The sequence below is a fragment of the Mirounga leonina genome, unplaced genomic scaffold, assembly GCF_011800145.1.
Source record: "Mirounga leonina isolate KUSES-001 unplaced genomic scaffold, KU_Mleo_1.0 Mir_168, whole genome shotgun sequence".
NCBI lineage: Eukaryota > Metazoa > Chordata > Mammalia > Carnivora > Phocidae > Mirounga > Mirounga leonina.
The window spans coordinates 57425881-57700076 of record NW_023270426.1 but is presented as its reverse complement, the minus strand read 5'-3'; the positions used below and the strand labels follow the sequence as shown (position 1 = coordinate 57700076).

General features: G+C 37.2%; 1 protein-coding gene, 1 long non-coding RNA gene and 1 pseudogene across 23 annotated transcripts; 1 reads left to right on the top strand and 2 right to left on the bottom strand.

Moving 5' to 3' along the window:
• Positions 1-34583: 34583 nt before the first annotated feature.
• Positions 34584-101033, bottom strand: LOC118016978. 10 transcript variants are annotated; one of them, XR_004680997.1, is made up of 9 exons: positions 84685-86682; positions 83950-84087; positions 82087-82298; positions 79256-81307; positions 77551-77667; positions 59067-59142; positions 57566-57744; positions 37131-37236; positions 34584-34639 (listed from the first exon to the last, which is right to left on the bottom strand). It is a non-coding gene; the product is annotated as an uncharacterized LOC118016978 (long non-coding RNA). The 10 variants fall into 10 exon arrangements; XR_004680989.1 differs by lacking the exons at positions 34584-34639; positions 37131-37236; positions 57566-57744; positions 59067-59142; positions 77551-77667 and adding an exon at positions 100929-101033 and having other exon boundaries at positions 79142-81307; positions 84685-84796; XR_004680991.1 differs by lacking the exons at positions 34584-34639; positions 37131-37236; positions 57566-57744; positions 59067-59142; positions 77551-77667 and adding an exon at positions 100929-101032 and having other exon boundaries at positions 79142-81307; positions 84685-84793.
• Positions 101034-101096: 63 nt separating this feature from the next.
• TMEM161B (transmembrane protein 161B) lies at positions 101097-183400 on the top strand. 13 transcript variants are annotated; one of them, XM_035014804.1, is made up of 13 exons: positions 101098-101234; positions 124153-124256; positions 136204-136287; positions 138257-138354; positions 142620-142776; positions 159668-159819; positions 160315-160375; positions 160883-161023; positions 163658-163771; positions 165866-166040; positions 167344-167440; positions 168798-168907; positions 176542-178007. In XM_035014804.1, exons 1-13 carry the CDS (start codon positions 101232-101234, stop codon positions 176638-176640), a joined length of 1395 nt encoding a protein of 464 aa, XP_034870695.1. In that variant the 5' UTR covers positions 101098-101231; the 3' UTR covers positions 176641-178007. The 13 variants fall into 13 exon arrangements, with proteins under 13 accessions (XP_034870701.1, XP_034870702.1, XP_034870699.1 ...); XM_035014805.1 differs by lacking the exon at positions 176542-178007 and adding an exon at positions 180649-183400 and having other exon boundaries at positions 101099-101234; XM_035014806.1 differs by lacking the exon at positions 176542-178007 and adding an exon at positions 178747-180308 and having other exon boundaries at positions 101099-101234.
• On the bottom strand, positions 178530-178836 carry LOC118016977 (annotated as a pseudogene).
• Positions 183401-274196: the final 90796 nt, after the last annotated feature.

The window sequence follows — 274196 nt, the reverse complement described above, 5'->3', positions numbered from 1 at the left end:
CCTCCCTCCCTCCCTTCCTCCCTCCCTCCCTTCCTCCCTCCCTCCCTGGTGCTCTCCCTCCCTCTCTCTCATCTCCAGAGAAAGAGATGCTCTTCATTCACAAAACAAAACAAGAAAATCTCTATAATTATTTTTGGCTCAGCTCCATTGAAATGCATTCTCCTGGAAGCATCTCTGTTTTAGATTAAAACAATGCTTAGAATATTCATTCTCTCCTCTTTCTTTCTCACTCACTACCCCTGCATGCCACCCCCAAACCACCACCGCTCTTCCCCATTCCACCCCATTTTTCTCTTGCTTTCTTACTTCCCAGGCTTGGTTTCTTTTGCTCTCTGTCACTGCCTTTGGTATTTTTTCTCAACCATATCAAACTTAAGGCCTCAGATCGATGCCTACAAGTGCAACTCAAGGTCTCCATGCTCAGTGTCAGCTGTTCAAGACTCATAATCTCTTCCAACCAGGAAATTTTCCCCAATCCTGTGTTACTAAACATACTGTATGATTGTTGATTTGTGATCTGATGCTTCAAAGTGAAAAATAGATGACTTGTAGCCTTATCCTGTTCAGTAAAATTGGGAATAGAATTTACTTTCTCTTTCTTCCAGCCCTCTTCAATACCCAGTCCTCAAAAGATGGATAAAATCTTCATTGTCCTTAGTAGGTGGTAGTTATTGAGTTCTAGGGGTAAGGCGTGGAAAATTATTATTTTAAAGATCAATGTCCATCATTTAGTCACTGACAAAATTTAGCTCATGAAATCAGAATATATCTATTAAAATTTTTTTTCTATCAACAACTTTATCTTTGATTTTGTTTTCCTTAAGGGCAAAAACTTTTACCATTTTTCTTTTTGTTAAGGGAAAAAAAATTAAAGCAAATGGAATATACAATTCCTGCTAGTGTGTACATATTAGTAAAAGTTATCTGTGCTATGGGGTTCTCTTCCCTAAACAGTGGGTTCATTTGCACTACTACTAGAAAGCAAGACTTTTATTTATAATGACATATTTTGTGGAATTCCAATTTCTTTCTTTTTTGGGGGGGGAATTCCAATTTCTTATACCTTTAGTTCTTGGTGACTGTAGACAAAAGTTGCTGATAAACCTTTCATTGGCAGAGGTAGATCTGATAGCTACTTTCATTAGCATTAATGTATTTTTCTATTTCTCACTTTCTAATTGGAATAATTAATTTGAGTTCATTTCAAATTCTTGGTTGTTAGCAAAGGCATCCAACCTTAGTACCTATCACCCATGGAATGTCTATCCTGTTTAAGGGGTTCATTCTTGCTCCTTTGAACAATGAATGTTTTGTGTGGATACTGTAATCACATATAAGTAAGAACTAGCCTTCCTGCACTATCTTGACAAACAAAACAAAATCCTGACAGTTGCCCAGATGTGAAATGTCTCTGGGATTTCCTATCTGCCCAGTAACACTAAGGTAATCTTGTAAGCATGTATTTAAAAGAGTTTGGGAATCTATTTCTAAGCCCTCACAAGAACCCTGATTCTTGAACTCTATTTGGTTTACCAAATAGAGAGAAAGAAAAGGGGGGAGGAGGGAAAACCACACACACTGCTATTAATTATACTGTAAACATTTAATAAATATTCTCTCTTTCTATCCTTGCCCTTTTCAAAAGGAAAGGTGGTAATTTACATGTGCTATGCCTTTTTCTTCTCATTGTTTTATTTCTTTTCTTCCTGGCTTTCTTTAACTTCTGTAGAAAAGAGGTGGACGTGTTTGAGAAGATAGAAATGTTTACCTAGTACATGTTTTTTTTCATATAAAAAACCAGCCTAGACACTTTCTACTTTGTCTTTGAAGCTTTGTTAAACCACTAGTTCTGGAAGCTGCATTTTAATTACAAAATATTGTAAAGGGAATACAGTAGGAATACACAACTCTTGATTCTCAGCCAAATGAGAGGAAGTTTAATAGCAATGTATGGTTGCAGGAATGGTTATGTTTGGGATCCATATGCATGTTCAACTCACACATTCAGCCAGTGCAATAAAGCAGGGAAAAAACAGCTGATACACAAAAGGGACCGTCTAGACAGTACCCCATCAGTCTGGCTAAATTTGGTGCTGGCATTCCCAGTGGGATTGTAATATAATTGTTCTGGTGTCTGCGTTCATTCCCCCTGTCAAACACCATTCCAAATATATATCCTTCTCCCCCCAACCCTTTTCCTTCCATAAATGTGAAGCCCAAACTGTGCCATGCTAGAGAGGGTGTTAGATGGCCCAACACCAAGAAAATGTTATAATTTAGCAAAATCACATTGTTTAATTCCTTTAAAAAAAAATTCCTGTTACTTCCTAACTCCAAATAGAATTAATTCCAGTCAAATTTTGATAATTTAAATTAGAACATGGAAAAATTTACATGCAAATACAAATTACCTTGAAATACTGAGCACTTTAGGTGAAAGTAAATAGGCCTTTTTACCCCTCTATATTTATTAACCTTTGTTAGAAAACTTAACAGAAATCAGAGATGTGAAAGTGTAATGATGGACATGGATCATAAATTCTAATGAAGAAAAGGCTAATAAAAAAATGTTAAGCAAAAGCGCTGAAAAAATGCAAATTGTGTATTTTTCCTTTCTTAGGTTTGAAAGTCATAATATTTTTTTCTCTCTAACCATCTTTTGAAAGTTGAATTTCTCTTAATTTATATATGAATGATTTCTTTCTTTTCTTTTTTTTTTGGCTTTAATTTTAAAGGAGAAAACAGAAATATTGATTCACTGACTTGTGGTAACTATCGATATTTTCTAAACATTCTGGTTTGAGACATCATGAAAATGAAAATCATTACTTACAAAATAAAATAAAGGGCCTATCATTAAAATGAAAAATGCATATATTATTGACAATAATGCTTATGATCTAAAAACTTCCACACCATTGAAATTTAAGCGGTCAGATTTTTTTTTTAAAGAAAAATGCAGATTTTGGGATTGCCATATAAAATAATAAGCAGATACACTTACTTTATTTTCTGTTCCCAAGTGTCCCCTTTGGACATTGTTTAGATATTAAAATTGACCAGGAAATGTATTTTTTTTAATTTTTTTTTTAACTCCAAGAAAAATTATCTTGAGAAAGAGGCTGAGCTATTTTGTTTTGTTTTATTGATTATGGGTCTATATTTGTACTTCCTATTTTGGAGATTAGTAATCCTTTCTCAGATCCTATAAACAGAATTTGTCTCCTATCTAAGCAGTTTTGAGATGCTTGGTAGACTAGGATCCCAAGTGTGTGAAGAAAGTCCACACCCTCATCGGGACCACTCAAACTAGAGCAAATTCAAAGAAAATACTTCAGGCACTAGATCCTGGCTTTATCCAACTTTAGAAGGCTGAAGAGACAAGTACACCAACCAAGACAGGGCTAACAAGAAATGGCTGTTCCAGGAAGAAGCAAGACACAGGGTCTCAACTCGCACAAAGACAGAGCACAATTGCACAGAAAATCACCACCAAAGCAATCAGGAAATATTCAGATACATTTACAGATGTCTTAAAATTCTGTCATAAAAATGAAAGATTAAAGATTATAGATGTCTTAAAATTCTCACGTGGAAAAATAAGATTAAAGAGATTGTATCCTTCTGTTTTTAAAAATAGCGATTTCATATTTTTTCCTTCTTTGTATGAAATTTTTCTTCCGACTTTGCACATGGGTGAGAAACACATCATTTAAAAAAGACAAAATAATAATATTTGAAAGAGTGGCTGCCTGAAGATGGGTGGGTTGCTTGTGATTGTTTTTTATTCACTTTATTTTATTTTTTTACCTTATGTCCTGGTGGAAAGTGAAAGAAAGGCACGGCTGTAGGCCTCTCTGAGATGAAACAGTGTAGCAAAATCTGAGTTTTATACTTGATTTTCAAACTCTTGAATAATATCCTATGAGACCTCTTAGGTCTTAACTGGATTAAAATGAATATATTTGTGCTCTGGCTCTTTTCAGCTAACTGATGTGCATGTGAATTGATAGTGTGCGAGGTAGCGGGTGAGAGCAAGTGTATGTGACACTGGGAGAGGATGCGGGCTCCAGGCTGAGGGTGACTGTGAAGGAGCGTGCAGGACGGTGTGGGCTGCCTCCAAAGAGTGAGAGAAACGAAACTCAGCAGGCCTTGGGGTCTGGTGCATTTTGTCGGGAGCCAGAAGAGAAGCTGAGCTGGGAGATGAAGAGGGAGGGGAAGAGTGGTGGTGAAGGGAGGGGGAGAAGGGGGTGTGGCGTGTGCGTGTGTGCACGCGCACGCGTGTGTGTTGGCTCTGAGTTGTCAGTTATGGCTGAGCCTTGGGTTTTTGTTTTGTCGGTTCCTGGCGTAAATAGGCTGGAATTTCAGGTTCAGGTTGGAGTGCGGGCAAAGGCATCGTCGTTCGAGTTTGTTTTTCTGGCCCTTCACTGTGGTTGCTGTTGCGAACATTGCTGCTACTGCAGAGGAGGAGTGGGGGGGCGGGCAGCAAGGGATGGGGGTCTGTCTGCAGCTGCCCCTCTCACGCTTGAATAAAAGAAGTTTTTTTCAGGGGTAGGGAAGCTGTGAATACCTTTCCCAATAAGAGATGAGGCATATTGAAAACTATATTAAATTACCCTGATTAACAATTTAGCCACGAACAGGGGAGCTTTGGGAGATCTCTATAGGCAAGACTGGGGGCTATTCATGCCAGCAGCTAAGAGGTCGAAAGGTTTCTGAAGTTCACAGGCTCAGAGCCTTTGTTATGCTAACAGACAATCTCAAATCAGCTGCCTAGTGGAGTGTGAAATATAAATGATTCCTTGAGAACTTCCAATAAGTTGTCACTCTTGCTCTCCAAATACCGGGACAGGCTGCTAATTTTTAGCAGGCCCTTTTGCAACATCGCTAGCCCTAAATGAATGCCTTTGTAGTTCAAATAATCTTTTCAAGGGAGCTGTCCTATCATCATAGCCCAAATGCATCTTGGTTTTGACTATTAAATGAAAATCAGGGCTCAGCAGTGCTTGACTTTTCCAAGCGGCCCGATGTTTGGGAAGGGTGGTGGCAGCTCTCATGCACAACAAGTTAGCACCCACTGCAGGAGGGCCAGGGCATTAATAACAGCTCAAGGCCCCAGGAACTACCCCAACTCTCACCCCCACTCCCTACCAGGAACAATGCTCTGGGAGAGATTTACGTGGCTTCCCTCAGGCTAGACTACCTTCCTCTTTCAACCAGACCAACATGTCTCTGATTTATGGACCCTCTGTCCAAGAGGACAGCCAGCTGACCTGCTAACATCTGACTGGTCACTTCGAAGCATCAACTTTGGAGATGGATGTATTCATTCCTCAGGGCAGGCGAGGCCAAGGGGAAGAGGGCAAGGTGTGTGTCCAGGCCATGCCCCTAGTATCAGATGCTTGTGGATGTTATTTTATCATTTCCCCATAAAGAGGATGTGAACATGGCTTATGATCTTGGGTATGACCCTTGAGCATGTCCAGAGGGACAGAAAGAGGTTCTGGCTCTCTGAGTCCGAATTACAAAGCTTTTAAAATAAGGAAAACCACTCCCCATTCCAAAACCAAGACAAGTTGGGGGGTAGTGAGAATGAGAATCTATCTGGGAAAGCATGTGCCCAAATTAAACATTCTACTAAGAAAGGACAAAGCTAATTTATACAAATAAAGAAAACACGCAAAGGAGAGGACAGAAACCAAAGAAATTAGAAATCCATTTCCATCGGTCTTTACAAAGGAAGGGGGTAAAACCTTAATAGTCGTAACTTGGGTCCTAAAAATATTGATATTTCTGACTCTATGTCCTCTACGTCTTTGCTAAAATACAAAAAGGTCTATGATATCACAGAAGTCTCTGTTTTTTCCAGACAGAGCAGGTTTGATTTTTGGCAAGGAATGGGGGAAAAAAAATCATTGAGCTGTATTTCTTAATATATTCCTAAGGTAAGTTTATAAAGATATAAACATACAAAGGCAATATATTTTAATACACCCTTAGGTAACTTTATAAATCTTGGCGATACAGCTCTACAGAAAAACCAAGGGCCTTGATTCCCCTTCATCTTCTTCCTCTATGATTCAAAATACTATACCAAAAATGTCTGGGGGAGTTCATTTTGATTGTTATAGAAACTGGTTTAAGTGAACCCTTTTTTCTGCTTTGGGTATACTAAGACTTACTGCTATATATTACTATATTAATTAAATATAAAAAAGTGGTAGTGTAAGTTACACCAATTTTGAAGTCATCTAGCTTAACATGTTTAAATCTTATTTTTAAAAAAGCCAGGATACAAAATACAATGGTAAAGGACTCTGGAATTCAACTCAGAGAATTTGGCCAGAATAGGAGAGAGTGTTTAAGAATCAGGTCATTATTTGTCTTTCAAATCCTTATTTGTTTCACTCAGGAAAAGAGTCTGCAAATAATATTGGCTAGAAAAACTACTGACATTACTTCAGCTTACTGACGTTAAAGGAGTAAAAAAAAAAAAAAAGAAAAGAAAAAGTTCGTGGTTTCTTCTGTCAAATGCCAGAATTAGATCATAATTTGTTCTTGTTCCCTCAACCCCTTTTCAGAGGGACTCAGGATCCTGGTTATCCTTATTTCAGAGAGAGCAGAATCAGGGGCTTCGAGTAACCTCCTCATTACACACAAAATGGCAACGCTGGTAGCTCCAGGTTCAGCGGATGTGCCACAACTTGCTTAAATTTAACTTTTCATCCCCTCTCCGCTTAAAAAATATTAATTAATATGAAACTGTAAGCCTCTACATGTTATTGACACATGCTGGATATTCAAAGGAGAAACACCTTCTCTGTCCTTCCAAATACTTACTTTACCACTTCCAAGTGTCCTCTCTCTTTCCCGTCTTTAACACATCAAAACAGGGAAGAAAGCGCTTTTGTGTTATAACTACAGAGAAAACATTTGAGAATGTGTCAATGCTGTGAATACCAGCACCAGTTTGGGGGTTGGTTTGTTTTTCCCCCTGCCGTGGTATTTCTTTTCCCTTTGCTTTCGCAGTCTTTAAACTCTGGCCACTTTGAGAGAAGCAATGGTTGAAATGAAAAGTTAGGACAAATTGTATTAAACCTGTGTGTTGCCAGAATATGAGCATGATGAAAGCAGTGTTAGGGCATTACAGAGCCAGAGCGGCTCTCCACACACAGGAAATTAAAATAAAAAAAAAAAATAAAAGCTGGTCTTTTTTACTTTCTTAAATACTTAAGACCTAAGAGAAAGGGGAATTCCTATTTTAAAAAAAAGCAAGTTTCCAGGGTTGCCATTTCTCCAGATTGGGGGGTGTCTGAATGCGTGGGTTTGTGTGTGTGCATGTGAGAGTGTGTTTGGGGAGAAAAGAAAGAATGGGGGAGGAGGAAGGGCAGATAACTTTACTGACATATTAATTCTTTAGATAGCAGTAAATGAATGGTCCAAATAGACATTTGTTTCCCTTAATAGGTTTTGTACGGGTCTTTTACAAGCTGTGGCATATGCTTCATTTATATGTATATTTATTTAGAAGGATTGAGAAGAATAGGTGTAGTTTGTCTATAGCCGCAGTTATTATTTAAAGTCCAAAGAGGTTACAACTTTTTTCTACCCCAAACACGAACACAAAAGTCTCTTGTATGTGCTTCCTGCATTACGTTCAAGGCCAATTAAAAATAAAGATAATATTCTAACTCTCTCGAGCCTTGGGAGGAGAAAAGAGGCTAAAAGGCAAAAGGACTCCAAGATGGCTGCCTCTTCCTTCTTCCCCTCCTTACTGCCTGTTTTCCACATAGAAATTAATGTAATATTTTGTTTAGAAATCACATTGTAGGTCATTTGCAGATGAGGCAGCCTCAGAGGCACCAATATCTGCCTAGAATACTCTCATGATGCCATCGAGGTATGGAGAGATTAAAATGCAAACATTCAAATGTATTTAGATTTGTACACAGTGACTGGACTCACATACATACACACTTGAATGTGTGAACAACACACACAGCTGCAAATGGAATAAAGGGCTGAAATCCTTCTTAATTCCTAGGACAGAAGGGCAAAGGAGGGCTCCAGGCCACCCCCTTCCTCCCCAAAGGTTTGAAAATGCCCTGTTCATGGTCTGGATTCGATTTTTTTAAAAAGATATATCTTACTGATGACTCTCTCATTAGGCAGACTTCTAAAGTCTGGGGAGACAAGATTTCCATAAATTATCTCTCTAACTCATCTCGTGCTGGTGTAAAATGCAAAGCTAAAATTGTTTTGGTTTTTTTTTTTTTTTTTGCATTTTTTTTAAAAAGAGAGAATACCAAGCTAACCAGCTTCCTGACTAACATGTTAAAGGATTAAGATCACTAGTAATTACTGCTGTTAATTATAATAAATATATATTCTCAATGATAAAATCCCACCCATAAAGCTAAACTAAAATAATGTCGAGAATAAATAAAAGTATATTTGGGGATTTATAACAGATTTATAGCAGGTTACTCTCTAGACTGGAGTACTAGGCATAGAACAAAGCAAATGGTTTGGTTCCTATAGGAAATATATTAGAAAGGAAAAAAAAAAAAAGAAAAAAGCCCACAACCCTTTATCTAAAAGCCATCAGGGACAAGCACTCAATACAAGTTAACAAGCAGGAACTGATAAGATAACATTTATATGAGGTCAGAAGTCAAATGCCAGTCAAAGGCTTTTAACCTCTTGGGTCATAAACAGGAATAGTTAAAAGTGAGAGGTAGTTATTTATCGGATTTTAAGGGTACCTGATCATTGCCAGAGAATCACCAATGATGAAACTAATTAGGATTTATAGAAAAGGAACTTTGTAGCTGTTCAAAGAAAATTAACCTACAAGCCCATAATTCTGCAGTTGGTAGAGAGCAAAACAAACAAACAAAAAAAACACCCTTCTTTTGAGGGGGAAAAGAAATCTAGCAATTTAAACAGATTTAGTAACAAAATCTCTCTCAGAAACAATAATTTATATAGTAAATGTAGATACCGATTAATATATGGTAAATGATAGACCTTATAAATTCTGTATTAACCATCTAACAACAAAAATAAGCATTATGTAATTTATTTTCAATTTTTGTTCTTTTTCTTTTACTCCCCCCTTCAGACCTCCTAAATTAGACAGGATATAACTCCGATAACACAATGCTTCTTGCCCTCAGAATGTCGTCATTTATAAATTTAAAAATATATATATATTCAAATGGCAATTATTTAAAAACATCAGAATATCGAAACTGCTTAATTAAAATGTTATCTTAATCTATCCAGAGAAACAGATGTCTCTTCCTTTATTTGCTGTCAGAGTATTTTCCTTTGTTTTGATTTTTGTCCTTTTTGTCTTTTTTTTAGGTTCACATTCCAAACAGTTCCTGGTCTCAGAGTCCATGCTGGCTTATATTTTCAAAGCATACCACCCCCTTCTTTTCTCTTTTGCAATAAAAGAAAGCAGATCTAGATATTTCATTCTAGAGAGAAATAGAGGGATTGTTGTTAGGCCTGCTAAGGCCCACTGTTTCTTTAAACAGAGTCCACAATACACTAGGCGAACATTGTGGATTTAAAATGCTTTTAAATATTTATCAGAAGTATTTTATCATCATATTCAAATGACACCTGGAGTGCACTCACCTTTATTGACAATCTCTGTTCTGAAAGTCCATTTGCTTCCTTAAAGCCCCCCAAGCAGAACAAGGACTACCCGTTTTCATTCAGTTAATGTTTAGTAAAAAACCAAGCAACCTTAATCAGCATGCTGATTGCATCGTCAACTAACAAATAATTTACTACTCTGAGCATTGCATTCCATTAAAAGCTCATTAAATTTTCTGTTCTCCAATGGGAGGTTTAGCTTTTGAACTGCATGCTTTTGCTTCGAATGATCATTTATTCAATTTTTGCAAAATGTTGTGTTTTTTTTCCCTAAAGTATAGGTGAGCATTTCAATACCTATAGACTGCAGACATATGGAAACACAGTAAAGGGTTTGAGAATGTTCCATTTGATTTATAGACTCTGTTTAATAAAAATTCAACGTAATCTCTTGCACTTTTAGAAAATCCTGAAATCACTGAGTGTATCTGTGGTTATGTGTGACCCAAACATAGCCTCAGAAATATTAATACATAATAGAAAATATCAAATCCTTTTTTTAAAGCTTCGATTTTCCTTTTCCATGTATTATAGCTATTGTTATTTTTAGTGTTTTTATCCTTGTAAATAGCTGTTTTCTCCTGATTCAGAAAGGAGCTTGACACTACAAAGATCTTACCATATTTGATGCCAAACTTAATACCTCCGATGGATGTGTGTGAGTGGGGGGGATGTCTAGTTACCCAAAGAAATCCACATTTTCTGGGGTTTACGCATTTTTACAAATTCACAATCCCTTGAATTATTTTCATGCCCAGACTTCACTAGGAAGGAGTATATTTATTATTTTTAATTTAGGGACATGTAGGAAAATATCGGCCCCCAAATTAACATGCATCTTTGGATTGCTAATTGTGCTCATTGCAAATTTGGGTCATTTTGCATGAGTGACTCTAATGTAGGGCTGAGATTGCCATGCAGCGCAGTGGATTCCTGATTCCCTGCGCTAATCCTGAACTCGGTGATTGTGTCAGGTGCAGTTCTGTATGCTCTAGCAGCTGGCTCATCCTCATCAATGCAAATAAGGCAACTCCTACAATCAGAGCCTCGTGAGTGTGAGGCCTGATTGCTGAGGGCAGGCTAAAGCACTACACAGACTCTCACTTTCAAATCACGCTAAGTGACAAGACAACTGCAATGTCCCTCCAGTTCAAAATCAACCTTTTGAAAACAAAACAAGAAGAGGATGGCTACAAAGAAGAGGAAAACCCCAGTGTTTGGGAAATGGACTTGTTTAGATGGGCTTTATTTAGATACAGAGGTAATCTAAAGTGTATTTCAACAAATAATTCTTTAGCTCCTGTTCTGTGCAAGATACTTTGTTTTAAGGGTCGCGGAGGTGCAGAGGTGAGGGAGACACAGTCCCTGCCTTCAAGGAACCCTACCATTTGATGGCAGAAAGTCATAAAAAGGAACGTAAGAACATAATTGTTATTAAGGTACAGTCACCGAGATCGTAAATGAAAGCCATAAAACATATTTTTACAGGAACTATTTAGAGATGGCATTACGGCGCAGATGTCAAGAGCAAGACTTTTGGAAGCTTTGGGTTCAAATCCCAGCTTTGTCACTTACTTGCTCAAGTCCTTTCACCTTTCCACAATCTTAATGACCTCCTCTGCAAAGTGGTGGCGACAGAAGTATCTACCTCCCAGGTATCTTAGAAGAAGGAACTGAGATTCCGTATATAACACACTTGCCACAGTGCTTGGCACATAGTAAGTGCTCAGTGATGTCAGCTCCAGTTCTTGTTATTTCCTCCCTAACATATAAAGAAGAGGGGAGGAGGGATCCAGAAATAATAATGTGCCACAGTTTGAAAAGCATTTATTTGATCTGTCTCTAACTTCCCATTTTATGTGTAGCAAGCACTAACCCTGTGGAAGTGAAAATACTGTAAATGTGAGAAAGCCCTGCATCTCTCAGTGGTGTCTGGACAACGCTGGCAACTCAGAACATGAAGGAGAGAACAAGAAATCCCTGTGCTTTTCCTTTTCTTCCTTTCCAAACATGTGTGCAGACTTCCCCTGCATTTCAGCCCCACCCTCTTTATTTTACTGCCTAATCTATAAAGGAGGATTAACAGCGGCACGCTGCTTTGGCATAGAGCAGATTCTGGGTGAGGACCTTTAGGTAGAGTCTAATGAATACAATTTTCTAGGACTGTGAGTTTCTTATTTTTAGCTACATGCTGGGCTCCAGCATTGGCTCTTGAGACAGAGGAACATATCCTTTGATCAGACTTGGGTGTTGCTCTTGCTCCCAGAAGAACCTTTTTCAGGAAGTAGTTGGGGAAAATGTCTTCTGTTTCCCTTATTTCTCATTTGTACTCTATCGATTCAGATTCCAGATAACTGGTCCCAGTAAGTTGCACTATAACACTGCGATACACCCGTGTGGGAAGCAAAGATACTCCGGGGCAGGAGCAGCTCCACTTTCTGGCAAAAGAGGGTGGCTGGTGCTCAAGCGTGTGGTTGCCATCCTTCCCCCTTGGAGAGTAAGCTAGAGGTAGTTAACCCTCCCGGGGGAGGCTTGGCCTAGACAACATCATAGACACCATATCCCCCCTGGAGTTACCCAACAATAAAACTGCTTCCTTTGCCAAACACAAAGAATGGTCTGGAGTTGGATATTAGCAAACAGCAAACCATATAAAGAAGAAAGGGAGGGAGGGAAGGAGGGAGGGAGGGAGACAGATGAAAGGAAAGGAGAATAGAAGGGAGGATGGAGGAAAAGAAGGAAAGTTACATGAAAAGAAAGCATAACATCAGGTCTTTCCTGCTTTAGTTTGCCAGCGACAAGGCAGCCATCCAGTCTGGTCTTGATTTTAGCCAGTGCCATGGCAAAGATGGGGGTGGGGGGGAGGGTGAAAGAGGTCTCGATGTGGTGCCAAAAGGGGCAGGGATGAGGTGCCAGATCTTGTGGAAATGCTGACTTTAAGACCTTGGCGGTGGGAAAGTGTGAGCAAGATGGTAAGTGATTTGATCTCTTACATTCCTACTCAGGACCCTCTCCTTCTCTTTCTAATAGGATTAACAGATATTTTCCTAAGCAGAAATCAAAATGTGTCAAATCATCTGAGACAGTCAATTTGCTCACAATGCCCACATTCTTGCAGTGCGGATGCAGCACTATTCAAAAACAGTTTCATTTCAAGAGATACAATGCAGCAGAGAGGTAAACATTTATCTTCATAATCTTAGACTCCTTTCAGACTGCTTAATTTTTCCCAGTGATTTTCCCCTCCTCTTTCACTCCACCCCCAAGCTCTGCTTCAAAACATTTAGTACAAAAAAGACATGACTTCCCCAGAGGATTCAGGTCTCAGTGATCCTGATGATGCAACGTGTGCTCTCCATTATTCCTAGGAGCTCCCTGGATGTATTCCTGCATCCTGCCTCACTGCTTCTGTTGTCCCTAGGTTTGTATCACTCACAAATCCTCTTCAAACACCTGTGCGGGTGACCTCCACCTCTTTCTCCTACGTCATCCCGAGTTAGCAGGACTCCTTGCCCCCTCCACCCCACCCACACTCTTTTTTTCTCTTACTGCTGTTTTTGCTTTTATCCTTGGCCCCACCAGCACAGCCCTGCGCAGCTTCTCCTTAAGGAGGCATTAAGTTGCCTTCCTTCGTGCTACCTTAAAACTGCTTGTCCTCCTCCAGCTCCCTTTGAACACAAGGCCCAGTGTCACCTTTGGAACAATGAATGAAGGTAGTTAGAGTAGGATTCCAGCTTCACATTGTTGGCATTCCTGAAAATCTCCTCCGTTTTCATTTCCCCCACCTCCTTCCTTCCTCCTAGAGACCCCATAAGATAGCAATTAGAAGCTCTGAAATGAATAGAAACAATAGCTACTGGTATGTTTTATTCTTAAGGTTTGAATAGTAGACATTTAGCAAGGAGAATAAAGTCTCATTTTTTCCCTTTTTCTTACCGTTTGTATATTCAGTACACATGCATAGATAGTTTTTTTTTTTTTTAAAGTGGATTGCTGACAGCATTTTCTGTAATAACATATTTTCCATTGATGTATTTTAGGTGTCTATTTAACCATAATGCTCTATGTGATCATGGTGTCAAAATATAACGAGTTGGTCCATCCTAAGCCCTCACCACCGTTTTCCCCTTCCCACCTGTTAAAATCCTCTTCATCCTGCAGGAACCAGCTCACACCGTATCTCTTCCAGGAAATTGTCCCAGATCCTCCCCAGAGAATTCTCCCTCCCTCGCCGCTCCCGCTTCAGGTGTTTATGCCTCTGCTCTGATTGGAGTCCACTTTGTGTTCCAGCTGTTGTTGAAGTCTGTCTGTCTGTACAATGCGACTATGAGGCCTGGAGGACAAAGAACTTACATCCTTCTTTCTGGACTCTCTGCCGCTCCCAGAAGTGGGCCTCACGTGGCAGAAGGGGACTATCACCTGAGGACGAAATGTGGACGACCGCCTGGCCTTCGCAGCCTGAGAAAACCCCTCCAGTTCCTGTCGGGGATCATTTTGGAGGAGGGGAAAATCAACCCCCTCCTGGTCCACTTGTCCCATCCCATAGTTGACAATGATTTCGAGACTTCCCTACATTAGAATTTTTAATATTTTTTCATCTAAATGCTCATCTTTAGTAAATTCATAACTAGATGGATTGTGAAGTGAGGGAATTAAAAAGTGCTATCTTATATCTGAACAAATAAATCATTTATATTAGCTCTTCTGTTTCTAGGCTGGTTTGGAACTGGCAACAAATACTAAGGCATCAGTACTCTTTGACATGGTGCATGCATTTATTTATTATTTTTTTAAGTGCTCTGACAAGTTGTTTAGTAGGAGCCAAATGTCAGTTAGTATTGGCCTGAAAAGGAGTTGCTGTGCTCCATGTGTTTGTACGCAGTCTTGGAACCATCCTGATTATTTTGGTTTTTATTTGCACAAGGTCTTTATCTTCAAAGACTCACCACCACCCCTACCACCACCACAACAAAAAATCGTACTTAGTATTTTAACATTTGCTCAAAACCATACCTTGCCGGCAACCCAACATTTCAGTATTGAATCTTCTCTCCTGATAAGGCCAACGACGCTTGAGCCTTAGTTAATGTAAAACAGGAAGGTGTTAATCTCATTTTCAACGTGTCAGCTCTTCAGGTGGAGTATTAATACGCAAGATCTCCTGCTGGCAGATTCAACAGAGTCTTTCTGGCTGTGAAGCGAAGTCCAAACCTGGTGATTTTTGCTTTCCTTTATTGTGTGTGTGCAGGGTCTGTTTCATTCACTGAAAAAGATATATCAGTACCTAAATGCATATGAAGAAACAAAGAGATGTTTGCAAACTATTGACTCCACTCTGTACTCAGACACCCTGATAGGTTTGCTTTAAGATATTCACACATTACCAACATTTAGGTATGTTTGATAGTATTATAGGTAAGGTACATTTTTAAAAGACCCTCTGAGATCTAGAATTTTGTGTTAGAGAACTCCAGTCCAATGTCACCATTTGCTTTGTTTAATTTGCTTTCTTGAAAACACTAATTGCAAAGATTTAAACAGGGAAGAGTATGGACTATGTTGCTGGAGGTGTTAAGAATTCCATATCCCACAGGGAAATTTAAATTCTTGAAGTAATGTAGGAATCGAACTTTTTATTTTTTTCTTCAGGGTGTAGAGAGGAAAGGAAACAAGGCTTCATGGTATTCAGTTGGTGTGGACAGTGTCAAGAAAATGTGTTTCCTACAGAAATTTTTAGGAGTTTTGGTATTTGTCCTACTTTCTTAGAACACTATGGGGAGTTTTGAAGGGGCAGTTTCAAAAGAGGTCAGAGAGAGCAAAAAAAAAAGAGAAAGAAATTGTTAACTACAGTGAATATAAAAGAATATTAAAAGTTAGATTTCTTATTGATAAATATGATTAATAGGTTTTAAAGAAAATGTCACATGGTTCCAATTTAAGCAAGAATTAGGAACGGCTTTTTAATCTCACATAGGAGTAGGATTTTATGCATTTTAAACATCATAGATAAATGGATTATAGATATTGATTAGATATTAGTTCATCTCAACTGAAAATATGGGAGAAGCAGAAAGAATAAAATGGGATCCCAACATAGGCAAAAAACCCCAATATCTATGGGCTAGGTAAGTCAAGAGTTGTGGCTTAGGAGTGGGAAAAGCATGGCCCTCAGAAGTGCCCAACCACCAGGGCTTCTCCAGAATAAGGAGAGATTTGAGAGGAGAAATAGTGACAATGACGCCGGAGAGGTTAATTTTTGCTCCTGTCCTTCCCCTCCTTATCACACATTCCTGTTTCAGGGGTAGGACAAGTATTATTATCCCCACTTTACAGATGGAGAAACAGTGCAGAGAAACTGCGACTCTTCCGAGTCAAGCAGAGTTATGTGCAAGCCCCCAGACCCAGCGTTCTTCCTTTTTCTCTTTCTTTCTTTCTTTCTTCTTCTTCTTCTTCTTTTTTTTTTTTTTTTTTTTTTTTTGAGTTTAAGATCGGGGCTTGAAAACTGTGAAAGGAAGGGAAGAAAGATGAACCAAAAGATGTAAAACAAAGAAGGGAAAGTCACTGAGGAATTCCGAGCTGTCAAATCTACCCAGAAAAATAAGGCAGAGAAAAAGTGAGATGATAAGATCCTTTTCTTTTATTCCTGTCCAAGTTAATAACATGCACAGTTCCACTTTTTATTCATCTCCTGTCTGTACATATTTTCCCACACACCATTCTATAGTTATATAATTCATTTCCTTGCCCACTAGGTCAATACTTTATCACTTTACCACTTTGTTTTTGTAATGGCTTTTTGTCCTCCTTGCCAGTAAAAGTGTACCCCCAGAGGAAGAGGATGACAAAAGGCAGGAGAAGGTGGACAGGAAAAGCCTGGTAAGCAGAATCACTGTTAGAGCTACATCTCCATTGTTCCATTTCCCCAGTGGGCATTATTATGCATTTCCCCTTAAGCATGAGGCCATGTTATATTCTGTGTTTAGCTTTTACTAGTTACATGGATGAACTCACTTAAAAATATAGTGGGATTAAATTTTAGTATTGTTCATTATAGCTACATAACTGATATTTTATATATTGCATCTTAAATCTCCTTCTGGAAATGTAACACCCTTATAACCTGTATAATTGGTGTCGTTGTTGACACTTTTATTTTCTCTGGAAACAGTTTTGTAAAGTTGTCTCCCTTTATCCGCAGTTTGACTTTCTGTGGTTTCAGTTACCTGTGGTGAACCGTAAGTCTGGAAGCAGGTGATCCTCCTTCTGACGAATCAGCGTAACGTCACTAATAGCCTAACTCTACGGTCGCAATGGCTACGCCATTCACTTCAGGTCATCTCATCATTTGGTATTTTATCATCTCACATCATTACATGAAGAAGGGTGAGTACAGTACAATAAGTTATTTTGAGAGAGAGAGAGAAAGAGACCACGTTCACATCACAGTATGTTCTTAGAATTGTTAAATTTTATTATGAGTTATTGCTGTTAATCTCTTACTATGTCTAATATATAAATTAAATTTTGTCATAGATATGTATGTATAGGAAAAAACAGTATATATAGGGTTCAGTACTATTCACAGTTTCGGGCATCTGCTGGGGGTCTTGGATCAAACCCCTGCTAACAAGGAGGACTACTTTGCAACTTTAAAGATTTTAAGCCTCACAAATTAGCAGGTTTCAGGTAAGATATGGAAATACCGGGAGAAAATAACCCATGAAAGCAGTTAAATGACTTGCATGGGACCACACAACTGGCTGAGTCTGAATTAGAAACTTGGACTTTTATTCCAGACTCTGCATCTTATACATTGTCTCCCAAATTCACTTCTGTCAGTGCTAAGTGCTATAGAGGATTGTGTTGGAATTCCCTGCTCATGGGCTTATTCTTTTATTAAGGTATGTCCCCAAAAGTTCTAGAAGGAAATTTTTAAAACATCTTTTGGAAGAAGAAAAATTCTAAGTTAAACACCCACCCCCAACCCAAACCTTACAAACAACCCTACCATGTATTTGTTATTATATAATAATATAGATGAGGTGCAAGCAAATTTTTAGCTACAAGTAGTGAAGAAAGAAACAAAAATCAAAATCACTGGTCTTCTTTTTCTGCCTGTCAAAATAAGTAGGGATGTAGGCAGTCGAAGAAAAACATGGGCCCCAAGATGTTTTCCTTACTCAAAGCTGCCATCCCCAAATATTCTCCCAGTCAACAAATATTTAGTACTCTTTTCCTGTCAGGCACTGTGTTTCCTAGAGTCCTGAGAGTGAACAAAACAGACAGAGTACCCACCCTATTAAATGAACTAATTTGGATGACTATTCTACTTCTACTACTTCTACTTTCAAAACATAAGCAACTGATCAGTCATTCATATTTTGGTATGAATTACTTCAGATGAATAATTAGTTTTTCTTGATTCTTTGCTCTAGGTAGATATTAATTATAATAGCTCAGTTTTATTATTTATGGTTAGGATGAATCCTCATGTGTGCACTCTGCACTCTCTCTCAAATAAATAAAATCTTAAAAAAATAAAATATTGTGGTTGCTTTCCTTGAAAATGTAAGAAATTGTTATATACTCTTCCATAACAGGTCCATGTTTGTTTTACAAGAAAACAGTGCTCGAATTGACTTGCTAGTAGTAAAACTGACTTTCTGGGAAGAAATGTCCTGATTATTATGTGGCTCTCCGTCTGCCTGCACATGCCTGCCCACACATGGGTATGTCCAGAGGGTTTCGCTGAGGAGGATACTAAATGTAAGATTTCAGTTGTCTGAGCAGTCACATTGTCATGATTTGGTTGAATTGGGCGCACTTCAAATTTGTTTCTATGGGTGACTACCCATCTCAAGATTCCCATCAGTTTCTGAGATCCCAAATTTGTAAGGATTTTTCCATGATCTACATCTAAATGCCAGTGTGATATAGGCTCAGATGATCAGGACAGGTGGAAAATATAGGGCCCCGCCTTCCAGGTCAAAAAAACAAAAACAAAAACAAAACAGCATGATGCACTGGGCAGGAAATGAATCTGGGCCAGTTCTCTATGGGCTATTGATAAAAGTTTTGCCATCCAAAACTTCTTCGTCTGCTGCCAGACAAAGCAGGCTGGGTGTGAAACTATCATGGACGCATCTGAAAATTTTTCAATGCTTTGTGAATGCTCCATAGTTTGAGGTTTGGTGTTAGGTAAAGATTAGCTCCCCTTATAGTTTATAGTTTTGTTTTTTAAAAGATTTTGTATTTATTTATTTGAGAGAGAGGGAGGGAGAGAGAGAGAGCTCACGAGTAGGGGAGAGGAGCAGAGGGAGAGGGAGAAGCAGACTCCCTGGTGAGCAGGGAGCCTGATGTGGGGCTCGATCCCAGGACCTCGAGATCGGGACCTCGAGATCGGGACCTGAGCCGAAAGCAGATGCTTAACTGACTGAGCCACCCAGGCGCCCCTATAGTTTATAGTTCTAATGTCCCCCTTTGCATCTGGACTAGAGCACAGGCATTTGATTTGGGTTCCACTAATTAGATACACCCATACCAGAATTTGAATCAGATGCTGGTGATGCAAAAAAGGATAATTCAGGTAATTTCTCTCCCTCCCTCCTGTAATAGTAGCTGGGGCTTCAACATAATACATGACATAAAAGAATGAACTTGTCCTTAGCAGCTGGAGTTATTCCTTTATCAAATCAGTTCTGCAACATAATTTTGGATGCTAGTCTGGAAGCTTAACTCAAGCCTAGCTCTCCAGCACTTTTAGCAATTCAGTAAGTCGCAGAAAATATCCTTTCATTAAACTCCTTTTCTGCTTAACCAACTGAAGTCACCTTTGATTGCTTGCAACTGAAGGCCCTGATGAAAATAGACAGTAATTAGGAGAGATCAACTTTAGACATAGTGGTCAGGGAGGCCTCTCCGAGAAGGCGATATTTGAACTGGGGCAGGAGGACTGTGAAGGAGTAAGTAATGTGAACAGCTGGGGGGAAAGCTGGAGCTGAAGAACAAAGTACAGACGCTTCTCTACAGAGCTGGGAGTCCAGCAGAGAGCAAAACAAACAAGGTTCCTGCCTTGGTGGACATTACCTCTGGTGGGGGTATTTAGACAGTTAAGGGTAAGCAGATTATAAGTAGCATAATTTCAGAATGTGATCAGTGTCATAAAGGAAATGAAAGAGAATTATAGGCTGGGACTATAGACAGGGGACTATTTTGGACAGGGGTGGGCAGGAAAGGCTTCTCTGAGGAGGTCACATTCCTCAGAGACATAGAAGATTTATGACTTAGAGAAAAATCCCTCCAGTACACTGTTGGGACACCTTACTCAGGGAAGTGAATTTCATAAGAGTTCTTAAAGTAAAAACAAATATTGCAGGGCCATTTCTGCCAAGGTTCGGAATGTTGGGAGACTCCAACAGATGTTAAAATGCCCCTAGAGATGAAAGATTTTTAAATGCCAAACGTGATCATCTTTTTGATGATGTTCTCAAACTTAAACTTGCCAAATACATGTGACCACATTTTTAGGGAGATAGTTCTTTAACTTATGAATATCCTTTTACGACTACGAATTGGCTTAAATGTTGTTTTGGGTAGTTGATATGTGAACAAGTACTAAAAACAAAATAAAGAAGACAAAGGTGATGCTGGTTCTTCATCACTTTGTCAGAAGCTCTTCTGGTTTGATGGACTGGGCTGTCAACAATGGAATAAAGCCAGTGCTAAACAGAAAGAAACCTCAGCTTCAAGCAGCAGTATTCCAAAATAATCTCTCAGTGAGTGGAAGTTGCTGGTTTTATGTGAGCATGAAAAATTAATTATCAATGAAAAGGCATTTCCTTTTTTCAGAGCCCATATATTTATTGACAAATAAATGTTCTTTATCTCCCCAGAGGAAAGAACCATTCTCCAAAACTGTTTAATCAATTTACTGACCTGAGTCAAAGATTTGGGGGGGGGAAAAGAATGTACTTTCTCAGACAGATCCCAGAAAAGACAAAGCAGGTGGCTCTTTGCTGTATTTGTTTTCCATAGAGCAATTATCTGGAATATCTTCTCCCCACAAAACCATAAAGTTTTTCCTGTAAAACATAAACAGACTTACTGGTAAATATGGCAAATGGAATATATACATCAACTCTTACTTTCTTCCCAAGCCCTAGAAATGGCAGTAAGAAACATATTTAGGAAGCACAAACCAACGAAGACAGAGAGAACAGAGGAGCAGAACAACAACAACAAAGAACAAACAAGCAAGCAAGCAAACAACCTGGAGGCTAGAAAGCAAGTAATGAGTGGTAAAGAGAACTTAATGGACCTGAGGATACAAATCCCAAAGCTGGCAAAGAGGAAAGCCGTAGACTAACTCAATTTTACAGCAGAGATTGGCAGCACTAGATGTTCCTGGAAATGGGGCTTGAAGGAGGGTGGGTAAAATAGGAGAATATGCTGAAAGTCTAAAAAGCAGTTGGATTCATCAATGACGTCCCCAACTCCCAGGATCCAAGCAACCATTGCTCTCTCCTCCTCCCCCCAAAAAGCACCCCCAACCCTAGCAGAGGACTGGAGATCTAGTCCCTGGGGAAGGTGAGACACAGATTCTTGACTGGGTGGGGATTGAAGGTGAGGATAGGATACTGACAATGGGGAAATAAGTAGAAATATGCATGCTAAATGCTGAAAACCCTAACTTTCTTTACCTACCCACCTTCCAGAAGAGTAGTTGACAGACTTTGACCCTCAGCCAGGAGATTGGAAGATCCTTCCCCACACAGTCTGACAAGCTCAAAAGAAAAGGTTTAAAGATACTGTCATTCTAGGCTCCTCAATTAAATAGCCAAGCCAAATCACCCTAAAGTAAAACTATTGGATAAGTCACTTTCCCACTTCCACTCCAACACCCCCCTACACACACAGATACCTATTATATTTATCACCTGAGAGAAATCTTTAATTTGAAAGGTAAAGAGACCAAAATAAAGTAACAGATAAAAGCAACTTGGAGGAAACATATGCCCTACAGGGAGAATAAAACTCCAAAAACAAAATAATATAAATCACATCATTAATATCCTCAGAAGGGTTAAAAAAAAAAGATATTGCAACCATGAAGACATAATATGATACTATAACAAATGAAAACATTTAGGGAGCAAAACAAGCTATTGGAATTATATATATATTATATATGCATAATATATATAATATATATATATAATGAAAGCAGCAGAAATTAAAAAAAAAAAAAAAACAGATCAGAAGAATTGGGTCCATTGGGTCAGGAGTCCAAATACCCTTAACTGGTTCCTCTGCTCAAGGTCTCACAAAGCTGTAATAAATGTTGGCTAGGGCTGGGGTCTCTTCGGAGGCTCAGTGTCTTTTTCTAAGCTCATGTGTTTTGGGACGGCATTCATTTCTTTATAGCATTAGAACTCCTGGCAGCTTGCTTTCAAGGCCAGCAAGAAAGATACTTTTACCTCTAGACTCTCCTTTAAAAGGATCACCTGAAAAAAATAAAATAAAATAAAAAGATCGCCTGCCAAGTCAGGTTCACCCAGGATAATCTCCCTTTTGATTAACTTAAAGTCAGCTGATTAGGGATCTATATTACATTTGCAAAATCCCTTCGTTTTGCCATATAACATTGTATAATTGTGGGGGGGGGTGCAGTTTCATCCCCTTTGCCATATTCTATTGGTTAGAAGTAAGCTAAAAGTTCTATCTATACTCAAGGGGATATAAAGGCATGTATACTATGGAGTGGGAATCATGGGGGCCACTTTAGAATTCTGCCTACCACAGGAGGAGAGGGTATCACTAGAGATATAAGACAATTATTCAGACTTAAAACACATAATTTTCTAGATTGAAAAAACTCAATGAATGCTAGCAAATTGAAGATAGATCCACACCAGACTGTCAGAAAACTGGACCACAGAGAGATCTGATAAGCTTCAAGAGGGGGCATGTCACAAACCAAGGATCAGAGAGGAAGATGGCATTGACTTTCTAAATAACACTACTTAAATCTTGAAGACAATGGAGCAATGTCTTCAAGATTATGAAGCAGAATGATTTCTACACTTTAATTCTATACTTAAAAAATTGTCAATTTAGGTTTAGGACAGAATAAAGATATTTTCAGACATGTAAGATCTCAATTATTTCCCATGTACCTTTTCTCAAAAGAATGTCTCAGGATTTGCTCCATCAAAAAGGGGAGAAATTTAAGAAAGAGACCGCAGAATAATTAGCAGAATAAGGCAAAGAGAATCCCAAGATCATGGTAGAGGAAGATCCCAAACAACCAGAATGCAGGTTTGAGGAGGCAACACATCCAGAATGGGAAAAGTCAGAAGGCTTCAGGAAAGATTTCTTCTAGAAGATAAAATTGAAAATGGGGAATAAAACTGATAGAATATTTCCAACATCTTAATGTACTTGAGAGAAATTTAGACAACTGACATAGAGTTTGGGCTTGAATTAGTGTTAAATAAGTCAGAGAAAACTAAAAAAAACACAAAATGATTAATTCAAAAAGTTGTACAGGAAAGGGAAAGAAATCCTGATTTACTACATGGCACAGCTATGAATAATGTTTCCATAGTAATAATAATGTCAGCACAAAATTGAGGTAGAAATATATATGGAGAATGAGGAATGGGAAGGTTTTGCATGTGTTATAGGGGCATGAGAAGGGAAGCGAGCTAGATCTTCTCCTTCTGTTGCAGTAGATCTATAGCTAATACCCCAAACTGTGAACACAGGAAGAGGCTACGCAGGCTCTTTGGAGACATGGAGGTGAATATCAGAAGATCAGCCAAAAATGTTGGAAGTACTTCTGAGAAAGAGGAAATAGAACAGGAAGAGAGAAGACAGGAGACTGCCATTTCTCTATAATAAGGCTAATAAATCTATTTTATATTTTAACTGTGCATGTATGACTCTAATGAAAAATACAAAATAAATAAGCAAAAATAGCGATGATGAGATAAAGCAATTATCTCTATAACTGCTTTACTTTTCCTACTAGATATGTTGACTATTTACTTCCTTATCTAAGTTCACTATAATGTTTGTTTTATTGTTTTAAAATCAAGTTTACCAGAACTTAAACATCAAATGAATGTTTCCTTTCAGAGTTTTTCTCCTTAAGAAGTTAGACACTTAGTCCAAAGTTGTTGCAACTATTTGAAATATTTTTGGAACTGTTTTTAGAATTTCAAAGCCTGTGGCAAACTTCTTTAAATAACTTCAAAGGTGTCAATTCATGGATTTAATATTTTGAAAGAACCAGGAATCATTTGAAATCACATTAGACCTGACTGGCCAAGCTAGCTAAAGCCATTTTGAGTAAAAATTAAGGTCTAAAAATTAACTAATACAACTGATTTTTTTGGATGGTTTATAAATTAGCTGTAAAGGGGACTTTAAAAGGGAAAAGGATTCTAAACGTATTTTGTCTTTGAAGCATAATTGTTAAAATATGTGTACGAGGCTACATTTTTAGGAAGGTGCCCCCTCAAAGAAGTTAAGGATATTCTTCATGAAGCACACAAACAAAAATCTATGTTAGAAACCTACAGAAGTGATTTTAGGAGAAAAAAGAAAAAGGCCAAATGATGTAATATATGCTTATATATGGTAGGTGCCTCTCCTGTCTTCAAAATCCAAGTAGGATTGAGCCACCCACTGAAATTATCAGAGCACCTTATGTAACTGTAATTTATTTTCTTTTCAATGGAAGAGATATGACTAGAAGTAAAACTATGCCTTTGAATGGACTTCTATCTAGTTATATAAGTTAAGTGAAACAAGTACTGCTTCATCAGCTTTGGTATTGCTAAACTGATGAATCCAAGACATTCCTTCCTTCCTTCAATGATGAATGACATGCAAATGGTATCAAAGTCTTCCAGTCTTTCTCAGAAATGTTTAACTGGAACTCACCAATAGAGAACCTCTACAACCCCGTTGATTTTGATCACATTCTCAACTATGGGGACCTTGTGACCATCCAGCTCTGGTCTCTACCGAATAAACGTTTCCAAGCTTAAGAGAGTATTACCTGGGTGTAGAGGAGACTGCTAGATGTCCACTGTTCTTTCCTCTTGGGCAAAAAGAAAGACTACATCTCCAGTCCCATCATTCAGGTAGGTTAGTGCATGGAACTTGAATGGAAGAAGTACATACCTCTCCCTGGTCAGGTCCATGCTTCTCCAGGGACTTTTCCCTTTTGCATCTGGATGCAGATGAGGAGGCGGCCCTAGGAGATAGTGGATCCAGAAGGTGGAAGTAGCCTAGGGTCCTGCATAAATGCAAGTAGTAGAGCTATTCCTGCCATTCTGAGCAGCTGCCCCAGACTATAAAAAAGAAATACTGTTTTTAAGCAAATTTGAGTATATTCTTTAAGAAAATTTGAGTCCTTTTGTTGCTGTAGTCCAGTCTACACCAGTGAAGAAACTGGCTTTTTACCTGGAATAAGGGATCCAATTTCTGACCCTTGGGAGTATATATATTGAAGAACCCCTCCTAAGGCAGAGCTTCCTACTTGAAATAAGCAAAATGGAAATATGTTTGTTTTAGTTTTAGTTAATACAGCTCTTCTGATTGGAAAACTATTTCAAATGAAAGATATACTACTTAGAAGTAAATTTTTATAAATGAATAAACAGAAAACAAATGATTCAGTGCATTTATTTCCAAGAAATAAAAGTAGGCTATGATCTCAAGACATGACAGAAATATTAATATAAAATAAATGTATAAATTATTGTGTTGGGGCGCCTGGGTGGCTCAGTTGGTTAAGCGACTGCCTTCAGCTCAGGTCATGATCCCAGGGTCCTGGGATTGAGTCCCACATCGGGCTCCCTGCTTGGCGGGGAGCCTACTTCTCCCTCTCCCACTCCCCCTGCTTGTGTTCCCTCTCTCGCTGTGTCTCTCTCTGTCAAATAAATAAATAAAATCTTAAAAAAAAAAATTAAATAAATAAATACATACATTATTGTGTTGAAGGTAATCAGTAGAAAGAGTGCATTTACATAGTGGGTTGGTTGGAGTAGGCCTTGTAGGCAGCAGAGAAAAGGTAAAGAGGCCTATGGGGAAATAGAGTTGCCTTGGCCAGTGTAGTGTCTTTTTAAGATGGCAATGAAACCCTGAGGTCAGAGATTAGCAGGCAACAAAGATACAACAGTATAATTAAATGGCTTTGCCCTGGAAATGAACAGGAATTTGTGGATGAGAGACAGCAGAGAATAAAGTAGGGGAGAAAAAGAAGATGGCCAGTCAGAAGGACAGAGTGGAATGTGAAAGTTCAGTATGAAGTTGTCTGCATTGTTCACTCCTCAGGCTCCCCAAACCTTTAGTAAAAGGCGATGTGAGGAAGATCTGATTGTTGCTATTGTTTTATTTTTTCTCTTCCAGAATCCATGCTCTTGTTAAATATATAAACTTTTTATTTTGGAACAGTTTTATATTTACAAAAAGTTGCGAAGATAGAATGGAGAATCCCCATATACCCCACACCCAATTTTCTCAATTACTGACATTTTACCTTTGTGAGGTACATTTCATATAATTAATGAACAAATCTTGATACCACATTATTAACCAAAGTCCATACTTTATTAAGATTTCCTGGGCGCTTGGCTGGCTCAGTTGGTAGAGCAAGCAACTCTTGATCTTGGGGTTGTAAATTCAAGCTACATGTTGGGTGTAGAGATTACTTAAAAAAAAGTAAAAATAAAAATCTTAAAAAAAACTTTTTTAAAGATTTCCTTGGTTTTTATCTGAGGTCCTTTTTCTGTTCCAGGATACCACGTTGCATTTAGTTGTCATGTCTCCTTAGGTTCTTGGTGGCTGTGAGTTTTTTAGACTTTCCTTGGTTTCAATGACACTGACAATTTGATGGAGTACTGGTCAGGTATTTTGTAGAATGTCTGTCAATTGGAATTTTTCTGATTGTTTTCTCATGATTAGACTGGGATTATGGGTTTTGGGGAAGGAGACCACAGAAGTAAAGTGTCATTCTCATCCTGTCCTATCAAGGATAGCTTATCAATATAACTCATCTCTGTTGATGCTGCCCCTATCATCTGGCTAAGGGGATGTTTGTCAAAGTTACTTTTATTCCCCCTTTCCATACTGAACTCTTCGTAAGGAAGTCATTATACTTAGCCCCATTAAAGTATGGGGTGCTAAGATCCACCTCCTTACTTCCTTAAAGGATGAACCTCTACATAAATTATTTGGAATTCTGCACAGGAGACTTAGTTATTTCCTCCTACTTATTATTTATTTGTTTTTAAAATATTTTATTATATTGGGCGCCTGGGTGGCTCAGATGGTTAAGCGTCTGCCTTTGGCTCAGGTCATGATCTCAGGGTCCTGGGATCGAGTCCTGCATCGGGTTCCCTGCTCAGTGCAGAGCCTGCTTCTCCCTCTCCCTCTGCCGCTCCCTCTGCTTGTGCTCTTCTGTCTATCTCTCTGTCAAATAAATAAATAAAATCTTTAAAAAATATATTTTATTATATATATAATTTTATGTCTACATCTATATGGACTCATGGCTATTTATTTTATACTTTAGTTACAATCCAATACTATTATGTTTATTTAGTTGCTCACATTTTTCCAGTTTGGCCATTGGGAGTTCTTTCATTTGGCTTTTGTGTTACTTGACATATGCTTATTATGGTTTTCTGGTTCTATTTTTGTTTTTTCAGCACTTCCTTGCTTTTTGGCACTATAAGATGCTCCAGATTCATTCTGTATTTCCTGCCCCAGTTCTGGAATTGACCATTTCTGCAAGGAGCCTTGCTTCTTTTTATTAGAATGGTACTAGAAACCAAGATCTGATTTCTACATGTGCTCATTTCTGCTGCAATGTCCTTGCTTCTGGATTCTCTTAACTAACAGAGCAAGGAAATATATGCGTGTATACTAACCTGTGTATATGTACATAGCTATAAAGATCTCTATATGTATCCACCTATATCTATATTAAACTACACATGAGTTCATATTGAAGTTGCCAACTCTAATCCATTACAATATAGATCATTCTAGCCTTTTCTCCTTGCTAATCTGTAATTTCCCATCCAGTCCAATGACGAGAAACCTGGTTCCCACCAACCATCATCCATTTACTTAATTTTTCAATCCAGTATACGTGTATACTGGTTTCATAATTTTAACCCATACCCCCATAGAAAACAACTTGATCAACTAGAATACAGTGCTTATGCACAGTTGTTTTTGCCTTTGGTTTTATAAACTCTACTCCAGAGTTCCTTAGATCTGCAACTTATTCCCCAACTGCCTTTAATGAGAGTATTTTATACATTTGTAGTACAACTAGATTCTTACATCATGGTCTGCATTCCATGGTGGGATCCCTTGACCTCCTGAATGGTATTTTAAAATTTGCACACGTTAAGGTTCACTCTTTGTGCTGTAAAGTTTTGTGGGTTTCAACAAATGCATTGTGTCCCATAGTTACGATTACAGTAGTATACAGAAGAGTTTCACTACCTTTAAATTTCCCTGTGCTTCTCTTAATCTCTCTCCTCCCAAACTGCTGGCAACCACTGAACTTTTCAATGTTTGACTAGTTTAGCCTTTTCCAGAATGTTACATAAATGGAATCATACATGTAGCCTTTTCAGAATGAATTCTTTCACTTAGCATTTAAGATTCATCTTTGTCTTTGCATGGCTTAACAGCTCATTTCTCTTTACTGTTGAATAGTATTCCATTTTATGGATATACAACGTTTCTTCATCCATTTACCTATTGAAGGACATCTTGGCTTCAACTTGTGATTATGAATAAACAGTCATGTATAGATATTTGTGTGTACGTAAATTTTCATGTCAGTTGAGTAAGAAGCATGAGTTACTGAATTATATGGCAAGACTATGTTTAGCTTTGGTTAGCTACCAAGCTGTTTTCTGAAGTGACTGTGCCATTTTGCACTGGGAATTCCTGTTCCACATCCTCACCAGCAATTGGTATTGTCAGTTTTTTTGGATTTTAGCCATCCTAAAATGTGGGTAGTGGTGTGTAGTGGTAACTCACTGCTGTTTAATTTGTATTTCCAGAGTGACAAGTGAGGTTGAGCATCTTTTTATGTGTCTGCCATCTGAATATCTTCTTTTAGTCCACTCTTCTTTTTAACCTAGTCTTTCCTTAGAAGGAGTGAAATATGAGTGACAGAATTTCATGTTTTTTAGCTACAGTCATATTCAAATTTATCCTGATCAGTTTTTTCAGAATGCTCCAAATCTCGGTCTCACTTTAAGACATAGTATCTTGGATTACTTACAATGGCCTGAACTCTTTCATTAATTGTAAATTTGTATTAGTTTAAATCTCAATCTTATTTCCAAATTCTTAAAGTGAGAAAGAAAGAGACACCTTCATTGTTTGCTCATAAAAGTCTTACACTTTTCTCTTTCTTTAATATATTATTTAACTATAGCCATATTTCAAATATTTTAGAACTGGTTGACCTCCATCACAGGCTTCCTTTTATTATCCTAATATTTTCTTTAAAGATTATTTTAGTGTAGTGGTTCCCAAAATTTGATTTGTATCAGAATCTCAGGCAGCCAAAAAAGAACATAGTAATGTGTGCTCATAAATTAAGATAGGGCTTAAGCTGTTGTATTTTTATCAAGATCCCTGGGTGTTTTTGATACAGTTTGACACTACAATTTTGACTCTACTGACCAAAGTTTGAGAACCATTGGTTTGCTGTTCAGACTGAGGGCCAATCTAACCCTGAAGAGAAAACACACAGTCAGCCTATTGAGACGCTGATAGAGTTTCAGAAGCCAATGCAGCTATCTTGCTATGTCCCCAACCTAATACTTCCACAGGTTTGTGTGCACAATTTTTGTCTAGGGCTGAAATTAAATATCAGTAGAGCATTTTTACAGTACAAGATATTATGAAAAACTAGTTTATTCTGCAGAGTTCATCAAAGGAACATTTTAAAACCATCTGGACACATCATATCACTAAATTAAAACTATTAAAAGGTGTACCCCAGAATTTTCATTTTAAGAAGTGCACTATAACATACAAGGTAGATAATCCATATATCTTTGCATATTACTGGTTCACTACTCTTCTATACAATAAAAATTAAATGGCAGTTATTTTTTTTTTACAATAAAGCGTTAACCTAAATTAAGAAGACCAAATTTAACAATGTAGCATTTTATAACTAGAAAGCAACTATTTCTCAGATATTTTTTCTTTAAAAACTCAAGTCTTCATGTGTTTTATGTCCTTCCTAAGCTATGGCTAATATTCAATACAACTTAAGAGGCACAGTTCCATTCCAAAAAAAAATTCATCACATCAAAACATTATTTGCATATTCATAAGGTTCCACCTTCAGGCACAGACATGAGCTCTTTTTCTTGCAAACTATTACATCAACAGAAATATACAAATAATCATCAAGAAAAATGCGAATAAGGATATTAAATGAAAAAATGTTCGCTCACCAGTGCACTGTTTATCAGGTGGAGAGTGTGCTTGCTTGATTACAAAGTAAATTTTAAAGGGAAATAATTGTGCTCATTGTTCATATAAATATATTTAATCGCCATTATTACTAATAATTGCTAATACTGAGTGTACTTCTGAGCAATTGTTTGATTTTGCTAGAAAACATATGACATGACTTTTTTGGAAAATGTATTTAAATTTTACCTGAGGGGCTACTTTTTTAATCAAAATAACACACCAAGGCATGGTTGAAAGCACTTTGCTTTTTCAAAGGTCTCTCCAAACTCAATTGTAATCCAGAAATGAGTAGTTTCCCATGAAAATATCAACTGCTTGAGCCTCCTTTGCCAGCAACTAGATTATGCCATTCATTTTACCAGTAACTAACGGTTACTCTTATGAGATGTTACATTTCCTGAAATTTTTGCTGTGAGGATAATTTTATAATCACTACCCGGCAAATAGAAATTTTTTCCTCCTTTTAAGAAATTTAAATTCTTCTCCTTAATCTTATTTTCAGCATATTTGGATGTATCTAAAAACTTTGTCCTTAGTTAGTCAATCCATATCAGATCATTTCGGTCTTTCCACCAAGTTAAAAGGGATCTTATTCCTTCCATTTAATACTGGAAAGCAAGAAATACACAAAAACAACCAAAATCTTTAATGGCTTTGATTTGTTAATCACTGAAAAATTTCAAATATTTCTACTGGACCCCCATGGAAGCACCAACTGTTACAGTGTGACCTAAGCAAAGCATTTGAACATCTGTAGGACGTAAATCCTATTAGTGAAGGAGAACCTCTCTAAATCACTTTTTGTGTATAACATTTCTAATTATTAATTTACCAGTCAGGCACAAAAGAGATTCCCCCATAGTTAAACAAAGAGTTGACCTCCTTAAGCATCATCATGCTTTTCCATTTCAACATTTCAAAAAAATCCGTTAGCGGTGAGGTTATTACAATTTCCATAAACTAAGGATGCCTGGAGTTGCAGCTGGCTTGTGGAACCAAAGACAGCCTGCTGCAGTTTGCAAAAATGCTGACTTGTGAGGCCCAGGTCATTATTTATTGGTGTCTAGACTTAGAGCTTCTTTAACCTTCCACTCTAACCTCAGGGGCCACCCAAGGAAACCAGTTTCCTGGTCAGCCAAGTCCTCTGGTTGTATTTTCATCAGAATTGAGGATCAGTAGGTGGGGATGCCGTGCCCCAGTCTTGGAATACATTAGAGAACGGGAGCACTTCTGCACACCTTTTGAAGGCAGTTGCCACCAGGTTGTTAACTCACTCCCTAGCCTCAGAGCACACGGGACTGACTTTATTCTTTACACAGGTCCTTGTGAAGCAGTGGAGTGATTTTAAAATTCCATTTCTGACCCATAAGACCTTCGGTGATCCTGTTCGTGCACCCTGCACAAGCCGCTTTCCCCATTCATGCACAGCAGGTCTGAGTCTCTTGTTCACATCTGTTATCTAGATACACTGAAAAGGACTTCCAGTTTTCTTTAGTACATATCTAGAATGGTTCTCTCAATTTGAAGTTCTTGTATTCATGCTAAGACTTTGAAACCTGCAGGCTCCGCATGAGAAAATAGACTACATTTAACTTAATTAAATTTTTATTGTCATTCTCAAATACCAATTTTAAGGGATTCAAATGTATCTGAACTGTAAATATTTTTTTAAATAAAATAACTAACTCAAATGATAAATGAAGAGGAAAATATCCATACCTCTCGTATGTATTTCAAAAGAAATAAAGTCCTGTAATGAGAGTTATTGTTGAAACTGTGTTAGTGTTTAGTTGTTAACCAAGTCATAACACACTGCAGGTTTTTCTTGTACATCCTACGTTTCTCAGCAAGAATCCACTTTTTGTTCAACAACTTTATTCTTAATTCAGAATAGAAAAATGGCTTCACCATTGATAAGTAAATTAAAAGTTAGCTTTAGAGGAACAGTAGCTATTTCACAAATGAAATAGAGTAATTTTCATAGTTTGGTGTCAAAAGATAAGTCCCAAGTTTGCCATTTGCTTGCCTACAATGCATGAAGTTACTTTACGAATATTCATGCCTGAGCTTTTATTACAACTCTAAAAATTGGGTTTTTACCACCCCAAATGTGGAACACTTGTTTGGCCCTATGTACCATATAAAAGGGTTTGGGTATTTTCGTGCCAGAAAAGGAATGATCAGTTGAAGAGAAAAGATGATTTCTGAAACAAATTAAGTGTATATGTTTGTGCATATATAAAAATATACATATATAATTATTTGTTACATTAGAAGAAAAATATTATTGGCATTGATTACTATCCTCACATGCAGATGTGGCTGAAAAGGGTATTTCATAATCAATAATATATTTAGAAGTGTGGATAAGGAGAGTTTGGTTTGTGGCTACAGCTTTTTTGTAAATCCTGTTGCTTTTTTGGCTCTTTGCCTCTTAGATGCCGTCCCTAAGGGCAGAGTGTTCTGCCCACCGACACCAACTATGCACCAGCTCCAGGGTGGCCAGATTGGCAGAGGGACCCAAGCATATTCTTCATTTTGATTAATCTGCTGTTCTCAAAATGTTTTCTGACTTTGTGTATGAAAATATGAAAAAGCTATTTATAATTATAATTTAAAGGACTAAGATAACTAGACAAGTAGTTTTGTCAAGAAAAAAAAAAGAATTTCAGGGAATTAGTCACTGTTACAGACTAAATGCTTATGTCCCACCAACACTTATATGTTAAAACCCTAACCCCAAATGTGACTGTATTTGTAGATAGGTCCGTTATGGAAGTAATTAAGGTTAAATGAGGTCAGAGAGTAGAGGCCCTGATCGGATGGGACTGGTGCCCTTTAAGAGGAGGATGCCAGAGAGCTCTCGCTCTCCTCTATGTGAGGACACATCAAGAAGGTGGCTGTCTGCAAGGCAGAAATAAAGCCTTCACCAGAAACCAAACATGCTGGTACCTTGTACTTGGACTTCTCAGCCTCCAGAACTGTGAGAAAATATATTTCTGTTGTTTAAACCACTCAGTCTATAGTCTTTTGTTAGGCAACCTGAGCACACTAATACAGTCACTAAAAATCTATTCCTAGGCATCCTGGGGAACAAGATAGCAGGGAAGAAAGCAGGAGATTTGATTTGACTAACCTAACTTTATTTGTCATTACCGTCCCATTCAAACTTCAGCAAATAGGCAGACCAAAGAAAGGTCCTTAAGTCATTTGAAAAGTTTTTCGAAACAGGTCTCCTACTTAGGCCTTTTTATTGAGCTTAATTTCTTTTTTTTTAAGACTTTATTTATTTGTCAGAGAGAGCGTGCACACAAGCATGGCAGGAGAGGGAGAAGCAGACTCCCCGCTGAGCAAGGAGCCGGGTGCAGGACTCTGGGATCACGACCTGAGCTGAAGGCAGACACTTAACCAACTGAGCCACCCAGGCGTCCCTATTGAGCTTACTTTCTGAAATTGTTTAATTCCAGGAGGGAAACAAAAATATTAATATATTTTATACAAATTTACCTTGTAGTTTTTCAAAACTTCATTGTTTAATTCATGTTTTGTTTTTTCAGTAATGTAATAAGCATTTGCAAAGACCTGCTCAACACAGAAATTAGGACCATGACGAAAAACCTGTAATTAACATTGTGGTTCTCTACCAACCCTTCTCTAAATTGAGATAGCTATCCTTCTACCTCCTATTTCATAGTTCCTTTGCTTTCCTTTGTATGTTTTAATGCATTTATAAATACTAGTTAAAACTGTTTTTATTTTGTTTTTAACTTTACAAAAAAGAATATCACACTGTGTGTGCCCACCTCTACTTTTCATACCAAATTATTTAGGCAGTGAGCTCTCTTCTTTCATGCCTTTTGTGAGGTTAATTGGGGTAAAAAGTGTTCAAAATATCTTTGTATCTTGACATACTCCTAATGTTTCTTCAGGCACAGTGATCTTTCCCAGTGCAGTTAACAACCATATATAAGGGCAACTACTCCCAGGCAGAAATGAAAAAGGATTAGGGAAGAAATTTTGGCTCATGAGTTGCAGTTTACCTAGTTTACCACCAGTTTGCAGCATCTTGATTGTAGCAGTCAGGTAAACACCCACTTGATCTGGATATCCATCCATAACAGTGTTTGATGGGAACACTGAAGAGAAACAACACAACTCTGTGGTTATCTTAAGTATAAATATCACATCATTATAATTCTTCATGTTGCAAGCAATGAAAATCCAACTGAAACTAGCTTCATTAGTAAAGAGGATTTACTGACTCACCCGATTGTGAAGTAATATAGATAGAGTGGGCTTCAGGACTGGTTTGATTCAGTGACTCAAGGATATCAAAACAAGGGTTGTTTGTTTTATTTTGTTGCTCTCTCTTCTCTGTCTTCTACATTGTCATCTTCATCCTAAAGTAGTTTCTCTTGTGGCAGCAAAATGACTGTAGAAAGAGAAGGCTAGCTTGGAAGCTACCACAGAAAAAAGTAAAGAACCTTCTTTTTTTAGAAGCCCCTAGGAAAACCAATCTTATTCTCTTTCCTTTGAATTAGCAAACTCTTTATAAGACTTTACTTCCTCCAATATTCTTTTCAAAAGGCCCATTATTAATTACTTACTAGCCTCAAATAGCTTTTCTTTTGATTTACATGACTTAAACTTGTTGTCTCTAAAAACTATACTCAGTAATCTATCTATATAGGTTTAACAGTTGAGACAGATGTACCACACCATTGCAAGGTGTCAATGTTAGAGGAAACAGTAAAGGGAGAGGAGAAGTATAATTTTGCACAATTTTCTAGAAACAGAAAACTGCTCTAAAAATGAAGTCTGGTGTTTTTTTGTTTTTTGGTTTTTTTTAAGTGTACTCAGAATCCTTCGACCTTTGTGTTCTGCATACAGTGGATGTTATAGAATTCTATTTTCCACTCTCCACTTTGGCATGAATTTCTAAGTTTATTCCTAACTGAGCCCTCCCTCTCTCCCTTTCCCACCTTGGACAGCAACATGGATATCCTGATGCTTCCTGTATAGCAGCATTAAATATCCTCCCAAGTTATGCCAATACCGGGTTAAAATGTGTTACTCTGTCATTTCTAACATCCGTATTATCAATGAAACTGACAAACACACAATCTAATAAGGGATGTGTTTAAGTTATTATCTTCTGACATTTTCTGAATATAATGATTGGTCAAAAATAAAGACTTGTGGAAAGAATAAAGTAAGAATATGTCCAAAATGGGATGCCTGGGTGGCTCAGTCGTTAAGTGCCTGCCTTCAGCTCAGGTCATGATCCCAGGGTCCTGGGATCAAGCCCCACATCGGGCTCCCTGCTCAGCAGAAAGCCTGCTTCTCCCTCTCCCACTCCCCCTGCTTGTGTTCCCTTCTCGTGTCTCTCTCTGTCAAATAAATAAATAAAATCTTAAAAAAAAAATAATATGTCCAAAATGTTTGTAAATAATTCTTTGATTATTTTACCTTTGTTTTTGCTTTGCATATTCAAAAGAATGTGGCGTTTTTATTTATTTTTGGTTGGAATATTTTTTGATTAAGTAGAAGAATATCAATGTCCTGGGGTATAAATAGCTCTAGCTGAGAGCAAACAAAGACTTCTGGGTGCTATGTAGTGCAGAGCCAATACAGTTATCATAAATTTCACTTCTAACAAAAGACATCAGGGTTAACAAAATTGTTTAATTTGCTTAGGCAGGATGAACCTTGTGCCTCTGCAAATTATTTCATGAGCTTTATGTTGAATAATGCTCTAGAGAGATACTTTTTTCTCCATTTATACCCGAGTAGGAGTTAGCTTCTAGTTTATTTCAAGTACATAATATATGTGAAAAAGTGCTTGCAAATTAGAGGAATTATTGTAACACAAGTCTGCCTTAAGACATACAGCCTCTCAAGTTAAACAGGAATTACGTTCTTTAGCTAACAGATTTATGGAATGTAATGAAATTTTGCTACTGGGTAGTAAGAATAGACTGTGTAGTCTATTTCAATGGAGAATCAGAAAAGTAAGTAGGAGACAATGTTGAGAAAGAACAATAAAGTAGGAATCAGAAGCCCTATATGACCTTGAGCACTTGACTTCTCTAAACCTTAGTTTTTTTATCTGTAAAGTAGTAATTCTAGGCCATAATTAAGATCAAATTATATAATAGATGTGAATGTGTTTTCTGCCTTTCAAAGAACAGTGTTAATTTAAAATGCTATTATATAAAAGGTAGGGGACTATTGCACTAAGGCATGTGAAATAAGGTAAAAGGTTTTCTGTGGTATATATGGTAAGCCATGTTAATGAAAAAAGTCCTTACTAAGAGTCTCTATAAACCCAGGTCACTGTTCTGGAAAACGTCTTAGGCGAAGTGCATAGAGCAAAGCTTCTCAACCACAGTACACATGAGAATCACCTGATTCTAAGTAAAAATACCAATGCCAGGATCCCATCCACCATGTGTATTTAAAACAACTGATAAAGTTCACAAATAATTTTGAGGAAAACTTTCATTTAAGACTCATTGGTCTAGAGCAGAGGTCAGCACACCTTTTCTGTTAACAGTCAGATAATAAATATTTTAGCCTTTGCAGGCATATAAGGAATCTGTTCTTCCTTCCTTCCTTCTTTCCCTCCTTCCTTCCTTCTTTCCTTCCTTCCTTCCTTCTTCCCTCCCTCCTTTCTTTCTTTCTTTCTTTTTTTCTTTCTTTCTTTCTTTTCTTTCTTTCTTTCTTCTTTCTCTCTCTCTCTCTCTTTCTTTCTTTCCCTTTAAAAACGTAAAGAACATTCTTAACTCCCCAGCCATACAAAAACAAGCCGGGGGCTGAATGAGATTTCAGGGAATGAAAGAGCTCACATCATAGATTGTAAATTAGTATGTGATACATATACAATATGTTGTAACTACATGGATGCTTATCCTTTTCATTACCATAAAATCCTTGAGTCTAGAGCCTTGTCTCACTCATTTTGGTAGTCCTGGAACACAGCACATTTCCTGGCACATCACAGTCACTCAGTAATTGCTGGATAGATGACTGGAAGAGAGAAGGTCTACTTAAAAAGATTAATATTATAGACTATAGCATATGCAAAAACTATCCAATGATAAGAGAAGTGATAGTTTCCCAATTAATTTCATCAGTACAAACAGTATAAAACAAAACAAAAAAGCCCATACCCCAAGAAACTCTACTGACTTAATATTAATGTTTGTTGACAATGACTATGTTAAGCAGATTTTGGCAAATAATTCATTTTACTTGTTGTCTGGAAGGAAAGTGGGCTTGATTTTGTGGAACTTCTAGGAAGTTGGAGTTTCATTTCTTGGGTATGGTGTTTAGGGAAATTGCTCTGGCAACCATGTCTGGGGATGGGAATGGGAATATACCTTTGAGTCATGGGCCTCTAGCACAAGTGATGTACTTAAAGCTCTGGGATAGTACTGGATACATTAACTTAGCTAAATCCTGAAATGTGACTAACAATGAATGTATTGCTTAATTCAAAGCTACTGATACTGAAAATGTGAACATGGTGGTGAAGTACCTCATATTACAGTGGGTTCATAGTCATCTAATTAGCTTAAAGTAGGTCTTTAACATTTTTTAAAAATTTATTTTCCAGCTTTACTGAGGTATAACTGACACATAAAAATTATGTATATGTATAGTGTACAACATGATGTTTTAGTGTATGTATACTTTGTGAAAATGATTAGCACAATCAAGCTAATTAACATATCCATCAATTCAGTTTGTTGTTTTTATGTGAGTGGTGAGAACATTTAAGATCTCAGCAAATTTCAAGTGACAATATAGTAATTATTAACTATAGTCATTATGGTGTATGTTAGATCTCCCAAACTTATTCATCCTGTATAACTGAAACTTAGTACCCTTTGGCTAACATCTCCCCAATTTCCCCTACCCCTCACTCACAATTACCATTCTACTGTCTGCTTCCATAACTTCAACTTTTTTAGATTCTACATACAGTATTTGTCTTTCTGTGTTTTATTTCCCCCAACACAGTATCCTCCAGGTTCATTCATGTTGTCACAAATGACCAGATTTCATTTTTTTTAAGGCTGAATAATATTCCATAGTATGTATAGACCACATTTTCTTTATCCATTCACCTGTGGATAAATGGCTATCCACATTGGCTATCATGGCTACTGTGAATAATGCTACAATGAACATGACAGTGCAGATAATATCTCTTCTGGCTACTGATTTTATTTCCTTTGGATCTATGCCTAGAAGTAGGATTGCTTGATCATATGGTAGTTCTATTTTTAATTTTTTGAGGAATCTCCATACTGTTTTCCATAATGTCAGGACTAATTTTCATTCCTACCAACAGTGAACAGGATTCCTTTTTCTTCACATCCTTGCCAGCATTCGTTCTTTTGTCTTTTTGATAGTACCCATTCTAATGGATATGAGGTGATAGCTCATTGTGGTTTTTACACTTCCCTGATGATTAGTAATGTTGAACAGTCTTCCATATACCTGTTGACCATTTGTGTGTCTTTTCAGAAATGTCTATTCACTTTTTTTGTCCACTTTTTAAATGGGTTATTAGTTTTTTTGCTCTTGAATTGTATGAGTCCCTGATATATTTTGGATTTTAACACCTTATCAGATGTATGGTTTACAAGTATTTTTCCATATTCAGTAGTTTGCCTTTTCACTCTGTTGACTGTTTCCTTTGCTGTACAGAGGCTTTTAACCATTTGTCTATTTTTTATTTTGTTGCCTGTGCTTTAGGAATCATATCCAAAAAACCATTGCCCAGAAAGTAGGTCTGTTTTATGTAGTTCTGCCTCTTGGCCTTCTGTATATAAGGATCTGATACCTTATCTTAGATCCACCAGAGTGTCCACCCTCTTGATCTGATTACTCCTTTAATTGCTTTCTCAACTGAGGTACACATCTTCCTTAGTAAATCTTTGGTAGTTTTATAGCTCATGCTGACTAGATTTCCCTTTACAACAGCTTTACTCCATCTCACAGGCCAACATTTATCTGGTACTTGACCACCACTCCTTAATTCAAGTGAACATTTCTTTCTGAAGTGCTGCAGTAGACTTCAGTCTCCTACTTCCAAGGCCAACTGCTCCAATTCCTCATATCCCTTGAATATACCATGTTTATCCTGCCTCATAGCTGTTTCCTGCATCTCAAATGCCCCCTTGCTTTGCTTAATAGTATCAGTGTAGATATTGATAATATCGAACTTTACCTGAGCCCTATGCTACTAGAAAAAGCTATGATTAATAAATCCCTCAATTCCAATTCTTTTGTGCTCCAGGAAAAGGCTTACTGCAAAGAGAGTCTTCTTCTTAAATAGGACTTATTGATGCCCTGCTTGTTTACCTATGACAAGGCCAGACACAGACCCTCCCATTCCCATTCTTTTCCTCTTAAATGATTGGGTGAACTGTTTGTCCCTGCTGGCCAATCTGGACAAAATGCTTCACTTGACAAACTTTAGTCAGGCTTCTCCTTCTAGGTTCCTGAACTTTGCCCCACCCTTGGGCTTTGGGGGCAGAACAGCCCTCCTTAACAGCCTCTCCAGATGATCAGCAGACTGCAAGAAAAGACCTGCCCTGATAATTATCTGATGATACCTACTCATCGCACTCCCCCATACCTGATTCCCTCTAGCTTTTCTCTCCCTCCCTATAAAAAAAAATTTTTTTTGTTTTGCATGACCTATCAGATCTTATAGTCTATGTATTCTCCCTATTGCAACAGTCACCTTCCCCTGATTGCAATACCCTTTTGAATAAAGTCTTTACTCCAAAAAGCTTTCCTATTCCCAAGATTAGGTTAGGTACTCCCAAGAGGGATTCCATAACATTATGCCCTTGTCCTAATCAGCACTAATCACAGTGGGGAAAAGGGTTGTATTCTTGCCTCCATTCTTCACTAGAATGTGAGCTTCTTGAGGGCAGTCACTGTGCCCTGTTTATCTTGTAGCCCTGGTCCCTGGTAGAGTTCTAGAACATTCTAGAGGTGTAATTAAGGTTTAAATTCTTAATTATTTAGTTAAATTAATAACCTTTTTTTTTTTCCCTGTGAAGATGGACAACTGGTCTGAGAGCCCATTTCTGACCAGTCATTTCCATGGATGAATGAATTGGAGTGAGAGGAGAGAAGTCACAGTGGAGATTATTTCTCTACTGCTGCGTAGGAATAACATTCACACCCAGAAGGGGTGATTTAGATCAGACCAGGTTTGCCACCCTCCACTGTATACCTTATAAAACTATGTGGGAAAGCAATTTTGATTATTGTTGTAGAGGCCATCAGTTCTAGAAAAATATCCCAGAAGAAAATGGGGTTTTTTATCCCTTCTGGCTCAAAATAGTGACATACACTTCTGGAGATGGAAGGAATACCAGCTTCAATTTATCAAACACATAAAATGTTAACTGTGCCATTTTATTGAAAGTTTATGACATATATCACTAAGATATGATTTATATTACACAAGAAATGCTGCTTCCTCATTCCCCACTCCAGTCTAGAGATCTAACCTACCCTCAAGGACTCCAGCTGAAAGCTTCAAGGTAGATAATAAAGGCAGCTGGTTCTTATGTTCAGAAATGGTCCCTGACCTGAGTCAAAATGTCTTTAGAATGCCAAATTTTGTTTTGTTTGTTTTTCTGAAAGGTGTTCTATTCCTGCTGTTTGATTGCTTGCCTAAATTCTTGATCCATTATTAATCTTAATTAGATCCCTGACTTTCTAGTATTCAAACCATTTGCCTGGGAACCTGTCTGATCCATCTCAGTGCTTTGTGGCAGCTTAAGTCGATCTCAGTTTTCACTGTCTGAGCCCCGAGATACCACCCATCAATTTCTAATCTGTACATGCATCTCCAATCCGTAGTTAATCCTGAACCTGGTGATGGTTTTGCTCCATCTCACATTGACATCCTACATGCTGCTCTGCTTCTCCTTGTGTAAAGACCCTGCCCTGCTCCCTATGGCTCTCTGTTGGCTACTTGTCTTGTACTTTTATGTGCTGCCGCCCCGTTCGAGGAATGTACCACATAGCTCAGAAATGACACCTCTGGAAGCTATCTATACATTTTAATTAATTTTATATGTAATCAAAGTAATAAATGTACACAGTTTAGAAAGTCATTGTCCTGACCTCCCTCCTATTAACCTCTGTTTTCTTGCTCTACTCTGGATCCATACCTTAGTTCCCATTCTAGGACTTCTCTTTTGATGAATTCCATGTTTTTTGGATGCAATATCTCCTTTCTTGGTTCACTTTCTCATATAGATGCAGCACATTCTCTAGTATCTTTTTTCTCCCATTTTTTCTTTCTTTAAGATTCCATTTTAATGAACATCATGTATGCACCTAGTCAAAAAGAAATATAGCTCTATAGGTATGTTAAGAAAAACTATAATCTCTTGCTTGGGATCCATAGATAATAGGGTTCAAGGGAAAAACTTATGTTCTGTGTATATATATATATTTTGGTGTGATCCCAGAAATCTAAGAGTGAGGGAAAAATGAAGTAAAGGAAAGGAAAGAAACATGGGGAACAAATAACAGTGTGTTCATTAGCTAGCTGATCTTGGCTTCGTGGTAAGTGCAGCAGTTGACTCCACTGAATATCAACTCCTCAGCATTTCCAGATTGTGCCATCAAGCAGCTGCTGGAGAAGCCAGAACCTAGGCATGCTGTGGTAACATTCAAGATTTAAGCCACAGTGCACAGTCAGCCAGTGAGTAGTTCTATGCTAATGGCACTTGCCTACCAGCAAACTGTACTTTGCAAGCCCTACCAAGCTGTAAGCTTCTGAGGGTAGGTGGGTGCTGAGTAGATCCAGTGGATTTTTGCACTTCATTGGTGACAGAGATGAGTCTAGGGGAAAGAGGTTAGAGGCTCCTTCCCTCAAGGCATGAGGCAAGGAACTTTGAGGTTGCTCCTGTGTGCAACAAAAGGAACCAGGACTGAACACTGGCCCCAATTCTTAGAAGTGGAGTAGGCAGAATGGCACAATGACATGATTCTTGCCATGGAGCTCAACAGGAACTTCTCCGTCATCATCAAAATCTTCTCTCTGTGGCCTATAAGAATGCAGTTGGTGTCAGATGATCTAACTAAAGCATCATCACCAGCATCAACCAGACTGCTGGTGATCTATCTCATACCTGCATCCTAGCCTCTCTGTTGCCTCTCACAAAATGCTACCATTTTACCTTTTTAAGCTGATTAATTAATTTAGATATGTATGTGTACACATATTTATTTATTTATTAAAAGTTCTTGGTTTATTAATCCTCTCATGAAAAAACTGCACAATCACCACAGATAAGGTCACTGCAGAATCTTTACTCCTTCTGTTGTCCAATCTCCAGCTCACTTTTGCCAGCATCAGCATTGGCTTTTGCAGTCCCTCTACTTTCTTCATTCTGTTCTTGTGTTTCCTTTTTTTTTTTTAAGATTTTATTTATTTATTTGACCTAGAGAAACACAGCGAGAGAGGGAACACAAGCAGGGAAAGTGGGAGAGGGTGAAGCAAGCTTCCCACTGAGCAAGAAGCCCAATGCAGGGCTCGAACCCAGGACCCTGGGATCATGACCTGAGCTGAAGGCAGACGCTTAATGACTGAGCCACCCAGGCACCCTCTTTTGCTCTTTTGATCTTTTTCTTCTCATACAGGCCATGCCTTGCAAGTCTATGTTTGGGTTCTTTTTTCTTTTCTTTTCTTTTTTTTTTTTTTCATAATCCAAGGAATCATAAATCATGCCAAAGCCAGTTGTCTTGCCACCACCAAAATAGGTTCTGACTCCAAATACAAAGATGACATCTGGCTTGGTCTTGTACATTTTAGCAAGTTTTTCCTGAATTTCTGTCTTAGGTATTGTAGCCGTTCTGGTGTAATGAACATCAGTGATGTTTTACTACTTCTGCTGAAGTAGTTGGTTAGTCATGAACTTCCTGGCCCAGATAGTTACTGTGTCATTCATGACGGGGGCTGAGCTTCAAGCAGCCAGGGAGAAAAAGACTTAAGCTGGTCAATTTAGTATTTACTTGCGTTGTCTCTAAATGATGTTATTGAAATGCCAGCTTCTGGATTTTTTAGTTTGGGGCATTTTCTCTTAACTTCCCACTGAAGAAGATAAAGATTGAGTTTTCTCTCTACCCCTGTTTGTATCACATTAAAGCACCCTTCAAACATTTATCCCCCTCCCCCCCATCCTGCCAATACAATATAATTTTGGTTAAAACAACAATCAGTGTTTACCTTATCATTTAAACGCTTTTGGGGAGTGGGACTTCCAGAATGGTGGAGTTAAGGACCTCTGAAAATTCACTCCTCCATAAAAGCAATGAGAACACAGGCAAAAATTGTCAAAATCAACTTTTTCAGAACTTCGAAAATTAATTTGAAGGAATCCAAGGAGTGTTTCAAGAAACACTGCTGAAACTTGATAAGAACAGTGAGCATTTTAACTTGCCCTATTCCCATCCTTTTCTCATCATCTCCACAGTAGCCTTGAAAACCAGCATCCTAGCAGACATGGAAAGGGGCTGACCAGGTTTGAAGCCCCTTAAAATGTTCCATCCCCAAAGAATTGTCATTTTTTGACATGTCTGGAATTTGCTAGAAAATCCTTTTTCATAGGACTCATCATTATTTGACTAGACTTACAAGTTATTCAGTGGGAAAAGCCCTATTCTAAGAGTGTTTATCAAAAACAATCACAGGAAACTGTTTAACCTTGAAGCCACTTGAGGCAGGAATACCAGCTAGGGTAAACAAAATGATGGCCAAAAGACTTTAAAAGAATATCTGGGAAATGGGATGTTAACAGGGGAATGTGAAAAGCTCCAACATATCTCTGGGAATCTAGAGGGCCATGCCTGTGCAGGACTATGTGCATGTCCAGAAAAAAAAAACCTAAGAACACCCTTATTTCTCATCTCTGTCTAACCAAGAGGCTCTGTGCAATCAGGAAGTGAAGGCTAAGGCAGGATGGTAACTGTCAGAGTCCCAATATATACCTAGAGATTTAGGCAAAAGGTGGAAGACATTTAAAAAAATCTGTGTCCAAACATTAGCTGACTACAAAGACAACCAAGGAAAGATAAAAGTAGAAAAACATAACAGGGCATACAGACTTCACAGAATTAGTCCAGAAAAGTCACTAAAAACAACAAAAAAGAGCAACAAAACAAAATTCAGCAATCATAGTAAGCCATTGATTGGGTAGGTACCTGACTTCCAGAATTGCCACATTATATCTTTTAAAATGTCCACGTTTCAATTAAAATTATGAGGCATGCAAAAAAACAAAACGAAACAAAAACCCCCAAAACAAAACAAAACAAAAACCAGAAAGTATGTCTATATATACAGCAGGGGGAAAACAGTTAATAGAAATATTCCTTGAAAAAGTCCAGATGTTGGGCACCTGGGTGGCTCAGTCAGTTAAGCATTCTGCCTTTGGCTCAGGTTATGATCCCAGGGTCCTGGGATCGAGTCCTGCACTGGGCTCCCTACTCAGTGGGGAGTCTTCTTCTCCCTCTGTTCCTCTCCCTGCTAATGCTCTCTCTCTCTCTCTCAAAAATAAATACAAATAAAATCTTAAAAAAAAAAAAAAGAAAAAACCCCGATGTTGAACTACTAGACAAAGACTTTAAATCATCTATTATGCATATGTTTAAAAAACCAAAGGAAATCATGCCTAAATAATTAAAAGAAAATCTGAGAATGATGTCTTGTCAAATAAAGACTATCAACAAAGGGAGAGAAATTATAAAAAGATCCAAATAGAGATTTTGGAGTTGAGAAATATAATAGATGGAATGAAAAATTCACTAGAGGGGCTCAACAGCAGATTGAATTTGCATAAGAAAGAATCAATGAACTTATAGATAAATCAGTTGAGATTATTTAGTCTAAGGAATAAGAAAAAAGAAGGAAGAAAAATTAATAGAGTCTAAGAGACCTATGGGACACCATCAAGCATCTAACATATGTATAATGGGAGTTTCAGAAGAAGAGGAGGAAGATAAAGAGGTAGAGGGAATATTTGAAGAAGGAATGACCAGAAATATCTTCATTAAATAAAAAAAAAAGATTTTATTTATTTGAGGGAAAGGCAGAGAAAGGAGGAGCAGGGGGTGGGGGGTGGGGGGACATGCAGAAAGTGAGGGAAGCAGACTCCCCGCTGAGTGGGGAGTCAGATGTGGAGCTTGATCCTAGGAACCTGAGATCATGACCTAAGCTGAAGTCAGATGCTTAACCAACTGAGCCACCCAGGCGCCCTGAAACATCTTCAATTTGATGAAAAGAATTAATTTTTACATCTGAGAAGCTCAACAAACTCCAAGGAGGATAAACCCAAATTTATGCACACTTAGATATAACATAGTCAAATTGTCAAAAGACAAAGACAAAAAGAGAATCTTGAATTCAGAAAGGAAAAACATAACTCATCATTTCAGGGGATCTTCAATAGGATATCTGATTTCTCACAGGAAACTATAGAAGCCAGAAGGGATTACATATTTAAAGTGCTGAAAGAAAAAGACTGTCATTTAAGAATTTTGTATGCAGCAATACCATCCTTCAAAAATGAAGGTGAAACTAAGACATTCCCAGATAAACAAAACCTAGAAGTATCTGTGAATAGAAGGCCTAAACTACAAGAAATAATAAAAAGAGTATTTCAGGCTGAAATGAAGGGACACTAGAGAATAACTCAAGTTCACACACAAAAATAGAGACTTATAAAGGTAACTACATAAATATATATGTTTTTGTCTGTAACCCTTTTCTTCTGACTTAATAGGCAACTACAAAAGCAATAATTATAAAACTGTGTTATGAGATTAAAATGTATAAAATGTAATTTATATAACAATAAAAGCACAAAGAAGGGAGGAGGGAACAGAGTTATATTGGAGCAAAGTTTTTGTGTACTATTGAAATTAAATTGCTATTCAAGATGACACAAAGAAATGGAAAGACATTCCATGCTCATGGTTTAGAGGAAAAAATACTGTTAAAATGTCTATACTACCCAAAGCAGTCTACAGATTTAATGCACTCCCTATCAAAATACCAACACCATTTTTCACAGAACTAGAACAAACAATCCTAAAAATTTTATGGAACCACAAAAGACCCCAAATAGTCAAAGCAATCCTGAAAAAAAATAACAATACTGGATGTTTTACAGTTCTAGACTTCAAGTTATCTTATAAAGCTGTAGTAATCAAAACAGTATGGTACTGGCATAAAACTAGACACATAGATCAATGGAACAGAATAGAAAACCCGGAAATAAACCCACAGTTATATGGTCAATTAAAGGAGGAATGAATATATGAGGGGAAAATGACAGTGTCTTCAAGAAATGCTGTGGGGAAAACTGGATAGTTACATGCAAAAGAATGAAACTGGACCACTTTATTTCACCAATACAAAAATAAACTCAAAAAAGGATTAAAGACCTAAATGTGAGATCTGAAACCGTAAAAATCCTAGAAGAGAGCACAGGCAGTAATATGTCTGACATCAGCCATAGCAGCATTTTTCTAGGTATGTCTCCTGAAGCAAGAAAAATAAAAGCAAAAATAAACTATTGGGACTTCATAAAATAAAAAGCTTCTGCACAGCAAAGGAAACAATCAATAGAACTAAAAGACAACCTACTGAATGGGAGAAGATATTTGCAAATGACATATCCAATAAAGGGTTAGTATCCAAAATTTATAAAGAATTTATACAACTCAATACCCAAAAAACAAATAATCCAATTAAAAAATGAGCAGAAGACATTAACAGACATTTCTCCAAAGAAGACATCCAGATGGCCAACAGACACATGAAAAGATGCTCAACATCAACCATCATCAGGAAAATGCAAATCAAAACCACAGTGAGATATCACCTCACACCTGTCAGAATGGCTAACATCAAAACCACAAGAAAAAACAAGTTTTGGCGAGGATATGGAGAAATAGGAACCCTGGTGCACTGTTGGTAGGAATGCAAACTGGTGCAGCCACTGTGGAAAACAGTATGGAGTTAAAAAGAGAGCTACCCTCACATTACTGGGTACTTACCCCCAAAATACAAAAACACTAATTTAAAAGGATATATGCACCCCTATGTTCATTGCAAAATTATTTAAAATAGCGAAACTATGGAAGCAGCCCAAGTATCTATCAAATAATGAATAGATAAAGATGTGGTATATATATATATATACACATACAATGGAATATTATTCAACCATAAAGAAGAAGGTAATTTTTGCATTTGCAACAATATGGATGGATCTAGAGGGTATAATACTAAGTGAAATAAGTCAGTCAGAGAAAGACAAATATATATCACTCATATGTGAAACTTAAGAAACAAGCAAAAGAAATGGAAAAAGGGAGAGACAAATCAAGAAACAGATTTTTAAGTATAGAGAAAAAACTGAGGGTTACCAGAGGGAAGATGGGTAGGGAGATGTGTGAAATAGATGATGGGGATTAAAAGTACACTTAATCATGATGAACACTGAATAATATTTAGAATTGTTGAATCAACATTTTGTATACTTGAAATCAATATAACATTGTATGTTAACTGTACTGGAGTTAAAATTTAAAACTTAGTAATAAAAAAGAGCATGGAGAAACTTAAAAAAATTAAATTGGTATTAATTCAAATTAGATTAAGTTGTTTATTGGAATCTTGAGGGCAACCACTAATAAAATAACTCAAAAAGAATAATAAATAAATGACAAATGAATAAAATGGTATACCAAAAAGATCTATTTAAGATACAAAATAAAGCTAGTAGTGGAAGAATAAAGGAAGAAAGAAGACATAAAAAACAAATATCAAAGTAATAGAGAAATCCTACCTTATCAGTAATTACATTAACTGTAAATGTATTAAATATTCTGATCAAAAGACAAAGATCAGTGGAATAGTTCAAAAAAATTTACTCATATGCTATATAAAGAGACACCCTCACAAAGATACCAATATGTTGAAAGTAAAATAATAGAAAACAGATACACCATGGAAACAATAACTAATAGAGAGCTGGAGTAGCTATATAAATATAATTGAACCCAGTTGAACCAGGGAAGGAAATCATGATTATTCTTCTTTTGCTGCTTAAATCTATTTGTTTAGAACTAATAACTGTATTTTCTTACTTGCTTAACTTTCCATGTATTTATCAACAATTCCATCCAAACTTTTCACAGTTTATCTAAATCTCTCAAAATGCTCAAGTGTATCAGATATTCCATCATTTCATCATCCTAATGGAGTTTCTTACAGAGCCTCTGCCATGTTCCACTATAGTTGAATTATCCACTATGCCTGCATTTTTTTTGTCCTGTGATCTCTCTTCATGAGCATCATGGTTATTAACTTTATCTCTCTGTTGGGTTGGAACTACTATTTTTGGTTTGTCAGTTCTTTCTTGAATTATTCCCTCATTTTAAATTCAGCTTTCAGTAGCTTCTTGAGCAAAGGAACATGGAAAATATATTTCTTAAACCTTGCCTGGCTAGAGTTTATTTATCCTACCCTAAATCTTGATTAAACTTTTTCTTGGTATAGAATTTTAGGTTGGAAGTAATTTTTCTTCAGAATTTTGAAGGTGAACCACAAATAACCTTGAATTCCTCTATTCCAGTGAGAAGTATGCAACAATTTTGACTTTTGATTCTGTTATGTAAACTGTTATTTTCTTTCTAGAACACCATTTCCAGTATACCAAAATTTTGCAATGGTATGTCTTGGTATGAGTCTATTTTATCTATTTTATGGGGCAACTGGGGCTCTTTTCTTTCTCACTTTCCTAAGGATATATGGTAAAGATTTAGCTTACATATAGTATTTAGTGACCAGTGCAAAGTACACAGGAATAAAATACAATTAGCAATTAGCAAAAACTAAGCAGTTCTTAATCACCTATCTACAGGCAGCATACCGTTGGTAATTCTTCGTTAACTCACGAAAGAGAAGGCAGTGGTGTTTGAAGCAAATGAATGGGCTTTTTTTTTTTTTTTTCCTTAACAACCCCAATTTAGTGACTAAGGCAATAAAACAGAGAGCATAGTGAAGTTTTTATGTGTAATGTTGGTAATTCTGGGTAATTGTAAAGAAAAGTTACCTCTGATCAAGATATAACAGACATTTTAGCTTTAATCAAATGTCCTAATGTGAGATAGTCTTTCAGACTCAGAATGCCTTTCATTTTTCTTATGTTTCAAACTTTGCCACTTTCACCTCGAACATATATAAACATATTTTTGTGAGGTGTAAATACTTTGTAAAATTGTGTTAAATCTAAATAAGATTGGAATAAAATTTAAGGAAATGTGTTCTATTATCAAAATTCTATTGCTTGATTTTTTTTTTCTTTTTGTTTTTTTTTTTCTGAAGCTGAAATCAGAGCATCCATCCTAAGGTATACTACTATGAATACATAACACAGAGTGACTTTTAGAGGCTACACTGTAAAAGTAAAAGGAGATGATGGAGAAAGGGAAGGGGATATGTTTAACTTGAGAATGTGGCAAATATTTTGTTTGAATGTTATTTTATTTGCAGTATTTTATCTCTTTAAATCCTACAACATAAAGATAAATAAGGTGGGCAGTAAAATAATGTCAGCTTTTCCAAAGTACACTTTCTCTTTTTCCAATCTGTGAAGATTGATAAAGTGCATTTAATAAAGAAGCTATTTTTTAATTTTTAAAAAATTATTATTAAGATATAATTGACATAACAAGTTTTATTCTTTCTTATCTTGGGAGATGAATCTGGTAGACACACTTATATTTAACTGTCCTATTCTCAAGTAACTTTAAATATTTTATTTATTTATTGAGAGAGAGAGTGAGCAAGTATGAGCAGGGGTAGGGGCAAAGAGAGAGGGAGAGAGAGAATCTTAAGCAGGCTCCATGCTCAGTGCGAGCCCAACATGGGGCTTGATCTCACAACCCTGAGATCATGACCTGAGCTGAAATCAAGAGTTGGACACCTAACCCAGGTGCCCCTCAAGTTACTTTAATTGTTTGGGTAAAAAATGTTAATTCCTAGAAACAGTAATACTTCAACAGCTTATTGAACTTCACCAGATGGAAAACACTTCTAAGGATATGGTTCATTAGGTCTATACTCTCAACCATTGAATTTAGACATTTATCTAGAAATTAGATAAATGACACAGACAAAAAAAACTGTAAAGTGAGAAATTTAACATGTCTATGATTACCTTTCATTATCTTGATTTTATTAGTGAAAGCCTAGTAAATTCTGAGTGAGCCTTGTAAATTAGATCTTTAAAATCATATACTCTTTGAAAAATAATTTTTGGTTACAAGATTTAAGATGGTCATATTTCTGGACTCTCAAAAGATATTCTTGAACTCTCCCTTATTACTATTTAAAAATGTTATAATTGCATAATGAGTTGTTTGGTTGAAATAGGAAGGAAAAACAAAACAATAAAGTGGTAACTGCTACAGACATTTGAGAAAAAGGCAGAAATTACCAAATATTTGGGAATTGCATTTTAACACTGACCAACTCAAGGAACGGGTATGAGACTGGAAATCCGACTGAAAACTGTTTATCTGAATCACTAGTGGTAACAATGTGCTGTTTTGAATTGAGACAGTGCTCATCTCTTAAAATTCTGATGTAGTTTTATTAGTTATTCTCACATCTAAAAATTAAAAAGTCAAAAAAATAAAAATAAAAGTCAAGTTGTTCTGATCTTCTGAATATAGCATTTAAATCCTGTATTCTCACAAAAGGGTACATGTTCTTCCAAGTAGAATTTCTAAAGGTTTAAAGTTTTAATTCTATCAAAAAGCAAAACTCTGGTATTTTTCTTCCCACTTAATTCCACTCCTCCATTACAGGGTAGTCTGCCATGATGTGCTGAGTGACAAATAATGTACAACCTAAAGTAATGCATGAGCCTTTTATTTTTATTTTTTATTATTTTTGGGTTTTTATTTTTTTATTTTAAGTTCTATTAACATATAGTGTGTTAGTTTCAGAGGTAGAGTTCAGTGATTCATCAGTCTTATGTAATACCCAGTGCTCATTACATCATGTGCCCTCCTTAATGTCCATCACCCAGTTTCCCCATTCTCCCATCCCCTCCCCTCCAGCAACCCTCAGTTTGTTTCCTATGGTTAGGAGTTTCTTATGGTTTGTCTCCCTCTCTGATTTCATCTTGTTTTATTTTTCCCTCCCTTCCTCTATGATCCTCAGTTTTGTTTCTTAAATTCCACATATGAATAAAATCATATGATAATTGTCTCTCTCTGACTGACTTATTTCATTTAGCATAGTACCCTCTAGTTCCATCCATGTCATTGCAAATGGCAAGATTTCTTTTTTTTTTTTAATGGTTGAATAATATTTCATTGTGTATATATACCACATCTTCTTTATCCATTCATCTGTCGATGGACATCTTGGCTCTTTCCACAGTTTGACTATTGTGGACATTGCTGCTATAAACATTGGGGTGCAGGTGCCCCTTCGGATCACTACATTTGTATCTTTGGGGTAAATATCCAGTAGTGCAATTGCTGGGTCGTAGGGTAGCTCTATTTTCAACTTTTTGAGGAACCTCCATACTGTTTTCCAGAGTGGCTGCACCAGCTTGCATTCCCACCAACAGTGTAAGAGGGTTCCCCTTTCTCCACATCCTTGCCAACATCTGTTTTTTCCTGACTTGTTAATTTTAGCTATTATGACTGATGTGAGGTGGTATCTCATTGTGGTTTTGATTTGAATTTCCCTGATGCCAAGTGATGTTGAGCATTTCTTCATGTGTCTGTTGGCCATTTGTATGTCTTTTTTGAGAAATGTCTGTTCATATCTTCTCCACAAGTCTTGATTAGATTATTTGTTTTTGGGTGTTGAGTTTGGTAAGTTCTTTATAGATTTTGGATACTAGCCCTTTATCTGATAAGACATTTGCAAATATCTTCTCCCATTTTGTCAGTTGTCTTTTGGTTTGGTCAACTGTTTCCTTTGCTATGCAAAAGCTTTTTATTTTGATGGAGTCTCAAATAGTTCATTTTGTTTTTGTTTCCCTTGCCTTTGGAGACATGTCTAGCAAGTAGTTGCTGTGGCTAAGGTCACAGAGGTTGCTGCCTGTGTTTTCCTCTAGGATTTTGATGGATTCCTGTCTCATATTTAGGTCTTTCATCCATTTTGTCTATTTTTGTGTATGGTGTAAGAAAATGGTCCAGTTTCATTCTTCTGCATGTGGCTGTCCAATTTTCCCAACACCATGTGTTGAAGAGACTGTCTTTTTTTCCATTGGATATTCTTTCCTGCTGGTTGAAGATTAGTTGACCATAGAGTTGAGGGTCTATTTCTGGGTTCTCTGTTCTGTTCATTGATCTATGTGTCTGTTTTTGTGCCAGTACCATACTGTCTTGATGATGACAGCTTTGTAATAGTGCTTGAAGTCCAGCATTATGATGCCACCAGCTTTGGTTTTCTTTTTCAACATTCCTCTGACTATTCAGGGTCTTTTCTGGTTCCATACAAATTTTAGGATTATTTGTTCCAGGTCTGTGAAAAAAGTTGATGGTATTTTGATAGGGATTGCATTGAATGTATAGATTGCTCTAGGTAGCATAGACATTTTAGCAATATTTGTTCTTCCAATCCATGAGCATGGAAAGTTTTTCCATTTCTTTGCACCTTCCTCGTTTTCTTTCATGAGCATTCTATAGTTTTCTGAGTACAGATCCTTTGCCTCTCTGGTTAGGTTTATTCCTAGGCATCTTATGGTTTTTGGTGCAATTGTAAATGGGATTGACTCCTTAATTTCTCTTTCTTTTGTCTCATTGCTAGTGTATAGAAATGCAACTGATTTCTGTGCCTTGATTTTATATCCTGCCACTTTGCTGAATTCCTGTATGAATTCTAGCAATTTTGGGGTAGAGTTTTTTGGGTTTTCCACATAGAGTATCATGTATATGAGCCTTTTTCATGTTGACTTCTAACTCACAAAAGCACACTCTCATACAAGAGGATTATACTACCAGAGTTCAAATAAGCACCTGAATAACTCTATTGTGGTGACTGTATTAACATATGTAAGTGGTTTGAATGCCCACATGCTTGTGAAGGTCATATACCTTGTGAGCATAAATTAGTTAAAAGAAAAAAATCTTCAAGGCTCCAATAGGAGTGGTCTTCCAAACTATTTCAAAACACGTAATTCCTTCCAGGTGGTATTCACCATGAAAGTAGTTCTCATCATGGCAAATGCCAAAGTCTTCCACAAAAGTCTTCCCTTTACACATTCAAAGCAAAGAAGATGGAATGAGAGAGTACTCAAACTTATGTTGTTCTCACATTGTATGTAGTTTTCCAAACTTTACTATGAAAATCTTCAAACCTAAAAAAAAAAAAAAGAAAGAAAATCTTCAAACCTATTGAAAAATTTAAAGAACAGCATGTTTATATTTATTTTAAAATGTTTTATAATTATATTTTTGATATTCTTTTAATCCAATAATTATAATATGTTATATATTCAAGTATTTGAATATTAATTTTATATTTTATTGCTTTATAATAAAAGAATAAGATCTATATAATTTTTACTTTTTAAAATTGTCAGTGTTTTCTCTGTGGTCTAATTTATGATCAATTTGTACAGAGTACTCTAGATTCTTTTTTTTTTTTTTAAGATTTTATTTATTCATTTGAGAGAGAGAGAGAGAGCACAAGCAGGGGCAGTGGCAGGCAGAGGGAGAATCAGGCTCCCTGCTGAGCAAGAAGCCCAATGCAGGACTCAATGCCAGGACCCTGGCATTGTGACCTGAGCCAAAGGCAGACGCTTAGCCGAGTGGGCCACCCAGGTGTCCCCAGAGTGCTCTAGATTCTTGAAAGATAATTTATCCTCTATTCATGGGGTACCAAGTTAAAAATATTTATATCTAACAATTAGGCCTTAAAAATTATGCTGTTGGGATACTATATAAACTTACTAATGTTTTACCAACTTAACATATCAAATACTAATAGAATTGTTAATGTCTATTACTTTTATAATTTTGTTTTATATATTTTGATATGTTATATACATAATCACTTATCTCTGTTTTAAAGTTACCTTTATAAAAATAAAATAATCATCATCTTTGTCCTGTTTAGTGCTCTTTCCTTGCCTTGGGTTCTACTCTAACCATCATCAATAATATACATGTGCTTTTCTCCTTTATCCTTTTATTTATTTTTTTTTTACTTTGAAATTGTTTATCATACTTTAAAATATTCTTATTTTGTTTGACAATGTGTCTTTTTGTAAAGAACACATAAGTGACTTTGTATTTTGACATAGTCTGAGAATATTTATGTATTTTTTAAAAGATTTTATTTATTTATTTGACAGAGAGAGACACAGTGAGAGAGGGAACACAAGCAGAGGGAGTGGGAGAGGGAGAAGCAGGCTTCCCGCTGAGCAGGGAGCCCGATGTGGGACTCGATCTCAGAACCCTGGTATCATGACCTGAGCGAAAGGCAGATGCTTAACGCTGAGCCAGCCAGGTGCCCCAATATTTATGTATTTTATTTGAAAATTTTAACCCACTGATAGTTATTGTCATAGCTGACATCTTCATGCATTTTAAAATGTGTCATTTTTGTTTTATGCTTCTTTGATAATTCTACTGATTTCTAGTTTTGCTGTAAGAAAACTGAAATTTAACTACTTATCCTAGTGATGTTGGTAATATCTGTTTTTATCATTCTACTAAAGATTACCATCATATTACATAAATAAATCCATGTTTCTTTAATGACTAATGTACCAAATAAAATAAAACAAAATATGTAGTACAAAAGAATTAGTACCCCCTGCATCCAACATCCAGATTAGCGTTAAATATTTTTATACTGTGTCGTTTTAAAGTGATCTTTGCCTCTTGTTTTGAAATCATTCAAAAAAATCATTTTATTAATTTAATTCTACATTTCATTGTCTAAATTGTTTATAACTAATTAATTTGTAATGCATCATTGAGTTTTCTATTTGCTTTGTTTCTCATTTACCCGAAATAGGTCTTCACAGTTTATTTAAGGATAGATGAATGGCGCATGTTCTAAGGCCTTCCATACCTGAGACTTATTTCTGCTGCTTTCAAACATAAATGACAAATTTGGTTTTGGTTGAAATTCTTGAGTCTCAATCTTGTTTTCCCTTAGAACTATAGATGTTGCTCTATTTTCTTCTATTTATTGAGATGCTATTTTGTTTGTTATAAGTTGTCTAAGACAAGTTCAATTCTTATTCTAGGATAGGAACTGTTTTGTTTTGTTTTGTTTTGTTTTGTTTTTCCCTAACACCTCTAGGATCATTTCTTTTGCTTGTAATTCCCTACAGTCCTGGAGGTATATTTAAATAGTACTGATGTCTTTTCATTAATTTTGACACCTACAGATGAGCCTGTTCCGTCTATATAGACCAGTCTTTCCTCAGACTAGAAACTTTCTTCTGCGCAGTCTAAAGTTTCACTTTGCTTTCATTAGTCAACTCTCTGTTTTCTGCATTCTCTTTCTATGATCTTCTCTTTCAAAATTTCATTTTTTTCTTTTTTTATTATAATAGAATTATCCAAGTGTATCATCCTAATTGCCAAAATACTTTTCTACATCTGTAATTTATTACTTATGACAGTGTTTCCACTTTTGCAGATGACTTTTCTTTTTGTTTCTTTCTGATCTGTCTATAATTCACTTCATTTGGTTTTTAGCCAGCTCCCTTTCATCCAAGTCTGTTATCTCATCTTTTAGTTCTTGATCCATAGAATCTAAATTTTTCTGGATTTTGGGGGATACAGAGAAAAGCTCTCTAAAATTTCTCATAGGTAAATGTTCTTTGAAACTGAGGTATCTATTCATATCATAAAAGTGAAATACTTGAATTTGACATCACAGAATATTTTCATAGGCTTCATATTGTTTTTTTTTTTTCCTATACCTTTATGCATTAGGAAAAAATATCTATCCAGTTCAGTCTTTCCCCATTGACTACTTGGTTGTTCTTGGATCCATTGTCTTAGATATTAGGTTGGAGGGATAGTTGATATGTATTTTTTGCATACGGTTTTCTGGATATTTAAAACTGGAAGCAACCCAGATATTCTTCATCAGGTTTATGGTAGAACAAACCAATACACCCATACCATGGAATACTACTCAGCAATAAAAAGGAGAAAAGGCTTGATACACACAACACCCTGGTAATATCATCAGAGAATTATGCTGAGTGAAAAAAAAAAAAAGCAAATGACAAATGGCTACACACTATATGATTTCATTTATTACATAATATTCTTGAAATGACAAAATTATAAAATGGAAAACCGATTAGTGGTTACTAGGGTTCAAGGAAGGGGTGGGAGTGAGTGGAAGATGAGGGCAGTTATAAAAGGGCAAAAGAGGGATCCTTGTTTTGATGGAAATGTTCTGTATCTCGACTGTATCAATGTCAATATTCTGGTTGTGATGCTGTATTATCCTGTACTAGTACTATGTTACCACTGGGGGAAATGATGGGTAAAGTGTACCCTGGATCTTTGTATTATTACTTACAACTGCATGCCAGTCTGCAATTACGTCAAAGCAAAAGGTTTCATTTAATTTTTATTTTTTTTATTTTTAAAGATTTTATTTATTTATTTTAGAGATAGAGAGAGGGAGAGAAAGCACGAGTGGGGGAAGGAGTAGAGGGAGATGGACAAGCAGACCCTGCGCTGACAGCGGAGCCCGTTGTGGGGCTTGATTTCAGGACCCCAAGATCATGACCTAAGCCGAAACCAAGAGTCACACGCTTAACCAACTGAGCCGCCAAGTGCCCCCAAAAGGCTTAATTTTAAAAGGATTTTTTATATGTTATACGCAAACAATGAATCATGGAACACTACATCAAAAACTAATGATGTAATGTATGGTGATGAACATAACATTAAACAAAAAGAATGAAAAAGGATTTTTTATAGAAAGGATATTTGGACATTTACCAAGAAACCACAAAAGTGACAAAGTGAAAAGATATTTGACAGGCATGAGGACAAAGCAACAAAAGAGAGAAAAGGAAGTGAACCTTCCAAAAATAAATACCCATGGGCAATATTCATGCTTACACTATATATACATAAAGTACAGTCGAGTACTTGCTCAGGTGCAATGAGCTCGTGCGGATCCTCTGGCTGTGACCTACTAAAAGATTTTACCCTGAGAGAGGGAAGGAGAGAAAGTCAATCTCAAATTGATAAGCACTCTTTCTCCAAGGCATGGATTACTTACCTCAATATGAGAGCTTTGGAAAAAGACCCCATCCGAACCTTCTAGGATTTACCTTGACTGCAGCGCCATCTGATTTGCTCAGAGGTCATTTATTTTGGAGTTCTAAACATATAAACTGAAATTTGCTGTGATTTGGGAATGTTGCCTCTTTCACCTCTTAGTTGGTTGGTGCTAAGCAACTGTAACAAAGCAGAATTTTCTGTAATTATTCATATAGCTTAGTGGACAAATCGATGGCTTTTTCCTCCTCTGGCCTCTGCTGCTGTCTGTCTACATTTCACGTTATTTAATGCCCGCTCTGTCACTAAATTGCTACAGTCCTAATATGATAGTTCTAATATGATCATAATGGCTAATCCTCACTGAGTACTTACTACATGCCAGACACATGCCAGGCACTATTTAAACACTTTACATTTAAACTCACTTAATCTTGCTAACAGTCCTGTGGTTGGCTTTTGTTATTATCACCATTTTACAGATGAGGCTCAGGGAGGTGATTTAATTTATCCTAGGTGACACCTGTGCTTCAAACCCTGAAGCCAAGAAACAAATCCAAGTGATTTTTAACTCTAGAGCTCATGCTTTCAACCACTGTGCTTCACTGCCTTCCATGAAACTGTACTATATAGTAAAGTATAAGAAAGTCCTCTAAAAATTGTGTGATACAAACGTAAGGTGTGACAGATTCTGACTAGTTAGACCTTACATTTTGGTGCAGCAGGAGGACTGAATTTTGATACGTGAGCAGTAGTGATACACATCACTTCCAGGGCTGACCCATAAAACCTCCCTCCCAGGATTTTCCATTGGCTTTTTCCATCCTTTGACTGGACAGTATAGACTTAAAGGACTTGGAGGACTCTGAATCCCTTCCCTGCGGCTGACAGAAGAGCCGCCTAAGCAGGAATCCATGTTGGGCTCTTGCTTGAGTGAGAGAAAAAATTGTATTGTTTGGAACCACTTAAATTTGGCGTTGTTTATTGTTAGCCAATATTGAGTAAATACAAGGTGTTAGCAGTATTAGTTCTATCCATGTTCTCTTCTGTCTTTCACTGTTTTTCTTGTCTCACCCCAAACCAAGCCCTTAACCCCCCAAGATTTTGTTCTCAGCCCTCTTATCTTTTTTCTTTTTACTCACCCACCTGCTCGGCAATTTTGCGCTTCACTGATTAGTTCCATATGAGTAAGTCCCAAGTTGCTTTCTTTTCCCATTCCTCTCTTTTATAGAGCGACAGTACTTTCCTGTCTTTTGGTCACCTCTACGTAGACGCTCTCCTTCTTGACTGTCATAGCCAAAACCTACTTTGCCTTCTTCACTAATCTAGATCCTACCACCCCTGCTTCTGTGTGCCCAGACTGGAAACCAAATCTTGCATTTATCTTTGACTTTCTCTGTCCTCTTTCTCTCTCCTCACACTTCAAGCAATTGTTCCAGTATTCTCCCTGTTCCCTAGTCTTTCTTTTCCATGTCTAGTGTCACCATTCTTTTCTAGATTACCTCTTCTGAACTTTGTACTGTCCTCCTCATTGGAATTTGGACTCAGATCTGCTTCATTCCAGTCTTTCTCTTTCCCCTGTAATCAGAGATTTAATCAAATCATGCTCAAGTCACCAATGGCTATTAACTGCAGTAATAATTTTAATCATCACAATTTAATATTCAGTCATCAAAACAGTAATAGTACAAATAATTTTTAGTTGTATCACACTACTTTAGTTGTATCACACTACTTTATGTTCTAAGTAGTACAGTTTTGAATCTAAATAGTCCCAGGCTTTTCAACTACATGTCAGGATCTTGCTGTTTCTACCCTCACTTCTTGGTTTATCAAAATAGTGCCCTTTTGTCAAGGTCTATCTTAAATGCCACTTCATTCATGAAGGCTTTTTTATTTAAGAGACTTTTTATTATGAAAAAAATTAAATGGACAAAATACTGTAATGAACCTTCATGCACCCATTATACAGCTTCAGTAGTTACCAATTTTTGCCCAGTCTAGTTTTATCTCTACCCCTACCTACTACCCTCCCTTTTATTGGGCATCAAGCTACATATAATCACCCTCTCCTCTTTCTGTAGCACTAACATTGCTGTGAGCGTTTTATAACTATTGAGATATATTTTATAACCTCTCTTAGATTTAAAGTCCCTTGAAGGTAAAATGTGTGTGTTGCTGCCCTTCAGCACCTATCCAGCACAACCCAGTGTCCTAAGACTACTAGGAAAAACAATAAAAATTTTTCATTTGAATTGAAATACCTAATGTTATTTGAAAAGGAGTTATTTTCCCCAGAGTTAATAACTGTGTCTTTTGACAAAATTATTTCTATCCAAAGCCAACGTGAGTACCAATCTTATTTTTATATTTTCTGAGAAGGAGATCCATGTGCTTCTTTAGTAATCCAATGCCCTATTTAGATTATCTCAATAATCACTCAATTCTATGCTGAACCTTAGCTCAGGGTGACATTGGATAAATCATTTGGAATTAGCATAGTGAATATATTCTCTTTGCCTGTTTCCTTATTAGCAAATTGCATCTTCCCATTCTAGCTCACAAGAGAATTACAAGATTAAATAGGGTAGTCACCTATTTATTATACAAGTTATGAACCATTCAGAATTTCTTTTTTGTCCTTTCTAGATCTGTTGTCCAATTTTGTGTTTTTATTATTCATTAGCTCTCCCTTTAAAGGATGATGTAAAGGGAGAAAGAGGATGTTAGGCTTAAATTATTTAGCAGTAGGGTCAGTAAAAAATTTGGCAGGGTAGAAAATTAAAGCCATTAACTAAAATGAAGATCATCTGCCCTTCATTAACATGAATGACAAAGAATCATCTGTGAAGCATTTTGAATTCCTTAGAGAAAGTCTTTATTTATGCTTATTTATCTCTGTGCATTTTTATCATGGGCATCCTTAATTTCCTCAATTCTGATATTTCATTGATTCAAGAATTTCATCATGCCTTAAGAGTATATATAGAATTGAAACATGAACTTCACAAAATCATTTACTATATTACCACAATAATTTCTAATGTTGAGAATGAGATTGTGGGTTGTATTTAGTTTCTGTTATGCTTACGTACACTTTGGACTGACACACTAAATCCAACATTAAACCAAAAAATGGTATTATATAAAAGATGATTCAAAAGGCTCTATCTGAACAGTTAGATTATTTTGCAAGGTTGATGTGTGGGAACAAGTCATATAGGTAACAAGTGAGCCTGGGAATTACCCAGCCTGTCATTTCAGAATGTTTTTGTAGTTTTTTATGCAGTGCATGTGTGGTTACTCTGATTAAATTATGCCATATTGGGGAAGGTAGGGATAAGTATATACTTTAGTGGTATTAATTTGGAGATTTGCAAAAATCTAAGGATGCATCTTTATAAAGGCCGGGCTGTTTTATCATTGATCAAGGGATGTAGAGGACCTGGAGAAGTCATCTGGTCCTCTTTACTTTCGTTGGGTAGTGCCCTGAAATTGTGCAGAGAAGCCTCAGGCCCATACTGAGATGTGTTGAGTGCCCCTCTCTCCCATGCCCATCCCCACGTCAACCAGAGCAGTTCTGCATTCATTGGTCTAAATGAAATGTAAATGGTTGCTTCTTTTTTATTTTTAAATTTAAGTACTCACTGTTAAAAAATGTTTGAAAACCATTGATCAGACTTGCCACCACCCGCACTCACTGCTACATAAGATTTTACTTGCACCTAAAGAATCTCTGACATATCTGTTAGGATCCCATTTTTAAAGTCCAGTTATACATTATGTGATTATTAGTCCATGCCTGAGTTAGAGTCTGTCTTTTGAAATCTTCATTTCAAATTTTTTTAGTTATCACATCTTTACATTAGGTAAATTACTGAGTTCTTTCCTTAAGAATTTGTTTTTAACTATAACCTTCCTCCACCCCTTACCTCTTAATCTCTAGTTGTTCTTTACTGCTTACCAAATTCTGGGCAATCTCTGTATCCTGGCATTGTAGTCCTCAATCACAGGACACCAGAACTGTCTACACTGCATACTTCCATGTGCCTTGAAGTACAGTAGAGCCGAGGGGCCAGAGCAAGGTCTCACACATGCTGGGTTGAATTCAGTCTCATAGCAACAACATCAAGCAACCAAATCTCTGCTATTTTTGGTTGTGCTTCTCATTGTTAGGCCCAAGTAACTAATTTTTTAAAAACTCTGGGAAAGAAAAATGTTTTATTTTTCTTCTCTCTCTAAATAGAAACTGCTGCTTAAGCTTTATGGCAAGTGAACATGTATTTTTCTTTCTTCTTTTTTTAAAAGATTTTATTTATTTATTTGACAGAGAGCACAAGTAGGGGAGCAGCAGCAGAGGGAGAGGGAGAAGCAGGCTCCCTGCCAAGCAGGGAGCCCGACGCGGGGCTCGATCCCAGGACCCTGGGATCATGACCTGAGCCGAAGGCAGACGCTTAACGACTGAGCCACCCAGGCGCCCCTGAACATGCATTTTTCTTAGTTCTGTGTTTCTTCTGTCTTTCAAGAAATAGTGTATTTCCTCCCCACTGAAGAAATATTTTTCAGGACACACAGCAATATATTTAACATTAAGTCTGAGGCATGGTTATAAGGTTAATAAATGCTTAATAAAACCACCAGTTTGTTTACTTTCTGAAGTCACATAAGAAAAGATAAATGTAACTTTTTTTATGTGTATAAATTCAGTACTTCTGAAGATGCCAAATGAAAGATTGAAATCCTTCATTTATGACCCAGACAAATAAAATAAGGTAATAAAACACAGAGCTCTATCACAGTTATTTATTAAGTATTCTGTTTTATTTTAGGAATACTTTAGAGGAGCCATTCTTCACATTTAAAACCAAGAAATTTTAAATCAACAGTTAAAAAATCTGTATGGTACATTTTAATTTAATATTGACTACAACTATGGAAACAATTATACTTACTTGTTTTCTGTTTGCTTCTATTCCTGGAAGGTTTCTAACACAATCTCAGTGACCAATTTTCTAGACATCACTTGCAGCTTACCAGTTTGCTTCCATTCAGTAATCATTAGGGCATTTGGATGCATTAAATAGAAATATGATACATGACAGATTTTGATAATGCGTATAATTTACCTTAAATACTTTGTGGTGATTGCCTAGTGGCTATATTTATGTATATTATATCTATATTTATGTAAGTTATATATAAATACGTATATACAGATAAGCTGAATGATATGTGTCTTTAATTGTAGAATATGCTTTTCTTTTTTCTTAAATGGCTCTTCTCAGTTTACTATATGAATCAGCTCTACTAATCACAGTTAAACTTAAAAACTGCCATTGCTTTTACATTGTTTATACAGATTGGATTGGAGGAAGTGGCAGAAGGGAGGGAGGTGCAGAGGTTCTGGAAGCACTGAGAATAGTGAGGAAGTGCAGTGGCTGAGTCTAGTAGTTTCTTTACAAATTATAATCCAGTGCAATTCTCCTTAGCTTTGCATTTGCAATTATTTCAGCTTATGTAAATATTTTAATTTGTTCAACATAGTAACTTGTCTTTACCATGCTCATGTTCTCTATGAATGTGTTGAAATTAAATATATATATATAAATAATTTGGTGCTTTCACTTGGAGTTCCTGTCCCTTAGAAACCATCGCTTGTTTACTGCTTCCATTGTATCTTGTTGCCTGTGGCATGCCTCTCCCAGTTGAGTAGTCACACGGGCTCCTGATTGTGCCTCAGTTTCAGCTGCCCTGAGGGATTATCGAGTTTTCCAATCTTTAGTTTCTGTCATACTATCCCAAACATAACCTCAAATTTAGTGACTTGTCAGTCCTGGACTTTCCACAAAAGGTGATAAACAAATAGAATGCCTTCCAGCACAGAGCTAAAGGTATATGACAGAAGAAAAGACAGTAGACATGTTTTATTTCAACATTAGCAAACTTAAATGCTGCTCTGTTTGTCACAAAATGGAAACATTTTATTTATGTTCTTTCATTGACTTTAGTTATTCCTTAGTACAACCCTATGAGGAAGGTATTCTTATTATTCCCATTTTACACAGGAAGAAACTGAAGCCTAGAGAGGTTCATCATTTTCTCAAGGGCCAGAAATCTCACTAGCTCTATCAACCTTCAACCTTCAGAGTTTAAGCTTTTAAGCAGTGCAGGGTATTTATCGGGCCCTTGAGGTAGTCAAAATCTAATTAAGAGATAAAGAAATAAAAAAATGAGAGAACATGGAACAATTAGAAAGCAGTTATACCCCATTACATAAAATTGTTACATGGTAATAACTAGCTTTCTTGTTTATAATCCAGGCCATTATTTTTAAAAATTATATACATTGGGGAAGTAGTGCCCATCTAACTATACTTCTAAGAGAAGAAGAGTAATTGCAGCCTCAAAATGTGGGTTTGCTCTATAACTGAAAAGCTGAAAGTTACCTAAAGATCATTTTTAAATGTTATTCATGAGTCTACTCCCCTTTGTCCAACAGTCCTTATTCTTTTTTTTTTTTTTTAAGATTTTATTATTTATCTGTCAGAGAGAGAGAGAGTACATAAGCAGGGGGGCACCAGACAGAGGGAGAAGCAGGCTCCCCACTGAGCAGGGAGCCTGCTGAGGAATCAATCCCAGGACTCTGGGATCATGACCTGAGCTGAAGGCAGACGCCCAACGGACTGAACCACTCAGGTACCCCAATGATTCTTCTTCTTCTCCCACAGGAGATTGTCTTTCTCATCCTAGCCTTACCAGTCTAGGGACCACCCATCACTCAGACCTCAGCACTTGATCTCTTTCAGTTTTGCACATAGCTCATCCATTCAGCACTCTTACTGTGCAGATGATCTTACTGTGTTTGATTCAGTGTGACTGTCTCTCTTCAAGAGGGCACAAGAGTTCTTTCTTAAATCAGATATTGAAGTTACTACTCTTGTCTATATTTCTTTGTTTTTCTTCTTTCTTTTCATCTTAAACTAACACTTGATAAATACTGTCTCATTGAACTTTGCTATTCTATACCACAGAGAAGGCTTCTCTGGAGGAAATCTGAGCCGAATGCAAGATTCCATACCCTATTCCAGATCTGGCATAGTCCACTTTCCCTGATGCCATTCAGCCAGTTCCTGAACTTGGAATGCCTTTCCTTGACCATTCTTCAGGCTGTCACCTCAGACTGCTGCTAGGAGGCCATTATGTTCTTTGTTGTCTATTTTTCTTGGTCTATCAGCATAGTTTTCCTGTGTAGCCCTGTATCGTTTGCCTAGTTTCCTTTTAAGTCAATTGATAAAGAACCATGTCCCATTTTACTTATGTTCAGAATTTTGCATTGTGTTTCAGATACTTATATCTGCTTCTAGCTAATGAGACTCTCCAGGGGAAATTACAGTCTTCAGAGAGAAATGCTTCTTCTCAATTGTGGTATCAGTTTTATAGTTTTGTGTAAGTTTAACCACTGGAGGGAAAAGGATAGAGGTATTTTGAACCAATGATCCCATTTCTACAAGAGAATTTATTTTAGAATTTCCTGGGTAGGCAAAGTTACTTAAGTAAAGTTAAGAATTGAAGACTAGATACCAAGTGTCCTGCTTTTCTTTTGCTTTCAGGCAAATATCCCTAACACCAGATTCATTGTGACATCACATCTGCGGAATAAGTCTTTATTGTACATACTGAACATAAAGTAGTGCCTATGATTAAAACAGACCTTTTTTTTACCTCAAACTGTAAAATCTGCAGCAAGAAAACATTTATAGGTGTTAGAGTCAAGCTTTGCTACTATATATATATATATACTATATGTATATATATATATGCTCAAAATTACTATTCTAAGAAAGACCAATTAAAGTAAGATACAATCAAAAGTGAAAAATAGTAGTACCTCCCTTTTAAGTGAAAAAAGATCCCTGGTCCAACTAGGGAGTGCTGACTTGGAAAAATTGGTAGTTTGACACTGTGAAAGAAATAAAATTGTCATGAACAAAGGTGAAAAGGGATTATATTTGTCAAGAAGGGACTCCTACTGCATGAACTGTCTGAGGGCTGTGGCACGTCACATCTAGTCTTGGAGAGTTAATGACTGGTAATGTTGAAGGAATAGGTCTTCTGTCAGATCATTACAGCAGTCCTAGTTACAAAGGCCTCAAGATGTAATGACTGGTTCAGATAAGGGGCCAAAATACTTCAGGTGAAATATGACTCAATCCAAACACCTTTTCCCTGATTAGGAGAGGGAAGCCAAGGCAGTTTTACCTAGAAAGCACTGAGGGTAAGCCCTAGGGCAAGAACACAGAAGCTGCTTTTGGTCCTTAGGAAATGAGGGCTGAAGAGTTTGCTTGGCCTCCAATCCCGTGCTTGTTGTAGACTATACTTTGCTCAGTCTCGCTCTACTACAGAATATTCTCTTTTTACTTAATCATTCTGAAAGAGTGAGAATTACTAATTAAAACTGGTAAATTAAATGAGCCTGGATGAAAAATGTTATTGTTCCTTAGAAGAAAGGACAAAATCCTACACAGTTAAGGTACCTCAAGAATATCAGGAAAACAAAGGGGAAATTGTCTCTTTCCAAGGTTGCAAGAGGTCAAATTTATGCCTGGTTATAATGAAGGAGCATTGGTTTTTCTCAACTATTACTACATCCCAGATATTGATGAGTTTCTAGAACTCATCTACTAATCTTAACCTAAGGAGGACACAGAAAGACTCCTAATGAAAAAGACACCAAAGGACATCATTAGGATGGGAACTAATCCTCTAAACTGCACACCTTAACAGTTAGTTTTGAAGATATTTTCTTATGGTTTAAAAAAATATCAAAGAAGTGTAAAATGAAAGAGTGCCTAGTTCACTACCCAGCTCATGGTAGGTGATCCGCAGATATTAGTGTCCTCTTATTCCCTTATTCAAAAAGAATTAATATCCTTCATTCCAATTATAGAGTAAGTCAGTTATAGAAATTTGGACAATTCTAAAGATCCTGAAGGAGAAAAAAATCACCTTATAATCCAACCATTCGAAGGTAAACACTTAAGATATTGTTTATTCATTTTCTTACCAACATTTTAAATACTTCACACACACACATAGAAATCATTGAGCAAACTTCTTTTTATGATTCCTCCAATAGTTAGATTTCAGGGCTAACAGTGATCCATTAAAGAAATACAGATCTACTAGTGAATTATTTCAACCCCTAGATTCATCAGACACTGTATAAGTGAAGGGCATTGTAACAGAGTTGATAAGAGCTTTAAAAATTAGGTTCTACCCCTGGCAAAGGGAGAATATCTCCTATTAAGCAAACTGGGGATAACAATAATACATATGGAGAAAATATAAAAAACAATTATCTCAAGGGATGGGAATATGACCAAAAGCAGTAAAAAGCTGGAAGGGAGTGGAAACATTAATTGATAGAGTTAATGACACTAAGTGAATTTCCTGTTTCTGTGGGGTTTTTTGGCCATGTGACTAAAAACTAGATAGAAACCTGCTATCTTACTGCCTTAAAGAACTAATATTCAATTAGCCTAAAATTTGTGAATAAGTAGATACAGAGGAACAAAAAAAGCTGATGGGACAAACAGAAAGCAAGAAGATCATAAAATTAAACACCACCAGAATAATAGTTACATTAAATATAAATTGGTTAAAAACTCCAGAAAAGCAGCAAACAAAAACCCAAAAAGCTCTTTGAAAGGATTAACAAAAGTGATAAACATCTAGCTAGACTGATCAAGAGAAAATAAAGAGAAAACACAAGTTATCAGTGTCAAGAATAAAAGGTGTGTCACTACAGATTTTAAAGACAGTAAATGGATAGTAAGGAAATATATGAATATCTTTTTGCCAACAAATATAACAATTTAGATGACATAGGCAAATTCTTTAAAATATAACTTATTCTAATAACAAAAAAAATGAAGAAGGAAATCTGAATAGCTCTTCAATTAAAGAAATTGAATTTTTTTAATGAAAAACCCTCCCACAAAGAAAGCTCTAGGCTTAGATAATTTCATTGGTGAATCCTATCAAACGTTTAAAGAAGAAATAACACTGGTCATATATAAACTCTTAGAAAAGGTAGCAGGAGGGAGCACTTCCCAAATAAAATAAATGGTAGCTATTTTAAAAGCACTGCAATATAATTTTAAACAGAGAAAACATTAAACGTTTGAGCCTATAACAGTAAAAAAGTATCTTAGTTCATTTGGGCTGCTATAACAAAGTACCACAGACTAAGTGTCCTATAAATAACAGAAATTTCTTACAGTTCTAGGGGCTAAGGAGTCCAACATCGAGACACCAGGATGGTTGCATTCTGGTGAAGATTCTCTTCCTGATTCAGAGCCGGTGCCTTCTCACTGTGCCCTCACAAGGTAGAAGGGGCAAGGAATCCCGTGGCATCTTTTATAAGAACACCAATTTCATTCATGAGGACTCCACCCTCATGATCTAGGCACCTCCCCAAAGACCTAGCTCCTAATTTGCGGGGGGGAGGTTGGGGGGGCAGCTAGGATTTCAATATACGAATTTGTGGGGGAAACAAACATTCAGACCATAGCAGTATCAGCAACAGGTATAAGGAGAGTTCACTACATGGTTTAATAGTTTGTGTTTTCCTTCTGGATTTTTTTTTTTTTTAAGATTTTATTTATTTATTTGACAGAGACAGCGAGAACAGGAACACAAGCAGGGGGAGTGGGAGAGGGAGAAGCAGGCTTCCCGCTGAGCAGGGAGCCCGATGTGGGACTCGATCCCAGGACCCTGGGATCATGACCTGAGCCGAAGGCAGACGCTTAACGACTGAGCCACACAGGCGCCCTCCTTCTGGATTTTAAAAGACAGACTTATTATTTTTTGTTTCATAAGTTGAATAAATAATAAATGTACATAGAAAAGAAAAACAAGTGGTGTCTGGGTAGCTCAGTCGGTTAAGCGTCTGATGCTTGATTTCAGCTCAGGTCATGATCTCAGGGTGATGAGATCCAGCCCTGTGTCGGGCTCTGTGCTGGGCATGGAGTCGGCTTAAGATTCTCTCTCTCCCTCTCCCTCTGCCCCTCCCCCTGCTCACGTGCTCTCTCTCTCTAAATAAAGAAAAGAAAAACAAAGTTACAAGAATGTAGACAGTGAAAGAGAAAATCTCCTTTTCCTTCACCTGCCATCTTCCCTTTCCCCAGAGGCAACCAGTTTTTAAATTTCTTCTCAGTTGTTATGATGATACCTGCTGCATACATAAGTATATATGTGTGTATTAATATATATATGCTTATGTTTTTAAGAAACTTCTTTAAAATATAAAAGAGTTGGAAATTTTAAAATATTATATTTGTTAAAATAATCATTGACCACTTTATTTTCTTTCTATATTCTCTGCTATACTTCTCAAGACAGGTGGCATTGGATAGTCCTGGATACTTTGGGAATTTGGCAAGGGGACAGTTGAGTTGAGGAAATTATTTGATTTGTATTTAGGGGAATATATTTGGGTAGTTCATAGTCAATTTGTGAAGTTAACTTTTCTTACTAGCATGCCCCCATGTAGGAAGGGTCTTAGGAATTTTCCTTCTCACTGTCCTGACTCCAGGAAAACTGTAGAGCCTAGAGTTGTATCATGATGTGAGTATGTCCCATCTACCCAGCACTACAGGTTATATAGATGGGGGTGGAGGTGGTGGTAGGGGAATAAGCTTGATATATACATAGCTAGAAGATAATTTGTGGATTAGTCTTCCAATAATCAGAAATGCAAAATTATAAAGAAAGAAAATATAGGGGAAAAAGTACTCTAGAAATTCTAGGCAATTAATAAAACTATTATATTACTTTTCTGAATTCTGTTATGTTCATAGAACTATCTTTATTTAAGATTTATAAATTTGAGGAGTGCCTGGGTGGCTCAGTCTGTTAAGTGTCCAACTCTTGATTGCAGCTCAGGTCATGATCTCAGTCAGGGTCGTGAGATCGAGCCCAGCCTCAGGCTCCATGCTCAGCATAGAGTTTGCTTGAGTTTCTCTCTCCCTCTGCCTCTGCCCCTCCCCCACTTGGGCATCTCACTCTCTCTCTCTCTCTCAAAGTAAATAAATAAAGTCTTTAAAAAAATTTGTGGGGTGCCTTGCTGGCTTAGTTCATAGAGCATGTTGATCTTGGGGTCATGAATTTGAGCCTCACAATGGGTATAGAGATTACCTAAAAAAAAGTCGAAGATTTATAAATTTGTAAAACTTAAAATTTTATAATTTGTTCTGATTTCTTTTCTCATCCTAAACATTCACTTTCTTATCCAACTTTTAATTTTAGAACTTCAAGTTGTTTTAAAGAGGAATCTCAAAATTTTATAAGCTACAGGCTGTACAAAAACTGGATCTGCCCTGTTTAAGCTGTAGGACAAACTGAAGGAGAAAGATGTGAAATTGATCAAGGGCAGGATACAGATGCTCCTTAATTCTAGACTTTAGGAGGGAAAAAAAATATATATATATGTATATATATATAATGGGGGTTAAAATTTAAATATCTAGGAGTAGAATAAAAGAAGATATATAATTTCTAAACTGCTAAAATGAGAATGCACAATGAATCATGGAACACTATATCAAAAACTAATGATGTAATGTATGGTGATTAACATAACATAATAAAATTTAAAAAAATAAATAAAAATAAAACGGGAATGCAAGCTTGATTAATTCCACAGAAGATAAGAAAGAAAAAAAAGGTAGTAAATAATATAAAATAAAATGGCAGGAAGAAATATAATCACAGGGGTGCCTGGGTGGCTCAGTCAGTTAAGCATCTGCCTTTGGCTCAGGTCATGATCCCAGGGTCCTGGGATGGAGCCCCATGTTGGACTCTCTGCTCAGTGGGGAGCCTGCTTCTCCCTCTTCTTCTGTTTACCACTGTGCCTACTTGTGCTCTCTCTCTGTCAAGTAAATAAATAAAGTCTTAAAAAAAAAATAATCACAATAAATATAAATAAGTTAAATCCTGCTAATAAAATAAAGCCCTTGTCTAATGGGGCTTTCAAAACTCCAGCTATATGCTTTTTGAAAGAGTGAAGGAAAATGGACTTTAAAATTATGTTGGAATATAATATCAGAACCACCTAGAAACTTATTTTTTTTAAGATTTTAAATTTATTTGTCAGAGAGAGAGAGCACAAGCAGGGGGAGTGGCAAGCAGAGGGAGAAGCAGGCTCCCCACTGAGCAAGGAGCCCGATGCGGGACTTGATCCCAGGACTCTGGGATCATGACCTAAGCCAAAGGCAGATGCTTAACTGACTGAGCCACCCAGGTGTCCCCCACTTAGAAACTTACTATCAGAATCACATAGAGAAGTCATTACATTAGAATCAGGGAGTAGACTTTGGGATAAAGGGATTTCTTTTTTCAGGGACTCTAGGAATTAAGTAGATATGTTTGGTATATCTGGGCACTGACATGATGACTGCTTGTGGAGAAAGAAATGCGGTACTGGTGAGCAGGGTAGAAGGTACATTTACTTCTACTTTTCACCATATGTTTTTTGGGGCCCTTTTAAACTTAGTTTCTTCATTTATTTGGATTTAAAAAAATTTTTTTTACCAGTTAAAAAATTGTTCAATCAAACAATCGTATTGTTCACTCAAATAATTAACAGGTTCAATAGAATATTTGGGGGAGGTCATCACCCATATGCAATTATGTGCTTTGCAATTATGCAAAAATGTGATTTATGACAAAGGTGCAAGTCAGTGGTGGAAAGGATGATCTTTTGAATAAATGATTCTGGATCAATTGGTGACCTATATGAAAAATATGAACCCTGACCCCTTCCTCACATTATATATAAAATTAACTCAAAATGGATAAAAATCTAATGTGAAGGGTAAAACAAAGAAACTTCTAAAAGAAAATATAGGAGAATAGCTTCATGACCTTAAGGTAGGCAATGTTTTCTTAAATAGAAAAAGCACTAACCATAGAGGAAGAGACTGATAAAATAGACTTCATTAAAATGAAGACCCTTTGTTTGTCAAAAGACACCTTTAATAAAATGCGAGAACAATCCACAGAGTTGAAGAAAAATGTAAAACAACTACTTATATCCAAAATCAGCAAAAGAAAGACAATGTTTTGGAAAATATGCAAGACTTGAACAATCACTTCAAAAATGTAGATATCGAGGGGCACCTGGGTGGCTCAGTCAGTTAAGCATCTGCTTTAGGCTCAGGTCATGATCCCAGGGTCTTGGGATTGAGCCCCAAGCCCCTCCCCCCATACACATTGTCGGGCTCCCTGCTCAGCTTCTCTCTCTCCCTCTGCCTCTCCCCACTGCTTGGCGCACTCTCTCTCAAATAAATAAAATCTTTTTAAAAATGTAGATATCTAAATGGTCAATAAGCAGGTGAAAAATGTTGCAATATCATTATTTTTTAGGGAAATACAAATTAAAACCATAATCAGATACCACTATACATGAAAGTTTTCAAAATCAGATACTATGACTCTTGTACATTGCTGGTGAGTTGTAAATCGGGGTACAGCCCCTCTGCTCCTACCATTTCTATCTCCCCTACACCCACTAGCAAATAATCATGCCACAAAATTCCTTTGCTCTTCACAAGGTGATAGCTTCTCCTTTATAGTTCAATTAGCAAATATCTGGCACATAAGAATAGTTAAGCGTATAAATCTGTACACCCTCCTTTCTTATTCATTCATCCTGCCTTTACTTTCTGCATGCTCCTTGGTTCCTTTTTATAAGACAAAGGGACCTGTGTTTCCTCACTTATTCATAGAGGGATTCTCAATCTATCATAGTCAGCTTAACAGGTAAATTGATGTTATTAGGAGAGAGGGCATGTGGAATAGCTCCTTAAAGACAGAAAACTTAAAATTTTGTATTACCCTCAAGGGGCTCTGTGTATACTAATCACCCTATAAGGAGGTAATAAATTTAGCATGATTATGGTCAGAAAAAAATGACCAGGATATTATGGAAGTGAGGTTGCTCTCACACTCTTGGCATGACAGTGGAATAACCCTCCTATTTTATCTGAGCATTACTTTCATTCTCATTATCTAGTAACATATTTTTTTCTTTTTTTAAAAACTTATTTATTTGTCAGAGAGAGAGAGAGAGAGAGCGCACAAGCAGGGGTGAGCTGCAGAGGGAGAGGGAGAAGCAGGCTTCCCGCTGTGCAAGGAGCCTGATGCAGGGCTCCATCCCAGGACCCTGGAATCATGACCTGAGCCAAAGGCAGACACTTAACCGACTGAGTTACTCAGGTGCCCCTCATATATATTTTTTCTATTGTAGATGCCCAGAGAAGCAAATGAAAACAAAAAAGCCCACTTCTTTTTCTCTTTCTCCTTATAGTCTTCACACATTTAAATCACTGTTTTCTGTGGCCAGAGATTTCCCTCTAGTCTCTCTTCAAATGTAGTCTGTGCTCTTCCAGCCTTTTCTCTCCACAGCACTCCTACAGTCAAATCAGAGCTTTCAGGAGCTAGTTTCTTCTTGATCCTAGTACTTTCAAAATTCACTTTCAGGAAAAGGAATTGATAGAGAATTCATTTTTTTCCACAGGTAACTGCTTCAAGGAATTATCTTTTAAAATACAAACAAATACATTTCTTTTTTTTTTTTTTTAAGATTTTATTTATTTGAAAGAGAGAGACACAGCGAGAGAGGGAACACAAGCAGGGGGAGTGGGAGAGGGAGAAGCAGGCTTCCTGCCGAGCAGGGAGCCCGATGTGGGACTCGATCCCAGGACCCTGGGATCATGACCTGAGCCGAAGGCAGACGCTTAACGACTGAGCCACCCAGGCGCCCTGGAGGTTGGTTTTTTTCAGGCTAGTAATCTTCCCTCTAACCTTTCTTCTGCTCCTTATAACTATAAATGACCTCTTTTCCAGAAAGGCTAGTTCTGTTTTCAACAGACTATAAAGTATAGTATCTGATCTGCTGTTAGTCCCATGTAAATTTAATCTATTTTCTTTCAGAGGCATTTCCTCAAAAAGCCAGGAGGAACTGTCAATGAGTTGAAGTTGAAAAAAGTTTTTTTTTGTTGTTGTTTTTTTTTCCCTTACCAGACTAAAACAACCTAAGCTGTAAGGACTAGGTGATCTCAATTTTTTGGAAAGTGCAAAGTGTTCTTTTTCACGGTTGGTAGTAAACAAAGAACAGAATGCATCATTGGCAACACTTATCTAAATCGACCCTTTGGTTTATGGCAGCTTACAATGAACCTGTTTGTAGATAGGGCCCTGAATATAATAAAAGACCAGCATTCACAACTTCTGTACAAAGCATCAGCAGCTAACCAAGGTCCAACCATTGCTGCCTTTGTACTGAGCATGCAAAATACTTCCACTGTCAAAAAGAGATATCATTTCAATAGTTTATAAACATATGGTGTTTAAAAGTTACAGACCTGCAGCTTTAACATTTTAAAGTCAGTGCCTCAGAGTATGGGAGGTCCATAATCCAGAGTGATCAGTGGTATGTGTGTGTTATGTATTACACACACACACACACAAACATATCCATATATATATATACTGTTAATAACTTGTCATTATTTGAAGTAAGTAAACAATGCAAAAACTCAGAAAAAGATTGTGGGCTCATTTCTTTTAAGTATGTTAACTGTGCCCTAGTAAAGGGTATAGAACTCTTTGAGGTTCTCATTTAATTCAAACTCTTCTTCCTTGGTCTTTTTTTATAAATAGTAAATATACATTTTTTTAATAAATAGTAAATTAATAAATAAACACCTGTGATATGGGAGTTAACATTAGTCTCCTCACACCTTATTTAAAACTTGATAATGCAAAAAAATTTATAAACTCTGCCTTTGATTTGTGTCTTTGACATAGCTTCTTGTTTTTACATAGACATCTGAAATTGGGTATCTATACAAAAAGAATGAAGTTATCCAAGGAACTAGTGGCTGTGGCCTAAGGGACTAGCAGGACAAAATGATTAAATATATTAATGATAATAATAATTGCAGCTACCATATGTAGTACTTACCATGAAAGGAATGGCTTTAAGCCCTTAATGTATACTAACTCATTTAATCCTTGCAAAACACTATAAAGTAATTATTATTCCCAATTTACAGAGGATAAATCTAAGACAAAATTGTTTCTAACATAAGCCTAGTTAGGAACTGTCAGATTTGAATCTAGGTGGTCTGGCTCTGAAGCAACATTCATAACTATCCGAATTCATTCAATTAGCTAATCAATTATTCAGTCTTTAATCAAATACTTATCAAATTTGTATTATATTCTCAGCACTGTGGTAGGCTCCAGGGCATACATGAATGAGTTTAAGCGGATATGGTACCTGTTCTTATAGAACATAAGGTCTAGAAATAAACACAAACATTAATCAAACAATTATACAAACAAATGTAAAATTGCAAGGTGACTGGTGTACAAAGGAGATGTGTATGAGGGTCTATAAGGGTTAGGGAGATGGGGAAAAGTTTTGCTGCAGAACCGATATATGCACTAGATATGAAGGATGGGTAGACTTAAATTAGACAAAAAAGAAAAGGAAGAGATTTCAAGGCAGAGGGAAGGCCACATACAAATCTTCTGTGGTGAGGAGGAACAAGAAGAGTTCTAGTAATTGAAGAAAAACCAATGAGATGGGATCACAGTGGGTAAGAGGGAGAAGAGTGCAAGACAAGACTTGAAAGATTGGTAAGTCCAGACCTGGCATTGAAAGATGTTAAACCAGGACAGGGATGGTGGTAGAATTACATGAATAGATTTGTGTTTTAAAAGGATCATTCTGACTTTAATATTGACAGTGGAGTAGAAGAGGACCAGTAGATAATGAATATGAATAAATGAGTAGGCAGATTATTGTAGTGGCCCAGGTGAGAGATGAAGGTAGCCCAGACTGGATTGATGGTGGTGATAAAGAGAAGTGGATAGAATCAAGTTAGGGTTGGCTATAGTAGGCAGAAAAATCAACAGGATTCTCTAGCAAAATGATCTAAGCCAATTTGGTCACACACAACTATTCTGTTCTCTCTCTCTCTTTTTTTTTTTTAAGTAGGCTCCATGACCAATATGGAACCCGAACTCGCAATCCTGAGATCAAGAGCCACATGCTCCACTGACTGAGCCAGCCAGGTGCCCCTATTTTGTTCTTTTTGACAGAAAAAAGTACCCACCAATTTTTGAGATAAGTACATCTATATCATGGAATACTATTCAGCAATAAAAAGGAACAAACTATCAACACACACAAAACACCTCGACACACCTTGATACTAAGTTAAAAGCAAGTCTCAGGGGGTGCCTGGGTGGCTCAGTCATTAAGCATCTGCCTTTGGCTCAGGTCATGATCCCAGGGTCCTGGGATCGGGCCCCGCATCAGGCTCCCTGCTCTGCGGGAAGCCTGTTTCTCCCGCTTCCTCTCTCCTGCTTGTGTTCCTGCTTTCACTAACTCTCTCTCTGTCAAATAAATAAATAAAATCTTAAAAAAAAAAAAAAAAAGCAAGTCTCAGACCAAATTCTGGCATATAAATAAACATTTTGAAAATCAACAGTTATTAGTAAGGAGGCTTTTATACAACTGTTCATACAGTCTCTTCTGTAAGCTCAGTTAAGTTTCAGCTCTCCATCCTTTTATGTACTGTCATGTTGCAGTTATCTGTTGCTCCATAATAAAGGACCCGCAAATTTAGTGACTTAACACAACAATAAATATTTATTATCTCATAGTTTCTATAGATCAAGGCTAAGTCAATTTGGCTGGGTTGTTTTGGTTCAGGGTTTCTCATGAGTCAAAAAGTTGGCTGGTGCTGTTATTACCTGAAGGCTTGACTGGGCCTGGAAGACCTATTTGTAAGATAGCTGACTCACATGCCTGGCAAGTTAGTGTGGGGTATTGGCAGGAGACCTGTGGACTTCCCCATATGCATCTCCATTAGGTTGCTTGAACGGCTTCACAACATGGTGGTTGTCTTCCTCCGAAATAGATAATCCAAGAGGACAAGGCAGAATTGCAATGCCTTTTTTTTTTTTTTAAAGATTTTATTTATTTGACAGAGAGAGACACAGTAAAAGAGGGAACCCAAGCAGGGGGAGTGGGAGAGGGAGAAGCAGGCTTCCCGTGAAGCGGGGAGCCTGATGCAGGCTTGATACCAGGACCCTGGGATCATGACCTGAGCCGAAGGCAGACGTTTAATGACTGAGCCAGCCAGGCGCCCCAGAATTGCAATGTCTTTTAAGACTTAGCTTTGGAACAAGGAGGGTGAGTTACCCATGGTAACTGGGTGATGGACATTAAGGAGGGCAGGTGATGTAATGAGCACTAGGTATTATATAAGACTGATGAATGAACTCTACTTGTAAAATTAATACTACATTATATGTTAATTGATTGAATTTAAATTTTTAAAAAAGCAAAAGAAAAGAAACTCTAAAAAAAAAAACCTTATGATGTCATTTAGGTATATACTCCCAATTGTAACCTACATTCTGTTTTACATATGATACACTTATAGCCTACTGAGTAAAGTAGGCAATTCTCTTAATTATGGATAAGATTTATGCTTGTAAATCTCTTTAAATTAAACTGAAAAAAATACCTTTAAAGTGTTTTTTCTGATTGGAATATTTTGATTATCTTGCTAGAAAATAATCTTGAACCAATCATATTGAAAAATCTTAAATTACGGGTTAAAATGTGTTTTTTCAAAGCAGTGGTTAAGATCTTTTACATGAGTTACTATGTTTTTCTCTTTGGAAATTTAATAAAGCATTTCCAGAGCCAAAAAAAAAAAAAAGAAGACTTAGCTTTGGAAGTCATGTATCTTCATTTACAGAATATCTTATTGGTTACACAGGTTACCTCTGTTCAGTGTGGGAGGGAACTACACAAAAGGTTGAATAGTAAGGATTATTCGTATTAAGGTCAATGAGGGCCCATTTGAAGACTGGCTACCACATATGACTACAACATACATGAAAGGTTCACTTAAGGTAGATGCAGCAATACTTAGAATCCTTTCAAGTGGCCAGAATCCATTGAATCAAGAGCTGGATACAGGATGCTTCAGGGATCAAATCTTGGTGCCTTTCCTAAGGATACAGATTATGGTGCTTGTTAGATTTTGATCGCCTATTCTGAAAAAGTGGAATGTCTAAAATATATTAGCCAATTCACATACCTAGACCAACTTCAATTTCATGAATGGAAACCCACTGCTAATATTCATTATGTTAATTAGTAAAATTCTGGTGTTCAAGATAAGTATGACTAAAATGTGTGTCATAGCTTCCTCTGGATTGTAGCCTTTTGGACTAAATATTAGCTGACCATATCTGGGAGTATGAGTTCCCAATGATGGCAAACAACAGCACTTATGATGTAGCCTAAGTTAACACACATATACAATCACAAATAATATCACATTGTCTATGTTCAATTATTTTAAAGTAAATTAGACATCATAATACATTCTATAATTTAGAGAGTGCAACCCATGAAAAAAGTAACTATATGGCCAATGAGTTACTGAATGGGGCTGCTTATACTGGATAAAGTAACTTACAGTGGAAATTACTAAATGATCATTAGCAAATCATTTCTGGCACTATGGGATGTTGTAGAAAGCACTTATATTGACTTTTATTTTCGAAGATGAATCATTTGAAAGAATATTATAGAGTTACTTTGAGAATTACATGAGTTAATAATTTCAAACACTTAGGACAAGTGCCTGGCACATAGTAAAGTTGTCGGTAAATGTGATAATGATGATGATGATGGTGGTGGTGGTAGTGATCATCTAAAAATTTCAGATAGATACATGCCTCTATGATTAACAGGTGTGCTGGATACTGAGGCAGATTCCACTCATACGAGATTCCTCTTCAGGACTAAAGGACTTGTTTATCCAACTGCTGGGAGGGCTGTTGGCTCAAGATGTCAGCTCTGTCCATGAATTGCCTTACCCAAGGTCATACCTACTCCCTGGGGGCAGTCTTTATCCAATGAATGGCCATTGATGAGTATAAAAAGGCCCAGGCCCTCTACCTCATGTAAATTTTCCTGCATGCAAATCTCTATCTCAGGTTCTGCTACCCAGGAAACATGACAAGAAATATCAATTGTTACTTAGTGAATTAAACATCTGCATTAACAGACATATCCTGGGGGATGCCTGGCTGGCTCAGTTAGTAGAATGTGTGACTCTTGATCTCAGGGTTTTAGGTTTGAGCCCCACATTGGGTGCAGAGATCACTTACAAATAAAATCTTCGAAACAAAAAACCAAATGTACCCCTTTTTTATTGGTTGGTAATGATTAACACAAGGTGTATGTTCAATATATATATACACATATATATGTAATTAAAAGTATTATTTAGATTAGACATTTGAGATCTAAAATTGGTGGTAGAGGCTAGCAGAATAAGTTATCAATTGAAATGTTTATCATATTAAATATATTCTTATTAGAAAAGCTGGCAACTTACATATAATTATTTATCTGATATATAGAAAGCACAAAAGGCCATGAAAACTTTTTGTTTGTTTTGTTTTTTGAAAACTTTTAACACAGGCAATGTTACTATGCAGAATTTATTTGACAGGACAGGCTAGGTAATACTGTAGTAATAAACTATAACAAAATCTCAGGGGCTTATCACATAAAAGTTCTTACTCAGGCTAATCTGCTAAGAGTCTAGGAATTTCTCCATGGCAGCCCCTCGTGTAGTAGCTCAACATTCAAGATCACTTTCTTCTTCTGATATCTCCATCTCATTTTGATGCTTCATTCTTTGTGCCAGGATAGACAGCATGGTGAATCATGCACTGGAAGTGACACAGCAGCTCTGGCCATTGTCTATCAATAGAACTAAGAAATATAACATTTTACATATCCAGAAAAGGGAAGAGAATGGAAAATATTGGTGACCATTGGTAGTATCAGTCACAAGGACAGTCTTAGATACTATCTAAGAGAGGCTAATATTTTAGTATCCATAAGGGTCATCTTATAAGAAAATTTCACTCTTGAGACAGACTCTATGTATAGATTTTATCCTAGCACAGGAATTAATTTTAAGCTCCTGTGTTTATCAGGAAATTTGAATAGAAATAAATTTAGTTAAGTATAAAAAGAATCAGCAGCTAAAATAGAACCTGGTAAGGTATGGATAGTCTCTTTAGTCATAAGATAAATAGTAAAAAAGTATATCACAATTGAGTGAGCTGTGAAAATTTATGTAAAAATCTTTTCCAGAGGCTTCTTTGAAAATGTGACTGTAAAATTTAAAAACAAGAATAAAATGTAAATAAAAAGGGACTTTGCCTGAATTTACTTTTGCATTGACCATTTACTCCTTTAAAGAAAAGGAGTAAAATTACTATCAAGTAAGTACACCTCACACCCTTTTTGCTATGGCATTCTTCAACACGAAACATGTTTCGTATGAGAAACATTTCGCAGTATTGATTATAAGACAGCTAAACATAAAAAAGTCAATGAAAACAAAAAGTGAATGTAGATACAAATTTCCTTGCTTTCCAGAAACTTGAAGATAAACATAGATTTCTGTGTGTTTGTCTAGTTCTATAAAATTTATCGCATGTACTAGATTAATGTAGTGATCACCACAATTAGGATATAAAACTATCCCATTCCCCCAGAGTAATTCCCTCCTGCTATCCCTTTATAGTTGCACCTTCCCTCCAACTCTAACCCCTGGCACCACTGATGTGTTCTACATCACTATAATTTTGCCATTTTGAGGATGTTGTAGAAATGGAATTATATCATATATATTCTTTTGATATTGGCTTTTTTTCAGTCGGTATAATGGCCTTGAGATACATGTAAGTTGTTTTGTGTGTGTTGATAGTTTGTTCCTTTTTATTGCTGAATAGTATTCCATGATATAGATGTACCACAGTGTATTTATTTACCCATCAGAGGACATCTGAGTGGCTTCCAGTTTTGGGCTGTCACATAGAGTTGATATAAAAATCTATACATAGATTTTTGTGCAAACTTACATTTTCATTTTTCTAGAATAAATACCCAGTAGTTAGATTACTGGGTCTTATGGTAAATGTATGTTTAACTTTGTGAGAAACTGCCAAACTGTTTTCTAGAGTAACTGTATTATTTTACATTTCCACCAGCAAAGAGATACAGTTGCTCCACATCTTGTCAATACTTGGTATCATAAATATTTTTAATTTTAGCTGACCATTCTAACAGGTGTGTGGTGGTATCTCATTTTGGTGTTAATTTGCATTTTCCCAATGGCCAATGATGTTGGACTGTAAGGATGTCTTACATGGTGTTTTGCATTTTTACAAATATTCAATTAATTCTCACAAGTGTGGTGTGATGTATTTCAAGTGATAAAAGGCCGATATTATGTAAATCTGGAAAAGACAGACAAAATGTAATTACACCAATGGATACTCAAACGATTTAAAACTCAAAAGGCACTGAAGGTATTTCAGTTGAACTTCCCCATTTTACAGAGAATGGTGTATCAGAGAGGTTAAATGATTTCTCACACAGCAGGAATCATACAAAAACCACACTTCTGATGCTTGAACCTCTTCTATAATGTCCAATCAAGTAGGTGACAATTTATGCTTGAATCCTTCAAGTGACTGTGAACTCACTCTCTCTCTCTCTTTTTTTTTTTTTTGGCCAGTTCTGTTACAAAGTTTCTTGACATTGGGCTGAAATGGTCTATAAACAAGTGAACAAGTCTGTAAATATTTTGACATTGAACTAAAATGGCTTATTATTGCTCCTGCCACTGGGTCTAGTTTCATCCTCTGAGACTTTCCTGAGGAAGTGTGGTCCCTTTTCTGCATACTTCAGATACTTGAAGACAGCCATCACGCTCTCTAGGCTAAACATTTACATTTTCCTCTAGCCATGTCTTACATGAGGTCCTTTATCATTCTTCTTGCTCGTATGTAAACTGGTTCTAGATTTCTTACAGTGCAAAATACTGAACAAAATATTTCTAGTAACACAGAGTGTATACATTTTCCAATTATACATATTCACTGCAGGGAGTAGTGAAATTTCCTTACCTTTCACTTAGTGTGATTATTAAAAAAATTTAAGCCAAATAATTTATTTTTAAAATTGCATTTTTTTTTTGGATGTGTTACATGCACATGGCACAAAATTCAAAATGTTCAAGAGAGTTTACAGTGAAAAGTCATGATCCTTAGTCTTCTGGTTTAATACAGTATAATATAATATAAAATATAGCAGAAATTCTCTTTTTAAGACACATAATACTGATTATGATTATGACATCCCATCAAATAGGCTGTACATATCTTTTAAATCATTCATCTTAAATTTTTTTGCTAATATACATAATCTGTTATGGACTTCCTTATGTATCCTTTTATGTATATGTTTTAGGTTATTTCTTAAAGCAGTTTCCTAGAAAAAAATAGCTGCATTGCATAGTATGACTTGTATACAATAACTTTCCAAAAACTTACCATTTTATATTTACTCCAGTGGTAGGTAAGTGTCCATTTCACCACATCTTTGCAAACATGGAATACTATTATTTATTTTCTTTAAATTTGTTGTCTCGATTTGCTTGTAGTTGAGAATGCATTTTTAAAATTTGTTTTTATATCTTTATTGGCTATTTGTATTTCCTCCTTTGGGTGCTTAAGCCCTTGTTAATTTTTTGAAAATTTATGAGCTAGAAGAAGAATATCAGCACACTGTCATATTCTTGTAAAAAATTTTTTTTCAGTTTATTAAGCTCCTGAAGGTGTTTTACACATGCTAGGGTCAGTCCATCCCAAGCAGTTGTATGTAGTTAATTTTTAAAAAATTTTTACTAAATATGAGGCTTTACAATGAACACTTATGTTGTGATATAGTTTATTTCTTTATAAGTCTGTTTCACTCACCAGATTTTAAACTGCTGCAATCCAAGGGCAATACTTTAATCATCTTTCTAAAGCCTAACATAGACATTTATACGGAGTAGATGTTCCATAAATTTGTGACATCTAAATGAGTGAATAAACTTTAAAATCCCTATTAGTTGGTTGGACTCTGCATTTATGGTTACAGACTCCCCAAATTTTATGAATTTTAATTATGACTCCATTCTTTATCATTGGAACCCCTTTAGTTGTCCATAATTGTTTCTATTTCTGAAGGTTTGTGATGCCAGGTAATATTGAAAAAGTACTTTTTCCAAGAGTAGTTTGGACAGGATTGAGTAAAGTATTGGCAGAGATGGCTACCGATACTGCGACAGATCAAGAGCGGGGGGAATGGAAAACATTTGTCAATCAAACAGAAGCTCTCTCTGATGACATAAAATACTCTTTGGGGAAACTGGCCGTGGCTTCCTGGTTTTGGCAATGCATAGGGTAACCCTGTCAAGTCTCTTTCAAACCCTGACGATCTCTGTCCAAGCAGAGACTGTATGATCTGTATTTTGCTAACGCCAGTCTGGTTCACATATTCCCTCCATGGAGTGAGTCCCTCAGACTTTCTCCACCCTACACCATCCATTTCACAACCACCACCCCCACCCCCTGTGCATTCCTTCCAACCCAAGAAAACCTAAGCTACTTAAAGATGTTACTGGATTCTTTTAAAACTCTGTGCACTAACTTTATAGGGCTGCCATAACAAATTACCATAGATTGGTGGCTTAACACAACAGAAATTTATTATTTTACAGTTCTGAGGCCAGAAGTCTGAAATCAAGATGTTAGCAGGGCTGCACTTCTTCTGAAAGATCTAGGATAAAACCTAATTTTTTGCCTCTTCCAGCTTCTACTAGCTGTCACCATTCCTTCACTTGTGGCCACATTAGTCCAATCTTAAGCTCTGTGGTTACACTGCCTCCTCTTCTCTGTATCTTCTCTGTCACATAAAGATACTTGTCATTGAATTTACAGCCTGAGATAATTCAGGGCAATTGATATCCTCATCTCAAAACTTTTAACTTAATTACATCTGCAAAAGACCCTTTTCCCAAAAAAAGGTGACATTCACAGTTTCCACAGATGTGGGACATGGACATCTTTTTCGGGTGCCACCATTCAGCTCACTACATCTTGCCTAAGGATACAATTTTTTCCTTCTTTCAAGCTATACCTCTTGAAGTTTTGAAGAAATCCAAGAGGACTCTTCTTTCATCATCACCTTAGTTTTCAAGACTTGTGTCTTCACTTTATGCACTTCTTTGGGAAATTCAGTCTATTTCTTTGTTTTAGTGGCTTTCTTTTGGAATTCTCCCTTCCTGGCAAATGAATACTACACCAGTGGAAGGAATATCACTGAGTCAAAAAGCAAATAATTCCAGGTTTTAAATTTCCACTTCTTACCTTGAAGGCAGACATTTGTCCATGTTTCGTGTTCTAGCACCTGTTGTTTCCCATAATTCCTCAATGATGGGGATAGTTGTTCTCAGGCCTCATTTGTGCTCCCCCACTAGCATTCTGCTCCAAAGCCTGCAATAAGCCCTGTTCATATCAGATGACATAATATAAATTGGAGCTGTTAGGTACTTTTTTAGAATTTCTTCCCCAATTTGGGAAGAGTATTGCTTCCTGCTCATATTTATACTACTCTTGAATATTAATAAATTGCTATTTATTGTCACTACTGTGAGCCTAGCTTAACGTTTTGAATGTGTTACTTCTGTTACTCAGAACAATGCTATGAAAAAGATATGGTTGTCTCTGTTTTACAGAAAATGGGGGGGAAAGGAGAAAAGGAGATGTAGGGTTATATAACTACAAAGTGTTGAAACAGAGAATTAAACTCGGATTTCCCTGACCCCACAAACACACATAATTCTTTCTACTACATCAACCTTCTTCTCATGTTTCCTTTGTAGAGAATGAAGCAAAATAATATTTAGGGAGTTCTGCTTTCTCTGTCAGCTCTAACCTTACACCAGAAGCTGCAAAGTGGGCTTTTCCCTTCCTTGATCATCTTCTGGCTCTGAATAGAATTTTAAAAAGCCCGTTCTTTGTCCTTTCTTAGCATTTTTTTGCAAGTCTCACCTCATTTGGGGGTTTCAGTTTCCTTGACACTATTCTTTTGGGCCATGTTACCTTCTTATAATTATCCTTGGTATGTGGTTGCTTTCTCCCAAGGTTTCTGTCACTTCCAATTAGCCAGGCAATTCCTCCTTGTTGGTCAGAATTAGGTTCTCCAGTTGCTCTGCTGGGACATCAAATCATGAGAAAGACAAATCAAAAACTTGTCAAATGTTTTGCTTTTAGCTCAATGAAACTTTTAAAGGGTGTCCAGTATTTGAATTTTCTTTTTTGATTGGTGCATTACTACACCTATTGACAAATAGTATATTATAGGGCACTGTGGTATCAATAATGAATTCTTTTATAAATAATTACATGTGGCAGTATATATTTGGAACCAGTTTTAAACCTCTCAAATAAAACAGTCTAAAGCACTTCCAAGCTTCCTATATATACCTGGTTATTCTAACACATTCTTGTTTCTCATCCCCCACTCAAGTTCACCACATGGAGAAATATATATATTATTTTTAATGAACTGACTTTTTGTGCCTCTCATTTTTAATATAATCCCAAACCAGAAACTGCAAGGTGGGGTAGGGGAAAATGACCTTTCTGAAGTGAAATATATGTCAGAAAGTCTATGAACTAGTTTTAACACAGAGGGCTATGAATTTCAATGGGAAAATATTATACCTTAATTGTTGCTACCCTCTAAGAGAAAGTTAGCATTTCTTTCAATTGTAACATATACAATCAATGACAGTGTTATTAGAAGTACTGGTGACATTTTCACCAATAAAAATCACAGATATTTTCCCATCACATTACTATCGTAGTTTGGTGGGGTTTTTTTTTTTTTTTTTTTTTTTTTTTTGGTGTTTACTACTTTTAAATTTTAGACATTATTAGATCCTCTGCTAGATTTTGTTATTTGGTGCATTAATGAAGAAGAACATATATAGCACACTTTTTGTTGAATATCTTGATTATTGTATTTTAATATAATTTGTTCCATTAATGATTCTATGCATACATTATGCATTTAAAAACACAATTCTAAAAAGGGCTTTATAGACTTCACCAGACTGCCAAAGGGATCCATGACACAAAAAAAGATTAAAAATATCTTTTAGGGACTCTGGTATTGTGGTTAAGAGCATGGAGTTTGGTCTAACAGTGCTTGGGTTCAAATTCTGCTCTGTCACTTACGGTATGACTTTGGCTAAGCTATATATACTCTTTGTGCCTGAGGTTCTTCATGTGTAAGATGGAGATAATACTTACCTAAAAGTCTTGCTGTGAAAATGAAGTAATATCTATAAAGACCTAAACATGATGCCAGGCACACAGTATGTTATTTATTTTATATCCACCCAGATAATTTCATTCAAATCCTATTTACATTTATCCTGTATACAGATTTTTTTTCACTATGTAGTCACTCTCTAAAATTTAAAATTATATTAGTAAATATTGGCTAGTTTCAAATGAATATTTGTAAAATATATGTGTGATATAAGGAAGAATGATACAATGAACATTAATATGCCTTCTACCCAGATTAAAAGGAAAAAAGTTGCTTTAGAAAGGATGAATGTATAATTTATTTCCTAAACCAGAGCACTTTTGAGAGTGAAAGTGCTATTAATTATAACACCAGGAAAATAGGTAAACCAGGACTGTTTTGGCTAAACCAAAATGTAAAATCACACTACTTTTATGTTCTTGTGTGCCTTTCCTTATTCTATTCCCTTCCTTCTACAGCTAGAGAAAAATCACTATTTTGATTTTGTGGTTATCATTCATTTATTTTAATTTATAGATTTATGTCTTATGTTTGTACTCTTAAACAACATATCGTTTACTTTTATTGCTTCTTTAATTTATAGAAGTAGAATCCTAATGTAATATTCTTCTGTGAATTTCTTTTTTGCTCAACATTGTTAGAGATTCATCCATGTCCACGGATTTGTAACTCATTTTTTCCACTGTTGTATTCTACTGTATGAGTATACACAGTGTATTTAATCATTCTACTGTTGATGGACAGTTGGACTAATTTTTATTGTTATAAATAATACTGTTAAGAATTTTCTTTCTTTCTTTTTTTTTTTTTTTTAAAGATTTTATTTATTTATTTGAGAGACGGAATGAGAGACAGACAGCAGGAGAGGGAGGAGGGTCAGAGGGAGAAGCAGGCTTCCCGCTGAGCAGGGAGCCCAATGCGGGACTCGATCCCGGGACTTCAGGATCATGACCTGAGCCGAAGGCAGTCGCTTAACCAACTGAGCCACCCAGGTGCCCATTTTTCTTTCTTTTTTTAAAAAAATATTTTATTTATTTGATAGAGAGAGACACAGCGAGAGAGGGAACGCAAGCAGGGGGAGTGGGAGAGGGAGAAGCAAGCTCCCCGCTGAGCAGGGAGCCCGATGAGGGGCTCAATCCCAGGACCCTGGGATCATGACCTGAGCCGAAGGCAGATGCTCAATGGCTGAGCCACCCAGGCGCCCCAAGAATTTTCTTTCTTATATATCCTGGAACACTGCTCCTGGACCATAGAGGATATACCTCTTCAAGGTTACTATATAATGCCAAATGGTTTTCCAAATTGATTATATCAATTTATACTCTAAATAGCAAAGTATGTGTTCTGGGATATTGTCAGACTTTTAAATTTTTGCTTATGTGGTAGATGTGAAATTGCATTTCCTTGTGTTTGAGAATTTCTTCAGGTTTCTTCCTCTATGAATTGTCTGTTTGGAATAGTATGGTGTGGTATAGAGCATTATCTGTTTTTTTTTTTTAATTAAATTGTAGTAGATTTTTACACAATGTGAATGCTAATCCTTTTGTTAGTAATAAGGGTTGTAATGATTTTCTCCCAGTTTATGGCTTGTCTTCTACTTTCCTTATGGTGTCTTTTTTTTTTTTTTGGCTTTTTTTACAGAAAATATTAAAACATATATAAAAGTATGCAGAATAGAATAATGAGCTCCCATTTACCTATTATCCAGCTTCAACTATTATCAATTCATAACCAATCTTGCTTCATTTATACAACCACCCACTTTCCCCATTTCTTATTATTTTAAAGTATATCCCACACATTATATCATTATATCTCTAAATATTTCAATATGTATCTTTAAAAGATAAAGGGCCTTTAAAAATTACTATTAGAACATAATAAATAATTTATAATTCCAAAATATCATCAAATATTCAGTAAGCATTCAAATTTCTAATTATCACAAAATTTCTTTAAGTCTGTTTGAATCAGGGGCTCCTGGGTGGCTCAGATGGTTAAGCATCTGCCTTCTGCTCAGGTCATGATCTACAGGTCCTGAGATTGAGCCCCATGTCAGCTCCCTGCTCAGCAGGGAGTCTGCTTCTCCCTCTTCCTCTGCCTCTCCCCACTGCTCCTGCACTCTGTCTCTCTGTATGTCTCTGTCTCAAATGAATAAATAAAAAATTCTTTTTTAATTTATTTTATTTTATTATTTATTTGACAGAGAGAGACAGCGAGAGAGGGAACACGAGCAGGGGCAGTGGGAGAGGGAGAAGCAGGCTTCCCACTGAGCAGGGAGCCCGATGCGGGGCTCGATCCCAGGACCACGGGATCATGACCTGAGCCGAAGGCAGACGTCCAATGACTGAGCCACCCAGGTGCCCCTAAATAAAAAATTCTTAAAAAAAAAAAAGTTTGTTTGAATCATGATCCAGACAAAATTCTGTGGTAGGTAGGCTCCAAAGTGGCACCCAATGATTCCCACTCCCTGGTATTCACACCCTTGGATAATTCCCTCTCACACTGTATCTTGGTTTATATGTGTGATCAACCTGTTGGTCACATATCTGTGTGATGGTATGTCAATGTTGAGGCTAGGTCAAAAGAGCCATAAAAGCCATGGTAGCTTCTGCCCCTCTCTCTTGAATCACTTGCATTAGGGGAAGCCAGACAGCTCTTTGGTGTGCTGAGGAACTAAAGTATTATGCCAAGCAGCCAACAAAGAACTGAGGCATCTTGGCAATGGCCACAAGAGTAAGCCATCTTGGAAGTGAATCCTCTAGCACCAGTTAAACCATCAGATGATTGTAGCCCGGCTGACAGTTTGATTGCTACTTCACGAGACACCCTGAGCTAGAACCATTCAGCTAAGCTGCTTCTGGATTTCTGACTCTCAGGCACTGCCTGAAATAAGAAATGTCTGTTGCTTTAAATGTTATGTTTTGAGGTAGTTTGTTATAAAGCAAAACAAATTAATAAAGATTTTGGTACCTGGAATAGGGGTACTGCCATAACAAATAGCTAAAATGGAAGAGTGCCTCTGAAAGTGGCAGTGGGCAGAAGTGGAAGGACTTGGAGGAGAGTGTTAGCGAAAGTTTGAAAAGCCTTGAAGAAATTTGTTTGTAGATGCTTGATAACTTTGAGGAGGTGGCAGATGAGGTCTTAACAGATCAGAAAAGTCTTACTGAAAATTGGAGGAAAGTGGCAGAAAGTTTAGCAAATTTGTCAGCTGAAGTTATATGTAAAGTAGAAAATGTGCCTAATAAACTGGTGATTTCCAGCAAGAATGTTAAAGATGTCACCTAGTTTCTTCTTGTTGCCTATAGTAAAATGAGAGGAGGGAGATAAGTTAAAGGGAGGACTGATAAACAACAAGGAGCCAGAACTTGCAGAGTTGAAGATTCCCAACCTTTCCAGGTGATGAATGATGCTAAAATTAGAAAATGGCTCTGAACAAAGAACAAATCCAGGGAATAATAGGAAAATATGAAGTTGAGGGTATAGTTAGTAAAGCCCTATACACCTCAGAAAGCTCTAACATGGCACCTCAGAGTAATTTCATACAGACAAAAAGGGTGTGCCTCATAGAACCTCTCAACCAAATTACAGGACTTCTAAGTTCAAGGGTGTGGTGCATCTTCCCAAGGCAGAGAAGGGTTTATATGGAAGAGAGTTACGGGTGTTGCTTTGTCTCATGGCATGAACTCAACTAAAATTCACAGGAAAGCCACAAAGTTTATAAGAGAATTATATTAGCAGAAGATACTTTTTTTTTTTTTTAATTTTATTTATTTAGGGGCGCCTGGGTGGCTCAGTCGGTTGAGCGTCTGCCTTCGGCTCGGATTGTGATCCCAGAATCCTGGGATCCAGCCCCGCGTCAGGCTCCCTGCTCTGCGGGAAGCCTGCTTCTCCCTCTCGCACTCCCCATTTGTGTTCCCTCTCTCGCTGTGTCTCTGTCAAATAAATAAATAAAATCTTAATAAAAAAAAGATTTTATTTATTTATTTGACACAGAGAGAGAAAGCACAAGTAGGCAGAGCAGCAGGCAGAGAGAGAGGGAGAAGCAGGCTCTCCACCGAGCAGGGAGCCGGACGTGGGCTCGATCCCAGGACCCGGGGATCATGACCTGAGCCCAAGGCAGCCGCCCAACCCACTGAGCCACCCAGGCGCCCCAGAATATACTTTTTTAAAAGAGACTTTTTATTTTTTTTTAAGATTTTATTTATTATCAGAGAGAGACAGAGAGAGAGAGAGACAGAGAGAGCACAAACAGGGGGAGCTGCAGGCAGAGGGAGAAGCAGGCTCCTCACTGAGCAGGGAGTCCGATGTGGGTCTCGATCCCAGGACCCTGGGATCATGACCTGAGCTGAAAGCATACGCTTAACCGACTGAGCCACCCAGGCATCCTTAAAAGAGACTTTTAAAAGAGAATTATATTGCCAGGCTGTTCTCCAGCCTATACTGAAAGGAACAGAATACCAAATGAAATGAGGTTTTTGGACATCCAACTTTCTATAGGCAGAAAGCAAGCAGACAACCATAGTGCTGTAAACATGGACAAAGAAGGATAACTCAGTGAGTGGGTCCAAGAGACCATGAAGGCAGAGTGAAGAGTCATAGAAAATTACTCTCAGGCCTTGAATCCTTATCAAGGAACTGTCAACCTGTTCCCAGGTGGATTTTGTTATTTCTGTCAACCTGTGTGCTCATTTCCCTCCCTTTGAATACACATGTCTATAGTATAGGAGATAGTTATCCTATCCATTTTACATTACATGTGTGGAGCCAGATATTTTGAGTCTTTAGTTTACAGGTCTTCAGATCAAGAGGAACTCCATTTAAGGAGCTGTGCTTAAGGAAGTATACCTGAAAAGCCTCATCCACTCCTGAACTTGATTTATATTTCTAGGATTTGAGCTAGTGCTGTAATGGAATGAGAGTTTTAAGGGATTTGGGGACAAGATGAGTGTATTTTGAATATTGGAAGAATGAATCTTTGGAGCCCAGATTGTGGTAGTTCCCTTCCATACTGCATCAGGGATCGTCTGTGGGATTAATAGAATATGGGAGAAGTAATGGTATATCATTTTGAGTGGCTTTGACTTCTTCTGTCTCTTTCTTGGATCACTTGCTCTGGGAAAAGCCAGGTGCCATGTTGTGAGGACACTTAGGCAGCCCTGTGAGTGAGCCATCTTGGGAGTGGATCTTCCATCACCAGTCAAGTCTTCAGAATACTGCAGCTCAGCCAACAGCTTGACTGCAAACTCATGAGAAACTCTGGGCCAGAACACCTAGCTAAGCCATTCCTGAATTCCTGACCCTTAGAAACTGTAAGACGTAAGTATTTTCAGTTTTAAGCTATTAAGTCTTGGGGTAATTTGTTGTACAGCAGTAGATAACTAATGGAAGTTCACATATTGCTTTATATGTCTTATTTTATTTTATTTTTAAATTATTTATTTTAAGTAAGCTCTATGCCCAACGTGGGGCTTAAACTCATGACCCTGAGATAAAAAATCATATGCTCTACCAGCTGAGCCAGCCAAACGCCCCACTTTATATGTCTTTTTGTTTTGTGTTACTTTTAAGTATGCTCCATGCCCAACATGGGGCTTGACTCATGACCCTGAGATTTGAGTCATGTGCTTTCCTGACTGAGCAGTCAGGCACCACTTTATATGTCTTTTATTTATTTATTTTTTAAAAAAGATTCATTTATTTATTTGAGAGAGAGAGCGCATGTGTGAGGACAAAGGGGGAGGGGCAGAGGGAGAGAGAGAGAGTCTCAAGCAGACTCCTCACTGAGCGCGGAGCCTGATGTGGATTTTGATCTCACACCTCTGAGACCACAACTTGAGCTGAAATCAAGAGTCGGTGGCTCAACCAACTGTGCCACCCAAGCACCCCTATATGTCTTTTAAATAAGTCTCTTAATCTGTCATTTTCTCTATCCTCTCTCTTTCCTGCATACAAAGTTAATTTGTCCCATGATTTTCCATAGATTGGATTTTCCTGATTGGATTTTCCATAGATTGGATTTTCCTGATTTCCTGGATTTCCTGTTTTTCCATTAAGAGGCATATAAAGCTTCCTTTTTCATCATGTTAGTAGCTGTTGATGTACAATGGATAAATCTATTTATTCATTAGGAATCTCAAAATGGCAACTTTCTAATTCCATCCTTCTATCGTCATTAATACATGTATATAGAGAAACTTAACCTCATTTATTATGTGGTTACCTGTGGTACATTGAACATCAAAAAGGCAGGACAAATGCTTGATTAATTTTATAATATATACTTTTTTTTATTGGTTTTTGAAATAATGGATTGATTTCAGAGCATCCCCCAGTGTCAACCAAGTAGATGTTTTTGTTAGTTTTTCTATCATTATGAAATCATGGATTTAAAGACATTTGATAACTTGATGTGTTCCAATCCACTGCTCTGATATGTTCCAACCTGTGCTCAGGAGGATATCAGAATTTCTATAAACCTGTATGTCCTTATTGACAGTAAAATTGTCCCATCTTTGGCCAGTGGGATGCTTTTCAGTTATCTCCTAAATCCATTTGACATGATTCTAGGATAGCTTACTTGCTATCTTGCAAAACAAAATGTTCCAGGCTCATCTTCTACGTTTCCTGTGCTTAACTGAAATCAACTGCTACTCCATGAGCTTATAGTGTCTTTTAAACAGAGGTTTTTAATGTATTTGAATATAATTCTTTTTTCTTTATTGAGTTTGCATTTCCCTACCATAAGATCATAAAGATAATCTTGCTATCTTATCTTCTGAAGGCTTAATAGGTTTTCCTTTCACATTTAAATTTTAATTCACCTTGAACTAATTTTTCTGCATGATGTTAAATAAGGAGTTCCAATTTCATTTTCTTCCATATAGATATCCGGCACCATTTATTGAATTGCTCTTGCTTTTCCTGCTGGCCTGCAATGCCATCTCTGTCTTAAATCAAGGTTACTTATAAGAGTACATCTCTTTCCAGAGTTGTATTCCAGTATAAGTAATTTTTTCCATCCCTAAGACAGTGTCATATTATCCTAATTACTGTAGTTTTAACAGATTTATTGAGATATAATTCACATAGCATATAGTTCACCCATTTAAAGTATTAAGATGGGATGCTTTTTAGGATATATACAGATATGTGCAACAATCACCATAGTTAATTTTAGAACATTTTCATCACCTCAAAAAGAAACCCCATTTCCTTTAGCTATTACTACCCTGTGCTCCCATTTCCTTAAACCTCGCCATCCCTAATCAATTACTAATGTACTGTCTCTATAGATTGCCTATTACAGAAATGTCATATGAATGCAATCATATAATGTGGTCTTTTGTGATTGGCTTCTTTCACTTAGCATATTATTTACAAGCTTCATCCATGTTATAGCAGGTATCAGTACTTCATTTCTTTTCTATAGCCAAATAATATTCCACTGTATGGATATACCACATTTTGTTTCTCTTTTGGTAAGCTGATAGACATTTGTGTTGTTTCTACCTTTTGGCTATTATGAACACCTAACTAGTATAATTTTATAATTCTTGCTATCTGACAAGTTAAGTCTCTCCATCTTAAATCTGCTCCTGGAGTATCTTGAAATTCTTGATCCTTTGTGCTTTCATAGAAACTTCCGAATTAGCTTATCAAGTTTCTAGAAAAACTCAGCTGGGATTTTTAATGCAATTGCTTTCATTGTAGGGGAGATTTGCCATCTTAACTCTAGAGTCTCTAAATACTTGAACATGGTATATTTTTCTTATTAGACATTCTTTGATGTCTTTTAATAATATTTTATGATTTTTTTTCCCTTGAAGGAAAAAAATTTAAAATCATAAATTTACTCCTATGTAATTCATATTTTCAAAATGATATGGTGAATGGTATCTTTAAAAAAATCATTTTCTAACAGTTCATTTCTGCTGGAGAGAAATGCAATTCACTTTTGGATATTAATATTATATCCAGAATCATTATAAAGTCTTATTTTAAAATTTATATGTAAATTGTTTCTTCATTTTCAATCTTTTTATCTTTTTATTTGCTTTTACTGTCATTCAGTGTTGGCTGGGATCTCCAATATGGTACTTGTTCCTGATTCTAAGGGTCTGTTCCAAAAATTTCATTGTTAAATATGTTTGTTGTAGGTTTTCTTCTAATTTGGCAGAAGGTTTTATCCATGTCTATGTTAATTTTTCCAAGTCTTTTTCTGGGCAATATGTTTTCTTTTTTGAAAAATTTCTACTGATTCAATCTCTTACATAGTAATCAGACCATATTTTCTATTTCTTTTTGAATAATTTTTGAAAAGTTACATTTTTCTGGGAACCATCTAGTTCAATTATATTTTCCCATTATGATATCTCCTCAATCTCTACAGCATTTGTAATAATGTCCCCATTTTCATTTCTAATATTCTTTGTGTTTGCTTTCTTTCTTGGGTAATCTTGTCAAAGATTTGTCAATATTATTACTAAAAGGTAAAACTTCTGACTTCGTTGCCTCTCTGTATTGAATATTTGCTTTTTGTTTTATTCATTAATTTAATTTCCATTACTCTTTTCCTAATCCCTCAGGTTTAGGACAGATTATTAGATCTATAATTTTTAGTCTTCCCTAATTTAGTATTTAAATTTTTCAATTTCCTTGTAAGTACTGTTTTAGCTACATTCTATAGGTGTTAATATGTAGTATTTCTGTCATTGATCAGTTCTGAATGTGCATTTTCTATTTTTCATTGAGAATCCTATTTGAATTTGATCCAGCTTATATAGGAATGAATTTATTTTCCAAATATATGAGGTTTCCTAGATTTCTGTAAAAATAATTATACTGTGATTAGAGAATGTGATCTAGGGCACCTGGGTGGCTCAGTTGGTTAAGCGACTGCCTTCGGCTCAGGTCATGATCCCGGAATCCTGGGATCGAGTCCCACATCGGGCTCCCGGCTCAGTGGGGAGCCTGCTTCTCCCTCTGACCCTATCCCCTCTCATGCTGTTTCTCTCTCTCTCTCAAATAAATAAATAAAATCTTTAAAAAAAAAAAAAGTTTAAAAAAAATGTGATCTAATAATACCAATTCTTTTAAAATTTAAAAGATTTTTTATGATTAAATTTCATAAATGTTTCATATGGACTTAAAATATTTTTTATTTCTACTTTTTGTAATGATGGACTTGGTAATTTAGAATAGTCCTTCTTCTGTAAACAACTAGAAAAGCTGGACATAATATAAAACAAACATCTGACAACATTAGAGAGCTAATGAGGCAGTGGAAAATCCAGAAGAAAAAAAGTTTTTGAATTCAGCATTCATGATAGCTTTTCCTCTGAGGTATCTGCTGATTCCTGAGAAGATGCCCAAGAAGCTTGAATAGAGCTTCTGACTAAATCATGGAGTTAAAAAGATGAAAATTGGGAGTTCGGAGCCTGCTCTGGTAAACTCTACAGGCTTCAAGTTGAGATCCCAAAGTTCTATACCCTGGGAAAAAGTATGAACTAGAGGTAGACCTGCTCAGAGTCCAATCATCTCAATCACGGACTCGATTAAAGTGATTTTAGCTTACTAGTGCCCAAAACCCCTGCCAAGAAACATAAATCCTTTCTGCCGAAAATATCATTTTAGATCTCAAAGTATAATTTCTTCCCATACTAGTTCTGGCATTCAATCAAAAATAACAACATAACTTAACAAAATGTTATAAATAAACAAATAAATAAAAGTCACATAAGTAATACAAAATAAAAAATACAACTAACAGAGGCACCTGGCTGGCTCAATCAGAAGAGCATGTGATTCCTGTTCTTGGGGTCGTGAGTTTGAGCCCCACGTTGAGTGTAGAGTACTTAAATAATTAAACTGAAAAAATATATAGGAGACATATAACTAAATGAGACAATACGATAAATAACCACAACAAGAAACAAAGGAGCCTCACATAATAGCAGACCCCATAGTTACTAGACACAGGTTTTAAAATGATTAATGTGTTTGAGAAAATAAAAGATCAGACTGTAATAGATAACTGTTAGACAACTGGAAGCCATTAAAATAGAAACAAACAGGGGCGCCTGGGTGGCTCAGTGGTTAAATGTCTGCCTTCGGCTCAGGTCATGATCCCAGGGTCCTGGAATGGAGCCCCGCATCGGGCTCCCTGCTCAGCGGGAAGCCTGCTTCTCCCTCTCCCACTCCCGCTGCTTGTGTTCCCTCTCTCGCTGTCTCTCTGTCAAATAAATAAATAAAATCTTAAACAAACAAACAAACAAACAAAACAAACAGAAATGCCCAAATTCACAACCAAAAAATAACTGAAATAAATGATTCAACAGATAGATTTAACAGGAGATTAGAGACTATTCAAAAGGAAACAGTAAAGTCAAAGAAAGGTAAGAATTATCCAGAATGAACCATGAGAGACAAATGAACGGATACCTAAGGGATAATGTAAAATGATCTAACATACATTTAAGTGGAGTATCAGAAGGAGAGAAAGGGGAAGAATGGGGGAGAAGCAGTATCTAAGAGCTGGGAATTTTCCAAAACAGAATAAGAACATCATACCCAGATTCAACAAGCATTACAAATCTCAAAAAGAAAACCAAGAAAACCCAAAGCATTTAGTTAGATCATAATAAAACTGCTTCAAATTTAAGACAAGCATCTTAAAAGCAGCCAGAGCCAAAAAGATTACTTTTATAGGGACAAAAATAAAACTGAAATTATTTCTCAAAAAAATTATGGAAGCCAGAAGCAATGAATGTATCTTCAAAATGATAAAATAGCTGCTCATTCAGTAAACATGTTCTTTGAAAATGAGAGTGAAATAAATAGTTTCGGGATACAAAAACTGAATTTATCACCAGCAGACATTTACAAAAGGAAATACTAAAGCATGACAGAAGCTCAGAAACTCAAGGAGTCATAAAGCACAAGAGACAAAGGTAAATGGTTGAATAAAGATAAATGCACAGTAATTGTATAAAAATGATGTCTTGAGGAATTTAAGACATTAAGTGAGAGATTAAGTATACATTATGTATATAACATGAAGTGGGGTGGTAAATGAAGTTGATGTGTTCTTAGGTTGTTGTATCATCCAGGAAGAGGTACAATACAAACTACTAAAAGAATATTTAACTCTCAAGCTGATGGGGTGGGAGAAATAAAGTAAAAATTAATCTAAAAGAATGCAAAAAAGGACAAAATCAACATAGGAGAGATAGGACAAATAAAAAGCAAATAATATCTTAATAGATTCAAATTCAACCATATTAGTAACTGTGTTACATGTAAGTAGATTAAATACTTCAATTAAAAAATATTATCAGAGAAGATTTAAAAATATATATATTATTTCATCCCACTCCTCAGGTTAAATGCCTTTCTCATCACACTCCGAATAAAATCCAAATCCTTTCCTGGCTTTCAATGCCAGTATAACTTAGCTCTTTCATACCCCTCTAAACTTACTCTTCTCTTAGTCATCATGCTTCAACAGGTAAGCTTCTTTGGTTCCTGAAATATTCCAAATTAGTTCACGCCTTAAGGTTTTGTGTTATTGTCCCCTCTGCAAGCATGATTTCCCCAATTTTTGCAAAGCTGGATTTTCCTGTCAAATAGGAGCTTAAATGGCACTTTCTTAGAAGCTTTCCTTAGTCACCTAATCTAAAATAGTCATCTATTTTAATTTCCTAAGACTATTACTATCTTATATTTTTATTTATGGTCTATTACCACTAAAAAGTAAATTCCCTCATAGTAAGGACTATGTCTGCTTTATTTACCATTGTTTCTCCAAGTCTAGAACAGTGACTGGGACACAGTACATACTTAATATTTAATGAATGAAAAAAGTTAATTTAGGTTTTAAACAGGTATTTTCTTATGATTTTGTTTGTTTATTGCTCTTGGTGGTGGTTGTTTAAAGACTTTTCTAGTAGCAAAAGGTATCAAATGATACCAGGATCCCATTTATGTATGTTAGTGATCCTTGAAAATGTGCATTGTGTAATTTGTGTAAAATTTGCAGTAGTTATTCTAATTAATTAGGTATGTGGTATGGTCCTAGCTTTAACTATGGTAACATGTAAATAATGGAAGTTTCAGAGGAAGGTTACTGAATTATTAAAGGGTTGCAATATACTTCTGAAGAGCATGTCTGTTTTGTTTTTCCCAAATTAGGAAGATGAGAATTATAGAGAAGTTACAAAGCATAATTTTGGGAAAGAAAGAAAAGAAGCTCCTTTCATCCATTCTTAAATAAAAGGAAATAAATTTTTTAAAATTACACCCTTACAGAAAGGTTTAGAAGGTAATTCTAGGAATGGTGATTGATATATTTGGTTACTTCCTTTTTTACTCTTTGTTCTATGTTTAGGATTTTTTTTTCACATCAAAGCAATCATGCTGGTCACAATTTTGTAGACTGCTCTTTTAAGTTGGAAAATAAACTTTTCCATTAGAAAGACTAATCTTTTAAAAAGTAGCTAAATAATATTCCAATTAAGTATACATGATAGAATTTGACCAATCTCTAATTGCTAACGATTGTTTCTAATTTTTTACCATTATAAGTATTGCTACAACTAACATTTTTGTCCATAAAGCATTTTAAGAGCAATGTAACCGAAGTGATTTTGTCCACAACATTCATTTAAATGGTATTTCTTAAGAAGAAGGAGGTGGTCAACACAAAAAGAAGGTCCCAGCTTTCCAGGCATTTGTGTCTAATTAGGAAAACAATATATATTGGGGAGAAATTACAAAGGCACCATATAAGCACATAATAATCATATTTATTAAAGAAAAGAAAAAGTAATTGAAATTTCTCAGAAGGGGAGTTAATCAGGAAAACATTTTGCAAAGAATATGGAGCTGGCCTTTGAAACAGTGATTAATTAATTAACAGTGTTAATGGTTGAAAATGTTCCAGGTCAGTGTGGGTGTTGAAAGAAGACATAACTTTTTGCTGGTGTTCTAAAGTATTTGAGAACAGTTCTCACTCAGAACATTGCAACTCAAAACAAAGCCCTAATTAGCAAACAAGACTTTTATCAAAAATTGGGCTCCTAATTCCCTTGCAAGACTACTGAATTTCTTCCTAATCTCCATTATGCACATATTTTATTCCCTTTCATAATTTCCCCCTTTCTTTGAATCTCTGTCAAAGACTCTCATCTACTTTAAGGAATGGAAATAGGTAAATCTCTCAACTTCAACACATGGAAACAATACAAAATATTACAATTCTGTGGATAAAAAAGGGAGATGCTGCCTTCAAACATATATGGTATGCGTTTTAGTCTTTAAAAAAACGTTACTTGTAACAGATTTTTCACATTGTAATAGAAATTGGAATATTAAAGGATATTAACCAAGGGTTATTTATCAACTTGTCAAATACCAAATAAGGAACATAGAACTCCATGATCTATTAAAAATGATAAGCAGAATACTGTGATTTCCTTTCGTGGTTTTACTCTGGCAGGAGTGGGTTCCATCCTGATAATAATTCCAGTCTTACTGTCACATAGGGAGGAGATGCTTTGTGAACCTCAATGAGGCTGCCAGGTTTAGGACGGATGTAAGAACCAAAGTGTCTGAAATGAAAGAGCAAGACTTCATAGAATGTGTTGTCACTGACAGACTGAGAGCCAGTTTCCTTCTCCACCTTTTCTTCCTCAAGGATAGCAGCTGCTTCCCACAGATACACAAGCAGAACGACTCCAGTCCTTCTCTACCACACTTAGCATCTGCAGATGCCCTGGGTCTTGTCTATTTACAATGTTGTCCCTATACAGCAGAGGTAGAACCCTCAGGGAAGTTCTGGATTGATTCTCAGCAGGTCTGTTTCACAAACTATTTCCCAGCCCCACCCACCTCCAGCTGTTCCCAACGTTAGTACTTGTAATTCCTCTATCTTGTCTGCCACATTACTCATCTCCCCCCAAAAGAAAATTTAAAGTTAAAAACAACTCAAACATTCAGTCTCCAGCCCCCTTTTTAATATAAAGCAATTGCCCTGTGCATGCTGCTTCTGGATAGCTAAGGAGTGACTCCAAGGGTCTTCCGACCATTTATAGATTGGATATCATGCTCTCCCAATACTTTGAGAAGGAGGGTAAAACAACATCCATAGCCACCCCTGCCTGCCCAAACTTAACCTCTTGTGAAGCTTCCTAGTTTAGCTCCCCAATTCCAGCTTTATGACAAAACTAGACAGTGGCAAAAAAGAGATCCTATAAATGAAATTGTAGATACAGTCACGTCTTAAGCAAGGATCCCCAAATTGTGAGACTAATTTCTGGGTTAAAGGTGTTCTGTATATCCATTTCAATCCTGCCTCCAGTACTGTGACCAAATAAAAAGGCACAGAGTTGAAGGGTACAAATTTTGGGGGAAAAAAAACAAAAACAACACAAATTTAAGAGGTACATGGGAGTTTCACTTTTTTCCAGCTGATGAGATAGATATATATATATATATATTTTTTTTTTTTAAATAAAAGGAAACCGTCCATATTGGAATATTTTCCAACAGGCAGAATTCTCTTCGTTTCTCTGATCTTGGTAGATGTTCTTCTGGTTTCCACTGGTATATATATATGAATAGTGAAGAAACGTCTCAGGATCAAATTCCACCGTCTTGAGGAAGGGAGAGCTTTAGTATGCACTAAAGCAGGTAAAAGAGACGATAGAGGGACAGACAGGTCTGTGGAGATCCGGCAAGTCTCCAAGGACGGTCAGCCTGGAAAAGGAAAAGGTTAAAAAAAAAAAAAAAAAAAGGCGTGGCTCAGCTGAAGCAACTACTGTTGTCCCTGCACGAGCACGGCCTGTGGTTTTTCTCCCTCACTTAATCCTCTGGGGTCGGCTCCCACCCGGTTCACCAACTTGCGCTTCCATCACCTCCCAGTGAGAGGACGCCCTCCGGCCCGAACCACCCAACCTACCTCCGGATCCTCACAGGCGCTGCAACCTCGCGCCGCCCGCCCACCTACCTGTGCTGCGCCTGCGCCTCCCTCGCGCGCTCTCAAGGTCAGCACCGCCCCAGCTTCTAACCTAGCACCCACGGAAGTGGCATTACAGGACGTCCTGCGTATCCTCACCTCTGCGTGGCGTGGGGTCGCCGGCGTTCAAGAGAGGGGAGGGACTTCCTGTCCCGCGCGGGCAGGACTTCCGTCAGAGCCGGAAAACTCTCCCTCGCGTTGTTTAAGAGGCTCCTGGCTGCAGGGTGGGGAGGGAAGGTCCAGGACGGTCCCGGGGACTCCAGGGCGTCCGGCCCACGACCTGTCCTTGGCGCCATGGTGAGTCTTCCTGTGAAGGCTGGAGAAACAACAGTGGGAAGTTAGGGGCCAGCAGGTTAGTCCTGTGAAGGTAGCCAGTCGGGTGCCTAGCTGAGGATGAAGCGGGCGAGAGCAATGGGATGAACCACGGGGGCAGGACTCCTCACCTGTCCCGGAGCTCCTGGGGCGCTGAGGAAGCGGCGTCCGTCCTGCCCAACCGCGAAATCTGTCCAGGAGTATGGAGTAGGTAGCCGGAATGTTCGTGGGCCATTCACTGTGTATGGCGTGTGGCGCCAGGTGGTCCCAGAGTTGACCTTTCCGGGTTGATCATCTCCGTCCCTCCCTTTTTCTCAGCTGCTTGGTAGTAGCCAAGAACTTAAGATCTTAGAAATCCCGTCAGCTTTTCCAGGTGGACACAACGGATCCCTTTGTAGAGGATCAGCGCCTGTCACCAAGAGAAAGGGCAAAGCCAGCTTATCTTTCAAACTCAGCCCATTTGTTTGTTTGTTTTTTAAGTATTTATTTATTTGACAGAGAGATAGCACAAGTAGACAGAGCAGCAGGCAGGGGGAGAGGGAGAAAGCAGGCTCTCCACTGAGCAGGGAACCTGACGTGGGTCTCGATCCCAGGACCCTGGGATCATGACCTGAGCCGAAGGCAGCCGCTTAACCAACTGAGCCACCCAGGCGCCCCAAAACTCAGCCCACTTGAAATTGGGAAGAGTGTCAAATGAAAAATTCAGACTTAGTAAGGAGAGATTTTATTGGAAAGGAATATTGTAAGGGCTTGGGGAAATAAGAAGAATGCCCTAACCGTAAGATAAGCAAGAGTCTAAAAGGTTAAGCAAAAGGTTTTTCTTTTTATTAGGGAGGAGTAAAGCAATCCTAGAGAGAACCAAGTGTGGGGAAGTGAGATGAAAGGGAAGTACCACTGAACAGTAGATTAGATTGTTTTACCCTCAGGCCAGAGAAGTTTATGCTGCTTCAGACAAGGGTGGGCCAAAATTCGGGAACCTGGGGAAAGAGGATCTTACCCAGAATTTGAGTAACAAATATTTTGTTCCAGTTGATCTATGGGGACATGCCATTCATCCAGTCATTTATGAAGCAAAGGGAATTTGCGGGCTTTGACCTTGTCATAGGTAAACAAGTGGGGCATCTTAGAGTCTTATCTAAGTCCTATGGGGACCCGTGGTTCATTGCAGTAAGCCCTTTCCAGAACACAGAAGGGCGTGGGGGCTCTTTCTTAACCTTTGCTGTTTTCCAAGATCACAGGGGTCTGGTAAAGTTCAACATTGTCAATTATTTGATGATATAAAAGATTTCAAATTCTCATCCGGAGGGCAGTCTGTCTTGGAATTTAGCCTCAAGTGTACCATGCTTTTTCAGGACCAAATGTTGACATTGTTCAGCTGTTGTGTTTGATGTTGGACTTTTGAATGACTTTTAGAAACTTAATGTGAAAGAAAAGAACTTAAATAATGTGGTTTCTGGTGCACTCTACCAGCTAACGTAACCTATGACTCTTGGGCAGTGTGTGTGTGTTTGACCTCAGTGAATAATAACACTTTGTATTCATAAAGAGGTTTTTTCTTTTTCCCTTTGGATCAGTGAAATTAGACAAAGACAGGGAATAGACGAATGAGAAGGAGCGAAAGACAATAATTAGCCTAACCACCTCCACCCCCCAATCCTCCCTATTTTACATAAGGAAGAATCTGAGGTCTAGAAATAAGCACTGGTCTATCTAAGGTAACAATAGTTTGGCATAGTCTGGACTAAAACTCAGATCTCCACTTCTTAAATTTAAGCTCTGTTTTTGACTTCTTGGTCTGAAAAGTTGAAGAAAGGTATAATAAAAATCCTTAAAATAGTCACAAAGAAGCCCAGTGTGAATTTATTCCTAGTATTCTGTAATACTGGAAGAACCCATCTCCTGCCATCTCAAAATTGTAATTTTGTTTTAAGTTAAGGAAAACTAATGCTGTTTCTCAAAATGTCACTTAAGAGAATGTCACCTGGAGAATGTCAGCAACTACCAGCCAGGTAGTTGACTCCATTCTGGTATTGCTTACATTTCTGTATTAACTCCACTGTAGTGTTCCCAGTCATGAAATTGATGTCTGTATGTGCAAGTTTGGTCAGTGCTTGGAATACCTCAAAAAAAAGAAAGGGTTTAGCCATTAAATGAAGTGAGGGGTTGAATTTATTTTGAATACAGCTTGGTTAAATTAAGAACCTTTGGACTGGGGTCCCTGGGTGGCTCAGTCAAGTGCTTGCTTTTGGCTCAGGTCAAGATCCCAGGGTCCTGGGATGGAGCCCCGCATTGGGCTCCTTGCTCAGCGGAAAGCCTGCTTCTCTCTCTCCCACTCCCTCAGCTTGTGTTTCCTCTCTCGCTGTGTCTCTCTCTGTCAAATAAATAAATAAAATCTTAAAAAAAAAAAAAGAACCTTTGCCCTGCTTGGGCCTAATGATATGCAAGGCATGTAGTACTTGAACTCAGAAGACCCAGATTCTGCCCATTATTTGTTCTATGAATTTGACAGAATCACTCAACTTGGTAAGGGTTCCAGTTTCCTTTTAGATAAGAGAAGTGGGGCTTGGTGGAGATTAAAACACCTTCTGACTCTCACATTTCTGATTCTATGACTTCAGGACATTTTTCAGAATAGGTACATGTTTCTGATTAAATAAAATTTAGTCTGATTTCCACTTTTTCTTTATCCTTTTTCTTTTTCTTTTTTTTTTTTTTAAGATTTTATTTATTTGACAGAAAGCACAAGCAGGGGGAGCATTAGGCAGAGGGAGAGGGAGAAGCAGGCTCCTTGCTAAGCAAGGAGCCTGATGTGGGATTCAATCCCAGGACCCCGAGATCATGACCTGAGCCAAAGGCACTCTTTCTCTCAAAGAAATTAATAAATAAACAAAATCTTTAAAATAAATAGAAGTAAAATCAAGGTGTCCCACGACTTCACTCTCCATTCTGGAGTGGTTGGGCTCTCTGTTCAGCAGGGATTCTGCTTCTCTCTCTCCCTCTGCCTCTTCCCCCTGCCTCATGCTTACACGCATGCTCTTTCTCTCTCAAATAAATAAAATCTTTAAAAAGTAAAATCAAATCAAATCTGTGGGCATAGAGTCATTCATAGTGCTTCTTTATTCTTTTAATGTCCACGGGGTCTGTAGTGATGTCCCCTCTTTCATTTCTGATATTAGTAATTTGTGTTCTCTCTTTTTTCCCTCAGTTAGCCTGGAGAGGGGCTTATTGATTTTATTGAATTTCTCAGAGAACCAGTTTTCGGTTTCATTGATTTTCTGTATTGATTTCTTTCCAGTTTTATTGATTTCTGCTCTAATATTTCTTTTGCTTCTGCTTACTTTGGATTTAATCTGCTCTTTTTTTGGTTTCCTAAGGTGGAACTTTAGGTGTTTGATTTTAGATCTTCTTTTCTAATATTTGCATTCAATCCTATAAATTTTCATTTAAGCACTGCTTTTGCTGCATCCCATAAATTTTGATTAGTTGTATTTTCATTTGATTAAAAATATTTTGAATTTGTCTTGATTTTTTTTTCCTCTTTGACCCTTGTGTTATTTAAAAATGTATTGTTTAGTCTTGACATGTTTTGTGATTTTCCAGTTATCTTTCTGTTACTGATTTCCAGTTTAATTCCATTGTGATCTGAGGGCAGACATTGTATGGTTTCTGTTCTTTTAAATTTGTTAAGGTGTGTTTTCTGACCCAGAATGTGATTTTTCTTGGTGAATGAACATGTAGCTTGAGGGATAAATTCTCAGGTTTTATCCATCAGCCATACAGTGGCAGAGATGTGTGTTTCTTCTCAGTTCTCTGACTTTTTCTATGACTTCTCTTCTTTACTGCTTCTTTCCTAAAGAGGCTTAGCCCAAATAATAGTAGAGACTGTTCAGGGTGCCTGGGTGGCTCTGTTGGTTAAGCATCCGACTCTTGATTTTGGCTCAGGTCATGATCTCGTGGTTGTGAGATCTAGCCCCACATCAATCTTAAGATCTAAGAATCTCCCTCTCCCTACCCTTTTCTCACTTCCTCTCTTAAAAAAAAAAAGTAGTGGGGCTGCTGGGTGGCTCAGTTGGTTAAGCGACTGCCTTCGGCTCAGGTCATGATCCTGGAGTCCCGGGATCGAGTCCCGCATCGGGCTCCCTGCTCAGCGGGAAGCCTGCTTCTCCCTGTCCCACTCCTCCTGCTTCAGTTCCTTCTCTTGCTTTGTCTCTCTCTGTCAAATAAATATAAAAAATCTTAAAAAATAAAAAAAGTAGAGACTGTTCTCTTGGTTAGCATTTGGTGGATCAAGATTAATTCTTAAAGATTAGCTTATACTGTGGACTATGGTCTACTTTTTAAATAATTTAGTTTGCTCTGGAGTAAAAGCATAAAACAAGTTTAGTTGATTTTAGAAAATCAGAAGATATTTGAAAGGGTTCATTTCTAAGAGTATTTTTTATTTTCTTAATATTGTGCTGTGGTTTTGCCCATGTTACTAAGTCAAGCATGAACACAACTTACTGCAAAGAAAGTTTGAAGAAATAAACTTGTCTGTAAATTGTCTTTCTGCTCTTTATGTACCATCTGCCCTTGAGTTAGGGGAAAAAAAATCTTTGAAGTTCTGGTAAAATGAACATTCTCTTGGTTTTAATTGGAATGATAATACTTTTTGTTTCACCAAACATTTAAAAATCATGCTCTTATCTCAAAAGTATTAATCAATCATTCATTATTTATTAAGCACTATCTGTATGTCTGTATTCTTGGCAACAGGGATATAACTGTTTATTACACAGTGCTGCCCTTGTGGAGCTTATGTTTTTCTGGGAGATTCTGATGATAAATGAGACATAATATATGTAGGTCATGATAAATGCAACAAAGAAAGATAAAGTAGGGTAAGGGATAGAAGATGATTAGGGTGGTTATTTTAGATAGGGCATTCAGGGAAAGCCTCAATGAAGAGGTGACATTGGGGGGCGCCTTGGTGGCTCAGTCGTTAAGTGCCTGCCTTCGGCTCAGGTCATGAGCCGCATCTGGCTCCCTGCTTGGCCAGGAACCTGCTTCTCCCTCTCCTGATCCACCTGCTTGTGTTCCCTCTCTAGCTCTCTCTCTCTGTGTCAAATAAATAAATAAAATCTTAAAAAAAAAAAAAAAAAGGTGACATTGGAACAAATATGACTATATATTTAGCATATATGCCTGGTATCTATGAGTACATATTTATGAACTGTACCCTAAAAAAATACTGTAATATTGGGCACAAAGCTTATATTGTCTGTAGCTCTGTAATTCTTTCAATAAAGTTAAATATTAATAATTTTTCCGAATAGTGAACAGGAAAGTATGTTTATTCTTAAAAACAAAAACCTCTATAGTAGTAGGTGATACTTAATAGATTGATTTATGCCACCTATTTTTATTTATTTATTTATTTTAAAGATTATTTTAGAGAGCAAGAGAGAGTAGGGGCGAGAGGGGCAGAGGAAGAGAGCGAATCTCAAGCAGACTCCATGCTGAGTGTGGAGGTCGCCCCGGGGATCTCAGGACCCTGACTGAGATCATGACCTGAGCCAAAATCAAGAGTCAGATGCTTAACCATCTGAGCCACCCAGGTGCCCCTATGGCACCTATTTTTAGTCTTTTAACTATAGTTCTCGAGAGAATACAACTCATTCACTCAAAATATCCTGATTTTACATTCATGTCTTTCAGTTATATAAAACAGATTTAGTAATTCCATTGTTAAAGTAGATTAAAATATCTTTTGTGTTTTGCCCATAAACAAAAGATTTAGAAAAACCTGAAATCATTTCAGCTTTTGATACTTTGATATTGAGACTCAGGATCTTAATGTCTGATTATAAAGTTTTATTTTTAAAAAATCTTTAGGGAGTATGAAAAACCAATCTGCTCATGCACATGTATTTTTTTTAAGATTTTTTACTTTATGCATTTGACAGAGCGAGAGAGTACATGAGAGCACAAGCAGGGGTGAGGGTTAGAGGGAGAGGGAGAAGCGAACTCTGCACCGAGCAGGGAGTATGATGCGGGGCTCGATCTCAGGACCCTGGAATTGCAACCCGAGCCAAAGGCAGGCACTTAACTGACTGAGCCACCCAGGCGCTCCCATACATATGTATTTTTAAAAATGACTGGAGAAAGTACAATAAATACATGGCATGGAAAGTGTGCTTGAACTAGAACTAGATGACCTCTGTGGTGTTACTCAAGGTTCTGTGATTCTGAATATGTGAAACTGAATATTGTTGATATACATTTAGTTGAATGTACATTAAGGGACAAAGGAGGGTATATTCAGTTTGGAGTTAAGAGTTTCACAAAGGATTAAAGGATTAAGTCTTTTAAGGGTAAGTAGAAGTTTGTTAGGTGGATAAGAAATTGAATTTTACTTTTCCTCAATAACAGTAATAGTGACATTTATTTAGGTGTTAGTATTTACCTACTCTACTTAAATTAACTTATTTAAATCTTCATGAAGTATTTAATCTTGGATTTTTTTTTTAACCTCCACTTTTTACCTACTTTTTTTTTAAACCTCTATTCTACAGGTTTAGAAATGGAGGCATAGCAAGATTGGAGTAACTCTTCCAAAATCATACAGCTAGTGGTGGTGGAATTTGACTTTAACCCAGGTGGTTTGGCCATTGTACTGTTGTGCCAGTCTTATTGTTTATATTTGATAGGTTTTAACTTATGAGAGGATTAATTTCTAAAACATTTTCCTATAGAGATATTGTGTTCTTTTATTTCTAGAAAATCTGTCCCAACCTAGTTAATAACTAATAGTACATCCTATATAGTATTAGAGAAATTGTTACTGACCTGCATAGCACTGACCATTTAGCCTGACTCAGGTGCCAAACACATCTGACACTGCTGCAGTCGTAAGGATTCAGTCCTTCATACTCCCTCCACCTTAACTGCATCCAGTTAAGGCACTCCCTCTCATGCACTATTAGTTTCCATTGCACTTGGGGATGAACTTCTAGTAACACTGATCAGGTGAGGAGTAATTAGAGAACTGGTGATGAATTGAAATTTCATATCGTTTTAAGTATTTAGTATGTCACACTTGTTGCAGGCCTGTCTCACAGTTAGCCCATTTCTTTTTCTGAGGGCTCTAAGGATTGGCTTGCTCCTTTTCTTTTCGCTTGGACTACCTGTTTGCAACTAGAACTTAGTATTTTTTATTTTTTTTATTTTTTTTTTTAAGATTTTATTTATTTATTTGACAGAGAGAGAGAGACAGCGAGAGAGGGAACACAAGCAGGGGGAGTGAAAGAGGGAGAAGCAGGCTTCCCGCGGAGCAGGGAGCCCGATGTGGGGCTCGATCCCAGGACCCTGGGATCATGACTTGAGCCGAAGGCAGAAGCTTAATGACTGAGCCACTCAGGCGCCCCGCAACTAGAACTTAGTATTTTCCCTGAGTTGCAAAAAAGAACATACTCGTATTGTAGGCTACCTTGCTTTCCCTCCCATATGTTCGCACACATGATAAAGGTTTTTACTGCTAGGAGAGTTTTAAAAGTACCTTCCTATGTTACTTCCCGCTGACCATAAACTATTTATCATAAAGATCTTTTAGGGAAAAAAGTAGAAGTTCTAGATGATATTGATGAGTCTTTGCAATAAATTCTTTGAAGTAGAGAGGTTTGGGTTGTGAAGAAAAGGTCAGATGGAAAATACTAAGCGACATTGGAGAGAAAAGGGAGACTTTTCTCCACCAGAAATTACTTATGAAGAAGGAACTTCAATAAGTTGTGCCCTGTATTATAAATATATGATTATAGACTGCCATCAGTTGATGTCACAAGGCATTATAAGCCTATCAAGGCTATGGCTGCTTTACTTTTTAAAATAAACGTAATACTTTTTATCTCTGTGATAAGTAGTAGAAGGCTTTTGAAATACTAATCTGATTGCTTATTTTTTTATGTAGTTATCTATGTCTGCCCTTTACGTAGGGCTTAGCTGATTTTTGTTATCTTTTAACTTTTGATTGCCACTGTTTGCCCAAATACAATGATCTACTTAGAAAAGCAATGCCACTTTCCTGCCTTTTTTTCCTAAAGAGAAAATGTCACATTGGAGGATTTTGCTCCATCAGAATTCCACTAAGTTGAATGTTTATTAAATATTTTTATCATTTCAGAAGATTTTGGTCATTTTTATGATCAGTATAAATGATTGACTAAAAATGTTTCTTATGTATTCAAGTATGAGTGTTTATGACTAGAATCATTTGTTTCTGAATACAGTCTTTCTCAAAAGAGAAGCCATGACTTTTTTTCCTGAAAAGTTCTGCTTTTATTAATAGTTAAATTATGTTTAAATTCATGCTTACTGTCTCTCCCCTCCCTTCCCCTATTAGACTAATTAACATTAGGACAAAGAAGCCTCACTGTATCATTTATTACTAGACAGCTTAGTTGGTTGGGTAGGTCAAATGCTAACTAGAATTAGAATTAGTTGCAAACTGAATGTGTTTTCTTTTTTTTTTTTTTTAAAGATTTTATTTATTTATTTGACAGAGAGAGAGAGAGAGAGAGAGAGCAGGAACACAAGCAGGGAGAGTGGGAAAGGGAGAAGCAGGCTTCCTGAGGAGCAGGGAGCCGGACGCGGGGCCCTATCCCACGACGCTGGGATCATGACCTGAGCCGAAGGCAGGCGCTTAACGACTGAGCCACCCAGGCGCCCCCTAAATGTGTTTTCTAATCAGGAGGGACAGACAAGAGAACTTGGGTAACATTCATTATAATGTTAAATCATAACTATAACTGAAACGTTAGTTCTTTAAGACTCACACTATTTTCTAACTTGATTTTAACTAATATTTATTGAGTGCTTATTCTTGGTTTTGATAGAGAGCTTCTCAATTGTAGCAGAAGTATTTAAGGTCTTCATAGTTCTCTTGATAAAAGAAAATGGCAGATCATAAAATGAATCATTTAATAAGAGAGAATTGGCTAAATATCTGAGATAAACTTAAAAAACAAAACAAATTAAAACTGTACGACTACTGGTATTCACAGATCTCTGAGAGAAATTCCTGCACACCACTGTTGAGGGGAGAATGCTGGGCAGTGGGCTAGGTTTACTCTTTCACATCAATTTGGAGCTCTGATTTACTTTCACTTCTATAAATGTTAGCTCATTTAATCCTTATGAAGAAGATAGTCCTATCAGCAGTAACTACACCTCACAGGCTTTGAAGGTGGTTTAGAAATGGTAAATATGCGAATGCCAACAATCCATTGTGTATTTAATTAAAATATTGCAGTCATCAACAATAAAATCTTTGAAGATTTTGGAGATCATTTGCCAACTCTTGTCATTTTGTAAATAAGGAATGAGTCCCAGAGAGGGCTTGTCTAACTGCTATTAGTGACAGAGAACTACTTTGATTCTAGTATGTTTAATTATTCAGTACATTAAAATATTTACAATAAGTGCATCTTTCTAATAGTTACCATTAGGAGTGCACATTAAATTTTCTTGGCTTTTGTATATGGCTTAAAATTTAGAGTTAAGTTGAAATTTTTATTTTAAATTTGTTTGATGAATCTTTATTAGTGTACTTAACAAAGTTGTAATTTTTAGTTTGTTTAAAAGAATTTCTAACACGTACCTATTGTGTTAAATTGAGAGGATTATCTTGAAGAAATAGGTAAATATCTTTCTCTGAGGTATAGTATGTTGTCTGTTGATCTTAAAGTGAATACTTTTCTTTATGTTGAAGTTCAGTGCTTAGCACATATTAGGAACTTTACAGTGAAGGACAGTGGGCAAATTTATGCTTTATCCTTTTATTTCATCTAAAAGGTAATATTCAACATATCTTGAAAGCCTGCCATGTTAGGTACTCTCTGGGGAGTGGGTTTAGGGCTGTAGAAATGAGATGAATACAATTTTCTCAAATTGTTGGTCACGGTTGAGCATGATAAAGGCAGCTTTGGAGTTGTGCATATGTTTTTTAACAAGGAAGATTTTATAAGTGAAGTGAATGTTGAAGAGTAGGTAGGAATTGGTCTGAAGTGGATGATTTATAAATGTCAAATATAAATTTATTAGTTTTGACTAAGAGTTTTGGATATAGATCTGTAGGGATATTTTCTGTAATGTCAAAAAATACAGTTAAGGAAAAATACCAGATTTAGGGATGCCTTCTTCCATTGAACCTTTTATTTGTTACTTACCAGTACTATAATGAAACATGCACATGTAGAAAGAGGTGAAGTGGCTTGTTAACGTCTTTAAAAATAGTTCATTCTTCATCAGTATTTTAATTACTGCCTGGTATTGCTTTATATGAGATACTGCATAATTCACTCAACCTACTGTAACTGGAAAATTATCTTTTAAAATAAACAACTGTTAATTTCAGCACTAATAGTTGAAATAGTTAATGAGTTATATTTCATTAAAATGCCCTCTATTCTTGTGAAAAAGTATTCTTGTCCTGTTTGTTGTTGGTCTTCCACTTTGCCTTATCAATTTATATCAAAGAAAATGTCTTAAGTTTATTTCTATATTTATTCAAATTCCAAGGAATGGTTTATATCATCATCTTAAGCAGGAAATCTGGAGCAGTTGTTTTTGAATATAGTTAGGTCAAATTGATGCATTCTCCTACCATGTTTGTCTAATTAAGATATTTAGGATGTACCAAGGCATTTTATTGAGGGTTTTTGATTTTTGACCTTAAAGTACATTAAATTTCTTATTCTGAGTTGGCAAATGGCAAAAATTTCTGCTCATATTTTTTACTTTAAAGAATTAAAAACATTTTGTGCTGTGAACGTGACGCTGGCACACCAAACAAATTCTGTAAGCAATTAAATTTGAAAACCTGTGTGCTTGAATTCAAATCAGAGCTGTTGATAATTGTGTTTTACAGTTTTCTTTCTCTTATTTTACCTTCTCATTTATATACTTCTTTTGGTAGTATTATTTCGAAGTATATGAAATTGCTGTTTTTTGTAGGTCAAAACAGTCAAATATCTGATTCATATAATTCAGTTAATAAATTTATATTAAATCAATAGGTGATCTTTAGCTTGTGTTCTCTCAAAACCTTTTGTTATTTTCATTTTATTTATTTAGCAAAGTTTTCCTTTTCTTATTTTCAGACCTGTTTACTGTCTGTAAGGGCTGGAGCTATATTATAAAACCAGATAAAGGCCAGGGTAGACCACATAATGAACCCTAAGATTCTAGAAATGGTCTATGGGCAAGATTTTCCTTGCCTGTTCATGATTGTTTTATGCTGCTTTTACCTGCTTTGGCATTATATGGAAGGATTTCCCATCTCAATTAAATCTAGACAGCCCTCAATCCTATTAAAGACCCTCCTGGAAGTAATCATTTTTTAAAAAACCAGCTTGGGTCTGTCAGTCATCCACATGTATAAGTTTATCAGACCTTTCTTCCTGAGTTTCTAGACCTCTTCTCAGTCACATTGCCAAATCCTGACCTTGATGTGGTTATTCTTCAAGGTCTCTCAAACTTGGTCCACTCGGTTTTTAAATTTAATACATCTCTATACCTATTTGTGCTTCTCTTCAGTAGGACAAGGTCTCAAAGTTTTTTCAGCTTACACCTTTAGTCTCATCTATTTCTGATTCTTAAGTGATTAAATTCCCACAAACTTCTTTCTAGAATATTCAGCACCCCCCCAACATTGGTTCCTTCCCTTTTGCCTTAAGCATGTATATTTTCCCCATTACGAAGATATATTTTTTAATATATTTTTGTATGTCCGTCATTCTAGTATCCATCAGCTTTTCCTCTTATTGCTTATTTTCTCCAAAGAATAATTGTGTTCATTATTTTCGTTTTATCTCTACATAATCACTTAAGTTTTATCCTTATCAGTGGATGATACTGTCTTTGCAGAGATAATTACTAATGGTACGCCTAATTCCCTTTTTTCTCTAAAACTCTTAATTTTTTGGTTTTGGTTTTTTTTTTTTTTAAGTAAGCTCAATGCATAATGTGGGGCTTAAACTCACAACAATGTGTGTGTAGGAGTTGCACACTCCACTGACTGAGCCAGCCAGGCACCCCTGGTTTTGCTCTTGTTTTTGAAGCTGTTTTAGTTTAGGCTCTTATGGTGTTGGTTGGACTGTTTCAGAGGACTTCTAATTTACCTCTTTGCTTCCAGTTACTTTTAACTTTTCACTTTAATTTTCCACCATAGTGGCAGTTACCTTCCCCAAATATATTTGATTTGTTTCATTCCAGTCTTAAGATCTTGGACTTATTTCTAAGTACCTGCAGAAAAGTCCATTGTGTGCAATCCATATCAAAGTCTACAGCATGTGGAATTGCTCATTATTTTGGATCATGCCATTTACTCTCTTTGTATGGGTGGGTTATCTGTCTGAACTTTTTTTTACTCTTCTGTGAGAGTGGGATACTTTTTTAACCTTGTAAGACTAGTTCAGATGTCACCTCTGTGAACTAGTCTTTCCCAGTTCTCCCGTTTAAATTTAATCACTGCCTTTCTTGGAGTGCTCCCATAACACCGCATTGACCTCTACCATAGCACTTATCACATATAATTTGTAGGTGGCAGTTAGGGGTGGTTAACACTTAAAAGTTTGATAAAATTACATGATGAAAGGTACGAGTTGTTTCCTCACCTTGAACTTAGATTTGTCTAAAACCTAAGGCAGATTAGATTGTAGCTAAAGCAGTGGTATTTACATATCAAAAGATAGAATAATTTTTAGATAAGTTTTTTTTTTTTAAGATTTTTTATTTATTTACTCATGAGAGACAGAGAGAGAGAGAGAGAGGCAGAGGGAGAAGCAGGCTCCCAAGGAGCAGGGAGCCCGATGTGAGACTCGATCCCAGGACCCTGGGATCATGACCTGAGCCGAAGGCAGACGCTTAACCATCTGAGCCACCCAGGCGCCCTTTAGATAAGTTTTTATCTAAGGAAAGAGTGTGTCAATTGGAATGCAGTTTTATCGGTTGAAAATCTAGAAGTTTCAATAGCCAGAATTGAATGTATTTATCTAGAACTATTTAGGGTTGAGAGTATTTCACACTTTAGCTATTCTGTATATTTCTTCTTCTTTCCTTTTTTTTTTTTTTTTTTAACTTTAGCACTGCCTGAAGGAGCTATCCCTCAGTGCTACCCTTTGATCTAAATCACTACCTCCCTTGAGGAGCCTGGGTAGCTCAGTTGGTTGAGTGTCCGACTTCTGATTTCGACTTTTGATTTCGGCTCACGTCATGATCTTGGGGTCATGGGGATCGATCCTGGGGCTTTGTGCTCAGCACAGAGTCTGCTTGGGATTCTCTCTCTCCCTCCCTGCTGTGCCTCCCCCATGCCCCTTCCTCTGCTAGTTGTTATGGGCTCACTCTCAAAGTAAATAAAATCCTAAAAAATAATTTATTTTTATTTATTTACGACTCACCAAGCAGCCTACTTAAAATTTGACCTCCAAAGGATCATTAAGACAGTAATCCAGTGGAACACTTAATGAACTTGACCATTTGATCCACTTGATAGTTTGTTTCATTGTAAATTAGTTGATAAAATTGTTACAACTTGATTATTGTCAGTTTCATATAGATTGATTGTACCAGCAAAGCATGTATTTTTTGTGTTCTGAAAAGCTGAGGATGTAGCCAAGTTGCTGTCCTTGGGAGACCTACCTAAGGCTTGTTAGTCCACTTCTTGAGTTTCCTTCAGTCTACAGTTTTCCTGCCCAGTGGCTGTAGGATTCTACCAGTCACCCTGACTAAAACATCCTGAAATAATCTTTGAAATATTCCTCATTTTTATTCTACCATTTTCTTTCATGTTCAGTCACACTCAAAGTTAATCTAATTGGTTTCCTTCTTACATACTTTTATCTTTTTTTCCCCCAGTTTCAACTGCTTCTACCTTAGTCTTAGGTTTTCTCTTTCATTGATTAATATATTGCTATGTCTCATTTTTCATATATGTTACTTGCAGTATTTCTTCCTCATACCTCTGCTTAAAAGTGTTCCAAGGTGATCTTTTTAAACACCTCAGCTAAATTTGTCCTCTTGGTTATAAAGACTCAACAATGTAAAATTTTGTTTTCATCTTATTTCTCACAGTTCTTTGCCATATGATACCAAAGTTTGTTTTGGTTGAGCTAGGATTTTCGCTATCCCATGGTTACTCTATGTTCCTATTTGTCATTTAGCCTGGAATTCCCTTTTATTCTTCACCTCTGATTTCAGTTTTCATGTTAGGTTTCATCTACTCGAAACTTTCATATTCAGTTTTTTCAATTTTTATAAGTTTTGTTCATAGTACTATGCAATTTTATGCTGCAATATTGCCTTAATATATTTGTTGTTACCTAGTATGATAATCTTGGATTTTAAGTTCTGTTAAGACTGATTCTTTTGGGGGCGCCTGGGTGGCTCAGTTGGTTAAGCAACTGCCTTCGGCTCAGGTCATGATCCTGGAGTCCCGGGATCGAGCCCCGCATCGGGCTCCCTGCTCAGCGGGGAGTCTGCTTCTCCCTCTGACCCTCTCCCCTCTCATGTGCTCTCTCTCTCATTCTCTTTCTTCCAAATAAATAAATAAATAAATCTTTAAAAAAAAAAAAAAAAAAAAGACTGATTCTTTTGTAGTGATGCCTTTCATTCAGTCGTTCAGCAAATATCAAATGCCCTATTACGTGCCTTGGACCTATTCTAAATGTCACTGCGCTAAGTATTTGGGATATAATAGTCAGTGAAACTCAAAATTACTTTGCCAAGTTCTTGATAACAGCCAGCAAGACATTGGATATATGTTAGGCAGACAGCCTGTACTTGTAACTTAAATTTTTGTTTGCTTTTACTATATATAGATATAAATAATTTCTATAGTGACATGAGTTGGACTTACATGATTTTAGCAGTTTGAGTGAGACCCTAACTCATTTGTCACATGATATATAGTTCTTAGCACCAAAGTAAAAGACACCAGGTACTGCTACTACGTTTAGCATAGCTAAACGTAGTAGCAGTACATGAGAGCTTCCTCTCATGCCTGAGCTTAACTGTCTTGATGCTGCTGGGTTAGCCCTCATCCATTCTTTACATGCTATTCAGAGCGATTTTTCTTAAATACTGATTTGATACTACTATCCATGGGTTTCCTGTAGCCTTCAGATTATATTCTAAACCCCTTTCGTTTTGATGGCTCACCAGACTGAGTTCATTGGGTCTTGACTTAGGCTTTACCTTTTTCCAGAATGTCCTTTCACAGCTTTTTCCTCTTAATTTTCTCTCTCTCTCTCTCTCTCTCTCTCTCTCATTTTGCTGTGTTCTCAGAATCTTCTGCCTATCCTCTTATCACTTTGTATCATAATGGTCCCATTTACTCTCCTAGTTCCCTGGCTGCTCATTGGTGGCAGGGACTGTGTTATTTCTCCATATTGCGTTTGAGTGATCCAATGATTAGCACGTGTACTTCGTTGCTCATCAAATGTTAATCGAATGCACTGAATTGATTTAGTGGAAAAAACATTAGGTTGGAAATTAAGGGTCTGAGTTTTGGATAAATCTATAACTTTGATCTTTGTTGTAAATTGTTCAGAGATGGTTTAAGTGCTCAAAGTGTGAATTCTAAGTTTTATGTAAATCTAGGTTGAAATAAAACTTAGACCTTTAAATTATTTGAGCGTCGTTAAGAAGTCTATCTCAACACGTTTAGCTATCCCTAAAACGTAAACAGTCAAGAGACAAAAAATAGGAAAGTCATTAGGTAATGGGGCGCTCTGATCGGATGGTCCGGTGTCCAGATTGGATGGGGGCCGGCAGCACAGACCGTAAAAGAATTCACCAGTGGGCGAGACAGCAGAGCGGAGACTGCGACTAGGCTGTTGTGAGGGGCAGCATTTTTAGGGCAAAGTAAGGAAGTATGAGGACATACGGAATTTTCCCCCTTTTTGGGAGTCTTAGGAACTGTGCTTGGTTGTAATTGGTCAGTTAGGGCTTGCAGTTGTTTTGAGGTGGGTGCTTAATGAGCCTGTTCTCATTCAGGTTGGTGGTCTCTCTGGACTCTTTTCCATTGCTCAAGCCTGTTGTCTAAAAGCAGCCTGTACAGGTAATATCCTCTTTCCTTTTTCTCCTTTCTAACTTATTCAGGGAGATTATACTTGAAATCATTTGGGCTGGTCTGAGTCCCAAGTATATATGCAAATATGCCTCCTAATGGTAAACAGTGTGTACTTTGTTTCAGTCTGTCAGCAGGAGAGCTAGTTTAATGAAACAAAACAAAATGTCAACTCCACTGAGTCTGACAAGGTATTCCAAGTTTGAATTTTAAAATTGTAGCACTTATATTTAAGTTTTGGTAGTTTTATTTTCAATATTGACAAGTAAGATAAAATGTTGATATCTGATATATTTTATTTCTTGGAGGATTGTTTAATCTTCCTTGATAAGAACTTTTTTAACCTACCCAGAAATGATTACTGACAAAAACTGAAATGATTATTCTTCTAGAGACTTAAAGGCAAATAACTTTATCTTGCTCTTCATGGCCTCAGGTTAATAGATATGGAAAGGTTGAAACCGAAGTTGCCCTAGTGTTTCACCCTTCTTGGGTGCTTATGAGCTATTTCATAAATGACTTTTCTCAGTTATAGTTATCAAGAGAATCAGGGCCTAGGGGCAATGAATCTAGACAGAAACCATCTCTTTGGTCAAGTTATTGTTTTGATACATTAATAAAAGCATTAAGGCTGCTTGAGTCAATGATCCATATGGTTATGTTTGAGTCTTCAGCCATGATGGACTTTGTAGCCTCGCTACATCTCTGCACAGTTTAACAGTTTCCTGTTGTGAAATATATGGCTGTTTATGGTCAAATTTATTTAATCATTCTCTTTAATTAAAAATGAAAAATATTTGGGGCTGACTCAGTCGATTAAGTGGCTGTCTTTGGCTCAGGTCATGATCCCAGGGTCCTGGGATCGAGCCCCATACCAGGCTCCCTGCTCCGTGGGGAGCCTGCTTCTCCCTCTCCCTCTGCTGCCACTCCCCCTGCTTGTGCGTGCGCTCCCTCTCTCTCTGTCAAATAAATAAATAAAATCCTTAAAAATTAAAAAAAAAGAAATATTCAGGAAATTTTATTTTTAAGTTAGACAATTCAAAATTTCTGCTTTTGTATAAACTTAGGCATTCGTAGGTTCTAAGTTGGGCAGTGAAGACAGGTTGTTAGAATGGTTTGTTTTTAAATTTCAAATTGTTGTATCTCTTAGTTAATGAATACTTTTTATATTTTAATATGTTAATCCCTGGAATGTACACTGTAATTGCCAATTTCATAGTAATGTCTCAAAAGTTGGTCTAAATTTAGTATTCGTAGTCTATTAAATTGATAATATATAATTCTGTAAAATGATTGCCATTTTGAAAATCTATGGTCAGTATATACGAAAAGGGATAACTTTGGTGAAATAGTTTCCACATAATTTTACCTCTCTAAAAGATTAGATACATTCTAGAAAAGATTTATTGTCTTCTATTAGAAAGTCGGAAGAAGACATATAATAATGTGTTTAGCACAGTATATAGATGAGGCTTTGAGAAAATGTTTCTAACTTTGTTTAAAAAGGTGGAAGTGGCATAATAAAGGAATGGTATGAGGTTACATTTTTGCTTTGAACAGTTTTTTAGTCAAACATTAACTACTACATTGAGATTGGTGTTTGCCTTTTTTGGGGTTGTTGTCATTAATTCCTCCTTTGCCCTCCATATTTGATAAGCCTCTGAATGCTTTTCTCTTCTGAGTACCAAAGATACCACTGTAATTTATTTTATTATTTTTTAAAAAAGATTTTGTTACTTGAGAGAGAGAGTGCGAGCACAAGCAGGGGGAGCGGCAGGAAGAGGGAGAGGGAGAAGCAGGCTCCCTGCTGGGGCTCAATCCCAGGACGTTGGGATCATGACCTGAGCTGAAGGCAGATGCTTAACCGACTGAGCCACCCAGGCGCCCAATACCACTGTAATTTAAAGTGTCATTATTTCTCTTATGGGTCATTGCAGAAACCTAGTTGATAGTCCTAATTTTAATCCAGTTTGCTGATTTTTGTTTTTTACTTTCACGTGATTTACATCTTCAATACTGTGTCTACCAGTGATAGGCTCAGGGATTTGGAGTAAGAGGAGAGAGTTGAGCAAAATATCTCTCTTCCCCAGTTCATCACATTCCATCATATATATTTTCTGTATCGGTCTTTCTGAAATGCCATTTAATACCTGTAACATTTATTAGATATGACTAAGATATGATTTCTGGTATTAAGGAGCTTAGACTCTAATAAATTGGTGTATATGTTTGTGAGAGATTGTACTAGATGACTTGAAGATTCTGTGATACTATTACTTACTGCCTTAAAGACTAGATTGAGATTCACTTTGTCCACAAAACTTTCCCTGACTAAAAACTTATCTTCTGCTTTTAAGTCTATAATCTCAAATAAGCCAACCTTCTGACATACTTGTTAATATATTTCTTGGTCTTGTTCTGCCTGAAAGAGTTCTTTGTAATGGTATTCATTGTATGGAGATTGCAGAACTTCTATCACAAACTACACAGAAAATAGGATAGTAAATTCAAGTGATAGGAAATGTGGAAGTAGAAAGGTAAAAATGTAACCTTTGATGTTAGGTGAATACAAAAGTGGTCTGAACTTTAACCCAACTGGTAGAATATAAGGCAGTAAAATATCCACAGTAAAACCAGGGTTGAGACAGGTTTCAAAAGCATTTTAAAAGCAGTCCTGTTTAAGAGCCATTTTTTACTTTCTTTTTTTGAAGAACTGTCTGTTCATATTTTTTGCTCATTTTTAAATTAGGCATTTGGTCTTTTAGTACAGTAGTTACCCTCCTCCCTCCCCACTATCTGTGGTTTCACTTCCATGGTTTCAGTTACCTGTGGTCAACCGTGGTCTGGAAGCAGATGATTCTCCTTCTGACATACCATCAGAAGGTCGATAGTAACCTAATACTATGTCACAGTGCCTATGACATTCATCTTACTTCATCTAATCACGTAGGCATTTTATCATTTCACATCATCACAAGAAGGATGAGGATAGTATAGTAAGATAACTTCTGAGAGAGAGAACACATGGATTTAACTTTTATTATGGTATGTTGTTTTAATTCTTCTGTTTTGTTATTAACAATTGTTAGTCTCTTACTGAGCCTAATTTATAAATTAAACTTTGTTGTAGGTATGTATGTATAGAAAAAAAAACATTGTGTATGAGAAAATGCTTAATCACTCGGCATCAGGGAAATTCAAATCAAAACCACAATGAGACCTCACACCAGTCATAATAGCTAAAATTTACAAGTCAGGAAACAACAGATGTTGGCGAGGATGTGGAGAAAGGGGAATCCTCTTACACTGTTGGTGGGAATGCAAGCTAGTGTAGCCACTCTGGAAAACAGTAAGGAGGTTCCTGAAAAAGTTAAAAAATAGAGCTACCCTACAACCCAGCATTTGCACTACGAGGTATTTACCCCAAAGATACAAATGTAGTGATCTGAAGAGGCACCTGCACCCCAGTGTTTATAGCAGCAATGTCCACAATAGCCAAACGATGGAAAGAACCCATAGCATATACAGTGGAATACTACTCAACCATCAAAAAAATGAAATATTACCATTTGCAACTGGATGGAACTAGAGGGTATTATGCTAAGCAAAATAAGTCAATCAGAGAAAGACAGTTATCATATGATCTCACTCATTGTGGAATTTAAGAACCAAAACAGAGGATCATAGGGGAAGAGAGGGAAAAATAAAACAAGATGAAATCAGAGAGGGAGACAAACCATAATAGACTCTTAACCATAGGAAACAAACTGAGGGTTGCTGGAGGGGAGGGAGGTGGGGGGATGGGGAAACTGGGTGATGGACTTTAAGGAGGGCATGTGATGTGATGAGCACTGGGTGTTACTTAAGACTGGTGAATCACTGACCTCTACCTCTGAAACCAATAATACATTATATGTTAATTAATTGAGTTTAAATTTTTTTAAAAAAGAAAAAGCTCAAAGGAAATAAAAAACATTGTGTATATAGGATTTGATACTATCCAAGGTTTTAGATATTCACAGGGGATCTTGGAACATATCTCCTGCAGAATGGGGGTGGGGGAGACTACTGTTGTTGATTTATAAGAACTCTCGCTATTTATAATATAAGGAAATTATCCCTTTATGATGTGAGTTACAAATGCCTTTTCCCAGCTTGTCATTTGACATTATTTATATTCTCTATTACAGAAATTTGATTTTTTTTAATTAATGAAGTTTATTTTTTAGAGCAGCTTTAGGTTCACAACAAAATTAATGGAAAGCACAAGAAAGTTCCTGTATACCCTTTCCTTGTACATGCTCAACCCGCGCCTCCCCCCCACTGCCTCCTCCCCCCCCCCCACCGCATCACCGGTTCACTCCAGAGTAGTACATTTGTTACAGTGATGAACAGTCAGTTCAACAGTTTGTTATAATCAATGAAATTTGATTTTTTTCTACTTATTTTTTGGTCTTTTATCACTTAGGAGACGTCGTTTTTTGAAACTTCTTCTCTGTCTTGAAATTTAAAAACTTATCTTAAAGTAAAAACTTAAAAAAGTTATCTTACAATAGTAGTAATAACAATGACAATAACAACAAATAGTACTAATACATATTGAACTTACTCTGTATCAGGCATAATTCCTAACCAAGTTAGGTAGGTTGAATTAGTAGCTTTATTTTATAGGAGAGGTAATAGAGGTACAAAATGTTTAAATAGGGGCGCCTGGGTGGCTCAGTTGGTTAAGCGACTGCCTTCGGCTCAGGTCATGATCCTGGAGTCCCGGGATCGAGTCCTGCATTGGGCTCCCTGCTCGGCAGGGAGTCTGCTTCTCCCTCTGACCCTCCTCCCTCTCATGCTCTCTGTCTCTCATTCTCTCTCTCTCAAATCTTTAAAAAATCTCATTCTCTCTCTCTCAAATCTCATTCTCTCTCTCTCAAATCTTTAAAAAAAAATGTTTAAATAACCTGTGAAAAGTCATGCAACTAGTAGATGGCTGATTCTTTCCCAGGCAGTTTGGGTCTAGAATCCATGCTCTTAAACCTGTACTCTATACTACTACTTTTTAAACACTTTTGTATTTTTTTATGTACTTTTTTTGTGTGTTAGGTTTGAGGTAGGAATTCAACTTTATTTTTGGACTGCTTGGATAGAGGGAAGAGCTAGCAAAGAGGAGTATGAAGAATTGATCGTCATGGTATGAGTAAAGCAAGGCATGTGGTAGACCTTGTGGGATATTGCTGTGATTTAAGATAAAGGTTATTTGGCAAGATGAAGTGATCTTGATGGTAGATGTTTCAGTGGAATGGGCTGAAGCACAAGTCAAATGGGAACTGTGTGGGGACATAAGAACATAGAAATAGTGAAAACAAGTCTTTTGTCAAGTAGCTATGAATATGAAGGAGGAGGGCTATGGAATGAGGGAAAATTACTGTTTTATTTCAGAAAGATGAGAGACTTACAAATGCTACAAAGCTGGTAGGAAGGATTCAGATACAGAAGAGATTAAAGAAAATATAGTAAGTAAACTATTCAGTGGTTGAGGTTCCTGAAAATCAAGAGAGGATGGACTCTGAAGCACAGATGCAGGGATTTGTGTAGAAGATGTTCCGTTATTTCTAGAGGGTGCAGGAAAAGATGGGTGCAGATACAAATGATTGTGAGCTTGTTGGTAGCAAGTGAGAGTTCTCATTTGATGGTGTTTCTTTTCTTTTTTTTTTTTTTTAAGATTTATTTGAGAGTGGGGGGAGGGCCAGAGGGGGAGAGAGAATCTCAGGCAGACTCGCTGCTGAGCAGGGAGCCCCATGTGGGGCTCGATCTCACAACCCTGAGATCATGACTTGAGCTGAAATCAAGAGTCAGATGCTTAGCTTATTGAGCCACCCAGGCACCCTGATGCTGTATATTTTCTTTGTGAAGTACAAGATGTCCTCTACTGAGTGGAGAGTTAGAAGTTTGAGGGAGGTTGGAGGTGTGAGGAGATGGGAGAAGGTTTTGAATTAGTTATCATAGAGAACAGGGAGGGAATAATGAGAGTAAACTAAGGAGGTTTTTGGACATTGTTGAAGGCCTACCCACTGGAAGTTGGTGATGACATCATGAGTTAAATTTTTTTTTTTTTTTTAAAGATTTTATTTATTTGACAGAGAGAGACACAGTGAGAGAGGGAACACAAGCAGAGGGACTGGTAGAGGGAGAAGCAGGCTTCCCACGGAGCAGGGAGCCCGATGCGGGGCTCGATCTCAGGACCCCGGGATCATGACCTGAGCCGAAGCAGATGCTTAACGACTGAGCCACCCAGGCACCCCAATTTTTTTTTTCCTAATGACTTTCAGGCCAGTTCTGTCATCATACTTAGTATAGTTAAAGTTCTTTAATCATTCACTTAATCATTTAATTATCAGTACCAACTTAGAAGTAAAAGGTAGGGCATAGTTTTAAAGCTTGCCAAACTAATGTTTTAAATGTGTTGGATAGAGTAAGTTTGGAGAAAGATGAAAAAGATCACTACTTTTCACTTCATTTTGATACCCTTAAATAATGGAGAACGTTTCTTGGGAATTGATTTTAAATGTGCATGCTAACTCATTTAACTTTTATTAAAATGTATGTTACCCTCGGGTAATTTGTAGAGGATTGTGAGATCAAATGTTTTAAGTTTAAACATGTGGTCTTGATGCTTAAATGCCAGAATAATATGTATTTTAATAGTAAACTCATTTTTTTCAGGTATAATTTTCAGAATGCATAGAAAGTTTTCCACCAGTGTCCTCAAATCTAAATTCATTCATTGTTAAACTTGTTTGTTTTATACAGGGTGTGATAGGTATACAGCTGGTCGTTACCATGGTGATGGCCAGTGTCATGCAGAAGATTATACCTCACTATTCTCTTGCTCGATGGCTACTCTGTAATGGCAGGTAAGGCAAAGATAGGCTGATTGTGTCTGGCACTTTCAAATCTCAGGCTGATTGATTTCCCAGAAGTTAAGTATAAATTCCTATTTTTTAAAAACATGACAAAAAGAAAGTTATGAGAAAAATCTAGCTTCCTTATTTTTCTTACTTGAGATATTAGTAGTTTATTTTTTTAGTATAAAGGTAATTGGATCATGGTCAAGAATTCACTCCTCGCTCCTTCCTGTCCCCTTTTGTCCATGGCCAATGAAAATACCAAATAACTTTTCTGTGGTTACCTTCTTAAAAGGTTGGTCAACAAGGGTATGAGACTATAAATTGAAGTGTTTAAATATTTTCACTGTTGCTGGAAAAAATGAGAGTATATGTTCTATTATTGGTGACTCAGTTGAGAGTTTATTATGAGAATTAGGGGTTCTTTGTTTTACTGCAAAGAATTTTAAACTTTAACTTGACAAGGAGGGGGCAAAGTTACTTTGTATGGTTTTAATTTTGTCTACTACACTATAAGCTTACTACTATTCCTGATCCTTCCACAAAGGAGCTAAGTTTCCTTGCTCATATTTTTACAATAAAATAATAAAATCGAAAGTAAAGAAGTTGAATTTAGGGGATATGACACAAATGCAGGAAAATTGCATATAGAAATACTTGGCAAAATCCTGTGCAATTATGAAAGGTAAGTTGTAGATTTGATACCATGTCTGTAGTTTTACTCTAATTATTCATCTCCAGTAAATAACCAAATTCTGTTTACTGATTTGTAGGTCCATTTTCTTTTGTTTAGACCTTTTGGACTTAGAAACCGATTGATAGCTCTTATCCTCCTAATGATTTTATACACTGCAAGATGAATAATAAGCCTTTATTATTAGTTCAAGGCCCTTCTATCCACAAAGCTAAATTTCCATTAGAATTTATTTTCAAGTTTAATATTCTTTATGCTTCATACTTTTTTCATATCGTTTAAATATAGAAAAATATTTGGATTGCTTAAAAATATTTTTGACCACTGATACACACACACACACGCACACGCATACATGTATGGAATATGAGAGAACAGCTGTTTAAAAACATGTTTTGTTTTGTTTTTAAAGATTTTATTTATTTGACCCAGAGAGATGGCAAGAGAGGGAACACAAGTGGGGGGAGTGGGAGAGGGAGAAGCAGGCTTCCCGCTGAGCAGGGAGCCCAATGTGGGGCTCCATCCCAGGACCCTGGGATCATGATCTGAGCTGAAGGCAGCCGCTTAACAACTGAGCCACCCAGGCACCCCTAAAAACATATTTTATTAGCAAAGTAAATAATGACTAAAGTTTTAGTGAAGTTGAAAACCTCTATCAAGAGTATTTATAAGAGAAAAAAATTAGTCATCTGCAACTAGTTTTTAACTGTGTAGTCTTATGCCCTATGTAGTCTTGTTTACTTTTTTGCTTATAAAGCCCCTTTCCATAGATCATGAAAGGATAAACATCAGGTAGGGAAATTATCATTCATTCCAAATAAATGGAATCTGAAGTAATAAATTAGATAAAAAATATGTTAAGGTAACTTGTTTTCTACTGAGAATTCTTGTGTTTATAGACTATGATGAGTCTCCAGGGAGACTTCCAGATCTCTTACTCTGGAAGAGTAAGGGTATAAGCAATTTCCATGTTCTTACATAATCTGCTTTCCATTTGTTTCTATAAAACTTACATTCACCAGTAAAAGCTAAACTTCAGAGATTGAAAACCTAATTCTTTTCTCTTTGTTAATATTAGAATTATGTATTATAATTAAAATCTCTACTTTTTTGACAAGACTTTCATAAATACTACTAATTTGAGGGGGAGGTAAAAATAAACACGAAGTTAATTTTTTGTGACCCTGATTTGCTTTTGTAAACAGATTAACTTTAGTGTTAATTAATGCTGTTTCTAATTCCAAATCAGGTTCCAAGGATAGCAATCCGAATTTTCTAGTAATAGTTAACTTTTCTGCTATAATTCATTTCTTCTCCTGTATTGTTTTGTTTTTAAGATCATCTATCTTTCTTTAATATTAATCCTGAAATTGTTAGGTCATGAAGTCAAATTGCTAAATGTTGTTGCCTAACTATTGAATCAGATCATTGATTTTATCCTTTTGGCATAATTATTGTTATATCATCCTTTTATGATATGAAATTATACTGTTTTAATATTGATAAAATGTAAAATGCCTTCAAAATTGCTCATGTAAAAATTTTGATCAGAAATGACTGTTTGCATTTTAAATCTTATGATGCTCTTGAGTTTAAGAAAGAGAAAGATCTGAGGGCATTCTTTATCATCTATAAAATGTTTAAAGGAATTTAAGGGTTGAGGCTCATGGCTTGGTAGTGACTATATTGAATGGAACTATTGATTAGAACTATTCAAGTGAATAGATGTGTAGATTCCATGATAGATTAATCATGAGTATGACAGAAGAGACATGTTTTTAGGTTCTGTATCTATCGTCCTAATATTTGTCCCACCAGTATCATATCTTCATATTGTAAATAAATATATTTTTCTTAACAGTATGGCTTGTCTTTTTGTGTCATATAAATTTATGTCCATATCTCTCATCAATCTCTGTCTTTTTGGAATGGAAGGTTTAAAGTGCCGTCAGATTTTTTTTTATGTTTACGTAATGAGTAAGCCTCCTGCCATTTACTTGAAGAAGTCATACCTTGAAGGAATCAACGGTTTTGCTTTTATATTAGCAGCCTGTTGATTTTTAATATAAATTAGTTTCCTAGCTCTTGTTAAGTAATATATATTGCTGTTAGTATTGTATATCTCTAGTTTTTTTTCGTTACCCTGGTTTAATTCCATTAATTTCTTTTACACTATTATAAAACTTAATACTGATAAAAATTTTTATTTCTGTTATCCTGTTTGGATCCGTACACTGAACTAGGTAGCAGAGGAAATGGGTTTGTGGTATGTTAGGGCCTCAGAAATCTCTGTCTGAACATAGTTTCTCATGCCAGTTCCCCAGGTGGGAATCAGGGTCAGATGGGAGAGTCAGGAAGGGGTTGGGTAGCTCTCCAGGTGGATTCTTCACAAAATGATATTTTAAGGATTCAGCTGCCCTTGAAGTGGTGACTTAGGGAGTCTACGCTTCTTTGGACTTGTTGGCTCTTGTATTCCTCCTGCTGCCTTGGAATCTTGTGTTATAGATGCTGTGTCACTTGGCAGCTAAAGGGAGTAGGCTATGGATCTTTCAGGTGATTCAAGGGGCCAAGCTTAGAAATAGACCTATCAGTTCTGCCCACATTCCATAGGCTGGGGCCCTGTGACTCTTCAGGCCAAAGTGCAGGGGAATCTGGGAATGTAGTTTTCATTGTACCTAGGAAGTAAAAACAAGATTGGTGAGTGTCTGGTCCTTCTCTGCTGTAGGTGATATGTTTACAGATGAGAAAACAAGTTTTAACTTTACTCATATTCACGTACTGAAAAATGAAACAGATCTAGGCTTCTTATCCTGAAGTTCAGTTCACAGTATAGTATTTATTTAATGTATGGCTGCTCATCAACTCCAGATGTTGTCCTGGAACTGGCATACTTGAACAGAGTTTGGAATTTGGTGGTGGTGACAATTACTGTGACTTCTTTTGGCAGTTAACAGAGTAATTTATTTAAGATTTTTTTTTTCTACCTTTTATCTTAGTGGTACTTAGCCTTGTATAAACTATCGTTCTGGTTATATATAGTTAGTGTATGTTTGTCTTTGCTTATTGTATTCTTCTGGCTTTTCTATGACTGCATAGCCACCTTTTATTCTGAATGAAAAGGCACCTCAGCATTGATTTTGATTACCATAAAATGTGCCAAGTGTGAAGTAGAGTTTAAGAAATATCATCTGTTCAAATTATACTTCTCACCTCACTATTGAAATTAAATTTATTCCACATTACTAAATTATAAATATTTTGTACTCCATTCTTCCAGTTTTCTTTAAGAGAAAAATATTTTTCTTCTCAAAAATGTTATTCTCCTTTTTTTACATGCCTTTTTATGTGACTATCAGATTTTGTTGAGGGATTCTGCTTTAACAATAACTTAGGTAACAAAATCTCTTCTACCTGTAACCTGTGAGCATGTATTAACTAACCTTGAAAAACTCAACTGTGAAGAGTCTAGTGCTCTCACTGCTCAATTCCTCCCTCTCTCCCCAAAGGGAGGAAAAACCATGGGAAGTTGGTTTCTTTGTACCTTTAGTATGAACTGCTTTCCCTAACATACACTTCTTTTTTAAAATTTTTTATTTTTTTTAAGATTTTATTTATTTGACAGAGACACAGTGAGAGGGAACACAAGCAGGGGGAGTGGGAGAGGGAGAAGCAGGCTTCCTGCGGAGCAGGGAGCCCGATGTGGGGCTCCATCCCAGGACCCCGGGATCATGACCTGAGCCAAAGGCAGATGCTTAACGACTGAGCCACCCAGGCGCCCCTTCCCTAACATATACTTCTAACAGTTGCTCAGATCATACAGAGGTGTTCTGTATCATGTCCAGCATACCACTTTATAGTAGCCAAATTATTCTCTACTTATTATTGTAATTAAAGTTCCTTTTTGTTTTGAAGTTTGCTTGGCCCCTCTTTTCATGGAGAGGTAAGTGATAGGTTACATTCTTTGTACATTTGAATAGTGGGTTTTGCATGAGGACGTAGGATTTTGCTTTTTTTTTTTTCATACTAGCTTCCTTGCTGACCTGCTTTCCATTTCCTTGATTGTTTAGCTTAAACTTTCTGCACTCTTCTCTGCCCCTTTATTTCCCGAGGCTCTCAACTTTGGTCTGTTTCTTCTTACCATATGTTCCTCATTGAAAACATGTTCTGGTTGGATTTATTTTGATTTTCTCTCATCCTATATTGGGTAAAGAGCGTGTAACAACACCTTCATATTCAATTGCTGTAATTCTTTTTGCCTGTTCTCTTTTGCATGTTGCCTGATGCAAGTATCTGCAAGTTCCCTTTGGTGAGAGAAACCTACTATTCAAATGCACAGTAGGTGGGACCTAAGACCCAAGGGAAAGGTTTAAACTGTCAGCTACCACCCTTACGGAATGCCTCAGTCCTTGCTCTCCTTGCCTTAACTTTCAGTTCCAGAATGCCATGCTGTTCTATTAAAATTTCCAGTAAATAACAAGAGAATGTATATGTGTAATGATATCTTAGCTACTTGTGCTGAAAGGTTTTCTAGGTTTTAAGTGGTATTAGTTTTCTCTCATTTTTTTTTTTCACTTGTTAAAATTATTGAGATTTAGAATGAAGACTGAAAGTATATAGTTCGTTGAACACTACATCAAAAACTAATGCTGGCTAACTGAATATAATAAAAAAGTAAAAAATAAAAATAAAATAATAAAAAAAAGAAAGTATCTATAGTGACCTGTATTTTGAAATAAGAGTTTTGTATAATTATTTATGTATTAAAACCTTTTTTTCAGTACTAAACTTTTCTCTATTTGTTCATGTTTAGATTTCCATTTTAAATTTCTGAAATTTATACTTTTGGAAAATTTTAAGGTGGTTTGCTTTAAATAACATTGCTGTTTAATTTTTTTTTTGAAGAATTTAGGTCAATACATTCTATATTTTCTGATACCTATTTTTTCAGTGCTATTGAACTTTAGTAAGGAAAGTTATAGTCTGATGGTATTTTATGTAAGAGGTTTATATAAGACAATTAGTAAAAAATTATTTCAGTGATTTAGTGAAGTGGAATACCAGGTTGGCTTTATTATCTGAGACACTGCTGACAATTTGAACATAAGTGAGAAAAGCCACTGAATAGCCAACATAAATGTCATAAAATACACTGAGATTAATGCATTTAACTTAAATGTAAGAAGTTCAGTTTTTTAGTGAGATCCTATTAATACTTTTTATTTTAAAGGTTTTTTTCCCCTATTTCAAACATAGCATATGCCTGTGATATAGAAAAAGATAATAAATTGATAAGAAGGAAAAATAAGAGGTAATAGACTGTATTCTCATCAGCTAAAGATAATCACTGTGTACATTTTGTTGTATTTCCTTTTAATCTTCTCATATGTTCCTGTCATGGTTGTGATGATATTCTATGTGCAATTTTATAACATTAACACAAAACATTTTTCTCTAATTGTATTTTTGTAACCATTCTTATTAACTGCTGCATAGAATCTGAAGCTAATTAGCTTTTACATGTCTTCCAAGCCCATATTATAAAGGCATGGTTCAGCAGTTACAAGAAGATTGCAAGTTGTTTTGCTAAGATAGACATACCAACTAGTAGCAAAAGAAAAGGCTAAAAACTGAGACCACAGCTTAAAGTATCTAGTACATGGGAACCACATGGTATGGAATCCAACTATGTATGAAGCACTGTCTATTAAGGAAAACTGTGCAACTGTCCTTCTAAGTTTTACTTTGAACTTTCAGACCTCAGCTGCTCCATGCTGCCTGGCAGTCTTTGTCTGCTCCACTTCTCAGGCAGCTTTCAACTCAAATCCTTTCTCCTCAAATACTGGGCATGCCTGCCTCAGCCTCAGCTCTTGAAACCAGAGCCCTGCAATCATTTTCTTACCACCAAACCCACAACCCTAGTTACATGTGCAACCCATCTCTATTTTTTAAAAAAATGTTTATAAATTCTAATTTTGGCCTGAGGAGGAGGTGTCCTGTCTGTCAGGGCTCAGTTCCTGCATTTGTGCTCTGTATCTCTTTCTCTCTTTCACCTAATTCTTTCTTCCTTGTCATTAATTGCTTCACTTCTTTTGGATTATTCCTGTTAGCACACGCACACATACAGATACTTTTTTTTTTAAAGATCTCTTATGAAAAGTAACAGCAACAATAAATAGAGTCACAGCCCTGCCTCCCTTCTGCCTTAAAAAACAAAGCCCCTCCCATGTCCATTTCTTAGTTTTGGCCTATTTCCCTGTGTTCTGTTGCAGTAACATTTGTCACATGAATTGTCTTCATGAACTCTACTTTTCACTTCCTTTTTTTTTTTTTTTTTTTAAGATTTTATTTATTTGAGGATAGAGAGGGCACAAATGGGGGGTGGGCAGAGGGAGAGGGAGAAGCAGGCTCTCCACTGAGCCGGGAACCCGACATGGGGCTCACTCTCAGGACCCTGGGATCATGACCTGAGCCAAAGGCAGCCGCTTAATCCATTGAGCCACCCAGGTGCCCCTACTTTTCACTTCCTTATTAACTGTTTAGCCTTCTACCATGTTTTATTTTCTCCTTAGGTGATCTTATTGATTCCATAAATACCACAATTGTGTAATGACCCCAGGTTATCTCTGAGCTCTAGATTCTAATATACAATTGTCCACTTCATGTTTTCACTTGATATTTCATAGGTACTTAAAAACTCAGCATGTTTAAATTCTTGATTCTTCCTGTTCTACTCCATCTCAGAAAATGTACTACTATCTTTTTCAAATCAGAAGGGTACATACCCTTCATTTTTTTTCTACTTCTTTCATTTAATCCATCAGCAAGACCTGTTGACTCAACGTCCAAAATACATCTGCTTTTCTTGCCTGCTTCTAATTCACAAAGCAGGAAAAGAGATCTTAAAAGGCAAATCAAGTTATTTCTCTCTCCTGTTTTGAGCATAAAATCTAAACTCCCTGTGACCCAGGAGACTTTGCGTGACCTGTTAACTTTTTATCTCTTCAGCCTCCCTCAAAAGTTTCTCTTTGCATATGGTGCAAATGCCTCTTTGGCCTTTTGGTTACTGTAGTGTTCTGTGTTCTTTCATGCCTTTGTGCTTTTGGACATGCTCTTCCCTGCCTGGAATGCTCTTCCCCTCCATGGGTATGGTAGGTTAATGTCCTCTCAGATGGGTTTTCCTCGCCTACAACCTAAGGCTTGTCTCTCTCATTTTCACCATTTGTTTGGTTCTTTTGTGTAGTATCCAATTTGTAATTTGTCATTTTTTAATTGGTTAAATTCAGCCTCAACTAGAATATAAGCATCAAGAAAGCAGGGACTTTGGCTTTATTGTATGTGATTATATCTCGATTGCCTAGCAGAGTACTTGGCCCTAGGGAACTCCATAAGTGTGATGAATGAATGGATGGATGGATGGTACATGAGTAACAGACTAGAAGTGGCCCTAAGAGCATCCACCATCCTTAGGTTCCAGCTTTGACCAATAATTATTACTGATGTAGATGACCTGAGTTGCCCAATAAAAAGTATAATTATAAGTGCAATCCATTTTAGAAAAATGGGTTCACAAAAATGAGATTAAGCAAGTTCGAGTATATTTAAGAAGAAAAACCTGGAAAATGTAAGAATCTTAAAATATTTTGTCATTATAGTGTTCTAAAAGTAACTTAAATTTTCCTATCCTAAGCATTCTTTCACTTATTAGCAATAATTAGTAATTTCTCAGAGCGAAACGACTAGTTTTAGTCTTTATAAGTGAGTTATTGCTTAAGTGTTCTTCTAAATGTTATGCACTCAATCCTCATCATTCATGCACTCTGTATTTGTGATTTATGTACTTGCTGAAGTTCATTTGTAACCCCCAAATTCATACTTGGGATGCTTTCAAGGTCATTCAAAGACCTATCCAGAGTGGCAAAAAATTTTAGTGGCCCAGTGCCCATGTTCCCAGCTGAGGCCTCGTTTCACCTTTCATATTGTAAACGAGTGTGCTTTTCATGGTCTATTTAGCATCATGTTGTTCACATTTTAGCTTTTTTTGATTTTACTGTTTAAAATGGCCTCCAAACATAGTGCTGAAGGGATGTCTAGTGTTCCTAAGCACAAGAAGGCCATGATATGCCTTATGGAGAAAATTTGCTAGAAATACAGAACTCAGGAAAATACTATACTTAAGATTACAGTTATTAAGTAAGCTTTGTTTAGGCCTGGGTTATAGTGCTGTTGGCTGTGAATTAAATGTTTAATGAATCAACAGTATATGTTAAATAAGGTGTCTGTAAACATAAACACACATAAAACAAGGTTTTGTATTGATTGGTTGATGAAAATGTTGTGACCAGAGGCTCGCAGGAACCTAACCCTGTATTTCCCCTAGGAGCAATGTTCAGTGTTCGCGGCGACTTTATAGAACATAACTACCGCGAATAACAAGAATCGACTGTAAGTTAAAATTCTGGACTTAAATCGAAATTTCAGGAAGTGCCTCCTCACCCATGTTTAATTACAGTTTAGAGACTTTTTGGTTGGGATATATATTTTATTTTAAAACCTTTCAACTATGAGGAGAACTGAATTCATTTTGGTTCAGTGATTCTTTTTGAGCACTTACTATATGCCAGTAACTGTACTAGTTTTGAAGTATACAAAAACAAGTCATAAAATCTTCACTCCCAAGAATCTTTCAGTTAGGGGAGTATTTCTTTTTTTTTTTTTTATAAAGACTTTTTATTATTTGGGAAAGAGAATGAGAGACAGAGAGCACGAGAGGGGAGAGGGTCAGAGGGAGAAGCAGACCCCCTGCTGAGCAGGGAGCCCGACGTGGGACTCGATCCCGGGACTCCAGGATCATGACCTGAGCCGAAGGCAGTCGCTTAACCAACTGAGCCACCCAGGCGCCCGGGGAGTATTTCATTTTAATCCAACTAGTCTGATACCAACTGCAATTTAATTTTGACACTGCCTGGAGTTAACATAGACTCCATGGGTTAAAGACAAAGTTCTCTGTAAGAATGCCTAGGCTTCCAGATGCCAGCTGCAAGTTCTTGGAATCCCCAGGCCACCCATACTTTTGAAAACTGGCTACTGGCTACAAATTGGGGCATTTCTATGACACCCCTCATGTTCAGTAATTTGCTAGAACAACTAGAACTCAGGAAAGTGCTATACTTATGATTACAGTTTTATTATAAAGATGGTAGAGGAAATAGGTTTGGGAAGAAGTGCAGTTTCCATGACCTCTCTGTGGAGTCAGGGCATGTCACCCTCCAAGCACATTAGTGTTTTGGCCAGCCAGGATGCTCCTCTGAGCTTCATTGTTGAGAGATATTATGGAGTTTCATTACATAGGTATGATTTTAAATAACTGGACAAACGATTGAACTTAATCTCTAGCCCCCATCTCCTTCCTGCAGATCAGGTGGCTAAAAATCCCAACTCTAATCACATGGTTGATATTTCTGGTGACCATCTACCATTCTGAAGCTATCTGGAGGTCCACCAGGAATCCCCTTGTTTGCATAACAAAGAAACCCCCTATCACTCAGGAAATTCGAAAGGCTTTTAAAACTCTTTGCCAAGAACTGGGGACAATGACCAGATACATTCCTTTTTTACACCACAGGGCAACTTGCCTTATAAATAGTAAAAGGTAAATTAGATGTTTGCCAGATAGGGACATAGATGTTTATAAGCAGATAGAAGAATATATGCAGAAACATCAAGGGATGAACAAATTTGTGGAATAAAATGTCATTTAGTTAGAATGTCATGTTCAAAAAGGTAGTTGTTGAATGTGAGTCTGGTAAAGTAGATAATATTCAGATCATGAAAGTCTGTGGAAACAGGTCACAAATCCTATGCACATTTGGGCCTTATAGTGTGTGTTATAACTTTAATGGAAAATTTCAAACATATACAAAGAGTAGTCAGAATAATACAGTGAATATATAATGAATATAATGATCTCCTATGTATGTATCACAATTAACACCTGGTGGTCAACATGTTTCATCTGTGTTCCCCTTCATCTCTCCTCCCCCCAGCATATTTTGTAGCAAATATTACTTCATTCATAGATACTTCTGTGTATATCTTTAAAGTATGTGAGCTTTTATAAAAATAACTATAATCCTATTTTTACAGCTAAAAGTTTTTAACAGTAATTTTATAACATCATCAGATACCCAGTCATTATGCAAATTGCCAATTCTTCAGTGGTTTTAAAAACAGCAAATCAGTTGCTAACATTTTTTTAATTGAGATATTTTACTTTAAAAATTTAGATTTTTTTGTAATTAAAAAACTGGAAGGTTTAGCAATACTAGGTGTATGTTTCTCCTTTATAAAAACAGGGCCTTGATGAAAGTCTTTGCCTAGCTGCCTCCTCACTGCTTTACCTTGTGAAGACTCTTGGAAAGGATTTAAACAGGCATTTACCTTGATAAGATTTGCACTATGGAAAGATAACTAAAGTTGGGATCAGAATGCATTTAGGAGAGTGTCCAGGGAAGACAAGGACTCCAGTTAAAGAACAGAATTAATGATATGTGGAGAGGGTGCATTGAAGATTAAACTTGAATATCAAGTTTAGGTAGTTGGTAGATAGGAAATTCAGGTGAGACAGGGAATTGAGAATGAGCAGGTGCGTGCTTGGGAGGGAATAAGTGATTTGTTTGGGTCTTTTGACGGTGTGGTGGAGGTGAATACACCCAGTTATTGGGGCCCTAACTTAAAGGGTTTTGTAAATACGATTTACTCTTATTTTTATATATATAAAGTTTTAGAATTCTCCAACTAAATTAAAGGAGGGGAGGATAGGAAAGCAAAGCAAAGACTACTTGTAGTTTTAGGGACATTCAAAGGACTCTCTTTAAGACAACTGTCAATTTCTTCTGTGTAAATGAAGGATGGGTGGAGAATTCTAATGTGCTTCCTGCCAGCTTGCCTGCAGAATTCAGTCCATTTACTTTTAATAGTAGGCCTATATAGCCTTAGTATGTATTAATAATTGTCAGTTATAAGAAATACACCTATAAACAGCATTGCAGGGTCTGGCATCTAGTAAGTGCTTGGTAAGTGCTGGATTTGAATCGAAACCCTTTTAAGGCATAAGCAGTAGTATCTTAATTCAGATTAGAGTTTTTCACCTGATATTTCCCTTCAGTCTCTTCACGAATAGGAAACTAAATAAATATTTGTACAATAAATGAATAATTCTGGTGATTTTAATTCCTTTATTTAAAAGGATTCTTTTTTTCTTAGTTTGAGATGGTATCAACATCCTACAGAAGAAGAATTAAGAATTCTTGCAGGGAAGCAGCAAAAAGGGAAAAGCAGAAAAGATAGGTAAGTTATATTGTTGAGCTTATAAAGTGTTAAGTATTTGAGACAATTTATGTAAATATATTTTGTACGTTCGTTAAAGGAACATTTACTGATAATGCTATGCCCATTTGGTAAATTGGAGATTAAAACCCATGATCTAAAATAATTTTGAATTGCCCTTTAAGAAAATCCTGCATTTAGTAATATAATATATGAGCACAGAAATGATTATTTTACTTAAGGATGGTTAATTTTATTCTTTGTGTTTAAAATTATGAAAACAATATAGCCATCATATTAAAACTTGCTGGGGGTTGTCTGGGGAGAAAACCAGAGCCCATCATTTTACCCTATAACTCATTTATCTGTTGATTTGAGTTCTTTTCCAGAATTTACTGTTATTCAGTATTATGAAATTGGGCAAATTTACCTGCTTTTGACCTCTTTTCTTCATTTTTCAAATAAAAAGGGTAGCCAGTATAACTTCGTAGGTCCCATTCAGTTGCTATATATTATATGCGCATTTAAAGTTTATGAAGAAAACTGCCTGCTAATAAACCTCACTGAATGGACCACAGCAGCCTTATCTATGAAATGGAAGAACCAAACATAGTAATTTTGAAGGATCTTTCCAGCTTTAAAATTTTATATCTCTATTTAAATTGAATTCTCAAGTAAAGTACATGATAATTAGCCTCTCTGTATGGACCTTAGTGTCCTCAGCTGGGGAGGACTTCTTAGGACCTGAAACTATGATTCTAATATATTACAAAATGTCAGTGACAACAGATCGTCACCAGATTTCTCATGTGTATCATAAAAATGATATTAACCTGAGCTAATGCATTTGTAGGTGCTAAAGTTTTTTTTAAGCATATTGATTATTTGGCATGAAATTGGAAATTTTAAAAAGACTTTTCTGATCTCGCTAACCATTCTCTTTTACACTTATCATTGCAAATACACCTTAAAGATCATTGGAATATTGAGTGTAAGCCCTCCTTCTCTGTTTTATTTTGAAGAGGCTTTACATGTACAAAATGATGCCAAAATGGCACTGTCTTATTCCTGGTAGCAATAATTAATATTTGATTTATTGACATGAATTGATATTTTTACTGAAGTTTTTTCAGAATAAATGGAAATTGTTTCTTGGTATTGTAATTAATGCTATTGAAACTTAATTTATTACTTTCAATATATGTGTGAGTGTCTTTAAAAATTAAATTTGGGAATGATAAATGTGCACCTAAAGAATTCTTCTATTTCCCCCATTTGTGATTCAGTAAAAGCAACTCCAAATTAGCCTTTCACATAACTGAATTTCTTATGCACATAAATCTTAATATATTTCTTCAACTCTGACTTGTTTATAGCTACAGGTCTCTTTATACATATGTGTGGACATGTATAATTTCAGAGAGAGATGCATTTTGGTTTAATTTGCTTTTATTCTTGTACCTAAAGAAATAGTTAAATTGTTTCAAAGTGAAATACAAGAAAGGATGCCAGTTCCTTGCCTTTGCTTTTTTATATGAATTTCATGTCACAGAGGAGCCACTTTATCCTCTTTTAGGTATTCTGAGGTTTTCTTCCATATGTTTAAATATTATGTGATAATGGCATTTCTTTAATTTTTTTATTTGCTTTTACTGTTGTACGTAAATGAAAAGATGTTAGTTGTCTTAAAATCTACAGGAGAGAGAGTAGGAGAAATAGGGTGAAATGTAATCAAGATTTTGCTACTAATTTAGGTAAATCTTCCCCTGGTAATCTGCATATTCACATAATAATTTATATCCACATTTTGTAGTCTTCCCTTTAAAAACTGCTTTTGTGACTTTTGACTGTTTTACCTCTTTTTTGATGAAATATTAGAAATTCTCCTTCCTTTGTGAAATTTAAAACCCCATTTGTGATTAGTTGATACAAGCACTTGGATAACAGTATAGGTAACTTGCTTTTTGTGTCACTTGTCTGATTTTTATAGGAAATATAATGGTCACATTGAAAGTAAGCCGTTGACCATTCCAAAGGATATTGACCTCCATCTAGAAACAAAGTCAGTTACAGAAGTGGATACTTTAGGTAAGGGAAATCTTGGTAAAGTGTTCTGTAAATCTTAGTTTTATACTATGCTAGTGAAAGTACTTTCATTTTACCTATTGTGGCTAAATTTTTTGTTTGGTTTTTAATCATTAAGTCCATTTTATGGAATCTTTTTCAGAACTTAGAAGCTCAAAATGACTTCATTTGAATTGAATTTCTTTTTCTATTCACCTAACCTGTACTAAGAATTATTTTTCCCATTTTTCAGAAAGGTTGACTTACATGTTTGTTACATACTTTCTGTTTTATGTCGAGATCACAGTCACTTTTCATTATTTCGAATTCTAGACTTCTTGCCAGAAGTGCCATTCTGCTCCTTTTATGATGTGGCTTGCAGAAATGCTTTTGTGTGTTTGTTTTTAATTACCTATACTTAACAGTGATTGAACTTTATGCTCATGCTTAGTAGACAGGGAAGTCGCTTTAGAACAATGAACTGGATTAGGAATCAGAAAACTTATTTAAGATTTACTTTTACCCATGGGATATTTCTGATAAGTTATGTGGGTTTTCCCCCCTGTATATCAATGATTATAATTGTATAATAACTGTAATGATTTTATATTTAAAGTAAAATTTATGTGAAATTATTTGAATCCTGTAAGAGAATGGCATCTAAAGTGATATTAAACACTGGTTTTCAGACCTGATTGCCCATCATCAGAATCCCTTGAGCAGCTCTTTTAGAAAGAAAGATTCTTCATATGTACCCCTGGAGATCCAGTAAATCTAGAGTGGGTTCTGGGAATTTGTATTTTTAAAAATGCTCTTAGTGGTTCTGACTTTGGACCAGGTTTGAAAACTAATGGTTTACATGAAAAGTGAGGAATAAAAATAACATATTAAAAAAATAATAATTTTGGGGATGCCTGGGTGGCTCAGTCAGTTAAGCGTCTGCCTTCGGCTCAGGTCATGATCCCAGGGTCCTGGGATCAGGTCCCGCATTGGGCTCCCTGTTCCTCGGGGAGCCTGCTTCTCCCTCTCCCTCTGCTGCTCCCCCTCCTTGTGCTCTCTCTCTTTCTCTCTCTCTGTCAAATAAATGAATAAAATCTTTTTAAAAAATTAAAAAAAGTAATTTTGGTAATGTATAAATATCATATGTAATTTGGCCCTTCTTGGGTTAAATCATAACTACCCCTGGAAAATCTTAGTAGATTCATGTAGCATCTCATATAGAATTATGTAGTGATACAAAATGGCTTCAAGATATTTGAAAGTTGATTCTATATTTACAAAGATTTTTACGTGTGTGTGTATTTTATATATATATATAATGTATTTATATATATATAAAGGGTGGCCTAGAACCCAAAAATGTCAATGAGTAACAGTATAAATCAGTATCATTAAGACTGTTAGGACTGGTTATGTTATCCTCTTTTTTTCTTTTTAACTATTTTTCGTGCAAAATCTAAAACATTTAAAAGCACTTTGACTTTTTGACTGGTTGTCACATTGGTTTTATTAATCTTTTATGTGTGCTTACTTGTATAAAATGTTCACAGACATGTAAATATAAGAATATATGCATAGTCTCCCTGATTTCTAGTACAGAGTTTTGTCATTTTTACTAGTAACGTTAAATGATAATTACCAGCTTATTAACTTTAATAGTAGCTTAAATTTGAGTATCAGGCATTGTTGTAAGTGCTTTACTTTTATTAACCTTCTTCCAGTTCTATGAGGTATGTAACTGTTATTGACCTTTTTTTGCCTTAAACTCATATAGTTAAATAACTTGGTGTGGCTTATTCACCAAATGTGGTAAAGCCAGTTAGAACTAGGCTATTTTAATGAACTTAAAAAGATTAAAATTAAGGCCTTATCACATAGCTTATTCAATATTTTGTTTCATTAGTACAGTTTTGAAACTAACTGCAAATGGTACTAGTTTAACAACTGGCCACATAAGTTCAAGAGCAGAATAATGGGGAGATGTTTTATTTATGTTTATGTAATCATTTCTGAATGCATGCTGTGTGTGTGTGTTTAGGTAAAAGAAGAGGGTTTTCTCCCTGAATTTAACATACACTCATGAGCTTAAGGCAAACCACTAGGCTTGATGAGCTGTAAGTTTTCTTTTGTTTCCAATAGCCTAATAAAAGACACATAGGTAATTATATTATTGAATACAAAAAGAATATAATATTTGGGTTAAATATGTAGCCAAGATTATGTATAATTTGTACTTCGGTTGAATGTATATATATTATTGGTATCCCAATAAGTATCTTGAAAGTCTGTCTTAATTTGTATTAGCTATCTATTGCAAGAACCTCTTAAAGCACATTAAAATATTTGAAATGTCACTTGGCTGTTTGCTGTGAGTGGATTCCCTGCAGGAAGCCTCTGACTGTGGGCAGCATGGAGAATTGGAGCTTCAGTTATTAATAAAAATTGAAAGCCTTTAGATAAATGGATATTTGTCTACCCAAATGGATATTGTCTATACTACCCATTTCCCTGTCACCTTCTGGAAAGTCATTGAAAAGGGTGATTTTTAGAGGAGAAATGAGGTGACTACCCTTCGACTACTTGAGGGTAAATCTTTCAGACTGATATTTATAAGCTATTATATTTATCAGGAAAAAAGAAAAAAAAACCTAACAGTTAAAATAACTTGAAGCAAATTAAAAATTTACCCAGTCATGAAAGGATTTGGAATTTTTGCTGGCTTATAGATATGTAAGTTTATTTGGTTGGTTTTAATATTTAAATAAGTCTTACTTTGAGTGGTATTTTCAAAATACTTTTTCTATGGATGCATGATTTTAAAATATCATCAGATATTACATTTTACAACTAAAATTTTTCCATAGTAATGTAGATCATTTTATTATGTACCAGTGGGAACATAGGAATTGATGTTTATGTATGTGACTTATTCCCACATTTTTAGGAGGTCTTCTACAAAATGATGCTGATACTTTGGACTGTACTCAGGCAGTAGTAAACCAGAATATCTGAGATGAAAAGAGAGAGAGAATCATATTTACTATCAGGATGCTAATTTTAATGTAAACCCTTTGTTGGAAGGGGTATGGTTTTATGGAAAATTGACAGGCATTTCATCAGCTTTTCTTGAAGGAACACAAGCAAGAATAGAAAGTATACTTATATGCTATTTTAGTCTGCATTAACTCACAAAATTATTAATCCTCTGTTAGTGCATGCAGTTAATAACCGTAGCAAAGCTTAACTCTCTTACTTCACAGAAATGAAAAATAAAAGTAAACTTATCTTTGTATACCAAGTTATATCCTCAAGTTAAAGTATCGTTCTTTAGAACCTTAAGAAAAAAAAGTCTTGTGGGGCACCTGTGTGGATCAGTCAGTTAAGTGTCTGGCTTCGGCTCAGGTCATGATCCCAGGGTCCTGGGATCGACCTCCTGTCTGCTCCCTGCTCAGTGGGGAGTCTGCTTCTTCCTCTCCCTCTGCCCCTCCCCCCTGCTCATTCTCTCTCAAATAAATAAATAAAATCTTTTTTAAAAATTAAAATATATTTAAAAAAAAATCTTGAGGGGTACCTGGCTGGCTCAGTTGGTTAAGCGTCCAACTCTTGGTTTCAGCTCAGGTCATGATCTCAGGGTGGTAGGATTGAGCCCTGCATCAGGCTCTGCACTCGGTGCAGAGTCTACTGGAGATTATCTCCCTCTCCCTTTGTTCCTCCCCCTACTCCTGCTTTCTTAAAAAAAAAAAAAAAAATTAATTTCTGTAAAAAACAGCTAAATCAGCTGAGAAAATACCAACTCATTTTGCAATCATATATTTTTAACAACACTTTAAATAATATTTGGTAACATTCCACGTTCTAAAAAATTATTTAATTTATGACGTATTAAAATTTAATTTTGAGGGCGCCTGGGTGGCTCAGTTGGTTAAGCGACTGCCTTCGGCTCAGGTCATGATCCTGGAGTCCCTGGATTGAGTCCCGCATCGGGCTCCCTGCTCGGCAGGGAGCCTGCTTCTCCCTCTGACCCTCCCCCCTCTCATGTGCTCTCTGTCTCTCTCATTCTCTCTGTCTCAAATAAATAAATAAAATCTTTAAAAAAAAAAAAATTAATTTTGAGTGTCAACATTCTCAATCTGTTTCCTGCATTTTTAGATTCATCAAACCTTACATTGCATTTCAACAAATGAATAAAGCTTAGCATGGTTAAAGTTAACTATAGATAAATCCTCCTGAGCTATTTATTTATGAAAGTTTAAGTAAACTTTTTTTTTTTTTTGACCTTTATTTTTCAGCATTGCATTATTTTCCAGAATACCAGTGGCTGGTGGATTTCACAGTGGCTGCTACAGTTGTGTATCTAGTAACTGAAGTCTACTACAATTTTATGAAGCCTACACAGGAAATGAATATCAGCTTAGTCTGGTGCCTGCTTGTTTTATCTTTTGCAATGTATCCTTCAAACGTCATTAATACTAATTTATAAGTTTGTGTTCCGTTTGTAGCTAATACAGTTAGATCTCATCTCTGATTTGAAAAAAAATTTAGATAGAGAATTTTTCTTTGTTGAAATCTGTTTTATTTAATAGAAAAACCTTTCCAAGTAGAGGTAAATAGTTTAAAAAGTGAAATACAAGAAAAGATGCCAGTTCCTTGCCTTTGCTCTCTTACGTGAATTTCATGTCACAGAGGAGCCACCTTACCTTCTTTTAGGTATTCTGAGATTTTCTTCCATATGTTTAAATATTATGTGATAATGGTGTTTCTTTAATTTTAGATTATTGCACCTTTCTCCTTGTTCCTTTTCCTTCCTTTCACTTCTCCCAAAATAGTAAGGAAACAACTGTTTTACCAAATCAGTTTTAGTGATACCTTTGAAAATATTATTTATAGCTAAGCATTATATGTTTTACCAACTTCCTTGAACAATTTTTTATTCTTGTATATAGACGCTAAACTTTTTTACAGAATTCTAAACCTCAGTAGTTCAAATACATCATTTCTATTTTGTTTTCCTTTGGAAATATCCTCCTGGAGCTCTCAATTCTATAAACTTACTGCATAGCTGTTAACCTGGGATTTTCTTCACTGTCTTCCTAAGAATTCTCTGTGCTTCTTTCTGGATCACATCATCTGCTCTTATTTGGTTTACTGTCCTTTGGCAGAGTGCATTCTACGGTATCCTGGAAAGGGGTGCTACAGTTTTTATTTTTGAAATCTTGCATGCCTGAAATGATTTTTTCCTCATACTCAGTTGATGGTTTGGCTCAGGACAAATTCTAAGAAAGAAATAGTTTTTCCTGGGAGTTTTGAAGGTTCTTGAGACACTAGATGCCTTCTTGCTCTTGGCATATGCCTCCCTTTCCCCTCACATACACCCTCTCGATGCTTTTTCTCTTTTGGTATTCTGAAGTTTTCATCATTAATTGGGTTCAATTCTAGGTTTAGCTTTTTAAATCTGGGGACTCATCCTTTTTCACTAGGCTGTTTTTCCCCTTACTTTTATTAAAATTAAACATTTCCTCCTCCATTTCTACCTCTCCACAGATAGCTCCTTTTTGTTTGATGTTTACATGCATATTTCCATGTGGGTACAAAGCTCCAGCTTGCTTTTAGTTTTAGGCTTTAACTGTTAACTGTTGCCATTTCACTCTGTAAATGAGGACTTGGCATATCTGCCTGGCTTGTCATCTATCACTAATCATTTCCCATTCAGCTTGTCTTCTAAATATAGTAATGTCATTTTTTAGAGGAATTTTACTGCTTTTTTTCTTCTCATTCATTGTATTTATGTACTTAAAAACAAATTCCTTTATACTGCCATTTTGGTGGGGATTAGGGAGAGACCAGAAGTCAGTGGATGTACTCAATCTGCTTTTTTTTTATCCAGAAGTTTTATATTGACTCTATGATAAAAGTCTGTTTTCTGTCGTCTTTTCAGGGACTCTTCATAATGACTTGTTCTTCCTTTGAATGGTTCTTTAAAATTATCTCCCATTTTCCATTTATTTTATTTTATTTTCTTGATTTTTCTCTTAATTTTTTCTTAACCTTTTGTTGAATTTTTTTATATCAACTTTTAAAAAAATTTTTAAGACTTTGGATGTTCTATTTCCATAATATTCTTGTGTCATGGATGTGTAATATCTTTTTAGTTCTAAGGATATTAGTATCTTTTAAGTTTTAATTTATGCCTTATGTTGTTTATTTTCTGAGTATCCGCCCCCCCCCCACCTTTTTAGTCATTGTCATGTTAGAGATTGTTCTTAAATGTCACATGATCTTTGATTATATTCAAGAAGGAGGCATTTAAAAATTAGAAGCTTTGTACAAGTGGCTGGAACTTGTTGATTGGTGGCCTTTTTTGTGGATGACTGAGTGGGGACCTTACATTATCCTGGGGGGACCTCTTGATACAGTATCTGCAGGTTGTTGGATCTGTCATTTTCTCCAAGCATTGTTCATTCTCTCATCTTTGAGGTGTAAGTCTGACAGCCAGTGTTATGGGTACTGATTGGGGAAGAAGGCTCAGATATCCATCATTTAATGTATAGGCATTAATTTAAATGCATGTCTGTGGCCCCCCTGTGCTTCTTGTTTTCACGTCTTCATTGTCACCTAAGTTTTGCATGGTACTGCCAAGCCCAGTCTTTGCTGATTTAATATCTTCAAATAGTATTTCTTCTGGGTTCTGCCAGAGTTGGGGAAGGCCCATCACCTAATCTGTATGATTAGGCAAGACAAGATCTGGCAAGTCTGATTACTGCTAATATAGTCATTCAACCTATCATCCTGTTTTCATTCATCCTGCAATCCTTCCTTCAAAGGTCCTCGCTATCTCCATTTCCTGACTTTTCCAGAGCTTATGAATGAGTTAGCTTTCTTTTTACTGGGTTTCTCCCTTTGTTGACCCAGCGTAACAGAGAAAACAGAAGCCTAAATCAGTTATTTCTTGTCCATCTGTAAGTCTTCCAAACTTTTGTTGACATTGCTTTTCTAGAAACTCATTTCTTCCTCTTCTTTGTTTTTGATGGCTTTTAGTTTCTTTGCTATATGGTTTACTTAGTCAGATTTTGGGAGTAAGCAGAATAAATGCATATCCTACATCTTTTATATTCAACTAGAGACTGCTGAACTGTCTTTTAAAACTATAAATGGATACTGTTTTAAATATATGATATGATTTGACATTCAACTTCACTATGCTCCTTGTTGACTCTTTTGGATTGATTTAGGTATAATGTAGACCAGAGGGGCCAGAACAAAGTCTTTAAGAGTTGACATCTTCACCAGGTGTATATTCTGCTGGATAGAAATACTGATCATATGTGTCAGTTGAGAAACATCCCCAGATATCTTGTGCTGTGCTCATTTCAAGAGGGGATTAAGTTGGGGCGCCTGCGTGGCTCAGTTGTTAAGCGTTTGCCTTCGGCTCAGGTCACAATCCCGGGGTCCTGGGATGGAGCCCTGCATTGGGCTCCCTGCTCGGCAGGAAGCCTGCTTCTCCCTCTCCCACTCCCCCTGCTTGTGTTCCTGCTCTCTCTCCTCTCTCTCTCTCTGTCAAATAAATAAATAAAATCTTTAAAAAAAAAAAGATTAAGTTGATAAGCAATTAGAATATTACTTTTTAATTCTATAGTGTTAAATATGTAAAAATACTATGCAGTCAGAATAAAGACCGAGCCGTAAACATTGAGTTACATAAACACACTAAAAATATCTTAACTTGGTAATTAGGACTAGCTGACTACATGCCGTGTTATTTTTTTCATACTTTGAGTTCTCATATTCACTGAAATATTGCTTATTTAGGAATATTCCTCATTTTCATCATGGTTGGTGGTCGGATATTAAAATGGTATTTGTGGTATTATGTGGAAATGCATACTTGATACCCAGTTTTATTTAATGTTCCTCAACCCTTAATACCTATTTACCAGAGAAATTACAAAAATGTACCTCTTAAGAGCTACTCAGATTATTGTTTATGTGAATAAATTTCATCTTTCATTTCATTCAGTAATGCCTAATAATGCAAGAGCAAAGGTCCCACACAGTCTTCAGCACTGAACTGGCTCTGCTTAGTTTTAAGTAGTGCACTCGTGAAATGCTCCAGACAATAGCATCTCTGCGGGAATCTGGTAGCTGGCTGTCTCGCGCCATCCTAGAGAAGACAGAAAGTGCTGAAGGGCTTCAGAATCCAAGCTATTTTCTGCCAACTTTAACCCTCCACAAAGGGGATAGGGAAGAAGGAGGAAAGGAGAATTGTGTATGTTTAGGTATGTGATTTTCCTTCAAACTTGTAGCATGTGAGAAAATGACCTACTGCCTTCAGTGGTATGCAGGAAACCAGAATTCACTGCCAGCTATCCAGATTTAACATCAGGGAGGAGTCTGTTTATAGCCTATCTTTTATCTTAGTTATAACATCTGGTTTGCCTTTCACATCGTATGCACAGTGTATAACTGCAGTGACCTCTGTCTGGCTTCTCTTTATTTCCTTATTGTATGTAGCCTACTTATTAGTCAAACACATGTCTCCATTGATTACATAGGACAATAGCTCCACTTAATTCCAGAGTCACACATACATCAGTTGATTCAGAAATTCTCTGCAGTTGTTACTGATAAAATGTCCTTTGTTAAAGTGGTCCCAAATTTAGACATATATAACTTAAACAACTGGCTCACTTAAAAATGAAGAAGAAAACTGTTTCATTACATGGTCATTTTGTTTTTTTTCTCCCCATCAGTTTTATTTGACATACTCATGTAGGACCACAATTATAACTTATACAGAATCTTGGAAGTTCTAAAAGCCCAGGAATGAGTTTTTTTTAAATGTGTGATGCTGAAATCTTCAACCCTGGTACCTAAAACTGGGCTGTCTCTTGTCATCAGCTCTGCTTTCTGTTTCAACAGAGTTGTACATGGATCTCAGCTATCACACCTTTTGGCCTCACTCCTAAACCCAACCTCATTCTCAGCTTTACTCCCTTGCCTATTTGTAATTCTAACCACCTCTTTGATCAAGTGTGTGTTCCATGTCCATTTATGCTGAGTTACATGGTATGGGGAAGATAAAGGGTAAAGAAAGCCTTAGAGTGAGGATGGAACAGTTGTATTAATTGTCTTTCCTGCATGATGGCATGAAGTCTTAGAGTCACTGGAGAAATATCTCCTGATTTTATAATATGAAGTATATCATTTTCATTTATGAATAAAGGAAAAGCAAAAGGTAAAAATGCTTACAAAAAATTCAGTTATCCTTTGGTGAAAGTAAAACTTTTAAAAATTAAAATACTCTACAATCTATGGATTTTTTTTTTCAAAGAACCTTTTCTTATGAATAAGCTGTATCACAGAGTAATATTGAGTCAATTACGTGAATTTGAGTGAGAAGAAAGCTGTTCTACAAAGAATGATAAAGCTTCTCAGTAGTCCTATTATATTTGGTTAAAGGACTGGATCATTAGTCACATTTCCACACTGCTTGTATACTACAATGTGGATGGTTTAAGATACAAAACCCTATTATGTATGTTTTAAGGCTGTGTTTTAAAATTTTAATTTGTCTTGGTTGCCAGACATGCAGATTTCATACAATGCCAAAAGTTGGGAATGGTTTAAATGGAAATAAATTCTAAGGTTTTCTGTGTTAAATATTGAGTTCTGTATGTAGTTTTGTAAATTAAGGTGTGCAAATTAAATGCTGCATTTGTTTGCTGTAGGAAATAGACAACTATAGCAAACCAGCACAACTTGGTCACCTTTTCTAAATTCCTTAAAGGATTCTAAATTACTGTATTCATTTTTATAAAATGTTCTGCTTTATATCAATAAGAAAAATGAAACACTAAACCCTGAAGTGAACTGCATAAGCTATCAAGTCTCCTGGTGAGAAAGGAACAGAGTAAAAGCTATTGAACCTAAGCCAAATTACTCGGTTAAGAATTTGTACATAGCATGGTGTGTCAAAGATTGTTTCTTTTACAACTTTTGGAGATCTTCTGTGATACCAGTGTTGCCACTTTGCCTTTCAGGTCGGAAACCTAGAGTTACAAAGAGAACTTATTTTGGGAGATAAAACCAGTATTTCTGGTTTATTAATCTATAATGAGACTTTTTTTTCCCTTTTAGCTAGGAAGTGATAATTTTCCTTCTACACCTAAAAATTTAAGGATAATCTTCATTGTTTTGCTTTGTTTTAATCCAGAAGATTAGTTAATAGTTTTTTGCTTGCTTGCTCATATTGTTAAATAAAACCTATGTTTTATGTGCTCTCAAAAATCATGACTATTATTTCCTTTCACAATCTGGCTAGGTTGAGGCTGGCTGTAAGCTCTTGTGGGACAAATTTTAAACATGCATAATAGTTTTTTTGCTTAATTCTGAGAGAAATTTAGGTTCTGTTTCTTTTCTCTTTAAAGTAATTGAATCTTCTTCTCTAAGAAAATATGAAAAAATATTTTAGTTTAAATTATCCAAGTTGGTTGTTTTATTTTTTAAGTTGGAAGACAGGATCAATTCTTTTTAAAAGGATTTTACTTGATAGGTCATAAGGATTAATGTACTTGTTTTCAGTGTACGTACTGTAGCAGATTCTTGGTATAATTTTTAGGCTTCTTTGCAGTGACAATGCAAAGTACAATGTGTTTTCAGTATTTTGGTTGCTTTTTCTTATATAAAAATAGATGTAGGAGGGTTAGCCATTTGAATAGAAAAAAACTTGTTAGTGGTCACAAAAACAAGACTATAATCTGATGGAGTAGAAAACTTCCAGTTTACATGAAAATGACTTAGTTGAGTGGAAACATGTTATATTTTAAAAAGATAATATAAATTTTTTGAAAGAATTTTGAGAAACTTCTGTGAAAACCTTCGTGTTTATTCTTAGGATAATGTCCATTAGATTTGTGTATTGGCAACAAAATACTTATTCTCATAATGTGATCTCTTTCTATTTCTATTGATAAATCTTTGAATAATTTCAAGATGTTAGGGTATAGAAGACATTTTCTTAATATGAGAATTGGGTCTTTAAAACAATGTAAGTACAAACTAAATTGAAATGGTGTCTTGGTAAGTAGATGTTCTTTAAGTTGTTAATAGATCTGAGAGAAATTTGCCATTTTAGATCTAAAAATTAAGCCTATTCATCATTTAAAAGCTCTTTCTCCAGCTTGAAGATAAATATATTTAAAATATTTCCTACTGATTAAATCTTTCCACTTGTCCTTGATTTTTCTTACCTATTGAAAGTTTGGTATTTGCATGTATAGTTGCTTAATTCCAGTTGCAAAAAATGTTGACACTAAATTAGCACTTTAAAAATGTCAGCCATGTGGCAGAAAAAAGTTTATCCCATCCCTAACATTCTTTTTATTTCAAAGGTTGAGATTTTATAAAGTAAAATAAGTTAGCTTTAAAGTATGTGGTTCATTCAGCTGGGACTGAGGGGTTAAAAAGAAAAAAAATTATTAAAAGAAAATGACTATTTGCATCAGTAGTTTTGCATATGCAATTTTGAATATTTACTAATATTCTTTATGAAAGTCTGATATACAGAATGATCTATGAAGATAATAGCAAGATAAAGATAGTGGAAGAGTTTACTCATAAAGCACTTGACCATTATTTCCATTAAATTATAAATCAGGAAATGTCTATCTTTACCTAGTGTTTTTTGCTATGCATGTCTGTAAATATAGAAGCCTAATTTTTTTGGTATAATAATGTTATTTACATTATCAGGTTGTATTATATATGAAAGGATAAAAGTAAGTATATCATACTTACTTGGAAATTGTGGACAATTTATGAAGAAAGAACAGATTTAAAGGAACTAAGTTAGAGAAATTCATTTTGAAAGCCATTACTATAGTATTTCAGGTATAGTCTATTATGTATTTTTCTATATGAATAACTTATGGCTAAGAAGCATATCATGGGATTAGAGCTTAAAAGGAATTTTTTTCCTTATTTCAAAATATTTTGTTATATATAGGTATTAGAGAAATTTGGTAAGTAGCTCAACAAAAAACTTTACTATCTTAGCTAGTATAGACAGTCTGTGCAAGTGATCTCAAAATAAAAGTTACCATGGTTGTCAGGAACTCTAAATAGGGTACCACAATGTAGTTATTTCTCCTGTCTCTTAAAAAATAAGCCAGTTTTATATTCTTATATGTCAAATGCTAATGAAAGTCTGTCTTCTTAGGAAGTTTTTCTTTAGTTTACTACTTTATACTATTTAATAACTTTGGGCTTATTATATATTAATTGAATAAAATACACATTGCTTCAAAAGTTTGGTAAAACAAGCAGTTGAGTTTTGAGTTGAAACATGGTGAAGATTTCTACAAAATAAAATCCCATGATAGACTTCAGTTCGTTCAGCAACTCTTTGCTAATTCTTTTGGCTAGGAATAAAGTTTTAGGCACATGTGTTATTGCTGGAAAATACTCAGATATTTTTCTTTTGGAGGGAGAATAGAACTCTTGGAAAAGCTGCTTGTTTACTTCTTTACTTCTAAAATAAGTTAAATATTTGTTCTGTTCTCTTCTGGGTTGTGTATACATCAGGTTTTTCCCAGTGGATGTTTAAATTGTATTGAAATCATACAGTTTTATGATGATAGTGTTTCATAGCATTGAAGCATTTCTAACAGTTGGTTAATATTAATTACCATTAACACTTCATTGTATTTTTTAATAGGACGTTGAAATAATTTCAGTGCATGAGATTGAAAAGGTAGTAAAACATACATACGTGTTTTATGCTGTGAATTCATAGTTGTTTAGGTTCTGTTAAACTCCAGGACGTAATGTACCTTTTTTCTGGAGTTGGGGGTATGTTGTAGATCAAGACTTTATTAAAACCTAGATTGAATTTCTTAAAATGTCAACTTTTGTCAAACAATATATACACATAGGTTATATAGACAAAAGTACTTAACATGTTGTCTTGAAAACCAAGTCTGCTTCCTGATCCCCTTTGCCACTTCTGTTCATGTTTTAGCTGGTTATTTTGGCTTTTAAAAATCTTTGTGTTTCTAAATATAATGCTTATACTTCTGTTAATTCGACAGTTCTGATAGGTGAGGATTTTCCTTTCTTAAATTATGCCAACCTCTGCTTCCTCTCCTTTAGGTTCTTAATTACTTTATGTTTTTACTGAAAAGTGTCAATATTCAGTGATTATTACACGTATGTAAATATTACTCATATGTAAGCATTATAAGGTATTATAGCTTCTTTTGTAATTTTTTTCATTACTTTTTAAAAATTTACTTCTTTTTTCTTTGTATTTATTATTAATTCCACTAGCTTCTCCGTATTGTTTTCCACAAGGTTGCTTATAACTTGTATTAGTTCCCCCACCTTTTTACCCTTCCTGGAGACTTCCCTTCTCTAGCTTTTAGCTGGAGGGATTGCCCTCAGGCCTGCTAGACAGCCATCATTCTGGGACTTATTTTTGTTGTCATCTTGCAGTTCTCTTTGCCTTTCTCCCAAGTTTAATTTACCATTTCCAGAATTCAGTGTTTTTCTCTTTCTTGGTTTGTTCAAATGTTTTGGTGGAGCTTTCTGCTGAAGTGTACATTCATGGTCACCAGTTTTAGACTACAGTCTGGAAAGTGTCTTAATTCTGTACTCTCATTAACCTGGATACAGAATTCCAGGTCATCAATATTTTTCTTCATAATTCTGAAGATGTTGCTTCATTGTTCTCAACAGACTTTACTGTTAGAAGTACAGTGTCATGATATGTAATCTTTTGCATATAATTTATTTTATTTTTCTTCTCAGGAAGTTTTTACAATATTCTCTTTCTTTGTCTGGTTTCTGAAGATTCATGATCCCGTACCCTGTTGGAAATCTTTTTTTCATTCTTTGTGCTGGGCTTCTGGTAGGCTATTTTACTTTGGAAACTTTGAATTTGGAAATATCTTTTATGTTGTCTTTGACAACTTCTTCTCTTTTGTAATCTCCCCACCCCCTGTTCTCTTTCTGTCCCCTACTTTTGTTAGTCAGATACTATACCTCCTAGATTGATCCTCTCATTTTGTCACCCTGTATGCTTGATGGAACTGTGCCTCAACTTTATCTTTCAAACCTATTTTTTAAAAATCTGTTTTGCCTAGGGTGCCTGGGTGGCTCAGTCAGTTAAGCATCTGCCTTCGGCTCAGGTCATGATCCCAGAGTCCTCGGATCGAGTCTCACGTCCAGCTCCTTGCTCCGTGGGGAGTTGCTTCTCTGCCCCTCCCCTGGCTTGTGCTTGCTCTCTCTCTTGCTCACTCTCTCTCTCTCGCTCACTCTCTGTCTCTCAAATAAAATCTTAAAAAAATTATTTTGCCTGTTCTATTGATTTTTGTTTAGCCTAATGAAATAGCTTTATGAAATATAGGTATATGTAGATACCTATGTATAAGAATATATGTAAAAAATGTTTATTTTGCCTATATCATCTTTCGTTTCTCCAAGTTACTTTTTCCCCAATGCTATTTTTTTCTCTTTTACATAAGATGCTATGCTCTAATACAGAGATTGATAAATTGACTTGCTGCATCTAAGTTGCATCCTGTTTTTGTATAGCTCTTTTTTTTTTTTTTAAAAGATTTTATTTATTTATTTGAGACAGAGAGAATGAGAGACAGAGAGCATGAGAGGGAGGAGGGTCAGAGGGAGAAGCAGACTCCCTGCCGAGCAGGGAGCCCGATGCGGGACTCAATCCCGGGACTCCAGGATCATGACCTGAGCCGAAGGCAGTCGCTTAACCAACTGAGCCACCCAGGCACCCACTGTTTTTGTATAGCTCTTGAGCTGAGAATGGTTTTTAACATTTTTAAAGGGTTGTTTAAAAAGATTAAAGAGCCGACAGAAGAATATGCTACAGAGACTGTTGATGGTCCACAAAGCCTAAAATATTTACTATCTGTACCTTAACAAAGCTTTCTGATCCCTGCTTTAATGTCTGTAGATTCCTGGCTTTTCTTTCATGTTTAAGCATCAGACGCTACAAGTGAGTTGGAAACTGTATGAACGTAGGGCTTGGTTAGCCTTCCTGGAGATTAAAACTCGGTAATGCTGAAGCTAGTTTTGTTCTGGGTAGACCGTAATGTCATTATCTATTGGACTTTTCTTTGGGGCCTTTTGGTTTCTCTAGAAGAGAGTCTAATCTCCTTGCCTGAGGGTGTGAGCCTGCTGCACAGGTTTTGAAGGTGAGAACACCTTTGAGTATGTAGGCTTTCATTTGTTCTGATTTCAATACAGTTGCCTTAATCTAAATTCTGTACTTCAGAATCAGTTTCTTCAGAGGCTAAATCTTCATCTTCTGCTGGAGTCACAGTGAACTTTGTAACCTGGCTGCACAGGGAGTGGAGAGTTGGGCATCCAATTTCTACTTAGGTCAGTTTGTATCTCTGTTCTCAGCCTAAATGACACTGCTGTGTTTTGTAGAATATTGTACCTCCTAGATTAGATTTTCATGGAAAAGGTTAGAAGATTTAAGTATAACTGGGAATTGTATATGAAAGAAAATTAACTTAATTTTTTTTTAACATTGTATAATCTCTTTGTCCGTAGACATTCTCATACTACTTTTTGGTATTGGAAGTCCATTATTTTATTCCATTATGTAGAAAACATCGTTATTGCTAAAAACTACAAAGAAATCTTTAATGTTCAAAACAGCCCTCTGAGGTGTATTAGTTGCTTTTTACAAAGGAAGAAATTGGAGACAGGTTAATTAACTTTTACATGGAGGATCACCTTGTAAGAGTAGAACCAAGATTCAGGCAGGCAGCCTAGATCTAGAGAATGCTTTCTTTCCATCTACGTTACACTATAGTTCAAGATAGCATAAGATAGGGGCGCCTGGCTGGCTCAGTCACTTAAGCATCCAACTCTTAGCTCAGCTCAGATCTTGAGCTCAGGGTCATGAGTTCAAGCCCTGCGTTGGGCTCCACGGTGGGTATGGAGCCTACTTCAAAAAAAGAAATAAAAAAGATAGCATATGATATACATACCAGGTGAATTAGAGTAGTGATTGCTGTGAGTTCAGAAGAGGGAGAGAATGTCTGGGCCGGAGAGTTAATGGTAAGCTTTATAAAGGATGTGGAGCTTGAGTCTTTGAGTAGGTAGAGGGAGGGGAATAAGGTAGTTCAGATATCAGGTTGTGATCTCTAAGACAGTATAGCTGTTACCTTTAGGAAATGTTTGAACACACCATTCTGATTTAAGTAGAGGCTTGGGGACTGATGAATGAAACCTTGAAGATATGGGTGTAGCCAGATCATAATAATACATTTCAGAATATTGTATGTGTATTTTACACTGTGGGTTATGGGAAGGTTTTGTTCTAATATGGGATTCAATAGATACTTGGTTTTAAGATTCACCCAGTATTCAATATGAATTGAGGATGCAGAGGTTATAACATTTTAGGTATTGGTGGTTAATATATTAAGGTAGTAGTGATATAAGGAAGATTATGCTTCCTGCCTGGATTAGATTACATCTAATTTTGTTATTTTCTTTCCTTTAGTGTTGACATATTTTGTAATTTAATTATTCTGTGGTAACAAAGTATTGCGGTGGGTGTAATATTTGAGAAATTTCATTTTGGTCATTTGATACCACTTTTGGCTAAGATGTTGTTTTGCTTTTCATTGTAAGTGAAGGAGTTGGAAATTGTCTCTAGATTCTCGTATCCGTTTTCAGTAAAACTGAAGCAGTGTTTTTCCAGCCTGGGCTTAGGGCCCTCAGGCAATGAGAGAGATCATAGCTAGATCTCAAAAGCAGTTACGTTGTGATTTGGCGGGGAGGGGAAGGTTGTATTTGTTTTTTAATCTTACTCCATTTTCCTTACTTTTTCCCAGTGTGTAAACTCTTCGTTATAATGCCAAGAAAGAGATGGACCTATAGTGTTTGATACTAGTAAAATGAACCACCAATGTTGTTTCTTTTATTTTCAAATTTTGGAGAAGAGTTAAATGAGTAAGGAACACAGGATTCAGAATATCTTAGAGGGAAAAATTGGAGCATCTGTATTCTAGAATTTCATCATCACTCTTAAACTGTTTTTGTGTATCACTCCTTGAATGCTGAAAGTTAAGATGAAGTTTAAAAGACTTGTAAAATTGTTCCTAACTTGCTTTCTTAGAAAACTTGGTACTCAGAGATTCTCTACTTCATTATAAGAAAAACAGTGATTTGCATGGGGAAAAGCTTCAGTAGTCCTATTTATTGAAAAAGTCAGATTTTTTTGTTGTTGTTACTTGCTTTCATAATCACACTTTAACCTGGGTTCAGCTCTTAATAAAGTGATTAATATCACTTAATCATAGATATAATGAGGTTATGCTTTTATAATTGCATTATTTTAAAAATAATTGTATAATAGGATCTTACATGTGTAGTACTTTTCTTCTCTGAGAAGTTAGGAAGTTTTAAGCAGAGAAGTCTTAATTTTATAGTTTTCAGTAATTGAACTACTAAAAACTAAATCATAATGTAAATTTAAGCTACAATGTGTTTGTTACTTTTGTTAATTAGAAAACTGTCCGACAAGCTTTGATTATGCAAGGTGGTTTAGGTTAATGCTTTGTAGCTTTTTTTCTGTATGCACACATAGCTCCTCTCAGAAGCATCTTTCATTACAAACAATATATTTTCACCCAAGTTAATGGAACAGGTCTGCGTTGATGGTGGGGCAGATCCTGCCTTTATTTCCCCTCGCTGGAGACTCTTGATTTCTGTCAGGGCCCTGTGTTGGGTATATAGTCTTACTATTTTTTTTTTCCCTTAGAAAGTCTTTATACTTTAAGCAACTATAGACCACTAGTGTTTGTCTTTGATGTGAGAGCATAAATGCAAAAACTCTAAAATGAAATAGTCTTAGAGAAATGGAGAAAAATATAGTGGTAGGACGTATGTAATGATTAAGTTGTAGAAAAGTTAAAAATAATTCATATTACATCTTAAAATGATGTGGAACCTAAAAGTGCTTTGTTAAACCCTCATTAATCATTTTAATTGAAATTGACATCCTATCAATTTGACAGTCTTACTTAAGCTGAATATTACAAAATCATGCCAACTTCTGCAATGATGCGATACACTCTTATTGCTTATAAATGATTTAGTAGCTGTTAGCCAAGATAGGAAAAAGATTGACAAATATGTTTAGGGAAAACTTGTACAATAATGTTGTCTGATTTTAGAATTGTGAAGGGATAACACATGGAATATCACAAAATACCACACTGCGAAATAAGAACGGCAGTGTAAATATCACTCTTGAAATTCTTACTGTAAATTGCAGAGATTGTCAGTTTTGCAGATTTATAAGACTTGAGGATTTATAAAAATAATTTAGCTTCCCCTTTCCCCCTTAGTGCTCAGTATCATAGAAACTGACATCTATTATAGGGTGGGTTAGCTTTTTTACTTCAGTAGAGTTTCAGATTTCTCTGTTGTTCTATAACCAGAGTACTACAGACTTAAATTGAGCAAGATAACTTTGTGATAGAGTGCTGTATATTTGCTGGAGGTAATAATTGCAAACTACTGGTGTTTGCTTGTTTATTAGTCTTATTTTTTTACATTAAAGAAGTAATTTGTTCAAATACTTAACCAGTAATATATTTAACCTGAGTTATGGTGGTTATAAGAAGACATTTAAAATACCTGGTAAATGACTTCAGAAGTTGTATGCTGAAGTTCTATATGTGTATTCTGGTTATATATATTCTAAAGCAGGTATTCACTATAGTAAATATGAAAACATGCAGAAGTCTTTTATTAAAAAAGTTCAGGGGTTATCATCTAGCTTTTCATTACCTGGTTTTGTCTTATCTTAGAAGCAAATTGGGTATTTTATTTATAGACTAGCATAAAAATATTACAGTCTATGAAGAAATACATTAAGAAGTTGAAATCAGTTTCTAGTACAGCGATTTGTAGATAGTATCTCCAAACTAATTTGTAGATTGTTCTAAAATGCTTAGAAGTAAAGTAATACTTTTTTAGGGAAATAATGCTATAAATGGCATTTCCCCTGGCAATATTAACCCATGAAAGTTCATTTTGTCGGTAACATAGCATACAAGACCATAGTTCTCCAAAGAAAACACTATTACTAATAAGTAATTAGGAAAACAGATTAGAGAAAGTATTTATCTTGCATCATGGTATTTAAGAAAAAGAAGAGATTTATATGAAAAGGAGATTAGCTGGAGTGGAAATAACATGAGATGAGAAGAGATGAGAACAGTGAAAGGCAGGAAGGGGATGATACTCACTGAAAAATGAGCTGAGTAAAGGGTGTTAATAAAATACTTTCCATCACATACTGTTCTGGGGGCCTGGTTGCTCTGGAATAAGTGGGTAAAGATGAGCTATTCCTGTACTTTCTTTTTTTTTTTTTTTTTTTTTTTACATTTTAAAGGGGAAACTATCCGCTAAATAAGCCTTAAGAAAACAAAGCCATAGCCTTTATAAAACCCAGGCAGTCCTTTACATTTATAACCATGGGTGGTAAATAATTTATATTTTTGTTATTACCAATAATAAAGACAGATCTGTAGACTAAAACTTTTTCTACATTGAGGTTTTTTTTTTTTTTTTTACTTTGAATATATTGTCCCAGGCAAACAGTTTTGTTTTTTATATCATTCTTCAAAGATCTATTTACCTTGAAGCATAGAATTAATACTATTTCAGCTTACCTAAACTGCCATGTAAAAACATTTCTATGGCAGAATTCATTCACTGATTGTTTGAGTACCTACTATGTGCCAGGCATTTTTCTTGGCACTGAACAACAGACAAGAATCCTTGATATAATGGACTTTACACTCCAGTAGAGATTTATTTCAAGTTCCATTTGAAAAAAGGCCAAAAAGTCATCTGTCTTTATTACCTTTAAGTTGTCTTACTTTAGGCTATGGGACCTTAACTAAGAGCAGCTGGGAAGCAGCTGGAAAGCATTTATATCCAATATTCTTGGTAGTATCCAAAAAAAATAAAAGAATGGGTAATAAGTTTATTAACCATTTTTAAGTAGGGCAGAAAAGGACAGCTTTTTAAGCAGAAAGGATGAGAGAGTTCTTACCCTTTCCCAACTTTTCAGGAAGGAGTCTTCTGATCATGAGAATGTTTGAACTATTCACATCTTTCATGGCAACTCTATTTTTAGGTTTCTTGTGTTACTGCCAAACTACCACATAACTTAGGTGCTGTATACAGTTTGGAAGAGGCAGTATAATAAGTTAAGTGAACATTCTGGATCCAGACTGCCTAGATTTAAATGCTTACTTCCTTTAATTAAGCTATGTGCTCTTGGACAAGTTACTTTTCTGTGCCACAGTTTTTAAAAATCTGTAAAGTAATGATGATAGTTAGCTAATGTGAGGATGAAATGAGTTAATTGGTAGTGCCTAGCACTTGCAAGTACTAAGTGACAGCTGTTATTATTTTCCATGCTTGACATATAGTTGATGTGAAAGTTGCTTTTCTAGATTTTTTTTTTTGCCAAGCACCTTATTTTGTTTGGCAGGTTTATGCTTTCAAGACAATTTGATATAATGGAAATCTGGGTTCTAGCTTTGCATCATCCACTGGTTTGATATTTATTTGATCATTTGTTTGGAGGAGTGGGGGAGTTCAAATAAAATAATCTAATATTTTTACATAAAAGTATTTTATTTATTTTTTTAAATAATTGAGCACGTTGAACCTTTGGTTGTTTTTGAGTACTCAGCTGGAACTTATTTTCTCTAGGTTTTTTGTTTAATGGTAATCTGTGAAATGATACCAGCTTACCAGTGGCTATTAGTGATTCTCAAATTTTGAATTATTGGATGATTTACAGATGATTTCTGTGATGTGTGTGTGTTTAATTCTAAATATAATTTATTTGAAGAACATGCCAAAGAAAAGGTAGTTCCCTAAAATAATCTCTATCTTGGCTTTTCATGACACTGAGAACCTGTTTCATAAAATTATTATAATAACCTCCAAGTAAAATTTGAATCAGATAAAATAGAAATACATTCTTTCCCTAGTTACAGCTTAACATGTATATGTGCACTTTTCATTAATTTAAAAATGTTATAAACTTCGCTAAAATTTGCTGTGTTTTTATGTCCTATTTCCTGGAAGACTAATCAGATTTTCATTAGTTTTTCACTTCCTTCCAAAGGGCACCTTGTAGATAAGCATGTTGTAGAATCAAAATAAACGTTGTAGTCAGATTTTATTGGAGTTTAAGTCCTATAAAGATGGTTCTATTTAACTCCCACAGTTACTTGTGGTTTTTCCTGAACTTTTTCTTCTGCAGCAAAGTTCTATTTTCATTAACTACACACTATTTTAAAGTAGAAGATGGTGGTGAAAGATCAGTCTGTGTTACCTTTGGATTTTTTTTCTTTGTGAAAGCAATGGCAGTCTTGATTGTAACAGAAAACTATCTGGAATTTGGACTTGAAACAGGTAATCATTTTATATAAGTTTAAAAATCAGTTTTGCTTTATCAAGTGTTAATATTTTTTACTTCATTATTTAATTATGTTTTATATTTGATATGTTTTTAAAATTAGGTTTGAGGTGTATATTCTGTAATGTTCTAAATAACCTTTATTATTCTTAATCTTCTTTTTTTTGTTTTAGCTAAACTTTTTGTTAGCTGCTTCTAAAAATGCTGCCCCCTCATTTTTTCCTTAGTTAAGTTTAAGTTTCTGCAATGCTGAAGTTTACTCACATAGATAAAGATGCAAATTTTATGCACACTTATGGAATGTACAGATATCAAAGGGATGTTTTCAAAGACTGTTCCTGCTAATAACCAAATTTTATTGCATTATGGCATACTAATTAGCACATGAAAGAGCCTAAGCTAGTCACTTCAAGATTTAAGATGTTCTGTTTCCTAACATTTTATTTCCAAAGAAAGATTCTGTATTAAGAATAATTTTTTTTTCCCTGCAGGGTTTACAAATTTTTCAGATAGTGCGATGCAGTTTCTTGAAAAGCAAGGTTTAGAATCTCAGTAAGTTTTTAAAAATACTAAGTATCACTTCAGTTTAAATTTTTTCATTTTTTTGTAAAAAAGCATTTACTGTAAGTGGCTTTGTGTTTTTAATCCTTGAAAAGAGTCCTTTAAGTAGGACTTTTAGAAATATCCTCACTCGTAATTTTTACATATGTATAAAGTTAGTATGTTTGATGGAATTCTTATTTGGATTTGCTCTTATTTGATTTAATTCCTCTGCCACGAGAGATTAAATAACTTTATATTTGAGTCATATATCAAATTCTATGTTGAATATGCAGGTTGGGTTGTTACCAGTGTGGCTAGAGATGCCTGATTTAGTTTACAGTGCACCAAAATCCATTATAGATAATTGAGTAAGAGCAGTCTTTTTGTAAAAGTTTACTTAGTTTTTGTTAAACTACCATTACTGTGGTTTGTAAAGTAATTGATTAGAGGAAAGGAAATTCCTAGAAAGTTAAAGAATTTACTATCTTTTTTTTTTTTTTTTTTAATTTTATTTAGGGGTCCTGTTTCAAAACTTACTTTCAAATTTTTCCTGGCTATTTTCTGTTCACTCATTGGGGCTTTTTTGACATTTCCTGGATTACGACTGGCTCAAATGCATCTGGATGCCCTGAATTTGGCAACAGAAAAAATTACACAGTAAGCGGAAAATGTACATAAGCACATGCAGATAAATATATGTTTTCCATCTTAATGAAGGTATATTATTGTAATGAAATCATAAATTATTGTATTGAAAATTAATAAATAACCATTTGATGTCACACTACTTCTTCTTCTATAAGCAGGTTTCTTTTATTCACTTCTAAAGTTTGAGTCCTGTGATTAAAAACATACATCAATTACTAAATTTCTTTTTTACTTGTTAAAAAAAGGAAATATCAGTATTTATGTTAATTCTTTTTAACTCAGAAGTCAATGTTTATAATACTGTAGTATCATCTACAGCTGAACTAAGGATCTATGGTAATTCTGTTAAATTAGAACATTTTTATTAAAATATTTAAATTTTATGTAAATAATTTTAATTAAATAATTTAATTTTTTATTTAAAAGTGTTTTGAAAGTTAACTCTGTATACATAAGAAATGTATGTTTTTCCTAAATTACTGATCGGTTTATGAGACTCTTATTAAAATAATACGTTATTTTATTTGGGGAGTGCTGATACTGTACAGTATTAAATATCATAGATTACTTTTAACTGCCAGTTTCTATTTTAGTTCTCAAATGGAGAAATCATATTTGAATCTCTACATATAGTTCAAAGCCCATTTACTATATTCTTTATGGTTGGTATAGATGTTTTTTGTTGATGTTAGACACCTTGGCAGAATGACAGGTTTATATCTTTCAATTCATATCCAGACCCAAATTTCCATCTTTATGTTTTACAGTAGAAGCCCAAGTTGAGAATATTCCATTGATATATGTATATATAATCTTTGAGTTTCTCTGATCATTTTTCTTAACACTGCTGCTCTTAAAACCCTGTATTTAATGATGCTGATTCTGTAGTCTTTTCACATTCTTATCTCTTATCTATGTCATTTTCCTTTATTTTAATTTTGAATCTTTTTTGTTTTTTCCTTAACCTCCATTTTTCTGCATATTTATGTGTGTGTGTGTGTGCGCGCATGTATGTGTACATGCCCATGCGGCACGCGTTTACCTATTCTCACCTCCCAGTACCCACTTCTTCATTCCTCTTTTTTCCCCTCCGTTTACTCAGCGTGCTCTTGGCTGCATCCTGCCTTTCTCCCAACATCCCTCCATCTTTCTAATGGCTTCTTTTAAAACAAAACCTGGTTCTCCCCCTCCTCTCTACACACACACTTCAGTCCACTAAACCCAGTGTTAGGATTTAAATAAGCTGAAAGGGTGGTTGGAGGGGAGCCCTTCACCAGCTACTGAAACCGCTGTGGGCTGCTCCTTGATACTAGAGTGTTCCCTAGCAACACTGCATACCTAATACTGCTGCTTTCTTCCCCCACACCGGTGGTTTACCCAGGCTGGGGGATGAAAGAATCACTTTATAAAAACATTTAAAGCATTTAGTGGTGGTTTAGGATTGGGAGGGAGCACATCTTAGTTTCCTTTTCAGTAAAATGTAGCTTCTTTTTAAGATTTTTTCCCCTTTGGGGTTTGGAGCTTTATTTTCAGTTCATTGCAGCCCCTGGATGTATTGTAGCACTCTTGCCATGATACAGGAGTGTGGGCAGCCTTGTTCTGGTGTGAGAATAGCATGACTGGCACAAAGAGCAGCATTCTCCTCAGCCCCATGGCCAGGCACTCGTACTTGTTTTAATGCCAGAGCTTAGAACCAAAGTTCCACCTTTCCCTGTCAAGTGTTCTGACGCAGCCCTGTTTTCCTCACATAGATCACTGTCATTTTCACTGTAGTGAAGATTTTGAAATGTGTGTGTATGCATGTGTGTGTATTTAAAACCCTCCAGTTTAGTCCTTCACTGTGGTTGATCCTGAAAACAGGACATGGTAATAAAATAGAAGAGTTTGTCTTTTTTCTGAAATAAGAATAGTTTTTACGGTCATCTGTCTTTGTAGGATACAAACTTGGGACAATAATTAACAATGAAATTATAACTCAGACCTAAAACCTTTTGGTGTATTAGGTATATTGCCTTTGTGGAGTGATGTAAATTTTCTTGGTATGTATAGGATAGGGAAATTCATAATACTGCATGAAGAAATAAAAATATATGAATCATTTATGATTCTAACAGTGTTATATTATGCCTTCTAGTATTATGGACCTTGCTAATCACTGACTCTTACTTGTAAATAATAAGGAGGCACTTTGTTTTGGCTTGCATTGAAAAAGTGTCAAAAGATGATGCCTCTATACTGAAAATCCATTGGATTCATTGACTGTATAAAGTTAGTCATTTAAGTACCTGTGTATTAAATCAGGGATATAGTAGGGGATAGTTAAAGAACACTAGGATAAAACCAAACAGATTTAGATTTTAGTGCTACATCTGCCTTTAACCTGTAGTATTGCCATGAGCAAGTCATTTAACTTTCCTGAATCTAAATGTTCTCATTTGAGAAATTCAGATAATGAGGTAGTTTTGCAGGGGCTCAAATCAGTGTCAAATGATAATGATAAATAGAAAATAATGATGACAGTGGTACCTTAATACAGAATACTGAAAATAAGTTTCTACCTTCATTTTATAAGTTCCAAGTTTCTGTAGGTTATTAGTGTATTTTGTTCCTGGGTTTTTATATTTATTTCTTACATACTTTCAGAACATTACTTCATATCAACTTCTTGGCTCCTTTATTTATGGTTCTGCTCTGGGTAAAACCAATCACCAAAGACTACATTATGAACCCACCATTGGGTAAAGAAAATGTCCCTTTGTAAGTATGGGTATTTGAGGGCTAATTTTGTTTCCTTATAGAATCAAAACTGTTTTCCGAAATGGTATATACTGTATTTTAAGTTTTTTAATGATAATATTAGGATACTGTATTTTTAAAACATTAATAGAAATGCTAAAAGATGTGTTCTAAAACTGAAGCTACAAATCATCATGTAACTTTTTTATGATCTTCGTTAATGAATGTGAATGATTGTTAATCCACATTAACAGTTATCTTGTGTACTTGTAAGTTTTTCTGCCTTCTCACTTAATGTCCAGTTGTTATCTCACATTTTTGTTTTTTGGGCCTATTTTTAAGATAGTTTCTTCAGTTCTTTTTTCCTTAACTGTGAAAATTACAGAGGATAAAATAAGTAGTATAAATGGAAACTCGTATTTAGCCCCTATAAGAGTTGTTAATATTTTCCATATTTGCTTCACCCTTTTTTGTTTTGTTTTTTTAATGAAGTAGTTTTTCAAGTGAAGTAGAGATCTAACATTTTTACCCTTAAGTACATGAGTATGTACCTCTAAGAAATGACATTTTCCAACATAATATTTTCATCATACCTATCACATAAAAATAATGCCTTAACATTGTTATCTAATATTAGGTCATATTTCCCCTCTTAACAGAAGAAGATGGTAAGGAAACACAAACAATTTATTAAAAGGTACTGATAACTGTACTTACGATATATTAACTCAGTAGCCTTGTGGAACTATGTTAGAGTAATAGAAAGATTCAGACAAAGCTGGTTCAAACCCCAGTTCTGATCTTCACTGAAACTGTCACTTGAAGGAGATTATTTAACTTCACTGAGCCTCTATTTCCCCATCTGGAAAATGAAGATAATAATATCTACATCACAAAGTTATCATTGGAATTAAATGAAAGAATGCATGTAATGCAACCAGCTGGAAGTAAATGCTTAATCAATGTTTCTTTCACTGCTCTGCCTCATCAAAATTAAAGTAGAAAACCTTGACAAGACATTGACTCCACAGTATACATTTTATATTATGTATTTCTTTTAGATCCTGGTACACATTTGTCTTGGAGTATGTAATCAGTGATGACCATGACTTGTTTTTTGAGTTAATCTTATTGAACTAGGGAAGTAGTCATTGAGGTTGTAATGTTTTTTCCCCCCACACAAGTAAGTCTTAATGGTAATTTTAACTTGACAGATTCACAATGTTTTTAAAAGTAATTTCACACATTTTAGCCATCCTATATTAAGCGCCTGATACATGCTAGAGTTTAGAATAGACAAGGAACATGGTATAGGTGTTACTTTCAAATTACAGTGTTACCTTTTATCAAAGGAGAAACCATGGTCTTTTTTTTTTTTTTTTTTAATTTTATTATGTTACGGTAATCACCGGACATCAGAAATTACCTCTTCCTTCTAAAGTCCTTCAAGGAGCCCTCTCCAGTCAACTGAAAAAAACATCATAAGAGTACACCTTCTACCCGGAATCCTCATCTTAGTCTTGAGGAATTGCTCACAACTGAGCCAGCTCGAGCACATAGGTTAAATGACTTGTTGGAGAGGAATCTGAGACATCTGATTTCTTCATAATGTATCAGAATTTCTCGTTTTCCTATGATCCCAATCAGGAAGTCAGCAGAGTGAGAGATCCTGTTCAAATATCTATATAATCAGACAAAACTCTAGGCATGGGTTGTTGACTTGATAGTTCCCCAGGCAGGCTCCTGTTTCCTTCTTTCTCGTATTCTCCAGTTTAAGAGCACCCATCTTTTCTCTTCATTTCACAACCAGTTTTTTTTCCATGGAGGAGGGTAGATAGTGAAGAGGATCCCAGGTACTTCCTGCATTTTTCTTGTAGATACATATCTGTTACTACTATACTTTCATGATATGTTTATCTGTCTAGGTGTGTTATACAAGTCAAATTATTATATATAGGTAAGCCTGTAGTATAAGTGGGATACGTTTGTTTTATATCTCCAACTGTAATTAAGTGTAGATATCCTATATTTTATGTGGTGAACACTGACACACATAACTAGCATGCTAACGTATTTTGGTCTTTGAGAGCACCATGTCAACTTCTTGATCTGTAGAATGACAGAAGCTACATTCGATACTCTGCGACTCTGGTTAATAATCCTGCTGTGTGCTTTGCGGTTGGCCATGATGCGCAGTCACCTGCAAGCTTACTTAAACTTAGCCCAGAAATGTGTGGATCAGATGAAGAAAGAAGCAGGGCGAATAAGTACAGTTGAGCTACAGAAAATGGTAAGTTTCGTACTGTAGTCACAACGAAGACTAGCAAGCACTGTATTGTAAGAAAACAAAGCATTTAATTTACCTTAATAGTAATTTTATCCCACAGTACTCTTGCCATTAAATATATGGCATAATCTTAAATGGACAGATACTGAAGAGACCTCAATCTGATTTTGATGCTAAGGGAAGAAAGAGTCTCAAGTCCTCTTCCTGCCTTAGTACTTGAAGTATCATACAGTTTGGGTTGCAATGCTGTGGTATATCTATTATTGCTAAATGGGACCCCCATTTGATTTGGAAGACATTACAATATGTTACCGTCTAGCCTTTAAGACTTATGGGGTAGGAAATACTAGTTCTAGTGGCTAAATTAATTCCGTGTAACATTATTCCAAGTATTTGAACCTGAAATGTAAATATTTAACTTAATGGGAATTCCAGAGAAGGAAAGGGCTAGGAATCCATCCACCATTATAGTTAACTGGATCTGTATAACCGGATCATATTTTTTTTATAGAAATTTGGTGTTGGGTGCTCTGTTTTTCACTTTCTCTCATGGTCAGGGTATTCATCAAGATTCAGACAGGTTTTTTTTGTTTTTTTTGTTTTTTTTACATATATTTGTTCTCTCTATGATAATTTTACCTCAAATTTTAGTTGTATATGTTCATATAGAATGGGGACTTGATGTTTTTATTTATGAGGGTTTTATGACTCAGTCTGTTATTTTTATTTAGCTTGATGTTTTTGGTGTCTGTCTAGAGATCCTAGCATTTTGTTTTATATTTGAAATGTAAGTGAATATACCATTTAAATTTAAGGGATTATTTTCTCCAATTTATATTAACCACTTAAGAACTAGTTTCAAGGAGTTTAATATTTCCACATTTAAAACTTATCTTCAGGGGCACCTGGGTGGCTCAGTCGTTACGCGTCTGCCTTTGGCTCAGGTCATGATCCCAGGGTCCTGGGACCAAGCCCCGCATCAGGCTCCCTGCTCCGCTGGAAGCCTGCTTCTCCCTCTCCCACTGCCCTTGCTTGTGTTCCCTCTCTCGTTGTGTCTCTCTCTGTCAAATAAATAAATAAAATCTTTAAAAAACAAACAAACAAAAAAACCTTATCTTTAAACTGAGCCTTTCTGAAGTCAGTTTGGGGGCATTTATAATGAAGTGCAAACTTAATAGCGTTTAGCTTCCTTCCCATGATGGGATTACTTATCTCTTAAGCAGTTCATTTTGACAATTATATGAAAGTTTAATTCACTCATAATATGTCAGCCATATTAGACACTTAAGAATGTTGTTGGTTGCAGGTGGCTCGAGTCTTTTATTACCTTTGTGTCATTGCCCTGCAGTATGTGGCACCTCTGGTAATGCTGCTTCACACAACTCTGCTTTTGAAAACACTAGGTAGGCTTGCCCTGGCAACTGGGAAATGTGTTGTTTTACTTTCTGCCTATAATTAATAATGCTTTTTGTTACCTACAAAGAAATATGCTTCTTAAAATTGTTTTCTTTAAAAGTTTGACACGGGAAACTTTAAAAGTTGATTCATCATCTTCAGATTCGTATAGTTTTATAATGTGCTTTACTTACAAGAATTGTTTGCTAAAGATTAATTCCCAGATGTACTGAGAAACTTGAATGAGCACTTAGTTATTTTGTGTTGTAAGGAGATGATGGAAGATTTTGTTAGTGCCTAACATTTCAGTTATTATAAGGTAGTTGTATACTTACATGAATCCAGGATCCTTTAGTGAGTTCTGCTTTAGATATTGATAGGATAAAGATTTCTCAGCGGAAGAACAAAGTTCTCCTATAAGTCTGTTCACTAAACTATCAAGTTCCTGTGTGGTGTTATTCGAGAACTATCCATTATTGTATTGATTATTTCCCTTTGCTTAGATCAGGCGGTCAGCCAGTGTGGGGGTTTAAGAAGCCCAAAGGAACTAAAAGTATTATTTGGGTGGGCTTCGTAGATACTATAGAGCTGATGATAGATGTAAATGGCCTTTAGGAATCTATGGAACATAAAGAAGTAGCTCAATTATAAATTATGTGATTCATATCCTATCCAACATAGGAAAATATACGATGAAAAAACTTTCTGGGAGCTATTAATAGTCTCTCACATTGAAATCATAGTTTCTGAGAAAGAAATTTATTCTGATATTCTAGAGGTAGAAAAGATTTCTAAGAAGTTACTGAGTTTGTCCCTGTCACTCCAGTAGAGGTAGTTGATTAATGTATTATACAAGGAAAAAAAATTTTATTATTTTACCAGAATTTAGTGCAGTTAATTAAAAGTAAATTAGACTTGGGCGCCTGGGTGGCTCAGTTGGTTAAGCGACTGCCTTCGGCTCAGGTCATGATCCTGGAGTCCCGGGATCGAGTCCCGTATCGGGCTCCCTGCTAGCGGGGGGTCTGCTTCTCCCTCTGACCCTCGACCCTCTCCCCTCTCGTGCTGTCTCTCATTCTCTCTCTCAAATAAATAAATAAAATCTTTAAGAAAAAAAAAAAAGTAAATTAGACTTTTAAGTGTACTTTTACTGGTAAGACAAGCTTGTAGTCTAATCAAGTTAAATGAATTTTTTTACCAAATATGTAAAAAGGTTATTTCACTTTATTTTCAACGTGAAATAATCTGTTATGCCACTAAACTTCTTTTTCTTAATTTCAAGCATAAGTTAAAGATTTTTTTTTTTTTTTTTTTTAATTAGAGGTCTTGGATTGTCTTCAAGTTTTACTTTTGTCTTGCATTTTCTAGGTAATCATTCCTGGGGGATTTATCCAGAATCTGTCTCTACCTTACCAGTGGATAATAGTCTACCCTCCAACTCTGTTTACTCTGAATTACCATCTGATGGGAAGATGAAGGTAACTGTTACACAAATAACAGTGGCACTGAGCAGCTTAAAAAATATTTTCACTCCTCTCCTTTTTCGAGGACTTCTGTCTTTTCTGACCTGGTGGATTGCTGCTTGTCTCTTTTCTACAAGCCTTTTTGGGCTTTTCTATCACCAGTATCTGACTGTGGCATGAATCTCAGTTAACAAAAAAGGATATCCAAGTCACACTTTGATTTGAAATATTTGTGCCCTTGAAGGGCTGTTGGAAACCAGAAGAAAGCAAATACAAAGGAAAAAAACATATCAGAATATCTTGTTTTAAATGCTTCCTCTGTGTTCTCAGGGTGAATCAATGGTATAATATTTAAAATTACAGAGTAGATTATTAACTGCTATATTGGCATTGGAATTTTAACTCCTTGTTTTAACTGATGTGAGAGGGCTATCTACAGGGGTAATACTTTTGATTACCTTGGTTTACAGAAACCTCTAGCAGTCTTTGAAACTTCTCAGATGACTCCAGCTATTGATTGATTGCTCTTAATGGTATAAAGGTACTGTCAATATTCCTAGTGGCTGCCTGTAGAACAATCTTCAGACTGAGCCATGCTTTGGGGGAGGGAAAGGAGCTAGAGTCACTTCTGTTGGTAATATATTAGTCACTCTTCAAACAACAATAGCAAAATCCAACAGAAAGGAAGAAATAGCTACTGTATATTACAGTAAAGAAAGCTGCATAGTAATTTTAAATTTAATGGAGATGTACATGCTTAATATCTACAAGTACTGCTGCTTGAGAGTAGCAAGAGTATTGTTTTAAAATGTATTCTATCCAACTTGAGGGATCTTTTAAAATGATTGGCTATATGAACATTTGCAATCTTGCTAATAGGCTTGGAACTCCCATATTTTATTTTATTCTGTGATCCTCAATACAGTTCTTTTAATAGTCTAAAGATATTTATCAATATTGATCAGACTTTTAAAAAATTACTTTAATCCTGCTGCCTACCTGTATGTATTGTATATATATTATATATTAAATATATAATATATTGAGATTATAAAAGGTGAAAATATTGGATCCTTATAATATTTTAAGTTGCTGAATGTATATTAAATGTGATTGAGATGTGTTTGTATCTAGAAATTTTCTTTCTTTTTGGAAAATGAGATTAAAATACATTTTGAAAGTTCATCAGATCAAGCAATTTATTTGCATTGCCTAGGTGTGAGACTGTTAAAATTTTAAAAATACTTGGGTGATTTCTCCCAAATTAAAATTATTTTTCTGTCATTTTCAAACATCAGAACCTTTCCCACTAACCAAATCTACAGGAATAATTTAAACACATGTTAAATAGGATTTGTTTTAAGTATTAGTGGTTTAGAATAAGAAATGTTAATATTTTCTTTTACAGAATGAAATTGAGGTAATTTGAACGATAAATTCATAGGAAGTGAAAAAAAGTAAAAATGTTTTTTGATGCTTTGTTTATGTAAAACCCCAAATTAAGAGTTTTCAGTTTTTAAGGTGAATGAATATAAGAGATAAATAAGGTTTGTTTTCTTTTTTAAATAAGTAGTAGAATTTATAGATAAACGTTCTTCCATACAATGTTCTTGAGAGGGTGTATATTAGTGCTATTGTTTCAGTGCTATTGTCACTATTGAAAGCAATTTTGAAGGTCTTTTGGACTTACTTTCGAGGCTTGTGGTTCACATTCATTTGAATAATCGCAATACAGACAAGTTCCTGTCTTTTGGTATAGATTAAATATTTTGGAATTAGCTGACATATTTAAATATGAGTAATAAGTGCTTAAGTTGGATAAAACTCTTTGGCTGATATGAATTGTTAATATAGCCTAATGATAGTTCATGTGTATTTCCAAAAGAAACATTCCAAATACATCTTGAGATAGCAGCATCCACTAAAATAAGTATCTTTTAACAAGATTATAGGAAAGTATGACATTTATTTTGTATGTGAACGTTCTCACATGTTGGACTTGAACCTCACCTGATACTTAAAACCATTTTTATTAAAGAGCAACATTTTAAAAACTATAATTTATTATTTTGAGTTTCAAAGATTGTACTGTGTAGTAATCTGGGGGGTGGGGTGGGGTGGGGAGGGGAGAAGGCTTAGAATTTATTATTGGACGAAGTAACATGCATTTCTAAAATACTCTTGATTCACTCTTTTTAGACTTGAATTCTCCCTAAGTATACTGTGAACTTGTGCAAACTGCACATTAACTTAAGTAATGGGTTTGATTTAGGTTCTTTTAGCCTTTCTAAACAAATTTGAAGAGAGTGATGGTTATAACTACTGGTTTATTTAAGCATCTTGTCTCTGTACACAAATTCTGTTCCTGAGTGTAAAGGGTTTATACTTTATGTAAACCAAATAACATTTTTTTAATAGAGATATAATTGAAGTATTTGTTTTAGGTGTACAACATAATTTATAAATATGTGTATATATATATGTGTGTGTGTGTGTGTATATATATACACACACACATATATCCAAAATGATTCCTAATAATATTTTAATATTCTTAATTAGGCCAGTAGAATTCTTATATTTTTTTATATTGGGCTCTAGTCAATAGAAATGCTTCATAGGTCAGTTATTTTATATTTCTACTAAATTAACTAGGAATCCTTATAATCTTGCTTCCATATGATTTGTGGAATTGCATTTGACAATTTGTTGATTCCTCCCCCCCCACCCCCTGCCCATTGCACTATAAAAATCAGAGATGTATTTTCCCTTCTACCCCCATTGATATGTCTGAAATGAAAAGCATATAATTTTATCTTAATATCCGAATGCATTTTGATTATCTTTGGCATTTTCCCCAGAATTCCAATTGCTATGCATAAATGACCAACGCATCCAAGCAGAATGGGCTCATTGTCTTATTGTTTCTGATATAAATATCATTGGTAAAATAGTGACATTTCTTCTTGAGTTATGATTCAGAACAGATATTCATCCATTAATGGAATTGATAGGTCCAGGAAGCAATAAGTAGAATTCATTATGAAATCTATACTTGGAACTTCACTGGATAAATTTTATTCTTTCAAATGAAAGATTAAATTCTCAGTACTGAAAAGCATAGGGTCTCAACATTCTCTGAATTCAAACACATTTTCTGAGCCATCTCATAATTGAAAATGGTTTATCATGGTATATGGCTCTATTCACCAAAACAAAACTAAGTGATTTTTGAATGTGGATCATCCTGCATTTTCACAGACCTTTAGGTGACTTAATGAATCCGATTTGAACACATTTATGATCCTAGACCATGAACCCGGTATCTCAGATATTTCTACAATATCTTTTAACTCCTACTTGTCTCATTATGTCTGTACCCTGGGTTCATAGCTGAGCTGGTTATATGCCATGAAAACTCTGACATGGACGCTAAGGATGATCACAAAGCTAACGTCAACCTTTCTCTCCTTTAAAATGGTAAACATTTTGGGATGCCTGGGTGGCTCAGTCATTAAGCGTCTGCCTTCGGCTGGGGTCATGATCCCAGGGTCCTAGGATCGAGCCCCGCATGGGGCTCCCTGCTCAGCGGGAAGCCTGCTTCTCCCTCTCCCACTCCCCCTGCTTGTGTTCCCTCTCTCGCTGTGTCTCTCTCTGTCAAATAAATAAATAAAATCTTAAAAAAAAAAAAAAAGGTAAACATTTTACTTTTTTTTCTTCCTAAGAAAAAAAACCCAAATACAGCCTGTCCATACATTTGTCTTCTGTTAAAATTGAACTCCTTTTTTTAGCTACAAACTATTATGTTGGATGGGCTTACCTTCAATGATTCAGAGAATGTGTATTTTTCTATTTCGTTGTTGTTCTTTCCTTTTTTTCCCCCTTATAACTCCCTATATGTGGTTACTCCCCTCCTTTCTTCCACTTGGCAAAAGACTATTCATTGTCTTAAATGAAGAAGCAGCATAATTCTGTGGAAAGAATGTTAATTTAACAATCAGGAAACATCCCATTACTGCCTTCTGGTAGCTATTTTTTTGCACTTAACTAGGCGTTCAACCTATACTAAGGAAATAGAACTGAATTATCATTATTGACCTCAGTTTTGTTTTTTTTTTTTTAAAGATTTTATTTATTTATTTGAGACAGAGAATGAGAGACAGAGAGCATGAGAGGGAGGAGGGTCAGAGGGAGAAGCAGACTCCCTGCCGAGCAGGGAGCCCGATGCGGGACTCGATCCCGGGACTCCAGGATCATGACCTGAGCCGAAGGCAGTCGCTTAACCAACTGAGCCACCCAGGCGCCCTATTGACCTCAGTTTTATCATAAAATAAAATAAAATAAGGAATTTACATTAAAGTATAGCTATATATTTCTACAGCTGGTATCGATTTCTCTTTTTGTTAGCATGAGAAAAATGAATAGCAATTTTTGGCTTTAGGAATGGTCACAGATCACGTTAGAGGGCATTCACTTACCGTTCCTTGAAAATGACTTCACAAAGAGTGTTTTCTCCAGGAATATTTTGCTTTGTACTCCTTTATTTATTCAGTAAATCTTTATTGAGTACCTACAATATTCCAGAAACTGTTCTACATACAGCAGTGAACAAAACATCAAAATCCCTTCCCTCAAGGAGCTTAGAGTTCTGTGCGGGAATGAAGCAAAATGAATGAGTCACATGTAGGATATGTTAGATAGTGACAAGATCTAATGAGTGGGGAGGGTGGGGAGGAATCAGGGAAGGGAGAAAGAATATGAAGTTGCAGGGTAGGGATAAAGTTAAAATTTTAAGGAGAGCATGGAGAGAAAAAGGCTCACTGAAAAAGTAATTTCTGAGTAATGACTTGCAGGAAGTAAGACTTATCATAGTGTTTGTTTTTCTTTTTTCTTATTAGCAGTTTTCTTAGTAGTTTATTGGTTGACAAAACACCCAGATTGTTAGGACTTTGCTATTTGTGAGCTCACTAATGAAATTTTTGAAAAGGTGGACAGTATTATTTATTCCCCTTTTCAGTTGGTGTATTGTACATAAAGGATTATGGGCATTGAATTTAAATGCTGCTTGTTTGCTAATGAACAGTAAAGCATGTAAGAAACATAATCTCCTGAGTCCGCTGGTTATAGTTTTTCTGTCAAGTGCTTTTTAACTTAATTCAAACATATTTACATTTTATTTCAGTAGAACTTTTAAAGACTCAAAGGATTTCAAATGAATTGCAGGACCCTAGAGCAATATGATGTGTCCATTTGGCAGACAAATTTTACCCACCAGTTCTTTAATCTGTCAGATAATCTGTTACACAAAGATAATTATGCAGAGGGTAACATGGCTGAGGACAAATTTGATTAATAGCATCTTATCAAAATTTTAAATATCCTAACACAGTTTGAGTAAATCAAGTGTACCCACTGCTGAAGTATTAAAAATGAAAGAATGTATTTTTTTAAATAGTGCTGTATGAAAATTTGCTTTAACATCTATTTTATTTGGAATGCATTTTTCTTTCTGTAGTTCTAGTGAAACAGTTTATATTTATGAGTAGAAAATTCCAAAAGACTAAAACAAATGAAACTATGTTAGTAGAATTACTTTAAATAAGGAGCAATGATAAGTTACAGGAATTACTGTGATTGTGTGTTTATGTGTATATTTACTTGTTCTATTTTTAACATTTCCTCAGAGCATGAAATGTAACTTTTTTCACATGTTTAAATTTCTAGTCCATGTACCAGTTTTGGTTAAGTGGCTTATGTCTAAAGTTAATAGTCTGGCAACTGAACAGTCTGTTGAAACTGAGTATCAACATCAGAGAAAAAAACTGAATTATAGGAATAAACCAAAATTTTATTTAACAAACTTTAATCATTAAAAGTTTTTTTAATTTAGTAATGAAATTTTACAGTAATGGAGAAAGCAGAATCATTTCAACTCTTGGCACTAGAACAATGAGATATCCACATTTTAGAAAATGAACCTTAGTCCTTCCATTTGTAGTATGTAGTACCTCAAACTACACACAAAATATAATTCAAGAGAGACCATATACCTCTTTGTAAAAGCTAAAACCATATAGTTTTTAGAGAAAATCGTAACAGTTTGGTAATTTTAGGGGTGGGCAAAGGTTTCTTAGTATGTAAGCAATAATCATAAAATTTGTTTTAATGATAAAATAGATTTCATAGAGATTAAAAATTTCTCATCAAAAAACCTGTTAAGAAAATAGACATGTCGGGCGCCTGGGTGGCTCAGTCGTTAAGCGTCTGCCTTCGGCTCAGGTTATGATCCCAGAGTCCTGGGATCGAGTCCCACATCGGGCTCCCTGCTCAGTGGGAAGCCTGCTTCTCCCTCTCCCACTCCCCCTGCTTGTGTTCCTGCTCTCGCTGTCTCTGTCAAATAAATAAATAAAATCTTAAAAAAAAAAAAAAGAAAATAGACATGTCATAGGTTGAGATAAAATATTTGGTGTTCAGGATATATAAACAACTACCAAAAAAAAAAAAAATGAAGTGGGCAAGAAATTTAAATAGACACTTCACAGTTGACCACAAAGCAGATGATAAAGTACTCAACCTCTAGCAGTTTTAATATGATGATGATTCTTATAATTTTCTTAAATTTCCTATACTGAATTTGTTGAGGTTCTTAGATCACTAGGTTTTTATCTCAGGTCAAGTTAAAGACTAATTTTTCCATCTGGAGAAAAGAAGTAGAAATGCAGTTGCAATGCATTGTTGGATTTTATAATTTTTTAGACAGCTCTTTTGCAGAAGAATGTGTTGAAAGAAAAGAGTGCTCAGTTCTTAAAAGTTAGGACTGTTCAATAAAATGTTAAGTACTAGCACTATCTAGATCATGCATAAAAGGTTTCTCAATTATGTGATCAGACATATGTAATAAATTTGAGAATAATTTCCTTTGCCTCTTAAGTATTGATTTTACTTTGAGAGTGTTAAATTCTTGGCAGAAGGAGTGGAGTTTAGTTTTCAGAGTTTAAGTGGAAGAGCACTTTCTGGTCTTGTCACTTCATTTGAGTACCACTTAGAAGTACCATGTTTGTAATTATTAAGCTATATTTGTTGCTGATTGTAAAGCAATAAACATGTTTGTCTTTTTTTTTTTTAATTCTTTCCACAACTCATTGACACAGTTTGGTTCTGTTTAGGTGATTTTTCCTCTCTGTGTTTATTTTGTATAGCTTTTATGGCTATGTCTTGAAGTTCACTAACTTTTTTTTGTAGTTTCTAATTAATTTTTTTTGTAGTTTCTTTTTTTTTTTTTTAAAGATTTTATTTATTTATTCATGAGAGAGAGAGAGAGAGGCAGAGGGAGAAGCAGACTTCCCGCAGAGCAGGGAGCCCGATGCGGGACTCGATCCCAGGACTCCGGGATCATGACCTGAGCCGAAGGCAGACGCTTAACCATCTGAGCCACCCAGGTGCCCTTTTTTGTAGTTTCTAATCTATACTAATCCAGTGTATTTTTAACCTCGGACCTTTTTTTTAATCTCTAAAAGTTCAATTTGGGTCTTTTATATTTCCTACATGTCTCTTCTTAACAGGTTTACACTTCACTGTCTTGAACATAAAGAATATAAGTTTATAATAATTGATTCAATGTGTTGGTCTAGTAATTTTTTTTCACGTAGGTTCCCACACCCAGCGTGGATCCCGGTACAGGGCTTGAACTCATGACCCTGAGATCAAGACCTGAGCTGAGATTAAGAGTCGGATGCTTAACAGAGTGAGCCACCCAGGTGCCCCAATTAATTTTATCTTCTATCTCACTTTGGAACTGTGTCTGTTGATAGAGTTTTCTTATTTTGGTTCATATTTTCTAATTTGTTTGCCTTCCTGAAAATCTTTGGATGGCAAACACTGAATTTTGCCTTGTTGGGTATTGGATATTTTTGTATTTCTTTAAATATTCCTGAGCTTTGTTCTGGAATGTAGCTAAGTTCCTAGGACACCTAGGAGACAGTTTTCTTTTGAGGCTTGCTGTTAAGACAAGAGCAGCCTTTAAGTTGGTGCTAATTTTTACCCACTACTGGGGAAATACCCTTCTGAATACTCTACCAATGCCCACTTTGACTCCTGGGAACAGGAACTATCCCCACCCATTTGAGTCCCAAGGATTGTCTGCCTGTTCCTTTCTGGTGGTTCTTTCCCCCAACATTGGGTAATTTCCTCAAATGCATCCATTCATCAGAACTCAGCTGAAGACATGAAAGAACTCTCTGCCAATCTCTAGAGTTCCCCCTCTGCAACTCTCCTTTCTGATACTCTTCCCTGATTTTTAGTTGCCTTTTCCTCACCAGATTCTCAACTCAGGGAGATCAGTGGGTTCGGGTTTGGTTCTTCTTCCCTGTGCTGTGGCTTGAGTGCTTCAGTCAGTAAGCTGCAGCAGAGTTCACTCATAATTTTTTTCTTTCAGGGATTATGGTCCTGTGCTGCCCTTTGAATAGTTCTGTAAGATAGAGTGCATCTGATCCCTATTAATTTCACTGTGGCTGGAAGTAGCAGGCCCCAAATTCTGGGTTTTAATTTTTTATTAGAGACTTTCTGTTCCCCATGAAGAGTCTGTTCAGAGACAGCCTTCCATTCACATAGTATTTTTATTATTTTTTTCTTTCTTTCTTAATTGAGTTTTCATTGGTTGTTTTGAGGATCAGTACAGACATTTCAGTTTGTACACCATTCTTAACATATGTACCGAAAATCTAAAAAAACCACATAGTTGTGATTCTTTTCTAAAAGTTATTCCATTGACCTTCTAGCTTAAAATTTGGAGGCAAATTTTCCTTAACAGTATATCAAGTACCAAATCTTCAAATGCTGATACACTGTTACATTGTTAAGTCTCATTAATTCACAATTTAATATCATATACACTACATATTCAAATTCTCAATGTTGCACAGCACATTAACAGAGTTATTAGGAAAACTGGACTACCACGACCAAGATGTTACAGAGTGCACAAGAATTCTGACCGGGAGAGCCAAGATCTAGGAGTGGTTTTCTTTAGGAAACAATTCTACCAAAAACAACATGGGAATAGAAGTAATTTAAAATATTCAAGACAGGGCGCCTGGGTGGCTCAGTTGTTTAAGTGACTGCCTTCGGCTCAGGTCATGATCCTGGAGTCCCGGGATCGAGTCCCGCATCAGGCTCCCTGCTCAGCGGGGGGTCTGCTTCTCCCTCTGACCCTCTTCCCTCTTGTGCTGTCTCTCATTCTCTCTCTCAAATAAATAAATAAAATCTTTAAAAAAAAAATATTCAAGACATAGTAAATGCACGACTGACTCCAAATTGCCATTTAGTATGCTTGGTATTATAGGATATAAAAACTACCCCATCTATGGAATGTTGAGCTGACACCCAAGACAATCAAGCCTCCCACATTCAATATCCCACTATTTCCTGGTTGTACCAAAAAATAAACAACCAGCAAATGATTTCACCTCTTAAAAAAAAAGCATTTACATGTAAAAAATGGGATGAAGTGGGATTCCCCCCTTTTTAATGTTTCTAGAGCTACTAAAAAACTTGCATTTACAAAATAGTTGATAAAAATATTTCTCTGGATTGTACAAGAAGGGCGACAGGGACCACTGATAAGACATGGTTTATGGTATTAATCAGACTTGGCTTCTTTCTCTCCTGCTTCATCAGAGCTGGACTCTCCTCATTTTTAGTTTCTCCGTTTTCTGCAGGTAAGTCTTCTTTCGTTTCTTGGTTAGCCACTTCAGCCTGTTTTCCCTTTGTTCCCCTTTTCCCCTTTGTTTGCACTTTTTTGTCTGAAGATTTATCCTTTCCTGCCGCCTTTTTTGGCTTCGTTTCCACTTTTGCAGGAGCAGGTTTAGCTGACAACCTCGCCGACCTCCTCTTGGGCAATCCTCCTTCGCCGCCCCCTCGGCGGAGCTGACCTTCCTCCTGGGCATCGTGGTGGCGGGGCAGGCGCATGCCGTGTGCCTGCGGGCCCCGGGGCGCCGAGAGCCTTTGCGAAGCTGGGCTGCCTGGCCGCTGCTGCTCCTCCCGCCGCCCAAGCTGCTTCACATAGTATTTTAAAATATGTATCACTCAATATCGTTTGTCATCAGGGAAATGCAAATTTAAACCACAATGAGATACTGCTGTTTACCTACTGGAATGGCTAAAATTAAAAACTCTGGGTGGTTCAGTTGGCTAAGCGTCCAACTCTTGATCTCAGCTCAGTTCTTGATCTCAGGGTCATGAGCTCAAGCCTTGTGTTGGGCTCCACACTGGATGTAGAGCCTACTTAAAAAAACGAAAAAACAAAAAAGCTTCTGACACCACTAAATGGTGACAAGGATATGAAGCAACTGGAACTCTCATACTTTGTGCTACAGGCACACTGGAAATTATACAATCACTTTGTTAAAAGTTCTACTAGTTTTGTTTTTTTTTTATAAAACTAAGAATACACCTGCCTGACAACCCAACAATTCTATCCTTAAATGTTTACCCAAGAGAAATAAAAATATATTCACAGAAAGACTTAAGAATATTCATAGCAGCTTTATTCATAATAGCCCTAGACTGGAAACAGCCCAGGTGTCCATCATAGTAGAATAAATAAACACATCAGTGTATATGTTCAATGGAAGACTCAACATAGTAATCATAGTAATACACGCATAGTGACTTCATTACAAAGGGTACAGTATGGATGGAAAGGGGGGGAAAAGCTAATTTTACAGTGAAGAAACCTGATAAACCTCATCCTAACAAAGTGATCAAGGTTAATGTCAGTAAATTATGTTAATAATATGTACCTTTAATATGATGTAATGAGAATGGCACTTTTCCACTGGTTCCTCCCCAGAACCAATAACACCAGTATGTATAATCATGAGAAAAACATCAGAAAGAGGTCCCAATTGAAGGACATTTTATAAAATACCTGACCAATGGTTCTCAGAACTTTCAAGAATATCAAAAAGAAGGAAATTCTGAGAAACTGTTAGAGCCAAGAGGAGGAGACTGAGGAGATATAATAAGTAGATGTAAATGTTGTATCCTAGATGGGATCCTGGGAGGGAAAAAAGGGCATTAGGTAAGAACTAAGGAAATCTGAGCAAAGAATGGACTTTAGATAATAATGTATCAGTATTGGTTCATTAGTTGTGATAAATGTGCCATAATAATATAGGATATTAATAAAAGGAACAACTGGTATGGAGCATATAGAGCTCTCTGTACTATCTCTGCAGTTTATTTTAAAAAATATATGAAGTTTACAGTTTATTAAAGTTATACAAATCTTAGACTGCAGGAATGCTGAGTAAGAATGGAGCTCATAGTTAGGTTTCTGAATGCAATGGAGTGTTTATTATTGTGTAGCAAGATAAGGAGAATAGGACAATGTATTATATTCTTCATGAAGCTAAGTTGATATAATTTTAAGGTTCTTTATTCTAAGATTGTTTCTAGAGTTTGTGATGCTAAAATATCATTAGCTTTGAAATGACACTAATAAGTAGATTTGGTCTACTACTATACAATCATAATAAAAGTCGATTATTAGTCCTTGGAATTTAAAAAAAAAATCTGAGAGCCACGGCCTTTATCAGTTCATTTCCTGAAAACTTTCAGAAAATTTATATTCCTGCTTCGTAGCACTAAAATACTATTGCTTTATGGTATTTCTCTTACATGTACTTTTACCTGGTTTAAGAGTCTAGATAGGTATCTAGACAGATAGGTATCTGATCCTTTCCGTCACCCTTCAGCAAAGGAAATAAAAGCAGAAGAGCCAAATAAAGTGAGAGTTCCCACAGTCTCATCTCACATCCATCCAGTGGTGAAAGGAAATTCCAGGATCTTCCGAAGTTCAGAATCCAAGAGAAGAATTCTTTCATCAATTCTTTCTTACCAGTGCGGTGGAAAATGGAGGCACCTTCATTTGGCACCCCAGGGCAATGCATTCAGAAAGTGGTGGGAATCTGTCCATAATGGAACCCAAAAAGGTTAATCATGGGTTTTTATGTTTTAGGGTGGAGTGAGCTGGGGTTTTTTGTTCCTAGATTTATAAAAGTTGTAAATTCCATTGACCTTTTCACATTATCTGGAAATAATTTAAACCTTCATCAGCTTCTACAACTGCTATTACATTGTATGGTAGTACATTTAAAAAGCAAGGTGAAGTTTCAGGTGTTCTTGTTGATAGCTGTACCTTTGTACATTAAATGTATGTTTAAGTGATGTGTATCCTCCATTCAAATGTGCATTAGTTTGCCCAGCAAACATTTAGTGATTACTGTTGGCCACTATAATGTGTGCTGTGCGTATACATGTGAACAAGATCATCTTTGCCTTGAAGTGGCTCCTGATCTAGTTGAGAGACATGATTGCCATACAGTATGATAAGTACTTTATTAAAGATTAATGTGTATTTGATTTTTAGGGGAAACTTTATGAAGGACAAAAGCTGTCTTGGAAGGTGGAGTTTGTGTGGTTGAATCAGCTGAATGTCAAGAAAATCAAGATGTTAAGAGTAACCAGTACTCTTAATGTTAAGAGTAATCAAGGTAGAAATTTCAAACTTAGTAATTGGAATAATATTGAAAGAAAAGATATATTCACCAATCACAGATATGGGAGCAACAGTATGAACCATTATTTAAACCACTGTTTTAGAGAGGTCTGCAAATCTGAATTATAAACTTGATTTTAGTAGGATTCCTTATTTGTAAGATGAGAGGGAAAAAATAGTCTACCAAGGGAAAACAAAGAAACAGTTTATCTCGAATCCCTTGCCTTAATCTCTTTTATCTTTGTAGCTGCTAATGGAACAGAAAGCAGTAAACACTAAATGTATGAAGCATACACATATCCAGAGACAGAGAGAAAGCTAGAACAGCCTAGAGGTGGAGTTTAGATTAGGGACAGTGGAAGAAGTGATGAGTTGTGTGCTGCAGAGAGGGGAGAGGTGGTTCTACAGCAGAATATCTTTTTGCACATTCAGTGCCAAGGCAAAGACCATGTGATAGTCTCAAATGAAGGTAATTATTGGCTAGTAGGCAAAATGAAGAAAGTTGTAGCAGCTATTTTCCTGGATCTCTTCAATTTTAATAATTTCTGCAAAATGTACAGTTTAAGATGGCTGACTCAAACTCACACTACCCCTGGTTGCGCTGCTCCTGATGTTGGATGGTGTTGAAGTGTATGGGGCATCCAGCTAAAGGGAAGTTGAGTTACAGATCTTTGTCATTCAAGTTTAGTGGGATATATTTATGTGGTTTTCTATCACTTTCATGTGTAGTTATTGTTGGCCATCCAAGTAAGGCATGGCTTCTAACTCCCACTGTGCTGACTCACTCATCCAGCATCATGTCATGAGATGCTGGGCCAGAGATACGTCATTTAATAAAAATAGTTGTTTTTCTGGATTTTGTGACATAGTTGTTGTTTTCAGTGTTTTAATAATTGTGATGTGATTTTTTTCATTGTAAGTAGCTATTCACTTTTTAACCTAATTCTGTATACATAATTACATATTTTTCTTGAAGAGAATTCCCTCAAATTATTTATGCTTCAGAACCCACAAAACCTGAATCTGCCCATTTTTAATTCATCTAATGAGACTTCAACTCATTTCTCCCTTCTGCTCCAATAACCAATCAATCAATCAAAGAAATGACAACAATAATTTGTCCATCTGCCTGCTGATGTGTATAAGTACAAGAAGGTAAAAGTTTATTTCAAATTTAGACTACAAATCTTTAAAAAGGAACTGCTTAGTTGAGGTAGTGTTTTCACCTGCCTGAGTTTGTTACGTGTAATCAGTTCCAAAACTCTGACTACCGTATAGTTCCTTCTTTAATACTGCAAGAGGATGAAAGGCACAGAATTGGTTCTAGAGATGAGGATACATTGTCACCAAAGAGGTAAACCAGCCAGAAGGAGGAGGCTGAGAATTTAGAAAGCCAAGACGAGCCACATCCCTGTTTATCATTATCCTGGGAGTTACAAACAGAAGCTTTGGACAAAGGAACCATTCCTCACTGGGGGAACTTTTAAAAATAGTTTGCAGTGACCCTAAAAGCTGGGCTGGTTTTTAGGAAGCTGCCTTCAGAGACCACTTAGCAAGAGGATGCTATTAAAATAATTTTATAAACCTCCTGAGAGGTTTGGCAGCTTTGGTAGGCTTGATTTTTCCTCGAGTGGGAAAATGGTCAAAAGATTTGGCATGTGGAGAAAGCTGATTGGACAGATGAAGGCTAAACATAGGACTCTAGATTTAGTTGGGTGACTTTTGAGGGCTATTCTGTAGGTAAGAAAACGTAAGTGGAAGGATCTAGGGAAGGAGGACACATGGATTCAAATCCTAGCATATTTATACTACTTGATAGGGCCTACTTCGAAGTACTCTGCAGTATTATGAGGGTAACAGTACCTTCCAGGGTATTCAGGGTTGTCATGAAAATAAATCAGTGACTGAGACATAGAAGATCAGGGGTTCATCATCAGGGGGTACACAAATGACCATGAAAAAGGAAAGTAAACTTTAAAATAGCTCAGCAAACTCAAGATTTCATTAAAATATTTCTGTGTGTGAACATTTGGAAGAGAAAGTGGTTCGTAATATCAAATTCTCAAGAGATTTGTGACAAAAGGTTAAGAATCATTGAAGTAGGAGCTCATTTATGTTTGAGAATGAATTGCTAAGGGAAAGGTCTGAAGTCTCTAGAATAGTCACCAAGAAGTAAAGGCTGGGATGGAAGAGAAATAGGTAATAGTGGGAAAAATGATCAAATTGACACTGATGAAATAAAGTAATTCTGTATTTGTACTCAGTACTAGTCTTTGTAAGTATATTTCTGTTTATATAACGAAAAGAATGTAAAATATTTTCGTTTTTTTCATGCCACAAGAACATGGTTGATTTTTTTTCAATGCAAGTAAATTTAAAAAGCATTGGGATGCTCTCAAATAAATAAAATCTTAAAAAAAAATTGACTAGTAAATGAGAATATGTTGAATTTCTTTTAGGAAGTAGCTACTTAAATTCAAGGTGTTATAGCATACTTTTTCTTTCAAAATTCAATCCCTTTACAAATTTTAACAGGAATGATACCTTGGTTCATTTTATTTTTTTTTTAAGATTTTATTTATTTATTTGACAGAGAGATAGCAGGAGCAGGAACACAAGCAGGGGGAATGGGAGAGGGAGAAGCAGGCTTCTTGCCGAGCAGGGAACCCGATGTGGGACTCAATCCCAGGACCCTGGGATCATGACCTGAGCCGAAGGCAGACGCTTAATGACTGAGCCACCCAGGCACCCTGCCTTGGTTCATTTTAATAATTTATTGAGGAGCTTAAACTATTGGTATCTGCACTTTACAGGCCTATCATATTGATGGTGGATACCATAAATAATCAATTTCTTGGCATGTCTAGTTTTTACACAGCTTTATCATACTACTGATACCCTATAGCCGAAGTCTAAAATCCCCTCGCCCCACAGCACACAGACTCGTACTCATTCACCCATCATCCAACTAAACCTATACATCATTATATCCTTAGCATAAAGATCACCTTCTTGGCAGGGAGGGGGTGGGCTTTCTTCAATCTAGTTGAACAGCTTCCTTTCTTGCACTTTAATTACTTGTTCAACTCTTGTTTTTGCTGCCAGACTATATATAAGGACTGGGTGGCAAGAACTGAGGGTTCTCCGCCCCACTACTGTTTCTCTAGGGTTTAGCAGACAGCCTGATTTATAACAAGCCCTTAAAAAAATGATTATTATTACTTATTTTAAAACTATCTTAATTTTTAAGTAGGCTCCACACAGATCTTGAACTCAAAACTTGAGCCAAGATCAAGAGTCAGATGTTTAACCGATTGAACCACCCAGACACCCTAAAACTATCTTAAATTTACATCTAAGTTTCAAATACATTACAGAGGACTTTTTTTTTTTAATTTGCTGAACTATTTGATAGTAAGCTGCTCATAAAATGCCCTTTCACTCTCTAATCCTATAGTGTTTTCTTGCGAAAGACCTTCTCCTATATAATCAGTATAACAATCAAAATCAGAAATTTGATATTGATACATAACTTCTATCTAAATTTTAAGCCACAGTCAGGATTTGCCAATTTTGTTGATAATATCCTTTATGTAATCCAGTATAGAATTTCACTCAATTTAGTTGTCAGGCTCTTCAGTCTGAAATAGATTTTTAATCTTTTCTTGGTTTTCATGGCCTTAACCGTTTTGAAGATTCTAGGCGGGTTATTTTCTAGGTTGACCCTCAGTTTGGCTTTTTCTAATTTTTATGAGTAAATTCAGGTTATTCAACTTTGGGAGGATTATCACTTAAGTGACATCTTGCTTTTCTCATTGTATCCTATCAGCTGGCACACAATTACTATTCACTTTAATCCCTTGATTAAGGTGGTGTCTGCCACTCTGAAGATTTTTTTTTAAATCTCTTTGTAATAAGTATTTTGTGGAGAGGTACTTTGAAAAAATGTAAATATCTTGGTCCTCACCAAATGTACAGTTAATTAACTTAAATCATATAGACTCATGTTTATTAAATGGGTCATAACCTGTTACTACTGTTATTTATTGTGATGCTCATATTGTCCCAGATAATGCCAGTGGAAGTTCCTTCAAGCTGGCTTCTATGACCTTTGGACATGTCTCCATTGTTCTCTGAGATCTTATTTTCTGGCACCGCAAAGTATTCCAGACTCCTCTTGCACTTTCCTTACTCTGGAATCAGTCATTTCTCTAAGAAACCCAGTTTTCTCGGGACTCCTGGGTGGCTCAGTTGGTCAGGCGACTGCCTTCGGCTCAGGTCATGATCCTGGAGTCCCGGGATCGAGTCCCACATCGGGCTCTCTGCTCAGCAGGGAGTCTGCTTCTCCCTCTGACCCTCCCCCCTCTCATGCTCTCTCTATCTCATTCTCTCTCTCAAATAAATAAACAAAATCTTTAAAAAAAAAGAAACCCAGTTTTCTTTTAGTGGAGAATGATAATTAGACACCATGAATTGAGCATTCAGGTGTGTTGATTGCTTTTGGATCATCCTTGTTCCCAGACTTTCTCAGTGGACAGAACTATGGAATAGATAAGTCTGATTGTACGTACACACGCACACATGCTTGTGCAAATATGCGGATATTCATTTACAATGATTTTTTTTTCATATTCCATCTCTATATGTTGACAACCATCGCAGTGCCATCTCTCCACCACCCCCCATGGATGCCCACCTAAAGCCTTTAAGTACTGCATTGTTAAAGAGGAAGAAGGGGGGTCAAAGTACTTTTTAAATATCTGAATAAAAACTAACTTGAGATGTTACCTTTGTGTCAAGTTCCTCCAACTTCTTGATGTATTTTATCTCCTTTTTCAGACTAATCTGCATTTCTCTGGGTATATGATAGGGAGAGCTCTTGCCTCATCGAAAGAGGAGTATAAAGAGTCAGTGCTTTTCTACCTTTATCTTAAGTTTTTTGTATTTGTATTTGTTTAGCTCTGTATTTCTCACTTAGTATTTTTAGCAAGAAATGCTTTATTGTAGGATTGTCGCATACACTGCAAGATATTTTGTTCCCTGACTCTACATTCACTATTGCCACCTGAGGCCCCCCACTTAAAAATGGGGTAACTAAAAAGCAAAAACAAAGTACTTTTACACATTTCCAGCTGCCTTGTAGGAAGGCAACCTTCCCCTAGTTGAAAACCCCTGGAGCTCTTTGCAATTGTATAATAACTGTTCCCTTAATACATTCTTAGGTTCACACCAATTCACATGGAAACACACACACAACAGTTTAACTACCTCAGTCTATTCTCCATCAAGTGGGTTAGCCTTGTAAAATCAATGCTCTCTCTTTTGATTAAAAAAAAAAATGCATGATTTTTGGCTTGGTAAATGTCCCCTCTTGATCCTATTTTGGGCACCTAGGCCCAAAACCAGATGCCGCTTTGTAAGAAAATTTTCTTCCATCATTGAAATATCCCTTAAATTAAGTTCCCAGTGCCATATATGAAATGTGTGTTAGCTTTTGAGCTGTATATTTTCATAGAAATGGTAGATTGGGTTTAGTCAAGTCAGCTTCTAGGTAACAGTCAAGGCTAGGCTCATAAAAATAGGAACTGAGGACTGTCTCTCTTGGGTGTCCCTCCTGCTGATGTGCTGAAGACTGTTTCTCTTTCCCTGATTAGATCAGGAAGGGCCACGTTTTCTCTGGGCCAACAGGCTACTGGAACAAGTTCATCCCCCTTCTTCACTGTTGGTGTGTATAGTAAGTAGCCTACTTGCATTGAGAAGATAGCACAGTCTCCAGCTAGAGATGTTTCTTTCCCACTGTGTCTTAGTCCTTTTAAGCTGCTATAACAGAATACTATAGACTAGGTGGCTTACATATAAACAATAGAAATTGATTTCTCGTGGTTCTGTAGGCTAAAAGTTCAGATCAGAGTGTTGGCATGGTTGGGTTCGGATGAGAGCCCTCTTCTGGGTTGTAGACAGCTATCTTTTCATTTCGTCCTCCTGTGATGGAAAGGGATAGAGAAATCTCTGGGGTCTCTTTTAAAAGGGCACAAATCCATTCAGGTGGGCTCCATCCCATGACCTAATCTCCTGCTAAAGGCCTCACCCTAATAACTATCACATTGGGGGTTGGGATTTCAACAGATGAATTTGGTTCAGTCCATTGCACACTGGGATTTAAGGGCTTGTTTGTGTTCATCCCTTAAGAATTTGAGTTCTTGGGGCGCCCGGGTGGCTCAGTCAGTTAAGTGTCCGACTCTTGATTTCAGCTCAGGTCATGATCTCAGGCTCATGAGCTCGAGCCCTGCATTGGGCTCTGTGCTAAGCGCAGAGCCTGCTTGGAATTCTTTCTCTCTCTCCCTTTGCCCCTCTTCCCGCTTCTGTGTGTGTGTGTGGGTGCATGCATTCTCTCTCTCTCTCTCAAATCTTAAAGAGGGAAAAAAAAAAGGAATTTGAGTTATTGTTGGAGGAGAAGAAATCTGCCCCTAGTTTCACCAACTATTCAAATATAGGAAGAGGAAATAAGGTTCAATCTATGTTATGTTTGAAAAAAAATTATACCTTAGACTTGAGAATAAGCTTTGTGCGAGTACATGGTATGATTTAAAAACTTAGTGGGGTGCACTGCTCTTTTGGGTAGAACCCATGACAGAGATGTTTACTGCTTAACAAATATGTGAATGTTCCCTCATACTTCCCAGCTCTTTTGCAGTTAGGTGGGGCCATGTGACTAGTTCTACCAACTAGGGTGCGTAGAGCTGTGAGAGATGTGTGTCACCCAGCCTCAAATTTGTAAGCATGGATTAATTTTTATGAATGCTTTCAAGTGAGCTAAATTTGAGCTGTACTAAAACTGGTCATAGAATGTTTCTAATTTCCAGCTATCCTAGGAAATGAAAGACATTATTACGTTATCTAACACCTTCATTTAGAAACTGATGGTTTGGTTTTATTTGGTTTGGTTGTAAACAAGTCTGGACGAGGCTTGATAACTCATTACCTGAAAGGACCTAATCCGAATGGGATGAACTCAGTAATTTAAAGAAAAAAGCAAATTAGAAAATTGTGTCAACATGACAATATTTTAGTGCTGTTCAGTTAGTGGTTTAAGCCACAAGAAATTTATTTTAACTCAAAAAGAAACTTAGACACTGTAAAGTGCCTTAATTCACTTCCTTTGCCTTCCCTTCCCTTACTTTCCCTGGCAACCTGGTACATCTTATTTCAAGGGCATTCCCAAATTGCATCAGCAATTTTTGTGCTAATGAATGACCTCTTTCAGTTCATTAGGATCCTGGACAGCTCTCTCTCTCTCTCTCTCTCACACACACACACCCCTACCATAGGGTATCTTATCTAAAATATTTCTTCATCTTAGAAATTTTTAGGAGTTTGATTACTTGGTGCTATTGAAAAATGAATATTTTGCACATTGTGTCCTTATGACCTTTTTTTTTTTTTTTTTTGGCACTTGGTGAAAACAAAAACAAGGAGAAAAAACACAGAACAATTTCACACCTAAAATTGAAGGAGTTGATTACTGTCATTTTGATGATGTACCTTTTATACGTTTGCAGTGGTTAAGAAAGACTTTATGGTTTGGAGCATGAGCACTTTAAAGTGATTCAAAATTATTGAAGAGCTACAAATTTTATAAAGTGCTTCAATTTGTTACTGACTAGAGCAGCAGTGGAACGATTCAGCGGAGCTTTTAGTACTATGCACAGCCTGCAAATGCTTTCATAATCTTTCCAGGTGTTGCTCCTTTACACGTAGGGGCTCTGAATGTTCCTGCCTAGAGACAGTCCATTGCTAGCAGAAGCAGAGCTGCTGTTTTGGAGACCTGCGCACCACAAAAGTGGTGCTTACACATGGGTGTAATTTTGGCAATGCTGCTAACTCCAAAGCAGCCTTCCGTTGTTACTTGGCTTTGCCAGAATTAAAAAAAAACTGTTGGTCTAAAAAACCACTACTGGTCACTTAATTTAGTGTCTGGATGGGCATAGGCATGTGGGGAGTGCAAAATAAGTGTCATAAGTGTGGGCAAGGTAGCTTAGACACTGCAAAATGAGGAAGTGACCTTTTAGTCCCCTTGAGACAGAGACTGATGTTTAGAAAGTTGGTGCTTGTAAGAGAGGACAAAACTTTGTAAAAGCAGGTTTTAAAGATTTCTTTCTGCTTTGCCATTAGCTTGCATTATTTTGCTGGACTTTGATTTGCATGTTTTAGGGCACCAGTAAGCCCTGCTCATGTAAAATAGGAAAAATAAGGCATAATCTTTGAAATTTAAAATGACCACGTAGTTTATTTATTTATTTTATTTATTTATTTATTTTTTAAAGATTTTATTTATTTATTTGACAGAGAGATAGCGAGAGCAGGAACACAAGCAGGGGGAGTGGGAGAGGGAGAAGCAGGCTTCCTGCCGAGCAGGGAGCCCGATGTGGGGCTCCATCCCAGGACCCTGGGATCACGACCTGAGCCGAAGGCAGACGCCTAACGACTGAGCCACCCAGGCGCCCCAAAATGACCACGTAGTTTAGATATTGACTTGTAATATGGGGTTCCACTAAAGCACGTGTATAATTCTGCCTTTTAAAATCGATTTACACCCCTGGGATGTCCTGAATAGTACGTGGCTCCTCCATGTGATGGTTGTGAATGGCACATTTCATTTCTTTAGAATTAGAGTTGTAGAGCTCAGCCAGTTCACTAAGGAGAATATAATCTTAGAACAAAGCTAAATGCAAAAAAAGGCAGTTCAAAGACATAATCAGTTTGGCATTGGTGGGGTGTAGGTGGTGGTGGCATTCAGCAGGTTTCTAGTTTGTAAGTTTCTGGCAACATTAGATGTCCAGAAAACCATGGTCTATTTTGTTACCCAGGTGATTCTTGCCAGAGATGAGATTAGAATCCACCTTTCCAAGACTCCTATCTCACCAGTGTGCTTTTACTACTGTGCTTTTGATCATTCATTCTATTTAAAATTATGATGCGTCCTTTTAGAAGAGGACTTAACATGTTAGGATATAGCTTATAAATAAATTTTAAAAACAAAATGAAACTCCAGTTTTTAGACTTAAGAAATCTAGAATTTGCATTGAGATTTATTAATATAATTAATTTGAGTGCCCAGCACCCCCAAATTGAAAGGCACTAAGCATTTCTCCCTATCTGGCTATCTTGGTGGAGTTTCCAGTGAATACCCATGTGAATGCCTTTTTTATCACCTAAAATATGAAGCAAAACTGATTTCTGACAAGATCCAAGACTTCAGAGCCACAGTATGGTAAGGTAGAGTCCCATTCATCATACTTCCTCAAGGATAACAGTGGAAAAACTGTATGTCATTTTAAGATCAGACTTTCTAGGAAAATAAATTATCTCCCCAGCTTCCTAATTCTGTGTTTTCTCTTTAAGTGAACTAATACATGTAAAGAACTTAGAGTGCTTGACTCTTATTACCATTTTATCGTTTGTTATCATTATTCCTCCTTTTCTTTACTCAATTACATTTTTTCTCCAAATAGTCATGTGTATCCTTGTCTTTTTTTTTTTTTAAGATTTTATTTATTTATTTGGGGGGGGCAGGAGGAGGGGCCAAGGAAGAGGGAGAAGCAGACCCCCTACTGAGCAGGGAGCCTGAGATCTCAGGACCCTGAGATCATGACCTGAGTTGAAGTCAGATACTTAACCGACTGAGTCACCCAGGTACCCACCCTATCCTTGTCTCTTTTGAGATACTGCTTTATTAGGAAAATTGGAATTGATGGTGACTCCCAACTCTGCTTCAAAAGGTGGCCCAGATAAAATTCTGCTAAGTCTGTGCACCAGCTCACCCCGAGTGTCACAGTCTCTCCCTGTTTGTGCTCAGTTGGGGAATATTAGCCAGATTCATTTAGTTCTGCCTAATCTACCTTGTGGTTTATTTGATTAAAGTGTGAGCACCTGGATATTTGTAAACAGAACGTTAAAATATCCAGACATTCTGTTTTCATCAAGAAAATCTAAGAACTGCAAGTGAAAATTGCTAAAACTTAGTAACATAATCAGGAATGAAAGATATTTGTCCTTATTTCCTAAGCAGACAATCAACTGTAAGTAAAGGCTATTTGCATAGTGAATTAGTATTATATTTTAATTCAGCTCCAAAGCCAAGTAGATATGGTCTTTAATCTTGCTGTAAGAATGTGGTTTGTATACCAAGATGATAATGTCTAAATGTCCATTCAATAACTTTATAGAATTGATCTAAGAAAGAAAACCTGATTTGCCCTCAGTGCTTATGAAACTGTTATTTTTGAATTCTGTAAGTGAGGGTTTTGTTTTTAAGTTAAATACATTGAATGAGTGCTAACACTTTATAAGCTGGATATTATTTTGACTTAAACTATGCCATTTGAGAAGAGCCACCATTATGAATGAGAGAGGGCCAGAAAAAGTCATAAAAAGAGAGAAACAGACACAGATGACAGTACCTTGAAGGAAATGGATTGTTCAGGAACAACAAAAACAACAACAAAAAAAAACCATAAAAGAAAGCATAAACGTCAGTAAAATAAGAACGGGGTGAAAAAAAAAAAAAGATTATAGATGGGGTAAGTGCTCCTCGCATTTAAAAATGTGATTATCAGGATTCTGAGAAACAAACTGAGGGTTTTAGAGGGGAGGAGAGTGGGAGGATGAGTTAGCCCAGTGATGGGTATTAAGGAGGGCATGTACTGCATGGAGCACTGGGTGTTACACAAAAACAATGAATCATGGATCACTACATCAAAAACTAATGATGTATGGTAACTAACAAAATAAAATTTAAAAAAAATGTGATTATCAGACTAAAATACAATTGAATGACTGAAGAATAAAATTAAATTTCAAAAGAAAAGTAGAAAGGTAAATGGAAAATATAAAGGACATGCAAGAGAGAAAAAATTAGTCTTAAAAGCTAATAGGAATTTTAGAAACAGAAAAAAGACAACTAAAGAGAGGAAATAGAGTTGAAGACCATGAGTACTCAGGTTGAAGGTATCCATTCAATGCTCAGAACAGTGAATAAATGCAGACCCATATTCAATATATTATTTAAATGTACAGAACACTAAGGATAAAGAGAAGACTAAAAGTTTCCTGGGGGCAGGGGTGCCTGAACTTTTACAACAGAAGGAGTCAGATTCAATTGGTCTTCATATCAACCATAGCAAAAGATAGTAGATCAGTGTCTTAAATTTTCTGAAGGAAAATATTTTAAACCTAGAATTCTTCACTAAATAAATAAATAAATAAATAAAATATGACATGACAGGTGTCTGTGTGGTTCAGTTGGTTAAGCATCAGACTCTTGATTTTGGCTCAGGTCATGATCTCAGGGTTGTGAGATGGAGCCCTACATCAGGCTCCTTGCTCAGTGGGGAGTCTGCTTGAGATTCTCTCTCTCCCTCTGCCCCTCCCACCCCATGCACACGTGTGCATGCTCTCTCTCTCTCAAATAAATAAATGAATCTAAAAAAAAAATGACATTAGATACAATGCAGAAAATATTGGCTACCACCCAGGAAAATAATGAAGGGATGTCTCAGCCTATCAGTTGTAGAGATAGCTTGGAGAGCTATATGTCAAAATTGGAGCAGAAAAGGAGAGCTCATCGGGGGAGGTTTTAGATAAATAAACTTCAGAGGTTTGATTCTATCAAAATTTATGGAGGCAACAAAGAGAATTCAAGGAAAAGAAAGGCAATAGGAAACTCCAGGAAAAACAAAAAGGCTGTACAAGAGAAAATACTACAGTTGTGCAATAAATAATATTTACATTGTCACAATTGTAAAACTTTATTGATTTTCAACTTTATATTTAACTTATAAAAAGGTACATAAACAATTTTGTGAATTTAAAAAGAATGTAATGTCATCAAATTTGCTAAGATAAACATAAAATACAAAAAATACTCTTTGGGTGGTGAGAGATGGGAGGAGAGCTAAAGTGCGAAATCAAAGGATATTACCTGAGGTTGCTGCGTCAAGAAACACATGTGAAATATATTATTTAAAATTAAAAAGACAAACTATGTAGAAAGTAAAAAGTGGTGAGGAAACTATATTGGGAAAATATATGGGAAGTGGTACATACAGGTAACCTATATCTGCATTTCGAAACCATGGCAGGAAGTTTATGACATTGTCCAAAATTAATAAACAAATAGGTGTATAAACATAATATTTAGCAATATGGTAGTAATCACCAGAAAAAAAGAAAATCAGAAACAATGGAAAACATTTAAAATGATTCTTTATGAAGGGCTATAATGAAAGTATAGAAAGGGCAGGACACTTCCTTTTCATCATAAGTCAATCTATGTTACTATTTTTAACCATGTATTATCTTTTACTTTGATAAAAATTTGTAAAAATAAGTATATAATTAAATACATATAATTTAAAAATATGTTATTAGCAGAGAGAGCTCTTCTTACAGGAAAATTAATGACCAGATTAAAAAGTCTGTCTCCTCATTTCAAACTCCCTTATGCCCTTGCACACATCTTCCTCATATTTCAGGCCTTCTCCTGAAGTTAGATATTCTTTTTTTTTAATATTTATTTGTCAGAGAGAGAGAGACAGAGGGAGAGAGAGCACAAGCAGGGGGAGCAGCAGGCAGAGGGAGAAGCAGGCTTCCTGCTGAGCAAGGAGCCCAATGTGGGACTTGATCCTAGGACCTCAGGATCACAACCCAAGCCTAAGGCAGACACTTAACTGACTAAGCCATCCAGGCATCCCTCCAGATTATATATTCTTAATACTTCAAAGACAGTACTTTTGGTGGGGGCAGGGAGATTGTTTGCAAGTTAATCTCTGAAACACAAAGAGCATAACATTGGTTTCATGTTAATTGTGACGGAAACATTCTCTGATGATATCAAATTGGGAAAAACAGTGGGGATGTTGTGGAAGTAGCTAGAGGAGCCTAACTCAACTGAAAATTGGCATTTCAATTTTCAAAATAGAGTCAATGCTGAAATTAGGATACAATTCAATCTTATAATCTGTGTCACACATAATAACTGATATTTACTATATACTTATAGAAAGTTCTTTGTATCCATTATATTTAATCATTACAATTCCACGAGGTTGGTATTTTTATTGCCAATTTATAGTTGAAGAACTGATGCTCAGAGAGGTTAGGTAACTGGCCCAGGGTCTCACAGCCAAAAAATGAGGACTTAGAGATATGAATCCAGCTCAGCTGACCCTACAGTTCATGCTGTGCTGCCTATTTATTTATTTGCTATTAGAAAATGAGTATAATCTTTGGATTCTTTGAAGCACCTGCAATTTTTCTGAATATTTCTTTTTTTTTTTTTTTGATTTTATTTATTCATTTAATTGATAGAGAGACAGCGAGAGAGGGAACACAAGCAGAGGGAGTGGGAGAGGGAGAAACAGGCTTCCCGCGGAGCAGGGAGCCCGATGCGGGGCTCGATCCCAGGACCCTGGGATCATGACCTGAGCCCAAGGCAGCCGCCCAACCAACTGAGCCACCCAGGTGCCCCTGAATATTTCTTTAATTCCCATGTTCTTATATGTCTTTCAACAAATTATGTGACCATCAGTATAACACTTTTGTGTGAAGGTACCACCTAAATGGCTAAGAGCTCTGTCTAGAACCAGACTGCCTCCATTTGAAACTTGGCTTCACCGTATAGCAGTCATCAGCATCATACGATGTGGAGTAGTGAGTCAAATCTCTTGCCTCACCTGTAAAATGGTCAAAATAGTCCATGTCTCAGAGGATTTTCCTGGGAGATTGAATGAGATAATCCACACAACACTAAGAACGATGCCTGACACAATAATCTCTTGGCCTTCTCAAGGAAGTTTCATTTTAACTTTTCCCATTTCCATCAGTTGGAAGACTTTTAAAAATAATTTTATGATAATGGACTGCTTAATTTTATTTCAGATTTATTATATGTATTTAGTATTTTATTGTGTTCATTTTGTATTTTTCATTTAAGAGCACTTATAGGAAATATCCTAGGAATTACTAAAAAGCTGCTACTTCTCCCATGATTCAAATAGTCTATAGACACTGAGTACCCTGCATGTTCATTCATTCATTTATTAATTAACTCCTTCTCCCATCTGTGTGCCAGGTATGCTGGCTGATAGGAATAAAATAAAGACATACTAGTGTTCTAACTCTGTCTACAAAAAGGCAGGCAAAATATGGTGCCCAAATTGGTATTTGATCTTCTGTATTGTATGAATGCTAGCTGTGGTAGGAATCAAGATAATGGTATCTGGAATTCTAAATGTGCCTTTGTTAAGTCACTTGTAATCTATTAACATTTAATAATTAAATGGTTGTGGACTAGTGCAGCAGAATGGGGCCAAAAATCCCGTCAATGAATGCAAGAGGATCTTAAGCAGCTTATTGAAATAAAAAGAAAGGTAAAGTTTCCAAAATGGTATTCAGCCTTTATTCTGTGATGGAAAAAAAAAATGCCAGTGCTTTAATTGCAAACATGATTTCTTTAAAGCATTCCAAGTTTTCCTTAGAGACTTTCAGAACCAGGGATTGACTATCCTTGTGCTGCTTGGAAAGAAAAGGGCTTGATAAAAGTGTTACGTCTGCTGGCACAGTTTAATCACTTAATACCTTGTTCCAATTGAAAACATAACCCAACCCCATTCAGATGATTGAGCACCTACACTTGATCTGTCTATGGCTTGTGCAGTCACTGATATTTCCAAGCAAAGTCTTGTGATTGTCGAAATGGAAATTAATTTCATAGACTTGGGCCAAATTGAAAAAAAAATTGTTCATTGTAATCTGCTGCTGCTGATTTCTGAAAATGTTGCTCAAACTAAATAAGTTTGGGTCAGCCTGGAAGAATGGGCCTAGGTGGGGACTGGGTATTGGGAAAAGAAGAGGGACTGGGGGGAGAAGAGGAAGAGAACTGAGAAAAGATTATTACTGGAGAAAAAGACAACTTCAAGGATACTATTAGTGTAGTCTCTACATATTTCTCTCTTTTTTAAAATTTATTTATTTTTTAGTAATTTCTACCCCGAATGAGGGGCCTGAACTCAGGACCCCAAGATCAAGAGTCCCATGCTCCTCCAACTGAGCCAGCCAGGCACCCCTCCACATAGTTCTTGATTCATAATCACTGAAATGAACTAGCTGTCTTCCAGAGAAGGTTATAAAATTATCAAAGGTATTAATTCACTAACTTCAATAATAGCCGGAGGAAAAATTTAAGCTCTATTTAGGGTCATAAAATTCTTATAGATAACACCATTCCTGAGATCTTCATTTTCTACAACTAGATGGAGTGCTATTGTACAAGTTCACATAGGATTTGGTGCCCTTAAATTACTTTAAGAACTAACCCTTTCATCCATGCAAAGGAATGCAAATGAAATGATTGCTGGGTTTGTTGTGTTTTTGCCTACAGATGCTTCCAGTATAGATCAGTGGTTCTTAAGCTTTTCTGAATCATGACTCTTTAGGAATCTAGTGAGATATGACCTCATTTACAGAAAAGTGGATATATGCATCAAGATACACATTCCTTTATAATCCATCCTGTATTCCCTTGGACTGTTATGGGGCGATGGATCAGGTTGGACAGTCCTCCCAGACGGTTAAAACAGAGTATTACATAGACAGTTAAAATACAGACTTACTGTATAAAATAGCCAGAAAAATGTTTTTTAATAATGTCTTTATGTAACTGTAAAATACATTGAAGTAAATATTTTATAGACTATAATTTTGGGGGTGTGTCTGGGTGGCTCAGCCGGTTAAGCATCTGCCTTTGGCTGGGGTCCTGATCTCAGGGTCCTGGGATTGAGCACGGCATCAGGCTCCCTGCTCAGCGGAGAGTCTGCTTCTCCCTCCTCTTCTACCTCCCTATTGCTCATGCTTCTCTCTCTCTCTGTTTTTTTTTTTTTTTCTCTCTCTCTCTCTCCGTCTCTCTCGCTCTCAAATAAATAAAATCTTAAAAAAAAACTATAATTTTTGAACTGTAGATTATTTAGTTCAATCTCCAAAATTAACAAAGCTGAGATCTAGTAAGGAGAAAAGAGTTATATTCACCCACTAGTTTATAACAGAGAATAGGTTATATTATGTTCTAAAAATATACATGTGTGTTAAACTTTCAAACTGCTAAATGAAAAGAGTAGATTTAAAGGAAAAATTTAACTTTTAAGAGGGTACTGTTGTTTGTCAACAATATCTCTTCTGGGGGTTCCTGGGTGGCTCAGTCGGTTAAGCATCTGCCTTTGGCTCAGGTCACGATCTTGGAGTCTGGGGATCGAGCCTGAGCCCTGCGCCAGGCTCTCTGGTCCGCGGGAGTCTGCTTCTCCGTCTGTCCCTCACCCCACTTGTGCTCTCTCAAATAAATAAATAAAATCTTAAAATAATAATAATATCTATTCTGATCTCTACCCCAAAATATTAGGGCATTATGTAACAAAAGGAGGAATTAAATTAAAAAATGCTTACATCTGTATTTATTAAATCAAAACCTCATTGGGATAAATATTTTTATTATTTACTCATTTTTAACATGTCACCTCTTTCTAACTCAGTTGTGTAAAAATACAGTATTTTTTCAAAAAATTTTGGGTGCAATTAATTTTCATGAAGTTTTCATGAAAACTTTCATGAAGCTTTAAATTCAAGAAATTTCAACACTGCTTTCCAGGGAAGATTACTTGAAAATAAATACTTTTTGAATTGTTAAATTGATCAATTTGTTAAAAATCAAATGGTTTCAGTGCATTAATCAGATACAAACAAGCAGAACAAATAGGAAATAAATTAGGTGCTATTAGGAAGGATTTTAACATTGCAATCCTATCATAGCTGTGTCTGAGAGAACCTTCTGTGAAGAATTGTGGGAGGCTGGAGAGGGGCCCGGGCATCTGCCTTCCTTGTGCCAGTTGGCCTGGGGCTCACATTCTGAGAAACCCAGATGTTGATGCTCAGCTTTTACTGTTGAGGCATTGCTGCCGCCTCTTTAACTGCTATTGTCTGTAAACAACAGTGGCACATCTGAGAGCACCGTCCCCACCTCGATACTCATCCTCCACCCTTACAGGCTTTGGGGAAGGAATATTGTTTTGACCTTAAGCTCCTTTCAGAAGACTGGGTTCTGAAGTGGGTTACTGCCAGGTGATTAATTCCCACTCCGGAGGCTGTCAGCCCCCTGGAGACAGCTGGTGTCTGTTCATGGAGTGCAGAGGCAACTTCCTGCCTCCCTGGATGTGCACCCTGCCACTCTGAGCCCAGAGCTGGGTTCATTGCAGACTCCTCCCCACGCTCCCTGTCCTGCCAAGGGCTTTCAGGGTTCAAGTTGGCTTTGAGCACAAGTCACTTTCAGAGAACTGCAGCCCTCCTGGCCAAAGGAACCAAAGGCTCAGGACCTAGCGCCTGCAGGAAGCAGAGGCACTGGCCTTTCGCTTCCTGAAAGTTCTGCCAACTTGTGTCCATTTCCGGACCGGCTTTCTTTAGCTCTCTGAGGAGAGCTGGGGAGGATACAGTTGTTTCTCAAATTGCACTGCTGGAAGGGCAGGCTCGGTTGTGTTGGGGGAGAAGCGCGGGAGTCAGCCACTCCGGCCCTCGGCCTCTGGTCCAGGCCTCCCGGCGCTGGCGCTTGTCTAGTGGGAACTCGGGAAATGGGTGAGAAGTGGGGCCCCCGAATTTTGCATTCTTGCTTCTGCCTGGGGACATTGCTTGGGGTCGTTTTGTTTTGTTCTGTTTTGCTTTACATTTTTTTGATTTCTACTTTTCCCGTTCTGTTTGGAAACATGCACCTGTTTTTATTTACCTCTTTCCCACAAACACAGCCTCTTTGCCCTTTTTTCTGTTCCCCTAAGCTCCAAGGTGAATGTATGTGTTAGCAGCTATCCTGATTTAACTCAAGTGACCGGAGTCTACCGCCTTAGGCTGCCATCCTTGACCGCCCCCCCTTCCCGGGAACCTGGGGAGGTCCTACAACTCGATTCCAGGAATGGGGTCCTTCCACAGCTGGGCATTACTTTTGAGATTTTCCGCCCACCACGGACGGAACTCAGCTACCACTGCCAAGGGCGCTTGATACATGACGAGAAGCCCGGGAAAAGCTGGGCCAAGCCCCACCCAAATCCTCGCGTTGGTCTCAGAGACTTTTTAGGGACCCTAATCTCTTTGCTTTATCGGAGCTTTACATTTCACTTCTGTTACAAATTCCCAAAAGGAAGGCAGGCGATGGGGGAGGGACCATGGAGGAAAAAAGAAGAACAAACAGGAGACACTTATTTTATATAAAGAGACGATACATATGTAATTTTAGATTTTCTTCCGAATTAGAGTTCTGAGGCTATAGAAAACCTATTTTTAACACCCCCTTCTCTCATACCGGCCTTGATTGCTTAAATTGCTTCTAATTGGGTGGCACATATTACTCGAGACGAAGGACGCATGACAAGCAGCCTTCATTCTTTCGCAAATTTAGATAATGTCTCTGGATGAATATCTTTTCCGATCAGGAAGAACTAGAAAACTCTTAAACTGCCCGCAGTTTTCCTAAGGGGTTTGTGCAATAGAAGAGAAATGTCCTGACCGTCACACAGTCATGCAAATAAATGGCATTTTACAGAATACATCGCATAACAATCCAGTGCCAACGTTTTCCTCCAGGTCTGGCATGGCAGAAAGAGTAAATATACTTTTAAAAAAAAAACTCAGTCTTCCTTCCTTCTCTTATTTGACATCTGTAAAAGTTCTTAGGAAACCTCTTTAAACATATATGTTAGCTACTCCCTCTTCCCTACTGCCCCAGCCCCCCCCCCCCCCCGCCCTTGCGCAAGGTTTGGGTGGCTCTTAGTGCTCCTGGCGCGGCACGCCAGCCCCGACAGCTGCGGGCAAAGGCCATTATCACGCGGACAGGCGCGTTCCAGCACCTCGGGAGAGTCAGCGCCGGGCAGATGCCCGGAGGAGAGGAGTTCCTGGACGATGAGAGTGTATCCCCAAATTGAGTGTGTGGAAGGCTAGGGTCCGAGGTGAGGGCTGGCTTTTCTAAAGCGCTCTCTGGCCACTGGTGGGCAGTCCGCCTCAGAGAAGAACAAACATCTGAAGATGGTGGGAGTTGAAATATTATGGTCAACTGAACAAATATGACTTGGAGACACACATCTCATTATCTGGCCAAACTGCAGTTTCACTGTTTGCATTACCCCGCAACAAATAAATACATAACTAAAGTTATTATTTGAGGCCAGAGGAAACGTGACGAGAGGAAGTGTCCTTTTCTGTGTCAACTTTAGAGGCTGCGGATTTGCCTTGCAATTCTTTCCGAAAAAGAAAACCCCAGAATGGTGCGGGAAGCTCCTTCAGGGCACCTTAAGTTGTGTCACAGCAAAGTCCTGGGAGAGGCTGGAACACCCCAGGGGAAGGGTGCTTGTGGGTCCTCCAGAGTGAAGCCCACCCAGGTCACCTGCCCGGAGAGTTACGTTTTTCTCAGCCTCAATGCCCTTAGAGGTTCACCTGCTCCTTTCCCGCAAAACCCATCCACAACTTTTCTTTTCCCTTTAGGCATCAAAGTGAATACACCTCGATTTTGGATGAATGTAGCGCTTTTGCTGCCTTAAAGGCCCACTGCTAAATATCTTCACGTTTTACATTGGCCCTCAGAATGAGTTTATTAGCCCGATGAAGAAAGATTAGTGCAGTAAGAAATTTTCAACGGTGGCATTGCAAATTGGTTACTGCAATGGGCGTGTGCCTCACCTCTGGCCTTGGTTGGGTCGCCAAAACGCTGCCGAAACTCCCTGGCTGTCTTTAGAAGGTCCTCACTTATGCAGCTGCCCCTCTTGTTCGTCCCTTGATGGGCCGAAGGTGCAACTCTGAGGAAAACATCGTGGTTTAGGGGCACCTGCAACTCCAAAGGGTCAGGAAAATCCCTCCCATTTAGGAAGATGCCTTTCGGGGGCAGTTTAAAAACAGAGGCAACATCAAAGCTTCTTTAAAAAAGGTAGCCCTGGTGATTCAAAACCAATTTTTGGCTGGCAAAGAAGCAATTGCCTGAAACGAAATTGGCATTCAAATAGGGTCAGGTAAAGCCCAGCGCCCCTGGTCACATTTTGGACCCCAGAAGGGCATTTCTCGCTCCCGCCCCTTTTAGAAGGAGAAAGGAAAAGGAGGAGAGAGGGCAGAAGGGGAGAGAGGGGAGAGCGCAAGAGGGAAAGAAAGGGAGGAGAGGGGGATATTTAGCAAGTTAAGAGGTTAAATATTTGAACAGATTTGTAAATATATAGACAGCCCTTGTTATTTGGAATGTGTAATAATGCCTTTTGTGGTGCCGTCTGGCTGGGAGGCTGCGGGAAAGACCTCTCCCTAGCACCTTCCTCCCAGGGAAATCAACTGGAAATCTCTTGAGCTTGCAAAACAAAAACAGGGCTACCCTTCTCTGGGGAAGGGGAATTCTCCCTCTTCCCTGTCTTAAAAAATACGAAGGAAAGGGGGGAAAAAAGAATAAAAAGCAGGATAAATGAAAATGTTTTATTTTTCTTAGGTATGATTTTTCAGGAGCATCCCAGAAAGCCATCTTCAGGCTGAAGTAATTTCAAAGTATTGTTTAAGCTGATGACATACTCCAGCTCTCAGTTATCTATTGTGCATCCATTATTTCTCTGAACCCAACTCTCCCGTCTGACAAGCGTGTGTGTGTGTGTGTGTGTGTGTGTGTTTAGAAAACCTGGGTTCACTAACGGTTCTTCTGTGGTTTAGCAGGGTGGGTTTCTTTACGTTTTTCTCACGTTAGTGTTTTCTGGAAAACTGTACTGATGGCAGCTGATGGCATCTGTCCTCTGCTTGTGCCCGTGGGCGGAGGACACAGGCTGTGGGTGTGTCCCGCCCACAGTAGCGCGTGCGTGTGCGTGTCTGTGTGTGTGTATACACGCATTATCTGGTGTGTGCCTCAAATGGAGCCATTTTTTTCGCTCCTGTCGCCGTCCTGCGTATATTAGTATTATGCAAATAGAATCATTCTGCTTGAGTATTTTTTGGAGGGGGGAATGAACCATTTAAATTCTTCTCCCATATTTTCTCGGCAGTCTTTCCACTGCGTGTGAATTCACTTGGATGCCTTTTTTGAGGGGTGTGCGTGTGTGTATGTGTGTGTGTAGTGGTGGTGGCGGTGGTGTGCTGGTCAGTGGGTGTGTGCCTCAGCTGTGGGCGAGCGTGTACAGCCCGTGAGCACCTTGTGAGTGATGCGTGTTCTCTCCGGGTGTCCTGTCTGGCTGTGCCCCCACCCCCACCGTATTTTGTGTTCTCAGGGTGATATGTGCGCATTTACATATGTGTGCCTATTCCCCTGCCTACATGTATTGTCTTTCTCTATAATCCACACATTTCATATATATTCTCTTATCTTTTGGCAAAGTGCCTTTTTTTATTCCTGGAAGAATATTTATTGATGTGATAATCTGAAATGAAAAGTGGTCTCCCATGAAGGAGATGGAAGAGAAAGGAGTGTTCATCTTTCTTAATAGACGGGGCAGAGCCAGTTGACTGGATCACAGGGTTTCTCTGCACTTTCTGCGTGTGTCTGTGTGTGGGGGGTGGGGGCAGGGACGGAGGGGGTGGGGAGGAGAGAAAAGGAGCCTTATAACAGGAACAAAGATGGGACATCGCGCCCCCTCGCGGCCAAGCTTCATATTACGCAGACCGGGCGCTCTTGGGCTTGCTTTAGCCAAATGAATCCTGTAATTTCCTCCGTTAAACCATTCAGCAGCCGCCTCTCAGGCCCAGCCTCCGGCCATCATCCAATCACCAGGCGCCATGCAAATCACCTCTTCCGTTCTCCAAACCTGCGTTCGCCTTAGCGGTTGCTCTTGCCGCCTCGCCGGCATCTCTTTCCTCCGCTCCACGTCCCCTCCCTCCTCCTCTCCCGCCCGAGCAGCTGCCGGGGAAGAGGGCAGTGCTGGGTGCCTCATGCATATGCAGATGATCTTCCTCCTCCCTCCCGCTTCTCCTGCACCCCCCGCCCTTTCTTCCCCCGCCTCAAACCCCCACCCCCCGGCCCCCGCCTTGCGCCTGCGCCTCCTGCGGTTTCCCCGCCGCGTCTGCGCGCCTAGACGTGCAGTCCTCCGAGCTCCGGTCCGGGGCAGCTGTTTCTCAGAAGGAGGCCTGCGCGCGCTCTTGGAACAGGAGAGGGAAAGGGAGGAAGGTACTATCCTTGAAATCCTCTCGAAGGTCAAGTTTGAGGCTTGCTGAGCAGGGGCGAAAGGCGTCGAAAATGCCTCAGCAGGTCTGCAGGAAGGCTCTGCACGCCGAATGATTTTGAAATGCCTTTTTCCTCCTAAACACCAGATTAATTTCTCTGAAACACACAATGTACTGGTCACGTCCAAAGGCAAGATGATGATAGATGATTTTGAAAGCCCAGAGCTACAGCGTGTATTTGTCTTGTACGTCAAGGCTACACAGCTTCTTAAACGGCAAAGAATTGGAGATGAGATCAAACAGCATTAGATCTACTTAGTAGGATGAGAGAGAGTGGAGGCGTGGGGGGAAAGGGCACGGGGTGGCTTAAGACTTGCTAAAGGCGCTCAGTTTAATGTCGGAGGCTTAAACTACACAGGTGAGCAGACTTAGAGCACAAACGCGGACCCATGAAAGAAAAACCAAATCCTGGAGGAAAAAAAGACCTGGGAATAGTAGATTGTTATTGCTACTTATATCCAGACTCTGGTTTCCGGCCTTTTCCACCTACAGGTAAAGGGTATTCAAGCTTTGAATACTGCTCCGAACTGACCTTGAGGCACACTGAGGGGACAAATGTCAGTGGAGAAAATCGCGGTTTGTATAGTGCTCTGAGATCCTCTAGTGAGAAAGTAGGAAAATTGTGAAGCGATTTGTTTCATAGATGTCTGTTTGGACATAGGAATATTTAAAGGACTTTATAGTGAGAATTGAGTCAGTTGCCCCTCAAATCTTACATTATGGAGAAGTGAGTAGAGAGCGCAAGATTTGAAATATTTTGTCATCATTTATTCATTCAACACATTTTTATGGAGTGCTTATTACACACATTGTATGTGCCTTGATTCTCTGGTGTGATGGAAATTAGGGAGAAGAACAGGGACTTAGGATGGTTTTTGCCCTGGAGTTGCTCATTGTCTTGCAGAAAGAGGAGACAGAACAGATAAATAGTAACCTGGAGCGTGGAAATGGCTTAAATATCTGTCAAGAATACAGTGAATGAGTATATGGGCATATTCCTACAGTGAAATACTCTGCAGCACTTAAAAATGAATAGATCATCTTCAAAGCAGTGTTGGATGAAAAAAGCAAATTGCAAAATAATAGTAATATTAGTATTAATAACTATTGATGTGAAGAGATTTTGTAAACCTTTCCAAATATAAAAGTTGTTGGTACATAATTATGTAGTAGAACTATACAAACGTCTCAGATGGAGGTTATCCTTGGGGAGAGAGGGATCCTTTAACATACGGGCTTGAGCTATATGAATAATGTTTCTTTCCTTAAAGAAGAAAGGTGGGATGGGGGGGGAAGAAGAGAGAATTAGAACGTTAAGAGAACATAGAGAAGTATGGGAAGGCTTTATTGAAGAGGTGACATTGAAGCTAAGTTCTTGAAGTGATCAGCAAGAGTTTGAGTTCTCTCTGACATAAGAAATACTGAAGCTTTTACACTTGTTATCTAATTTTTAATATCCATACAGGAAAATTCACTTTTGGGGGTATAGTATTCTATGAGTTTTGCAAGTGCAAGGAGTCATGTAACCACCACCAGCAGGAAACAAAACAATTCCATCACTCCCTCCCCAATGCCTTTGTGCTATCCTTTGTAACTAATAGTCAACTCCCCTGTAACCTTCAACCCTGAAAAGCCCTCTATCCCTATAGTTTTGCCTTTGTCAGAATGTCATGTAAATGGAATCATACAGTATATAGCTTTTTCTTTACGTCTAATTTCTTTCGTTTAGTCTAATGAATTTGATCTTCATCTATGTTGTTAGATGTAGTTTGTTCCCATATAATTTGTTCCTTTCTATTGCTGAGCAGTATTTCATGGCATGGACATACCACAGATAGTTTTTCCTTTTTACCAGTTGAAGGCCATTTGAGTTGTTTCTGGTGTACAGTTTCTTTTTCTTTTCTAAGTAAGCTCTATGCCCAAAGTAGGGCTTGAACCCATGACCCTGAGATCGAGAGTTGCATGCTTCACTCACGGAGGCAGCCAGGCACCCTTGGTGTACAGTTTCTTGATTCCAGAGAGTGGACTCATTGTTTTCCAGGGTGTTGCATGTATATTGTGGATCTTCTGTGATTGGTCATTGTATTATATTGATAAAAGTGTTCACTTACTTCTCCCAGAGGTGAAATCTGTAATCTGATTTTAAGTACTGTGTGCTGTTGAGCTAGGTACAACATACTCAGTGAAATGTATAGAAAAACACACATGTTCACAGTCATTTGGAATTGCCCTACAACTAATTTAGTTGTAGTGAGTGCAATAGGATGTATTAACTAGAAACGCTGATGGTCAGCGTGTGTGAATTTGCCTGTATGGCTGATGACCTCCATTCTAACTCTGAGCATCGGTGTATTTCCAAGTTTGGAACTATGGCTTGTTTCTAAATATTCCCTGAAATCCTTATTGAAAGATGGACCTTTGCCCTTTGAGGTCCAAATTGAGCTTTAATGGCCGGCTGAGTTTCCACGCATCTGATACAGGATGATGATTTATATCACCAGTCTAGGGGTTTCAGACATGTATAAAGATTGTGTGTAATTCCAGATCCTGGTCTATACTGTCAGTCCTCAAGGGTTTGGTTTCTTCTTGTTTGGTCTCCTCTTTGTTTGTCAGGGGGACCCTGAAAAGCTGACACCTGGGCTATACAGAGTAGGTGCTGATTCAGAAACAGAGTAAGCCTGTGGGGATATAAGCATTTCTTAATATATATGCCTCAGAGTTCCAAAGTCAAATATCAAATGTTTGTGAGTTATCTACTACTTGGAGCCTTATTTATTTGGTTATTTTACAAACCTGTAGCCCTCTCGTGGTTATTCGAAAGCTGTGTTTGTCAAAGGCAGCTGGCCCATATTAACGTGCAAGATGGGAAGGAGAGAAGCAAACATTTTAGGTTGACTACGTTCTGGATGTGGTTTAGAGTAGAGAAGAGAACAGTCCCAGCTGTAAAGAATGATGACAATGTTGTGATTAAAGGAGTGCTGTTTCTCATCCTTGTTCCATTGCTAAAATAGGCTGGTATTTCAATTTAAATTGTATCCAGTTGCTAAACTGAGACTTTGCATGTCATCCTTAGTCTTACTTCTAATGATTAGCATCACCCTTTGGCAAATGACTCTAGAAACAAAAATTTCATTTAACTAGTAAACTAAGGGACCAGTTTACTGACTAATAGCCCCTCGGAATTTACTTTGGATACATATAAATAAAGGTTTTAGAGATTACACATCAAGGACTAGAGAGGCCACATTTGAGCTTTGTTAAGGCTTTTGAGACCTTGAGAACAACTCTACCTTATGTGTACCACAATTTTCTCACTTACAAAAGGGCAAAGGAGCAAACGTGTTGCTATTCTTTGTTTTAAGATCCCCCAGCAAGAAGCACTTTATGAGCCCTTCTAGGTTCTTTGGCCGGTCTAATAATTAAATTGATATAAGACAGATTAACAGGAAAAAAACAAGCAAAATTCATACTTAGGGGAGCCCCATAAAAATATCAGACCCAAAGGCAGCCAGGTAATTGAGGCTTATATAACATCCTGAGCTAAGGAAAGGGATAGAGATCTGAGGAACGGAGGAAGGCCATTTACTGGAAGGCAGAGAAGATGTTTGGAAAACAAAGGTTACCCTGTTATGCAGATAACTTAAAAAAAAAAAAGACTATTTATTTATTTGAGAAAGAGCAGGAGAGAGAACAAGCAGGAGGGAGGGGCAAAGGGAGAGGGAGAAGCAGACTCCACACTGAGCAGGGTGCCCCATGCCGAACTCAATCCCAGGATCATGGGATCATGACCTAAGCCTAAAGCAGAAGCTTAACTGACTGAGCCACCCAGGGCCCTGCAGATAACTTTCTTGGGTAAAAAGATATCTCTGATAATAGCGCCTTTCCAATGTAAACTTAGGCAGTTGAGGAGGAGGTAAAGAGCTTTTCCTGAGTCTGCTGGGTTTTGATTGCCTTTAGCTCAAAATAATCCTTATGACAGAGACATATTTTGGGGTGGCAAAATCTGCTCCCCTTTGCGGCATAAGTGAGTGCCTTATCATAATGTTGGAATAATGACATCTCAAGGCTTGTATGCTGCATTCACAATCAAGGAAAGTCCCAGAATGGGGTTGACTCAGCAGTACCTGACCAGGATGTTTAATGCAGTGAAGAATACCGTTGCCCCTAGGAATTAAATATAGAGGTGCCTGGAGCTTGTGTAAAGTTCTCTGTGCCATTTGAAAAAGGTACTCAGAGAAAAGATAGGCTGATTTTTAATTTTGATGTTTTACTCATCATTTTAAGTACATTTATGGTTTGCTTTGCAAAATGTCAACGGACATCCCAAGTGGATAACATTTAAAAAAGATTGAATTTCTTATATTTACTCTATTAGCATTTCAAAAATATGGTCGTTAGTGCCTACAGGTTCATTGGTTAAAAACAACCCACTCAAACGATTATTTAAAAACATGTGACAAAAGCAAACAAACATGTGACAACACTTTTTGTTATTTTCCACATCGTCCCAAATTCTCACTGACGAGGATTCTAGCAAGATGGATCTAAAGGCTTCATTCTAGTTCTGATGCATTTAGGAAGGGCTTCAAATGGCATTCCCATGTACAAGATGGCCAAAGGACACTCTGAGAAGAAATAATTTATTATCTGATGGTGTTACTTGTTCATGTTATAAATAACATTATGCTTTTGTATATTATATAGTCAGCAATTGACAAAACACTTTCACATAAATTATCTCATTTCATGTAAATTATCTCAAAATAATCTTCTAGGATGGACTGATAACAGTTATCCTTATTTTATGGTAAAGGATATGGAGGTTCAGAAATATTGAAAATAGCTCACTTTTTTATGGAGTGCTTTCTTTATGCCAGGCAGTGTTCTAAGAACTTTCCATGTTTTAATTCATGTGATAGCAGCTGTAGGAAGCACATATTATTATTCTCATCTCCCCTTTATAGACTGAAGGGCAGAGGTACAGAGGGATAAAGTAACCTGTCCCAAGCTACAGAGTGAGTAAATAGTGGAGTCCCATGAGAATCCACCAGTCTGGTTCCAGACCCCAGTGATTAACCAGCACACTCTACCCAGAGTTCAGCAATTTGCCCATGAAATTTGGCCACTAAATGTTGAATCATTAACTTAGAACATGGGTCTTCTTTTTTTTTTTTTAATTTTTAAAAAATATTTATTTCAGAGAGAGACAGAGAGCACAAGCATAAGCAGTGGGGGTGGGGGGGGGGGCACAGAGGGAGAAGTGGACTCACTGCTGAGCAGGGAGCCTGATGCAGGGCTCTATCCCAGGACCCTGGGATCATGACCTGAGCCGAAGGCAGACGCTTAACCGACTGAGCCATCCTGGCACCCCTGAACATGGGTCTTCTGATACCCAGCAAAGTGCTTTTCCATTGTGCATTTGGTTGTAACTTGTCTCATTGTCTTTGCTTTATTGTGTCCCACGTTTTACTACCTTATGTACTTCGCATATTCCCTCTGATGGAATGTGAGCTTCCTTAGTACAGAAAAAAGAGGATGATTTCCTTTTATACGTGGACTCTCCCCTACCATGTCTGGAAATTCTTCTAAGATAAGAGGGAGCAGCTTAAAATGTATTGAATTGAATCGAAGTAGTGGAACTCCTCGAACATTTTAGGCCTGGAAATTTGCAGCTGGATCTTTGGTGACATAAAAGTGGTTGACAGTGGGAAGGGGGCAGTGATTAAACCAGGGAAAAAAGGGAAAGTGTTGATATGATAGGAAAGAATGTGATAACTGTGTTTATATAATCCTTACTATGTGCCAGGCACTTTTTATGTATCAACCCATTTGATCCTTATGACATTCTATTATTACCTCCTTTTTATGAATGGGGAGAATGAGGCACAGAGGTTATATGACCAACACATAAATACACATGTTTGTGGGTGTGTGTGTGTGTAAAAGAAGGAGAAAAACAGTCATATACATTGTTGCCCATCTCTCCATCTCCCATACCAACAATTCCCAAGGGTTTCCTGGTATATTTATTTGATTTTATTTTTTAAGATTTTATGTATTTGTTTTGAGAGAGAGAGAGAGAGAATGCAAGTAGAGGGAAGAGCAGAGGGAGAGAATCTCAAGGAGACTCCCCACTGAGTGTGGAGCTGGATCTCACAACCCATGAGATCAAGACCTGAGCTGAAACCAAGAGTCAGCCACTCAACCAACTGAGGTACTCAGGCACCCCTATTTATTTGATTTTCATCAGATATTTTCTATCCTAGATGCCCTACACTACTGACTTTTCCTCCTCTAGTCTCTTCAAAGTACCACATTTGGGACACCTGGGTGGCTCAGTCGGTTAAGCGTCTGCCTTCGGCTCAGGTCATGATCCTGGAGTCCCTGGATCGAGTCCCGCATCGGGCTCCCTGCTCGCCAGGGAGTCTGCTTCTCCCTCTGACCCTCCCGACCCTCCCCCCTCTCATGCTCTCTCTCTCTCAGTCTCTCTCTCTCTCAGATAAATAAATAAAATCTTAAAAAAAAAAAAATTTCAAAGTACCACACTTATCTTTCTAAAATATATATCTGATTCTGCTCCTTGTATTAAAACATTTGCTGGTTCCTCATTGCTAAGAGGTTATGTGGCCAGCCACATCATAGCCTTATTTTACATTTTCATCATCATTTCTGCTTCCTTTCCCAGACCTCTTATTATGATTGTATTTAAACCCTTTTTAATCCTTGGATGGACCATGTACTTTAATTCTCTTGTGACTGTTGGGAAGGGAAAATTTTTCTTTACCCTTCAGAGGTTTTTTTGGCTGGTCTAAGAATTAGATTGACCTGAGACAGATTACCAGGAGAAAATCAAATTTAATTTCATACATACAGGGAGCCCACATACATTCAAAGGGGAGGAGAGCAGTTCACAGGGCAATAAGAAGAGAAGCAGATGATTGGTAATTAGATGTTTGCCTTGCCATACAGATGGGTCACTCAGATAAAATTTATCTCTGGTAGAAACTCTCATTCTGAGAAAGACCCCCAATTTAAATTCTTCTAGGAAGTTAAGGGAGGGGCAAAAGTTTCTCTTTAGGTAACTTGTTCAACTTGGGTAGTTACGTGGGTAGTTCATTTTCAGACCTGTCTGACCCCCAACCTATAAACTTAACCACTTTGTTTTGCTTCCTCCATTGATACCCTGTATTACCCCAGATTACATGATCATATATCACTTTCTCTTCAATAATATGAACTCTTGAAAATCCAGTTATTTGATTTGCATGCTTTCTGCCTAGCACAGGATCCATACTATAGAAGACACTCCAAAAAAAAAAAAGGAGAAGAAGCTCCTTGAACACAGTTAAAAGACTGAATGGATATCGTATAATCCCTATTCTCTGAGCTACATCTCCCTCATCTGGCCTATTGTATCCCATACCACAGATCACAATCATGCAACTTCACTTTATTCTCCCACATTACTGACTTCTGAAGTGGCTAGTCACAAAATTGACCATCTTGACAACTGTTGCCAGTGAGAGTCTTTATTTAACACGGTTAGTAGGTATGGCCAGAAAATAATGACAAAGTATGATCTACTCTACAAGACTTGGGCTGCAGGCACTGTCTTTTTTGTTTTCTATTTCTGAGTTGAGTCAGAACTGGCTTGAATCTTATCTTCATGATAAACATAAACATTAATATTATACCCTTAGAGTACCCCTTCCCCTATTCAGAAATATTTAAGAGTTCTGTGGGTTTACAGAGGCCCCCAAAGAAAAGTCCCATGGCTACTCTGGCCCCAGGAGAACTCATTGTCTGGGGCCATTGTGGCATTGCTTTGTTTTCCCACTTGGTGCTGCACGGATCTCCAGGCCAGGATGCTCCTCTGAATGAGAGCATTTCCACAGGACATGCATCTTAGTGCCCATCCTTTGGGTTTGCACACCATCCAAGGACCTGCTAGTAAAATACCATGCTAGATGGTATCCAGTGTCCACACTCAACCCCTGGGGATTCACCCACAGGGATCAGCAATCTTCCCTTTCCCTTGCCCCAAACAGAGGATCAATTTCTCTCCTATTTCTGACGATAGAGCGTGTTTGTTAATGGAAGGGTCCAGACCACAGAGACACAAATGTCTATTTACTTCCACAATCTGGAAACATTTCCCTTCCTTTTTAAGAATTGCTTCTTCCGAGGACAGATTGGAAGACCTTATGGTATCTTCTTGCTAAAGGGGCTTCAACAAGATCTTGACCAGATCGTTCTTTTAAGTAGTTAAATCTTTAGTGGGGTCCCCAGTTGAAACAACAAAAATGCCCAAACTTAATGGCACATGTAAGTGAGCGTTGCCCTTTTTAAAGGAGTCACTTGCTGTACATTATTGTAATTTGCCACCGTCATCTAAACAGTTTCTTGATTCCATCCTCAGGTTTTCAGAGCTTGTAGCCCACTTTTTTTTATTACTCCAAAGAGAATAAATATTTATGTTTGAAAATGGATTTGATTTTGGAAAGAGCCCAGTGTTATTTGGCTTAGTTTTGTGAATGAAATCAGTGTGAAAAGCTGCTTTTGGTATTAAAAGGAGGTGAAACTATAAGGTAATGCCACTGATTTTGTGAGTCTTAACAAGTCCAAAAGGGACTTTCCAAATATAGTGTCACGGATGGAGTGTCAGGGAAATAAGTATATAGCTTCCAAATGGGACTACACCAAGAATGGCACAAATCTGAATACAAATATTCTGGTATATTTGTGACCAACTAGTCTCATTACTGACTATGAAGGTACAGCTTGCATATTATGTCCAAAATTCTTGCTGAAAATAGCAGTGGACTGGTGCTTCTCAAATTCAGTGTGAGCACGAATCCTCTAAGGTTGTTAAAATGCAAACTCTGATTCAAGAACTCTGGTGTTGACCCAAGATTCAGCATTTCTAAACAGCTCCCAGGTGATGGTCCAGGGACTTCTCTTTGAGTATCACTGTCCTAGACTCTCTGAATAGCTCTCTTAAGCAAGTTAAATCTTGGTTTGCACATTGATTTTGGTACCCATGTTAAACTACACAGGAGTTATTTTGTTCCTTAGCAAAATATTTGTGTTCATATACATGAACTTTGCATCAGAACAGAGAATTTTCTGTGTACTTTATGAATGACCCTGTGCCATTTTCCTTAGATTGGATATTTTCTTTATTTAGAACATAACAGAAATTTCCATGGAAAAAATGATAAAGTAATTTAACTGTTCAGCTTCACTAATTATTATATGGCAGATATTATCACATGAGAAAAAGCAAGGTATATTTTGATATATTGAAAGCTGTTATTTCTGATTTGACAATTTTTGAAACTGATGTAACAAAAGTTCTTTTGCTAGCTAGCTAAAAACAAAATCCTATTTCACAGCTAGAATGTAAACAGCTAAGATGTAATCAGAGCACTAAATTTTCACGGCTACAAAAACACAGCTGTGAAACATAACTTTAGATTGTAATAAAGCCAAATGGTTCTGCATGCTAATAATGGATATTACAAATGAAGATGAGAATGACTTTGTTAAAATTTTTTAGTGTTTAAATACCTTCCCTAATGTTACCTGTTTAACTGAGAATGTTCTCAAGTTACCTGCCACATATGTGTCTCTTGAATATCTAATATGTGTATTTTGCTGGGAACTAGTGATACAGAGTTGAATATGATAAGTCATTCTTTCAAGGAGTTATTTTGTATTACATAATATGTCCTGTGTCAGTTTGAGGGTTTTTTTCCCAGATTATAAAACTAGTGCATGCAAATTGGAAAAATATTAGAAAATACAGAAAAAATTACAAAAGGTAAAATATACATTATTAAAAGATCTGCCACTGTTAATATTTTTATGTTGTATTTTAAGTTTCCATTGACCTAATTCTAAGTATTATTATTAATGGCTTCTTGGTATACTTTATTAATAATTATTATTTTTCACTGTGGAAATAACTCTTTCTGGTTGTCAGTGTCAAGGTATATTGCAGTTGAATTTTTATGCCTATGTTGGCCTGGGCTGAATTTTGGAAACCCACAGTAATGTTGTATATGATGTGTGTGTGTGTGTGTGTGTGTGTGTGTTAGGGTGGGGACTTACAGTTCCCAAGGAACTGGAACAGTAGCTGGAATTGCATCTAACTCTTTAGATACTAGTAGGCGTGAGACCCTTTATGATATAACTGATAGTGTTTATATCCCCAGAGTTACTCATGTGCACATTGTGTTTTGCTTTTTCAGTTTTGTGATACATCTCTTGCACTGTCATAATTTTGGATTGGGAATCAGTGGACCTAGTTCTTTACTAAAATCTGTTGCACACTTTTATCATCTGTAAAATAAGGTACATTAACTACATATCCTCAGTTTTCTTGATGTCTCGAATTTTGAAATTCTGTTGCTATTTTTAAATTAGTATCTTGCATGTAAATAGATCTATCCTCATAGATACCTTCACATAGTTTTTTTTTTTTTTTAAGAAGATAGAAGTTTGTGGAATACACCTCAAGGGAGCAGTGGGTGGGACAGCAAAGGAGAGACTGTCTGTGATACCTTCATATATTTTTGATAATAATCTGAATCAATGTAAATCTAAAGTCTCTTTCAAAATCTCTAATTTGGAGGGGCACCTGGGTGGCTCAGTTGGTTGAGTGGCCGGCTCTTGATTTCGGCTCAGGTCATGATCTCGGGGTCCTGGGATCAAGCCCCATGTTGGCTCTGTGCTCAACAGGGAGTCTGCTTGAGGATTTTCTCTCTCTCCCTCTGCCCCTCTCCCCACCTGTGTTCTCTCTCCTTCAAATAAATAAATAAGTCTTATAAAAAATAAAATCCATAATTTGGAATAATAGTGTAGAATAGACCTTGGCAAATTATTGCATGTAGGCTAAATCTGGCTCTCTACCTATTTTTGTAAATAAAATTTTATTGGAACACAGCTATGCCTACTCATTTATGTGTTGTCTATGTCTGCTTTCAACCTGTAATGGTGGAGTTGAGTAGTTGTGAAAGAGACTGTATTTACTAGCTGAACTGTCATAGAAAAAAAACTTGTTGACCTTGATGTAGATTAATGATCTTCTGGATCAATAAATGTGCTTTTCTTTGGATACTTAGAGTGACTATGAATAAGTATGGTATCTTAGTTATAGTAGCAGGAGGTATAAATATGGAAGACATGCCTGGGTCATATAAAGCAGCTCCTGGTTTTTTGAAAAGGGCTTTTTCCTAAATAGAATTTACTTGGGCTTGATTTCCAGAGGTCAGCTGGATCTGCATCAAGGAAATGTCACATCTGTTGTCATGAGAGCAACTAGAGTGTCAGAGTGACATTCTTTGAGCCTGGCAAGATTCATCTTGAACAACTCATGCAGAAGCATTTTAAATTAATGTGGGGACTCTTTGTAATAAAAACCAGGCCAGGAAAGCCATGAGCTTTTAATATCGTAAGGTTAGAGGTATAATTTCACAAAGAATAGGGGCCAAAGTCATGTTAATAGTTGATGTACACATTACTCATGAAGATTAGACAGTGCCTTGCTCAAGCCTTTGGAAGAAAGTGAACCGTCTCTGTGATTAGGGGTGTAAACTTTCAAGTATTTAGCGGGAAAGTGAGTTGCAACATTATACTGGTGAAAAATGTCCTCACTGACCTTGAAATACCCACCTTTTCCATAGACCTCGGACTTGGAGGAAGCTTAAGCAGAGATAGACCTCTCTGAATTCCTAATGAAGTCTGAGATGGCAGAGTTTGCAAAGCAGAAGATGAAACCAGGACCAGGACTCAGGTTGCCTGAGGGGAAGAGTGGTGTGTCCTTTTTTGAGAGGGGCTGAAGAAAAGACCTGAAGATGCTTGAGAGAAGGTAAGAGAAACGGAGAGTGTCCCCTTGAACCTCCTCCAGAGGCCTAAATAGAGAGACCTTGCCCCTTCAGGTACTGCAAAAAGTCAATACTTAAGTGTAGACTTTCATGACCTCGAAGTTTTGGATCCTTTGCTGCTTTGGGATACTCCATGAGCCTTTGGTAAAAGAATGCTAAAATATCCATCAGAGTCTAGTTTGTATCATTCTGGTGAGAGGGTTCTGGAATGAATTCAGTTTGAATCTGAGTAAGTACTGATCTGCCCATTAGCGGACCACCGGCAAAGGGCTGCCCAGCCTGAGTGATCAGGGGCTCCTTCCTCTGATTCCTCACTCCTTAGCTGGACAGAAAAGACACTCCTGCTCTCTGCTCCAGAGAGCCTTAAAACTGTTAGCTGGGTGGGAAATTATCAGTGGTTTGAGATGATTGGAACTGAATTGAGGTTTCTTGTGAAGTAAATAGAAGATTTAAAAGATTATTGAAAATAATTTAATTTTCAAGAGAAACTGAAGCATCTTGTATCAGCAACAAATAGAAAAATTAACTTCTCTTTTTATTTATTCCTTTCAGCCTTTTTCTTGTTGTCATGGCATTAATTACTCTGATGCTATCACAGAGAATGGAAATGTACCAAACCCTTTCCATTTAGAAAATATTTTAAAAATCACTTTCTGAGGTTCACATGATTTGGGAGAAAGATTAAAACTGACCTGAAGTTTATTCAGATACTTGGGTTCGTGCGTGCGTTCGTTCGTTCGTTCGTTCCTTCCTTCCTTCTTGATTCTCTTCATCTGCTGGACCAATGTAACAATGTAAGCTGACAGCCTACGTCACCTATTACTGATAGGATCAACACACTAGGCAGTGTTATACTGAAATGTCTATATAAGGATTGTCCCAGATAATCATGGTTTCTGGGGAAAGGTTGGTAAGTTACTTACATGTTTTTATGTTTAGGTAGAGTTTGACCTTCAAGTAACTGATCAATTAAAAAAATTATTTAGGGGCATTTGGGTGGCTCGGTTCATTAAGGATCGGACTTTTTTTTTTTTAAGATTTTATTTATTTATTTGACAGAGAGAGAGAGAGCGAGAGCAGGAACACAAGCAAGGGGAGTGGGAGAGGGAGAAGCAGGCTTTGCAGTGAGCAGGGAGCCCAATGTGGGGCTTGATCCCAGGACCCTGGGATCATGACCTGAGCCGAAGGCAGACGCTTAATGACTGAGCCACCCAGGTGCCCCTAAGCATCAGACTCTTGATCTTAGCTCAGGTCTTGATCTCAGGGTCATGAATTCAAGCTCCTTGTTGGCCTCCACTCTGGGTGTGGAGCCTACTTAAAAAAATTCATTTAATGAAAACTAGTCAAACAAATATAATAAGTTATTAAGAAGAAAATATTAGGCTGAATCACATGAACTTGCTGATATTTAGATATGTTGAACTAAAACAATGGCAATTTTGTATGTTTCAAGCTAATACATAAATGGTCTCTTGAGCTTCCCTCCCCCCCCTGTTTTTATTTATCCTATTGCAGTTTTCTAAGACAAAAAATGGTATTCCTTTTTCCACTCCTGGAAGAAGAATCTAGCATACATAATATTTCTAAAGATCTTAGTAGATATCCTTACTGGCTTTCTCTTACTCAGTTTTCTTCCTTTGTTTTTTAGATCCACTAATGCCCTAGAGCAGAGAGGGTTAGAAGGTAATGTTTTGAGCTGAGTTTAAGAGAACAGCAGATTTTCCTGGTCCTAGTAGGGTCTTCCATAGAATGGAGAGAAGGGTCATGTGTGGGTGATGTATGAGAGTGCAAACCCAGGCCATCCTGCCATGCAGCGTTCTGTGAGGGGACAGGACCTCTCAGGCAGTGGTGAGTGGATGCTTAGGTTCTGCAGTCTTGAGGGGCCATGGAGAAGGGTCTCTGTGGCCAAGCTTTGGAAATTGTTTTGGAATAAATGATATGAGCCTGGTCAATATAATGCATTGAAGACTGCTGGTCTTTCCTCAAATTTTCTGGACTACACTCATATAACCCTAGGAAGTATTCCTAAAATAGGATTCAGTTTGAATTTTCCCTCCACCTCAGCAGGTCTGGGCAGAGCCAGATTAATTTGTGTGTGCTTGCACACCCTCGGGCACATGCACACATTCTCTCTCTCTCTCACACACACACACACACATTGTTTCTTGCACGCACATGTCATGGAGGAAATTCACACTTTTTACCTGAATCTCGTACTACACAGATAAAACAACTGATTGAACATTTTACTTTCCAAGTGGTTACTCTGCATCACAGAGAAATAACTTACACTTGTCTTTTCACTTGACTTTTATAAGGTGGGAATCTAATGAAATTTTATTTCTGATACTCTTCCCATCCCTCTTCTCCACCCTTCACCTTTAAAAGTGCAGAATAAATAAGAGATAAGAAATACAACTTGATATGATACTGAGCATTCTGCAAGGAGTCAATAAATAGTTGAATGAGTACTAGAAGGAAAAGGACTTGGTATAGGGTTTGTTAGCATACAAAGCTCATCTATTCCACCACTTAGTGCATTGCTTTCTACCTTTCTCATCTCTTTGGATTACCTTCAGTGCACAATTGTTTTCCTGCTGATGGGCTGATCTTAATTTTCTCTTGAGAAAAACCTGTCTTTCCTTTGTTGCCTGAATTCTCCCCCCACCCCTTCTCTCTCTTTTGTTTCAGGTACAGATTCTTTCAAATTTCTTATATTGGATGTATTCTGGCTGTGCGAGGCTTTTTTGTTTGGGTCCGTGGTTTATGATTCTTCATTCAGTGTTGAGCTTTACTAATTGAGCATGCATTCACCATAATTCACCATAATAATTCAAGACATACCTAGTCAGGATCTGAGATTCACATTTTTTATAGTGCTCTTCAGGTGGAATTCTGGGATTACTGGTCTGTGATTGGGCTGTATGACCACCATGAATAAAATGGAAGACCATGATGAGATTGGCTGAATTTTTCACTGATTTTCTGAACTGTAATTTCTACTGTGTGGCTCCCATATGGTGAGAAATTTTCTTTAGCCCCAAGTGGAATACCTAAGATACAGATAATTTTTTTTGTCCTTTCAAGGTATGAGAAGTAGTCTGGGAAACTGGCCAACATACTGACATTTCCTTGGCATTATTACTTTTTTTTTTTTTTTTTACAACAATGGGAAGAATATTTATTATTGGGACTGTTCTAGGAAATCTAAGAACTATGGCAGTCATAATCATGTTGATTCAATTTTTCTGTCTGGCTCTCTCTGAATGTGGTGGGATAGAAACAGCTATTCATTTTTCAACCTTTTATATTTTTGGAGGAGGGTAGTTCTTGTTTATTGGCATAAAAAGTGATTCCATATGTGCCTATTATTTAGGGGGTACCCTGAATGTGTCTGGACAAAGATGTTTCCCACTGTTTCCTTACACTCCACCTTAAGTAATTCATTTCCATATGTTGAACATATTTTTTTTTCTGCTGTTGTCCTCTCTTAACAATTTAGTGTAAATAATTTTATCAGATTTCTTTATTCCTGTTTTGAACAAATTCAGCCAATATCAAAGATGTTCAAGGCATTCAGTCTAATGAAAAAGGAGAGGAGAGAACACAGGGGAGGAGGAAGGGATATTTATCATGTTATTTTACTGTGTGAATGTTTCAGACACCTATATTAGAGGTCTCATGGGTTTTCCCTCTTCAAAAGAAACTTAAAAATCATGCTAAAACCAATTTTCAAGTATAGCATGAGTTAATGGTAGAACACTGTTTTCCTGTTACTACATGGACACTTTTACTAGAGTTTAAGGAGAGCTTTTCTTTGATTATAAAGATGGGGACCACATTTGATGTGAAATATCTCTAGAGTATTTATCAGTAATTTGAAGGTGCTTAGCTACATCTTTCAATATTTGTGTGATGATTATATTCACAGAATCCTGCTCTTATTGTTGACATTATTGATGCCTCTAAATTTTTTGTTTGTTATTTTCTTTTTATTTTTAACTCATCTTTATTGAGATATAATTAACATATAACATAGTCTAAGTTTAAGGTGTACAATATGTTAATTTGATATACTTATCAAATGAAAAATTTAGAGGCATCAATAATGTCAACAATAATATAATGATTACCACTGTATTGAAACATTAGCTAACATCTCCATCACGTCACATAATTACCATTTCTTTTTTGTGGCAAGAACATTTAAGATCTAATCTCCTAGCAAATTTCAAGTATATAATACAGTATTGTTAACTATAATCATGCTGTACATTAGGTCTTCATAACTTATACATCTTATAACTGAAAGTTTGTATCCTCTGACCAACTTCTCCCCATTTCCCTCAACCTGCAGGCCCTCATAACCACCATTCTAGTCTCTGTTTCTATGAGTTTGATTTTTTTTAGATACTACATATAAATGATATCATATAATATTTGTGTTTGTCTGTCTGACTTATTTGACTTAGCATAATGCCCTTGAGGTCCATTCATGTTATTGCAAATGGCAGATTTCCTCTTTCTCATAGCTAAATAATATGTTCAACTCTTCTAATCTCTCTTTTTAAGATTTTCTAGTTCCACATTTGTACACATTTGAATGCTTGTATTTGATCCTTAGAAGTTGTTAAGTGGATATATTTCAATCTGAAGATGTACGATCATTTTTATTAAGGATTAATTCAAAATATTGTATAAAGATGGCAAGTTTTTTTTTCTTGTATATATTTTTTATCTCAGTTTGGTAGAAAATATACCAAAAGATTCTAATTTTCTGCAATGGGGAGGATTTCATTTAGCATCTCATTAATATTGTCTCCAATCAGAAGTCTGAAATTTCTTTGGATTAAATAAATTCCTTGCTTTTTCTTTTGGCATGTTGAAATTTATTTAGTGTAAACATATATTTTACTGTAAACTAATGACGTATGTTTCCAGTGAGTAATTTGGTAACTGTCTAGCTTGTGTTCTTAAAAGTACAAGTGGTATTGTGAGCCCAGTGGAATAAGAACAATGCCCTACTCATCTTCCTAAGTCCGGAGCCTAGCATGATATCTAGTGTACTTCAGGTGCATATCCCCTGACGTGCTGAATCAGTGACCTTGTGGTAATACAGAATAAGAGTAGATAAGGATGGTTAGGTAAGTGAATATAGCATGGGTAAAAGCAAATACTTCGTGAAAACTTTGTGATTTTATCCATATATTAGACTATTGTTATGAATATATTACATGAGAAATAATGCAAATTTGAGTATGCTTGCTTAGAGAAGTTTATTATTAAACATCTTGGTCTTTGATGACTTATTTATGGACAAAATTTATTGGCAAGATAATTAGTTTAAAAATGTAAATATGTGACTTTAAAAGTTAATCCTGTGCTATCTGGTTTTGTACTCTGAGTTTTCATATATATGTATATATGAATATATATATATTTATATTTATATAATCTCTCCAACTATATTGCAAATTTGTTGAGAGTACCAGGGCTCTTAGTAGCCTCCATTCCCCACATATGTAAGGAGTCAATAACATTTATCAAATGTTAGTATTGGGATCATGATTCACTGAGTGGTTTTGTATATGACTGTCTGTGTGTTTCCCCAAATGTAAAATTGGGAGAATAATACCTTTTCTATGCTATTCATACAAAGTTTATATTTACGCTTTGAGTCTTGTAAGAATGCTTTTTTAATGATATAAATTGAAATAAAAATAAGCAATTTAGCAGTTTAACAACTAAGTGTTTTAACATGTGCATTTAAAAGAGCAAGGTATAAAGGCTTCGGCTTTTTTTGGAATTGGAATCCTGGTTTTGCTACACCTTGTATGTGGGGAACGATGTATAAGTTCTCTGAACCCACATATGTTCTCCTATAAGTGGAATTTATAATTTTTTCTTTATAGTGGTGTTGGGAGGTTAAATTTGATAATGTGTAATTCTTAATGTTGCACCCAACACAAGATAGATAGTCAACAAATATGGACACCATCACCTACCCTAGCTTTCTGTCTGTTCTCTTGGCAATTTGAAGATTTCATAGCCTCGAGTAAAGTTGGTCTGTCTTTAATCAGCATTTTCTCATAAGCTCAGACCTGCATTTCCAGTCACCTTCCAGAGATCTATACATTGTATCCTTACTTGCCCCTAAAACGTGACATGGCCCAAACCATTAACTTTTCAATCCACTTTTTTTCCCTTCCAGTATTTGCTATTTGTTATTTAAATCACTATTCTGTAGTAACCAGTCCAAAGACTTTGGGCCAAGTTTCATTCACTTTCTTTCTCTTATTCTCTACATTTAATTTGTTGGAATTTGGGAGAACTGACTTAGCATATCATAGTAGAAGGCCAACTGTTTCCTCCATCCCCAAACAATGCCTGAAGGATGTCAATTGCTGGGGAGGTCAACATCTTCCAAGTCTGGCCCTAGATCTGCCCACAGCCTCCAGGTCCAGGACCTTCTTCTCATAGTGCTGGGTAAACCCTGACTCATACTTCTCTGGCTTTCTGATGTAGACTTTGTCTGGTACTCTAATCTGGGATTTTTTTTTTTTTTTTAATTCGGATAGGCATGATACAGCCAATCAGATTACAAGTTTCTTTGTAATGATCATATTCCAGGTTGCCACCTGGGTTAACATCTGGGTTGGACTTAGCTGTATCCAGGTCTCCTTAGCCTCACATTTACACTTATTTTACTTGTCAAGTTTAAAAAACAAAACTCACTTGTGGGTTGAGGATTCCTAGTTTTATTATGAGAGAATTTATATACAGTGTTGCCAATCAGTCCATGAGATTTTAATCTTACCTCACATACTTATCTTGCATACATCCTATTACTTCCAGATCCATTGCCACCATCCAGGCAATCATTACATTTCACCAGCATCGTTCTACCTCTGGTATAGGCTGCTTTTGGCTAAAACAAATAGAAAAACAGACGAAAAGTAGCTTCAATGACAGGGACATTTTTTTCCCTCCCATAACAAGAAGATCCTAAGTAGGAGGCTCCAGGGTTGCTTTAATAGTTCAGCAATGTCAGGGCTCTGGATTGGTATTCTGTGACTTCCTTGACGTGCTCCCCATGGCTGCAGCAGGTCCAGACGTCAGGTCCTCACACAAGGGCATTCAGTTGGCAGGAAGGGAGTGGGGAGAATTTCTCCCTGTGTGTCTTATCAAGGGAGAAAAGCTTTCCCAGATAACTCTTGGAAGACTTCTCTGTACATCTTATTAGCCAGGACTGGGCCACTTTCCTCTGCCCTAGTGCAAGTATAACCAGGTAAGTGAATATCTGCTATTTTTGGTCTCTATATTTGTTAGGGAGAAAGAGGGAGGTTGGGAAAACTCTCAGGTAGGTATTTAAATCCATTCTGCATTTTTGCCAAATGTGCTTCCCTGAGTACATTTCTAAAGAAAATGTCATCACCCTGGTCTTAAACTTTCAGTAACTTTATTACCAGCGAGTATAGTATATAATCCAGCTCCTTCTTTCTTCTACTTTATTCTCCTATGGCTATTTGGTGAATCCTGAACAGACCCAGCTCGTCCCTGTGTTCGCACCTCAGCTCATGGCATTTCCTCCTCTTGGAATCTTTTCTGCAGTCCCACCGACTTAGAAAAGGCTGGCTTAGACACCAGGGCTCAGCCCTATGGCTGTCTTCTGCACGAAGCCGGCTTGGTTTTCTTCCATCAGCTGGGATTTCTCTTTTCTTTCAACTTCCTCAACACTTTTCTGTCCACCGTAGAACCTGACCACTCATGGACTTAACATTTTAAGTTTTGATTACTCACAAAAGCCCATAAAAGCCCAATTCAAAGGCATTTTGAACATTGCTGAGGTGCAATCCAAATCTTGAATGCCGCAAAGTGGGAGTGCAGTAGTGAATTTTCTCACGGGAAATGAGTCATGCTCGGCCGAGTATCTAGACCTCAGCAAGGCTTCACTGTTCTTTCTTGTTGTAATATAGGCAGTAAGTTTTGTGAACTCATTAGAAGCTGTGCTCCATTGTGGAAAATGGCTGTTAATCGAGAGATAAAACTTTAGATGAAAGTTGAAAAGGTAGTTAACTTTTGGTTTGAGGAGAGGCATAGGAAAGGGGTAACTCTCCACTCAGTGTGATTTATGAGTTTGCCAGGAGCCTGAGAAAATACTTGCAGATTCTTGATTTTATGGTATAGACAACCTCTTACTTGTATTATGATTATTTATGTGTAAGACCCCTTGAAGACAGTAAGATTTCAGAAGGCAGGGAGCAAATCATGACGTAGTTTGGTGGGTCTGGAGGCAGAAGAACTGGGATTAACTTATAACTCTGCCAGTTCCCTAAGACTGTGTGACCTTTGAGAAGATAGTTGACTGTTTAAGCTTTTTGTTTCTCCATCCATAAGGCAATGGGAAAAAAATACCTATTTTAGAGCTATTAAATGGAATAGCATCTGGAAAAGTGCCATGTAAATTGTAAACCTAAAGATGATTAAATGATTATCATTATTTATGTCCCCACAATATCAATCATGAGATGAGGTACAAAGGAAAGATTTGTTGAATGAATAGATGAACGAGGGAATGAATGAAAAGCTATCACAATAGCCTAGTTATAAGAATAAAAATACTTTTCTTTCCATAATAGCGTCTCTGAGGTTCTAAGGCATTTTACTTCCTTGCATTACTAAAATATGGAAATCAATAAAAATCATTACTGAGAATTAAATACCACTAGATTATATCAACTTTAATATGAAGCTGAATTTCTTCTTTGAGTACACTGGCTATTCATAAACGGCTGGGCCTACACTTCGCTGTTTACAACATTACTGGAACCCTTCATGTGCATCACAGCTTTGTAGTTCCTCTGGGACTATCCATTATGCCACAGATCCACTATCATCTATAATTCTCTTTAAAAACCTAATAAAATTTACTGTAAGATGCCTGTGCTGTGTGTTGTCTTCAAACATAACCTTTTCCACATCTTTCTCGAGTGTTGAGCTTTTAAAGGATCTGGTCTTATTGGAATGGTAGCTCACTCGTGCTTCAGATTTATACCCCTCCACGGTAAGGAACAAGGTACTGCTATCCCGGCCAGAAATGGATCAGATACCGAGGAAATCTGTAAATAGCTTTACCCTGCTGCTGGGCCAACCAAACCTAATAAGCTACAATGCCACAAACTGGTCTGGGTGGGCATTAAATGGCTTAGTTTTTCTATAACCAGCTATAGGAAAAATAACTATTTTCCTCCCTCTGGAGAACACGCAGTATTCCAGTTAAATAATTTGCAAGTATTTAAATCAATCACAAACTAATGGACATTAGAATGCACACTAGGATATTTCTCTTATAATAATGTCACTACCATTCACACTCACCCTCATCATGGGACATCGTTCCTGAGATTCAAGGGGATTGAAATTGACTCCTCCCCCCCCCCAACATCAGTGAGGTCATCACTGTTGTCCCTGCTCAAGGATCTTCAGCTTGTTGTGTTTTGCGTTCTCTGGTTCTTGGCCAAATACAGGGGAATAGCTTCTCTTCTACCCCTCTGTTATATGTCCTAGTTTCCTGCATTTTGAGTTTGTGAGTACCTCAGAGCATTTTGTGTACGTGGGGGTAGCGGTGGGGGATTATTTGAAGAAACAACCGCAGATGTCACTTCAGCAGGGCCGTCGCTGGGAGAGGGAGTGGGTAAGAGAGGGTGCAGTGTCCTCCAGCACCAGAGGATGGAGCGCCCACATGGGAGGTGTGGTGGGCTGAAAAATGGCCTCCCAAAGATAAGGGCATCCTAATCCCTGGAACCCATGTGTGTTGCAGAGGAGGCTTTGTATGATGTGAAGGGGTTAAAGATCTTGTGATGGGGAGGTTATGCTGGATTAGCCAAATGGGTCCTAAATATAATCACAAGGCTCCTTATAACAGGGAGGGTAGAAGGTCAAAGGTGGAAGGTAATGCAGTAATGGGAGCAGGGAGGGAAGAGGCGATGGGAGGTGGGGTCATGAGACAAGGATGACAGCTCCTAGAGGCTGGGAAAGGCAAGGACCACATTTTCCTTTAGTGCCTCCAGAAGAAACGAACCCTGCCTGGATTTTAGCGCTGTAAGACTTACTTGGGACTTCTGCTGTCCAGCACTGCGAGGGCATCAATTTGTGCTGTGTGAAGCACACAGGAAAGTGATACCGGTGGTTTGGCTGGAGGGGCTTGAACCTGGGTGGTTGGCGGTGAAGGCTTTTCTCCCGTTACAATCCAGGGCATTCTAGCAAGCATGTAAGCAGAGGCTGTTCAGTTCCCCTCACGGGCCTCCTGGGCACCAGGCCCTCTTCCTCGAGGCTAGGATCAGGGCCCTTCACTCTTAAAATGAGTGATCTTCTTCATTTTCTTTCTCAATAGACCTCGATGGCCCATAAAGCCTAGAATCAGAACCAGCTGCAGGAGTTGTCCACCTTCCTCAAATTCATGTAGGGTTTAATTTTCAAATGTTCCTTAGAAAATATTTATTTGAATGCAGCCCAAGGAGGAAGGTAAGCAACGTGGTTGTGTTTCCACACGGAAGCACGTGGAACATGGGTGCCCTTCTGCACAGTTATGTCCTAGAACTGCTGGGTATCCTTTCTTCCTTATTTTTGTGGCAGAGCTGGGATTACTGCTTCGGTTGCATGCCCAAATTCCTCCTGGTATGTACCTTGAACTGCTAATAAAAGAGAAAAGATTCCATATTGTGTGCAGAGTTCTGTAATTTTTTACCTGGGCAAAACTTAACCATAGCCCAGGTTTTATATTACAAAAATGCATGTAACAAGTGATCGTATGTCAAAAGCAAGTATTATGTATGAGTTGGAAAAAAATCTTATCTGTCCAAAGCCATAACTTCCAAATAAAACTCCTTTCGGAGTTGGCAGCACACATGTCTGATTTAGGCCTATTCTGAATAAAACTGGCTGAGTTATCAAAACTCCATTAATCTAATTTGTTTAAATGCAAGTAGTACCTTATGCCTGGCTTAAACATAATTTAAATGAAAAGGGAGTGGCAATACTCAATATAGTTAAGATGGCAGACCCCACTCATTTATAAAAAAGAGAAGATGTGGGCACCTGGGTGGCTCAGTCGTTAAGCGTCTGCCTTCGGCTCAGGTCATGATCCCAGGGTCCCGGGATCGAGCCCCGCATCGGGCTCCCTGCTCCGCTGGAAGCCTGCTTCTCCCTCTCCCACTCCCCCTGCTTGTGTTCCTGCTCTCACTCTCTCTCTCTGTCAAATAAATAAAGAAAATCTTAAAAAAAAAAAAAAAAAGAAGATGTAAAGTCAACAAAGAAAGGCCTGTGGTATAGCGTTTGGCTTTGAAAATGCTAAATAAATGGAAAATAATCTAATGGTAACAATAACAGATATGTGATGCTCATTCAGGACCTTTAAATGCAAAATTTTCTCTACCTCCTTTTTTCTTCACTGATGCACATCTCACTAAAATGAACAAATGAGTCTCATTTTATCTTCTAGACTGTGGCCCTATAGTGTTAACTCCTGAGAGCCTTTAGTGTAACCTAAAGAAAACTGTCAAAAAAATGCATACATCTAAATGCTGCCAATTTGAAACCTTACTACCATAGGCTCTGGAATTATCCTTGTCAGAACTAAGAAGGCAGCCAGCCTTCCCAGCAGTCTCTTCTGCATCTCTGAACTTCAGTAGCATTGAGTTTCTAGGGCTGGGACTAATGGTGTGACAATTGCATGGTGCTCCCTCCTCTCTTCAATTCTGTTTCTAAAGGTCGGGATGACCTACAGTGTGACAAAATAAGCTAGTTGTTCGGTGGAGCCCGGTGTCCTTTGAGAAGCTAAGCAAAGGAATAATAGTGTCATGAAGTCATTAGTGTACCATATATTATAAGCCATAAATGACAGCTCTGAGTGAGACTGTCCTGCTTGGGTCTGCCACTTCCTGCTGGAATCATCCCATAGCAGGTGGCAACTGGCACCTCACCAAACATCTGTGCCATCACAACCAGGGACCATGGGCCTAGAAACTGGAGCAGGTCTAAGAAAGTTGATTTTATATATATATAAAATCGATACTTATTTGATTCAGGAGACAAGCTCTTTCATGTGGTATCATCACTGCTAGACTATTTTAAAAAATCAAAATGTTGTGAATTGATGAATTTTCTATAGGTGTTGGCAGATGTAACTGGAATCATCCCAGAGTATACCAAATCCTACTCACCATATCTCCCAGTCTGTGAAAAGTAAATAAAGATAGAAACAAAAACTAAAACATTTCCCATCTAATATTGGAGTTGGTCCATTCTATTAGCTCCTAAAACCTCCAGTCAGTAAATTCTGCCTTCTGATCATCGCCAAACTGCCAAATATTGGTTACATGAGTCCTGCTTACCTTTCTGACTCTGAGATTCTAGATTCTATGTCTAGTGAGCCTCTGTATCAGTATCTTGCTAACTTCTCACCTATTCCCTTGCACACTCTCCAGGTACAAACTGTTCCCCTCTGCCGTCTCCTCCATCTGCAGCTCAGACCGGATCGTTCCCCGAGAGTGGCCCCTTTCACCTGCATTCTCCCTGGAGCCTGTAGCATTGGCTTAGTGATGCTAGTAGATTGGGTAGCAGTGGGGTTGGAGAAGGAGACTATGGGTCCCAAGGGCTGCTGCTGATCCTGAATTATCAGTGAACACTAGGGTATGCTAATCTCGGAGTATTCTTGCCTAAACTCACAGAGTTCTTTCTATTTTGACGAACATTTTGTAATTTATAAATACGGATATATTTTCTGAGAATCATGAGTAGAATCTCAAGAACTTTCTAAAAAAGCTTCTTAGTTCTAGTTACTTGAGTAACTAGAGTAACTCTAGAGTAACTAGAGTATTACTCAGGACAGGTTAGGGTGTAGTAACAAACCATCCCTCAAATCTCAGGGGCTCAAATCAACAAATATTTATTTTTCACTCAAGTCACATGTGTCTGGTAAGTTGACAAGGTGCTCTGCTTCTCAAGGACCCACATACTAGAGCTCCATTATGACTCATGCCTCCAGATTGCCTGAGGTCAAGAGACTGGGGAATTGTGTACCAGCTCCCAGAACTTCTACCAGAAGTGACACAAGTCACTTGATCACGTTTAATTGGCCAGAGCAAGTCCATGTTTATGTTGGCTTTGTGAATCAGAATATTTGTGAATAACCCTTATGAGTCCTAGAGGGGGCCTTTGTCTTTTTGTGGCAGCAGGTTCTATGGGTATGCTCTATGATTTCTTCCCTATTTTTATGAAAATTTTCGGTTTTCTATCTCTTTCTCTCCACTGCTCTTTCTACCTCTCTTCTATAAGTGAACCTGGCTTTCTCATTAATGATGTTATTTTATATGAACTCCCTTCCAGCACAGACTTCTTCTTTTCCCCTTCCTTTATCACTAACACAGAGGACAAAGAAAAGGGTCAACATTCTTTGTTCACCATTGCCAATTCTATTGTTTTTTATTTTTTTAAAGATTTTATTGATTTATTTGAGAGAGAGAGAGAATGAGAGACAGAGAGCCTGAGGGGGAGGAGGGTCAGAGGGAGAAGCAGACTCCCTGCCGAGCAGGGAGCCCGATGCGGGACTCGATCCCGGGACTCCAGGATCATGACCTGAGCCAAAGGCAGTCGCTTAACCAACTGAGCCACCCAGGCGCCCCTACAATTGCCAATTCTAGATTATTGTTCTGGTGGTTGGAATTCAGTAATCTGTCCTCTTTACAGCTGTCGCATGCCACCCTCCTCCATGGAGCTGCTATGGGATACTCAGGCCCCCAGTACTTTCTCTGTTGCCACGTCAGTGACTCCACGGTTTCTTAGTTCCCTCATACCAATGATCCCCACCTCCACTCCATCCTCGGGTCTCATCATCTATCTGCACAGTCTCTAACTGTGAGTATCCAGTCTCTTACCAAATCTCTTTAATGTCAGTCATTCTAAATTTGTTGCTCAGACCGACCCTGTCTTCACTTTCATCACACCCCTGCCTCAGCTCTTCTCCGTCCTTTCTGACATCCTTTCTGTCCTGCCTATCCTGCTTTCCAGAGCCAGCCAACTCAGCAGCGCCTTTGCTTTTTCCCTAAAATTCCCCACTGACCTTGAACTTCCAGTCGCTTCCTTGCTGGGCTGCCGAGTGCTGCTGGAGAAAGCTGTGCTGATTGAGTCTGCCACACATTTGTGCTTGTTCACTTTAACCAAACCGTCATTTCTGCTCAGCACTTCTTTTATTCATCTCTTGCTGACTCACTGCACATCCCACACAGCAGTTTTTTCAAACATTTTTAACTGTCGTTGAGATTCAAGGCCCACTCCAGATATGGCCCCAAAATACCTTTTCAGTTTCATCTCTCGTTTCTCCCCAAAAGCTCTTCGCATTGTGCTTTCCAAAATCCATGCATTTGCTCTTCCTTTTATACCTTCCTCTGTTATCTCCACTGAAAATGCCACCTAATTTACTTCCTCCTCTGTGGAGAGGCTTTTCTCCTCTGACAGAGGTCGTGATTTGTTGTAAATGTCCATGTGACTTTTATTATCTGTTATGGGTACTTAGCAAATACTACCTTAGCAAATACTAGGTACTTGTACATAGGTACCATCTCCCCAGTTTTATTGTGTGTTCCTTGAAAGGAGAAACCATGATGGTTTATGTACATAGTGTTTATAGATAGTGTCTTGTCATTTGTAGGTAGATGTTCGGTTGATGTTTGGTGGATGTACTGGAGAAATAAATGTTAGCTGGTTGGAGAATAGTTTTTTCCCCCTTCTCCAGAAAGAAGTAAAAGTAATATTAAAGGTAAAGATGTTTTTCATCTATTCTAATTATTTAAGTTTTAATGTAACAGGTAGTTTTGGATGTTAATACCAATAGATTGAATGTATTTGGAGAGTAGTTAACGGGTTATGTAAAAGAGCCATATTTCATGTAATGTCCTTGAATTCTGTGATTCCTTTCCATGCAGGTGAATTAAGATCTGTATTTCATTTGTCTTTATTTTATCCATATTTTAAATATCTGAATCAATAAAGAAAATAGCTCACGCATAGAATTTTGTCTTAAAGCAAGCTGCTTTAGGTTCTGGTCTCCTGAAATACATTTTATTTAAAATCCTTTTTGGGATTTGCATATAATACTTTATCCCTGCCTGAGTATGGAATTGTTTGAGAGATAAAACAAGAGATAGTCAGATAGTGTCCCCGGGTGTCCCCTTTATTACCAGTAAAGCTGATGTTGGAGAATGTGGGCAATCATAGGATTCCTGTTATCAAATTGCAGAGTTAGATCTGCTCATCCAGCCAAGGGCAGCCCCGGGTCAGCACAGGCCTTCCCATGTGGGGTCCTGCCCCTGTACAACTTCCAGCATGGAGGAGCAGAGCAGAACGCTAGCTTCCTATGGTAGACAAGATCTACACATGTCTCTGGCTTCTCCCTATACCTGCATACAGGTAAGTGTCTCTATCTGATGAGAAAGCAAGGTGGGGCAAAAAGGTTTAATACTTGGGGAAACTTCCTCATGGAAATCAGAATGGGGTAAGAGCATTCCTATCTAACACTCTTGAACATGATGGATGATTGATGGTCATCAATGATGAGCAATCTAGTCATTTCTGCCCACACAGATAGAAAAGCAGAGCTAAGAGACCAAGTTAGGTTCCAGTTCAAGCAAATGAAATCAGATATACTTAAAGAGATACTTATTCTTCTAATATTCAATATCATGAGCCAAACGATTCCTTTTCTCCCCTATGCCAAATTGAGTCCTAAATACTTCCCTTCTTATCTAGACTGGATACCATTTCTTTTTTTCTTTTTTCTTTTTTTGCCATCTCTCTCCTTTCTCTCACATAGATATTTTGTCACCTTACATGCTTTGGGTCAGTCCAGCTCACCTTCTTCGTGTCTAAACTGCTGACTGCTAATAGTACCAGGGAACTACCAAAGTTGGTGCCACTACAACCTTGTGACCCTCATTTTTAGGTGGGCCCTTGATGCTGCCTATTGAGCCCTGACTATGTGCAGGAGCTTTTCTAGGCACTGAGGATATAGAAAAGAATATGTCAGGTAAGACTGATGCCATATGAAACATTCTATTAAGGCAAACAGTTAAGCAAAAATGCAAATGAATGCATGATGTAATTTCAGGCAGTGACACATGTTATAAAGAAAAAAATACAGGCTCTGGGGCTACCGAGTGACGTAGGGTTTGGAGGTTTTTTCATATGAGGTAGCAAGGAAAGTCTTCTCGACAGCCCTTTGAATAGAAACTTGGATGAAGTGAGGGAATCAGTCATACAAGGTCTCCAGTAAGGAACAAGAAGCCCAATGGCCCTAAAGCAGAAATGAACATGGAATGTCCCAATGATAAAAAATGGAAGGTTAGTGTGACTGGAATATAGGTAAAATGGAAGGAAATGAGACAGGTCAGAGGCAGACCATGGTTTGAACACACAGAGCTAAATATCTCCTGAAATCTCTACCTGGTTATGATGTTACCACATTAAACAGAACTGGTCTAAAAGTGAATTTCTTAAGATTTCCTCTTATCCGCCAACTTCTCTTCTCTCTTTATTTCCTATCTCAGCAAATGGAACTACCATCTATATGGGCACCCAAGTAGGAACCGTCACGGTCTTCCTCCTTTTTCTTCTTGCCTTTCATCTGATCACTCACCAGTTCCTACCAATTCCACCTCTAAGATTTAGTCTAAATTTGCCCTCCAGCCTCTCTGCTAGTACCTTAGTTCAGGCCCTTATCATTTCTCTCTTGGGTAGTGCAAAGACTCCTCACCCTCTATTCTTGTCCCGTTGCAGTTCATCCTTCATATCGTGATGATTTCTCTAAAATGTGGATTTGATTTTATTAGTCAATTTTATAAAATCCTCTAATCCTCTATTTCCCATGGCCTGCTGTCCAAGCCCCTTAGCATGGCATACAGGGGCTTTCACAGTCTGGCCCCTGCCTACCTTTCCAGCTCCTTCTTCCCCCCTCCATCTCTCATTTTCCCCCCACTTTACCTGAATGGTGCCTTGCTCTGCACTCTGCACACTTGCACTCTCCCTCTGGGATGACACTACAGCTTTTACTTTCCTGGATGATGCCTGCCTATTTGGCAAGTCCCAGCTTGGGGTTCCTTCGTATCTATTCCTATAGAACTCCATATCTAGCCATGCTTTGGCCGTTTTCACATTGTTTTGCAACTGTTTGTGTGTCTGTCTTTTGATGGTAAACTCTTTGAGGGCAAATTATTTTGAGGATCATTTCTTTTTTTTTTTTTCCTAGTGCATAGCATAGTATTGAGACACAGTGGTTACTCAGTGGTTGCGAACAGACAGGGATGTTATAATCTTCACGAAATCCTCCCTTTAGAAACACATTATAACTTAAGTAGTTCAAGAATACAGTATTTTCATACAAGTAATTTAGATTTTAATTTTACCATTCTATTTGTCCTTATATAAAATGATTCACATGTACATAAGGCACACAAGCACTAACACATTTATATCCATATATCTTTTAGAAGTCCATCTATAACCTAATGGTTTAACTTATTTAGGGCATTGCTTCAAATTTATTTTTTCAATTAATAAAATTGTACCCTTTGTGGTTATTACTCCATGGGGTGTAAGCACAAAATTTAAAACTTCAATTAAAATACATAAAACAGCAGCAGTTAAAGTAATATATTTGAAAAATCTTAGCTTAAAATGATGCCACAATGGGGAAGGACAATTTACAAAGATACACACAGACACACACACACACACACAGAGGCAGCTAGGAAGAATAAAATGTTGATGATTTAAAAATAATCTTTTTTGTATCATAAAAAACAGATGTGGATTGGGGCGCCTGGGTGGCTCAGTCGTTAAGCGTCTGCCTTCGGCTCAGGTCATGATCCCAGGGTCCTGGGATCGAGCCCCGCATCGGGCTCCCTGCTCCGCGGGAAGCCTGCTTCTCCCTCTCCTGCTCCCCTGCTTGTGTTCCCTCTCTGGCTGTCTTTCTCTCTGTCAAATAAAAAACAAAACAAAACAAAAAAAAAACACAAAAAAAACAGATGTGGATTTACACTTCGCTCTTTTAAATTGTCATCTTTTATTTTGTGGGCAATGTCTCATTCCTAATTGAGTAAACAGTCAGAATTCATAACATTGTCAAAAAAACTGAGAGATTGGGTCACCATCTTTAAGTATTTTTGATGGCAAGAACTTTTCAATCACAACAGGAGGATGCCAATAGAAACCTAGAGATTGAGGCTGAAATTCCTTATGGAGAGAACTACATTTTTTTTTTGGTCAAGTAAGAATTCTGCTTACCCTGACATTCTGGCTGGCTTTGTCTTTAATACTTAGAAATAACCAGGGATCTTTTGCCTTTTCTTTCATTGTAAATTATATTGTTTGGGGCTTCTGGCTAAAAAGTAGAAGTTGAGCGAAAAACATTTATCTACCCAATAAAAAAAAATCTAAACAATGAGGTGAGGAGATATAAAGGCTGATCTACCCAACTCCAGGGATTGTTGACAGAAGGTTTTTACCTAAACATTTTATTCTAAAAAAAAAAAAAAGTTTATTCAAATGCCTTGAAGTGAAACAGGTTTTGTGAGCTTCTGGATAAAATTTCAGGTGGCTTTCCAACACTCCAATAAAGTGGACATTTTTTGAGTGTCTGTTATGTGCAAGATCCCATGGGAGATAGAAGGCAGAATAAGTTATGCTACCTGTCTTCAAGAAGTTTATAACTCTATTGTAAAGAAAGTGTGCACATGGATAGAACACAGGCAGGTTAAACCTAGTGGATTATGTACACATGTTTATCTTGTACCATCCTGAAATACTACTACAATGAGAGTAAAAAAAACTAAAGAAGCATGAACTGATAGGCATACCAGAATGGGAGAGGATACAACAATAGAGCAAGCCATTTTTAGAAGATAGGAATGAATGAAAGAATTGGCAGAGGTAGAAAACTGATTCTAAGTGTCTACAGAGGGTAATGGCAATGAGTAGTCAAATTTTGCCACAGGACCCCAGAAAATCTCAGAAATTAAAGATATTTGGTATCACTGAAGACAGAAGTAAAGCATGGCATTGAAAACAGGGGGAATTGGTTGGAAATTGCTGTAACAAGATGCTAGAATTCCCTGGTCCTCCTTCCCTTGCCCATGTTAACAGAAAGCAGAGGTTTTATTTTATTTTTTTAAAAATCGAACTGGAGAGTCTCATGTGAATGGTGGGAGGAAAGATACTATATGGAAAAGTGGATGACCAAGTGAAAGTCTTTATGCTGAGTGGTTAAGCCTCCCTGACCTCTATGAGCTATTTGGCTGAAAGAAGCAGCTCATAGGCAGGAGGGTGGAAAATTTTCTCTGGAGGTTCTGAACTATCATAGAGTGTCTGTATCTGTCTACAGAGACTGATCTAAATCACTCATCCAAAGGGCTATGTCTCTAGCCAGTGCAGAAACCTACCAAATGACAAATTCCACCTTACATAGTTTCTAAACAACTTTTTAGTGTTTCACTCCTAAATGTGAATGGGCAACAACTCAGCAGATATATGAGATTAGCCTTCAATAAGAAACACAGAGGAAAATGTGTGTGAGAGAGAGTGTGTGACAGGGAGAGGGAGAGAGAACATAAAAGAACTCAGAGGAAAATATAGATAAAACAGGAAACAGAAGAAATGTACCTTTCTCCTGCTTCAAAGCCGTTAATAAAATCTTTAGAGAGCTGAGAGAATGTACTGTATCTGAATCAAGAACAAGATGGCATTAAAAAGAACACTTAGAAAACAAACAAACAAAAGAGCTCTTGGAAATTAAATAAAAGATAGCTAAAATAATAATTAAAGAAAACAGTAAAAAGTTTGGAAGTTAAGACCATTTTCCAGAAAGTAGAAGAAAAAGACAAAGAAATGGTCTTTTAAAAGGCAAGAAAAGATATGAACATCCAAAGACCAATCCAGGTATCTGATTCATAATATCTGACTCATAATATTTCCATAAAGAGAATGAGAAGAAAATGAACAAAGAAATCATATAAGAACACTTGCCAGAATTGAAAGGCACATATTTCCACACTTAAAAAGCCCACTGAGTGCCCAACATGAGGGCCAACAAAAGATCCACACCAACATACCTCACTGGGAAATTTCAGGACAAGACTGGAAAGAAGATTCTTAAAATCTTTAAAGTAGCTCACATATGAGGATCAAGAATTATAATGGCATCAAACTTCCTAGTAGCAACAATGGAAGCTTAGAAGTCTCTGTCCATTCAAACTATAGTAGAACAAACACATTTTGCATACCCGGAAAATGTGCCTCCCTTTGCAGAAGCCGCTTAGGACTTACTCTAAGAAATTGAGGACATAATTATGATCTAACAAGACACGGGCACAAGACAATAGGGATTCCATGTAGGAAGAAGAGGAGGGAATAACTGGGATGACACCAGGGCTGTGGGACTACTGGACAAGCAGTCTAGGTTGGAGCTGGGGAATGGAAATTTCTAGAAGCGCTGGGGCAGGAGACTACTGTTTTTCATTCTAAGGTGGCATGATCAATTGACTTAAAATTGTCCATTTTTTCTCACGTTGATAAAAAGTTAAGTTAAAATAATAATATTTCAAAAAAAAAAAGATGCTATGTACTATCAGATTTGCAAACATAGTGCTTTGGATATTGAGGAAGTAGCTATTCATTCTGCCTGGAAGGCAGTTTTCATGGAGAAGGATGAGCATGGCAGAGATTCGGTGTTTGGCGATCATCACACACACCTCTGCATGTATCAGACTCCCTTGCAGGTAGATTGGGCCCATGTGACTGGGTTGTGGCCAGTGAGATGTGAATGGAAGAGATCTAAGTCATTTGTGGGCCTGGCCCTTAAAGTAGTCCTGCAAAATCCTATGGATATTTCTTTCTCTATGGTGATAGCCTTGGGGGCCAGGTTCCAGATGGTGAGGAGAGTGCTTGACCCACATATGACTTTGCATGAAGGAGAAATATCCTTTATTGTGTTAAACCACCGAGATTTGGGGCTTCACTTGTTAACACAGCATGCTTTGTGGGCTATCTGGAAGGTCAGAGGCAGCATGGAGTAGTCACTAAAGGCAGGAATTCTGGAACCGGACCAACTGGGTTCAGATCCTAGTGCCTCTGCTTACTAGCTGTGGGATCTTTGACAAGTTAATTTTAATGTTCCTGAGCCTTACTGTCCTCATCTTTAAAATTAGGGTAGCAATAGTACCTATCTTATAGGGTTGCTGTGAGGATTCAATAATTTAATATGTAAAGCACTCAGAGCAGTTTTTAGCACATAGTAAGTTCTTCTAAGTGTTGGCTATTATTATTTCAAAAGTAGGGAAGCAAGAAATGGCATCATAGGGGAAAGTAATAGAATGAAATGGGATGATAAGTTCTCTTTGAGGTATGGTGTACAAAAGTAGAAGTGGAATATAAAGGTCATTAGGTTACACAGGCTAGCGTACTTATTAGGGTTTGATCAGAGGAGGAGACCCGCTAATAGGGATATGAAATAAGGGATGTTTTAACCAACGTTCGACTGCACATGGTTTGGAGTGCTGGGGAAGTCTCTGGCAGGTTGTTGTTTGTTGTTTGGGGGTGGGAGGCTAGCAGGACTGGCAAGTGGCAAGAGATGGTGATGTAAAGAGGGCAAGAGCAAAGACAAATGCTGCACTGGAAGCTGCAGCTATCACCACATCCAACCTTCTTTTTTTTAAAGATTTTATTTATTTATTTGACAGAGAGAGAGAATGGGAACAAGAACATGAGCACGCACGATCAGGGGGAGCAGCAGACAGAGGGAGAGGGAGAAGCAGGTTCCCTGCTAAGCAGGGAGCCCAATGCAGGGCTCTATGCAGGGTTCGCTCTGAGGACCCCGAGATCATGACCTGAGCCAAAGGCAGATGCCCAACCGACTGAGCCACCCAGGCGCCCCATACCACATCCAACCTTGAGGACGTGAGTGCCCTGCAGAAGGATGCTAGGGTGATCCAGCAGATTCAGCATCCATGTATGTGGATGGCAGTGGAGCCTGGTACCCTGCATTGACTGATTTTCAGAACGCAATGGCTCCCGTTTCACTTTTGGCTTCCAAATGCCATGAAACTTTTTCTTGTGGCCAACTAGCCCAGAATCATATAAGGAATAGACTTTGGGAAATGTAGGTCCAAATGGGGATCAAATTGTACAGAGGGACTCTGGATGCCAGGCTGATGACTTTGGGTTTTCCTGTGTTGGCTCTGGAGGGCAGTTGAAAGCTGACAAGATTAAGAGATTCAGAATTGAAAGCTGTAGGACACTCAGCTAAGTTGCTTTTGAGGATGTTGGTATGTTGTTAGAGTTGATTTCATTCGCTATTTATTGCATACCTACTGTGTATTTGTAAATCAATTCTGCCTTGTTTTATCACTTAGGAAGACTCACTGCACTTGTGGGTTTTTGTTGTTGTTGTTGTTCATAGAAAGTAATCTTTATCACTAGTACATATCGATAATTCCAGGGAAAAGAGTATTAGACAGTAGTTACGATTCAGTGTCATTGCCAGTAAAATAGTAATAATATCATTTGTTTTTAAAGTGCTTTAGGGCTTTTGGAGGACAGGTATTGCTGGATGTAGGTATAAAGTTAAAAAGAAAATTTAAGACGAATGATACTTTTATGGGGATGGCTGAATAGTGTGTTTCAGAGGGACAAGCGAGCCGCAGTGTTTCAGAAAAATGAACATTGCTACTTAATGGCACAGCCTGTCCCAGTTTAATCATTCCAAAGAGCAGTTCTCCTTTTTGGCAGCACTGGAAACAAAGGTGTAGTGACTCTCCAAACAGAACTGCCCGCAACAGGATTGTCATGGCGCTAGATACGCTCTTCTCCACCCTCAAAGTTCACATTTACCCCATTCCATCCTTGAAGACCTCCCCGATGGCTTCATTGAGGAGGCATGTTTCCTTTCTTTAATTTTTGTGGTACTTTATATTAGATTTTGAAAATTATTCTCATCATACACAGATATCTTTACACCAAAATGTAGAGCAGGAGACAGAGAGGGAGATCTGTGTTCGAATCCTAATTTTCTGCTTCCTGTGTGATCTTAGGCAGGGTACTTAACATCCCTTGGATTCAATTTCAGTTTCCTTAAGCTTTAAAAAATTTCACTGAAATACCTATCACATAGGTATAAAATGAATACTAGTCTCCTCATTACGCTTTTTCTTTCTTTAAATTTATTACAGTCTCCCCAATTGGTTTTAGTTACTTTAAAGATAATCTTTAATCATTGTTAAAACAAACAAACAAACAAACAAACGAATCTTAATCATTATTAACCCCTCTCAGCATTCAGTCCAGTGTCTGACTGTAGGCATTCGATGTGATGCCATGATGAGCAGATGAGAGATCACGGAGGCAACCCACTCTAGTTGGGGTTCCTACCGAATAATGCTGTTGGGGTCGAGGCTGATTCCTCGTCTGGAGTCTTGATATGTACTTTTCCAGGGGCACGCCTTGTTTTATCGGAGAATTAGGCTGCACATCTCAGTGGAGCTTCTATGGTGACATCCACCGCTGAAGGTGAAACAAAATCAAAAGTGCTTCTGGAAAGAACAGAAAAGAGCTTTTGAGGTTTCCCCATCCCCAGTTTTCACCAGGGCCCAGGGGATGCTTTCAGATGTAGAGCATGATGGAGTGTTGGCTCCCAGAAGTCCACCTTCTTGTCTTGAGCAGAATATCAAAGCGAAGGCGGCCCTTCTGAGAGAGCTTCCTCCCATGCTGGGCCCCGCTGAAAGACCATTATTAACCCCACCAATTCATGTCCAAGTGGCATCAATCATTTGGGTCACACAATGCCTGACTGTAAATTATGACATTATCTCTGAGCAGGAAGGTGATAATAATAATAATCATTAAAAAAAAAAAGAAAGCGCCCGGCATGGCCCCGGCCGGCTGCGGACCTTCGCCGGATCTGTCATATTTGTTTTGAACATGAAAGGCTTGGCTGTTCCCTTGCAGGCCCATACATCACAGGGCCTGTCATGGGTTTCTGTAGGACCGGTTGACACAGCTCAGAACAGCAGCTGCTGGATGGCTTTGGGGAGCCTGACTCAAGAAACAGTTGCTGGGGTACCGGGACCACAAGCGTTCTTCCAAAGACTGACTTCCTGTTGTGCTGTCCTGCACTGCCCTCGGTAAGTCACAACGAGGAGCAAACTGCTGTCACCGAGATGAAAGGCCCCCTTCCTCTGATCTCTCCACTACAAAATTACTTCAGTGCCACACTGTATTTTATGTCAATACCTATTTTATTTTTCAAAATTGAAAAAGATATAAGTACATTGTTCCCTGAATTCCTGATGCTCTGGGTAACCTAGCAACTGACTATACCACATAGTATACAACAGAATATTATCATGCACTCCACTCAACTAACAAGCAAGCAGCACAGATTTCCCTTGCAGATGATTTAGGCTAAATTAATGGTTAATAGTTGCTATTAATATTAAAAATAATAATAACCTCCCTTTTTCATTTCTTAGAGCTAGATTTGTAGGGAATAATGCTCGGTTCTAATTGTACATGTGGGAGAGTGTTTTTCACTGAGCCTACATCTTCCAAGCGATTTGCATGGGATTTAGGGAGCCAGCAGCATGCTGCAAAGTGATAATCACATGAAACAGGCGAGTACATTCGGGACACTTGGAAACCATGCAAAATTTTCAAGTTCAAAATTGGCTCACGCTTTCCACCTCTGGGAAGATTCTGTCAATAAAGGGCTTGTGGGCGGTGATCAGGCTGTTTAGCCATGCTGACACTGCCCCCCAGTCCTCAGAGAAGGCTGCCAGGAAGCCCTCTGGCAAGCAGCTCCAGGACAAGAATGAAGCCGGAACAAACGTCAGGGTCAGGGAGAAGTTCAAGGAGTTTTGACCTGAGAGAACACGGCAAGGTCATGGCACAGAGCAAGAGTCTGCCGAAGAATGGCAGAGGTTACAGGGAAGGGAGGAAAGAGTGAAACAGAAGTTGGATAGAACAAAGCGGGAGAAAAGGACGTGTCTGGGAGCAAGGAGGTAGAGCATCAAACACACATGGCATCATGAAACAGGAGGTGGGTGGGCTCTTTTTGATAACAGACCAACAGCCAAGAGTTGGAGGATATAGGTATGGAACACGAGCTTTTATGTCCACTTGCCCTTCACTTTAGATTTCCTTTCTGGTTGACCCACCTATTTGTGTTTTGTGAAAATAAGCTGCTTAGTTACACATACACAGACACACAGACACACAGACACACAGTTTTCATTAATGGAGCCTTGTGAATAATGCACTTGCTCTTCTTTCCCTCCCTTTAAAAGCAATCAATTTAATTCAGTAGCTTCTTTCCTGAGCCACCGGAACTTTGAGAAGCTCTTGCAACTTTCTTAGAACTCAGACCTCAAAAAGAACCCTTGAAAAGTCCTGCTGTTTCTCTCCTTAACTAGTCACCTCAATCTGAAGAACTAAGGGCCTTTCATTTTGAGTACGTCCTGCTGCTTTTTAATAATCTACGAGTGAATTAGGCATTTTCGCCTTCAGGTTACAGCTGTTGCAAAGAATGTTTCCTTCCCATCACGAAGAAAATAGTTTAATACTTTCTGAGACTCTGAACAACCTGTTATATGAAAAAATGCCCAGTTTCTCATCTAAATTAACTTCATTTGCAGATATCAGTGTAAAGCTGATTCTGAAAATACTATTGTTTTTTCTTAATGAGAACAAAAATTTAAGAGCACATTTTGCTTACCAATAGGCCAAAGCAATTTTACTTACTTAAAAAGCATTTTGATATTGTAATCAAGGAACAGCCTTTCCTGTGTCTGGTTTCTAAGTGCTCATGGTTTGTGCCGATTAAGTAGCAAACCATTTGGTTGCACTCCTTGCCACGGGGGAACTGACAGGACACTAAATATCATTGCAGTGCAGCAAAGCATGGAGATGCTCCGGAGACAGCAGAGCTGAAAACACGAATACAATGCATAAGCTTCTGACTGGATGGCAGAAGGGCCATGAGAATCTGGGAATCAGCAACAATCTGAAATTGTGCAGTATTTGGATTTGCTCAGTTTTAAGAAAAGTGTTTTAGAAAGCAGACAACTGGTGTGGTGATTTTTTTCCATGCAGGTGCTGAAGGATCAGCTGCTTTTAAAAAAAAGGTCACATTAATGTATTGGTGCCCAAACACTTGTAAAAGCCAGACCACCCATGGGGAATGTGTTCTTGTCAAAGCCGCAGTGGAGTGACCTGTGCATCGGAGGGTTTCTGTTGCTGAGGTGATGGGATGGGAGGCTGGCAGAGATGGCTGCCTTCTGAATTTGCAAGAGCCCAGCAGGGCAGTGGCACAGAAAGGGTGCGTCCCTCAGTGCATTAGAATCAATCTGCTAATTGTTTCAGGTATGGAATTGTGCGGAGGGTGTGGCTTTAAGCGTTGCTTCGAAAGCAGTTAACTTTTCTTTTCCCAATTCTAAAATGCCTTCTGTTAAAAGAGCATTGATACGATGGAAAAATGTTAGGAGGACAGCTAAGAAATCCTGGGACAGATGATGAAGACAACTGATTGAAATGTTCATGGTTTTGGTGTATTGTCGAGAGAGACAGTGTCACGTCAGTGAGGCGACCACGGTCCTCTGTTTTCATCTAGAAATAGCTGTGAACAGACGGCCATCGGTTTAAAAAAAGTGGTTTAAAAATAGAATTTGAACTTTGTGAGTTTCATATGGTAAATTGCCAATATTACAAAAAATGCCAAATACTACCAAAAAAATCCTTCAAAGTTATATCTAGACAGACCAAAATATGATCCTCACAGGCAGACTGCAGGGTGCTGTTTGTAAGTGAACAGTGGCCCCCTTGCCCATGAGTGAGATGAGGGTGGTCCTGGCCACACACCAGTTTTATACTGAGGACTCGAGAATAGCTCTTTCTCATGTAAGGGTGAGGTGGGTGTCGTTTGCCCACCGTGAATCCTAGTGCTTTTCAGGGTTCCTTGCTGCTTCCTTCTTCCAGGGCTCCCACCCAGTCCAGGTAAGCGATACCCTCAGGCCTCTCATGGACATTACAGTGTTAAAGACATCACTTCTGGCCTTCCCAGCTGGGTATCTGTATCTTAAACGCAGATACTTGGAGTGGATATCACTTAATCCAAAGAAATCCATGTTAGTGATGGCATTCTGGGCATGCCCATGCGAGAGGTTTATTCTGATGGGAGACGAGCCCAGGATCCCTCGAATTATTTCATGCCAGCAAACAGCCTACAAGTATAACTGCACTCTGTCTTTCTACTGAGTGCCGAAGTCCTTCTAATACATTCATTGCCTCCAAACTTTTTTATCAGAACATTCAACTTAGTAAAAATCTAATGTTGGAGACATAGAATTTGCCTATGTACGGATGCTGCCTTGTTCTATTTTCAATTCAAGTGACTTGTTGAAAGAGGATGACGTTAGGTTAGAGACCATTTTTAGCACCTTGGGGAAGTTTTTTTTTTTTTTTTTTAAGATTTATTTATTTATTTATTTTAGAGCGCACACATGAGCGAAGGCGGGGGAGGGCAAAAGGAGAAGGACTGAGTGTGGAGCCTGATGCGGGACTTGATCTCATGACCCTGACATCATGACCTGAGCGGAAACCAAGAGTCGGACGCTTAACTGACGGAGGCACCCAGGTGCCCTGTGAAACTCTAGATAAAGACAGTGATAGGCAATATATATGTGATGTCATTTTACTCTGGTTAAAGCCGATGTAATATGCTTAGAAGAAGCATCAGAAGGTGTTAGAGGATAGTACGATATACTGAATGTATGGTTAAAATAGTATAGTATTTAAACAATATTCTTGCTTTAAGATATGATTACGGTTCAAATCAGACAACAGCCACAGACAGCCAAACACCACAACAAAACAAGTCCCTTCTGTGATTTCAAATTAGATACTATTATTAAGTGTGTTAAAAAAAAACAGGGTCCTGATTTTCTTTCATCCACCTCCCTGCTCCTTTCTCGTTTTCTTCTCTCACCATCTGCCCCCTATTGGAATCAACCAGACACATTCTGGCAAACCAGGAATGTCATTGTGCCATTCCTGCTCCCAAAGAAGCAGCTCCCCACTTTGGGGAGTGACATAGGGGGCTGCAGGATGCTGTGGTTGGCAGCCCTGCCAACTGTCCTGAACATGGGGAACACGTGGTGGGCATTGGTGATCCCCGTGCTTAAGCTTCCTAACAAATAAATTCTGTTGTCTCTTAGCACTCCACACAGCACCTTTCTTTTGCTACGTTGTGAGTGGTCTGTCCTAAAATTCAAGCGAGGCAGTTTGCCTGGATTTTGTGTCATGTGCGAAGATACATGGCAAACCAAGACCATGTAGTCTTCACAAAGAAGACGTTCTGTTCGACAAGAGTCCAGAGCACTGGGAGAGGGCATGTGAGTTGGGAGGGCCTACCATGCCAGCTCTTAGGAGTCTAGGATGCCCAGCAAGGAGACATGGATGTTTTCCCTTGTTCCTGAATAATTCAGTGCATTTCCTCGGGGCCCTGATTTCTTTTCAAGCATGCAGTGGGCATAAAAAAACCTTGGTGGAGAGGGTTTAAAATTTCTTTCCCAATCAAAATAATCCTATTATATCAAACCAGAAAAAGAAAAGAAGTTGAATAAGGAAGTTGGAAATTGTATTTGGCATGGCCTCGCCTCAGCCCTTTGCATTGAAGTATTAAAATGGATATAGAAAAAAAAAATTGAAGAAGCATTTTTGTTTCAAAAATAAAATACCCATCCCTGAATGTAACCATGAACTATATTCGTAATCTTTCATGTGTTTCTGAATGGTCATTATAAAAATGCCAGCTACGGGGTAAATGGCTGGTACCAGGAATTGATTAGTTCCCACTTTTTACTGTTTGCAGTTTCTTTCATTCAGGGAGCACCGCACTGGCATAAGCTAGAGGCCCACCCCCAAACCTGTGCCCGTACACACACGAATGAAACCTCGGCTAGTTCAGGCCATTAGTTCTAGTCCAAATGGCAGACAACTGAGGTAGAGATCAGCGGCCTAGTCTGCTCTGGTCATCTCCCTCACAGGGTCATTTGCTTGGCAGGAGGACAATGCTAGACACACGCTAACAGGGTTAATTGCAACCACACGTAGGTTTTCTTGTTGGATGACAGGGCACTGCCTTAAAATTGATCCACGCAATGTCGAGGGACTAATTCTGGGCTTCCTTTCAGCCCCTTCCTCACCCCGTGACAGACTGCTGCTACCTACAGGCCCGCGGACGCACTTGCCTAGGTTTGCACCAAGTGTGGGAACAGGCACAGAGCCGGGTCAGAGGGCATGCAGCCAATGTTGCTGCATGCATGTCTCCGCTTTTGTGCTGGCCCTGGCTTCGTCCTACTTTATGCAGATTCCACCTCTGCGAGATCCAGATTGTGCCATATGGGATTCCTGTGTATTACTAGCGAGGACACATGCCTGTGGGAACTATTCTAATGAAGGACCAACCCAGGCACTGCTGCCTGAACAGTTGCTTTTCCCAGGAGAATTTCTGTAAGGGGGGCTGAGGGGTGACGTCTGGGGGGCAAGACATTCTCAATGTCTGGGAAAAGAGTTGTGTGTCTGGTCTTTACAGAGTGTGTGTATGGAGATGGGAAGTTTTAGGGTAGAATTTTCTGAAGCAAAAAAAAAAATTTTTTTTTTTTACTTTGTTTTCTTTGTATTTTTTCTCCCTTTATTTTTTTCTCCTCTCTTCCCTTTGTTCTTTTATTACCATTATTTTGTGTGTGTATGCACGTGTGCACGCGCATGCATGTGGTCTTGTGTATTTGCCTTATCACTTCTGATGTTTGCTTTCCTTCCATCTAATTATGCTTAATTTTAAAATGTCATGCTTGGATTTTCTCTCTGATAGATTCTGTTGCTTATCTGTTGTTTCAAGTCGCATTTCCTTTGCAGATTCTGCATTCCATTATCAACCCCCATATATTTTAAAGCTGTACCTCTTCCTCTCTTCCTCCTATGGATAACTTTGTACATTTCCATTCCTCAGTAAAGATGCTCCTCTCTCTTCCTTTCTTCCAAACCCTGTTGTTTATAACTGTCATATGGTTTCACTTTATTTTTTGATGGAAGCATTCATTTTATAGTTACTAAATAAAAATAAAAACAAAATTTTCTCTGTTTTCCTCTCAGTCTTCTTTACATCCTTGCCCCATTTTTAAGGCATTTCACCTTTTCATCCATCTTTCTAATCCCAGAAGAATTCTTGCTTTCCATTGCATGGATGCATTCATCTCTAAATCGCAATTTTTCTCTACCCCCCTTCTTATATTCTCTCTCTTTAGTTCAAGTGAAGATTTTATTGATTGCAGATTTTATTTTGCTTTGTCTAAATAGTTATTATCTTCTGTGTAATGCAGTTACTTTTCAGAGCTTGAGATTGAGTCTTACATAGTCCAAAAGAGTACATAACTTGAAGTCAGATGATCTGGGTAGAGACCTGACCTAATCTCTTGTCATAGTTTCATTCATGTCCCTTATTCACTCACTCATTCATTACTTACTGAATTTATTAAACATCTCTCAATGTCTAGTCTGTGCCACCATGGTCCTGGGTAGATACCTTTCACTTGTGCCTATAATTAGCCTGATCTCAGAATTCTTCACTTGAAATAACCCTCTTCTAGACTGATTGACTCATTTTGGGGGGCATTCAGGCTTTCTTCAACAAGGACAATTATGCACCATGACCATTTTTCCTATGACAACTTTTCAAGTTGTGAATAGAAAAAAATATTGAGAGCTGAGACCTACAAGGTTTCCTCTTGCTTACATTTTACAACTTCAATTGAATGGCTCATTGTCTGTTTTCAGATAACCTTGGTCTCTCATAAAGACATATCCCTGGAGTTAGTTTCACTTGTATTTATAGCTGGAGGTGAATTGATAAGTAGAGCTTCTCTTTCCTGTGAATGAGATGTTTTAACAGGTGCTGAGGAGCCGCTTGGCTTCTTATACCGGTACTCCACAGTTAGAAGTTCATTCCTTTAGCTTATGAAATACTTTTATGTTAAAATATAAATACTCCTGGGATGCTAATATATCCAGTCATTAATGCCTCATAAGATCTTTCTCCCTAAGAATACATTTTGGTAGCCAGAGGAAGCCCTCTTTAGGGGGAAAACTAGAAATTGTAGGGTAGTTTTGTAGTACTAAAGATACAAGAAATGCGTGTTTTGCTTATTATCAGCCGTACTACAAAAGCAACTATTTGCCATAGAATGAAACTTCTCATCATCCTTCATTGTCACAGTGTTTAAAGGTCTTGTTGAACCACGATAATTTTTGATAGGGCCTCCTTTGACTTTCAAAAATATCCCAACTTGATGAAATATATAGTCATCCTATTTCTAAGTAACATAGTAGGGCAGAGGAGATAAAAAAGAAAAATTTAAGAATGGCATTCTTTTTATTGCTTTAAAAAATCTATTTTATTATTTTCTTTGTATTTTATCTTATTGCTTTATTTATTTACTTATTGTGTATTTATTGCTATTTTTTTCATTTTTTTCAGTTCGTATCTTTGATTCTTTATTCATTATCATTACTGCTTGGTGTAACTTTGGGCACCTTTTCCTATTCTGACCTAAGAACAGACATATTCCTCTAATTCTCTGATCTGATGTCCTGTCAAGGGCTGATGCATAATATATTCTCTTATATATATTAGACCTGACTTGGGTGAAACCTTTATTCATGTTATAAAATCAAGAACAGAAGATTAAGGGTTAAATTTTGGCATTGGCCATTTATAGACTGTATAATTTTAGACAAGTTATGTAACCTTCCTGAGCCTCAATTTCCTCTTCTATAAAGTGGGGATAATACTCTTTATCCTGTCAGGGATATTGTGAGAATTAAATGAGATCATGCACACAAAAGTCTTGACACAGAGAAACAGAACAAAAATATATGACCCCCTTTTCTTGTATGTATGGTATCATTTACAATAGGTTATTCTTGGGGCACCTGGGTGGCTCAGTTGGTTAAACGTCTGCCTTCGGCTTAGGTCATGATACCAGGGTCCTGGGACAGAGCCCCAAGTCACGTTGGGTTCCCTGCTCCGTGGGGAGTCTGCTTCTCCCTCTGCCCCTCCCCCCTTTGTGCTCTTTTTCTCTCAAACAAATAAGTAAAATCAAAAAAAAAAAAATAAAGTAGGTTATTCTTTAAAGACGTGATCTCTAAAGAGTGACATTATACTTCATTTTATTAGTGCAAATATCCAGGTTCTTTCAGGGATTACCTTCCTGGTGATGATTTACTTCTGATTCTTTTTTTCCATTGTTCCAAATGTCACTCTAAGATATTCAGGAGACATGGAGGCATTCTTTCAAGTTCCGTCAGGAAGCAATGTTACTGAAAGTCAGTTTTTGACCAAAAGCACAGATTCCCCCCGATTTTCAAGGAAATGGTGATAAACATAGAACAAACATCATTTCAATTATGTTAAAAAAAAAAAAAGAAAAAGACTTGAATTTCAGACAACTTCCCAGGATCTCTGGGAGTGCCCTGTGAGGCTCTTATAGCTTCTTCTGGTTTGCAAAGCTCGGTGGTAGATTTTCAAACCAACAAGTAATCCCTTTGTTATCTCTCCGATTACCATGGCTGCACATCACTCCACCTTCTATCAAGGATTTTGGAGAGAAAAAAGACCAAACTTTGTCAGTTTCCTCCTTAAAAAAAATCAACTAAAATGTAATATGGAGAATGTTTTTAAATATTTACTTGGACTCAAAACCCATGTCAATGTGATTATGTAATTTAGATTCAATTTAGATTAAAAAAATATTAGAAAAAAAATTCTCAAAATTGAATTTTGCTCCCTTTTGTTATTTACTCAAACATGTTGTTGAAGGCATTATCATATTATAGTGTGATGATTTTTTTTTAAAGTTATATTTAGGGTAACTCTAGAGTCATACCATAAGTTTACAGAAATACCATGATTCGATCTAGATTGGGTGACATGTGAAGAAGATTTGGTCAGGGCCCCATCTTGTTCCTTGACAGAAGAAAAAGAATTCATAGTGTAGAAATGGGATTGCTTCTTCCTACATCACCTACATTGCTGAAATACTTAAAAAGGTAGTCAGCATGCAACAGGATATTTCTTTGACTGGTCTGATGTTGGTTATTGGGCTAGATCTTGCAGTTGCAATTTAGTTGAAAGCCAGAATTAAGTAATTTATTTTATCTCAGGAGCATGCATGAAGGGGTACAGACACTTAACGGATTTCTTACATACATCAGGCTCTACCAGTACTTGTACCATGAAGATGATATTTGTGTTCATCCTTTCAAAAGAGGATTCTAAGCCCTGATTTTCCATTGCCAAAGGTGATAAGCTACTCTAGAGACAACTCGGAGAGCCCCTAATCCCCATAAAAGGCCAGCAAATGAAGAAAAGAGGTTAAGGTCATTGACTGGAAGCTATACTGTTCTTTACTGATAGATGGAATGTTGGCTAAAGAAAGTTCTGTTATTTTCAGAACTACTCTGCCAAGGGAAAAACCGGAACTTGCTACTAGAAAAAATAACCTTATTTGAAATACAACTAAGCAATTTTTTTGGATCAGTCCTAAAAGGATGAAGCATGCTTCGTGTCAAGGAAATAATGCCCTTATATGCCCAACTTTCCCATAGTCGTTTTCCTTGTCATCTCAGTTTTGTTGAGTTGTCACGTGTGTGCTCACATGCCATGTGTATATGGGTAAGAGATTCTTCTCTGTTCAAAAGAATAGGTCAATTTTACTTGCTGATTCTGTGGTAGCTTATGTGTTAGTATATCTGCTTCTGTTTTCCCATATAAGAAGACTGAAATCATTTGACTGAGGTGAAACCTTAAAAACACTTCTTTATTTAAACAGAAATGGAACCCTTCTACTGTGTTTCCACTTCTAATGTGTAAGGAAGATGAGAGCCTTCTTGAATAGTGGCTTTTGTCAATCACATGTTTGGAGGGGCTTAAGGAGCCACTGAGATGTCACTCTTCTAGAAACACATTTTACACAAAGTGTGACTTACAGTTCCCCAGTGTGTGTTCTCTAGATTGCATTAGAAAATGAGGTAGGCCATGGTAGGGTACAGAATGTAGATAAGAGAGAACCTCAAAACATTTACCTGACAAGGCCTTGGCTGGGTACTGAACACAGATTTTTTTTTTTTTTAAATCCTCAAATGTTGTCCTTCATTATTAAAGACATTAAAATATGATGGATACCACTGACACATACTGTTATTGTAAGGGTAATATGCATTACTGAGCCCCTTCTAGCCTAGTGCAGTTTGCCTTAGTGCAGATATTCTGTATTGCTTTTAATAGTGATTCCTAATGTACCCAGTTCTGACCAATAGGGCAAGTAAGTTAGTTATTTGTGAATTTAAGTCAGATCTGGGATACAATGATATATGAATCAAGTTGCATTTCAGATATAGTTGTATAACAAATGACCACAAACCTGGTAGCTTAAGATAACATCTGTTTTTAAACTAACGGTTAGAACAGTTACCTAACAGTTCTGTAGGTCAAGTCTGTCGCAGCAAGACTGGGTTTTTTTTGCTCAGGGTCTCACAAGTCTAAAATTGAGGGGTTTGTGTGCTGCCTTCTTCCAAGCTCATATGGTTGTGGCAGAATTCAGTTCCTTGCGGTTATGGGACTGAAGATGATATTTCCTTGCCGGCTGACACCTGGAGGCTGGTTTCAGATTCCAAGAGCCCCCCACATTCCTTGCCACGTGGTTCCCTCTGTCCTCAAACCAGCAATGGAGAATCTGTGTTGTGTCAGATTCCTCTCACATTTTGAATCTCTCTCTCTCCTTTTTTTTTTTTTTTTTTTTTTTTAAATGAAAAGCTCTATCCGTTTTTAAGAGCTTACCTAATTGGGTCAGCTCCACTCAGGTTAGTATTTTCTAGAGTCAACTGATTTGGGAATTAATTACATCTGCAGAAGCCCTTCAGAGTACACTTGTTCTCCTCCCTCATCTGTGGTTTTGCTTTTTGGATTTAGCTTTTTGTGGTTTTGGTTACCCCTGGTTAACTACGGTGGGGAAGCAGATCATCCTTCTGACGAATCATCGGCAGGTCAATGGTAGGCTAGCTCTACATCCCAATGCCTACGTCATTCACCTCACTACATCTCCATGTAGGCATTTTATCATCTCACATCATCACAAGAAGGGTGAGTACAGTACAGTAAGGTATTTTATAAGGGGCACCTGGGTGGCTCTGTTGGTTAAGGGTCCGACTCTTGGTTTTGGCTCGAGTTGTGATGGGTTGTGGGATCGAGCCCCATGTGGGTATCTGTCCTCAGCAGGGAGTCAGCTTGGAGATTCTCTCCCTCTGCCCCTGCCCCCACTCGCTTTCTCTCTCTCTCTAAGATAAATAAATAAATCTTAAAAAAAAAGATATTTTGGGGCACCTGGGTGGCTAAGTCGTTAAGGGTCTGCCTTCGGCTGGGATCATGATCCCAGGGTCCTGGGATCGAGCCCCTCATCGGGCTCCCTGCTCGGCGGGAAGCCTGCTTCTCCCTCTCCCACTCCCCCTGCTTGTGTTCCCTCTCTCGCTGTGTCTCTCTCTGTCAAATAAATAAATAAATAAATAAATAAAATCTTTAAAAAAAAAAGATATTTTGAGAGAGAGTGTGAGAGACCACTTTTACGTAATTATCATTGCAGTGTATTGTTATAATTATTGTACAGACAGTCCTTGAATCATGATGGTTTGACCTAGTGATTTTTCAACTTAACAATGGTGTGGAAATGATATGCAATCAGTAGAAACTGAACTTCGAATTTTGTATTATGATCTTTTCCGGGGCCAGTGATAGGCAGAGCAGTATTGTCACATTATGCTGGACAGCAGCAATGAGCCACAGCTTCCAGTCAGCTGCACCAGCTGGATTGTAGACAACCCATACACCTACAACCAACCATTCTGTACCCATACAGCCATCCTGCACCTGCAGTACAGTATTCAACAAATTACATGAGCTATTCAACGCTTTATTATCAAATAGGCTTTGCGTAGAGGATTTTACCCAACTGTAGGCTAATGCAAGTGTTCTGAGCACATTTAAGGTAGGGTAGGCTAAGCTATGATGTAGGTTAGGTGCATTAAATGTATTTTCAACTTAATTTTCAGCTGATGATGGTATACTGGAATGTAACCCCATCATACTCAAGGAAGATCTGTATTTTGTTATTAGTTAGTTAGATTCTGAGTTAGTGGGATTAATTTAACTATATTATTTTATTATTTAACTATATATTATTTTAACAATAGAAAGAGTCCAGTAATAACAAAAGAATTTGGCCTTTGCTTTGATCAACATCAAAGAACTTAATGTTACTTATTTAATCTTATGTAGTCCAAAAGAATCATGCCAGTTTGGTTAAGTACTTCTATTGCTATAAATGTAAAAATAAATATAAAGATATATATTTTATATCCTTGTAGGGGACACACCTAATAAACTGTCTAAACTGAAACCAGAAGTGCAGTGATCTGCTTAAATCAAGCAACATTTAGTACTTGCTATGTTTTAGGCACAGTCCTGGATGATGGAGATAGAAACGGGATAATGTATCTCAAGTTAATTTCTTAAATCTAGTTATATTTCAGTTAAAACATCAAAGGCATTTTTATGACATTCCAATTTATGTGCAAGGATAAGCAAGGAATAATAGTTAATTTTTAAAAAGTATTAATAAGGGAGATATGCTTCAAATGATACTTAATAATTTGGCAATACTACAATGATTAACACAGAGTGGGTCACCGCAGGAATGTGGGCAGATCAATAGGACATAATTAAAAACCCAGAAAAATCAGAAACATCCTGATGTATATTATATATAAGAATTTAATATAATTTAATATATAATAAAGATAGCATTTGAAATTACTGATACTATGTTATGAGAACTGTGAACTATTTGGGGAAAAATGGAGCTACATTTCTTTTTTTTTTTTTTTAAATTTTATTTATTTATTTGAGAGAGAGAGAATGAGAGACAGAGAGCATGAGAGGGAGGAGGGTCAGAGGGAGAAGCAGACTCCCCGCTGAGCAGGGAGCCCAATGCGGGACTTGATCCCGGGACTCCAGGATCATGACCTGAGCCGAAAGCAGTCGCTTAACCAACTGAGCCACCCAGGCGCCCGGAGCTACATTTCTTTTTCATCACACATATAAAAATCAATTTCAGATGATAAAAAATGTAAAGGATAACAATGAGAACTTAAAATTATATGAGAATATAAGGTGCATATTTGTATTATTTGGGGGCAAGGAAAATCTTCCTAAGCAGATGCCAACACAGAAATTGATAGATTTAACCCCATAGCAAACTTTTCTGCAGATGAGAAAACATCTTAAATAAACTAGAAGGGTAAGTTATGAAATAAGAAAAAATATTTCCACATATATGGCAGAAAGTTAATACCACTGCTGCATAATGAGCTTTTACAAATCAATAAGTAAAACAAACCAGGAAGAAAAAAAGCAAAAGGAATAAGAAATTCAAAATGAAGAAATACAAATGACCTCCCTCAAAAGAAAAAAAATGCTCAAAGTCACTAATAATCAAAGAAATTAAAACTACAACAAAGAGATGTAATTTTCACCTAAAAAAAACTGGCAAAAAAAAAGTTTGCATATTAAGTGTTGGAGAAAATGTGGGGAAATGGGCATGCAGACCTTTGGAAGCTAATCAACTTGCAGAAAAGTCCTGAAAGTATGTATAGTTTTTTACCCAGAATTCAGTTTTTATTAATATATCTTTCAAGATAGCTAAGAATAAATACAAAGATTTAACCACAATATTTATTACAGTATTACTTATAAAAATTAGATCTAGTCTAAATGTCCAATAATAAGTTATAGTAACTTTGTAATATAGACTATTATAAAGTATTTTGAATTATTTTATTTTATTTTTTGTTTTTTTAAGTAGGCTTCATGCCTAGTGTGGAGCCCAGTGCGGGGCTTGAACTCACAACCCTGAGATCAACACCTGAGCTGAGATCAAGAGTTGGATGCTTAACTGACTGAGCCACCCAGGCATCCCTTGAATTATTTTATAAAAGAATATTTCATTCCCTAATGAGTGTTAATTATACATGTAATTTAAAAAAATATCTTTTCCTCATTATATATAATTACCTCCCCCCATATATACATGTTAATTTTGGGGACATATGGATATAAAATTGTTTACATTTTTATGCAGTAATTGTGTGTGTATATATATAAACAGTTTTATATCTATATATCCCCAAATTAACAATTTAATTGTGTCTGAATTTTGGGATTATAGGTAATCTAAATTTTATTTTAGTTGGTTTTTATTTTCTAGATTTTCCATGATAAACATGTGTTATTTTTTTTAAAAAAGATTTTTTTATTTATTTGACAGAGCGAGAGAGCACAAGCAGGGGGAACAGTAGAGGGAGAGGGAGAAGCAGGCTCCCCACCAAGCAGGGAGCCCAATGCGGGGCTTGATCCCAGGACCCCGGGATCATGACCTGAGCCGAAGGCAGACGCTTAACCCTCTGAGCCACCCAGGTGCTCCAAACATGTGTTTTTTTTAATGATCCATTCCCCCTTTTATTATTGGTAATTTTATTACCCCAAATAAGCTGGCAGTGGAACATAGCACAAAATGCACAGAGTTAGGAATGTGGTGGAACTGCATTTGAATCCTGGCTCACAGGTCACTGTTTATCCCGTGGAATGGTTGTCCAGGATCAGGTGCTTGCCCTAATCCAATCAGCTGTGGCAGAGGAAGCAGCATCATATGTTCAAAATCTGGCTGCCTAAGGACTAGCTGTCAGCACAGATTATGAGTATTATAATAGTTTTGGGGATGTGGCACACTGAACAATGAACTATAATACAACAGAAAGTGGTAAGCTTTTGGATTAAATAAAGTGCTATGGACTCATGGAGAGGGGGATAGACTCCTGAGAAAATACCACTGTAAAGGTGACTTTCAAATGATCTTTCGAGACAGTATAATTCACTAGCTGGTGAAGAGGAAGCAGGGCAAGTAAAATGTAATAGAAGCAGAAGAGGCATCATGAAAGAAGGGTGGAGGCATGAAAACACTGCATATTTGGATAACAGTAGGCAGAATGGTTATTTGAGAGAGGAGTGCATGCAAAATAAGGTGAGAGCTAGCTGGATTCTGACTGAATATTCAGGGTCATCACTTTTGCCAGTTTGTTGTTTCTGAAAATGATATTTCAATTTAAAGAATCCCCTGCTATCACTCAGGGATTTTCAGCCCTAGCAGCACTTTAGGAATCACTTTGGAGCCTTTAAAAAGCAGGGATACCTGGGGCCCCAATCTGGATCCCAAATTCAAATTTCAGGGGATTGGGCTTGAGTGTTATTAAGAGCCTCCCCAGGTGATTGAAAGAGCAGCAAAGAAGGTCAAGAGCCATTGTTATAAACTATGCAATTTGACCTGTCTCCTGTTATCTTTATAGTCTCTAACTCCCTCTTTTGGTTTCAGGCTATTTAAAAACAGATGCCAGGTCTCTGGGTATAACTAGATTAGTCTTGGCTTATGCTTTTCTAAGACTATGGAATCCACTGCTTGACTTTTAGAGCTTGATAACTCATCTCTACTTGTAATCGTTTCATCACATTCCGCTTTCTTTATGGTTTGCAACTGTTATCTCAAAGATAAACTCATCAATAAATTTCTCCCACCTTTAAAACTTTGTCCCAGAGCCATGCTGCTGAGGCCTCTCTCATTGCCCTCCTGGGCAGGCACCTCTTGCCTCCTGGCTCTTACACTCAGCCCTGCAGCCCTTTCCTGCCTTTCTTGGTTATGACCAATCATTAATGGACTCTTCCTTTTGGGATCTTTACCTCTCAGATGATTCTTTCCACAAAAGTGGGTATAGCTTTTCTCTAATCTTTTTATAGGGCCTATTTTTCAAAGACTATCATTTACTTTAGAACATTTATTTTTCCTTCTAATTGTCAGTATCAATATCCCTATTGTTTTTTTTTTCTTCGACTGACAACTCTAGGCATTCTTTATTACCACATTATTTCTGAATATGGCAAACATGAAAGAATTCAAACTCTTCAACAATGTTACTTCTAAAAGAGTGCTGGTAAGATGCAGATTTTTTTTAGTTACAGTGAGGATTAGCCAGGTTTTCTCACCTCTAATGCCTCCTAAGTGAATTGGGATTCATTAATATAAAAGGCACCAACGATGGCCCCATAGTCCTAGAACTAATGAGCACATAATAAATCCCAGCTCTCTTCAGCAAACTCCGAATGACACTGGCTAAAGAAACATGGTCTTTCAATCCATCAATTTCTATCTTACCTTGATAGCAGTCATGAATGCCTTCCAATGCCAAAGCAGGGCAAAGTCGTAATTCAAAAAGAGTAAGATTTTTAAACCTTGAAAAACCACTTTGGATTTATGGTCCAGAATCAAAATTTTATTTCTTCTCCCAAGCGTGGAACTCTCAAAAAAAGGGGTGGGGGAGGTGGCATATGGAGCTTATCTGCCTTGTTTTCACAGGGATGCAACAAACTGTAATGTTCTTTTATGGGCCTCAAATGCATCAACTCAAACTTTTTCAGCTTTGAGACTCATAATCTATAAATAATCAAGAATCACTGTTACCTCAGTTTGCCTAAACAGGAGTTTGTCATCCCAACTGTCAGTTGAGTGGATAATGAGGACCATTGCTCTCATCCAGTTAATTACTCTCCACAGACTGGTTGTGCTCTGCTTCTTCAGATTTTTGTCTTGGCTCTCTGAAGTCTTCACTACATTCTCAGCTTTGGGGATTTCTGTAACCCTCATATCTTTTGTCATTTAATGTTATCTCCTGGTGTCTTCTGAAAAAGAGTGATCATCTCTGGGAAACTAAATGCTGTCTTTTGGATGGTAGGAAACCTATACTTAAAGGGCTGTTTTAAATTTTCCTATCAGTTGAAGACATGTGCCTGATTTTCTGTGCAAACATGATTAAATGTTCAATGTATAACTTAATTTAGGAATACATTATGTAATCTACACTTGAAGACTGTAATGGAACGAATATAGTTTTTTTCCAGAACTGAAGTGAAGTGGAACTAAAAATGGTCAGTAGTTTGGCCAACTGTTAGAAATAGAATTTTCCTACTTGAGCAAAAATAACAGCCGATTGTGGACTGACGTTTGGATAGCTATTACACAGGAATAGGCAATCAGTTTAGAGGTCAAAAGCTCTTTTAAAATGCTTATGTCCAGCACAGACTTTTGATAACCTTGAAGGGGTGATTAGAAGGAAAGGAAACAATTAAAAATTAACATCATATTTTTAATTATAAAAATTGGCTAAGGAAAGGGAAAATATATTGAAACATCAATGTAGGATGATTGTGATGCCAGAATAGTCAGAGACTATTCTTGAAGAGACCAGGCCATGAGGGACTTGTTCAGGGTTCCACAGGAAGTCACGGATCATGTGCATCCATTTTCTTAGTATTCGAGATGAAAATGGAATTGGGGACATGTGTCCCACATGCCTTTTGGTAAATGCTGAATCTTTTCATGTTTTTTTTTTTTTTTTTTAATATGGGGAATCTCTCTCTCTATACACACACTACATATATATATATGTATATATATTACTATACAAGTTATATAGTTATATAGTTAATAATAGTATATAGTATATGAGAAGTATATGAGAAGGTGACAACTGATCTAATTAGTTAATTAGATCTAATTATCACTAGCTATAGTTTCTGCGGTGATTCTCACTGATGCTGCATGCATCTTTTGAAATATTATAGTCTAATAAAAGCAGTAATTTACATGATATTGTTGATGAAGAAGGTAACATAGAACTAACTTATGCATATCTAGATCTGTGTTTTCAAATCATCTCAGTCCCTGAGTTTGGAGTTGCTGGCTTAAAGAAAGTTTAGGAAGATTCTTTCCTGTAGGACTACTTAGAGCCTGTAAGAATCTAATGAGCCCTGTGAATCCTCCCTCCCATAAACTACATAATATTTCTCAAATATATTTGTCCATGGATTTCTGATTTTTCTTCACTAAATAACTATTTAGTGAATGCTTGTGTTTTGAGAAACACAGTTTAGACATGTAGTTCTAAAATGTCTCTTTCACTTTTTCTGAAACTCAGTTTTTTGTGTAACTCAATTCTAAATATTTATGTTGACACTTATGATCTCAATTTAAAATTTCCTGGAGTTCTATTATGAGGAGAATATCATCCAGATGGGCTCTGTGACTTGCTGGTTGGCTCTCTGTTCTCTCTACTCCATTTGTCCAGAAAATCTCCCTTGACATCCTGCTCTCCCCAGCCCCAGGGGACCCTTTTTCATTCCACTTACCATGGGTGTTACCGTTGTTTGTTTGGACTGCGAGCTCCTTGAGGTCAGGGGCCATGCTGTATTCTTTACATTCCCATTTTCTAGCACAGGGCCTATTGTTTATTAATTCAGCAAATATTTTTTTGACACTGCAAACAAGACAGAGAAGAACTCAGCCTTTTTATAGTTACGGCCTATTGGGGGAGAGAAAAAAGCAATTGCCATAGGATGTGAGAAATGCTCTGATAGAAGAACTGCGGACTGTTCTCAGAGAGACACTCTAGGGAAGGTTTCCTGAGGTATTGATACCTATTTTGAGACCGAAAAATGCACAGGAACTAGTGGAAAGGTGCATGTGGTAGTCTTTTGGAATACTCATTGGAAGAATTAATGTATTCCTGGAGGAAACAGAACCTTGATCACCTTATTTTTTGGAACTGTTCTTTGTCCTTTCGTCGGAAGCAATTTCTTTCTAATGGTTCAAATTATTGAATCTGGTTTTGAAGTTTCATGAATGTTTTGGAGACGTTCCTTAAGAGGTTTACTTTTGCAAATATTTTATTGCCCTCACCATCTTACTGCTGTGACTGCTGGGATTCATTTCAAATTTTTATCAATATTGTGTGGTGGTTTTTTTTTTGGTACATACTTTCTGTGTGAGATAACTTTTATAACATTTACAATTAAAATTTTATGCATAGAAATGGCATAAAGCAGTGAAATATATACATCCAGTATGTGTCTGCATCAAAGTATATTTTATAGATAACTAACTTTTTATACTGATTTCAATCATTACTATAATGCTCAACAAGTTTTCAGAGCCCTTTTGCATATTTTATCTCATTTGAAACGATAAATTCACAAGATTTTCAGTCATTAACTGCCCAAGCAGCTATGCAGAGTAGACAATACCAGCATTGTCCCTTTCTAAGTAGCCCCACTTCCATGGACGAAGAAGAAACTGAGTCAGAAAGATGACAAATAATTAGTCTGGCCACCAAGTGGTATTATAAAGGGTACTTAGCTGTTTTGGATTTCCAAACATTTATTCATTTTGTTTCTTATGTAAATTTGGCAGGTTTCTTTATCTCTTGGATAAGTAGTACTTCATTGTAGAGAACCTTGTGAATTGCTCTTGGTCATCTTACATAAGAAATTATTTGTGCTTAGAGAAATAATAATTTATAGTTTACTTTATGGACCACATAATGCCTAGGGTCTTATGCAGCATTGTCTGATACGAGTTTTAGTTTTGAGTTCCTGGCACTTTCATATTCATCTGCAGGGACAGTTCAAAATATTTAAGCTATGTAGTTATCACTATTCTGATGCCAGAAGCAGGTGTAGAATGCCTGAACACACACGTTTTGTCATTGGTTGTGTCTTTTATGTTTTCTTAGCCTAGGTACGGAAGTGCCCTTCAATGGCTTGAAAGTGATGGCAGGGACAGCGGATTAAGAGTGACCTCAATCAGAGCTAGATTTTTTTCCCCTAGTACTAAAATAGGAATCTTTTGTTAACCAATGATTGCCTCTAAGTGTAGCAGGAAGAAAAGATCATGGTGTGGTTGACTCTTTGGAGGTTAAAAATGACCAGATAAAGTGGTCAGAAGACAGTGCATTGAATTTAACTTGCCTAGTTTTTTTTTTTTTTTTTTTTTTTGGTCCCTACAGAGCCAGTTAGAGTTTTGAATATTAGAAATACCTTTTTTTTTTTTTTAATCTAGAGATCACTCCTTCATCTCCTGAAACTAATGGGAGATGCAGCTAAGAGCAAGAGTAGGCAGAGAAATTTTTGAAAAGCAAACATAGATGCCAAAATGTCTTTGCATTGTATCTCACATGTTAAAGATAAGAATGCATCATCATTAGGTCACTTAATTCCAAAGCCAGGTGATTGGTTTTCCAGCCAATTAGAATTTGAAATTAGAATATTGACGTTATTACGGGACACAGGAATATTGATAGCAGTAAGTAGGGACAGCTGAAAGCCGAAAGAGATAAACATAAATAACTAAATAAATATCAGATGTAGGAAATAAAAAATAACTATGTGGAAGAAGTTCTTTTCAGAGCAAATAAACTCAATGTTAATAGCCAAGAAGAGTCTGATAATTGAAGTCAATAATTGAAGTTCATTATGATGACTCCAAATCAATAAAATGATGACTACATCAGTATCATCGATTTGGGAAGGTAAGGAAGTAAGGAATTTTATAAAAAGAGTTGAAGTCAACCAAAAGAAGTTTTGATATTAGGCTTCACTTCTGTGGAAAATCTTATCCCCTATCAATGCTAGAAATAAGAGGCCACTGTACTTTGTAAAGTAGCTATGATCTTCATAATGGGGTTGAAATTTCTCCTAGACATTTAAGTTTTTTCTTTTTCTTTAAATTTTATTTATTTATTTGAGAGAGAAAGATGGCACTAGCACATGAGCAGGGGGAGGGGCAGAAGGAGAGGGAGAGGGATAAACAGACTCCCCGCTGAGCGTGAAGCCCAAGGCAGGGCTCAGTCCCAGGACCCCAAGATCACGACCTGAGCCCAAGTCAGATGCTTAACCGACTGACCCATCCAGGTGCCCCCAGTTTTTTTTTTTTTTTTTTAAGATTTTATTTATTTCAGAGAGAGAGAATGAGAGAGAGCACATGATGGGGGGGAGGGTCAGAGGGAGAAGCAGACTCCCTGCCGAGCAGGGAGCCCGAGGCGGGACTCGATCCCGGGACTCCAGGATCATGACCTGAGCTGAAGGCAGTCGCTTAACCAACTGAGCCACCCAGGCGCCCCAGGTGCCCCCAGTTTTTAAAAATAATATTGAAAGCCCCCAAATTTAGAGGCTTTATTTCCTGAGTGATCTTGTGAAAGGAAAGAGAGATCATAGTAACTATTCCCTTTTTAATCATCTGCCCTTTCATTTGTTTTGTTTATTTTTCATGAAAATTTTGATGACTCTTGTCTCCATGCCCTCTTCACTTCGGAGAGCTATTTAATGTCTGTCAAATGTCATGTTACATGTTATAACAACACCACACGGTTATATATAATGCCATAAAGTATCTGTATGTGACATCTAGTCATAACTATGACAAAGAAGATGATCAGATTCCATTATACATTTTAAGAGTCTATATAACCTTTACATGGGCTACTTCCATGCTCATCTCTGTGGTGCTAATAATTAAAATCATCTTTCTTTTCTCTTTTCCTTCAAATTAACTGTTACATGGAAAAAAGATAATGCAAAACAAAAATTTACATTTTGCAGAGTTAAAGATATAGTCTTTAAAAATCTCAGACATTTCCTATTAAAACTCTGGTGGTCATTGCATAAATTCTAGATCATCTGAAACAAATTATTTGTAAACATATAGTAATGTCCCCCAGGTGTGCTATTTTAGAAAATTTGCATGAAAAATTTACAAAATAAGTATAAATCTCACACTATTATTTTTGGGGGGAGTAACATCAGAACAAGATTATATATTAAAGTAGGAAATATGATTGAACAAAATGAAGAAAAAGAGAAACCTCTGAAGTAGAGTACAGAAGAAAAAGTTGTACCTGGAAAAAACCGGAAAAGTAGAGGAATTTTAAAAAGCTTTCCATTTTATGACCTGGTAACAGGGGAGAAAGTGAACTCATGTGTGATCTGATTTGCTAGGGTCCTTGATAACTACACTTAGCCTCTGAATTACTGTATTTGGATCTGTGAAACGTTAGGAATTCTAAGTGCACTGTTACACTGACCATCAGTGTGGGCATTCCCTTCTGGTTTTTGGGGATTCTTGGGTCCTGTTTTTAGCAACTTTTACATTTCTTCAGGTGTTCCATTAAAAGAGTCGCACAATAAAGATGTTACCCAACTATAGCAGAAAGCCTTTAAACAGAGATGAAGTATCTCAATCATTTTCTTTTGATGTCTCTTAGAAATTAGCTAAATTAAAGCCACTTCATAATGTTACACTATCAGAACTTAAAATGGAGGAGACAAAATGTTTAATATTCCAAGCATGACCCAAATACACAATACAAAGAGATCTGAGAAAAAAGACTTTTGCTGAACTCTCCATAGAGCTATAATTGAGAAGGAAAAACCCACCCCAAATAACCAATATATAAATAAGATAAAATAAAAAAACAAACTTCAAACCAAACCAACCACACACAGTCTCCGTGGTTACCTAACTTATAGTCCATGTCAGTTTCTTTCATGCTAAGGGAATGACTAGCGAATTAGAATTTTTGAATAAAACTGTGTTTCCCCCCTTTTTTTTTTTTACTTTGCATCCTCTTATTCAGGTATCCACAAATACTATTCATGCCAATTGTCTGAGAGAAAAATATAGACTAATTAAAATGCTAATCTTTAGTAAACACATAAGTACTTGCATGAAAATTAAACACTTGGGCTGCTAATTTATGAATACGTGCTCACACATCAGGAACACTGCAACTAGTGTGGACTTCACGGTCTTGGGCTTAACAGCCTCGTCTACATGTCAAATCCACTTCAGGGCTGAGAGTATCTCCCATTGAAATCACCCAGTGTGCCTTCTCTCAAGAGCGTCTAAGGAGAAAAGAAAAGTGATGTGCACTTTGAGAAGATTATTTAAAGCCTGCAGATTCATTAGGGGAGAACTTAATTGTGATCGAATCTATAATCCTTTCAGTTCATCCCATAAATAATAACAGTCTGAACTCTATTGAATCACATGGCCTCTTTTGCACAAACCTATAGAAGAGAGTCCTTAAAATTGAATAGATGGAATTGAATGGACCTGGGAAGTGGGAACTGGAATTTGATGGACAGCCTTTCACCTCTAGGTTATTGGTTTGTATCTGACCCAGGTGTTGAAAAGTCGTTGTTCTACAATGGCTGTTTAGTAGTTTTCTGTGTAATAAGCTGTTGGCTCCAGTCCATTCCTCAGTGGACAGGTGTCTGCGCACATTCCCAAATCACCATTCCACTTGTCAGTCACATTTGAGGTCAAGGGCTAAATAGGCACTGGGGCCGAAATACTTTCTCATTCTGATGAGTACAGGCCTTCCTTTGTTGGTTGACTTGGTTGAAAAAACGAGAACTGCCAGAGTCACTGTTCATGTTCTGCCTATTTTCTGTGTAAGAAGATTTTACTGTTTAGAACTTCTATCATAATGGAAAATACTAGGTTCTCAAATGGCATTTTTTTTATTGTTGCATACCATGGGAAGAGATGCTTAAATATACTCCTGGACCCAAGGGACATTAAAAATTAAATGTATATTTCTAACTGCAACAGGGCTATATCATACCAAGAAAGCATTTACATCTGACTTTTCTTCACTGACCTAGGAGAATCCTGATATAGGCTCCAAATCCTGACAAAACTAGCAGGTAGAAGATATTCAGTGGCTGAACATTTTAGGATATCTTGAGTGGAAGAACAGTCTTCTTTGAGGGGGGGAGGTAGAAGAAGACATAGGAAAGTCTTTAATGCTTCTTGGAATTTATGAAATGGAGATAAGCTGCTTTAGCTTAAACCTGGTTTAAATACTTTTGTTTCTGTAATTTTCACCATTCTAAAAATATGGATTTATATTTATTAGCATTTCTGGAAAAGTTTGTGGTCTAGAGTGACTGGTCAGAAGGCCAGAAGCCAGAGGACTCAGATGTTTTAACCCTGAACTCTTGGGAGGGTTTTCCACTACCAGTAAGTGATATGGCTTCCTACATAAATTGACTGGATATTTCAGACAAAGATGTGTTGCCAGTAAGAGTTACACAGTTCCTGTTCACTTGCTTCTGTAGATCTGGTCTCTATTTGCTTAAGAAAGAATGTATCAATTTAGGTTATGTTATTTTCTATCCTGGTGGAATTTATTGCTAAATACATTAACTTATTAATAAGGACTGGATTGAATGACAAACCTTAATTTTCTTTCCTTTTTTTAAAGTTTTTATTTATTTAAGTAATCTCTACACCCACGTGGGGCTTGAACTCATGACCCCAAGATCAAGAGTCCTGTGCTCTTCTGACTGAACCAGACAGGTGACCCAAATGACAAACTTCAACCTTTCACTCAGCCTTCTTATCATGGACCTCCTAGCTCATTTTTAAGTCTGAATCTGTCTTTGCAATTACAGATTGACAGCTAGGTCATCTCATTGTTTCTTTTACTTATAGGTCTAATAGCAAACATTCTATAGCTGTAGTTCTTAGAAACTTGAAACATAATAAAATACCAGGAACCCTAACGTCTAATATAAAACCAAGTCTTTTACTATTTCTTGAGAGATATATTTTCATACCTTTGGCCAGTTTTCATGTTTTACTTTTAGATTTGTTTTTCTTAGGCCCATTGAGGAAATGATACATTTTTCTAAGTCTTTATTGATAAAAAACGATATCAGAGTTCCCATGTCACTATCTGTAGATAAGTATCAATTGATCTTTTCTTGGTGCCTTCATGATACTGTGATTAGAAAATCTGAAGAATAAACATTTGATTTGAACCCTGATGATACCTAAATAGTTAATTTTTCTTTCCTTAGAAAACAAGCTTTATTAACTTCAATAACTGCCTAACATTCTGAAACAGCAATAGCATAGATATTTATTGAGTGCCAATTAGGGGACGAGCAGTGAGGGCCAAGAGTCTTAGGGAAAATTATGATAAATGTTATTGCAAATTTGAACCAGTGCAGGTAGTCAGAACTATTTGTATTATATTCTCCTTTAGTGAGATTTAAAGAATAGAATGATTCTCTCTTTCTGTGGGGGAGGTTTCTTAAAGCAAGGGGTAGGCTGTTTTATCCGTAGTGATTCCTCCTGGACTTGAAGGCCTGTGAAAATCCTGGCACACCGAGGATCTTATGACACCATATCATCCATGTTTAACTTCTCTATTCTTATTGTTCTTGCCTGTTCAGTCTGATCACTCAACACCTGCCTGGTTTCTAAGGGTTTAATTCTTAGTGCTTTTCTGATACTCGTTAAATGATGCTTACTGTGGTCACCATAGCTTCAGGCCCACAGTGCAGGACCCTGGCAATAGAGTGTGGTAAGGGGACATTAGGGCCCATATTCTATACCAGATCCTCTACCTGAGGATAGATTAATCTTCAGAAAAGCAAGCAAGTCCATGTTCCTCCAGTTTTACTAAAAAAAAAAAATGCTGGATTCGAGTCATATTTAGTAAATGTGTGTGAAGTGAAAGTTTGGGCAGGTGGTAGAGGTGAGTTGTGGCACCCCGTTCCCTCTTCAGAGTGAGTGATGCTTATTAAGGACAGACGGGTACTGCAGTGGAGGAGGACCTGTGTTGTAGCCTACACTGTTGTCAAAGGTGTGGCACGTGCGTGCATGTGTGCGGGTGTGTGTGTGTGTCTATGTGTGTGTGGTGTTTTAAACACTACTCTATTCAGTTAATAACAATGGTGGAAGACAAGTCTTGTGGTGACATTAGTAGGAGGTTTGCGACAAGTTATTCAGTCTGGCAATTATTGCAAATTAGAACTTTATTCAGGAAAGGATATCAATTTAAGAGTAGACAGAACACATTTACTATAGTTAATTCAGACCCTCTTTGAATGGGGTACATTTTCTTAGAAGCAGCCATAGAGATAAATGCATCACGTGACCGTCGGAACCGAACTGCTGAATGAAGATATTGGAGGACTGGAGCTATTCATTTCCATTTACAGAATCCAAATTGCTGAAAAGTCATGGGAAGGCAGGAAAGAGACTTGCTGTTTTTTAAAATGCTCCCTGGCATTTGTCTGCCTGCGTCATCCAGTGCAGTATCTCATTCTGCTGCCACCCGGAGTCCCATTCACTGGTTTGTTTAACCTCAAAGTGGGAAAGTAACTAACACAAATACATTCATTGTCCATGCTCTAATAGAATTAAGATTCCCAATACACTGCCTGCATTTGAATGAGGTTTGCTACACACTAGCTTTTATGGTCACACCCTTTCCCCTTGATGGTTCTTAAGAACGGCAGAAGCAGGAGACCAGAAATTTTGTAAGCTCATAAATATGAAGCACACTGTGTTTAAATAATGCCAGGGTGGTGATACAAATGGACCAATGCCAGGAAGCTCAAAGTTAAAGCTAACAATTCATCCTTACACCATCATGAATAAGAAGGAAGGAGAAAGGGGCACTGTGTTCGTTACAGTTGTGCTGCCAGCAGACTGGGAGAGCTCTGTCTAATGGGCCGCTGGGGCCGAGAGCTTTGAATCGCGCCCTGTTTACCCAGAAGACAGGAAGTAGATCTATCCTGCTCTAAAAAGGCCAACTTGATGTTGGGGAATTACATAATGTTTATTTCACACTGTCCATTATCAACCCGAGTGATCGTCGGCATTTGGAATAAACCTCTATCTAGTTTCCTGCCAGTCCGGGGCCGTTAGAAATGGAAGCAGCCACTCCGTGACTGTGGGCAGAACCAGTGCTGCGGGTCGTCCTGAGCTGTTCTTCGCATCCTGTTGCCACACTGCTCTTGCCTCCTCCTTCCCCCACCTGCAGGAAGAGCAGGAGCCGACCCATCGTCTTGGAAACACTGCAGTGAAGAGTATTAGGGCACCAGGTTCTCTGTGGTCGGAGATGGGCTCACCGCTCTGAAACAAAGTGCTACATTTTGGTGGCTCTTAAAATCCTTAATTTTTTTTTTTCTTTGATATCCTGGAGTTTGCCATTTGGTTATTTGGTGGCTGACTCTTAGGAATCTAAATTTTGCCCCGTCTTTGCCAAAGTGAAACAGGCAGTGTACTTTGGATGATCAGCATGAATTCCGTTTGTGGTTGTGGAGAAGCCAGTGTTTGTCTTCTTTTAAGGCTAAGGTGGGAGGAAGATACATTTCTTTTAATTAGCAATTCTTGGAAGAAATAATTTTCTAAGATACAAATACTTTTAAAAAATAAAATAATAAATCACATGTCATTTTCTGCTTGATATGTGACTGCAGTGGATAGCCTACCGTCATGCTCTTTAACTCCATATTTCATATAAACCCAATTTCTTGTTATTCCAAATTGCGTATGCTCTGCTTTACCTTCTTTTTGTTTCTTTTACAGTGGATTTTAGGGCCGGCCCAGATTTCTCAATGCCTGAGTTAACCCATGATTGTAGGTAAAGCCCATTTGACAACCACATTTGTTCAGGGCACTAGATTCTCTTCTGGGCCATTTAAACCTGAGAGATGCTCGAATCCTTGAGTATCCCCTATCCCAGGCTCATGACTGACCCAGAGGCAGCACACTTAGGGGTACCGTGTTGGAGGTATATTCTTTTTCCTAGCAGGTTTTAAAGTGTAATAATAATCACGATGATACCAGTTCTAGTGCCATGACCAGCTAATGATAGTTTACTCATTTATGCTTGTGTGCCAGCAGTGATGCTGTTTTTTATTAGGGAAAAAATATATTAGTATCTCTGACAATTCGTTGCCGTAGAAGACTACTACCAGGTTTGTGGGTGTCAGCAGATATGGCTGATTGTCCTGTGGCTCAGGGATGTCAGGGCCAGGGTCTCTAGGATTCTCGGGGCCTTTCCCTCAAGTTCCAAGATGGTTGCCACAATGTAAGTCTTCCCTTCTGTGTTCAAAGCAAGAAGACTGAGGAAAGAGGAGAGCCAGCTGCCATGATCCCTTTTACAGGAAAGCAAATGTTTCCCGAATGACTCCCACCAGACTGTTTGATTCTGCCTCACTGGGCAGAATGGCACCGGATGACCAGCCCTTGCTGTACGGGAGTCTGGTGAGCAAGTCATTAGCACTTTCACCTGTGTGGGTGTGTGGGTATAGCAGAAAGGTGTCGGGAATGGCATTGGGTCAGCCAGACTAAGTGCTCCACACACTTAGAGATCAGGAAAGTAAGGATCAGAGAGGGCTAAGTGACTTTTTAAGGAGCTGGTAAATGGCAGAGCCAGGGTATGAACTCAGGCTGTTTCAGAGCCCACACCCTTAATCATGATGCCATATTGCTTCTATTTTTCTTAGGTTCGTTTTTTTTTTTTTTTTTTTTCTTTTCCCTTACAGTGTCTTGGTGACCAGAAGAGATGCTTATATAAAATAGTTCTCGTCGAATTTGAACCTAAGACTGCAGGACTGTTCCAATATTAGTTTAATTTATACAGCCCTCATTTGGCACCATATTGCTAAAGATGGAAATCTCTGAAGCATATTACCTAACTGTATTTTTTTTTTTTTTTAGATTTTATTTATTTATTTGACAGAGAGATAGCGAGAGCAGGAACACAAGCAGGGGGAGTGGGAGAGGGAGAAGCAGGCTTCCCGCTGAGCAGGGAGCCGGACGTGGGACTCGATCCCAGGACCCTGGGATCATGACCCGAGCTGAAGGCAGACGCTTAACGACTGAGCCACCCAGGTGCCCCTACCTAACTGTATTTTAAACGGGCTATCATCTTGTCACTTTCATGTGTTATTGAAGAATCTCACCACTTATGGACAAATACTGTTATTTTAAGAGCTTTAGTTCCTTTTATTATTTTTTTTCCCTACAAACTGAGAGCATGCCCAAGTATGCATTGTAACTTATGATTAAGATACAGGCTATCTTATTGCCAAGCAATTGTTCCTTTGCACCACAAACCCAGTAATAGTTTCCTACTGCAACTAATTGTCAGAGATATTAATATATTTTCTCCTAATAAAAAAATAGCATCAGAGCTTCCTCTCACTTTTAAGGTCCCTTGGTTATAAATTTTATTAACTTTGTTATCTGACCAGTAGTTAGTTTTAATCATAGACATTTTGAGGATATCTGCATATCTTGCCAGGATATAAGGAAGATAGAAGACATACAGGGGTTCATTAACTAAAAATTAAAGCAACAGGGAATGGCTTTCTTCAGTTCTCACTGCCACTCTTTTCCTTTGCAGTTGGTAGTGAATAGAGCAGGGATAATACCTAGCAGTACCACATATATTATACACAGGTTTTATTTGGTTCATAATAAAGGTGATGCATTCCAATTCCAAAATGGATGAGACTTACATAAAGTCTAAAAAAAAAAAAAAATCCAACAACTTTACACCGTGAAGGTCCTAGAATATGTAAACATAAAATATGTAATCTGTCTTTGATTTGCGCCATAATGCTCCTTTGCTTTGAAATCATGGCTGTATTACCAAACTGACAGTTTTAATGGAAAAAGTGGCTTTCAAAAGCTGCTGTTGAAAACACACTGCATAATTCTCTAAGTCGTGAATATTTTACTACCAACATATGCAGGGAGGCAGTGAAAACACACTGGCATTTTATTCTCTGCAAGCTGGGACAGAGGAAATTCACTGGTGTTAAAACTGCATGTTTGTAATACGATGCAAATTCATAAATACCTATGAATGTACACCGTTGTTATTGGCAGGCAACAACACTTTGTAGAGTCATTTGGAAGATGATAAACGGGGATGCTTTCATTTGTAATTTGCTCATTCAGCAAACATCTATCAAAGGCCCACTATATTTCAGGAACTGTGCTAGGCTCAATACAAAGATGAACAGGGAGAAACCTCAACAACTGCTTTAAATGTCTCAGGAAGGTGTTTCATGCAGAAGGCTCTGGGCAAATACTGCTTGGTCACTTGGTGAGGCTGGATCTCCTGGGCACTGGGTCATCAAGCCCATAGCTCCTTGAGTCTCTTGCATCCTGTGGAGTATGTGTGCGGGCCAAGGCACAGTTGATAGAGCTCCGTTTGTGTGAACCAAGAGATAGGCCTTGACCTTGTGAGGCTGGCACTCTTTGAGGTGAACATGAGAGTGGCCTATGGGTGGTGGTTGGGGAACTGGCAGGTACTGGTATTTTTTGGGCTTAGGTGCTGAGGAGTCTGAACATCAGTGCTAGCTATTTAGGGGAGTGATAAGAAATGCCAGCTTCTTACACCTGGCAATTTTGGACCCCTCATTCTTTGGGAAGGGAAGTTTGGGGTATGATTTTTCCCAAGAGAAGGATTGGTTCTTCTTCCTGCTAGCTCACTGACAGGCCACCTAAAATGAATCTTGATAGGATCCTGCATAAAAAGAGAAAAAAAAAGAAGCTACACATGACATTTTGAGGGTAATTTGAGGGTATTTTCCATCTTACTGTTAATTCCTGCTATCTCTTCCAGTGTCCATTGATTTTTTGACAACAGAGTAGGTGGGAGTGTTATGAACTGAATTGTGTCCCTCCTCCCTCCTCTCAATTTGTATGTTGAAGCCCTAGCCCCCAGTAATTAAGAATGTGACTGTATTTGAAGGTAGGGCCTCTAAAGAGGTTTTTTTTTTTTTTTTTTTCCCCATAAAATGACTTGGTTTTATGATCCAGAATATATTTACCTATTGTTGAATGCTATAATACACACAAAAAAGTTTCAGAATTGCTCACCCATGCCACTAAGAAAAACAAATCTATTAACTAGAGTTTAATAAGTCTGTAGCTCTCCTCATCTTTACCTTGAGTGTGTATAGGCAAACAAACAAACACACAAACAAAAAAACTGTATATAGAAGTTAGCTAGATCAGTTATATTTCCCTTCAGTGTGCTTATATTACTCATTTGAAATATAGTTAATTGTATTTGTTGCTGTTTGTATTTTAGGGTTCAAGAGGTAATTAAGATTAGGGAGGTCATAAGGATGGGTCTCTAATCCAGTATGACTGGTGTCCCTAGAAGAAGAGACACCAGGGATGTGCATGCACAGAGGAAAGGCCATGTGAGGACATAGGAGGAAACTGCCTTAGAAATAATCTCCATAATGGGGCAGATTCTTTTATTTTCATTCTTTAAATCATAGATCTCAGTTGTACTAATAGATGAATCATTTTGTGTAGTTTCTTACCCAATAACATTTATCAATATCTGACAATTGGAATCACCAAAGAGGAGACAGAATTTTCTACTATTGCTGGGTAGAAGTCAGTATGTTAATAGGTTATTTGTTTCTAATGGTTCTGCAGCTAGTCTTCTAGTTAACATGGTGAAAGGCGAGGTGTATGGCCAACTTGAGCAATTTGCTACAATCTGCAACATGGAGAACATTTTCCAAAAGCTGTCTTTTACCTTTGTGTGCATGATTTCTCATAGGCTTGAACAAAAATGCCTTTGCAATGCGCACATCCTGAGTCTGGGTCAGCCAGCCAAGAGAATTTATTGAGGATTAAGTTGTATACATAAAATATTACATTGGGTTTAAAGGAAGGAGAAGATAGAATTCTTGCCCTTGAGACATTTGTTGCAATTACAGACTTTCTGATAATTGTCTCAGAAGATATAAAAGAAAGCAAAAGAACTGAATAATCTCAGTGGTAAAATATAAACTATATTAGGATAAGGACCAGGTCTGTTTTGCCTACTACTTTATCATAGTACCAAGCATAGTGCCTGTTATACTTTATGTGCTCATGGTTTTTAATTTTAGTTTAGTTCAGTTTATTTTAGTTTGATTTAGTTTCTTGTGCTTGAATGGAATAGGGATTTGATTTGATTTATTATTATTATTATTTTTGCTGGTAAATATATATTTTTTATTATTATGTTATGTTAATCACCATACCTTACATCATTAGTTTTTGATGCAGTGTTCCATGATTCATTGTTTGCGTATAACACCCAGTGCTCCATGCAGAACGTGCCCTCTTTAATACCCATCACCAGGCTAACCCATCCTCCCACGCCCCTCCCCTCTAGAACCCTCAGTTTGTTTTTCAGAGTCCATCGTCTCTCATGGTTCATCTCCCGCTCCGATTCACCCCCTCCACTATCTTCTTTTTTTTTTTTTTAAACATATAATGTATTATTTGTTTCAGAGGTACAGGTCTGTGATTCAACAGTCTTGCACAATTCACAGCGCTCAACATAGTACATACTCTCCCCAATTTCTATCACCCAATTACCCCATCCCTCCCACCCACCACCCCCCACCACTCCAGCAACCCTCAGTTTGTTTCCTGAGATTAAGAATTCCTCATATCAGTGAGGTCATATGATACACGTCTTTCTCTGATTGATTTATTTCGCTCACTATAACACTCTCCAGTTCCATCCACGTTGTTGCAAATGGCAAGATTTCATTCCTTTTGATGGCTGCATAATATTCATTATTTTTAAAAAATTTTATTTATTTATTTGAGAGAAAGAGAGAGCAAGAGACAGTGTGAGTGGGGAGAGGGAAGGAGGGCTGGAGGGAGAGAGAGAAGCAGACTCCCAGCAGGGAGCCCGATGTGGGGCTTGATCCCAGGACCCTGGGATCATGACCTGAGCTGAAGACCCAAATGACTGAGCTGCCCAGGTGCCCCTAGAATAGGGATTTTAAAACACATTCTTCTGATTCAATGCCAAGTACACTAAACACTGGTAAAACTAATATCTGTTTGATCAATGTCTATATAATGTAATACACAAGAGGAGATTTAACATTATTTAGCTGACATAACCTGGTAACTAGTCCAAATTTCTATTGATATATTTGGCAGTATAAACAGATATAAATAAACACATATTAAAACTCTACTTACTTGAATTTGATGTATATAAAGCCATAGACATACTCTAAACTACTTTAGTAGTGTCTACTACTAAAAGAAATTAATAATGGATATGTATATTTTAAAAAGATTTTATTTATTTATGTGAGTGAGAGTGACAGCACGAGTGGAGGGGGATGAGGGAGAAGGGGCAGAAGGAGAGGGAGAAGCGACTCCCCACTGAGCAGGGAGCCCTATGTGGGGCTTGATCCTAGAACCCTGAGATCATGACCTGAGCTGAAGGCAGATGCTTAACTGACCCACCCAGGTGCCCCTATGGATATGTATTTTTAGCCTTTTTATTTTGAGATAATTTTAGACTTATGGGAGAGTTTCAAATATGGTATAAAAAATTTCTGTATAGGGGTGCCTGGGTAGCTTAGTTGGTTGAGTGTCTTTTTTTTTTAAGATTTTTTTTTTTTTAATTTATTCATTTGAGACAGAGAGAGGCAGAGAGAGCATGAGCAGGAGAGAGAGGCAGAGGGAGAGGGAGAAGCAGACTCCCTGCTGAGCCAGGAGCCTGAGGCTGGGCTCAATCCCAGGACCCGGAGATCATGACCTGAGCCCAAGGCAGACGCTTAATCATCTGAGCCACCCAGGTGCCCCAAGTGTCTGACTCATGATTTCGGCTCTGGTCGTGATCTTGGGGTTGTTGGGTTGAGCCCCCTTGTGGGCTCTATGCTCATCTCGGAGTTGGCTTCAGATTCTCTTCCTCTCCTTCCGCCCCTCCCCCGACTCATGCTCTCTCTCTCTCTCTCTCTCTCTCTCTCTATCAATGAATGAATGAATAAGTAAGTAAGTAAATAAATAAAATCAATCTTAAAAAAAAAAAGAAATCACAACCTGGAAATTCCTTTAAAAAAAGGTTTCTATATACCCTTCACCCAGCTTCCCCTAATATCAAAATCTTACATATCAGAGCACAATTGACACAGTGAACAAATTAACATTTGTATAATACCATGCACTAAACAAGAGACTTCATTTGGATTTTACTGGTTTCCCTTTTTCTTCCAGGATCTAATCCAGAATCCCATTTTAAATTTAGCTGTTATATCATCTTAGTCTCCTCCAATATGTGGTAGTTCCTCAATCTTTCTGATTCTTATGACCTTGAGCCTTTTGAAGAGTAGTGGCCAGATACTTTGGAGAGTGTCCCTCAACTTGGGTTTGTCTGATGTTTTTTCATTATTATACTGAGGTTATGTACTATTAAGAAAAATACCACAAAGGTGGTATGTCCTTATGCATACATTATGTAGATATATCTTATTACTGGTGATATTACAGGTTAAAAGAGGTGTCTGTCTTGTTTCTACACTGCAAAGTTACTGTATTTCTCTTTGTAATTAACATATATTTATTTTGGGGGTGGAACTTTGAAATTATGCAAATATTCCATTTTTCCTTAACTCTTACCCACTAATTTTAGCATCCATCAGTGCATTGTGCCTGCATCACTTATTACTGTGGCATTCTAATTGTTATTGCCTATTTCTCTTATTCCTTGTATATTTATTTATTTTTAATTAATTAATTTTTAAAAATTTATTCATTTGAGAGAGAGAGAGAGCACGCACGAGAAGCAGAGGGAGAAGCAGACTCCCCACTGAGCAGGG

Excerpts from the sequence above, each read along its gene's own strand:
- TMEM161B (XM_035014801.1), top strand. Across the intron at positions 142,777-159,667 it reads CTTGTTTTATCTTTTGCAAT|CAAAGTTCTATTTTCATTAA; the intron begins GTATCCTTCAAA and ends TTTCTTCTGCAG. Across the intron at positions 167,441-168,797 it reads TCTGCTTTTGAAAACACTAG|GTAATCATTCCTGGGGGATT; the intron begins GTAGGCTTGCCC and ends TGCATTTTCTAG.